At 46.6% G+C, this 220,122-nt stretch overlaps 2 protein-coding genes, 1 long non-coding RNA gene, 3 other non-coding genes and 1 pseudogene across 13 annotated transcripts; 4 read left to right on the top strand and 3 right to left on the bottom strand.

The window, feature by feature from the left end:
- Window positions 1-678: 678 nt before the first annotated feature.
- Window positions 679-785, top strand: LOC120889430 (U6 spliceosomal RNA). The gene has a single exon (XR_005733320.2). It is a non-coding gene; the product is annotated as a U6 spliceosomal RNA (small nuclear RNA).
- Window positions 786-2,600: 1,815 nt separating this feature from the next.
- On the top strand, window positions 2,601-105,838 carry Snx9 (sorting nexin 9). 2 transcript variants are annotated; one of them, XM_078018832.1, is made up of 18 exons: window positions 2,601-3,406; window positions 41,637-41,723; window positions 49,115-49,189; window positions 50,930-51,055; window positions 68,971-69,136; window positions 71,478-71,625; window positions 77,723-77,807; window positions 80,934-81,059; window positions 81,175-81,292; window positions 85,854-85,984; window positions 90,411-90,514; window positions 91,818-91,921; window positions 94,535-94,612; window positions 98,893-98,969; window positions 101,041-101,130; window positions 102,306-102,420; window positions 103,150-103,241; window positions 104,323-105,838. In XM_078018832.1, the coding sequence occupies exons 1-18, from the start codon at window positions 3,395-3,397 to the stop codon at window positions 104,368-104,370; spliced, it is 1,782 nt and encodes a 593-aa protein (XP_077874958.1). In that variant the 5' UTR covers window positions 2,601-3,394; the 3' UTR covers window positions 104,371-105,838. The 2 variants fall into 2 exon arrangements, with proteins under 2 accessions (XP_077874958.1, XP_013212370.1); XM_013356916.4 differs by lacking the exon at window positions 2,601-3,406 and adding an exon at window positions 37,221-37,356.
- LOC120889408 (U6 spliceosomal RNA) lies at window positions 19,406-19,512 on the bottom strand. Its single transcript, XR_005733304.1, has one exon. It is a non-coding gene; the product is annotated as a U6 spliceosomal RNA (small nuclear RNA).
- LOC101955174 (glutathione-specific gamma-glutamylcyclotransferase 2 pseudogene) lies at window positions 19,779-20,300 on the bottom strand (annotated as a pseudogene).
- An 18,546-nt stretch (window positions 105,839-124,384) lies between the features above and the next one.
- On the top strand, window positions 124,385-213,973 carry Synj2 (synaptojanin 2). 7 transcript variants are annotated; one of them, XM_078018828.1, is made up of 28 exons: window positions 124,386-124,751; window positions 150,397-150,483; window positions 159,068-159,338; window positions 162,320-162,545; window positions 169,304-169,387; window positions 176,024-176,085; window positions 179,319-179,415; window positions 181,710-181,882; window positions 183,285-183,366; window positions 184,101-184,250; window positions 184,324-184,489; window positions 186,278-186,469; window positions 188,765-188,846; window positions 189,578-189,718; window positions 191,873-192,065; window positions 194,249-194,407; window positions 195,618-195,774; window positions 196,794-196,911; window positions 199,867-200,085; window positions 200,186-200,264; window positions 200,804-200,972; window positions 201,550-201,720; window positions 203,648-203,782; window positions 205,349-205,461; window positions 206,481-206,589; window positions 208,288-208,463; window positions 208,938-209,086; window positions 210,003-210,140. In XM_078018828.1, the coding sequence occupies exons 1-27, from the start codon at window positions 124,625-124,627 to the stop codon at window positions 209,058-209,060; spliced, it is 3,861 nt and encodes a 1,286-aa protein (XP_077874954.1). In that variant the 5' UTR covers window positions 124,386-124,624; the 3' UTR covers window positions 209,061-209,086; window positions 210,003-210,140. The 7 variants fall into 7 exon arrangements, with proteins under 7 accessions (XP_077874955.1, XP_077874954.1, XP_077874953.1 ...); XM_078018829.1 differs by lacking the exon at window positions 203,648-203,782 and having other exon boundaries at window positions 124,385-124,751; XM_078018825.1 differs by lacking the exon at window positions 208,938-209,086 and having other exon boundaries at window positions 124,387-124,751; window positions 201,550-201,615; window positions 210,003-213,973.
- LOC144365980 (uncharacterized) lies at window positions 124,762-133,672 on the top strand. Its single transcript, XR_013424720.1, has 2 exons — window positions 124,762-133,091; window positions 133,192-133,672. It is a non-coding gene; the product is annotated as an uncharacterized LOC144365980 (long non-coding RNA).
- Window positions 179,145-179,217, bottom strand: Trnaa-agc (transfer RNA alanine (anticodon AGC)). The gene has a single exon. It is a non-coding gene; the product is annotated as a tRNA-Ala (tRNA).
- Window positions 213,974-220,122: the final 6,149 nt, after the last annotated feature.

Raw genomic sequence — 220,122 nt, 5'->3', positions numbered from 1 at the left:
ACAGAGGTGGGAAGAGACAGAAGCCTTCAGGCTGGACCCAGGCCCTCTGAGGGTCTGCACTGTCCTACTCCCCAGCCTTCCAGCATGTACAAAGGGAGACCTCACACTTTCCATCTTATTTCACATTAGACTTCAGAGTCTCATATTAATATTCCCACATTGGTTTCACATTAGTTGATCTAGCACTTAGTGGGACTCTAAGCTATAGGAATATAAGTAGAAACTAATTTTGGATAGATAAGGAAATAAGAATAATGATAGCTAATATTTGCTGTTTGCTATATGCAAAACATCATGCTAACTCCTTTGAATTATCTTTTTTTACCCAAACAACAAGTCCATGAGGCATGCACTATCATCAGCCCATTTTGCAGTTCAGAAGACTGCAGTTAGTCCTGAACCTGCAGTCACATGGCTTGTCAAGGAGTCCAGATCTGTTGATGTGAAAGACAGTACCTGAGGAAGAAAGGAGGGAAAATGAGAGAAGGCAAATGACATGGTATTTGATTTAGTAAATGGTAGTATTTATGTTTTGTTGAATCCCCAAAGTTATATCTTAAGCTATAATTCATATTTTAAAAACTATCACTTCAATGTGAAAATATGAGTTCAGAGCTAAAGAATTTCTGAGTGACAATAGTGAAATTGTCGTTAACTTCTGCTGTTCAACAGAAGTGCGTGCTCACTTCAGTATCACATGTACTAAAACTGGAACCATACAGAGAAGATTCGCTTGGCCCTTGTGCAAACATGACATCCAAATTTGGGAAGTGTTCCATATTTAAAATAATAAAATAAAACAGAAGTGCTTAACTTTGCAAGTGTACAGCACAACACCTGACCATCAGACTCAGGGCAAGAATTAATGGCCATTCTGTCCTTGTCACCACTCATGTCTCTAGCATGGCTTCCAGGAATCTTCAGACTTCTGTTTCTTTGGGCAGCTATGTTGCTCTGGCTCTGGTTCTTTATTTTGAAAAGTGCAATCTAGTAATAACCAAAAGTTGTCTGTAAATACAAATCCAATTTCTTACTGAATTGTGTTCTCACTAACAGGAGCAAAAGCTCCTGCTACAGAGGTCACTCCTGAGCTTAGCCTGCTGGAGCCCTGGTGCCTGGTCCTTCAGGTCCTGAGGGCAGGCTCACCAAGGGCCAGTAAGGAGAAGCTCACTGGAGGAGGAATACAGAATGGAGGAAAGCCCAAGACAAAACCAACAACCTGGCCCTTTGCCCAGGGCTCTCCGTGATCATGAGCCTGAAGTCTTCTGGGAGAAGCCTCATTCCACTGGGCAGCTGGACCTGATGAGATGAAGGAATGTCACAATTTTTCTATGCAGTCTAGTGTGGGTGTGGTTCTTAGTACAGTTCAGGACAGGGGTATTCTTGTCTGGTTTTTAACAGTGCCTCTCTTGACCTTTACATTTCTCACCTAGAGTGTTGTTACTTTGAAAACGACATGTTGTGTAGACGGTGATAAGGGAAGTGAGTTCTGGCTTATTTCACAGACATGGAAAGTCATCTCTGACTTTGTGCAGCCTCATTGCTAGCTACATCTATAAATGTGGAGTTGACAGTTTGAAATTCTGTGTATTTGGTAATTACATCCAAGACAAACAGATGTCAACCAATAATTAGAAAGTATATAAAAAAGATAAACATGCACTTCAATGATAAGTTACATGAAAGGAATCTAGAATATAAGAAAACTTTTGTTTCCTGTATTTTAATAATGCATTGTCACTACATTTCCACCCCCTGCCGAAAGGCCTACATGTTCAGTACAGACACAATTTTTCTTTTTGACTTATTTTCCATCTAAGGGTGGCTGAGTCTGAGGGTGGGGAACCTACAAAGTGGGCTGACTGTATTACCATTCTCCTACTAACTTCCAAGAATTTCATTTGTATTGGGGTATCTATCTTATTTATTGAAACAGTCCTACTAACAAGCATACAGGTTGTTTACTGTTTGGAATTATTACAGAACAATGCTTTGATGAGCATCTTTGCTCACTTGTACAAATCCAACAGGAATATAAATTCTTAGAAGTAGAGTAGCTTGGTCCAAGTTTATGGTCTTTTTTTCATTTTAAAAGTGTTACCAAATCAGGTAGGTTATTTAGGTGAGTTTTGTTCATATTTGTAAACAACAGACACTAGTAATGTTTTCAAAGGATCGAATGAGATAGAAGGATATAAGAACATAGTATATAGCAAATAGGCTGTTAATGAATATTGGTCGCCTACTTTCCTTTTCTTATACTTAGACGGCTATTTATGAATATTTCCCTAGCTATAGCTTTGACAATGAGCTCGACAGTTAATTCCAATATTCGTAGCCAACCCTGAAGCACCACTTAAACACCTGTTATTGACTAACTAGCAAACTCTGAAGGTCAAATATGTTCTTGAGAAGACACAACCTTTGACATTAACCCTAAACACCATTTTCCTAGGAACACAGGTGATTTATTTGATTATTGGCTCTTTAAAAACAAAATGAGCTGGGCTATTATACAAGCTGAAGTACACTTTCCAGTCCTGTCTCTGTACTTGAGTGAAAATCGTGCTGGTCCATGTCATTTGTTTCATAAGCCCCATATAATCCAACTCTGGAAAACCACTCTGACACCTCCGGAGCTCTCTTTGCTCTTGGGGGAACCCGTCGTCCCCACCTAGGGGACCTCAGCGTTTGGACTCCGTCAAGGGCGCCAGAGGTCCCTGGGTCTCGGGGACTGAGGTCCCGCCGGCTCGGCCCGGGAGTGCTGCAGGCCGGTCGGCCGTCGCCGGCTCCTCGCCTCCGCACACGCCGCCCCGCGGCGACCCCGACCGGCGAGGATCCCGGGCGCGCCCCCGCCTGCCGGGGCCAGCTGAGGCTCCGCCGCCCCTGCCCGCCTCCCGCACCCCGCACGCGAGCTTCGCGCGGCCGGCCCGGCCCTCGGCAGGCGCTCCGCCGGCGCGGCCATGCGGGCGCGACCCGCGCTGGGCCCGACCCCGCCGGCTCTCGGGACGCGGCCGCCCCGCATGGAACGCGCCAGGGCGAAGGCCGGCGCGGGGGCGGCGGCGGGCGGGGAGGCCGGGCGGCGGCCGAGGGCCCCGGGCGCGCTTCCGCCGGCCGCGCCGCGCACGCCGCGGTAAATGGGAGGCTCGGCCGGCGGGGGCGGGGGCCGCGCAGCCGGGGACTTTCAGGAACTGCAGGGGCGGGCGGCGGCTGGAGTCTCCGAGCGCCCAGCCGCGGGCCTGAGCGCCGACACTCGGGGCCGAGGCGGAGCCGCCGCCGCGCCGGGGCCCAGCCGTCGCCGTCGCCACCGTCCTCGCGCGCCCTCCCGGCTTGGGCCGACCCGCCGCGGCGCGGGAGACGAGCCGGCCGTCCCGGGCCGGGGGACCCGCCCGCCATGGCCACCAAGGTGAGGGGCGCGCGGAGCAGGCCCGGCCGGCCGCTCGGCCCACGGCGGCGCGGGGAGGGTCGGGGGCGCGGGCGGCGGCGGCCCGAGGAGGCCGGGAGGGCGCTCGGCGGGACCCAAGGCCGGCCCGCGGCCCAGCCAGCCCCCTCCGGCGTGGCGGCGCGGTGAGGCGGGGGGCGGCGGGGCTGGTCTGGACCCCCGGCGGCGCGGAGCGCGACGCCACCTCAAAGTTTGCGCCTGGGCGCGGGCGGCGGCGGGAGCGGGGCGGAAAGTTCCCGCAGCCCCGGAGCGTCCGGGAGTCGCCCGCCGCCGCCCCGGAGCCCGGCCCGCGCGGCCGGCCCCCCGCGCCCCCGCGCTTTCTGTTTTGCTGCCTTTTCGGTTTGAATGGCACTGCCAGCGCGAATCGGTACCGAGAGGGAAATGACTGTGCTTTCGGTTAGGTGCCCGCTCGAAGAAGGGCCCAGGCCCGAGTTACGCGGGGGACTTGGCTCCCGCGCGGCCGGGAGTTGTGCTGCTCGTTCTGTGACTGCGTGTGGAAGCGGGCGCCCGGGCCGCCGTGCTCCCGGGCCGCCGGGCCGCCTTCCCCCCGCGCCGCCGCCTTCCCCGGCGCCGCTCCCGGGGCCGTTTTCCTGCCCCAGCCGCGGACGGGGTCCGGGTAGGCGGCGCGTCCCGGGCTGCGGCCGGCCTGCGGTGCGGGCTGGGCACGTCGTCTCTGGGAGGCCACTGTTATAAACGTGAGCACCCTTTTCCATGTTTGTTTTTGAAACATCGAAGCGACTTTTGGGCGGGTGAGGTCCGGGTGTGTGTGGTCGGAGGGCGTTTGATGGAGACAGGAATTGTCGGTGACTGCGGAGCCTGGAGTTGGTGCCAAGGTGTGGGTCTGGTCCGCGAGGGCAGCTGTATAGAAAGGAGGGCTCTCCCTCCGGAACCTGTTGCTTCTGTCGCTGGAATAATTACCTCGTTAATATATTTCGAGTGTGGCGTTCCTGGGTTTTATTAGATTGATAGAACTTGCCAACTTTTAAACATAATGATTTTGTGTCGACCTTTTTAATAAGGAAAATTAAGGCAAGCCAAAGGTTTCAAAGGGAATTTTGATTTTGAGGTTTGTTGCCACATGCTCCAGAAATTGCCACTTACACATCCTATTTCACGGTTGTCTTGCAACCTTAAGAGTGGGTTGTGACACAGAGGTCTGGTTTGTGCTGTTTCCCACCTGCCTCTTCTGAGGCACCAGTGTGTGCTTTAGGTAGGATACAGCTTAGCCACTGCAGGTGCTAAGTGAGTTTTATTTGATGGTGAAGTCTGAGCTTAGTTTTTTCATCAAATTAAAAAGGACACTGGTCCTTGTACCCAACTTGAAATGAATATGTCCTCACTAAGCACAAGCCTCACAGCATTTCTGAGTTCTTCCTACTTTTGTTATCTGTGCTACTTACTCTGAAGGCAAATTCCAGACTTCTGTTAGGATCTCAACTTTCTAATCACAGTTCTACCTGGTGCTCAGTTTCCCTGTTTACAGAGCGACAAACCATTGCTATTTGAAGAAAAAGACCAGCAGTGAAGCATTTATCAAGAGGACACTTCCTCAAATTTGGGTTTGGTTTGGTTTGGTTTCCCTACTGTCTGGTGATTCTCTGTCAAATCAAAAGTTCTCTCTGTTCTTTGTTTCTCTACTGGGGAGTGAACCCAGGTATGCTTTACCTCTGAGCCACATCCCCATCCCTTATTTTTTATTTTGAGACAGGGCCTTGCAAAGTTGCTGAGGCTGGCCTCCAACTTGTGATCCTCCTGCCTCACCCTCCGGAGTAGCTGGGATTAAGGTGTGCACCACCTCACCAGGCTGTTTAATTTTTGAATTGTTCCCAGAGAGTAAAGGTGTCACTGCCAGGTTCCCCAGACCCTCTATAAGCACACCCTTGTCCTTCCCCACATCTGAGTAGTTTGATTTCTATTCCTTCCTGTTCCTTATTTGGAATATTCTTAGTAACCAATGACCACTAACTTGTAATAAAAATTTCAGGCTCAAACGTCACTTAGGCTCTTGCTATAAGTATTAAGAAGTGATGAGATATATATTCAGTATCTGAATATTTGAGGTCATATTGGGTTTCGCTTTGAATTTACCAGAGAATGACTTCAGTTCATTTTTTTTTAAAAATTCTTACATGTTGTTTGAAAGGTGCAATTATCTTCAATCATGGGTTTTAAAAATTCTTTGTATATTCACAATAGAAAAATGAAGAAATTTTCTTTTAAAAGAATTCGAATTGGATGCTGGGGTTGTGGCTCAGCCCTAGAGCGCTCACCTAGCATGCGGGAGGCGCTGTGTTCGATCCTCAGCACCACATAAAAATAAACAAATAAAATAAAGGTGTTGGGTCCGACTACAACTAAGAGAAAATTTAAATAAATAAAATAAAGTTTCTTAAAAAAGAATTAGAATTGGGCATTCTTCACTGTTGAAGACAGGTAATCAGTAACTGCACATTTTAAAGGGATTATCTGTTTTTTTGTTTCTGATCTTTCCTTGTAGAATGCTGAATTGGGTTTAAATGCATACACCACTCTGAAGTCCAGTCTTGCCTCATTTAGCAAATACAGTGAAAGGCTGATAAGAATGTTTTAGTCTTGTCCTCTGTTGCAAGCCCCTAAAGTTTATATTTTGACACAGTCCTATGGTGCATTTGGGTAAATTTAAGTTTTGTTTTTAAAAAAACCAAGTTGAGAAAGAATTCATTTTCTACATATATCAAAAGGGACTTAAGGAAAATAGTGGCAGTTATCCATATCTGTGTAACTTAGCTGTCATTTCCACGTCACAGTTAACCTTTGGTAACTAATTTAGGTCCTTTGTGCTTACAGAGTCACTTTTAAAAGTAATCATTCTAATCAGATTTTTTTGGATACAACATTTTTTTATACCTTTATTTTATTTATATGGTGCCAAGGATCAAACCCAGTGCCTTGCGCATGCTGAGTGAGCAAGTACTCTACCACTGAGCCACAACCCCAGCCCTTCTAACCAGATTCTTGAAGTTCCTGATGCCTTTTTCTTTTTCTTTTTCTTTCTTTCTTTTCTTTTTTTTTTCTTTTTTAAGAAAATGCCTTTCCAGCTCCACTAACTAAAGTTACACATGTACTTCTTACAGCCCTGGTTGAATTAAGGGTGTCTGGAGGGGCTGGGAATGTGGCTCAAGCGGTAATGTGCTGGCCTGGCATGCATGCGGCCCGGGTTCGATCCTCAGCACCACATACAAACAAAGATGTGTCTGCTGAAAACTAAAAAATAAATATTTAAAAAAAAAAAAGGGTGTGTGGAACCTTGAAATTCTGGTAGGAAATGAGTGAATTCCTTTGGTGCATATGTGTGAGAACAGTTTTGAAAGCATATGTTGTAGTTTCTCCCAAGCAGAAACCTCTTTATTTGAAGAAAAGAATAGAAGGCTCTTTATAAGGGAAGTTTAAGGGTTTTTTCCATATATATATATATATATATATATATATATATATATATATATATTTATATATATTTTTTTTTTACAAGTAGCATGGAAAATGCTTACTATACAGTTTTGTGTAACAGTTTTTTTTTTTTCTTCAGTGTGCTAGGAATTGAACCTAGGGCCTAGCAAATGCTCGGCAAGCACTGTACCACTGAGCTACATCCCCAACACTTTCTAAAATTTTTAATTAATTAATTTATTTAGAAGAGACTTGCTAAAATGCTGAGAATGGTCTTTGAGAATGGTCTTTGACTGTTAGTGCCTTGACTTTTCTTATCACTGTTCCACCTGGTGCTCATTTCATGTTTATAGAGTGGCAAATCATTGCCATTTGAAGAAAAAGATTAGCTCCACTAAGTAAGTTACACGTATGCAGACACAAACTACCACATAGCTGCCAGCAGTAGCTGGAATTATAGGCACCCTGCCCAGTTTAACAATAATTTTAAAAAATGTCTTAAATAGAATGTTTAGCATTTATATAGAGAAAAATTTGTATAGAGAAAAATTCTGAGACAATGAAATTGTTTCTTAATAAAGAATGAATAGAAGACATAATTTTTTAAAAATTAGAGCTATATATTAAAGTTATACTTAATAGTTGGGCTCATCCTGACAAACTCATCTATGCATGGAATTTGATTTCAGTTCGAGGTTCCCCACTTCAGAAAGCATGCACTTTTTAACTGCACCATTTTTATATTAAGCATATAAAGTACACTTTTCCTTTGAATGCCCCCTCGTAACTGTAGCTTTGCATGCACACTTCCTTTCTGGTCTGAACTGCTGTTTTCTGCTGTCTTCTAGGTACCCCTTCTTACACATTAGCCCAAGGCACCACTTCCTTGGGAAAGTCTTTCCTGATGTCCCCACCCCTATTACTGGGTCATCTGGCCAGGCTGGTAGTTATATTTGTTTCTATGACTACTGTCTGCCTTCTTCCGGATGCATTCAGCCCCAGGAGGCTGGGACTGTGTTTGCTCTCCTTTGTGTCCTCAGGGACCTGTTTGAAAGAGCAAAAAGAGATTCCAGTGAGATAATGACTAAACTAAAGATAAAAGAACTTTAATCTCCAGCTGTAGGTTTTGGTTCTTTTAATTGTGTGTTTCAGTGAAAAATTTTTTAAGTATACATGCCCAATGCAAAATTCACCTGCAGTGCAATGTTTTTAAAATATAAATAATTTAGCCTTACTAATGATTACATGAGAAATTATGTTTCAGGGTGTTTGAAACTAGCCTCACACTTCTGAGAATTTAAGAAGGTGGTTTTTAACTCCTGAGTGTCAGGAGTGTGCTTAGTTTTCATAAGTTTAGAGTTTTTTTTTTGTCTTTTTATTTATTTTTTAGTTGTACATGGACATAATACCTTTATTCTGTTTGATTATTATTATTTTTTTAATGTGGTGCTGGGCAAGCGCTCTACCATTGAGCCACATCCCTAGCCCCAGTTTTTTGTGTTTTTGTTGAGATTTCTGACTTGATTGCATTGTGACCAGGGAATCTGATTAATAAGCACTACCATATTTTGAGTTTTGTTGAGGCTGACCTTATACCTAGCAAACAGTTTTCATAAATGTTCTTCATATGCATGGAAAGAATATGTGTATTCTCAAATCATGTGTATGCAGTCAGTATATTTCCAGTAGACTGAACTTATTAGGTGCTCTTCCCATTTTTTCCTATTAATCTATTTTCTCTACTTGATCTTTTTTTCTACTGGATGGAGATGTAGGTTTTAAACCATTTCTCTAAATTTAGTATTAGTATTATTTACCAGATAAATTCAAGTTTTTATTGTGAAGTGACCCGCTTTATTTCTAGTGATGCATATTTTTCTTAAAGACAGCTTTGTCTTGTTAACGTGATTTCATTAGAGTTCTTTTGGTAAGAACTGATGTATAAAAACCTATAGGGAATTTTCCTTTTGTCCAATAAGTTAATGTGATTTTTTAAAAAATTTTTTAAATTATAGATGAACACAGTACCTTTATTTATTTATGTGGTGCTAAGGATCGAACCTAGTGCCCCATGCATGTGGGGCAAGAGGTCTACCACTGAGCCACAACCCCAGCCCATTAATATTTGGTAAATGTTTGGTAAATGTTTTCTTGATATATAAAATGTTGTGGCTGAATTTTACCTTTTGTCCAATATGTCTCTGTGACTAAAGATTATTGTCTGTCTGTATTCATGTTTACTGAAGTGTTTAGATTTCTGAGAATCAGTTAATCCTGAACTTTTTGGAAGCTGTGCCCTTCACCCCCATCTCTTTTTTATTCAGTTATTGCTTATTTAGACTTAATCCCATTGTACTATGTCTTTGCATGCTATTTTCTGATATTTCAGTCTTGTCTTTGGCTATTTTTTCTATTTCCTAAACTAAACTGAAATTTTCATTTTGTTACTGGTGAATCTGCCATATTTGAAAATGTACTTTGCTTTAGTCATCAAAGACCGTTTACTAGATGTAGGCTTTAGGCTGCAGTGTTTTCTCTCAGCCCAGGGAAGCTGTTCCTTCTAGTTTCTTCTGTCTTTTGTGTTTACTGGTGAGAAGCCAGCTGTCTAATTGTTCCTTTGAAAGCCAGTTTCTGAGACCTTCTCTGTGTCTTTAGCGTTCTGCAGCTTCACTGTGGTGTGTCTCTGTGTGCATTGATTTATGCAGCTTAGGGTTTGCTGGGTGTGTTGGGTCTGAGAATGGGTGCTTCCATGGTACAACAGTAGAGCTTTCAGTAGAACTCTCTGCACTGAGATGTGCCATCTGTGTGCAGCCCTGTGGAAGTCACCTGCCCATGTCAGTAACATGAACTGGAAATGTGGTTAGTGCAACTGAGGAACTGAGTTCATTTTAATTAAAATAGTTATAGGTGGTTAATGGCAACTGTTTTTGGATGCAGTTTTAGAAATTCTCAACCATCATTTTATGAAAATTGCCTTTTCTCCATTCTCTCTTTCTGGAACTCTTAATTGAAATGAAAAGGCCCAAAGGACATGCAGCCTCCCATCTCACTGTCCTGTTTTTCTTTGTGCTGCATTCTGGATGACTTCTTTGGCCCTTACCTACAGTTCACTATTCTTCAGTCAGGCCTAATCTGTTCTTTTATCCATCTTTAATTTTTTTTTCAGTCATATTCTATTTTTAGAAATTATGTTTGTTTTTCAAATCTGCTTGGTGGTTCTTCATAGTCTCTGATTTTCTGCTCACATTTTCGTAGTTTTGTATTTTCATAGTTTGGTGTCTGTTGATTCTTGTATCAGAATTCTGACTCAGCATGTTTCTCCTTATTTGCATTCATGGTACCTTGTTTTCTTCTGTATTTTGTGATTTTAGTTTATTTTTTCCTCAGAACTTCATCTGAGTAAATTCTGATAGCTAGAATGAAGTTGTATTCTTAGGAAGAATTTGTATTTGCTTATACCACTCCTCAGGAGCACTACATCTTTGGGGTCACTTTCTTAATGGTTTTCCAAACATACTGAGTAGCATAAATGTGGGCCTCGGGAACTCAGGAGGAGTCCCCTGGCTCTGTACCAGTGGCAAGTCATTTCCTTGCTGCCCACTGTGCACACTGGCTTTTCTCCTTCATCCTTACCTTGGGGTCTTTTTGCAGTCCCAGCTTACCTCCCTGCCTACATACAGTCCTAGAGTGCCAGCTCAGGTCTCTAGACAAGTCCAGGGTGAAGTCCTGCCTTAGCAAGTATCCTCCCTGGGTTTGTGCTTTGGCTACCTTTAGGACCTCTCCAGAGCCTTTTCTTTTGTTCTGACAAGGCGAGGGCTCTTACTAGTTACTCAATGCTTCTGGTGTTTCAGTCTAGCAGTGGCTCGGGTATTAGCATGCAGAGCCTGCTGGAACAGTGGCCAACCTAGAGCATCCTGGTAGCAGGAACGGGAAGGAGTAGGTAGGGGCACCTGACTCCTGAATCTGGTCTCTGAAGGTGGAGAAACTTCAGTCAAGCTGTCAAAATGATACACTGTGGCATTCCTCAGTTTTCCGATTTTATTTCTTTCTCTTTTTCTTTTGACTATCTCTCATTTCTTTTGACAAAACATGCTGGGTTTTGCCCCTTTTTATTTTTAGGCATTGTAACTACAGTATTTAAGGTTTTAGTATGACTCAATTTTTCTAAGCTATTTTTTAGTATTTTTATATCAAGTCCTATAGTATTATGACCTGATTCTTAAGAGGAGTTGTGTGTCTCATGGTGGCAGCACTTAGGGCCAAGTTTTCATCTTTTAGCTTCTTTTGTAGTCTCAAAATTTTTGAGCAATGAACTTCCCTTGCTTTTGTAAAAAGGAAAAAGCAAGCTCATGGTTTTTAACTTAAAAACTTGTGGGTTTTTTTTTAATATTTATTTTTTTTAGTTGTAGTTGGACACATTACCTTTATTTATTTTTATGTGATGCTGATGATCAAACCCAGGGCCTTATACATGCTAGGCGATTGCTCTACTGCTGAGCCATAACCCCAGCCCTAAAAACTTGTTTTTAACCAGACATCTAAAGCACATTTCCAGCTTTATCTACCTTCTGTTGATTTGTTTAAAAGTATACTGAGATGAAAAAAGTACTTAATTAATATTTATGAATAATAAGTGGCTCTTGAATAGAAAAAAAGCTCTTGCATTCAGGATTACAAATACTATTTTGCAAATAAATTACAAAAGTAAGTATCTTACTTTTTTTTTTTACCTTTTAAGAATAACTGGAAACTTGGAATAGCTGGGGTTAGAGGATGTGCTAGCATGCTCAGGACCCTGGATTTGATCCCCAGCACCACCCAAACAAAACAAAAAACCACAACAAGAACAAGGCAGAGCAGACAACACATACAAACACAAGACTGAAAGCCTACACCGCAACCAGCACCAAACCTAAAGTTCTTAAAAACGGCTGCCTTGGGCGGGGATGTGGCTCAAGCGGTAGCACGCTCACCTGGTATGCGTGCGGCCCGGGTTCGATTCTCAGCACCACATACAAAGATGTTGTGTCCGCCGAAAACTAAAAAATAAATATTAAAATATTCTCTCTCTATATATATATATCTCTCTATTCCTCTCTCTTAAAAACAAAACAAAACAAAACAACAACAAAAAAAAACGGCTGCCTTAAAATGCATTGTAATCGGGGCTGGGGTTGTGGCTCAGCAGTAGAGGGCTCACCTAGCATGTACGAGGCTCTGGGTTTTGATCCTCAGCACCACACAAAAATAAATAAATAAAATAAAGGTACTGTGTCCAACTACAACTTAAAAAAAAAAATTAAAGAATGCATTGTAATCACACCCGCCTCTGTGTGTCTTTCTCCTGTGGAGCTTAGAGGAGGCAGAATGGCCAGTCCCTTGTGGCTCAGCAGTGGTGTCTAGCACTCTGTCCTCCCTCCACCTTTCAAAGATCATTTAGTACTCAGATTTCAGAGTGGAGAGGTCAGTGTTAAACTTCTGCAGGTGTTTATTGATGCATTAACAATCTGATGATTACAGATGTACTTTGTTGTGTGATTACCATTACAAGTAAGTAAAGTTAATTCAATGTCTTTGTCACCACCAAGAAGATCAGTAGAGACTGGTAGTTATATTAGATTGATTATGTAATCATTTAGAACCAAGAAAGTATTGGAGATAAAACAATTTTAAATATTATTGGAAATTTTTATATTTACTACTGTCTATGATGTCCCAAAGTGAAGTTCTCAGCCTTTTAATCCCGGCTACTCTGAAGACTGAGGCAGGAAGATCACAAGTTCCAGGCCAGCCTGGACAACTGAGACCCTGTCTCAAAATAAAAAGTCCTGGACATGTATCCCCAGTACTGCAATAAACAAACAAAAAGTAAAGAAGAAAACCCATTCCCTGTGAGGAGTCAGAGCCTCCCATGCCTTTTCTGTAGCTTGCACAGTGGAGACTGGCAGTATTTTCTAAAAAGCAATTGTAACATTTCCCCCAAACTTCCCTCACTTAAAAGGCATCTCTGCTATACAGAAAGATTATAGCAAGGTAATAAGCTTTCCTCAGAGAGAAATTGGGTTCTCATTAAAGTGCATCAGTATTTTCCAAGTAATGATAGTATTTCCTGAGTTGTAGGCATTAATGGTGGGGCTGTGCAAGAGTCACCCCATTTGGGAGCTTGGTAAATCATGCATTACTGACTCCCCCCAGAGTTGCTGACCAGGGGTCAGAGGTAGAACTTCAAACATGCCTCTCTTCCATTTCCCAAGTGATGCTAGGTTGCTGGTCTCAGGATCACACTTTGAGGACTACTGCTGTGGAGAGTGCAAAAAGAACTTTTAAGGTTGGTCCTTAAATCTGAGACTGTGGTTGGGTAGGCTGCATTAACAGGCTTTTTTTTTTTTTTAAGTTATAGTACCTTTATTTTATTTGTTTATTTTTATGTGGTGTTGAGGATCAAACCCAGTGCCTCACACGTGCAGACAAATGCTCCACTGAAGTGGCATCCCCTTTCTCCACAGAAAAGTCTTAACTGGGCTTCTCCAGAAATCTTTACCATGACTGATTTTTGGACTTTCAGCAAAAGAGTCTCTGCAAAAGAGTTCAATGTAGATAAACTTCCTATTTTCGTGTTGCTCTGTTTTTCTTGGCCACTGGCCAGGAAGAAATCAGCACTCCAGGTGCTAGACATCCCCTTACTAGTTTCTCATAAACATGTATCCAGTATAGTAGTTTGTAGAAATGTGCAAACAAGGCCTCTGGCTTTGAGCTGGGCTTCACAGAGACCTCCACATTTTTAAGAGAAGTTACCAATTGAGCTCCATGGTAACAGCTGGCAGCTCTCCTCTTCTAAGGTGTTGTCCTTGAAGGGTTAACTTGCCCAAAACAGTGAAAGAAAAACCTGCTTTTATGTGAACTTCTGCAGACTGTGAACTTCTGAGCCCCTCCCCTTTCATGCTGGGTATAAAACTCTGAAACTCCCTGAACTCGGGGTTCAGAGGATTGATTGATGATTATAGCAAAAACTCTGCCCCTTGAACCTGGCTAAAACCGTTTTCTGCTATCTTTATCCCTGCAACACCACCACTGAGCTATACCCCCAGCCCATCAGGCTGTGTCTTGAGTTCTTCTGAACTCAAATGATTGATAAGTATTTTCAAATAAAGGCAGTTTGATTTCTGGTCTACTCTGGTGTGTTTGGTAATTTTTAAGCATTCTGTTAATTGGTCATTTGTATTACAGATTGAACATATGTACCTAATCCAAAAATCTAAAATCTGAAATGTTTCAGAATGAAACTTTTTGAAGTGGTGATATGATACCACAAATGGAAAATTCCACACCATGAAACTTTGTTCCATGCACAAAATGACTTAAAATATTGTATAAAATTACCTTCAGACTGTGTATATAAGATGTAGGTGAAAAATAAGTGAATTTTATATTTCAGATTTGGATCCTGTCCCCAAGATATCTCATTATGTACATACAGATACTTTAAACTTTTAAAAATCTAAAGTCCAAACATTTCTGGTTCCAAGCATTTTGGATAAGGGATGCTCAACCTGTGTGTGCAGAATGTTTCAACATAGTTAGAGGCTCAGATCATTTTAGCAGTAATGTTGCTGTGGCGGGTGATATCATTGTCCTGTTGCTTTTTGATTTTTTTTTTTAAGTTGTAGGTAGACTCAGTACCTTTATTTTACTTATTTATTGTTATGTGGTGTTGAAGATCGAACCCAGGCCCTCACACATGCTAGGCAGGTACTTATCACTGAGCTTCAACCCCAGTCCTTCCCTGTTGCTTTTTAAGTTGGCCAGAAAACATGCCTGCCTGCTATCTATCTATCTATCTATCTATTGGTATCATTGTAGGTCACATTAATCAGTCCAAATTAATTTGCTTTGTATTGTGGTTCTGAAGTGGTTATATAATGAGGATGATTTTTAAGTCAGGGCATTACTATATAAGTGAATCCTGTTTAATTTATAATTCAGATAATTTATGATTTCTAGATTTTTGTTTTACTAGTGTGGTATATACCTGTACCTAATTTTGGTGATTTGAATGTCAGCAGCTTCAGCTTTCCTTTTTGCCCATTTAGAAATCTTAAGGAAGTAAAAAGACAAATATGTCAAAAGTCAGAGGAAAAAATAGGTGTGTTCCCTAAATTAGATAAATCTTAATTTGATCCATCTAGGACTCATATGCACAAAGGGGTGTGTGTGTGTGTGTGTGTGTGTGTGTGTGTTCGTATTCTAGAAAGTAGCTTTATGATTGAGAAACACTTGCTGTAACTTAACTCTGTAATATCAATGAGAACTAACATGTCTAAATAAGAAAGTACAGAAGATGATTGCAGAGTTCTTGGTGACACGTGTTCCATTATTGGACTTATAAACATCATATTCCATATAGGTGGAATATGTTTCATTTTCACAGTCTGTGGTTAACATTAGAAAGGTACGTGAATTTCAAGGGATAGTTACAGGACATGTTAAGCATGCCACATTGCTACTAAAAACCAAAAGCAGGTTGTTTTTTCATTCAGTGGTCTCTCCAAAATTTATATTAAAAATGAAAATGCATGTGCATTTTCCTGCTTCAAGGAGTTGTTGTCTGGTGGGGAAGTTTGAGATCTTCCCTTGGGAGTTGCAGTTGCGGCAGGAGAAGTTCATGCTGTGCACAGTGATGGCACAGCAATTAGACATTAGACCCTCTATTCCCCCATTCGCTGCCTTTGGGAACATGAAAGCAGAATGAACTTACATCAGTAGAGGCCGTAGCTTGAAAATCACATGTAAAATTAAAGTTCCAGTTAAACATACTGCGTTAGTCCAGACTTAGGAGAGGATCATTTCTGTACTGTGGTGGGTGAGAGAGTGAGGACTGTGATATTTCCTGGGTGTTCTTCATTATAATGACTGGCCTTGCAGGATACAAGTTCCTTTTCAGAGAAGACAGAATTGTCCATTCACCTTGGTCCTGCTCTAAAATTTTATCAAGGACTCATCACACTAAGCCACTTTAGAACTAGGGAGCAGCGTGTGCTAGGTAAATAGTGTTTCTGTGCCCCACTTCATTCTGTATCCCTTGTGGCTCAGGACAGGGTCTTGGCATGGTTGAAATGGGTCTGCTCCAGGTAAGCAGTTTCCTTAAAATGCCTGGCACATTTTCTGTACTGTCCCTAGTTTGTGGTCCCCAGAGCTTACACTGGAGTAGGGATTTCCAGCTGGTGAGATTTCAGGGATGAGCCAACATTCTTACAGACTGCAGCCTCTTCGTATTTGCAGTTCTGTGGTTAAAATACATACAGACGGTATCAGCCATGCTCTCTTTTCCTCACTGCCTTTCCAGGCTTTGGGGGCTGGGACACAGGTGGGGTGGGTAAGACATGCCTGTGTTCTGCCTCTTTTGCAGTATTTCTCTCAGTATTTCTTTTCAGTATTTCTGGACCTAGAGATCTTTCTGTCGTAGGCTTTGGAAACCCAAGTCAGGACTGTGGCTTCTTCCTCGTCACACCCTTCTCTCAAGGCTGTGGGCTTTGCTGGTTTGGGGTGGAGAGGTGGGATTAAAAATAAAGGAGCTAAGGATGAAGAAGTAACATTTTAAAAGTATTATCTCTGCCAAATTTATTTTAAGAATTAAGTAACATTTTACATGATAGACTTATCAGAGTGTCTGGCTTTGTAGCAAGGAATAGTTGCTATGGTTGGGTGGTGATTTTCATATTATTATAAAAATAAAATATAAACTAGGATCTGTTACACCTCAGATTGGGGAGTGAAACCAGTTTTTATGATTTCAAGTTACTCTTGTAAAGGTGAGAATGTTTCTTCTTGCTTTTCCTTATTTGCCTGAAATTTAACTCAGTTACCCACATCTTGGTGTCTGGCTGTTTGTGTTTGATCCCTTTGCTCTTGCCTCAGTGTTTTGTTAATTCTGGTAAATTACTCTCACACATCAAATCAAGATAAAAACAAGGCAAGTCCTTAGAAGCCTAGAGGACAAGAGTATGAGTGAGATTGAAACATACACTGGCATTATTAGAAACTCTATAATACCTATATGTGTTTAGCTGAGCTGAGCCGTATACTGAGTTAACAGAGAGCAAATCTCATGGGTCCCCTTGGTAGTAGATCATCATGCTGTTTTTTTCTTTCAGTAAATTTGTTGAACATCTGCTTTGGGCCAGAAACTGTTGAAATGTTAAAAATACAGCACTGAAGAAAGCCATGTTAAAAGCTCTGCCCTCAGACAAAAGTCTGTGCTCATGAGCTGTGTTCCAGTGCAGGTGGGTGGCCAACCACAGGGTCAGTAAGGTGGGGTGTGTGGGCAGGAGGGTAGTCGTGGCCAAGGATCCCTAAAGGGAAGGTGGCAGGTAGAGACCTGAAGGAAGGTGTGGGCCTAAGGAATGAGCAGGTGCCATGTCTGGAGAGGAAGCTGGGCTTGGGGAGGTGGCTGGCCAGTAGGCAGTGGTGGGAGCCTTGGAACTGATGTAGCAGTGTGAACCCTGGAGGGTTTCCACCACACCCACAGGCCTGCCTCCTTCTTTCCTTCCCTCCCTTCCTCCCTTCCCCCAGTTTGCCAGAACTAACTCCAGGGAGTTAATGCTCTGTTTACTTTGATGTTGGATTTAGATCTTATGTTTTTCCTTCTTAAAATTTAATTGATTGTATCTAATTAAAACCACCCTGGGAAAATCCTGTGCTCCACTTAATTCAGTCAGTGAGAGAGTTTTAAAGGGATTGATAGATTAACCTTTTACACATTAGGAGAATCTTAAGTCAAATCAGTTGGAAAAAAAAAAGTTTAAGGAGACCCTCCCCAAACACACACACACACACACACACACACACACACACACACACCTATATTACTTAATTTAAGATTCTCTCTAATGGAAAATTTCAGATCTTGCCTCCTGGACTTGCTGAAAGTAAGCACATGGCCATCAGACCCTTTGCCCCTCTAGGTGTTGTTGTCATCCTGTTAAGTTTCCCAGGGTCCACCAGACAGGAGTGCTGTTTCAGACTGCCAGACTTCAGGCAGAGGTCAAAATACCTGTCATCAGTCAGAACTATGGCATCCCTCTCCTGAGGAGGACCACTGCCTGCTAGTTTCTTATTACAGCGGAATGCATTTCAATTCATATTACACATATAGAGCACAGATTTTTCACATCTCTGGTTGTATACAAAGTATGTTCACACCAATTCGTGTCTTCATACATGCGCTTTGGATAAAAATGTCCATCACATTCCACTAACATTTCTAACCCCCATGCCCCCTCCCTCCCCTCCCACCCCTCTGCCCTATCTAGAGTTTGTCTATTCCTCCCATGCTCCCCCTCCCTACTCCACTATGAATCAACCTCCTTATATCAGAGAAAACATTCGGCATTTGGTTTTTTGGGATTGGCTAAGGTATAAATTTTCCGAAGCTTCCCAGCCTTGAGTGGAGCAGCCCAAGAAGAGCTGGAATAATGAGAGCTGGGTCACAGCGTTCCCATGGGCTTAGGAGAATAGCCTAGGATGGTCCTGGCTTAGGATTCTTCTTCCCTGGATCCTTTCAGTGAGTTGTTTGTTTGTTTTGTTTTTTTAAGTATAAAATGATAGTGGAATTTTATATTGTTTGTATTTTAAAAGGAAGGTTGAAGAGGAAATATAAATACATAAACATGCATTGATCTACCAGTCCTTAGGTAGAACGGTCTGTGAATTCTTAAGATATCATCTATCACAGTTTGGCATAATTCAGTATTTTTATTTTAGCTATTTATAAAAATTTCAGACAGGCAGAAGTAGAGCAGTACCATGAATCTCCTGGACCCTTTAGCTGCCTCAACAACCATCAACTCCTGGCTCATTCCATTCCCTCTAAACCCCTGTATCTTTCTCTTCCCTCATTATTTTGAAACAAAGTTTAGACAATTTGTGGTAAATATTTTAATACATATTTCCAAAAATAGGGACTTGCATTTAGCAATCCTCAGGGGACAAGACCCTCTTACAACTTCTTCCCTGTGGCTTGGTGGTGCCAACGGAGGGAGTTGTGGCGAGTTGGAGGAGCCGGATTATGTGTGTTTATTATGTTGTAAGTGGACAATGGGCCTGGCCACTCTCCTCCAGATGGCACCTGTGGTGGGTTGCAGAGTTGGTGAAAAGGAAGATGCAAGAGGAAATACAAATACATAAACATGCATTAGTCCACCAGTCCTTAGGTAGAAAGCCATGTCTTCGAATAAAGGAATCTGTCTCTGGAATCCGTATTCAGTGCCTTGCCTACTCTTCCCATTTTTAGTTTCTTTTAAAGAAAGAATTGGAAGAGTTTCAAATCATTGTGGGTATAGAATCCTAGTTTGTTTTTTTTTTTAATCATTGTGAGTATAGAATCCTAGTGGTTTTTTTTTAATCTTATAATATATTAGATTTTTGGCTTAATTCTCTATAACCTCAAATCAGTATTATGAAATGAAACAAGATTATTTTTACTCTGATACAAACAAGAACCGAACCAAGTCTTTGTATTTTTCTATATTTTGCTTCTTTAAAAATATGGAATGCTTCACAAATTTGCCTGTTATTCTTTTGCAGGGGCCATGCTAATCTTCTCTGTATTGTTCCAATTTTAGTGTATGTACTGCTGAAGCGAGTACTTTGTATATTTCTAAAGAACTCACTTGTGATAACCAAGTGTTCAATATCATATAGTTAGGAAATCATTATATTATTAAAACTTGAATTTTTCTTTCTCTGTATTTCAGTCTTCCTAATATATGTTTCAAGATACTTGCAATTAAATTATGCATTTAGATGATATCCTGGCTATAACATTAAAAACAATAAGATCTTCAAGTAACCAAAATATTGCCATTGTGTGCTGAACTTATTCTTTGAAAATTAAATGTTCTATTTGAATAAGTTAATGATTAGATCTTTTTATGCAACCGAGGTTCTGTTTTTCTTCTAAATGTTCCTTTACTAATTTTTCCAAGGAGAAAAGATGCTCATGTGCATCTTCTGGTATAAGTCTTCAAATAGAATTTGCAAGCTCACAAAGATACTCTGTATTTCTTCCACTTGGCCCAGCTGCATTAAAAATCTGTTCAGCAGTGTCTTCCAGGGGGGCAGGATCAAGATAATTAGGAATGGTTTTGTTGTGGGATCTTTTGGATAAAAAATGACTGTTACGTTTCTTTGGCTTTTTTTCTCCGAAATAAGGTATGCTTTTATTTCTTCTTCTTTTCCTACTGGCAGTGTGTAAGCAACATCCCATACACAACCCCCGAGATCTTCAACAAGAGTCATGGCTTGCCGGGACCCCGCAGTGGTCGGTGCTACCCTGCCAGAAGCGACTGGTATAGTTTGTGATGTATCCGACCAGCTTGTCCCCATAGGGGTTGTCCCCATTTCAGATCAGGGATCTGTAACCAAACACCTACATCTTGCCGTGGCTCCTGATCCCTTGTGGTGGTAGTGGAGGCAATAGTGGCGGCCAACCCTCAGCTGCGGTCTTGGCCGCCACCTGAGACTACAGTCTACAGGAGCAGAATCCTAGATTCTTAATAATTATTTCCCTTTTATTTTAACTTGTCACAACTAACTTTGACAGTAAGCTTTTTAGCGATTTATTTATTTTTTAACTTTACCAAGCTTTCTCAAAACATTCTATTTAGATTTCCTACAATTACTCTTTCACTCTCATTTCATTAGCTAATGCAATATTCAGTTGCATAGCTACAAAATTAAGCACACCTGGCATAAACAGGTTTACCAACTGGTTCTTGGTAAGTTTGTGCTTCGCTTGGTGGGATCACATTACCTTGTTTATCAGCCTATGGTGCTGAATCCAGGCTGCTCCATGCTTCATATAGAGCAGAGGGTGGTGGTGAATCTGGTAAGCTGCTAATGTGGGATAAGGCTGTGTACTGCTCTCCTGTTAATGAGTCATATTTTTGTGATTGTGACTATCTGGGTTTTCTTAGGTTAGAATATAACTCTAACGTAGTTTAGCTTTGTAAAGAACTGATGGCAGATGTTGAATTCAGTATTTTTTTTCTCATTGTAACTCAATCCACTTCCTTTAATATATCACCATCCTTGTGCTAAGTTATGATTTATAAAATGGTCAGAATGCACATTTTTGGTGAAAATAGAGTTTAGAAGATTACTTTTAAAAAACAATATAGTTTACTAAAATAGTATGGTGGTATCATTTTTCTATTTTATAAAAGAAGCAGTGGTCCATAGTGCTTTACATTTAGAGGAGCTGACCTGTGTGCCCCCCCCCCCAACAGTTCTCTGCCTGGGGGCTCTCCTGCCTTCCACCTGACAAGTGAAGGGCGAGCTAATTTTTTGGGAAAAAAAAAATACTCTGCTGCTGGTGTCAGAATATAATCTTTCTGGGTACTTCAATTTAGCCTATGTTCAGTATTTATAATTTTCACTAAAATAACTAGGTTTACTATCAGGTATAAAAAGAAATAAAATAAAAACAAACGTAATCTCTGTTTTTTAAGTCCTTGGGATTTGTGTTAAGACAGTGGGTGGAAACCAAAGCAGAAACAAACAAACAAGAAATGCAACTCTACAACACCATGCTAAACCAAATTCAAGATTCCCATCAGGACGGCTGGAGGGCTCTCTGCTTGTGCCCATCCTGGGCAGGACCTCCTCCATACCTATGGAGAGGTCGTCTTCCCCCAGAGCCTGGTCTTTTTTGTGCATGATACTGTAAACATTCCTTTCTTATTACCCTTGGGACAGTGACTACTCTTGCGGGTCTTCATACACCTGTGAAGTGGCACGTGTTCAGGAAGTGATTTTAAGAGCTGGGAGCCATTGTGGTATACTGGAGAAAGCTAGGCTTTCCCACCACAGTCCTGTGCTGCCATTCCAGTGTCACTGCTTCCGAGCAGATAGATCATTTAGCTGTGGATCCTCATCTGTAATTATGCCAGAGCCAGTTACATTAGCTCTAGGGATGCTAAACTTGTATGGGCAGAATAGTGCCCAAACAAGGAATGTAACAAATCATCTAAGGCTTTTTCACTGCTGTGACTAAAAGACTGACCAGAACAATTTTAGTGGAGGAATAGTTTATGTGGGGGCTTATGGTTTCAGAGGTCTCAGTCCCTAGATGGCTGACTCCATTCCTCAGGGCTGGAGGTGAGGCAGAACAACATGGTAGAAGAGTGTCAGGGAGGGAAGTGATTCACATTATGATCAAGAAGTGGAGAGAGATTCCACTCACCAGATACCAAATATACACTCAAAAGGCACATTCCCAACAACCTACCTCCTCTAGTCACACCATCCCCACCTTCAGCTGCCACTCAGTTAATCCCATCAGGATTAATTCACTGATTGGTTTAAGGCTGTCATGACCAATCACTTCTCTAAACCTTCTTGCATTGTTCCACACGTGAGCTTTTAAGGGATACCTAATATCCAAACCTCATCCTGCCCCTGCTCCTGAGAACTGTCCCTGGGCTAATCAGGTGTACATCTCTCCCTGCAGCTGGACTTGGGGTTGCCTTCCTGATTCACAGGGATGGAAACCTCAATGAAATGTGGGGGAGGGCAGGAAAGGGAGGAAGGGGCCTGAATGTTGTGAGTTCACTGGAGTGTTCATCTAGTGTGTTTTAGTGGGCAAGAATGATCTAGGAGACTTAGCATTGTGAAGTGGAGTTTGGACTAGATTTTTAGGGTGGGGTTAGACCATGAGGAATCTTAAATGCCAAGGAAATGAATTTGAACTTGATCCCAGCGTAATGAGTCATTAGTAGCTTTTGGTGTATGACTTGTCAACTGAGTTATCGAGAGCCTCCTGTAGCAGTGCACAATTGCTTGGACTTGGACAAGAGGAAAGGTTCACGTAGGAGGATAGTGGAGCAGGGTGGCGGTAGGGTTCTGTAGTCACAGGCATTGCAGGAGAAGTGGCACAAACAGGATCACTTTCCATTCCTTGCATCTGATGGTCTTCTGCCTCCAGATAGGGGTGTTGTGTGCAGTTTGTGTGAGCTGATATTTCTCCTGTGAAACTGAGTACCACCACCTCCTTAGGGTTGTTCAGAATTTAAGTAAGGACATGTGGAGTGCCTCACACCCAGAGATGCCTAGTGCCTCTTCACCTTTCCTTGTCTACTTGGTTTTCCCTCCTTTGTAAGGTGTGTTTGTTTGCAGGAAGGATCAACTGGACAAGAAAAAGAGACTTTGGCAGAATTTGGTCATAGTATATGTCCTGTTGTGTAGGTGTCTAGGAAGTGCCCACACACAAGGGTCTTCTGATTTCTCTGTCTTTGCATATAATGAACCCTCACTCATTTAGATATTCCTTTGACCAAATCTAATTCAATTTTCCATTTTTTGTATAATAAATTTTAAGCTAGCCCTTCAAATTGTGGATTTTCTAACTTAATTCTCTTTGGCAGTCTTACTTTTTGGTTTCCCTAACCTTACAGTTGTAATGCAACAAAAACCACTTGTAGTTATGTGGTGAGTTTTGTGTTAGCTATGTTGATCTAGAAGAGAAATTGACTCAAGGAGAAGTGCTGGTAAAAAAATCAGTCCTAGTTAAGAAGACTGGCCTTAGTCCAAGAATCATTTAAGGGCCTGGGGTTGTGGCTCTCAGCGGTAGAGCACTTGCCTCGCAAGTGTGAGGCATGGGTTCGATCCTAGCACCACATAAAAATAAATAAAGGATTGAGTCCATATACAACTAAAAATACACGCGTGCACACACACGTGTGTGCACACACACGCGTGCACACACACACACAATTTTTTTTTTTTTTTTAAAGAGAGAGTGAGAGAGGAGAGAGAGATTTTTAATATTTATTTTTTAGTTCTCGGCGGACACAACATCTTTGTTGGTATGTGGTGCTGAAAATCGAACCCGGGCCGCACGCATGCCAGGCGAGCGCGCTACCGCTTGAGCCACATCCCCAGCCCCCAATTTTTTTTTTTTTAAAGAATCATTTAAAACGGATTGGTACTCCTCATTTAACTCAGCTGCATGGGTATTCCAGCTACATGACCTTAAGCAGAAGTGTCATTTTGAGTAGCTTCATTGTAAAGATCTATACATTTCACTTAAGTTGCATTCTTAAATACTTTAAATCAATTCAAAGGGACTTGAAGATCATCTAATATAACCCTGTCATTTGTCCTATATAAAGGCAAAGGCCTAGAGTGACTCTTCATTGTCTTTTACTTTACCCCCCCCCCCCCAATTTATGGGTATGACCATGACCTGAGTCATTGAGGAAAGGTTCTTCTTAATAATTATACTTTCAGGTTTGATGAAACTCAGGAGAGTGTGTAATACTTACAAATGAAGGACCATGAAAAATTATCAGGCTAAAGTTTTCCTAATTTAAGAACTGTGGGAAAACTTGAATATCTCAATTTTATAGAGAATCTTAAAGAATTTTCTAATTGAAAAAAAAATTATATTTTATCCATTTTGATTATTGAGCTTTGGGGGCAGAGATGGCATTGCTGAGAAGGACTAAAATGGGCTGAGATTAGTCATTTCTACCGTGGGCTCAGGAGGGAGGACTGGAATTCAACATCACACATTAAATATCTTCTCATCTGCTTTTAGTAGTACTTAAGTCCTAAAAGTTGCTTTTCAGTAAATTTTACTCATGGGATATGCAAATCATGCCCCCCTTTCTCTGAACACTAGTGTACTTGTATAGAATAAAGCAGGAAGCCCTGCTAAAAATAAGATGTTAATTTAGCAACCCCTTTTGTCAACTCGAGTTTGAGTTGTTTGGCTTCCGAGTTGTTTTCCCATCAGGCCATGCACAGCCCTTATCTGGGCTTTTGCACTTGGGCTTCCTTCTGCCATATTCAGCCTCACTTCCTCCTGTCCCTGTTCTCCACTTGGCTAGCTCTCACCCTTCCATAGGCCTCTGCCTGAATGAGGCCTCCTGTGTCACATCACCTTAAATGCACTTCTCACAACCTGGGATGACCCTGGGTGTTGATTGGCTGTCTCTTCTTAATAAAATGAGGGTTTCTGAGGGAAGGATGCTTCTCTCCCACTTGGTGCAGTGCCTAACAGCAGTCTGTTCCAGGTGGATAGATAAACTGAGTGCATAGGGGCCTCCAAGGCCTCCATCTTGTATCACATCATCAGCCTGAGCACCCACACAGCCTTCCAGAGGAATGTGGAATTTAAAAATTGATTCAGATGGCTTTAAGCAGAAAACCAAGGATATGGGGAGAAATTTCCCTCAAACCATGGAAAAGATTGAGAAACAGTATAGTTAAGAAATGTATGGGATAGGCATTAGCATTTTGCAAAATACAACGTATAAATTTAAGAGTTTTATGATTGCCTGTTAAAGTGCTGGATGCTGGTTCTGTTAAGTGGGCTAGTAAACTTGAACTAGATAAATTTTTCATCTCGAGAAAACTATACTTTCTGTATTTTAAAAACTGAACTAATTAAAAATTAGGTAAGTTTGTCAACGGCAGTGATTTTTAATTAGTGAACCCTCTAAGCACTTGTTAGGTAGTAGACTTTGTGCTGTGTGACAAATGGAGTAATAATTCATTCATTTAACAAATACTTGTGTGGCTAGAGTGTCAGGTACTATGTGGAACAAGGTAGAAACGGGACTTAAAGTTAGACAATTTAAAAATGTAAATAAGAGTCACAGTACAGTGTAGTGTTCTAAGGCTATCCACTGGAGGGACAGCAGATGTTAGCAGTTGGAAGATGCTTCCTAACACATGAAATCAAACCTAGAACCTGGAAGACGAGTGGAGTTTGTAGGCAATTGAGGAAAGGGAGGTGCCTCTAGAGGGACAGGTGTGACATGTTGTTGGAGTTGAAGGTGGTTCCGTGAGTCTGGAGTTGGTAATTGAAGGTGAGGTGGTAAGTGACTGGAACATGGAGGTGTTCAGGTAGTCAATAGAATTTTTTTAGTCCAAATGAAATGCTTTTGAGGATAAAAGAAGGTGCTGTGAATTGCACCAAGACAATAGGCCCCAACTGGGACTGGCCTTAGATAGATTGCAATATGTGGTCACCCTGCTTATAAGCATGTTCAGTAATGTTTAGACGTAGTTTATTTAGTGAACAAGTAAGTGTGGACACAACTGTGTGTCCAGGATGGTGCTTAGACCTTACTGTAAGAACTTAAGGAAGCACTGAAGGGTTTAATCAAAAGAGGGACCCTCACTTTACATGTTAGAAAGATACTTCTGGCTACAAGATAGAAGAAGAATTGTGGTGAGGCATGTTAGTGTGGAGGGTTTGCAGGAAGCTTTTGAAGTGAAGAAAAAAGCTGATGATGACTTAGACTGGGACTCATTCTTGGGATGGAGAGAAGTGAGCAGATTTTAGAAGTGTTTGGAAAGTAGATTTGTCAGACCTTTCTTAGATGTGGAAGGGAGTGAGAGAAGGAGTTGGGAATAACTGAGGTTTCTTTCTGGGGCACTTGGTGGACAGTGAGGCTCCAGCTGCACTAGGAAACCCTGTAGGGAAAGTGGATTTTGTGGTGGAGTGCTGATGAAGTCATTTCTGGGCCTGTTGAGTGGAAAATAGATTGTCTAAAACTCTGAAATACTGGAGAAATAGATTGGAATTCCTCAGTATGAATATGGCAAGAGAAGCCTTTAGGGTGGTATGTAGAGTCAGAAGGGCACTGTGGGGGACATGGACATTGGCCGCATGGCCCATCTCCAAAGAGAAGCCTGAGAAAAAAAGGGAAGGGGAAAGGGAGCCAGAAACCTGCCTGGGGAGGGGAGAGTGTTTTGAGAAGGAAGAGATGGACACCGTCTCACACATGGTCGTGAGGGCAAGGTGGATGAGGGCTGCCTGGTCCGTTGGGCTTAGCAGTAAGAAGCTTGGGCATCCTTGGCTGGGGCCATCTCAAGGCCATGTGAGGACAAAACCTGACCAAGAAGTGAGGTTTGGATAGTGTGGACATGGCATGCTGACAGTTTTTCTTGAAATTTGATTTCTTGAGATTAAAAGAAGGCAGAGGAATGGATGGGGTGGAGGGAAGTCTTTTATTTATTTATTTTTTTTGTAGATGGACACAATACCTTTATTTCATTTATTTTTTTATGTGGTGCCTCACCCATGCTAGGAAGCGCTGTGCCACTAGCCACCGCCCCGGCCCTGGACGGAAGTCTATTTTCCTTTTTAAAGATGTGGAATAGACAGCAGCTTAGAAGCTGACAGGAGGGAGAGGTCCAAGGAGTAGACGGAAAGGACTGACCCAGAGGTCAGGAGGGTCAGAGCATATTCTCTGGAGTGTGCTGGGGAGTTTTCTTTTTGGGTTTCTTTCTTCCTCTGTTTTTTCAGAGTTGGAGTCAGGGTCATGTGCTTACCTGTAACCCCTAGGAGGGCCCTACAGCAAAAACCTGACAGTGTTTTTTCAGAGTTAAGCTGAGCATGTCTGCTTTATCATGCCTAGTGGCTGTATTTAAGTATTTTACCCTTCCTGAGGCTCTGACAGCCACTTTGGAGAGCATGTTTTAGTTTCTTTGACTTTTTTCCTGCAGAACTGCTGTAAATGTGGTGAGTGTTCCAGAAGGAAGAAAATGAAATTAGGGTACCATTCATTTTTCACATTTGTATATTTTTACTTACTTGTAGACTTTTAAAAACAGTTTTTAATACACATAATGAATTTTTACTGTTTTAACCATTTTTAGTACACAAATGAGTGACATTAGGTGCATTCAGTGTTGTATGACCACCACCTATTTCCAGAAATTTCTATCATCATAAGTAGAAATTGTGTGCTGTTATTAAACATTAACTCCCTGTTGCCTTTCCCCCCAGGCCCTGGTACTGATGCTTACTCTAAGTACCTCAAATAAATGGATTCTCTTATTATTTATCCTCTTATGTCTGGCTTATTTCAATTAGCATGTTTCAAGGCTTATCCACGTTGTGGCATGTATCAGAATTTCATTCCTTTTTATGGTTGAATAATATGCCATATATCTTGTATATTTATTCATCTGTTAATGGAAATTTGGATTGCTTTCATCTCTGACTCTTATGAGTATTGCTGCCACAAGTATTGTCATACAAGTATCTGTTTGAGCCCCTGCTTTTAGTTCTTTGAGGGCATATACCTAGGAGTAGAATTCCTGGATCAAATGGTCATTCTGTGTTAAACTTTTTTTGGTGGGCGATTACCAGGGATTTAATCCAGGGGTACTTTATCCCCAGACCTTTTTTTTTTTTTAATTTATTTTGAGACAGGTCTCACTGAGTTGCTCAGGGCCTCATCAAGTTGCTAAGGCAGGCCTTGACCTTGTGATCCTTCTGCCTTAGCCTCCAGTGTTGCAGGGATTACAGGCATGTGCCACCATGCCCTGCCTGTGTTAGATTTGAGGAACTGCCAAACTGTTTTCCACAGTGGCTGCACCATTCTACATTCTCACCAACCGTTCATTTTGTTTGACTCCAGTGGTTTAAAAGAAGTATGTCAGAATTTCATAAAACTCTAAAACCACAGTCGTTTGAACTAACTGAGGTGGAAATTAGTTTGAAATCATGAAGTGTCTAAATTAGCAAACTTCAAAAACTGCTTTGTATTAGGTTATAATTCTCGGAATTTAAAGTCCTTTTTGGGACTTTGCCACTTTGTTACTCTCATCTCTGTGACTTGATTTCTTTACTATGATACTACATTATACACACTGTACTAGAGTTTGTAGTCATGCCGCTTTTTGCTTACTGAAGGCTGCAAAAAATGCCCCCAATATATAAGAATATAATATAGTAATAAAGTTTTTGACTTAGATAAAACATATAAGCAAACTTTTATTACTAAACAATAATTGTTTCTAGGTAACTTGTACTTGGTATTAAAGTACTCAGTAGATTTTAATTGAACAAATACTATCCTTAGTTTAAGGTTGAGTTTGTTGTAGCTATTATCTTTTCTTTTCAGTGAATAAATTTCTTTTAAATTACCCAAACAATCCATATGTTCATAAAGAAAAAAGTCCAAATATATGAAGTATCTAGAGTAAAAGATTAAAACCCTCTTTATCTTCCTTTGCTCTTGTCAGGGTGTTTTTAATTATTGTGTACGTGTTCTTCCAGGTGTTTCTAAAATACCTTTACCCTCGTGCATACACATTGTAGTAAATGGATATTTTGCTCTGTGACAGACTTTGATCATTTAAAAAATAAATTTTAGAGTTCTTTGTTATCATAGGCTTATTGTTGTTTTTACTTGTTATTGTTTACTTAATTTAGTTCAATGTTTATTATAATATCTAATTTATGCTAATATTTTTATTATCACAGATGATAGAGTTATTATCATAGACATTTTGGTGTATTCTGTCTCAGTGGATTTCTTTCTCATTGGGAGATATTTTCATGCCAGGCAATTTTTGGTGGATGGTAGACATGGTGAATTTTTACTTTTCGGATTCTGGATAATCATGTATTTTTCAAAACATTCTTGATCTGTGTTCTGGGATACAGATAAAGTACTTAGAAATAGTTCAATTCTTTTTATGCTTCTTTTTAAGTTTTGCTTTGAAGGTTAGATCAGGGCAACTTTTAGTGAAGGGCTGTTAAGGGGTACCAGTTATTAAGGTACCTAGTATTGAGGGGTACCTGTCTGAATAACGCGGGCAGTGACTGTGTGTCACCGAGTTTCCGGCGTGGCTGCCCCCTCCTCCTGGTGGTTCTCTCCACCCTTGAGCACTTCTCTTGCATGCCTGTGGCAGTCAGTTTCCACTTAGAGACTCGGGTCCATCCACTGAGCTTCAGAACACATTCTTCCCATCCTCTTCTATGTGAACTCGGCTTCTTGGCCTCCCCAGACTCCCAGCCTAAGTTCCTTCTGCAGAGAGAGTGACAGACTTCATCCGGGTGACCCTCTGTGTACTGTGCCCTGAAGACTTGTCCAAGCAATAAACTGGGGCAGTTCCTGGGCTTGCCTCATTTCCCCCTTCTCCAGGTTTCTGTCTTGTGCTGTCTGTTGTCCACTTCTGTGAGTGCTTGTACTTGGTATTAAAGTTATGGGTCCAGTGTTTGGGTTATTTAAAGCAGGAGGATAAATGCAGGACCCACTATTCCATCTTTTCTGAGGCTAAAGATTTTTTGCCCACTGATATTTTATTAAACAGTTGTGTACTTTTTATAGTATTATTTCATTAAATTGACCTTTTCTAGAATTAATTATCATCCTCAAAAGGACCCCTTATCACCCTGCTTCCTCTCTGCTCCCCTCTCGTAGTTGTGTGGCGGTTTTGGAGTGGTGTCCACCTGCCTCTCTGCTGCTTCCTCACATATCTAGAGTCAGGTTGTGCAGGTGTCCAGAGACCCTGAACCTTGGTCCAGCTAGGCAGGTGTTTAATGCAGCCAGTCACCTAGGCAGATAGGGTCAGTCCTGGTAGAAAGATGTGTCTGCTTGCTTCTGCCCTAGCGGGGATCCCACTGTGAGCTGGAGCCCAGCAGCAGTATCCTACGTTTCCTGCTTTCCTGCTTTTGTCATTATTTTACCTTTAAGTCTTCGGTCTCTTTAAAAGTGCATTCTTGTAGCTAGCATAGAGGGGGCCTTCCTTTTTATCAAGTTAACATCTGCCTGTCTATTGAAGTGTTTGGCCGTTCACGTTTGGCATGACTCCTGATTTGATGTGGTTCTAGTTTGCCGTCTTAGTATTTTTTCTAGTTTTCCCTCATCTATCATTTGCTTCATTTTTTTCTTGCCTCCTTTTGAATTGTTTTTAGTATTCCTCGATGTCTTTGTCATTGGCTTATTAGCCGTACACATGTCCTTTCTCCCGCTCATTCTTGCCCTCCTCCCCAGCCTCCCTCCCTCTCTGCCCACGATGGCTCACAGGTGCACAGTGGTCATCTGTGTCTGAACACATTCTCACTCTGAAAATGCGATGACGCCTCACCTGTGAGAACTCGGCCACCGTGGACTTTGTTTCCCCCTCCTGCGCACTGTGTTGTTTTTGTCACACATTTTATTTCCCAGTATTATAAATCTCACAATATGTTATTACTCTTTTTTTAAAACTCAGTTCTTGTTTATAGAAATTAAACAATGTTGTTTTCTTTTAAAACGTGGCCCAATATTTGCCAATTTTTATGCTCTTTTGTGCTGATTCAGGTTTGAATCCAGTGTCATTTTCTTCTTGGTTAAAGAACTTCCTTTAACATTTTTGAAGTGTCAGTTTGCTGGTGACAGTTCTCTCAGTTCTTGTTTGTCTGCAGATGTCTTTGTTTCACCATTTAAATTTTTTTTTTTATTTTTATGTGGTGCTGAGGATTGAACCCAGTGCCTCGCACATGCTAGGCAAGCACTCTATCCCTGAGCTACAGTCCCAGCCCGTTTCACCATTTTTCATTGACATGTCTGTTAGGTGTTTTCAGGTGCAGTATAGTCAATACGGAAACACCAGGTGTAGTAATGAAATCGAGGTAATTAGCATACCGTCTCCTTGGACATTGTTATTTATTTGTGTTGGGAACCTTCACTTCCTCTCTTGTAGTCTTTGGGAAGTGTGTGATAAGTGGTGATCTGCGGTCACCCTGCTAGGCTGTGGAGCCTCGTGGCGCCCATCTTCTCTGAGGGTGGTGGTGTCTGTTATCTGACCCCACCTGCCTTCCCTGCCCACTGCTTTGCCCACCCTGCAGTCGCCTTGTTTTGAAGGATGTTTTTCTGTATACCCAATTCTAGGTTGGGAGTTTTTGATATTTATCATCACCTTAAGGACGGCATTTGACCTGTTTTTGATGAAAACTCTGCAGTCATTTCATTTTTTGTTTCTCTGTATCTTTCTCTCTCTCTTTGCTCATGTTCTACAATTTGAATGTGATGTCACTTAAGTGGTTTTCTTTGTGTTTTTCCTGTGTGGGGTTTATTCAGATTCCAGGATCTGTGGATTATAGTTTTCATGATTTGGGTGATTTTTGCCATTATTTACCATTTTTTCTGTTTCCCTTCCTTTCCTTCTGATTCCAGTACCTGAGTGTTGGGCTGTGGGTTGTAGTCTCCCATCGCTCAGGCTCTGCTCGTTTTCCCAGCAGTTTTTCTTCTTTCTGTTAGCAGTTCCTGTAGCTGTGTCTTCAGGTGCACTGGTCATTGCTTCCTTAAGCCTGTCCAGGATGTTTTTTCATTTCATGGATTGCATTTGACAGCTGTGGTCATTCCATTTGGTTCTTTCTTATAACATCCATTTCTCTCCTGATGGTGATCATTTGTTCTGTTAAGACCTTGAACATATTTATAAGAACAATTCTAAAATATCTGCCAAAATTGTGTTAGCTCTGTCATTTCTTGGTCTGTTTCTATTGATTGATGTTTTTGTCCTGGCATTGGGTCACATTTTTTTCTTGACTTGCCTATTAATTTTTTGATGGATACTAGAGTACTGTGTCGGGGTGTTGTTGAGTGTCTAGTTCCATTTTTCTCCCTTAAGAAGGTATTAAAGTATGTTTATGAATCAGTTTGATTCTTTCAATGCTTATTTCTAACTTTTGTTGGGTGGGGATCTAGAAGAGCCTGATTGCAGGCGCCTACTGCTGGGCCCCGCCAACCCTCCTCTTGTGTCCTGAGAACTTCAGGTGGATCCAGTGATGGCTTCCCCTCCCGCCAGGTGGAACTACAGGCCGCCCCGGGCTCTGCCTGGCCTCGGTGCTCCTACAGTCTGCAGCTCCCCTGTGGTTGTCTCCAGGGGGCCCTGCAGAGTTGCCCCTCAGCAGTCTAGTGCCCGCAGCTCCCAGGCGCCCGGTTTCTTGGTGGTCTCCTGTGGATTCCCACTGCCTTGCCTCCTGGAGCCCTGGCCCGTCCTTCCACTTAGCAGGAGGTGCATCCAGCTTGGGGCTCCTTCCTCTCCCAGCATTTGGGTCAAAATGAAAGGACCTCCAGGCAGCAAGCTAGAGACACCCGGGCTCCTCCCCTTGGTTCCTTTCTGCAGAGGCTCCTGGCTGCCCTGTCGGCCAGGATCTAGAAGGGCAAGTTGGCCAACAGGGACTCCATCGTAGCTTTCTGTGACTTGATCTTGATCACTTTACTTTTTTTTAATTTGGAGGCGGGGGTCTCACTGTGTTGGTCTCAAACTCCTGGACGCAGCACTCGGCCCTCCTCCTGCCTCAGCCTTCTCTCCACCACTCCTAGCTTCCTTCGGTTGGTTGTTTTAACTATTGGATTTTGAAGTATGAGTTATTCATTTAGTGTACTCCTTTTTCTTTATTCCATTTGATGTGTACGGTAGCCTCTTCAGTTCCACCTATCACTATTTTTATTCTCTAGAAGGCCCTCAGTTGATTGGTTATGTAGGAAAAAGGTGTTGAAGTTCAGGGCACAAGTTCACTTTTGCTGCCTCCATGTGTGGCGGTTGGGCGCAGTGCAGGACGTGTCTTTCCCCAGCACACAGACAGGCCCTCCGGGAAATGGTGTGCTGTTTGAGAAATTCAGGGAAACTTCAGTCCAGGTGAGGAGTTGAAAGCACTGCGCACACAGAAACAGAAAGCATTTCTTTGGAATCTTGTGAGGACTGTTTTTCTTATCCTTATGAGATAAGGTACTTTTTACCTAAGCAGAGTTGTTGGGGTAATCAGTAAAAGGCAGTCAGTGCAGGAAGGGGCTCGCTGGTGCCTGCCCGTGAGCATTAGCAGAGGACTAAAGGGACAGTGGTTAAAATAGGAATTCACTTTATGGCATGATGTAATTTGAAGAAAGTTTTCAACCTCTTGGGGAAAATAATATTTTAAGGTATTTGTATCATTTCAGAAATTAAGCTGAGTTTGAATTTAAAAACTGATAATGTTTAAAATCTTTAACATACAGTCCCTGCCATTGATTATTGATTTGTGGTCTAAAGATGCTAAAAATAAAGTATTATCTCTCTATTTCTCAAGTCATAGTTTGTTTCAAGTGCCCATTTTTAAGTGAAGAGGGTACATTTGGGCAAAATGAATTTGTAATTTCTTTAAACACATCCCCAGGGGCTTGGTGACTTGTGTGTTTACAGCCAGGTTGTGACCTTGTGCACTGTGTCGTTGGAGCATGGTGTGAGTTATTGATCCTGCTTCCTTACTGAAGGCTCTTTATGCTTTTGGCTAACTCTTCTGGTTTGTATTATGCTGCTCATGGGACTACCCTCCAATTGTATGCATATAAATGTGTACACATGCACAGAGTTTACAGGGATACTATTGGTTTTTTGTTTTTTTGTCAGTTTACATAAAAATTGCTCTCCTTATTATGTTTTCATTATTAAAATATTTTTTCAAATGATTGGGGTCAAGTGGTTCCCTGAGGACTCTGATCAGCCTTGCCCTGTCATCCGTGTCTACATGGACACATACTCTGTGTGCACAGAGACTCCCAGTGCACTGTGCACTGTCAGCATAAAATATATATTTTCTCTTTCCATTCAAAGGTTTCTTGTAGAACTTTAACTTCTGTTTTCTGCTTATGAGATGTGGTTTCCTACTTTAAAACTGTTTTGACTTCTTCCCCTTGTCTCCACAAGTTTTATGTTGTTGTTGGTGGTGGTGATTTTGATTGTGTTCTGTTAATTTTTTTCCCCCTGGAAGAGCTCTCTGAAATGTGAATGGTAGGATCATACTGCTTTACCTCAGTCTTAAAAACAGACATAATTGGATGTGATTATGTGTACCTACAACCCCATCTACTGGGGGTAGGGGGCACGCTGAGGCAGGAGGATTGCAAGGTCCAGACCAGCCTGTGCAACTTGGTGAGATTCTGTCTCAAAAAAAGGGGAGGGAGTCTGGAGACACGGCTCCATGGTAGAGAACTTACCTTGCATGCGCAAAGCCCTGGGTTCCACCCCCAGTACTGTGGGGGGGGCAGGGGGGAATACCCCACCACACATACATAAATATACAGATATACATAATGCACACAAAAAAATATTTATTTTGGCTCTTGTCAGAATGATGAAGAAATACAAAGAAGCCTGCATTAGTTCATGCCAGAATGCATGAGACATGCTGGTTTCCCCTTTGGCTGAAGAGGGCCAGCACTCCCCAGGACTGTCACTTCCCTACTGTGGTTTGGATCTGGGGGGGGCTCCTACCCTCAGCTCCAGTGAGTTAGGAGTTTGGCCCTCCCCACCCCTGGGCCATATGTAGGGCCTCCCTGCAGGCCACACAGCATGCCTATGCTAGTGGGGTGAAAGGGTCTGGTTCCTATGTGATTCCAAGAGATAGTAGACTCCAGAAACAACTTTTGTGAGAGTCAGTAGCCAGGGGCTCTACTTTCCCTTGAACTGGGGGAGGGGAGATAGTTGCAGAATCTTTGGTGGTCTGGGAAGAGGAAATACATATGCCAATTTTTAGCATAGGCAAAATGTGCATATAACATTCAGAAAAATCAAAGCATGAACGAATGCAAGCTTCTTTGTATTTCTTCATCATTCTGACAAGAGCAGGCTAGTGCTTACAGCCCTCTATGGCGGTCACTGTTCTCTTATTTTTATTACTTGATTTTTTGTTTGTGTCACGAGGCATGGGCTGTTATCTTATTCTTAAGGAATTTGAAACCAGAGGTTAAGGGATTAAGCCACAGTTTTCAAGTCTGGCGAAATGGTGGAATGGGGATTTGGACTCCTGTGTCTGGCTCCAAAGCTGGCTGGCAATTGCTAGGGTGATAATAATCATCACACACACACACACACACACACACACACACACACACACACACACACACACACACACACCCCACCCACCCTTGGGAAGAATGAACCATTGCGTCAGTGCCTTGTGCTGGTGGGGGATCAGGACTGTGACTGGAAGTGAGGCTTTACTAGTTGTCCCGGGTCTGGGATTGGGAGGTCTTTGCTTTTCAACTTAATGGTTTTTTTCCTCCAGTAAACATGTAGTTTTACAGTCAGGAGAAATAAAACCATTTTAATTTGGGGCTGAGGGTGAGTGTGGGGAACTTCATTGAGTGGACCACGCCTTCCAGTCCTGATGCACCAGGGGATCTGAAGGATTGCTGTAGTCTGGCGCAGTAGTGCCATGACTCGAGACTCGATCTTTCCCCAGTTCAGCCAGTCTTCTGAGTGGGCATACCCTGGGGTTGAGCTACACTCACCTATTCTTTTGTAATCCTACCTCTTCGCACTGTTTGGGATAGAATGTCCATGGAAACTCCCTTTGTGTGTTCCCTTCTCTTGCTCTGCCTTTGGGTGTGGCCTTAGATGTCAGTCAGTCATCTGACAGCAGACATCATGAAACTAGACTCAACACCCCCTCAAACCTGACCCCTCACCTCATTTGAATAGCTTCTCCCCAGTAAAAGGGTTCAGCACGTGCTCTCTCTCTTTCTGTGGACCCCTAAGGTCAGAGGAGCTGTCATAGGACCCAAAGAAAAAGGTATCTCTGTTTCTTGTGTGATTTTTTTCGTGCAGCCCAGTTCACCTGGAGTACCCCTGAGTGTGTCAGTCGTGGAACATGACAGGTGAGGTTATTTTCTAGCCACAGCCAAATTTCGCTGTACTTTGCCTGGAGGTTGGGGAATGAATTAGTGACCTTGCAGCTCAGCAGCAGTAGATGTGCTGATAAGAGCGACCTAGGACTGAGTCAGAAATGATGTATGCAAGACTTTCATGCACTGTGTTCTCCCTGGCTGTCTGATATATTTTTGAATAATTGTGTGCACGTGTATGCATGCAAATATACCAGATAATCACATTTTTAAGGAAACTTTCAAAACTCATGGCACTCAAACTCTTCGTCAAGGAAAGGAACAATTTTAAACTTTTCCTTTTATTGCCTTGTTATAAAACCATACTGTGTTTACATATAGCACATTTACGTGCAGAGAAATCAACAGTACTCAGAACAGGAGCTCCGAAATATGGTTAACGCTTCTGCAGCCTTCAGTACAGATTCTGTTGGGCCTCTCACCAGCTCCAGAGTTGGCCCTGGGAGGGTTTTGTGCCTCGTGACAGGCAGGGAAGGTCCTCTCGGGTCTCAGTGTTTCCAGCAGGAGTCTGCACATCCTAGATAGTGGTGCAAGGCAGTCCTTCAAATTTTTAATTTTTTTGAGTACGTGGTTTCTTAAGCTCATTTCTATTTTGTCTTTTATTGTTACTATAAGTGGTGCCCCCCCCATTTTAATTTCAATTCGGACTGTTGGTACATGCATACAGTTACACTGACAACAGAAATATACCAAGAAATCCCACTGTCATCCTTCTTATCCACTCATTTTTCTCTGCTCTCTTTCTAGGTAACCAATTTAAAATTAAATACTTGTTTTATTTATTGAGTATTTCTTTAAGGAAATACTGGAAAATGTAAAACATGTGAAAAAGTGGCATACTCTATGTCCTGTTCTACACCTTGCTTTTCTCACTTGCTGTATATTCCTTCCAGGTTTCCACAGAGGTTTTTTTCATTCTCGTACTGCTCCGGTGTATTCCATGGTGGTGCAGCTCCCTGTTGGTAGATGCTGGGTGGCCTCCAGTCTTCTGATACTGCACGTGGCTGCAGTAAATGTCCACGTGCACTGGTGCGTTTAGAGAATGAATTCCCTGGGTGAAATTTGTGGGTCAAAGTGTGTGTTCGCTTTCTGGCACGATAATACCTACCTGAGATAATCAACTTAGAAAAGGTTGGCTTTATCTGGGGTCACAGTTTTGGCAGTTCCAGTACTCGGTTGGTGGACCCTGTTGCTGTTAGGCCTGTGGCATGACAGCCCATAGCAGCAGGAGGGTGTGGTGAAGCAAAGGGAAAGGGAGGAGGAGAGGCGGGATCCCCCAGGACCTTCCAGGGCACAGCCTCCCCTCAGGTTCTCCCTGCAGGCTGCACCACCTCCCTCTGGCACCTCAGCTGGTGGCCGGGCCTCCAGCACAAGGCCTGTGGGGGACGTTGAAGATCCATGGGCCCGAAGTGAAATTGTATAATTAAAGCTGTGTTGGGGTAGCATTCCTCACCCATCAGATCAGCAGAATTATAGAAGCAGGGTGAAGGTTAATTTGTTCTTCCCCATGGGTGAGATGAGTACTTTAAGGGCTGGGGTTGTGGCTCAGCCGTAGAGCGCGCGCCTAGCACATGTAAGGCCCTGGGTCCCATCCTCAGCACCACATAAAAATAAATAAAATAAAGGTATTGTGTCCAACTGTTACCGCTGTGTACCCGGTGACGAGTCCTTGCTTCCCGATGCTGAAGTATAACACCAGAGAAGCACGCCGAGGCAAGCATAGAGTGCAAAGTAGAAGCTTTATTAAAGACAGCAGAAAAGACTTCTCCGGAGGAAGAAGGGGACCCAAGAGGTGGAATCCGTGGAAGGGGGAGGTCTTCCCTCTTTTATAGCTAAGGTCTTCATTCTACTTTCCCGCATTTCTGTCAGAGTTCCTGTCCTTGTCCTACCTTGCAGTGTAGGTGGGGAAAGCCCAAAGGGTGGGGGACAGGTGGGCAGTAATCTGAGCAGGAAGGACTTTTGGATTAGCATCTTCATGTTTGCTGGGAGCTGCTTTAATTAACATTTCCTTGGGATGGGCTCTGGGCCTTGGGGACATTTTCAATTCCCCTTTCCCTGGACTCCATTCTCAATATGGCCTTCATTCTTTATTTTACTCGATATTAGACCCAATTTACCTAACTACACTAAGTACCTATTTTTAAATCAGGCTTCACAACTACCACTAAAAAATTTTAAAAGAGTCATCTGTAGTTTAATATGACTGTTCTTCTACCCATTTTTCGGTTTTCAGTCTTCTTGATTTCTAGAGGTTCTTATGTAGTAGAAGGATTAATTAACCCTTTGGAAATGAGTTGCAGATATGCTTTATAACTTACATTTTATATTAAGGCTGGTGATTTTTGTAGTCACTTGGAGCCTGGCAGGAAGAAGAAAGTGAGGGGAGGCAGGCAGAATCAGAGATGTGGACACTTAGGGAAGGAGGAGTGCAGGTTGCATGCTCCTGACCCGTAGAAGAGGAGCTGTTTCCTCGTGAGGGGGTGCACCTGTGGTTAAGGGAGCACAGGGAAGACTGGTGTCTACTCGTGATTCACCTTGTCTGTAACTTTTTGAAATTTTTATTGAGATTAATTGTGGTTGGCAGTGTCTGCTAGATATATTGTGGGAGATTATCTACTGACCAGGAGTTCTGTGGAAACATTTCTTAAAGTGTGTAGCTGACGTTGGAAAAGGCAGTGTAGGAAAATGGACCACACAAGAAGAGACAGATGGGCATATGAGGTTGAGGGCAGCATCTGGATTGGTTTGGATACAGCAGTAGTGAACTAGAGGAGAGAAGTGAGAAAACAGGGGGAAGCCAAAAATAAGGAGAAGCAAAAGAGGGGAGGTAGGTGACAGAGAGGCAGTGAGGTTTTCAGTGCTACAGCTCCCGGTTTTACTGAGCCTTACCTTCTCCAGGCTGAGTGCTCTGTTATTATTTTCTTGTGACATGTTATGCCTGTTCCATGTTAGGCTTATTAAATCCTTTTGTTCTCCAAAATTATTTTCACTTCTGATTTTAAAGAACGCTCGTCAGTTGTTTTAATAATTTTTAATTCAATGTTTTAAATAAAGCTAACTGGTTATATTTTTCCACATGTGTCTTATAATCCTTTATGATGCTGTAACAGAACACCAGAGATTAGGAAATTTATAGAGCAGAAAAATATTTTCTCACTATTTTGGAGGCCAGGCAGTCCAAGATCAAGGCTGGGAAGCTAGGGCCTGGTCTGTCTGCTTCCAAGATGGTGCCTTGAACACTCTGTCCTGTGGAGGGAGCGTGTTTGTCTTTACATAGCAGGACAGCAGGAGAGGGTGAACTTGCTCCCACGGGCCCTTTATGGTGGCATTAGGCCCCACCTCCCAGCTGACATTTAGGATTAAATTTCAACCTGAATTTTAGAAAAGACAAACATTCAAACCTAGGGGTGAGTAAGTGTGCGGTGATGTCTGAATGTGGCGGGGGGGGGGTGTCCATGTCTTCATTTTTTACTTATTTCACATTTGGTTTCACCAAACTATAAATTCCTAAACACAGGGCTTAGGAATTCTGTATTTGGGGACTGGTTGGACTAGCTGGACTTTTTAAATTTTAAGCAGGATTCTTAAGGAACAGTGACACAACAGCAGGTTCCTCTGCCACCCTGGAGCTTGGCGCAGTTAGCATACTGGGCTCCTCTCCAGGGGAAGCTCACTTCCTTCCGCGGAGCGCCCTGTGCATTTATCTCCTAGCTGCCCTCGCTGCACGGAGGACTGAGGTTGATGTGACATGTTTTTAAAAAATATCCCACAACATGACAAACAGAATTCTATCTACTTTGCAGCTGTGTGAGAAAAATACCTCCACGTGGTTTCTTTGTCCTTTGTCCTGACCCGAGTTGACTGCAGAGCTGGCAGGGTTTGCTCCCTTGCCTCTGCCCCTCAGCCCCTTCCTGGCCTGTCAGGGACAGAGAAAAAAGAACTGATGGCATTTCTTAACTGACAGACTCCACTACCATTTGTTTTGCTCCAACATTTTATAAGGAAAATTTTCAAATGTGTAGAAAAGTTGGAATACTTTTCCACGAAATACTATAAATCCACTCTCTAGATTCTGGACATTTTGCATTTATGATGCCTGCTTTATCACATGTCCACCCATCAGTTTATCTTGTTATTTTTTTCTTTATTTCAAAGGAGGGATTTTTTTTTCCTCCAATCTTTGTCACTGGTGGCAAGTCCTTCATCCCCATTAAAAGAAATTCAAGCACAGTCAGGCACTTATGGAGAGGGCTGAGGTGAGCAGAAGGGCTGGCCTGTTCCTGCCCGGTGGTGGGTGTCGAGCAAGTGAGCCCCGTCCTGTTGGGTAACTGAATTTGCCCGTAGGAGCCAGTTGCTTTTAAGGCAGCCCTGTGTTTCCAGGGACATGCCGTCCCCAGTTGATGAGATGCCTCGTGGAAGAGAGTCCATGGGGTATAGTCATTAAGATGGGGAGTGGGCCAGGTCTGCCTTATAGACACTGTAAGGCTGTCTAGAGGACACTCTGTGCACACTCATGTGCACTTTTTATCACGGGGGTTTTCTGTCATGATGCCGTGCCTGGCAGTGTCCCCGCAAGCATGCACTTCTGGCCCGCCGTCCCCAGGCTCCTCCGGAGGAAGAGCCTGAAGAACAGGCCCTCCTCTCCTCAGCCACAGCAGCTTCCTCTTGGTCTGTTGTATTTGAAATGGAGAGTTCATTTCGGGGAGAAGTTGTCGAACTGCAGCTTTCTTTGCCCGACCCACTCGGCCCTGTAGGGCACGGTGCGGTGGCAAGTGGTGTAGCAGAGTGTCTGTTACACGAAGCTTATGGGTCTGAGTTAGGGGGCCACAAGATGCTGCATTGTCGGGTTTATCCCAGTGGCTGGCTCCAGATGTGGCTGGTGAGAGTTTTAACAGTAAAGGATTCTTCTAAAGATGGAGGAGTCTGACATCCCTTGCCTCGGTTCCTGAGAGCGAGCTGTCCCAGAATCAGTAGCATCTGTATTTCAGCTTCATGCATGGTTTTGAATTTTAATGAAACAGGTGTATTTAGAGTTCTTTTTGTAGGGTTGATCTCTAATGCAGTGTGGGCAGCTGCTGAAAACTGTCCCCCTTCCAGAACATGAGGGACTGTCTCACCATTGGTGTTACCTGTCCCCAGTACAGCTGACAAACCATTCTGGTAATGGGTCTTCCCTTTTTACAGTCGGCCCCGGCCCCCTTTCTGTTCATACCAGTCTGTTTACAAAGTGGACAGTAAAGGTGGTTTGGGTTTTACTGTTGGGTCTACATTCACCTGAAATTTTTCCTTCTCTTCTGTACCCTCAATAGGCCCGGGTTATGTATGATTTTGCTGCTGAACCTGGGAATAATGAACTGACGGTTAATGAAGGAGAAATCATCACTATTACAAATCCGGTAAGGGAACATTTGGCTATTCCTTGTTTTTCTTTTTTTGTATAGGACATTGAGCCCAAGGATGCTCTACCTTAAGTTGCTGAAACTGGCCTTGAACTTGTGATCATCCTCCCTCAGCCTCCCAAGTCCCTGGGAGGCTTGCACTGCCAGGCTCATTTTTTGGACTTGTTTTTAAGGTTTATTTATTTATTTATTTATTTATTGGTTGTTCAAAACATTACAAAGCTCTTGACATATCATATTTCATACATTAGATTCAAGTGGGTTATGAACTCCCATTTTTACCCCGTATACAGATTGCAGAATCACATCGGTTACACATCCACATTTTTACATAATGCCATATTAGTAACTGTTGTATTCTGCTACCTTTCCTATCCTCTACTATCCCCCCTCCCCTCCCCTCCCATCTTCTCTCTCTACCCCATCTACTGTAATTCATTTCTCTCCTTGTTTTTTTTCCCATTCCCCTCACAACCTCTTATATGTAATTTTGTATAACAATGAGGGTCTCCTTCCATTTCCATGCAATTTCCCTTTTCTCTCCCTTTCCCTCCCACCTCATGTCTCTGTTTAATGTTAGTCTTTTCCTTCTGCTCTTCCTCCCTGCTCTGTTTTTAGTTGCTCTCATTATATCAAAGAAGATATTTGGCATTTGTTTTTTAGAGATTGGCTAGCTTCACTAAGCATAATTTTTTTTGCTAAGTTGATTATTCATACTCACATTAATTCTTTTCTGTCGCTTAAATTTTTTTCTGTTGATGATGTAGTAAGAGGCTATTACATAAACACTGAGAAAAGTTTCCTAGAGATAGCTGGGGAGATGATTGAGTTTATTATATCTCTATTTCATAATTGTTTTCTTTGTTATTGATAACCTTTCAAGCACCCTCTGTTGTTGTGGAGCTTAGTTCAGTCTGCTTTCCCCAAATGGTGCTGTGTCTTTAGAATGCAGGAGAGATGTGCTGACCTTCCTCACAGCTCTGCTTACTGAGCGCTGTTGTTCTGAGCTCCAACCCTAAAGTAGATTGCCAGAGGGCAGTATGTGCTAGCAAAGCATCAGCCTTGCTCCCAGCGAGTTCTCTCTGCTGAGTTATAAGTTACTGCTTCAGCTTTTATTCAGTGAAGAAATGGCTGTATGTATAACAGGGATTTCTGCATCTTCACAGAACTGTTTGCACATGTGTACATAGATACATATGCATTCATCTTCACATTCTCGGGTATGTACCCACACACATTAACACGTGTCCTCACGCATGTTTGTATCTTTTCTCACTTAGCTAGGTGTATTTCCACCCTCTCTGATAAGCAGTCATGTGATCTTTTATCTCAGGTTCTTCCTCAGCTTCAGCATACTTCCTTTCACAAAATGAAATCTTTATTGGCAATTGAATTTCTTTTATGATTTTTGTTGCTGAGTAGTGCAGAGGCAAAAATAATACTCATTTTTTCAATCATCTTGGGTCCAGATCCTGTTAAAGTGTTTTCTACTACCTCTGTGTGATATGTGCCTCAGTCTGCTTAATTTTTTATTTTATTTTATTCTGATTTTTTTTTCAGTACTAGGGATTGAACCCAGGGGTGCCCTACCACTGAGATATAGTACCCCAGCCCCCCCCTTTTTTTTTTTTGAGGCAGGGTCTTACTAAGTTTTCCAGGCTGATCTTGAACTTATAATCCTCCTGCCTCAGCCTTCTGATTAATTGTCCTTTTTACATGTAAACCTTCTTACAGAGTATAGTAAAATTATGAGATGAACATAATTGAACATAATTTTTGTAGGATTAATCTCTAATGCAGTGTGGGCAGCTGCTGAAAACTGTCCATGTAGTAAAATTTTAAGAAAAATTGCCTCAATTACTAGTATTTCATCTGGGTATATGCAGCTAGAGGAGGACCAAAAGCAGGCCTAGGGAGTCAGTCTTTACAGTTGTAAAATCAGCAAAACTTTGTGGTTACTCTTTCTTTACCTCTTCCTACTTATCCCCAACACCACTGAGAGTGCCTAACTCTGACACCGCTCTGTGCACACCTCTGGCCTGTGCTTCTGGCAGGTGTCCTCCCTAGTCCCTGCCACTGTCTCTGGGTTCCACGCTGTATGTCCTGCTTCTCTGACCATGCCCTTGCTCGGTTACCAACACGGAGTACAGGGTAGTCTTGTATTCCTGTAGGTAAATCCAGACACAAAAATCGGAAGCCTTACCCTTGCTCAGAGAGGTCTGCATTGGTTTTCCTTACTGATCGCCTCTAGCACAGGCTGCTGATCCTATCTGATGCCCTGTGCCTCTCTCCTCTTGTGTACTTAGATACACATGCATGCATCTTCACATGCTTTTATAATCCGCTCTTCCTTCTGCCTCGTGATGTAGGTATTCACATCTTTGGCCAGTTTTCCTCATGTTACACATTTTCAGAATTGTTTATTGCCTCCTGTGTGCTAAATTCCTGGTATCTACAGCTTGGCCAGGCTGCTGAAGCTCCCACTTGGCTGTCCAGCGGAGTCCTAGGCGTCTTTATGTCGCTTTTTCACAAGCCCTTCAAATATTCTGTGGTGTGGGACCTACAGGCTCACCACACATGTTGAGCTAGTCCTCTTCCTGAAGTCTCTTTTTTTCTAATGTGGAACACACCCATTCATTCTCCTCAGCTACAGCTGTACATCACAGAAAGACGCTGGCCTTACACTTGCTCACATCTAGCCTTTCCCCTCTCTGTCTCTACTGTCACTGCCTTGAGCAAAGCCCTCCCCTTGGTACCTGGATTGGGTGCCTTCCTGGCTGGCCCTTCTCCCCCTGTGGCCTGTTCAAACTGCCAGCTGTAGGTCTACAAGACACCCGCCATCTGACCCCGTCCTTTCTCTCCAGCTTTCCAACATATGCACACCCTCTCTTACGCATGCACAGGCATGTGCACCCACGTACATAGCCACACACTCACATCCTCACTCATAAACACACTTGCACCACCACACACTCTTACAGACTTGTACCAGCACACTCTCACACTTAGTGTCTACAGACATTTACAAATGCACATTTACAGGTTCACAGTCACATTCTCACACTTGGTCTCTTACAAGCACGCACACACTTATGCGCACGCTCTCACAAGCACACAGACCCATTTGTTGTGACTTTGCACTCTTGCTCGTGTCTTTGCCCTGCCTGGCATGCCTCCTCACAGTTGTTCCACCCCGATGTGTCTGTGTCTTAAAACGCAATAGAAAATCCTATCCATGGTTTTAAAGAATGTCTTCTCCAGAAGGAGTGGAATCCTTGGGGCCATCACTGAGTACTCTGTGAGGCCCTGTGAGACTGCCTGCCCTGTCCTGCTGTACCCACTGTGTGTGTGGCTGCTTCCCACATGAACCAAGGAGTTCCTTAAGGCTGGAAACCAGGTTCTTCTGTTTCCTTGCCCTTTGTAGGCTAGACTTTTTGTACTGTCTGGCCTGCAGTAGGCACTTTATTTTCATTTTTAAATTATTTTATAAAATTTCAAATACATATTGGGAGAGAGAATATATTAACCATATCTTTGTCCCCATCATCCAATTATCCAGTTTCAGTAATTATCAGCCCACCGTGGTCAGTCTCATGTCATCTCTACTCCTGATTATCCCTCTAGCTTTCCTCTCCCGCAACACACTTGGTTATTTTTGAAGCAGATTTCATTGTATCATTTCATGCATAAAGATTTCAAGCATGGCACAGTGGTGCTCTTCTTTAGTTCCAGATACTTGGGAGGCCAAGGCAGGAGGTTTGCTTGAGCCCAGTAATTTGAGGCCTGCCTGGACAACATACCAAGATCCTGGCTTACAATACAAAACCAAACAAAAGATTTCAATATGTATCTCTGAGAAATGGAGCTGGTTTTAGACATAATGACAATACCATTCTATCCCACCCAACAAAATTATTGATTTCCTGGCCATGGCACATGCCTGTAATCCCAGTGGCTCAGGAAGCTGAGACAGGAAGATCGTGAGTCCAAAGCCATCCTTAGCAATAGCGAGGTGCTAAGCAACTCAGTGAGACCCTGTCTCTAAATAAAATTCAAAACATAGGGCTGGGGATGTGGCTCAGCAGTTGAGTGCACCTGAGTTCAATCCCCAGTATCCCCCCTCCCCCCAAAAAAATCAATTTTCTAATATTATCAAATAACCCATTAGCCCAATATCCATAGCCACATAAAACTTTGCTGATTTGAAAACTGAGCTTAAAAACTCACTAGAGTGTTAATGTTAGTAAACAGTATTAGATACACTCAACCTCGAGTTTGATAGGTTAGTGCAGAAGATCACGTTTTCTGTAGCCATACTTTTTTTAAAGCAGTTTGCCATTTCCTGGGCTTATCCTTTGGGAATACATGTCCTAGAAAATGTGTTCAGCATCCTTTAATTCCATAAACTAAAGCATTGTAGATTTGAAGTTCATCCAAAATATTATTTTTCATTCAGTAGTGTCACTGGGCTCCTTCCTACTGTGCATGAGACTGTGTACCAGGTACCCTGAAGAGTAAACCTCAAGACAGTCAGACCTCCTTCTCCATAGGAACTTGTGATAGAAGAGGAATTCAAAGAGATCTACCTCAAGGTGCAGAGTTATTGGCCAGTTGCTGTTGGCAGCTCAGCAGAGGAGGAGGCTATTTCTATTTGTTTTAATCAGAATGAGCTTTGATGTAAAAGGAAATCTGACTAGGTGATCTTGAAGCCCTATTGAGGTTTCATCAGACAGGACTGCCAAGACATCCCAGACAGAGTAGTTGCATCAAAGGTGTATAGATTCAAAAACATTCAGTGTTTTTTTTTTTTTTTTAGCCATCTCAATTATCATTTGTTAACAGTTTAGAGCCAGGTGTTTGGCAAGTGCAATGTACGTAATCTTGAATGTGTTTTGCCATGAAGTCCCCAAGGTGGGCATGAGATGTTCAGATTAGGTAACTTGCCCGTGATCACTCTGCTTGTAAGTGACTGAAGAAGAGTCAAAGTTACATCTGTTCGTCTTTGAAGCCTATCCTTTTTTTGTCTGCTCTGTGGCCTGTTACATGTAAACAGGTGTCCTAGAGCACAGGTGTGTATAGTTGGTAGGAAAAAGGCTAAGAAAACTGGTTTTCAAAACTATCAGACCCCTCTGGGAGCCAGGCTATCGACTGTGAGCTTCGTCCAGTGAGCTGAGCCTTCCTTGGAGGCTAGTGGTGGCTGTCGTTATTGTTGTAGAGGAGGCTGGAGTCTCAGGACATGATTTTGAGTTATGGCAATAGGAGGTGAAAGATGGAGGAGAAAGCTTGGAGCGCCAGGCCTGTGGGACACAGTGCTTAAGCAGAGGAAAAAGGCAAGGGTCGCTGAGGCGCTCGGCCTTTGCACCTGAGAATGACAGCTGCATTAAAGGATGTTGGTCAGGTATGTCCAAGAATGTTAACTTTGGACATGCCAGGTGGGAAGAGCAGTGAACTGCTAGTCCTGCCCTGCAGGGTGGTGGCCATTGAAACATGGTGGTGCAGAGTTGGAGAGCAGGCTGGAGCAAGGTGCCAGGAAAGCTGAGGGTGCTGTTGGGAGAAGGGAAGGAGCAGACCCAGGTGCGTCCCCAGATGCAGAGTGAGGACTGGCAGCACTAAGGTCAGGGAGGGACAAGGCAGTTGGCAGAGGTGATGGTAGGGTCTTCATAGTGACGGTATTTTAAGGACCTATTTTTATTGCCTTAGATGCAAAAAAGAATTACTGGGTAGAACCAAGTACATGTACTAATTTTGGATGATTTGTTAGGTATATATTAGCAAATAGGTTCCATTTTCTTTTTTTTAATATTTTTTAGTTGTCGATAGATTTTATTTCTTTATATGTGTGCTGAGAATCAAACCCAGTGCCTCACATATGCCAGGCAAGTGCCCTACCCTGAGCCCCAGCCCCAGCCCTAGGTGCCATTTTCTTTTTTTTAAACATTTATTTATTTATTTTTTTAGTTGTGGTTAGACACAATATGTTTATTTTTATTTATTTATATGTGGTGCTGAGTATCGAACCCAGGGCCGCACATATGCTAGGTGAGCACTCTACTGCTGAGCCACAACCCCAGCCCTCCATTTTCAATGGTAGTAAAAAATTTTTTGTTTGCATAATTTTTTGTCCACTGAGTATTTCTTCATTTTCTTAGTAAAATAGTATTTCTTCCAGTCACTCTTGGCTTCAAAAAGTATCAAATTTGTAATTTAAAATTATTTTTTTAAATGTGGTTAGATAACTATAATGTATATTTCAAAAAAGCTAAAAAAAAAGAATTTTGAATGGTTTCACCAAAAAGAAATAATAAATGTTTGAGGAGATAATTAAATTTACCATGATTTGAACATTACACAGTGTATTTGTGTATTGAAATATCACGTGGCACCCCATAAATGCATTCAGATTTTGTTTGTTAATTAAATAAGAATGTGGTTATCCAGATTCAGATAATTATTAACTAATTATGGCATTATTTACAAATGTAAGAAAACTATCTTCAGGAGAAAAAAGTAGAATTTTGTGGCAATAATATGTAGAAAACTGGGAATCTTGATATAGACTTCTGCAGCATAATTTAAGTCTATTAATATTTTTTATCTGGAAAAAAAACCAAACCATGAATCAGTTAGCTTTTGCTAAATGACAGATGTTTCCAAAACTTTGTGGTTCAGACCAACACCTGTGTGTTATTGCACAGGAACCTACTTGTCAGCCAGTGGTTCTTCTGGTCTGGAATGCTGGTGTCTCCAGTCACCTGATGTCCACCCAGGGGCTAAATAGTCTGAGAGGGCCTCATCCATGTATCTCACACAGTTCTCTTGGGCTGCAGGGCTGGCTTTGGGTTGGGCTACAGGAAGACTCATCATATAACATCTCAAATTAATTCACATGGTGGCTTGGGGTTCCAAAAGAATGAGCTACAGTGTGTAGAGCCCCTTAAGGACAGGCTCCAAATGCCCCTAGACTATTTCCACCTCGTTGTGTTGGCCAGAGAGGTCACAAGAGGCAGTACAGGTGCAGGATGGGGATGTGCGTTCTTCACTTGACAAAACTGCAGACTATTTTTGTCATCTGCCATAGAGTGAATAGAAATCACAGATGATGGTGATCTAGGGAAAGGCTGTTTTCAGTCTTTGATCACAAAAAAAAAAGTGCTATTTGGCTTGTTTGTAAATCACATCATTTTCTGGAGTAAAAAAGGTTTTAAAATTTAAAATTTTGTATAATGTTAACTCTGAAGTAATAAAAATCTTAATGTTTATCGATTTTCAGTCTAACAATTTATATTTGTAATATTTTACAAATACATTTATAACAATTTCCAAAGTGAAATTTCTACATGAAATTCTAACTGTGGTCTTTTTCTTTTCTTTCTTGGTAACTTTATCAGGATGTGGGTGGAGGATGGCTGGAAGGAAGAAACAGCAAAGGAGAGCGAGGGCTCGTACCCACAGACTACGTAGAAGTAAGAACTTCAAGCATCTTTTCATCATTTGTCAAAGCACAGCCAGAAGACAGTAATATTTGTCCAAAAAAAATCATAAAAATGCAAAAGTAATAATTATAAAAGAAATAAATGCAAATTGTATATAATATGGAAAATACATTGAAGAGGAACTAAGAAAGTATATTACCTATAGATCCAAGCTACAAAGAGTAACTACAGACATTTAGATTAAGTTCCTTTTAGTATTTCTGAATTAAAATTCTTACTTTTCCTTTGCTAGTGTTGTGTAATAGCTGTTGCCTGGACATGTTTATTGTAGTCAATTCACAAAATTTAAACAGATTTTCTCAACGGACACGCCTCTCAGTTCCTTCTCCCGTTTTCTTAGGCAGAAGAGTGGCTTGAGTGCCCGGCTATGAGAATTGCCTTGTGCTCTGCTGTGATAGGTCCCAAGGACAGTGGCACAACACCCTGAAGGAGGTCCCTGCTTGGGACAGACCCATCAGAGACAAAACCCTCTTCTGAGTCAACTGCCTGGCACCCCCTGCTGGTAGTCTCTAGGTGTCTCAAAGAGTAATAGGTGCTTGGTGAGCTTGCCTCTCGCCTCTGGTGCTTATTAGTCAAGTTGAAGATAGATCAAGAAGTGCTTCAGCCAGCTCCAGTGGAGGGCAAGAATGCCCTGAAGGTGTTTCCCTGGGGCCCAGCTATGGAGTGGGAAGGAAGGCTGCCTGTCTGTCGTTGATTGAGAGGGAGGGCTGGGGAGTCTGAAACCTTCAGGAGAATCTGAGGAGATCTGTAGATCTTCCTTCAGATACGTACACCCACATACCCCAACCTTGTCCCCATGGTTCACAGGCCTCTGAGCTCAGTCCATGGGTATGAGATCTAATCCTGTGTTAGCTCTGTGTGCTATGCATCTGGAATCCTAAAAATGAACAAGATTAGGAAAAGTCTGAGGGTTTAAGTTGATATTGGCATTTTAATTTTCTAGAATTCCACTTACTTCTAGAAAGAAATAGTGTTTTTACACATTCTTGGGTTTGCTTGTTCTTTAAGAATATAGACCACCTAAGTCAAATATGAACAGATCCAACAGGCAAAAATTCAATAAGAACCTAGTTGAACTCAACAGCACTGTCAACTGGATATAATGGATATCTGTGGACTGCCTCATAGAACAACAACAGAATGAACTTTCACCTCAAATTCATGTGAAACATCCTCAAGACAGACCATGTTCTGAACTATAAAACATACCTCAGCATGTTTAAAAGGAGAGGCCTGGGTGTGTAGCTCAGGGGTAATAGAATGCTTGCCTAGTGTGCACAAAGGTTCTTAGTTTGATCCCCAACAAAAACAATCTTTTTAATTAAAAAAAAAATTTAAGTACATACTACTTAAAAAAAAAGAACACATAAAATATTTGCTCTGAGACCACAGTGGAGTCAAACTCAAAATCGGTACAGAAAAATAGTTGGAAAATCCGCAAATATTTGGAATTTTTAAATATAGTTCTAAATAGCATATGAATCAAAGAAGAAATAATATCAAGAGAAATAACAGTTCAAGTAAAAATGAAAATACAATTTATCAAAATTGTAGAATGCAGCAAAAGCAGTGCTAGAGGAGAATTTTTAGCCTCAAAGAACATGAAGCCCTTTTCCATAACAGAAGCTAATGCTTACTTGCCCTCAAAGGCTCCCACTGTGAAATGACCCTAATCTATGAAAATAATTATATTTTTTTTCTAACATTCAGATGTTACCTAATGATGGAAAAGATCAGTTTTCATGTGGAAATTCAGTGGCTGACCAAGCTTTCCTTGATTCCCTCTCAGCAAGTACAGCTCAAGTGAATTCGGCAGCCTCCAACAGCAGCAACCAGGTATGTTTCACATTGTCCTGCTGGTTACGGTGGCTTTCCTGAAAGCAACGTGCATTGATGACAGCTTGTGCTGGGTCATAGCTATTATCATTCCCTAATGCATATGCAAAGTAACTTTTAGGTTTGTTGTGTGGCATTTCTGCTGGGAATTAACAAAGAACTCGCCTGTTAAGCCTGCTAAAAACTGTTTTCAGAATCAATGATAAAAAAAGATAGATGTCAAAAGTTGCTTTTAAAAAGTCTGTGAACACAAAACCTGAAGTTGCAAATACTGTCTGGAATGAAGGCATGGAAAGAAGAGAAGGGTTCTGTTGTGGAGGTAGTCAGTGTCAGAGCTTGGGCAGGATCAGGGCCTGAGAACAGGGCTCCCTCTGTCAGAGTTGGAGACCCCTCATGCTGCCCTAGAAGGTAAAAGTTCTGAGCAGATCCAGGCATTCAGCAGTTGTGCTGTTATCATGTTGCTTTAAGAAGACTTAGAAGAGTTAGAATAATTTGAGAGAAATAATAGCAGAACTTTACATTTGTTTTTATTAAAATTTGACCAGTTTAGGTGAATCTGCTTAGTACATTTATATACTTAATGCTTAATCAGAATGAGTGACATGGGTTTCAAAGAAGATGGGTATCAAAATGTTGTTGCCATGGGCACTAGGTTCAGTGCATTCCTGTAATCTCAATGGCTGGGGAGGCTGAGGCACGTGGATTACAAGTTCAAAGTCAGCCTCAGACTGAGTAAGGCCCCAAGCAACTCAGCAAAACCCTGTCTCTAAATAAAATATAAAAAAGAGCTGGGGATGTGGCTCGGTGGTTAAACACCTCTGGGTTCAATTCCAGTATCAAAAGGGGTGGGGGGGCTTTATGAGGTATTATTTCTTGGTAATTTTTTAACTACATAAAGTATTTTAAATTATGTTAAGCCTAATCCTTTTCAAGGATGTGATTTTGCTTACATGCTCTATCCTCTAAACCTTCTAAAAGCACTCTCAGAGTACTATTGCCATAGATTAACTGTAGATTCTGTACATTTAAAAATCGTTTTTATACATATCAAGAATTAAAAGTTGTCTGTCCCAGATCTTTAAAATGTACTATTGCCATAGATTAACTGTAGATTCTGTACATTTAAAAATAGTTTTTATACATATCAAGAATTAAAAGTTGTCTGTCCCAGATCTTTAAAATTCAGAGGCAAACCAGGTACCATGGTGCACACTGTAACCGTAGCAGCTCAGGAGGCTGAGGAAGAAGTATTGCAAGTTCAAAGCCAGCCCCAGCAACTTAGCAAGGCCATGAGCAACTCAGCGAGACCCTGTCTTTAAATAAAATGTAAAACAGGGTTGCAGATGTGGTTCAGTGGTTAAACGCCCTAGCGTCAATACCTTGTTCCAAAAAAAAAAAAAAAAAATCCAGAGACAACATGATCACAGCAGTTAAACATCTTTCTACCCTTTGTTACTATAATCCTTGAACATTGGTCACTTAAAAGTTACTCACTATGACATGTAAAGAAATAGTACTTTCACCTTACCTGGTTTTCCAGGGATTCTCAAGCTGAGCACTGTTGACATTAGAGGCCTGATGCCTCCCACAGCCACCCCCTGCCCCACCCCCGCCTTTGTGCTGCAGGATGCACACACACAGCTGTGGCAGCCACAGATGTTGCCAAGTGTCCCCTGGGAGCAGATGCAATCCATTTGAGATTCCCTGAATTATGTAAAGACATCCTCATGAAGTGGGCTTGTGTGAAAGTAAAGGGCAGCATTTTAATAAGAGGGGAACGCGATGGAGTGACCATAGAGTGAATGGAGGAAGCAGCCTCTTTAATTCTGGGAATGTACCTCAGCCGTCGTCTTAGGAGAGACTAGCCAATGACACAAACTCAAAGATTCAAATCTTGTTTTGTTAAAAAGTAATATAAATTAGCAGTATTCAAGTGTAGTGATAAATGATTAGTATAAATCTTAATTTTTTTCCAGGTTATTAAGAAAATAATAAATCCAATTTTTGAAAAACTGGATTTTATTAATCCAATCTAACACTAAATCCTTATTTAAAAAATTTTTTTAGTTATAGATGGACACAATATCTTTATTTTATTTATTTATTTTTATGTGGTGCTGAGAATCGAACCCAATGTCTCATGCATTCAAGGCAAGTGGTCTACCACTGAGCTACAACCCCAGCCCTAAATCAAATCCTTTGAAAACAAAGAAAAGTTGAGCTACAAGTGAAAATAAAATCCAGAAAGTCTGACCATGATTAATTTATTTGAATTTAATGTAAGAACTAATATGTTAATAGCTATCTCCAATCTCGTTTATCTGGGATATGAGAATGATTTAAATAGGCTACAAATATGGTATGTTTTTAAAAATGCTCTGAAAGGTGTTTTGAGTGAGAAACCAGACAACCATTATTGGTTGGTAGCTTTAAATTTTTTTGCTCCCAGGTTTGCCCATTCTCTGGCCCTTGCTCTCTCCCAGGGCATGGCTTTGTTTTGAGACAATATAGGCAACTTTTTTTTTTTTAAATGACCTTTGACTGTGGAATACATTTCTAAACCTGATACATGTCTAGCAGACAGAGAGAATCAGTACATTTAAGTCGAAAAGTAATATTAAACTAGGAAAAGTACTTCTAATAGGTTATACAGATGTAGGATAGTTCCTATTAATATACAAACAACCCTTGTAAATCTATAAGAAAAAATAAACAACTCAGGAAAAAATGGGCAAAAGGTATAAAGAAATGGTTCATTGTTTAAAATATATATTTTATATATGTATACATATATAGAGATAAATTACATATAATATAATATATATCTAACTTGGGGAAACTGCCACTCCGAGCTTCTTCCATTAAATAGCAGAGGATGAGAACATTTCAGTAATACCTGGTGGGAAAAAGGTGTGGTCAGGGAGGCATTCTGTTACCAAGCTGGTGAAGGGTAAATTGGCGAAGCTTTTTGGGGTGGTTGGTGATGTGGTCTCTGCGGTGCATTAGCTCACCCAGCAGTGCAGAGTTCATCCTGCACGTCTGCTCTCAGATCACGGGCTCTGAACAAGAAGCTTATGCTGCAGCTTTGTTTCTAATAGCAAAATGAAGTAACGTGTCTGTCATCAGGGCTGGTCCAGTGAAGCACAGGATGCTATGTCATGGCTGCCATAGGAGGGATGTGGGGGTTGAGATGTGTAGATGGGGTGATGCAGAACTTCTTTTGAAAGGCACTGCAGTGTGCGTGATGTTATATTTAACATGTGTTTAAGCACACATACACACACCCCTCCCTGCGTGAGCACAGCTCTGATTGTTGTCTTCCTGGAATACAGGTTTCGTGTGAGGTGGTTGAGGATGGCCAGCACATGGTCTTTGGAAGGGACGGGTCATTTCCATGGGTGATCCCAGTCTCCCTGTTCTTTGGTTTTACAGTTTAACATTTCATATTAGCACTGTACCACTAGGAAGAGTCAGCAGCAGGTGGTGGTGAGTCCTAGAAACTGTTAAAGTCACATTAATAGCTGTCCTTGTCTCTGTCACCCATTCACTGGTGGACAAGTTATGTCAGTTGCCTTGGTTCTAAAAAGGTTCTCACTGTAGATCTTTAAAAACTCAGATCTCTGCTTCTATTAGAATCCTTACTTTGGAGAAGTTATTGGAAAAATATTCTTGTACTTAATAACAATGGGATTAAACTTTAGTTAAAAGTTTGATAAACCTGTGTGTTTTATCTGAAAGATTTGGGCTTGAGAGATTTTTCTGTTTTCTTTAAATACTAGAAAGATATGCATAATTGGAAAAACTCTTCTTCTCATTTTGTTAAAATCTTAATGACATGGAATTCGTCAAATCTCTCTCTTCCTTGGCTTCACAGTTTCTCCTGGTCTCCCTTCACCCCCACCAAGGCCTGTGGTGCAGGGGAAGCTTTGGGGTCAGACCCAGGCTGATGTCTGGCTGAAGTCAGATGCCTGTTTCCTGGGGGTTGGCAGGGGGGCCGCAAGGTAAAGGGTGGCGGATACATGGGAGATATTTCAGAAGTACTGCTCTTCCTTCCCACCTCTTTCCTTTCCAGGGGCTCCTCTGTCCTTCTTTTTTGTTCCATCCTTTCTCCTCTTATACCCTCCCTAATCACAGAGATGATTCTTTAAAAATGTCTCCCACTCTTGAGTTTCCCATTTGCCCAATTTCTAGTTTTTCGCCCAACAATTCTTGTCTGCTAGTCTCTTCTGTATCTCAAACTCAGCTTCAAAATTGCTCATGATTTCCCCACAAAACTAGTTTCTCTTCCTGACCTTCCCTGAATGTTACTTTTTTTCTGTGCCCTCCTTTTATTCTATTTTAAAACTCCCAGGTGCTATCATAAGCCCTCATTATTGATAGGTATGTTCTCTGTTCTTTATGTATGTAAGGGGAGGGGAAGGACTGAGAACCTTTGCAGTGCTCTAATGGAGTCTCTCTCTGAAATATCCTCCAGAGGTAGCATGGCATGGCATCAGGCTCCAGACCAAATTGCCTAGGTTTTAATCCCAGATCTCATACTTTCTGTGTGACTTAGGGTAAGCTATTTAACCTCTCTGTGCCTCACTTCTACAACCTCATAGGATTATTGGAAAGAATAGTAAATGAAAAAACAGTCCTAAAGTATTTAGAACAATAGTTGGTACTTAATAGTGGTTTAGTAATTGTTCTCTTATATACCTCTAAAACAAGCCATTAAATATGTCAGTTCTTTGCTTAAGAAACTCTAGGGACTCTACATTGGCTCCTGAACCAGCTATCTGCTATAAGTCAGAGGGCTGTCCCAGGAGGCAGTTACTACTTTGAGTAAGGCAAAGTTCCGCAAGCAGACTCTGAACACCTGCACATGGGAAAACTGTAGAAGAAATGCATCTGAACTTACAGTTACATTTCTGAGTTCTCTGCATGGCCCCATCCCTGCTCTTAGGGATGTGTCTGCTGCAGCCACACTGGCTGTGCACCCGGCCCTGGGGCTGTCCACCTGTTCTCTGCACCCTTGACTCTCCTAGGGAGGTCGGAACACTCCTTCCATTTGCTGTCATCCATCTGCCCATTTGAGGTTCAGCTCACACACCATGTCTTTCATGAAACCTACTTTTGTTTCTATTCATTCCTCCTCTGTCCTTCCTCTGGGTTCTCTTAGCACGATTTGTGATTCCAATTCAAATTATATCGCTCATTTGTAAATTTCTAAGCCTGATAAGCAAAGATTGTATGTTTTCCATTCCCAATAACTTATAAGAAGCCTTGCACTGTAACCAAGTGCTCTGTGCTTATTTGAATTATTTTTCTCAGGCCTGGGGTTGTGGCTCAGTGGTAGAGCACTCACTTAGCAGGTGCGAGGCCCTGGGTTCGATCCTCAGCACCACATTAAAAAAAGTAACAAATAAATGAATTATTTTTCTCAGTCATAAATACATCACAAGGTGCTTCACAGTGTTAGTATTATGAAATACACAGATTTCAGCTGTGTGTGTTCCCAGCATTGGCTGGAGGCCTGAGAGCTGTCTGCCAGTAGCCATTGTCCTTCCCTCTGATGGGTCATACAATCAAAAACGTCACGTGCTCTTACAGAAAACTCCCTGGGATTGTTAATTACTTTTTTCACAGTTTGGATATTAAATACATACACAAAGTTAAGTGGTTATTTAGGGACATAACTTCTTCTTATTATGCGGAAACTTTCCATGTCATATTTGTGTGACGTAATTTTTATTGACTAAAGGGATAAGAAGGGCAATATAGTTTGCTTTCTCATGTCTCAAAAGAAGTCCATTTTTAGACCACTTAAGGCTATTTTTAGACCGTTTTAAACCAGTAAAAAAAACCTTCACGAAAGTATTAGATTTGCTTATTTCATTACCCTAGACGGCTCATAACTGCCTGCTGAACTTGCCTCTCTAGAAGCCTGTCTGGGAAAGGCCACCTTCCCATCCCCCACATGAATCTACTTGATTACAGACTTTTTAAGGAAGACTTTGTACTGGTGTCCATACTAACCTCATTTCAGATGCTTGACTTCTATCAGGTGACAACTTGATTCTTCTGGGGGGCTTTTCAAGAATACATGCTAATGAGATCTGTTGTAAAGGTGGTTTCTGTTGTTGCTAGTTTTTGTCTAATTGGAAACAAATGAAAAAAACAAAGGATTTTTGTTTATTTTCAACCTGAAAGCTGCAATAATAAGGGCCTTGAGCAGCAGTCAGCAGCTGCTGTCAGCAGTGCCCATAAAAGGCCATTTCACCTGGATTTCTGTTAGGCAGGTCTGTCGCAAAGGAAGCTGTGTTGGCTGGCATCATCTATTCCCTGTGTAAAGCTTCCTGTTAAGACTTTGGGCTAGCAAAGTACATAAACCTCTAAGGGAATAGAAGTATTACCCATCTATTTTGCCACTCCATTTATTATCCAATTATTTAAATAATTAACACCTGAAATTGACGTCTGTGGGTTGGCATGTGAACTAGCAGAGGAATTTTAAGTAACTAGACTTGTTTTGGTATCTCCCGGTCAGTGGTCTTGCTGCACCTGGCCTAAGTACATCTGGTATGTCCTGGGTTCATCTTCATTGCTAAAGCAGTGTGTGCACTTATCTCTCTAGCAGTGTTTCTCATCATAGAGGTTCATATGTAGAACTAGATCATGACTTTTAAATTAAAGTTTTGTAAGGAACTAAATAGGAAATTTCCAAGTTCTTCTGTATTTTGGTTAGGATTCTTACCAGTTAGGCCCATGGATTTACATTAATTTAGTGTGTTTCAACTTGAATGCTTTTTGTTTGTTTTTTGAGCTGGGGGGGGTGTCTGGCTTTTTGGCTTTTTTGGGGGGGGGGCCTTTTAAGGTTGTCACCTTTTGGGACACCATTTGACCTGTTTCCTCATTTGATTTTTGAACCCTTCTTGCTCTTAAATATTGCTGATTCTGTCATCTGTGTCATCACTGAGTCAGCGTCAATTGGTTTTTACCTTGTTATTTTCCCACTTTTTTCATGCTTGGTAATTTTTTACTAGATTGCAGAATTCAGACCCTTTGGGGGAAGAGTAAAATCTTTTATCATTCTGTTTAAAATGTGTTTGTGCATAGGAAACAGATATTTGCTTCCTGTTCCCCTTTCTAACACAGTTGGCACATGGTTGTTAGATATTTGGTGAATGAGAAATGTCTGAAAAAGACTTTGTTATTGTAATCATGTAGAAAGTGATATTAAAAACAAAACAGACAAACAAACAAATAAAAAAACCTCAACCTTCTCCAAACAGCCTTCTTAGTGAAAGGTGAATGGTAACTTTCTTTCTGTTCATTTTCCTTGTGAACCCTTGGGGAAAGTCTGGGCCTAGAAGTTTGCAGCCTTATAAAAGTGGATAATCTTTACCTTTCCTTTTCAGTAAGTTCTTACCTCACCTAATATGCAGGCCAGTTTTAATTTTCCCACTGTCCCAGAACGTCCTTGACAGCTGACTTATGAACAAGTATCCTTGATGGGACCCAGCATTACATTACATTACATCTGATTGTGTCCTTTTAAATTTCCTTTTTTTCAAAACTAGCACAATGCCTACTTTTAAATTCTGACTTAGCTTGTTCTTTAGAATTCCGTCTGCTGGATTTGTCTGGTTGTTTCTTTGTGTATTAAGTTGTTCCTTTATCCCCGTTATTTTCTACAAGTTGTAAATTATATCTATGGGCTTAATGGACTCAATTGGACATTTTAGGTAAGAATGTAACACAGGTCATGTTGCACATTTCACATTCTCTCAGCCGCTGTGGTTGATCAGAGCAAACCCTGGTTCAGGTTGGTGCCAGTCTTTTGCCTCGGTCATGTGCTTTCTCCTCCTGCCAGTAAGCTGTCTGGTGTGACTTAGCACCGTTAGCCCCTCACCTCCTAGCTCCCTCCATGTGCAGCCCTTGCCTGAAGCAGTGCTGTTGTTGCTTCTGGGGTGCCGGACTGGCTTGCCACTGTTTCCCTCCATCAGCTGGAGCCAGGCAGCTACCGTGTTAGAAATTGAGGGTAAATACAGAATGCTTTCTCTTTAATTATCAGTTTTCAGAGTTAGGTGTTGTTTCAAGTTTGCTCAGACTAGTGATTGAGTTTTCCTTTCTTCTGGTTTGTAGTACCGTGGGCCCATGGATTTACATTGATTCAGTGTGCTTCAACATGAGTGTTTTGAAATTTGTTTTTTGGGGTTTTTTTTGGGGGGGTGCTTTTAAAGTTGTCACCTCTTGGGAGTCCATTTTGCCTATTTCCTCTCCCCATATGATTTTTGAAAGCTTCTTGCTCTTAAATATTGCTGATTCTGTTATCTGTGTCATCACGAGTCGGCATCAACTGGTTTTTACTTTGTTATTGGTCATATTTTCCCACTTTCTCATGCTGGTCAGTTTTTATTACATGGCAGACATTGTGATTTTTACCTTGTAATATGGTGGATAATTTTGCATTCCCACAAATGTTTTTCAGCCTTGATGTGGTATAGACCTTAGTTACTTTGAAACTCTCCTTCTTTCCAGTTCTATTTTTAAACTTCTACAAGTGGGACCAGAGTACATTCACTCTAGACATGTTTTTGCCCTTCTACTGAAGCACAGCCCTGTATTGCTGTGTCTGGTGCACTGTGAGGTCAGTTTCTGTACCAGCTGGAAGAACAGCCCTGTGAGGATTGTCCTCTGATCTGACATGTGATTCTTTCCCTGATGGGGCAGTTTCTTCACATGAGGTGTTGGTCAGGTGTCAGCCTCAGATCTGGGGTGTCCTCGGCAGTGCTCTGCCTCAGATGCCAGTTCTGCTGCCCCAAGTGAGAGACCCCTGTGCTTTGTAGGTTCTCTATCCCTTATGTGTGACCTGGAAAATCTCTTCAGGAAGTAATCTAGGGCAGCTGTAGGGTTACTTTGTTATTTCTTGTGTCCCAAGAGTTGATTGCCTAATATCCAGCAATTTGAAAACAGTTTTCTGTTTGTCAATTTTATTAATTTTAGTTGGAATGTAAACTGGTCCATGTTACTCTATCTTGATTTTCTTCGTGCATAAATTGAATTCCAGATTTATGTTTATTTACATCTGTAAAATGAGAATAATGAGAGATACCTGGAAAAGTACATTCTCACAACACTGTAGACTTCACCGCACTGACTCCCCACTGCATGGCTGTGGGGCTGGGATTTGAGGCCAGGAAGCTGCTCCACAGTTGTGCTCTTGACAACAGTGCTGCAGTCTGGCCGTTGGCCGGTGTTGTGGGGTCCAGTCAGTCACTCATCTCACAAAGCTGCTGCCCTGCAAGCCAGGGAGAACCTTGGCACACACACAGGATGTTTGCTCCTGTGTTCATGGACTGACCAGTCCATCCTGCTCACAGCAGGGATTGGTAGGACCCACTGGTGCCTCTAGCTTCCAGGTAACAAAGTGACTTTGTTGATCCTGGCTGGTCTCTCACTTGTCTAGTATCTTTAAAAGCAAAATATTCAGAACCTTGGCATTTTGAAACCTTGGCTGTCCTTTCCCTAGAGTTTGTTTTGGTGGCTGTGCGACATGCATGACTTTGGCTCCATTCTTTCTGTGCAGCTTTATTCTTCTCGTGCTTCAGTGATGCTGTATTATGATAATACCGGGCAGCAGATTTGAGAAGGTAAACTGCACTGCTGTTGATTGGGGCCTTTGCATGTGCTGTTTGGAGTGAGTGGCACGCTAGATTGTTGTGGCTAATTTAGCCCTGCCACCCGTTTGCTGTTCCTGGGAAAGGCTTTGGTTTACTTCTTCTCACCTGTTCACTGAGCACCTTTTTTGTTTCAAGGTGGATATTTTGGCTCAGATTGGTTGTGTTGAAGGTCTTAGCCAGTCACCACCCTCTTCGTCTTCTCCTTCTCCTTCTTCTTCCATTAATAAGGTAAATTCCAATTTGAATGCAAGAGGAAATAAACATTTAATGACCTTTAAAGTCATCTTTTCCTCCCAAGCAAGGGAATAGTTTCAGGTTGTGTCCTAGGAAAGCTCTCCTGGCAGCCTAAAGCATGGACTGCTAAAGAATCCAGACCTTGGAGGCCTTTGAGCTGAGAAGGGTTTGTGGAGTTGTCCCGGGGGCAGTAGCGCTGAGGACAGTCAGTCAGGAAGAGCTTGGTTGGTACCATGCAGGGCCAAAAAGAAGAGTCTGAAAATGTCACTCTGCAGAAATGAGACAGGAGGGGAAGTTAGAAGAAAAGACTAGAGAGGTTCCTGAGAGCTTGAGCCTCAGCCAGGAGACAGAGTGGGTTATTGTAAGAGCAGCCTCTGCAGTTGAGAAACCACAGGCATTATTGGGGTTGAGAACAAAGAAGTTACTGGCCGCAGGAGCCTTAAAGCAGATCCTTGTAGCCCTTAAGTGCTTAGTGTCATCTCTTTATTTTAAAGTTGTTCTAGTAACATGACGTGTCATTGAAAACATTTGGAAATATAGCTGTCCGACCTTTTCCTTGGTAGTATAAATTGATAGTTGTACCACTCAGGTGAAGATTTGCTCGAAGACTGCTGGTATTCATTCTTTATATTTTAGACTGGCACCTTCTCTCATTAAGGTAACCTCTGCTAAATGTGTTCCACTGTAAGGTATCATGTTAAATGCTCTATATGCATTATGTCATTTAATATCTTAACAAAACCCCGAAGAGGAAAATAATGTTGTTATACCCATTTCAGAAGCATGAATGCTAGGAGGGTGAAGCCAGCTGCCCACATTCACACAGCTAACCAGGGTGAAGCTGGGATCTAAACCTCTATGGGTTTTAGAACCCAAGTTTTAACCACTGTACCCATGTGCAGTTTACTTGAATCAGATTCCACCAGTTTCATGATGTGATTTAAAATCCACCCAGTGGACTGGTATTCTCCTAGTGCATTTTTTACCCATATTATATAAAGTCATGTGCCATATTGAAATGTTTTGGTCAGTGACAGATTACATATATGACTGTGGCCCTGTAAGAACATAATGAAGCTCAGAAAGCCCCCTCACCTAGAGATGTGGTTGCTCTGTCCTAAGGATACCACTGGTTGCTGGTGTTGAGTTCTGCTCCCTCAAATGTTGAAGTTTGAACATTAGAGAAGCCCACCTAAGAAAGCACATAAAGCAGGGTTTATTTAAAATGTGGTAACATAGACTTCTCCCTGGAGGGAGAAGGGGGCCATCGCTAGTATCCTGGTATCCTCCAGAAGCAAGACATTCTGCCCTTTTTATATGTCCTAGGCTTCTTTTGTTCTGCCCTCTTCCCCTTCTCTCTCTCCTTCCTGTGTACATGACTAGGCCTAGAAAATGCTCGGTGGGATGGCCAAAAGGTGGGGAACAGGTAGGCTGATGGGGGAAAGGCAGGATGATGCAACCAAGGACACTTAACAACCCTTACCCCTCCTTGTAGGGAGGGGCAATTCTTGGGACAGGTTACCTAAGCGGCAGGTTCTTGATAAGGGTGGAGGAAAGGCTCTGAAGGAATTAACATTCAATCCTTCAGGGAACAGTCTCCAGCTTCCCAGACTCACTCAAAATTGGCCTCCTTGATCTGACCTGACTTCGATTTACCTTCATCTATGCTGATTGCCTGTCTAATTCTGGCTTCACTAACGTGATAGTTCAGTGCTTTATGCAGGTGTCTTTAGTGATGCTCTTGTAAGACCCCCACACTGCTAATCCTGTAAAAGTGGTACATGCATTTATGTACAGCACATTCTATTCACTAATGATAATAAAGGGCCTGTTACCAGTTCTGTATTTACTATGCTATACTGTTTATCCTATTCTTTTAGAGTGTATTCTTTTATTTATTTAATTTTCCGATCTTCATTGAAACAGTCTGCTGTGTTACACCAGCAATAGCCTCTTACATACTGTGTTGCAGCGTCTCTGATTGAATCATTCTGTTGAACTTGATTTAATCTCAGGTTATTTGTTTCATTGTGGCCCTAGGAGCACTAGGCGATACCACATGTGCTATACAACTTCTGTGTATAATGGGCTGTACCATCTGGACATGTCCTGGGTGGTGTTTGTTTAACAAATACTTAATTTACTGAGCACTTACTGCGTGTCAGGCACTGAGTTCATAGGCACCAGGAGATGGCAGGTGACTCCAGGGAACACAGCCCTTCCCTGTATCCCCTGTGTATCTTCTCTCCAAGCTCAGAAGACAGTTATTGTCCGTGCAAATTTTGTTTGTTGACTTTTCCAACATTTTGTTAAAATCTTAAGCACAGAAAAGGTAAGTGAATTTCATAGTAAATAATCACATACCCACCTTCTAAATTTTACCGTTATCCCTCCACGCATCTATGCTTGCATCTTCCAACTTTTCTACAGTATCTGAGATAGCTTTCATAACTCCGAAGTTATGATTTTTAAGCCCATGGTGGTGTCATTTCTAAAAATAAATTTTTCCGTCGTTTGCTAAAAATCACTTATTCTGTGATCAATCACAGCAAGTTATTTTCTTTCTCTCCCCCCACCCATCCCTGCCTTGGCCCTGGGGATTGAACTCCAGGGTTTCTTTACCACTGAGCTGAACCCCCAACCCTTGTTATTTTAAGATAGGGTCTTGCTAAGTTGCCATGGATAACCTTGAATGTGTGATCCTTCTGCCTCAGCCTCTCGAAGCACTGGATTTACAGAAATGTGCCACTGTGCCTGGCTAGCAAGTCATATTCTTAGAAAAGACTTAAGTAGTATACATAAGGAAAATTTGATCTCCCCCTCTGTAAAATAGCAATAATGTTATAAAGGTTAGATCTCTGATAAATTGTAGTATTATTTCATCTACACTATCAAGAACTCACATTAAGTCCTTGCCTCTATGAAAGATAGCAGTATCAAAGCAGACTCTCTTACGTCAGACCCTAACAAAATGGAGCTGGGGGGACATGTAGGGCCCTCTCGCAAGTGTGCCCATAACAGACGATGCAAGATTCTTCAAACTTGAAGCATCCAGTATTCCAGTGCAAGGATGCTGGACTATCAGAGGCTGTCTCCACCGATACACTAATGCCAACTCCTGCAGAAAGCCCAGCAACCACTTGTCTTTGTTTTAAAACAGCTTACATGGACTTCTGTTTTCGTTTAAGAGCTTTCCTCTGCCCCTCCTCTTCAGCTGTGCCGAAAGCCCCCTGGAGCACACACAGCTGGATTCCCATTCTTTGCTCTTCCTAAATAATTTCCTTTAATTTTTTTAAGAGTGGATCTGGGTTTCTGTTCCTCAACTTAAGTTATATCACTCCATGCAAGGTATTTTGCAAGTATTTTGGAAAATATTTTCTAAATAAGACAGGACTTTTGTGAGCCTTATGACTGAGTGGTGGGCCTGACCAACTAACAGCAAGTAACTGTAACAGAAGGCTGACTTTACCAGAATGTGACTGAATGAATGTCACCAGGTAGGCTCTGGGAAGGATGGATCTCTCTGGATAGACCTTGACATGTAGGAAGAAGAGGGAATCAGGACAGAAAAAGTATAGCATGAGAAAAGGCAAGAGATGTAGAAGAGTCTGGGAAAATGTGAGGTTTGAAACAAGAGTAAAGATTTGTGATGGATATTGAAAATAGAGGATGGATTGTAATGAAAGGACCAGGCCGCCAAAATGCTTGATTTGTCAATGGAATAAGGAGCTTGGATTTTCTTCCATGGACAGTGAGACCTCATGAAGGGGTTTTAATTATATGTGGTAGGAGAAGCTTTGTACTACAGGGGGTGGGAAAAGAAAGAGAAAGCCAGGCATGGTGGCCCATGCTTGTATTCCCAGCTGTTTAGGAGACTGAGGCAGGAGGATCCCAAGTTTGAGACCAGCCTGGGCAACTTAGATGCTGTCTCAAAAAGTAGACGGGGCCAGGGATGTAGTTGAGTGATAGAGTGCTTGCTTAGCATATGTGACACTCAATCATCAATGCTAGGAAAGAAGAAAGGGAGGGAGTGGGGGAGAAAGACCGAGGGAGGGAGGAGGGAGAAGTAGAAGAAAAGAATAAAAGAGGCATTTCAGAATCAGAAACCTGAGCCAAGTTGTAGAATGGGCCTTAATGTGACCTGATGTATGTGTTTAAGGGCCAAAAGCATTTGGGTTGAGAGCTAAGAAGTCAGAGAGCAATGTATGGGAAGGGTAAGTTTGGAGAGAGAGACCAAGAGGGACTGAGCTGGCTAGGAGAGGAAGGTCCCTGGTAAAGCTAAAGAGGTACTTCCTGTTGGTTTATCGTCAGCGGGAGTCAGGTTGAATAAGATAGAATGTTCTAGAAAATTACCAAAAAAATGCAAACAAACGTACAAGAATTATAACCAGATAGACCAATAGGATCACATACATAACCAAATAATATGCCTATAAGTTGTAAACAAACAGTTTTGAAAGAACAGTAGTGTTTTCTGTCCTAATTAAATGAATTGTGACTTTTTGAGGGTATGTGCTGTGACTGGTTCCCTTCTGATTCTTTCCTTGATCTTGATGAAAATTCTTCTGGCCAGTTTGCTGTCAAGGCTTCCTGTACTTCCACTCTCCTGTCCTGGTCCACAGCCCTCTGTTCCTTCATATTTACCTCTCAGCTCCCAGCACTCTCTCTGAAGCTGAGGCTGCCTGCCTGGAGTTCCAGCCTCAGGCGGGGAGTGAGAGGTCCAGCACAACCTGGGTTCCTGCTCCTCACTGGTGCCTGAGCACCACCCACCACCTCTGAAGGTGAAGGAGGTCAGCGCTGAATCTTCTAGATAAGCAATTTTCTGAACTCTTTGCCATCTTAGTCTCCCAATCTTTTGTGCTTTCTGAAGCTCTTACTCTGAAAACAAAGCCTCATAACTTAGAGTTTGGAGGATACAGAGAATATGCTGCTGATTCAGTCCCTTAAAACAAAACTTCAGGGGCTGGGGTTGTGGCTCAGTGGTAGCACGCTTGGCTGGCATGTGTGAGGCACTGGGTTCGATTCTCAGCACCACATATAAATAAACAAAGTAAAGGTCTATCAACAACTAAAAAAATTTTTTAAAAAAATTGCAGAGGAAGGGCTCTTTCCTAACTAAAGCATGAAGCATTGTTAGGCCCTCAGCACAGTCACTTCATATCCACTGTCCACCAGAGTGACTGGAAAGTCCATCCCCAGAGCTGAGTGACCCTTGGTGAACTCTGTATTTGAGAAGCCCACAGGCTTGTGATGAAACTTCTGCTGTTCATATTGGACTTAGGGTAACTTTGTTTTCCTGAAGCTGTAGAGGGTGTTAGAGTGTAATCAGGCTCCCTGGCCCAAGGCCCCAGCTGTCCACCCAGTGGTGGTTTGCAAAGAGGACGAACAGACTAGCCACAGGCCATCCCAAGACCAGAAAGAGCTACTCATTAGACAGGCCAGGTGGTTTCCTTGCATTTCTTTCTTTCCTTTTTTGTTTGTTTGTTTGTTTTTATGTGGGAGAGAAGACTCAAGTAAAAGGGAAAACTTGGTATTCCATGTTCCTAAATTTCAATACAGAAAATGTGGGGGAAAGGGCAGTATTTTCTCAGACTGTATCAGTGAATTTCATAAGGTGATTCAAGTGAGAATCAACACATTTTTTAACCTTGACATTCTAATGCTAAAGTTTATAGATTGGTTTAATTTAAACACACTTAGCTAAACAGATTAAAGATGTCATGTTGAAGTGTTGATGGTATCTAATGGGCTGCAAAGCAGCAGGGTGCCAGCAGCCACTAAGAAATAGCAGAGTGTCCAAAAATAGACCCAAATTCAGTCTGTGATAAAGACGACACTTAAATCAGTGGGGAGGATGGATTATTCATTAAATGACATTAGGACAACAGCATAATACAAGAAAATATTAAGCTGGCCTCCTATGTTATTTCTTATACTGAAGTAATTTCCAGACATATTGGGTAGTTGGGTTGGAAGGCGGGCTACAGGATCCTGTTTAAATAGTTCTGAAAGTATGGGGCTGTGTGTTGCTGATTCCAAGATTTCCTCCACAGATTGATAAATACATTAAAAACTGCTCAAAAGAATAGTGAGGGAAATATTTTTTAAATACTTTTTAAGTTTTGTAGCCTCTAGTTGGGCATGACAGAACCCCCCAGCATGTTGGTAGGAATGAGGGAACACACCTGCAGTCTCTGTAAAAGCATCCCAACAAAACCCACTTATTCTAATTATACATATCTTTTTCCCAGGAATTTTTCTTCTGAGCATTTCTCATATTTCTGTGGGATACATAGGAAAAGATGTTCAAAACTATACATTGTAATATTGTATTGAAAACAAGATAAATGAATTTATTAAATTTGGGAATTAAATACAATAAAATTCTTTGGAGACATGTAAAAGAACATTATTGTGTCCATATATGTTGCTACACGTTAGAGGATATATCATGCCAGTAAATGAGAAAGCTGGGCATGGTGGTACACACCTGTAATCCTAACGGCTCAGGAGGCTGAGGCAGGAGGATCACAAGTTCAAAGCCAGCCTCAGCAAAAGCAAGGTGTTCCGCAACTCAGTGAGACCCTGTCTCTAAATAAAATACAAACTAGGGCTGGGGATGTGGGGATGAGTTCAATTCCCAGTAACCACCCGCTGCCCCCCTCCCCCGCCAAAAAAGAGGAAAACAAAGTGCAGAACAAAATGAGAATTGGACCTACTTACATGGTTTTAAAACAAAAAACAATCTCTGTGCTGTGGATTTTGCAGTAAATGTCTACTCAGGTTAGACAGAAATACAAGAGGCCCTTATTCTGGCCTGGGCTCTTGTCCTAGGCCCCAGCAGACTAGGCCAAACCAGAATGGGATCCTTCCTGCTAAATGCTGCATAAGCAAACTGAAATGTAAGGAAGCAGATCCATCCCAAGGAGACCAGCTTTTCCAGAGAACAGGAGAGTCCATCTGAGTTGGGGGAAGGAAGGAAGTCCTTTTTAGCCCTTTTAGCAAAAATTAGCCCTTTACATATAAAGGGCTTTATTCCTTACCAAATAAATAAATAAATAAATAAACCTGATTTAGCTACTCAGCTGTTTTATTATTCTATTTTTTGTTCCTACCTTAAAAAAAAAACCCTTTGCCCTCTGTGAATTCTCATTCTGTGTTGTAGGTTGGAAACTGCCCAGTTCGTGAATCTTGAATAAAAGCCAATTAGATCTATAACTAATTTTGTTGCAGTTTTGACTTTTGATAGTAGTGGTTGTCTCTGAAAGAGTTACTGGCATCTTAGGGTAGTAGACATGTTTAATTGCATATCCTTTTATTCCACTTGAAATTTTTTTCCTGTGCTTGTATTACTTTTTCAAGTAAAAATAAAAGCCTAAAAAATACAACAGATTGCTATAAAACAGGTCCTCATCATCATCATGTATAATCCAAAATACAGTGTTGAGTGAAAAACAACTTGCAAGACATACAATATGACATTGTTTCAGTTTTTTTTTAATATATATTTTTTTGGTTGTAGATGGACACAATACCTGTGTTTTATTTATTTATTTATATGTGGTGCTGAGGATCGAACCCAGTGCCTCATACTTGTCAGTCAAGCGCTCCACCACTGAGCCACAATCCCAGTCCCTTGTTTCAGTTTTAACCCATAAAACAGTTGTTATTTGTGAGTGTGTACGTGTGCGGTGGAATTACAAAACACATGGGAATGAACACAAAAAAGTTACTTCTGGGGAGGAAGAAGAAAAAGGGCTCCATCCTAGTCTACTACTTTCTTTGTTTCTGTTATCAGAGTTCCTAAGAAAGTACAGCAGGATGTTGATACCAGGAAAAGGAGGGCAGCACTTTCATTTTGTGCTTTCCTATACATTCAAAGGAAAAAAAATACTGAGATTTTAAAATTAGGAGAATTTTTCTTGGCTTTTTTCAGCACTTGTGTTGGGTTGGGTTGTTGCTGAGTTAAGTCACACTTTCCAGAAGTCACGGATATCTTTCTCCCCCTCACACCAGGTCAGCAGTGGCAATGACCCCTGGTCAGCCTGGAGCGCCTCCAAATCTGGGAACTGGGATGGTTCGGATGGCTGGGGGGCCAAGCCCGAGGGGACTGGCCCCCAGAGAAACTCTGCCAACAACTGGGACTCTGCCTTTGGCCACCCCCAAGCTTACCAAGGACCAGGTGAGGACAGGGTCCCACTGTAAGTGACTGGTAGGAACCTGGGTGAGAGGCAAGAAAACCAGTCTGGTTTTGTTTTTCCCACACTTAGTGCACACGCCACACTTCAGTGGCCAAACCCTACGCACCAAGCAGTTTTGCAGCAGGTATTGGCTAGGGGTCCTGCGGTGTGCCTCAGCCCTGACACTGCCTACTTGGAGTCAGCCATGGGATGCCCTGTTGGGGTCCCATTAATCTGCTGAAGCCCTTGGCAGAGCTCAAGGAAGCACTTCCCTCACTGTTGCCAGTGTGTTGCAGAGGGTCATTTTTCTTCCTTGTCATTCTTCCCTGAACAGTACTGTAACAACTGTCTATGTAGCATAGATATTCAGTTTAGAGATGGCTTACAGGATACAGGAGGATGTATGTATGAGTGATCATGGAAATACTGTACTAGCTAATAAAAGGAGCTTGAAGTGTCTGAGGATTTTAGACTTTGAGTGTGGTCAGTCCTGAAATCAATCACAGTCTCTTATCCCCAGATACCAAGAGACAACTGTTAGAACAAAAAATTCACCTAGCATTCCTCTTGCTCTGGAAACTACAAGTATTTTAGGAGTCCTTTGCTGGAAACTGGGGCAGAGATCAAATATATGTTTATTATATCACAGTATCACACTGGGTCATCTGAGTTAAAAATAGATTTTATTCAAATGAACTGTTCACAGTTGCTCTTATTCACTAATAAAAAAGAGAAAAAAAAAAACAACCCTGAGTCCAAATGTAGACCATCATGAATTATAACGTTCAGTCCTGTCTCAGTCAAGGAGTCCTAGGTTCACACACCTGAAGAGCCAGTTTCATGAATAAGAGTCAGGGGCCACCTGGCCTGTGAGAGACTATATGCCTCCCTCTGGACTCCTCCTCTCCTGTCCTGCCCACCCCTGGCATTCTTCTCTCTGCTCCTGTAAGTTCATCTTTTCAAGGATTCCACATAAAAGTGAAATCACTCAGTGTTTGCCCACCCACATTCCCATTAGAAATGCACAAGGATTACCTTTTCTCGGAACCCTTGCCAATACTCTGTATCTCTTGACTTTTTGATCATTGCCATCCTAACACCTGTGAGATGATGATACCTTCTTGTGATTTTGATTTGAATTTCTCTGATGACTAGTGATGTTGAGCATTTTTTTATAAATCTGTCAGCAATTTGTATATCTGGAAAAATATTTATTTAGGTCTTTTGTCCATTTCTAATTGGGTTATAGTAGTTCCCCTTCTCTGGGGTAACATGTTCCAAGACCCATAGTGGATGTCCAACACTGCAATATGAAAATCTATGATTTAATGCCTTTTCTTTTCTTTTTTGGGGGGGGCCACAGAAGGGGTTTTATTAATGGACACTGCTGTAGCTAAACTTCTAGTCCCATCTTTTTGAAGGGAATAGAGCTTTTCAAACGCTAGCACAGCAGATTTAATGCCTTTTCTAACTTAACCAAGTATTTATCACACACTATAATCAACTTTTACAATTTGATATGTGACAGCAAAACTAGCAAGGATTTCTTTTTCCTTCTTCCTGATTTCATGGGTAGAAGAGTTGTTCTTAGTATAGATTTTAGCAAACTCAGTCCATGATTTTTTTTCCTTCTTAAGTCAAGAATTCCTCCTTTTTTGCTCAATGGAAGCACTTTACAGCTTCTTTGTCACATCTGAATTTTCAGCCTCACTATGTTTGTGCTTTGGAGGCATTATTAAATAGAATAAGGGTTACCTGAACACTGAGATATGTCAGCCAGTCCACCTCATGACCCAGCTGGCTGACTGATAGGTGATGGTGTATCCAGCATGGATAAGCAGACAAAGAGGTGATCTGCATCCTCAGTAGGATGGAGCAGGAAGTCACCAGGTTTCATCATGCAATGTGAAATAGTGCAGTTTATAACTTAGTACTGGTTTGTTTCTGAAATTTTCCATTTAATATTTTTGGACCATGGTTGACTCTGGGTAACTAAAACTGCAGGAAGTAAAACTATGGATAAAGGAGTCTATCCTTTCCCCATTGAGTCGTCTGAGTGCCCTTGTCAAAAGTCAGTTGACCTGACAACCCTGTTTGTTTCTAATTTATCTTTTGCACTTTTTTGTCTTTTATCATTTGTCTTTTGTCATGATTCAAGCCTAAAATTGTCTGACTGCAAAGCCTGTTCTCTTAACACCTACATTATACTCCTATATTACATCCTTTTTTCTGCCTGTCAAAAAATTGACTAGTTTGTTCAGTAGTTGTTATCAGAAAATTAAGTAATTTTATTTTATTATTTTGTTATTTTTTTTACTGATGTTCTTCTGTTCTCACCTCTAGCAACTGGTGATGACGATGACTGGGATGAAGACTGGGATGACCCCAAGTCCTCTTCTCCTTACTTTAAGGACTCAGAGTCAGCGGAAGCAGGTGTCCAGCGGGGAAACAGTCGTCCTGGGGCCTCCTCCATGAAGCTGCCACTTAACAAGTAAGCTTCAAAAGGAGACGAGGAAACCAGGCTCTGAGTTTAGTAATATATCTAAAATACAAGGAGGCAGTTGGCTCTTCTTCTGTGTTCAGTGATCTGTTGAGTTTTGGGTATGGCTTGGCCATTTTAATTTGCATCTTAGCTTGCAAGTTGATTTTTAAAAATCATTTTAGAGCATTAGCAAAATATTTATTCCATTTAATGATCTACCAAATAACTTTTATTTTACTTTATAAACTCCATGGTATATTTAGCTATCATTGCTAAAAATAATTACTAATAAGAAATGTAAATACATGTATGAAGCTAAAGAAAGCTAAAAATAATATTAATATCAGCTACACTTTTTGAGGGGAAGATACCAGGGTTTAAGCCCAGAGGCACATAACTACTAAGCAACATCTCCAGCCCTTTTTTAAAATTTTTTATTATTTATTTATATTTTTATAAATATTTTTTTAGATTTAGGTGGGCACAATATTTTGTTTTTATGTGGTGCTGAGGAACAACCTCAATGCCTCACGTGTGCTAGGTGAGTGCTCTACCACTTGAGCCACAACCCTAGTCCCTTACATTTTTTATTTTGAGACAGGGTTTTGTTAAATTTCTAAGTTGCTGAGGCTGGTTTTGAACTTACAATCCTCCTGCCTCAGTCTCCCTAGCCCCTGGAGTTACAGGCATTTGTCACCATTCCTGGCAATAACAGCTGTCTCTTAAAAGTTCTACTCTTTTATTAATAACTAACCATGTCCCAGGCATTGTACAAAATCATTTGCATGCATTTTCATGTCCCTTTGTGGTACATATAGTCCCTGTCTTAATGGGGAAAACCGAAGGCCAGGGAGGTCAGGTAACACTCAAGCTCACACAGGTGGCAAGTGACCTAGCCAGAATTCCAGGCCATCAATACCCAAAGCATGTATTCCTAGACTACAATGAATATGTTCCCGAGATCTATTTTCACTTAGATTTATCTTAAAGAAAAAATGTTTTTTTATAATACTTGCAATCTTACTGCTTAACAAGAATGCATGTGGCAAAGAGTGAATATGGACTTAGCACTGTAAGATTTTTGGTAGAGAATTCTAGTAAGTTTATATAGTATACTTCATAGTGTAACTTGAAGGACAAAAAGTATGTCATCTTCTTCAGGTACTTTTGTTTCAAATAGCTTGTTTTCTAAAATTACTAATACTTGTTTTTAAGTGTTCCAAGTTCATGATTCAAAGTAGTTATTAAAGAATATTCATCCAGTTTAGAGGCAAACCAGTAAGGCTCACTTCTGATTTCTCACTTCAGACCCTAAAATCAAGGAGGGCCTGGAATGAGATATTCTAAGGTCTAAAAGAAAACAACTGCCATCCAAAGTTACTATACTCAGCAAAGCTAGTAGCAAATCCAAGGGGGAAACAAATACTTTCCATAACAAGAATAAACTAAAAGAATTTGTGAGCACCAAGCCAGTACTACAAAATATACTCAAAAGATTAACTACACACAGGGGAGCTAAAAATCAACCCCCAGCTGGTCGCGATGGCACATGCCTGTAATCCCAGCAGCTCGGGAGGCTGAGGCAGGAGGATTGTGAGTTCAAAGCCAGCCTCAGCAAAAAGCGAGGTGCTGAGCAACTCCGTGAAACCCTGTCCCCAAAATACAAAATAGGGCCAGGGTTGTGGTTCAGTGATAGAGCGCTTGCCTAACATGTGTGAGGCACTGGATTCCATCCTCACCACCACATAAAAATGAATAAAATAAAGGTATTGTGGCCATCTACAACTAAAAAAAAAAAAGAATGGTTCAAAGGCAAGGCATGATGGCACACACTTGTAGTACAGTGGCTTAGGAGGCTGAGGCAGGAGGACTGCAAGTTCAAAGCCAGCCTCAGCAATTTGGCAAACCCCTAAGCAACTTAGTGAGACCCTATCTCAAAACAAAAAAGACTAGGGGTGTGGCTCCGTTGTTAAGCACCCCTGGGTTCAATTCCTGGTACTAACACCCCCCCTCAAAAAAAAAGAAAGGCTTGAAGAAGAAATGAGAATAGAAATAAAGAAATTATTAAAAACTTAACGAGAACAGAGATACAGCATATCTCTGGGACAGCATGAAAGCAGTTCTAAGAGGAAAATGTATAGCCCTGAGTGCCTACATTAAAAAATAGGTCCTGAATAAATAAACTTATGCTCTACTACAAGGCCTTAGAAAAAGAACAAACCAGTTCCAAAACCAGTAGAAGATAGGAAGTAATTAAGATCGGAGCCAAAAACAATGAAATTGAAAATAAGAAAACAACATACAGGATCAGTGTCACAAAGTGTTGGGTCTTTGAAAAGATAAATAAGGTTAACATACCCTTAGCCAAACTAACCAAAAGAAAGAGAACACTCAAGTCAACAAGATCAGAAATGTAAAAGGAGATATCACCACAGACCCTTCTGAAATCTGGAGGATTATCAGAATTTTATTTTGAAAATATATACTCTAATAAACTGGAAAATGTAGAAGACATTGACAGATTTCTAGTTACATGTTACCTGCCCAAATTGAATCAGATATAGAAAATCTAAACAGACCAATATCAAGTAATGAAGTTGAAACAGCAATGAAAACCCTTCCAGAAAAGACCTTTAAAGAAGAACTAACACCAGTCTTTCTCATATTATTCCATGAAATTGAAAGGGAGGGAACACTCCCAAATACATTCTGTGAAGCCAGTATAACCCTGAAACCAAAACTCTACAAAGATGCAACAAGGAAAGAAATCTACTGACCAATATTCCTGATGAACATAGATGCAAAATTCTTAATAAAATATTAACAAACCACATTCAAAATACACCATGAACAAGTGGGTTTCATTTGTGGGATGCAAGATTGATTTAAATATATGAAAAAATGCTCAACATCTCTAGTAATCGGGGAAATGCAAATCAAAACTACGTTAAAATTTTATCTTACTTCAGTCAGAGTGGCAATGATCAAGAATACAAACAAATATAAATGCAGGTGAGCTTTTGGGGGAAAAGATACACTTACACATTATTGTTGGGACTACAGACTAGTGCAACCACTCTGCAAAGCAATATGGAGATTCCTCAAAAAACTAGGGGTGGACTCACCACATAACCCAGCCATTCCACTCCTTAGTATTTTCCCCAAAAATCCAAAGTCAGCATGCTATAGCAATACAGCCACCTCAGTGTTTAATAGCAGCACAACTCACAATAGCCTAATTATGAAATCAACTCAGGTGCCAATCAACAGGTGAATGGATTAAGAAATTGTGAAGTGTGTGTTTGTGTATTGTATGTATACACATTGGACACACACAATGGAGTTCTACCCAGCCATAAAAAAAGAATGAAATTATTGGCATTTGCCAGTAAATGAATGGAAATGGAGAATATCATGCTAAGTGAAATAAGCCACACTCAGAAACTCAAGGCTGTTTTCTTTTATATGAGGAAGCTAGAGTAAAATAAAGGAAAGAGGAGGGAAGGATAGGATATCATAAAGATAAAGGGAAGATCAGGATTGTAAAAGAAGATGATCAAGAGACAGTGGAGGAATGGGAAAGGGGAGGTCATGCAGAGTGGATTCTTAAAAATTCATGTTATGTGCATATATAAGTATACCACAGGGAACCTCACCTTTACGTATAAGTAAAAAGAACCAATCTCACCTTTATGTATAAGTAAAAAGAACCAATCTGACATAAATAAATAGATTGAGTGAAAGAAAGTTTAGTAGAATAGAGAAAGACAAATTGTGAGGGAAAAGGAGTGGGGAAAAGTCGGGATCATGAACTGAAATTGAATTCCATGCATGTGTTAGTTTGTCGGGAGGAACCCAACTACTGTGTATTACTATAAAGCTCTAATTTTAAAAAGTTCTTAATGTGTATGGAAAAGAACTGCAAACGTAATGTTTGGCTGTTATCTGGAGCCAAGGTTTAGAGGAGGCCCACACATTCCAGAGTCTATTGAAATCACCCCAGGGATTAAGTAGGTCCCTTGCACCTCTCTCCAGTGTCTTCCATTATTGTTTTCATGGTCAGGTGCATAATAAATTTAGTCATTCATTATTACCATATCTTGTTTTTAGATTCAAATTTTAAATTCTCAGTATGGTCAGTAGTGATGTCTGTTTCTCTCAGTTGTTCTTTAAGCCTTAATATAATGTTTAAATCCCATTTAAATATAATCTGTCTCTTGGACCGATTTTGAAAAGCAGAGACTAAGAAAAACCAGTGGCCATGTTTCCTAGCCATTGTGTGAGGCTGACTCACACAGCTGCCCTGCCCTGCTCTGCACTGGCTCTCAAACTCTGAATTTGATGACATGTTTGAACTTCAGTTTCCCTGTCTGTAAAGCAAAGAAGTTGGCTTTAATTAAGCACTCTTTCTGCTCTAAAATGTCATTCCAGGTTGAAGCCAAACTAGAGTAGTCTCCATGTAACCCTATTCTTCTCAGGCTTCCTTCTCTCTGTGGTGCTGGGAATAATTGAAGTCATATGCATTTTTACTTAACTAGACTAATACACATGAGTCACTTTGAACAGTTATGAAAATTTTAAAAATGTATTTACAGCTTTTCAGCAATTCATTTTATTGTCAGCTGTATTCAACTCATGGAATATAAACCTTATACTAAAAGGGAGACAAATAATTTAAATATGCTTGAGCATTTTAAGATCTATTTTGATAATGCTCAAGAATTAATAAATTACATTGCCGTAGCTGGATGTACACAGTTAATGCTAGAATTTTGTCATGGTCCATAAGAATACTAAAAAATGTGATGTGCTTTCTGTGCTCAGCTCAGTCACCATCTGGTCAGGGAGTGATTACAGTATCTGGTTCCCAGAGGTCCTTTAATGAAAGGACCATGTTAGCCTGCTAGTTCATTAAGTATTTAGTATGTCCTCAGGACTGGTTCAGGTCCTGGAAATACTAATACTTTCTCTGAAGTCCCTCTAGTCTGCTGTAGTGTGTAAATGGACAGTGGCATTAAGTAGGATAAATTGTGTAGCAGGCATCTGAGTACAGAATGCTGAGGCAGCACAGAGAGGGATCCCCCCGAGGCTGCACTGAGTATCTCCATACTGGGTTCTTCACACCCCTCAATTCCCTTATCACCCAAGAACGTGGGTCGTCTCAGTTCCATTCTTCTCTGGGGAAACCACCTGAGTGCTCGAGCTGCAGTTCACATCCAGAGCCACCGACTCCAAGACTCCTCTTTGTTCTTCCCTGTCTGGGCTGCATTTTAAAGCATGTCTAGGGTATGGGGACTTCTGGGAAGCCAGTTAAGAATGAAAGAAAGGTACCAACCCCCGAGCATCATGCAGGCTTTTGGCTAGGTATATGAATGAAATTAGAAGCGAACTGGGACTTTGTAAAAGTAAATTTTCCCCCCGATTTTAGGTATTTTGCTTTCAGGATTTTTTAGTAAATTCTAAAACACATTATTTTCTTTTTGAGAAGTAGCACTTTGGATTACTGTGCACCTATTCTAGTTGTTCTACAGTTTTAGATATTGCCTTTGAATGTAGAGTTGTAGCCATATGCATTTATGATGCTTGGGGCTGACTATGAAGAAAGACTTCTATCCTGTCTCCTAAACTGACCCTGAAGGCATTCCAAAATAAAATGGCACAGATGCTTGTGAACAGAGTCGGCATTCTCGGCCTAACTGTAGTCACCCTGCATGAGTGTGTTAAAAGGCACCTGTACTTTGGAAGTAGAATGCCTTTGTGTACCCATTGCTCCATGTGGCCTACTCAAATTGGTGTGCTGGGTAATAGGGCATGGGAGGGGCCTTTTTCAGGTTTCCCTTTACAATGTTGGTGATAGATGGTTTCAGATCCAGTTACACAGAGAACCAATGAATATCACACCTTCTAAAATCAAACTGCTCTGGAGCGTAATTAAATGATGAGCTGGCCATTGAACATTACATCAGGTTTCATTTACTACACTCCAGTTCTGGTGTATCTGAAAGATAGAACAAGGTTAAAGCTGGGGTATCAGGGAAACATGGTGAGACTTGAGAATTTTCTGAGGAAAGGCATTAAGACTCACAACATTTATCTTCATGGTTAGATTTCCTGGATTTGCAAAACCTGGAATGGAACAGTATTTGTTGGCCAAGCAACTAGCAAAACCCAAAGAGAAAATTCCCATCATCGTAAGTTTGTTCATATTTTTTGCTTTGTTTCTAATTAAGGTCTTTTACAGCTAAAAGGGTTATCAGTCTTCTGGAAAGTATTTTTAAACAGATTTTATGTCCCAAATAATTGATGATATCCTAGTATTTTAGGAGTGTTAAAGATAATTAGCATAAATTAGTGCCTGAATATTATCCAGATATTCTGTTTTTAATCTTTGAAATTATTGTTATTGAAGCAACACTTCATAGACATATTCTTTTAATATCTTTTCTATTGCGTATATTTTGCATGCTGTTTTTCTACCTATTTTAGCTAATAAGCTCAGTTCAGATGTGTCAGTTCCACCTTGGAAAGCGCAAGCATGCTGTCAGAATCAGGTCCTTTTCCCAGGATGCTGGTCACAGTGCTTCTTGCAGAAGGCCAGCTGTCAGCTCAAGCAGTGGAAGCTGAGCGCTATCAACACCAGGAGGGGCTCCCCCTGTCTTAGAATACTGATCATTATGCAGAGTGACACAGGCTCTTTGGTTTCATCCCATGTTTTGATCTAGCTGTATGTTCCCAAATGAAATTCTGGCTATTTTCTGACCCTATCCACTTAACCCTGTGAAATGTGAAGTGGGGCGGCCTGGGGTAGAATTGCCATGATGCCAACAAGGATGAGGAGACACTGGTCTGGTTCTATAATTTTTGGTTCTGGACTTGATGAAATTGCAGGAATAACACTGGATGCTTTAATTACTTGTTCTCACATCTTTGAAAAGCTTCAAATCCTAGAAACCTCCAGACAGTGGAGACCCTTTTATCTTTTCCCTCAAAGCAAATTTGGGGTATACCTTACCAAAAGTAGTAGTGGAATTAACAATTATTTGATTTTTTTGTTTGTACCAGGCTTTTAATAATTTTTTCATTCCTCCTTGAATCTGAGTGGATTTCTTTCCTGGAAGTGTTCCCTTTACACGCGTGTGTGTGTGTGTGTGTGTGTGTGTGTGTGTGTGTGTGTGTGTGTGTAAAATTATTCTTTTGGTTAAATTTAGAACTCAACACAATTAAGAGCCCATGGCTCTGCCCTCACCTTCATAAAGTGGATTTTGTCTTGGGGGTGACAGTGGTGGACCAGTGTGGAAAGCTGGGGCCTGGCCCTGTCTCACGAGCTTAAGGTAGAAGCAGGGCTGCCTGTGAGGGCCTCTTGCATGGAAAGGGAAGCTGAGCAAAGCCACAGTCTTCGGGAAGCCAGGAGAACCCAGAGACCTGCTTCTCTATTTGGAAGGTACAAGTAGCCCTTCCCACTAGTGAAATATGGCCCCGGGGACATGGCCAACCCTGCCTCTCAGTGCCAGTCATGAGGGAAGTTCCCCAAGGTGCCCTTGGGTTCTACTCTGAAGCTTTCGCAGAGCTTCCTGATTGTGGCCCCTCTGGGGACAGTATGGCTGTTTGTTCTCAGAGATCTTCTCTTTAGTCCCTTACTCCAGTCCTCGGTTGCCTTCCTGACCTAAAGACCTCTGGACTTTCATACTTCATACTACTTTTTCCCTTGCCCACCTTGAGAAAGAAAGGGGACTGGTTGTCACTCTTTTCCCTTAAATTTGCTGGTTTTCCCTTAGAGATCTCAGCCTGCACATGGTCTTCTCGTTTCCTTTTTACTCTTCTTGCTTTTTCTAACTGTAAGATTAAAAGCTGTTTTATAAAAGACTATTTTCATTTCTCCCTGAATCTGAGTGGATTTCTTTCCTGGAAAATGTTCCCTTTACATATTGTTTTTTTTACTTTATTCCTAGATTACATAATTTAGTACTTTTCTATTCCAATTCAAGAAGTTAACATATCCTCAAGATCATAAGGACTCTTGTTCTTTTTTTAGTTATTATTGGATACAATATCTTCATTTTATTTATTATTTTTAAGTGGTGCTGAGGATTAAACCCAGCACCTCACAAGCACTAGGTGAGCGCTCTACCGCTGAGCCACCCAAGACTCCTGTTCTTTATATGTCCTTTGATGGGATCCACTGGTCCTACAGACTGGCTCTCAGAAATCTATAAGTTTCTATTCATTCTGAAATGGGTGATCCAGAGCCAACATGAAACTATCAGTCATTCAGGGAGTGATATCAGGAGCCTATGTGTGAGCCCCAGGACCCATAATCTTCTGCAGCCACCTCTATAGCCTTATAGTTCTAAACAAGATGAAATGGCCACATTCAGGACTGCAGACTTGTTGGCAGTTAGCAGTGCCTGGCAGAAATGATCCTCAGGCTCCACACTTACATGCAAGTTCCCGGTACCCCCACAGAGAAGTTGCCCAGTTCCCTTCCTCACCCCATCCCCAGTGAAACCCCAGTTTTGTAGTGGAAGCGTAAGAAGCCTCACCTGAATTTATGCCTTTGCCCCTTGGTCACAGATGGGAAAAGGCAGCGGAGAAAGAATGGGGCCTGTCTTTTGGTAAACCTTGCCTAGCAGGTGGAATACCCGGCACAGGAAGTGAGCCAACCCACTGCACAGACATGCCCAAGAGAAAACATATGGCCTAATTCTTGCTTTTGAGAAACAAAATAAAAACTCCCTGCCTACAGTAAAGCCGTGGATGTGAGATCCTGGCCAATCCAATTAGCCATTTCTGTAGCTTTGAACAGAGCTATTCAGAATTATCATCACAGATCAGTTGCCCAGTTAAAAACTGTTACTAGTTCACCCAAAGTACAAAAAAATGAGAGTATTTCGAAAATTTGATGGTAATTTGACATCATTGAGAAATCCAAATGTGTAAATTTTTACTTCGTAAAACTATTAGTCTGTAATAGATTGGGAAATTTTTTAAAATGGCTTTTCACAAATAGCTTGAGAAACTGATCTAGAGAGAGGCACTGTGTTCCAGCCAGTACTTGCCTAGATGGGGAGCCATTTTCTCCTCCTTGTGGGCCAGGCTGCCTACAAGTGTGTTCTAACAAGTGTGTTCATCCTAACAAGTATGTTCTTCAAATGTGACCTCTCATAGGAACAGAGACCAGTTATGAACCTTCTTGAAGAGGAGTAAGAATGACCTTCCAGAGGACTTATGATCCTAAAAGAATCATTTACTGATTTGTACCAATTGTATGTACTGTTTTTCCATGTTATAAAATTAACTTTCCCTGGATCATTGTGTAGGTTGGAGATTATGGCCCGATGTGGGTTTATCCTACCTCTACATTTGACTGTGTGGTAGCAGATCCCAGGAAAGGCTCCAAAATGTATGGTCTGAAGAGCTACATTGAATATCAATTAACACCTACTGTAAGTGCACAGTGTCGGACACAGCGGTGCTCCCTGCTCTGTCTGCTGCTTGCTTTTCCCCTTGTTTTCTGTAGTGGACATTGGTAACTTCTCATCTCTTTCCCTTATTTTGTAGAACACTAATCGATCTGTAAACCACAGGTATAAGCACTTTGACTGGTTATATGAGCGTCTCCTGGTTAAGTTTGGATCAGCCATTCCGATCCCTTCTCTTCCAGACAAGCAGGTCACAGGTGAGTGTGTGTCACGCTGAGCATAGGACAAGGAAAAGGATGCAGTCAGGTTGGCCTCCTGCAAGGGGATGTGGTTCTCTAGAGCAGCAGGGTGCCCACGTGTGGGAACAGTAGTTAATACATCTGAAAAGAGAGCTAGAACACATGTTCTGGTAACGTCTGGTTGTTACCTGAACACCAGTGGGATTTTTGATAAAATTTGCTAGCAGTTTTGATCCCCCACACTGGGGGAAACAAATTGTTATCAGAGCTCTAGTGGGTGTACCCTGAATTCCGGCAGTCTTTGTCTTTATTTTCTCCTATAAAAGAAATAGGTACATTTTTTTAAATGTGAAAAAATGACACCTGAAAAAATAGAAATTATTTAGAAAGCCTAAAATGAAAATAAAAATTGTGACCCAAATAGTGTAAAGAGGTATGCAGACCAGCTGTGTCACTTTCTACAGAGGTGTTTGTAATTGATTATTGCCCTTTCCCTTTTCTTGTTTATTTAAAGTGTTCTTCTTCCCTCACCACTTTCCTTCCCCCAAATTATTCTGGTGAGTAACACGTGATGCCAGGGCATCTTGTAAACGAGCAGTCAGGATTTATTACAGTCAGGATTTATTCCCGTGCTGGGGAGCTGTCCTGTTCTCTGGTCTTCATCCCTAGCCTGGCATGGAATCTGGGTGTCCGAGCTCAGGGATTCTGCTGCTGTGGCTCATTACAAGGTTTTTGGAGACACTGAGCTTTTCCAGAGGTGAGAGGAGAGGGTTTAGTACGCAGCGGGAAATGTTCAGTGGAAGGAAACCACAGTGCAGGAAGGCCTGGGAGGAGAGTGAGAGCGAGGTATCCGAGGGGCTGGGAGAAGAGAGTCGTTCCCCTCAAAGCTTTACTTTGTATTTTATTTAGTTTAATATTTACTTTTCTAGATATAGGGGGGATGGAAATTTCATTTTTAAAATTTTTCTTTTTTGAAAAATTTTTTTCAGAAATTTCAGAGTGGAGAGTAAGGGCTTCCCTTCTAGGTAGATGGACACATCCCAGCAGCCCTGCTGGTGAGCTGATGAGGCCCCTTGAAGAGCCGAAGAGCCAGGGTGGAGAGTGGAAGTGAGCCACCTCCTCCACAGGGTTCCCGAGCCCCCCTGCCTGCGCCCAGGGTAGACACTCTCCCTCCTTTTGCCACCTCATTGCTTAAGTGTCAGCTTTCAGATTTCTTTCCATGAAAACATTAGTCCTGCCTTTCTTCGTATTTTTGGATTTCAGTCTGTTGTTGGTTTGACACTCACCTTTGGCCTCTTGGTTGGCACAGCATGTGCTCCACAGGATTTAAAGAGTTCACTGACTGTCTCAGGGTTGTGAGGCTTCCTTGTGTCATTTAGGTTTAATACATTATTAATTCTGAATCAGATAATTCAGTGCTATTTAAAGCACCACAGAGTCACAGTTCTCCTTCCATATTAAGTTTTGTTTTGTTTGTTTTTTGAAATATGGGCATGCCTCCAAGTAGGTGGCAGAGAGAAGCAAGAAAGCAAAGTCCCCCAGTCTGAAAACAGCCTTGCTTTGGCCTGCTGACTGGATGTGTGCCGAGGAGAGTGAGGCACACGGAGCCGCGTTTCCCCCCTTCTCTCTGGTTTGCCTTCTGCCGGTGATTGCCACAGGTCATTGGGTGTACAAACTCTCCTCCTCCTGAGCCCTGGGAGGAGAGGAGGAGGAAGCCCAGTAGAGGATGTCCTAACATATCTGTGGACTTCATAACCAATATCCTTACAAAGGTCCTAGCCAACATTTTTTGTGGATTTCGTTCTTTGGGAAATAATACTGAATGAATTGGGTTTATCCCTGGATGCCATATAGTATCATGGCATGCTTGGTGAAAACCCAAGTAAAGTTTGTATAAAGTGGAGGAATGAGAGTTTCTTCTACTGGTGTTTTTTTTTTTTAAATTAGTCTCTGGAACCTGGTATGAAAGTCTTACCAAGCATAAAATAATTTCCAAAGGCATAGTTTAGTGGCAAACCAGCTATGTCAGAAGAATTTTCACAAGGATGAAGTCTTTCAGTAGAATAAAAATCATTAAATTTCAACCACTGGTTAGTTAACAAACTCTTGGGACAATTCCAAGCCGGCCCTTCACCCCGCAGCCTCACACACAGACGGCACCAGGCTTTCTGCTCCCACGATTTTCTTTTTGTTTGCGTCTTTCAGTGGTTTAGTTCTGCTTATCTTGGTGAGGATCCCTTTGTACGTGTTGTACAAATACAAAGTTTATTGAGGTTCGTTGAACTTCTTGGAAGTGTAGATAAAAGTTTTTCATCAAATTTTGGAAGGTTTTTGCCATTATTTCTTCAAATATCTTTTCTGCTTCTTTTTCTTCCTCTCCCTCCAGGACTCCCTTTGCAGGTATTTGGAGTGCTTAATGAGTTCTAAGGCTTGTTCATTTTATTATTTTTTTCTTTCTGTTCTTGATCTTAAAGAATTTATATTGATTGTCTTCAAATGCTCTGATTCTGTCTCCTGCCATTCTGAATCTGCTGTTGAGCCCCTAGAGGGAATTTTTTATTTCAGTCAGTGTACTTTCAATTCCACTAATTCCCTGTGGTTCTTTTTTCTTCTTCTTCTTCAAATAATTTCCATCTCTTTGAGAAGCTGTTTGTTGATTGCTTATCATACTTCTGTTTAATTTTTTTAAAACAAGTTTCCGTTAGTTCTTTCAACATATTTGTAGAAGCTGCTAAATTCAACATCTTAGGACACTCAAGACAGCTTCTTTTGACTGCTTTTTCTCTCAGTGTGGATCATATCTTGCTGTTTCTGTGCAGTACTCTCATTTTTTTTGTTGAAAACTAGAGATTTTGGGAAATATATTTTAGCAACTCTAAATTCTGATTTTTCTTCCCTGAAAGTTGTTTTTGCTTAGTTAAATAACTTTCATTGGCAGAATCTCTGAATTCTGGCTCCCTTGCAGCTTAGTTATTTTTATATGTGGTTATATTTCAAAAGCCTTTTTTTTTTTTTTTAGTGATTTGAGCCCAGGGCCTCACTCACGCATGCTATACCACAAGTTCTTAAGTACACCCCAGCCCTGTTTATTTTATCAATCTTACTTCCTGTGTCCATGTAGATTGGTGAGAGGCCAGTGATTGATGGGATAGAGGTTGTGCTCAGCAACTTATGCCAATAGGGCTTCTGTCCTGTCCAGGTAACTGTAGGTAGGGAGAGTACTTTCAAAGCTCAGGTCATTTCTAAGTTAGCCCTAGCTTTTACTGTGTCCTGGTAGCTGGGAGTGTGGAGTGTGTGCTGCTGCACCAGGCTTCCTGAGCCCTTTCCTGTCTCTTCAAATGTGTGCAGTTTCAGGTGGGCCTGGTCCAGCTGCTACTGTTTGTGCACACCCTGAGCCTGGAATGTGCTTGGCTCAGCCATCTCAGCTGTAGTGTCATTGGTGCTCCCTGTTCACCCGCCTCTATCATTGTCACTTCTACTCCTATCTGAAACACAGGCAGCTCCCTCTGTCAGCTTCACATAGGTGAACTGCCTCCTGCCCTGGCAAGAAGGCAGCGCTGCCAGTCTCCATAGCACTCTGCCCTAGCGTTCTTTCAGCAGGGGTGGGAAAGAAAGCACACAGGAGCTGGGAGAGATGGCCGTCTGCCTTAGCTTATCTGCAGAGGACTGATGTGGTTTTGCCACTGCTGTCCAGCCTTGTAGTTTGCTTCTTGGGGAGAGGATCCGGTGGTATCCTCACTGGTCATAGTGGAGTTTGTTTCACAGGCCCCTGAATCCTCGGTGTTGATTTGCTGTTCATACCTCATGCTTGTCAAACTGACTTTCTACTTTTAAAATAGCAATGTTGCTCATTGAGCTCTACTTTAATGCAACCATAAAAATTCTAGGATAATAACTTCCATTATCACATTCATGGAAAAATTACTTTTGCTTTTGTTTTTGGCTGGGTGTTTTCTTTGGATTTCTTTTGTGGTGCACACATGGACTGAATCCAGGGCCTTGCACATACTAAGCAGGCACTCTTCCTCTGAGCTGCTTCTCCAGCCTATTTTCAGTTCAATTTTTTAAAACACAGTGGAGAAATAAAGCAACAGTCCTGAGTTGCTCAAGTACTGATTACAGTGCTAAGTGAGGATTATGTGCACTCAGCCGTATTTCTGCAGCTCTGGAAATGTTATGTACTTTGGGAGAGAGATTTACTGAATTCCACTTCCTCCTTTCTTTCCTCTGGGGCTTCCTGTGGCCACCCAGGAACTGGCCTAATGTTTACTCTCATGAGCTAGAGATAGTTTTTTGTATTCCAATAAGACTTACTTAAAATTTTAATTTTGACACACTAAAAGCTTTGCTGATATGTTGAATTGGAATTTCATTCCTTAAAAACTGTGATATCTTTCCTGTAAGCCTTTGAGAAATCTTGTGTTGCATGGTTTTTAGAATGCTGAAAAATTCCCACGGTTTGCCTTTTACAAAATGCTTTCTACTGACAGCCAGCAGTCACAGAAATGGCTTCTCAGTCATAGCAATAGCAACTCACTTTAGAGAGGGTTGTGTGTCACTGGCGGTGTCTCTTCGGCAGGTCGCTTTGAAGAGGAATTTATAAAGATGCGCATGGAGAGACTTCAGGCTTGGATGACCAGGATGTGCCGGCACCCAGTGATCTCCGAAAGTGAGGTCTTCCAGCAATTCCTAAACTTCCGAGATGAGAAGGTAGGACAACTCATTGTCACAGTCTTGGGGAAATGAGTTCTGCCACGATCACACGGAATTTGTCTAGAAGCTAAAACTAGGCTGTTTGGAATTTGTTTGTCACCCGCTTCAGAGACAAAGAGGGCACAGAAACCTAAATCCCACCAGAGGAAGTTCAGTGTGCATTGAAAGAGCTGCCAGGCAGAGGCTCCTCCAGCTGGGAACGTCTGGTCGCAGCCAAGCAGGGGCAGACAGGCTGAAGGGTGCGTGGGGGCGACAGGTTGTTTACTGACCTCAGGTGAGGAAGGTGCTGTCAGCTGTCAACGTCAGGTGAAGGGAACCAGTGACGGTTCCTGAATGTCTTCGACCTCACAGAGCTGTAGCATCTCAGGAGGAAAGCAGAATCTGGTGCCATTCCTAGAGCCAAGTCACTTTCCCATAACTGTATTGTGAATCCAAAAGACACGCTGGGCTTGCTCTGCTGACCCCAGGGGCCACTTACTGACAGAAGTTTTCTCTTACAGTTAAAATTAGAAAAAACTGGCTATTTGACATCTCACTATATCTGCTTAGGAAATAGATTTCTCTCCTGATGAGCATTTACTGTACGCTGTACTATGTCTCTTCGGCAGGTCGCTTTGAAAAGGAATTTATAAAGACGTTCTCTAAAGGGGTTTTCTCCATAACTCACTTCTCTTATAAAAAAATATTGTGTATTTTAGAAAATAGTCCAAAGTGTAAAAACTTGAGTTCACTCAGAACAGCAGCAGGTGCTAAATATATTATGACCCTGGAAAAAATGTTATGAGGTTATGTCTTAAATCACATAGTAGAATACCATCAATCCTATTGGAACTTTCAGGCAGAGATTTATTTGCTAAACTTCTTATGGTACTTTTCCCTTGTTGAAGTGAACACATTTACACACTGTCTAAATATTAGGGCCCTATCTGTGTATTCATAGACATATACACATATTTAACACAGTATAAGTATTTGGGCTTAATCTTCAGTTACTGCCTCTTTCTAGACTTGACAAGCACTTTTGGTGTGTTGCATATCACCAAGAAGGGAATTAGAAAACACTGAGGTCCTCTAGCGTTTCTTGGTAAGTTTGTATGTGTCATCTGTTAGTCTTGCAGGCTGCTCTGCAAATCCTGGCTTTTCTGTTAAGAGGCAGCATTAATCTGTAGTATGTCATGGAGCTCTATTGAAGTGAAAATAGGTTTTTAACATTTTGTTACTTGGTAGCTATGGAAGCTACATGGACCCTTCATGGTTTGCTGTCTCATGGTGAGCCAAAGGACTTCAGTAGTCCCAATTGTGTGATTTGCCCAGGATTTGATGTAGAAAGCATATCTGAAGGTCATGTATCTACATAGTATAGTGTACAGATAACAGTAAACCCTCATCACGGGTCGTTTTACTTTTCATGGCTGCCATCTTCAAGGACAGATCAGCATGTGGTAAAAGTGTGTCAGAGAAACGGAGAACTTGGAGTCAGGATGCTTCCAGCCTGGGCTGTTTCTGCCCACTATGTGATCTTGCTCAGGGCATGTGTTCTCTTTGGGCCACATTTTCTTCTCCTACCAAATGACATTATAGAACTAGGAAAATGAGTTCTATGGCTATTAGTAGCTCATATAGTAGTGAACATAGAAAATCCCAAAGAAAATACATAGAAATTACTGGAAATAAATGAGCATTAAGGTAGCTAGAGATAAGACATTGCAATTTGTCAGTGATAAAAAAATTTTAAGTAAAAAAACCCAAAAGCCTATCATTTACAATACCATCCAAAGTGTCAAATAACTAGGAATAAATAGAAGAAATTTAAGAAAGCTCTCCACAGAAAACTATGAAACATTATTGAGATAAGTAAAAGAAGACCTAAATAAAATTTCTAATACTGTGTTTCACAGATTAAAAAACAGTAAAAATGTCATGAGTAGGAAAAGTGCTAAGAGGAGCCGAGACGCTCTAGGAGGGCTCTCTGGCCTCAGCTCAGTGCAGCTCGGGCAGCTTAGGAAGCACCGAGCTGGTGCCTCTGGGCCTTTCCTTTTCTCTTCATTCCTTCCTCTTTTTTGTTTTTCTTCCCCTCTCTCCTCTAAAGGATTGACAGGCAGCCCCAGAGGACAGGATAGAGTAGCCTGGAGCACGGAGGGAGGGAACAGAGCTTTTTCAGTAAGCAGTGCTGGCCTGTTGGGCTCTGGACAGCTTCTCCCATGCTCACATCCGGAGCCGACTACAGTCTCCTTGTGTGCTGGGCCTTGCAGCAGGACAGGGTCTGGGCGGTTTCTTCTGCTCCGTGAATGTTAGTTGCAGGGCATGCAGCTGAAGTTGTGACCAAAGGAGGGTGTGCTCCCAGGAAAGTCTCAAGGAAGAGTAATGTAGGCAGCAGAAGCAGCCGTCAAAAGGGTGAGAGTGTAGAGGTGCAACCAGGGGAAGGGAAGTTGGAGGTAAAGTTCTTCCAGATACGGAGGCATTGAAGTGGGTCTGGACAGTGAGGGATTTTTTTCTTCCTTAATTATCTCTTTTTTTTTTTCTTTTAAGTTTTCTTTCTTTTTGAGATGAAGTCTCACTGTGTTGCCTAGTGGCCTTGAATTTACAGTCCTTTTGCCTCAACTTCCCAGGTACCTGGGATTATAGGCACAAGCCATTGCTCCCAGCTGATAAGAATTATTTCCTATTTAGAGATGGAAAGTGCGTAGGCTGAGTAAGTCACTGTGGGGACTGCACCACGTGAAGCTGCCTATTGCTTGAAGTTCTGAAATCTTTCATAATGTAAAAATTGTTCATTCTCTCTTATAATAAACTAATGAGACAAAAAAGAACAGCGACAGAAGATTGATGTCATTGAAGCCGAGTCTGTGGGGGCTTACACTTTTCTCTCTACTTTCATATGAGTTTTGTTTTGTTTTTGGTGGTGCTGGGAATTGAACCCAGGGCCTTGTGCACGTGAGGCAAGCACTCTACCTACAGAGCTATATCCCCAGCCCTACTTTCATATATGTTTGAAATTTTCCATTGTATCAAAGTTTTAAAAACCAATTTCAGATGTAAATGTGGAAGGCAGTGTAATGAACCTTCTAGAACATGACCTAGAATATTATCTTCATAACCCTAGCGTGGGAAAAGATTTCTGAAATGAGACACAAACAAGACTGAGCATTCGGGGATAGATTAATAAATTAGACTACAGTAAGACTAAGGACTTTTTTTTATCAGAAAAACCATTAAAAGTTTAAAAAAAACAAGCTATTTATATAAAAGATATTTGCAACATAAATACCCAATGAAGGTATTTAGAATTTATAAAAACCCACATAAACAATAAGACAATCAGCCCAGTACGATCAGGGAAATGTAAATTAAAACCACAGCAAGACACCAGTCCACACTCACCAACATGGCTAAGATGAGGAGACTGACAGCCACACTTCTCCTTGGAGAAGTGAGACGCCACTGGACTCACTGTGCTGGGGGGAGTGGAAATGGGTAAGAGCAGCTTGGAAAACAGTTACCTACCGTAGTTGAACCAGGATTCAGCATGTGCACTCAGGTACCACGGAGTGCAGCCCATGCACACCAAGAGGTGGGCACATCCCTTACTGACAGGGAGAGGTGGCTGCCACTAGCAGAGTGGATGGACACGTTGGGAAATGCTCATGCAGTAGCACCTGCAGCCACGCACAGCAGTGTGGATGTAGGTCATTTCATGGCTGACCAAAGAACCCAGGCACAGAGCAGTGCATACTTGATGGCTCTTTGCAAGTTCAGAAAAATGGCCAAACAGTAATGGTGGGGGTGGCGGGAAGGGTAGATGTTAAAACCAAAAAAGGCAGGAAATGAAAACCGTCAAAGAAAGAATAGGGGCACCCTTGTGGGGGAGAGGGGTGTAAGGAAGGAGCCAAGGGCCTCTGGAATGCCAGCTCTTTTCTTTTTTGGCCGAGGTGTACTCACACAGAATGTGTGAGGGTGTGTTGCTCTGTGTATTTCTGCTATGGGCACTGAGTTTGTGTGTGTGTGTGTGTGTGTGTGTGTGTGTGTGTGTGTGTGTGTGTGTCTTAAAATAAGTTTTTAAAAATATCTCATAAAACTGGTTCCTATCTTGTATTTTAGAAAAGCTCTAACCATTTTTTGAAAACAGCTAATGGTCAAACTTTACAGGGTGTGTTTATAGTCACTGTGTTTATCTTGGTAGCCTTGGAAAAGGCATGTGACCAAATCTGTTTGCTCTCAAAAGACTTGGTTTCGTGAGGACTGCTCGGCAGTGGTGCAGGTCACACACTGAGGTTACTTGGAGGTGTGCAGGCACCTGGCCCCTGATGCAGGAGAATGGAACGGAGGAAGAGGAGGATGACCAGTGAACTGAGCCGGCACGGGAATCTGGAAGACCACCGACTCTGCTGTGCGTCTGACTTTGTGATGCTGTTCTCTTTTGCAGGAATGGAAAACTGGGAAGAGGAAGGCTGAGAAAGATGAGCTGGTGGGAGTCATGATATTTTCCACCATGGAACCAGAGGCGCCTGACTTGGACTTAACAGAGATGTAAGAGATGCTGACAGCTGCTCTCAGCGCAGTCATCTGCAGCTGCCTGGTGGCGTGCAGTCTTGGCCACGGTGTTTGTGCTGGAGCTGAAGGGAGTTTATGACGCCAGCAGGGTTCCTGGTCAGAACTCAGGAACTCACCGTGTTTGGAAGGAAATGCCATGTTTCTGCCATAACTTTAGATTAAGCTCTGATTTTTTTTACCTTGAAGTCAGTGATTCTATAGTTGACACAGTCTTAAGTCAGTTCCAGTAAAATATGATGAGACCAAGTGGCCCAGAGCCACTAGTACCCACTCAGAAGCCAACAAGCCGAAATCCTGAGCCCCACTTTGAAGGACGCAGTCTCTAACCTGGCTTTTCTGTTTTTTCCATCTGTTTTGCATCGGGTCATCTTTTTTTAAAACAGACCAGCTGAATTTTGAAGTAGTTCCTTTTCTGTATAAGGACTAGTAAGCAATCTTGAGATGTTTTAATTTTAAGATTTTTTTTCTTTTGCTTATATATTACTAAAAATATGGACAAGAAAAAAATGAATGTTCATATGTTGGTATTATAGTTTTCAAAACTCTATATATCAAACTACTGAGAATTATTTTTTAAATAGAAATAATCTCAGTTATACGTTTTTTAATTAGTGTTTTTTTGTTTGTTTTTGCAGCGCTAAAGATTGAACCCAGAGTTTCACACGTGCTAGGCAAGCACTGAACCACTGAGTTACATCCCCAGCCCTTAATCATTCTTATTTTATGTCATTTTATATTATTTTGTTATTTTATTTTTGTGCTCTGGGGATGGAACTCAGGGTGTCACACGTGCTAAGCTGTGCTCTGCCACTAAGCTATACTCCCAGCTCTTCCATTCTATTTTATGAACTGCTTTTTTCATTCAGCAGTATACTGTGGTCTTTGTAGGTTAGTAGATAAGGTTTTTACACCCTTCAAAAGCTTGAGTCTTAGGCAAGGCTACCTGGTGTGTACCCAGATTTTCATCTGTTTGTTAAAGTACTCAGTGGAATGAATTTAGCAATAACTACCATTAGAAACCACAGGATTTCCTTGCATAAAATACTCAAGAGGTAATTTTACTTTAGAATTTCAATTTTAGTTAAAATTCTTTCTTTGAGGAAAGAAAGCAAAGCTAAAATGTAAGTGGCAGATTTTTAAGTCATATTTTAAAAATCTGAGCCTCTTTTGTTTAAGATTTGTTGAGTTATAGGGCAGTTGCTGCCGTGCAGGAAAACAAGGGCTGGGTTAGGTTGGTCTGTGTCTCCCACACCACTGGTGTCCTTCCCATTGACCACAGAGAACAGACGTGTGACGCGGTGGGGAAGTTCACCAAGGCCATGGACGATGGCGTGAAGGAGCTGCTGACCGTGGGCCAGGAGCACTGGAAGCGCTGCACCGGGCGTAAGTGCCACCGCGTGGCTCAGCTTTGTGAACACTCTTCCTGGGGAGCCTTCCCCACACAGAGGCCACTCCTGTGGACCCAGTGTGTCACTCCCAAGGCCCTTGGCCTGACCTCACTCCTCCACCCCGTTAAACAGCAGAAAGCCAGCCCCAACAGAGCCAGTCCAAGAAGTCCCACCAGGAACACCTGTTACATAGTTCCAGCTGCTGGGGTTTTTTGTTTTTGCTTGTTTGTTTTTTCTTTGGTACTGGAAACTGAACCCAGGGGTATTTTACCACTGAACTACATCCTCAGTCCTCCAACTTGAGATTCTCCTGCCTCAGCCTCCCAAGTCCTGAGACTAAAGGCATGTACCACCACACCCAGTGGTAAAATGTGATGTATTTGACTAAAGCCACAATTCTTAGGAAAGCCAGTATCGTTGCTAGGACAGACAGTCTGGGTGCTAGGGAGACGTGGCACATTAGCCATGGCTCCACCTACCTTCCTGGCTGTGGGAGCCTCTTCCTCCTGGGACTTTGGTGGGAACTGTCACCCAGCGGGGCCATTTTCCTACATCCAGAATTCTGCAGCTCTTTGGTCAAAGCCTGACAAATACAGTCAGGTTTCCAGGGACGCTCTTCTCTAAAATATAAATGAAGGAATTCAGTTTTGTTTTTTAAGATACTCAACCTTATCACTGTTCAGGAAAACAAAAATTAAAAACATGATGAAATATAATTGTACATCTTCCAATTTGTCCCATTTTGCAAAGGAAAAAAAAAAACATACTCTGTATTTTTAACATTGTGAAGCAGTGGGAACATTTATCCTTCTATGATAGGGATACAGGAGGAATAATAATTTTGGGAAACAGTTTGACGTGGTGTAGTAAATTCAAGATGCTAGTGTGTTGAAATTGGAAATTCCACTTCTTCCCAATCAAGATAAGTTTTCACATAGGCACAAAGAGAGATATACACAAATGTTTGCAGCAGCATTGTTTGTATCAGTTAAATTTATATTAAATAACTGAAACTGAACACTTTCAATCTGCAGAACTAATTTCACATGGTTCCAGGTTAAAAAAAAAAAAACTGATTTCACATGGTTCCACGTAAAAACTGGAAACAACAGTTCATTTATGATATATTCCAATGATACTGTGTCCTGTGAACCACAGCTGCTCTGTTTATCAACATAGAAGAATCTCACAAAGCAAAACAAACAAAACAAGCCATGGAATACTCACAGTACGTTGGAATTCACATATTATCAGAACATGTCAAAGTAAGCCATATATTTTTTAGGTATGTATGAATTAGGAAAAAAACAAATGAAAGACAAGCAAAAATTCATGGTCAGAAGGACATTGAGTTGGGAAGGACAACACAATGATCTTAAAAGTCATTGGTAATATTCTGTTTTTTAAAACTGAGTAGGTGGCCTAGATGCATTTTAGGAAATCAGTTTTTAAAGTAATAGATTTGTTTAGCTATTAGAAGGTCATCAAAACAAACCACTTAAATCTATGTGCCCTTTGAAAACTTTTTTTTTAAGTGAATGCAGATGTTAAATTTTTAAGAATATCAGGCAAATCTGGGATTGTGGTTTCTTTTAGAGAATTAAATTCTTTACATTTGCTGGCTGGTCAGCTCCAAGCCCTGTTAGGCCATAGGAAGAGATGTGTGAAACTGGAGGTACTGGCTTTAACACGAAACCCCCGTGGGGTCAAGCACCTGGCAGTGTCTTTGAGCCCAGAGAGAGGCAGAAGCACCAAGGTGAACCGGTTCTTAAGGTTGACTGAGCTAACATAGTTTTGGTCCGAGTGTCCTAATAACCTACCGCTCAAACAGGTTCCCTCAAAGGCCATAGGCACATGCGAGGGGACAGAGCAGCCTATGACACGGAGACTTTCTTGGAGATGCTCTGGAAAGATCCTCAAATCCTAGTGTCTCCCAGCTTAAGGAGGAGGCTTAGGACCAGTTGGTGAGGAGACAGCTCCCCGTCCCCAGTCCCATGATTCTGCCTTGTTCTGCCACACTTCCTCCTCTTAGTTGTTGTGTGGTTGGTTATTGGTCTGCATGTAGCCTTGGGCTCATCAATTAGGTTGTCTGTACCTTATTTTCCTTCACATGGGGACATCTCTACCCCTGGTGGGGGTTCTTGTGACAACTCAGTTCAGTGATGCATGTAAAGGTGCTTTGAAACCAGAAGTCATTCAGGTGAGCTTGGTTTCACTGTGTTTCATTCAGTGGATGAGAAAGTGGGGTGGTTGGTAATAATAGCATCCACTCTTAATTGAACATGAATTAAACATAAATAAATAACAAGTTGAGCACCATGGTACATGCCTGTATTCCCAGCAACTCAGGAGACTGAGGCAGGAGGGTCCCAAGTTGTCCAGCCTGGCCAACTCAGTGGGGCCTTTTTAAAATTTAAAAAGGGCTGGGGCTTTAGCTCATGGTAGAGTGCTTGCCTAACATGTATCAGTGCTTTATTAAAGAATATAGACTGTTTTGAATCACATCAGATGTCTTTTGTTATAAAGTAATTACTATTAGAAAAAAGTGAACCCCATTTCCGTTTACTAGGAGGACTAGTTAACAATTGATTCTTTCATTCTCCTTCAGCATTACCCAAGGAATATCAGAAGATAGGAAAAGCCTTGCAGAGTTTAGCAACAGTGTTTAGTTCCAGCGGTTATCAAGGTACATCTTTATTTATTTATTTTGTATTTTTTTAATCGATACATAATAATTGTACCCACCTATCGAATACAGTGTGGTGACTCGTTGCCTGTACGCAGTGTACTCAGTGTGCGATGTGAAGCCGGGGCAGCTAGCCTTTCCACCTTTATCATTTCTTATGTTTGGAGCCCATGCTGCTCTTGAGTTCTGCATAAAATATGTAATAGGCTGTTGTGTACTGGGGTTGCCTGCTGTGCTGTGGAACTCTGGAACCTGTTCCTCTTGGGGTTTCACTTCCTATTACCCAGCCTCCTATCCCCATCATCCCTGACCTCTAGCGACCCCAGTTCTGCTGTCTTCCACTTTGAGATCAGTTCTTTTGGCTTCCGCAGTTGAGAGAAAACCCTCTTTCAGGGTCTTATTCAGACCTGTCAAACCTCAGGATCTGGCAGGCAGTCAGCAGTGTTGCAGTGAGCACTGCTGTCCCTGATGTCCACTTGGCCACGCCACATGCACAGGCTTGTGCACCCTCACCTCCTGGCTCTGGAGAAGAGTGAGGGGCTATTACACTGGTGTTTTCTTGCCAGCTTGGCTCCCTGACTCTGCTGTCAGGTGTAGCTCCTTCACTTAATGTGATAGGTAACTGCGGCAGACAGCAGTCTACCCTTACTGCATCTCTGTGCCAGACCTCGTCAAGGCTTCCTGTTGAAAAAGCCAGGTTTCGTCATCAGGGCCTTTCAAGTAACCATATTTAAGTAATAAATCTGTTGCCTTGTATCTCTTCATAATCGTTTTCAGCTTCTCCTGCACAGATATGTGCTGCCTGTGGCAGGTGGAGTCCTTGCCCTCATACCTTGGCAGCACTTGTGAGTTTCCTTTATAAAACGGAAAAAGCATTGGTCAGCTAGGGCACCTATTGAATTTGAGTGTCTCCTCTCGCCACGTGGGAAACTCAGTGTTAGAATTGGTACCTCCCCAAGAAGCTAATCTGATACCAGACAGGACAGGGCTTTGGATGTCATTTGCTAAATGTTTGCAGAAACAAGAAATGGGTCTGTCATCAAAATATAAGATTGAGGGCTCCCACATATGAGTAGTTCTTGTTGGCCTGACTTCTTCATCTTATAATCGGCACTTAGACTGGAAGGAGCCTCAGGTCCAGTTAGCCTCAATGAGAAGCCTATGAGAAAAGTGCCTTGGCCTAGTTGACCAGTGGCCAGTGGAGGCACCAAGACCAGAGCTGGGAGTGGGGTGGTTCCTGGGCAGATGTACAGGCACCCTGTTACCTTTGAGGTGCTGCAGTGTGGAACTAGGTGGGAGCCGTCTGCGATGCTGGAAGCCACTTGTTGGTCCCCATGGCATCCTGTGTCAGAACTTCTGAGGCCTAGAATGGACAAGCTCACCTCTTTCAGAATGTGGCTTGTTTGGATTTCATCATTCCTGCCATGCATCAGTGACTAAGGAAAAGCAGGACTTTTTCCTTTGGTATCTTGTTACCATGGTGAGATTGGCAGTCCCTTGCTGTCATCCATGCCCTAACTGGTAGTGGAAGCCTAACAGTTCTCTTAGGTGTGAATTCAGAGTTTGTTTTGGGCCAGGTTATACAATACATGTACCCAGATTTTGGATCTCTAGTCATTTGAAATCACATAGAAAACTTAGAAACCATTCAGAACAATCATAGGGTTTTCAAAGAGCAGTTGGCTGTTCCCTCCTCCCTGATTCTGGAGGAGATGAGAATATCACTCATTGTTCATTGGTATGACAGTAGTAATAGAGGTGCAGATAACTGACCAAAAGTTTTAAAAGAGAGGGAAGAGAATTCGGTAAACTAGAAAGTGATTTCTAAAGAAGTTCCTTGATGACGTTATACTGCAAATAACTCATTCTCTTAAAAATATGCTGGAACCCACTGTATTTTTCTTGAGACAGATCAGGTTCTCTGGAGCCTTACCATCTCTATAATTTTAACCTGAACCACCAACATAGAAGAAAGAAAATGTAGTTAACCAAAAGGAGAAAGGAGGACTGGAAGGTGCAGGTGGGAGGAGGGCTGAGGCCACCTCCAGGTAGTGAAGGTGGGCAGTAGGAGGGGGCGTCAGGCACTGCCACTGTCCAGGTGCTCATCTCTTGAATGCCCCAGAATGAGCTGCACAATGATTCCTCCATATTTTCTGTACTGTCCTTGTCACGTTATCTAATAACACATTGTTAGATAGTCATCCTGCAAATGGCATTTTCAAGTATTAAAAAGTACTCAATATGTTTTATATTGAATGTCATTTAATTTACTATTAATGTCATTTAGTTACTATTTTTAAAGAACTGTTCAAGTTCCTCCTGACAAACTTCTTTCATCTCAAAGGACAGTGAAGGTCAGTAGTGCCGAGCGTGGTGTCCTGGAGCAGCACTGCGCCCTGTGCTCTTGTGATTACCGTCTCTGCAGCCCATTCCTAAGGAGGCCTCTGGCTAGAGCAGACACGCTCACCCTGCTCTCTCAGCAGTGCTTGTGGTCGACTGACCCATGAAATAGTCCATATTCATTGAATTATCATATGGAAATGTAATCAATAAAAAATTATAAATGATTATCTGTGGAAGAGGAGAAGGACAGATACAGAAGCAAGGCTCTGATGATAACTCCTTTTGTAGATTTGACTTTGAAAAAACGTGACTGTTTAACACAATTATTAGAAAACCAATTTAAATCAAAATGAAAAAGAAATCCCTTAGAGTCAAAAACAGAACATGTGGGCAGGGGTTATAGCTCAGAGGTACAGTGCTCACCTAGCATGCATGAGGCACTGGGTTCGATCCTCAGCACCACATTAAAAAAATAAAGATATTGTGTCCACCTGTAACTAAAAAAAAAAAAGAAAGAAAAAAACACTTGACCTGGTTCATTGAGGTGAAAGCAGTGACTGTGCGACCTACAGAAGATGCCTAAGGTCTTAAAGACTGCAAAAGGATTAGTTACGTTTGCTAATCCACTAATAAGCAATAGGATATTGGTATTATTATTATAAAACTTCTAAAGCTATATTTACATAGTGTAGGGCAAGCCAGATATCTGATTGTTATTGTTATTAGCAACTAAGATTTTTAAAATAAAAATCAAAGTTTAAAACAAAGTTAAAAAAAACTCTTGAGTTCTAATCTTGAATTGGAAATATTACTATGAGTTCATGATGTATTTTCCATCTTTTGAAGAACACAGTTTTCCCTGCTATTCACTTAAAAGGCCTTTCTTTGATCACCAAAAAATTGATAAAGGAAAGTTAACAGAAGTAATAAAGAATGAATAATTAGGGGATCGGATTGTGGCTCAGCAGTGGAGCGCATGCCTAGCACCTTTGAGACCCGGGTTCGATCCTCAGCACCACATAAAAATAAAGGCATTGTGTTGTGTTCATCTACACCTAAAAAATAAATGTTAAAAAAAAAAGAATGGGGGCTGGGATTGTGGCTCAGCGGTAGAGCACTCGTCTAGCACGTGCAAGGCCCTGGGTTCGATCCTCAGCACCACATAAAAATAAATAAATAAAATAAAGGTATTATGTCCAACTACTTCAAAAAAATAAAATGTTTAAAAAAAGAATGAATAATTAAATAGAAGAGCACCATTTTGTAAATCCATACTAAAGTAAAAGACATAGACATTTGTGGCCTCCAACGTTGTGAACACTAGAAATAACTGGAAAACGTGAATCTAAATCTAAATCTGGTCAAGCCTCCAGACCTTATGGCCAGTGTGAAGTGAAGGCAGGAACAGGAACGTGTTAAGTGTCACTGCAGAGATGCAGTTAGCAGCACCCAGGTGTGGGACCCGTGATCCTCAACACCCCGTGAAAAGAACTTTGCAAGGAATAAAAGGGGGGCGGGAAGAAGAGGCCTCCATGACAAACCCAGGCCTGTCTTCCGCATCTTCTTTGCATCCTGGTTCAAAAGCCACCTTGCCCTGAGCTGCCTGGAGCACCCACTGGAGGGTCACGCCTGTCAGAGTCATGGTCTTTTCTTCATGTGCTGTGGAGTGCAGTGGTATTGTCCTGTTTTTCAAAGGGTCCTTATCTTTTAGGTACAGTTTCCAGGTGGATTGTGTGACAGGAGTGGAGAGTGTACATAGGAAATGTTGACCTTAAGCTTCCAGTTGGGAAGCTGGGCGCCAGTGCTAAGGAATCACAAGATTGAGCTTGCTTGTTTTGCGAGTGTTTGGTATTTCTTACATTAAAATTTACCAATAAAATTTTGGAGAAAATCAAAAGTAAATATGTATAACTTCCAGTCACTATAATCTTTTTCAGGTGAAGCAGATCTCAATGACGCAATAACAGAAGCAGGAAAGACTTACGAGGAGATCGCCAGTCTTGTGGCAGAACAGGTACTGCATGATCCCAGGGAGGAGTTTTTTGCTTTCTAATGCACAGATTTAAGACTTATTGTACGGCAAATCCAAATAGCCTTTTCTTTTCTGCTTTTAAATGTCTTTGTTAACTGTAGGGGGATGGGGCTTCTGTTTGTTCTGCAGTGCTGGGGCCAGAAATCCAGGGCCTTGCATGAGCTAGCCAAGTGCTTCCACTAAGCAACATCTCCAGCCCACTGACACAGTGTTTCTTAGGTTAAGCCAAAGTGGATAGACAAAATGTGTCATCCAAAAATCTAAAGGAAGTTGGAATTAGTGGTAGATCATCTGTTTAGCATGTGTGAGACCCTGGATTCTGTCCTGAGCACACACACACAAAAAACCAATCTAAATGAATGCCTTCCAGTATTGATAGCTCTGAGCCGTGCTTGGCCTTCGAAGGATGGTGGCATATGGGAGAGAGCACTGGCTCAGCCCTGCCAGGACTCTTACCTAGACTTGCTGTGTCTTGGTCTCCTCATGTGTTAAAGGGCCTTGGTAGTGCCTACCTTCTGTGGTTCTGAGGATTTCATAGCTAATATATTTCTTTTTAAATATTTTTTAGTTGTTGATGTACCTTTATTTTTTATTTATTTATATGCGGTGCTGAGGATCAAACCCAGTGCCTCATACATCTAGGCAAGTGCTCTGCCCCTCAGGCACAGCCCCAGTTCCTCATAGCAAATATATCTTAAAAAGCACTTGCCACAGTCCCCAATTTCCTTTTTCTTTTAACAGATAACAGTTTTTAAGGGGAATAATCATATAAATTGTTTCACATCTCTGATTTTTAAAAAAAAATCAGATGGCTCTTGAAATATACTTATGCCACATATACACACACGCACATACACACACGCGCATACACACTGAAGCAGTCAGTCAGTAGCTCTTTTGCTAATACTCATAAAAATATCAAGTTTAGAATTGTAAGTAACATAGCTATTAAAAATTACCATTAGGTCAACCATGGTGGTGCGGCACCTGCAATCCCAGCCACTTGGGGCCTGAGGTGGGAGGATGGTAAGTTCAAGGGCAGTCTGAGTAATTTAGCAAGGGAAAAAGCGGGGCAAGGGAGAAGAGCCTTAGATGACAAACAGGGCACCTGTCTTCCACAAGGGCCTTCTTTGCTTCCTGGTTCAAAAGCCAGCTTGCTCTGAGCTGCCCAGGACCACCCCCTGGTGGGTCACACATGTCAGAGCAATTTTCTTTCTTAGGTGTGCAGTAGTATCATTCCTGTCTTTTAAAGGATCCTTATCTTTAAAGTTGGTGGGTGAGCTGCTGGGTGAGCTAGGGGTGTAGCTCAGTGGTGGAGCACTTGGCTGGCATGCACAGGCCCTGGGTAGAATACTCAGTACAGGGGGAGTGGGGGAGTATATCTATACACTCATATATATGAATTCAAAAAATATAGAATCACTTAAAAATTGCCACTTAAGAAGATTACCAGGTTTTTAAATAATATTTGTATATTTTCTGCTAAAAAATAAAGATATTAAACTATAACAATTTATTTGTCTGCATATAAAACATACAGTTTTTTTGTTTTGCATTTTTCCCTCTGTACTGGGGATTGGACCCAGGGTACTTTACCACTGAGTCACATCTACAGTCTTTTTTATTTTTTTTATTTTGAAACAGGGTCTCACTAAGTTGCTTAGGAGCCTGCTAAGTTGCTGAGGGTGGCCTTGAATTTGCTGTCCTAGCAAGCCCCTGAGATTACAGGGTGCACCACCACACCTGGAAAAACAAACTATTAGCTGAGAATTTTTCCCTCATACTGTTTTATTTTGGATCACCACAAAATATCTAATTTTACAAAGCAACCTAAAAATTGTATGCTGTTTTATCCTTTACTACATGTGAGTCAGAGTGCAGTAGTTTGGGGGATTATTTTCTTTTAGGAAAAGTGGTCTGAATGCCTCACGTACAGTGACTTGGCTATGCGTGGAGGATCTGGTTGGCATGGTCCTCATATACTAGTTTCTTTTCTGTGATTTTTTTTTTTTAATTCCTCTGCCAGTAACTACCAGCCAATCTCTTGTTACAGCCAAAGAAAGATCTCCACTTCCTCATGGAATGTAATCACGAGTATAAAGGCTTCCTTGGCTGCTTCCCGGATATCATTGGTGCTCACAAGGTAACCTGGCCACAGGCACAAAGGAGAGGGCTTTGGGGGCTTTGGGCAGACACACACAGCCTGGCAATGCCATCTGATAGGGTAGTCCTTATTAATAAGAAATGCTAATTCCCATCATAAAGATTTCTAAACTTGTTAACGATTCCCAACTAGAACTAAAGGTATATTTGAAAGAAAAAAAAAAAAGATCTCTAAACTTAAAAATTGGATTGGGTGACCTCCCTTTTACAAAATCCACATTACCTCAGTCATGAGAATTTTACCAGCTATGGCATTTTGCATTCTGCTTTATGCTTTACCATTTAAATCTTGTGAAGGGGAAGCATGGGTTAATTGGCTTTTGTACAACTTCAGACAATTTAGTGTAAAACTGAGAACAATTTGCTTCTCATAGGAATTTGCCCTGGCAGGCTTGGAGTTCTAGGCATGGAGGCTGATTTGGGCAGTAGTATGGCATTTTCCCTCCCAGATAGCCCTAAACAACAAGCAGGGCAGTGACACTGGAGTGAGAGATTTGTGGCAGCCTTTACAACTTCTACCATCTAAATATTAGTTTAAATTTATTCATTCCCCCTTAAAAAAATCTGAGTAAAGCTAAGCCTTGCAATCAGCAGATGCAAGTGCCAGCTTATAAACCTTGTTTCAGGGAAGAAGAGACAGACAAAGCCCCGTGTGCAGGTACTACACGGCAGCTCCCTCGGGCTTCCCAAAGCTGCTGGGAATGCCTGTTTTCCTGTTGTGCACTACTCTTAAAATAATACAGAGATGGTGTGCTGTTTGGTTTTCTCTTTTGTTGTAGCATAAAAATGATAAATTTTAGCTAAGTTACATTTTTCAGGAATAGCAGTCTTTTCTCTTTCAGGGAAATTAAATTTAGATGCTTGCCTCTGTTCTTACTGGTGGATACATGTTCCCACTTGTGGCAAGTCACTTGCAGAATATGTTAACATTGTTGCATTTTTTAAAATATTTATTTGTGTTTCTGTAGTTTTAGGTGGATACATTAGTTTGTTTTTAGGTGGTACTGAGGATTGCACCCAGTGCCTCATGCATGCTAGGGGAGCACTCTACCACTGAGCCACCATCCCAGCCCCAACATTGTTGCATTTTTTTAAACTAATGACTAACCCCTTTCAATTTGTCTTACCAATATCATTGCATTTTCTATTTCACAGGGAGCAATAGAAAAAGTGAAAGAAAGTGATAAGCTAGTTGCAACTAGTAAAATCACTCCACAGGACAAGCAGACCATGGTGAAGCGAGTTGGCACCATGTCTTATGCTTTGCAAGGTAAGGAGAAAGGTTATGAGTAGTTGGTGGAGGGCCATCCCGACAAAGTAGACATTCCCCTTGCTGGAGAGAACTCCAAATATAAATAGCAGTTAAATAAACAAGAGCCCCTTGCTTGCCAGATCCCATTGTTAAAGAAAAGCTGTGATATTTAATTTCTCACTAATGCCCCTCACAGCAGCTTGATTAAACCTACATGTTGTGTTACTTCTTACAGACACTGAAGGTTCTTTTTATAACCCTTAATATCATACTGCTCTATTAAATTCCAAAGCCTGGCATTTATCGGTGTATAACCTTTGTGCCCCAGGACTGTGAAGGGCAGTGGGGATCGGGAGGAATCATCCTAGGCATAGTTTGGCTGGTAGTAAGTAGAAGATATTGGTTCACTTTTAGAGATGGGACCATGTGTGAACAGACAGGAGCAGCAATGGAGGCTCCTGTGTTTTGGTGGATGGTGGATGGTGGATGGTGGATGGATGCGGAAGGGCGTTCGTGGTATTTAACATGCAAATCAATGAAAACATCCATGTACTGGAAGGTGGTGTTTGCCTGACTGTGCAGCCGGTTTTTCTAGCCTCTGTGCAGGATGATGTGCCAGGAACTGCTCAGAAGCCAGCCAGATCAGGTCCAGTTGATGATGAGTCATGACTGAGTGGAGAAACCAGGTGTAGTCATTTGAAATCTTGGGGGGGTGGAAACTAACAGCTGTCTTGGTTTGGGTTGTAGCTGAGATGAATCACTTCCACAGTAACCGGATCTATGATTACAACACCGTCATCCGCCTGTACCTGGAGCAACAAGTGCAGTTCTATGAAACAGTAAGTGGGACCCCTTTCAGTGCCTTTTGCACCCATACCCTAAGAGGAGGGCTTGCAGGTAACTAACTTTGGCCCCATAAAGTCAATCTGTTTGTATTCTTTAATCCTAAGTAATAAACCAAAAGGGGTTAAGTTTTGAACAGGTTTTTTTTTGTTTTTAAAACCTCTTTTAATTCCATCTGTCCTTTCCTCTTTGGGTAACATTGAGTTAAAAAGGGTTTCTTCTGAAGAAGAAGCACTGGGTGCTAGTTTTGAAGATTCAAGAAGTCCTGACTGCACAGCTTCCCGAACCTCCTCCCAGCCTTTCTGTGTCTTTGTGCACAGGGACAGTGCTGAATGAGATGAGGTCACCCTGTTGCCAGAGACTTCATCCTCTCAGCTGGGAAATGAGACCAAAGGCAGCCTTTGTGTGTGACCCAGGTGTTCAGAGTGGACCAAAGGATTCTCTATAGGAAACCAAAAGAGCAAAACCTTAAATATTTTCATTTAGAAAATTACAATGAAAACGTAAACTCCCATGCTTCTGTAATGTTTTGGTTAGCAGAACATGGAAAAAAGCATTCTTTTCATGTAAATGGAGCTTTGACATCAGAAGACAAGTTCTGTAGTCATATTGACCGCTGGGCCCTGCCTTCTCTCTCTGCATTATGTGTGTTCAGGGACTCAGCTCACATCCAGTCATTTGTCACCTTTGTGCTCATACTGTCCAAAACGCCAGTCTCCCGTGGCAGGCTGCTGACACGGAGCTGTGCGTCACTTGCTTCCTGCTTGTCTGTGGCATGTGTGGGAATAACTGGGGTGGGCGGTGTGCCTAGAGAGAGCTCGCCAGCGCCTCCTCCGCCCAGCAAGCTGGGCCTGTGATGGCGTCACACCTTCTCCTAACTGGGGCTGCAGGTCTTTGCCTCTGGCTCCTGTGAGAACACAGCCACACTGTCAGCAGCAGCCAGCCATGGAGGAGCAGGGCTGAGATCAGTTGAAGGAGCCGGCAAGTTTGTGGTGTTTACTTGTGAGAGTTGTAACGGTAGTGTGCTGTGACATCATCATGGGGTAATATCTCGGAATTGCTTTGTTTTTTCACCAGATTGCAGAAAAGCTGAGGCAGGCCCTCAGCCGCTTTCCGGTTATGTAGAACAGAGCGGAACATGAAGAAAACTCCGAAGTGCTTCCTTCTGACTTGGGCAATGCAGTTCAAAGTTTATTTTTTTCTCCATCATCAGAAAAAAAGAAAGAAAACCAAAAAGAAATGAGTTGGAAAAAGCTGTTTTCTCTGTTAACCAGCCTGAATGCACTATTATTTAGGGTTGGTCTTCTTTTGTTTATTTCTACATTCATTATTTAAACCAATGGAAATTGTCTCTATTTTTGGAAAGAACTTAAATTTATTAGGATTTTTGAATGGAGAATTAGGGGCTCCCCACTGATATTTTACATAATCGTAATTTATACATTACCCATGATCTTCCGGTTCTTACCCAATGTCAGATAATTAATTACTAATTGCTTTCTTAAAAATATGAAATATTCCAGAATAAAAAGACACATGTTTATATATTTTTATAACTCCTTGGTCTTCTGGGGTTCCTGTCTGTTCAGGAAGATCCACACACCCTTCACTGTGCCAGTGCTTCTGTCTCAGGAGGGAGAGAGCCCAGGGCTCTGGTCACCTTGCTCTGCATGTGCTGCAGGGGCCATCTCGTGTCCCCTTGGTGGGCCCAGTGGGCACACAGCAAGTGCACCTGCCTGCTGCTCTTCCGTGGAAGACAGTGCTCCCTCTGTGCCCTGCTTCCTGATCCTGGGCAAGGCGTGTTTTTGCTAGAAAGAATACAGCAGAAAGGCTGAAAGACCTTTTAAAAAGGCTTTAACCCCGGGCTGGTGGCCGTTCTGACTCTTGTGCCCAGGAGCACCGGGGGAGAGCATCCTCCAGAGCTGCCACCCCCTCCCATCCTGTCCCTCCACTCGCCATCAGAGGGAAGAAGTGCTGGGATGGCCACGAGATTGCCATGTGGACAGGAGGCCAGTCCAGGTTCTCTGAAAAGATGGAAACCAGAGTTTAGTGCCTGGCCCCTCCCCACCAAATGGGAGAGTTTGGGGACTGAGATGGACGGCAGCATGCCCAGTGTGCAGGAAGGTGCTGATGAGAAGCCCAAGCGACACCTGTCTTGACTGTCCAGCCTTCCTGGTCACTGATACTTCCATTAAGGGCACCAGGCAAAAAGGTCTCGACCTGCTGACCGCTGATTAGCACCCGCAGGCCGCCCGCTCTACTGTTGCCTTACCACCTCATCTGCCACCGTCCCTGCTCTGACCCAGTGATTACAGAAACGGAAAGTCAGCAGCAAAAACAGGAGAAACCAAAGCAGTAGATGAGGACAGTAGTCACCTGAGAACCTCCCGCTCTCCAACATCACGGGTCTGTCACTGTTTATAAGTAATTCTCCCCACCTGACTTTTCCCCTATAAAATCCCATAGAACAGTGTTTATGATACAGCCATTTAATATATGTACAAACTGTAAAGAATATGTATAAATATTTTACACAAATGTAAGCATGTAGAAGCCAACGTATAAATAAATTGTTTAAAAACTGTACAGTAAATTCTCAAAGCAAATTTTTTCAAAATACTCCTTGGTGTTTTAGTGAGTGGTTTGTTGTTTGGGGGGTGGGGGTTGTTGGTTTTTGTTCTTATTCCAGCTGCCAAAAATGTTCCAGGCATAATTTCCTGTGGCACGAATCAGAAGTTTAGCCTTGGGTCTGTGATCGTCCCTGGCAGCATCTCGTCGTGGCATGGGGAGCTGTGGGACACAATGTCCTCCAGGTGTCCTGAGCTCATTGGTGTGAGAAAGGGGCCAAGAAAATGGAGACTTACCCAGGAAGATGGCAGTGGCGTGGGGTGTTCCCAGAGTGACAGGAAATTCAAGCCCTCGAAAGCTGACACTTGGAAGGGTCTCCTTCACAGGGCAGAGTTTTAATGTCACGGTGTGTGTTTTCTTCTCTTAGGGGATTCTTATTTGGTTTGATTTTTAATGACTTATCTTTAGTTTTCTTAGAACTACCATCATACAGTAAAGACTTTCATATATCTTGACTGTGGACAAATAGGTGAGCATTTGGTGAAAGTCTGGTCTGCATGTGGGGCAGGTGACAGTGGCCTTCCCAAAGTGGCGTCCCAGAAGGTCAGCCCACTGAGTGATGGGCCGGCGTCAAGGTTGGCATGGTCCACCTGCAGGCCCTGAGTAGGAGAAGGCCTTCCCCACGCAGAAGAGGGAACAACACAAACTGCACCTGTAGGCCCCGACCCTCCGGCCAGGCTCTTGTCCTCTGTGGGCAGAGTATTCCGTTTCTTCCCTGCGGGGACAGGGAGAGCGTGGGGCTGGCTGGGCAGAGTATTCCGTTTCTTCCCTGCGGGGACAGGGAGAACGTGGGGTTGGCAGGTCCTTGTGAGGCACATGCTGGGGCAGAATGAGCACATACCAAGCTCATGGCAGGAAAGGTGCCACGCAGGTCTGCCCAGCACGGGCCACAGTGCACCTTAGCTGTGGAAGGAGACCTTCCAGCCAAGGCCACTCACCGGCTGTGTGTGACCCCTTCCTCAATACAGCTAGTCCTCGTCTTCTCCAGAGGGATCATAGAACCCACCGAAAGGCAAGGAGTCTAAAATGGGAGAGTGTATTATGAAAGTAGACTAAAATCCCTTAAAAGGAAATGGGACACTTTGTGCTGGAATTTTTGATGACATTCCAGGTGAGGTAAGCCAGTTATGAAAGGACAGCTACTGTCCCATGCCACCTACCTAAGGTATGCAGAGTGGTCAGAGTCACAGGACAGGGAAGGTGGATACCCAGGCTGGGGAGGAAGAAACGGGGAATCGCTGTTCCATGGTGCAGAGCTTGGGTTTGCTTTAAAATTCATAAAGTGGCCTCAGAACACTGATGTTAAAACTTACTCAGTTCCCTGTTGGGTGACACCTTTCTGAGAATCCTGTCAGATGCCCTAAATTAGCATGTCCTCCTACTCTGGCAGGGACTGCCTGTCCTACTTCAGCCCCGTGTGACTCGGGCGTGTGGTTTGGTGGCTGTGTGGCTGTGCCCCCCCCCCGTCTCCTCACGTGGATACCTTCACAGCACTCAGCTGGTCTCTCCAGGGGCCTCTGCAGTCTCGGGACACTGCCATGCTTGCTGACGGCCTGGCTCTCAGGCGCACATTCACACACCCCAGAGCCTTCACAAATGGACGGACTTCCTTTATAAAACAGGCCATGGGAGCCTGTTTGCTCCTTCTGCCATGTGAGGACCAGCAGGAGATAGCCATCCGTGAAGAACAGGCCTCACCGCACCCGGAATCCGCTGGTCCCTGGACCTTGGCTTCCCCGTCTTCAGCTCTGAGAGAGGTCGATGTTTGTTTAGAAGCCACCTGGTTATGGTGTCTTGTTATAGCAGCGTGAATGACCAAGACAGTCCCCTCTGTGTGTCTGTTTCTCCCGTATTCTGCCCTTCAAATTCTAGCCCCACTGTGAGGGGTCAACCAGTGAGACCCCCGAGCTCTGGAAGCCACATAGGAGTTCCAGATCCACCGCAGGGACCGCCTAGTTTGTTTCTCCTCCCAGTGATGAAAGTCCTGCGCTGCTTGTTGTCCGGTGTCTGAAAGCACTTTGCACATATTGGGGTGGGTTTTTCTTTGAGGTGGGCTAGAGGGTAAACTGGCCTCTGCTACTCCATCGTGGCTGAAAGTGGAAACACTCGTTTATTTTCAAATTCCAAGGTGTTATTTCCCAGCATGCGTCAGTCTGTCCAGCAGACGTCCCCAGAGCCCACCCTGCATCACCACAAGACTTGGTCTGGCCAAGGAAAGTCGTTGGGAGCCTGGGATAGCAGATGCTGGCTCTCCAGCTCCACAGGGAGCGAGTGTCGGCCTAAAAGGGCCGACAGCTGAAGCCACTGAGAGAGAAGGGGACCTGCATGAGCCAGGAACATGCTGCTCTGTGATGCGAGTTTGAGTTCATCCCCAGAGGAGTAATCCCCTGCCAATCCTGACCAGGGGATCCCTGTTTTTTATTGAACCAGAGTGTCCTTGCATCCTGACCCTAAATGGATGTCTGAAAATGTATTGGCTTGAGGAAGCAGGGACTGTGTTCCTAATGGGAAACTGGATCCTCCCGGACAGACAGGGCAGAGCAGAAGCAGAACAGCAACTGGGTGCAGGCACAGGCAGAGCATTCGTCTGTGTGAGACTGGATTAGTTCGACGGCCGTTCAAATGACTTCAGCTGGCTCCGTGGATTGTATGTAATTCAGAAGGGAGTATTCTTCCCTCCGCACATGTCTATACCCACGGTGGATTAGCGAAAACGGTGGGCGGACCACTGCAGTGGAAGATGGACCCCTGGAGAACTAAAGCGGGCCTTTGAGGAGCCATCGACACCTGATACTCTTCTGCAAAGAGTGAGCTCTGGCTTCCTAAAGTGGGGCACGTTTCTTTTAAGACCCACTTTTCAACCACCTTTAGACTTTTGACAGCAGCTTCTTCTAACTCACCTCTAACATGGAGCCCATAGAGTCTGGGGGACTAGAAGGGGAACCGGTAAGGACATAGAAGGTAGGCAAACTGGCCATGTGCACGGTGCACGTCTTCTCTGGGGAAAGGATTTGTTCCTGTCGTCAGATCCTTCAAAGCAAGGGTGACTGGATAAAGGGTCGGAGCTACTGCGTTAAAAAGCCAGTTTCAGTGCCGCCAGACTGATCTGTCTTCAGCCACGTCTGGTTCTTTTTCCTGGAATGGCTTCCCCTTCTCTTGCCTCTTTCTGACAACACAGAACCTTGGAATGTAAAGGAGGAGGGAGGAGCGGTTCTCCATGGCAAGTCCCACTGGTGGCAGCTGAGGCCCTAGGTACCTCCCCTGGTCCACAGGGCGGAGAGGGGTTGACTCCTAGCAGAGGTTTAATGAGCACATCCTCCTATAAAGGCCAACTGAGGGCACTGCCGAGTGCCAAGCCACGTGCCCATTCCCCTTTTGGCCAAGGGTCTCAAGGAAACCAGAGAGGTCAGGCCCCAGGTGGGCGTGAGCCAGCTGACTGGAGGACAGCACCTTGCCCTGGGTGCTGCCCCCCAAGCTGCAGCAGGTTCTTCTGAGGGGTGGCTCTTGCTCCATGGACTCATGGTCGGCCCTGGGTTGGAAGAGTCATGGAGCTCCATCAGCAAAGCGCTGTCGTATTTGCCCAGCTTTCCCTTCCCTCCTCCCCTCACACCTTCCTGTGGATCCCAAGCCTGGAGTCGCCTGCGGTAGCCAGTCAGGCACCTGTTTCTGGAACCAGGCTGCAAACCCAGAGACCTGTGCAGGAGCAGCAGGGGAGGGAAAGCACCGCCGCCCACCCCCCCACCCCCCCAGAGATCAGAGGCAGGGAGTGTGGCCAGAGCCCCCTGTTGCTGCGGGAGGGTCCTCAGCTGTCAGAGCTGCAGAAGTGGCTCCTGGCCTGGCACCCTGATTGCCCTGCAAAGGACACCAGTGACACGCAGGAACAAAGGAGAATAAGTGCAGTTTAATAACAATGTGATTCATTAAATTATTATGAGTTTGGAGAACATGTAGCTGAGTTTCTAAGGCAGCACTAAGCCTTGCACTGAAGGAACAAGAGTAAGTATCAGATGCAGCTATGTGAGGTCATCTCACGCAAACCTGCTTGTCCCCAACCCCTTTCTCTGTCCACCTGGACTAGAGAGTGGAGAAATCGCCAGGGAGCTCAGGAGGCCACATAAAACACTCTGACCAATGAGTCTCAAGTAGAATCTGAGAGCTTTTGCCTTGTTCTTGTACGGGGGCAGATACAGCTAGAGTTTCTCCCTCCCTACCTTGAATGTCAGAGCAATGCCTCAGGCTATTTTGTAATCATGAGGCAAGAAGCCAAGGTGCTAAAGATGATCAAAAGGAAGCAAGTGTTTGCCTGGTTCCACGGAGACACTGCTTCTGGAAGGCCTGCCTCCTGTTTATTTAAGATGCTGATAGTTAAGTTTTCCAAAGTACACCTGATGTGCTGGCTAAAATCTTTTAGATTTATATACATGATAGGCTATTATATGTTGCAACTTAATTGGTTTTGTCAAAAGGGAATCATCACTTTACAATTTCACTTTACTTTTCAAAACTATTTTGCTGCAGTAAAATTTAGGATTTTTTTAATGCTATTTAACACTTTCAGACATACATAAAATAAGATGTAAAATGACTCGGTGCTCAGCCTCTGCTCCCCTCCTGGGATGGGAAGCTTGCACTCCCACAAGATGGCTCTGCGCTCAGCACACCTCCCTTTGCTGGAACAGTCTTCGGGAGGCTGCACCAACGCCCCTCTGTAACTCTGCCGCTCTGGTGGCCCGCACACGCCTCTTGATAAAACACTTCTTGGTGTTTTCATGTACAACTCTTGCAACCCGATCAGACAAGGGGTGTTCTGGAGAAGATCAAGGGCAGAAAAGAAAGGCAGGCTCCCCTGAGTGGCCCCTCTTGCCCCTCTGCAGGAACCCTCAGAAGGAGGGCTGCTGGGCAGCTGTGCCCTCCACACCCCCTGCCCATCTGTTCACCCAGCTTCTGTGCCAGGCCCTGAGCCCATGCCAGGCCTCCTCGGGTGACATTGAGGGAACAGCCAGATTCCAGTCTGGAAAACTCATGCTGCCCCAGAGGCTTCCCTGACTTGGACAATGGTCTACTAATGCACGCAGAGCTTGCTGTTCTTGGCCTGTGAAAGCCACACACAAACACACACCTGGGACAGGTGTGCTCGGGGCTGTTTTGCCAGCTGCGATACAGAGTTGGGCCAAGGCCCAGTGGCACGTTGGCAGCCCATGAGGGATCTGCATCTTGGCCCCAAAAAGAATTAAGCTCCCCTGGTCCTCAGCGTCCGCAGGCACCCACACCACCCAGTCTCCATGCCAACATACCCAACCAACAGGTCTGCCGGCTTTCAGGAGCAGACCAAGAGGAAAGGGAGGCCCCTGGGGCGGAAGGATTGTACAATTGGCCTGCACCCACAGGGGCTGCTTCAGAGGCCGTTTTCACAAAAAGTCGTGATGTCAGGAAACGAACTTCCAAACCGACCACTCCTAGCAACAGCTAGAGCTGAGGCAGGTGACTTCCAGTTCACCCACCTGCCACGTGGCTCTTCCCAACGCTGATGGGGTGGACATTACAAAGACACAGCTGTCTCTCTGACGATGGAACCCAGGGAGCCAGGCAGAGACAGGCTTCTCTCCTCCCACCTGGTAACTGTCCACTCAGTCTGACAGGCAAGCCCATGTGGCTTCTGAGGTCAACAGCTCCCACGACAGAGCTACTCTGTCTTCTGTCCTGCATGATCACTGCTTCATGCATCAGTGTTTGGATTCCAGCCTTTGAAATGAATGACCAGGGCATGGACCAGCCAAGTTGCTGCTTACCAGCTATCCATTTAAGAAGCTCAGTTTCTCTGGGCTCAGTGGCTTACATCTTATCCCCAGGAACTCAGGAGGCTGAGACAGGAGGATCAAACTTCAAGGCCAGCCTCAGCAACTTAGCCAGACCCTGTATCAAAAATGGGGTATAGCTCTGTGGTAGAGCACCCTGGATTCAATCCACAATACCACACACACACACACACACACACACACACACACACACACACTATATATATATAGTGTGTGTGTGTGTGTGTGTGTGTGTGTGTGTATATATATATATATACTGTATCCCAAGATCCAAGGTGGCAGAGAGGAAGTTGCATTCCTGGCTGCTCTGTGGTGTGAAACCAAGAAAGCAGACGGGTAGCTTCTCCACAAGTAAGGTCCTTGTGGGACACTATACGTCCACAGGGTAGAAACTCTACCACCTCAGATTCATACTGTTAGATGGGTAGACACACAAACAACATGACAAAGCAAGGGAACAAATCATACCAAGCAAACCAAGAAACTCCAGAGACAATGAATTGACACCACAGTGAAGAAATGTCAGAGAAGGAGTTTAGAATGTACATAAACTGATCTGCAAAATAAAGGATGATGTAAGAGAGCAAATACAGATAGCAAAAAATCACTTCAATAAAGAGAGATTCTATTAAAAAACAGAAATTCTTGAAATGAAACAATAAAACAAATTATAAATTTCATAGAAAGCATCATCAACAGACTAGTCTACTTGGAAGACACAACCTCAGGCAATGAAGACAAAATATATAATCTTGAAAATAGAGTTGACCCAGGAGAGAAGATGTTAAGAAACCATGAACAGAACTTTCAAGAACTATGGGCTAACATGAAAAGACCAAATTCAAGAATTATCAGGATAGATGAAGATGCAGAGATACAAACAAAAGGAATGCACAATCTTTTCAATGAAATAATATCAGAACGTTTCCCAAATGTAAAGAATGAAATGGAAAATCAAATACAAGAGGCTTACAGGACTCCAAATATGCAAAATTACAATAGACCCACTGGGCGGGGGGGTGTGCTGGGGTTGTGGCTCAGCGTTAGAGTGCTCGCCTGGTGCGTGCAAGGCCCTGGGTTTGATTCTCAGCACCATATAAAAATAAATAAAAATAAAGGCATTGTGTGCAACTAAAAGAAATAAATATTAAAAAAAAAAACAATAGACCCACATCAAGGCACGTTATAATGAAAATGCCTGGCATACAGAATAAGGATAGAATTTTAAAGGCTGCAAGAGAAAAACATCAGATTATATATGGGGGAAACCAATACAGATCTCAACTGGTTTCTCAACCCAGGCCCTCAATGCTAGGAGGTGTATATACCAAGCTCTGATAGAAAATAGATGCCAACCAAGAATCCAATGTCCAGCAAAATTAAGCTTCAGATGTGAAGATGAAATAAAAACCTTCCCCAGAAAGCCTGCACTATAGAATATTCTCAACAAAATATTTCATGAAGATGAAATGAAAAAAAAAGTGAAAATCAAAAGTAAAGGGAGGAACTACACTAAAGGAATAGTCTGTCGAAGGAGAAACTAATTCAAATTAAACACTAGAAAGAAATCAAAATGACTGGGAACACAAATCATATCTCAATAATAACCTTGAATATTAATGGCCTAAACTCCTCAATCAAAAGACATAGACTGCCAGACAGGATAAAAAACAAGACCCAACAATATGCTGTCTCCAAGAGACTCGCCTCATAGCAAAGACATCCACAGACTGAAGGTAAAAGGGTGGGAAAAAACATATCACTCACATGGACACATAAATGAGCAGGGCTTCTATCCTCATATCAGATAAGGTGGACTTCAATCCAAAGTTAATCAGAAGGGACAAAGAAGGCATTTCATACTGCTTAAGGGAATTGTACATCAACAAGACATAACAGTCATAAATATTTATGCCTGGAACAATGGAGCATCTATGTACATCAAACAAACCCTTCTCAACTTCAAGAATCAAATAGACCACAACAATAATACTGGGTTTGAACATTTTTATCCATATTAATGCATACAAATATGAATATTTTGTAAAAATGTACATAAAAATATTTAAGTGGATATGGATTTGTATATAGTTTTTTTTTGAGATGGATGTTTACAATTTTGGTAATGTATAGGATATAATTATGAAACTGAATATATATGAAAATTTATGAGTAGGATTAGAGTATACACACACACATACACATATACACACAAAATAAATTAATGATTTCCTAATAAACAGTTAAATTATGCCAAAAAACAGTTAAATTATGCCTGTATATATATATGAAGTATATAAACATAAATGGAATATATGTGTGAAAATAAATGGATATTCAAAGTAATATTTATAATTTTTGTTTAAAAGGCTCATGATTATGGGTAGGATTAGGTTTCATTCTGAGTTATGGCTTTGGTTTAGGGGTTGGGTTACCTTTAGAACATGTGTATCAATATATATGAATATAAATATGAATATAGAAGTAATATATATATATACACTTTTATCTATGGATATTTTTACAGTAAGCAATATTGATATATTACATGTGAAATCTGGGCTATGCCTATGGAAATGAGTATATATATATAAAATATCTATGAGCTTTTATGTGAATTTATGAATCTATTTATTTATTTATTTAAATATATTTTTAGTCATAGATGGACACAATACCTTTATTTAATTTATTTCTTTTTATGTGGTGCTGAGGATCAAACCCGGTGCCTCACACATTTCAGGCAAGGGCTCTACCACTGAGACACAAACCCAGCCCCTGAATTTAAATCCCCAAAACCTGAGCTAACCTCATTTTACATTCATGTAAAATGTTATGCTTTATATAAAGAGAGGTCTCTCTGAAGTGTGTTGGTAGGTATAGGACTAATGTAGAAAATAGGGTTAGTTTGGGGATTGAACACTTTTATGTTTATATAGGAATACAAATAAAAATATATATGTAAAAATATACATGAAATATTTAAATGGATACAGATTTGTATACAGTTATTTTTCTTTTGAGATGGATCTTTACAACTTGTTTTATACTTTATGTAACTGAATATATATGAAAATATACGAGCAGGAATTTGGTTGCCATTAGGGTATACTCATATATATATACATGAATGTATATAAACATATAGGAATATATATGGATATTCAAACTAAAAAATAAAATTGTTTCCTAATAAACAGTTAAATATTAAAAAAAAAAACCAGGCCCATGAGTTTATTGAACACACCAGACCACTGAATGAAGCAATCCCCTCACCAGAGGACACCCTCACACTGGATATGGTAGCACTCATCACCTGGTCACTAGTCACAAGCCTTGCCCAGGAAAATCTCCACAGTGACAGATTTCCAAATCTCTGTCCTGGGGCTTCAGCAGAGCATGGTTTCTTCTGCCAGTGAAGACCAGGCATGACCCACTGTGACATCTCAAGCTGAGACTCCAAATGAGCCTTCCAGCCAGACCCTGGCTTGGAGTAAATTCCTGTGCCCTGAACAAGTCCTCCAGCTGGTCCGTGATCTTATCTGACCGTCTGCAGAGACTCTGCGTTCCCATGTGTCTCTGCATCTGCTTCGCCCTCCATTCAGTCTCTGAACCTCTGTGGCCACCCTTCTCACCGTCTGTAACCTGTGCATACACTTGGTCATGTACAGTGCGATGTGTGACTTGGTATCATGGGTATCAGTGGTTAAGATTGGAATAAAAGAACTTCTCACTGCCAAAATACAGAAAGAAAAAAAAAAGAAAATTTATTGAACAGAAAGAGAGAGAGAGAGAAGTTGTTTCCCACCCAAAGAGATGCTCCAAGGAGGTGCTCCCGTCCCACTCACCTCTTCACGCCACAGGACCCCCTGAATACCAGGTGCCGCCCAGTCCAGCCATGACCTCGACAGACAGGGCCAGCAGGACAGGGTAGGACAGACTGCAGCACACGTACGCAGGTCTGCTGTGTGCAAGGCTCTGTGCTGAGACTTTGCTGGATTTCAACGTGTTTGGTTCTCACGACACCTGGACTTGAAGACAAGGGGTCCGAGGTACCCAGAAGTTAGTAAATGACACGAGATGGCCCCGTGAGGAAGGGCAGGTCCAGGACCCCAGCCCGGCTGCCTGGCTGCAGAACCCGAGCTAACCTCCCCGGGATTCCGTGGGAAGGAAGGTGTCAAGTAAAACAGAGATGCGGGTCCCATGCCAAGAGTGGAACTGCCCTGGAGGAAGAGGAGGGACAGGAGTATGTGCTCAGGTCCTTGGAGGGGTCACCTGCGGCCTGAAAGGTGAGAAGGCCTGAGCGGCAGACAGTTGCTGGGGACAGGCCTGGAGCACCCTGAGCTGGGCCGTGACAGTCTCGGGAGCCAAGCCAGGGCAGTGTGCCTGGAAGGCAGGGGACCAGCGGGGGACAGCAGGGTACACAAGCCTGATGGGACAGGGCCTGACCAGATGGCTGTTGGAAGTCACACGGGTGACATGACCTATCCCATGAGTGTGCCGTGCAGAGAGAGGGAACAGCTGTGCCGGTAGCTCCCAGAGTCCAGGGGACAGCGTGGTCTCAGCGGTCAAGAGGAGAAAGGGCTGCTGCTGGGGCTGCCTGGTTTGGAATTGACAGCCATGCCCAAGTGACAGCTCTTCCCTGCTTCCAACACCCTTCAGCAGTGCTGGGACCACCCCCAGACCTGCAGGTGGCTCTGTTTGGCCTCACAGGGCTTCAGTGAGAAGGGAGGGATTGCTTTTCTGGTGGCCACTTCTAGAACACCTTCTCACCTGCAGGGAAGGAGCCAGGAGGGATGGAGAACTGGGGGCTGTGGGCAGCAGGGATGGAGGAAGGGACAGAGTCTTTGGGAGAAGCCAAGGAACAGATGGACGGGGTGGACGAAGGAGGCCTTTGGAGAAAGATGAGGGGTAACATCTCCTACAAGGGTTCCATGATGGGAAGATGAGGAGTTCTTGGTGGACTCTATTCTCAGTTTGCAACTTGGTTGAATAAATGAGTTAGTAAAGTAATAAGTTAAAAATATTAAAATTTTTTTACTTACATACAATCTTAATATCTAATGAAATAGTTTTATGAAAAAGTATTTCAAGCCAGGTATGGAGGTGCATGCTTGTAATTCCAGCAACTCAGGAGGCTGAGGCAGGAGGATCACAAGTTTGAGGCCAGCCTGGACAAGTTGGGCTACTGACGTAGCTCAGTGGTTAAGTGCCCCTGAGTTCAATTCCTTGTACAAAAAAAAAAAAAAAAAAAAAAAACTGGCTGGAAATCTTGGAAAGCCAGACAATGATTATGCTAGAGACTCAATAAACATATTATTTGCTGATGGGTGGATTTATCATACCAGCTCATAAATTATTTTTCTGAACCTCGGAAAAGAACGCATGGTCTCATAGGAGGATGTCCCCTGGGCCAGCAATGTCCCCTAGAGAGCCAGCTGAGCATGCCCAAGGCCCTGGGTTTGAGCTCTAGCACCACAAAAAAAAAAAAAAAAAAAAAAAAGAAAAAAAGAAAAAGAAAAAAGTATTTTCTAATTTTAAAAAACATTTTTATAAAAACTCATTTGGATGAAACTTTAGTCAGGTATAACAATTACTCATAACGAGCTGACATTTAATGAATCCCTTTAAGGAAAATACAAAGTTCCCTGAAATTGAAACTGACCCAGAGCCTCCCACGTGACTCAGGCCCTTCTTGGAGATCATGTCCAGCGTGTCTCAGGTGGCAGAAGGGTGGAACCTGGAGGACAGTCCAAGAACATCAGGTGACGACAGCAAGGGAGGGGTGGCCTGGGGACCCCTGCGGGGGTCTGGGAGAGCCTCAGGAGGGTGGTCCAGAAGCACTCGCCTGTTTTAGTAATCAGCAGCTGGTAACTAATCCCTGTGTATGCAGAGGCTCGAGCAAAGGAAACAGGCTGTAAGAAAATGAACTAAGAAAACGCCCCACTGTGCTCTGAAACTGTCCCCATGAGGGCCAGTCAGCCGTGACCTCCTCACAAATAAAGCCTAAGGACATTTCCCAGTCCTCGTCCCTGGTGACCCCTCACAGCCTCAGCCATTACTGACCTCTGGCTGGAAACACTTGCTTTGCTTGGGTTGAGGATGCTACTGGTTGTCCCCAGCCTCCTGTCTTTCCTTCTCAGTGACCTCGCTGGTGCCTCTGCTCCGCCTCAGGTCTCCAAGTCAGCACTCAGGTCTGGCCATCTCAGCTCTCTGACCGACACCAGGCCCTGGTGAACCCACTCAGGCTCCAAGCCCTTAAATACCATCCACATGCCAATGTCAAGAAAAAGTAAGAGGAGGTCACACTTGTTCTACCCCAGCCGACTGCCAAAACCATATAACCAAAGCCTCAAGCATCCTGAAGATTCTCCCAGGCACCAGCCCTAATCTTAAAGGAGACATAAAATGCAAACACCGAGTTCCTGCCAGCATGAGTCAAGGAGATAAACCAACCAGCTGGAGACGAATCAGCTAAATAGCTCCTCCAAGTTAGAAAGAATGCAAGGCTTGGTGGCACACACCCTAATCCCAGCAACTCAGGAGACTGAGGACAGAGGGTCTCAAATCGGAGGTCAGCCTGGGCAACCTAGCTAGATCCTATCACACAACAAAAATAAAAAGGGCTGAGGGTATACTGGTAGAGCCTTGCCCACCACGTTGGAGGCCTTGGGTTCAATCCCCAGGACACAGAATAAAGTCATAATAGAATGTGAATGTCACCCCAGGTCCCAGCCTTCCTCCTCTGTACTGCGTGGACTGTGCCGTCACTGTCGTGAAGGGGTGTCCTGTCACTTGGGTTGGTGGGCTTCCAATTTGCAAACTGCTCTCAGGTATACACAAGAAACCTCTCAGCGTGTGTGTACAGTTGGGTCTGACTGTGTTTTGGATGCTGGTGACCTCCCATTTACATCTATCCAGACTTTGTCCTGGGACTCCAGACTTGCATCACCCACTGTCCACTCAATACCGCCGCCGGATATGACTGAGCCCCCCTCACCCACCCCACCCGGCCACCTGCCCCTGCCACAGTAGTCAATGGGGATGCTCTTCCTCCAGAGTCTCGACCAAAACTCTGAGCCATCCAAACTCCTGTCTTCCTCTCATCCCCCGTCAGCCCTCACAGTCCTCCCTGGTCACCTGTCCTTCAGAGCCCAACCATTTCTCACCCCCTACGACCATGGCCCCAGCCCCAGAAGCACCAGATCCCCCTGGGCCACTGCAGTAGCCTCCTGCCCGCCTCCCTCCCTCTGCCCAGCTCAGCAGCAGAACATGAACCTGAGCTGTCACTCCTTGGCCTGCCACTCAGCAAGAAAGCTAAGGTCATTGCAGTGGCCCACAGCACCTCCCCTGGCTCCTGCAGTCCTGGAACATGCCAGGCTGCTCCCTTACCAGGGTCTGCTGCCTGTTCCCTGCTCCCTGGATTCCTTCCCTCAGAGGCCCATGTGGCTCGCCCCTCACTGGCTTTGGCTCTTAGGGGGAGCACCACTTCCCCCAGACTCCTTGGCCCCTGTGGAGAGCTGCAGTGCCCACACTCTCTCTGCCCACCTGGACCTCTTTGCTTGCCTCCCTGTCTGCAGCAGGGATTCTGTCTGTTTCCTGCTGTGAACAGGCTAGGATGATGCTCAGCACATGGTAGGTGCTCAGTAAATACCTAACCATCGGGCAGAGTAGGAGTCGCTCCAGGTGTGATCCTCCACTCCCAGTGGCAGGACTTCTGGGTATCAACACTGTCTCAGGCACTGTCTTGGCACTAGGGACACACTGGGGACAAATAAGAAGCAATAGCAAAGGACCCTGTGCAGGATCTCCTACCGCAGCAGGAGAGACGATGACAAACAGGAATGGGCGGCTCACGATGTCAGACATGGTCAGAGGTAAGGAGAGGAAGAGACGAGAATGTGGGGACTGCGAGTCCACTTGGGCAGCTGTCACCAAGACCCACAGGTGGTGGCGGAAATCCAGGAAGTCCTCAGGATGCCAGAAGCTGAAAGTCCAAGATCACGGTGTGGTGGGCTGGCTCCGGCTGAGCTTCCCTGGTTTGCTGACGGCCCCTCCCCCTGTGTCTTCACTGGTCCCCACTCTGTGCACTTAAACGTCTGTGTCCTCATCTTTACTGTAGGACCCCAGTCCTTTTGACCTAGTCACCGCTAGATCCCCATCTCTAAATGCAGTCCCATTCTGAGGGCCTGGGGTTAGGACTTCATCAAATGAGTTTCGGGGAGACCCAGTTCAGCCCCACAAGGCAGGGGGGAGGTTTAGTAGGAGGGGGTGCAGGGGAGAAGGCAGTTTTCTAACCAACCTGAGAGAGTGAAAGAAGCAGCTCGGGAAGCCACCTTCCCAGCTCCGCAGCCCGGGGCAGGAAGGTGCATGGCTCATAAGACACAAAGCAGCAGAGCCAGGGTGGTGACAGGCCAGGGTGGTGACAGGCCAGGTCTCGTGGGCCAAGACTGAGTGAGCTCGGCAGGGGACGGGGCAGCGGGACCAGGGTGCTGCCAGGGCAGTAGGAGGTAACTGGATCCACGCTCCAGATGGCAGTCAGGCGGGGGCAGTGGCCTCTGAAGGGAGACCCGGTCCCTGGTGCTGGCAGTACTGCTCCTGGCTCCAGGCCTGCCTCGCCCTCGTCCCCCCACAGGCAGGGATGAGCGGATGCACTCAGGACCTGTCAGAGGTCCCAGGGGACTGCCAGGGCCTGTGACAGTTGCACTTCTTCCTCTTCCTTCCCTCCCCCGTCTCCCACCTCCTGCAGGTGAACCCCCAGCTCGGAGTCTATGTCACAGGGAACCAAACCTAAAGTAACAGGCCACCATCAGCCGTCAGACCCCGGATGTGTTTTCAAGGTCAAGTCCACAGGACTGAGACCCTATCATCATTTCGTGGAGCAACCAGAGACAGCTCCACGGCTCTGTCATCTGCTCAGGTCCAGGCACCGCCGAGCGTGTGACCTCTAGGGCCGCAGCCTCTTCTGCCCTCCCTGCTCCCATGCCCAGATTTGCTTACTGGGAGTTTCTGTTTGTTTGTTTGTTTTTAAGCTTAATGAGTTTTATTAGGCATTTTTTTCCGTTCCCCATCCTACTTCAAATGCGATTCATGGGTTCAACCCCCAGCCCCCAAAACTATACTCAGATCTCTGCAGAAACTTAAAGTGACGACCACCCATACTGGGAGCTCCGCAGGGCTGGCCTGGGGCGAGCAGTGCCCCTCCTGCCCTTCCCCACCATCCTGCCCCATCCTTGCCCTCCTTGTTTCTGTCTCCACCTTGGCCTCCGTCCTCCGTCCCTCTAAAGATCTGACTAGCGATGGGACACCTCCCACGCTGGCGCCTTCTTCTGCCCTCCTCTGCTTCCTTCCAACAAGCCCAGGCCTGGCCTGTCACACCAGGTTGCTGCTGCCCCTCTGCCTTTGTGTTGATTTGCTGCCTCTGCCATCCAGACCTCCAGCTGGCACAGCGCAGTACTGCAGGTTCTGCCCTGGGCTCTGCAGCTGGCTGTTTGCTCAACCCTCGAATGAAACTGCAGGTGACTCAGGTCACTGGTACCTTCTCACCAAACCAGGGTTCTCTCCTGAGTCCTCCCTCTCGGGGACTAGGGTTTTCAGCACAGAGCCCGGTGGAGCCCTCTGTCTGGGCACTCTTGGCTTCTCGGCTTCCTCAGGCTACTTCTTGCTCATCTTTCCCTCCCCCTGCTCCCGGGTGCAGACACCTGCCTCCTACTCCCCCGCAGAGAGATGCCCTGTGCATTTTTGGTCCCTGGCATGCAGCCATTTCCTGCTGGTCGAGCTGCCCAAACCAGACCACAGGCCCAGCTCCACCCCGCCCCTGCCTGTGGTCAAGTCAGCCCTCACCCCTGCTTCTCCTGAATTTGTGCTGCATCCTCAAAACGTTGGGGGCCTTCCTGACTCCTCATTGCCCTCCTGCCCTTTTGTGCAATTCCTTTCATTTCTTCAGAAGCTCTCCGGTCTTGGGCAGCGTGGCAGCCATAACAAATACCATAGACCAGGTAGGTGCTCTGAACAGTGGCCTCTGCTCCCTCATGGTTCCGCAGGCTGGAAGCCCAAGGTCAAGATGGGGATTTGCCTTCTGGTTATGGCACTCTCCTGGCTTCCAGACATGGCCTTCTGGCTGTGTCCTCATGTGGCCTTTCCTTGTAAGGGTGTGGTACTGGGGCCTGAACCCAGGGGTGTTTACCCACTGAGCCACATCCCCAGCCCTTTTAAAAATATTTTATTTAGAAGACAGGGTCTGAGTTGCTTAGGGCCTGGCAACTCAGTTGCTGAGGCTGGCTTTGAACTCATGATCCTCCTGCCTCAGCCTCCTGAGTTGCTGGGACTACAGATGTGTGACACCAAGCAAGGCCAGGGTCCCTTTTTATAAGGTCAGTAAGCGTATCATTCCTATCATGTGGGATTCACTCTCAGATATCATCTATCTGACCCTAATTATCTCTCACAGGTCCCACCTCCAAGTAGCATCCTGTTGGGGGTTAAGATTTCAACATACCAGTTTGGGTGGGAATGACACTAACATTGAGTCCCTGACATCCTTCTATTTCTGTTTGCTTTGGTCATTTGCTGGACTCCCTGGCTCCCAGCCCACACCGTGACTGAGTTCAACTTCCTGCTATGGCCTAGTCTGTGGCTGGTGGAGTTGGCTTTTCCTTCCTTCCCTCCCAACCCTCATCCTCCAGGCTCCCAATGCAGAAGGCCCACTTGTCCCCAGGTTGTACCCATGCTGTAGTGGCGAGCTGGCCTGTTCTCTGTGTCTCCAGTTGGTTGCTTTCTCCATCGGCTATAGGTGCCATGTCCAGGTGGCCCAGAGTCTACAAGGCAGTGTGCATGTAGGAAGGAGGGTGCTTCCTCTGCCACCAGAGCTGACGGCCCTGCCCCAGGCCAGAGAGCAGACACTTGAAACCCACTAAGCTCTTGACTCATCCACCTTGAGAGACAAGGAACAGCAACTCTACATCCTGAAGTCCAAGATGTGCGTTTTAACATTGCCAAAATCAAGGTGGAGCTTACCATCCATGGTGTTCCACTGAAGTGTGTGTGCGCGCATTTCCTTCAGTGGTACATAAAACAGTGTCTCATCTTACAGTTGATGGCATCTTAGATTCTAGAAGCTATAAAGCTCAAGTCCTGGTCTTGACTGTAGGAAAATTTCAAAAATATGTAAAGCATGCCACAGGGCAGAACGTTAGGTAGGAAAGAGGAGACAGAAAATAAACAGAACACTTGTTCCTTCCCAAGACCTTACTGTCTAGTTAGTGAAACAAGACTAAGAGAAAATCAGTACAAAAATAGGTGCCAACACATATGAGCAAGTGAGCACTGACGTGTCCAACGAGCATCTGAGTTATCTGGGATCAAGATCTCAGGAATATTTCCTGGAAGAAGTGAACTGTGGTTTAAAAGGGAAGGAAAAGTGGGCCAGTGGCTAAACTGCTTAATTTAACGGGCACATTGTTTTCATGAGGTAGTGAAATTTCATGAAAGGGAAAGAATTTGGATGGATTATGAGCATCATATCTGGGATTTCCATGCATCATGGCTGAAGGCTCAAGACGACCAAAAGTTCTGTGTTCAAGTTTACTTTATTCCCTGAATCTTGGTATGATGGGCTGTTCACTGAGCGTTGAATACCTGGTTGTTTCCCGTCACAGCTGATGTCTGCAAGGACACCTCCATGTCCTTCTTGGCACTGGGGATCTGCCCCTTCTGGAACAGGTGGGAACAAACAGCTTTGGCCCACAGTCTTGTCCTCAGTGCAGAGAGAGGAACTGGCTTGTGTTGGGATCCTGATGGAAACTCCGTGGTGGAACCACGCACAACACCCCAAGTGACCCCCAAGATGATTCCAAGTCAGCCTAGTGTCCCCTCTCCCTCCTCTGCAGACTCATCCTGACTCACAGACCTCGGGCCCAGAATCCAGTGGCAAGAGGGGCACCGGCCCCCGCGCACAGCGCACCCAGCTGCCAAGCCACATAGGCCACATCAGATGCTAAATAAAATCTGTGGGAGGGGCGCGATTTCCACCTGAAGGGCGAGGTAGAGGATGCTCAGGCCAGCAATAGTGGGGCTGTGTTGGGGGTCACAGTACCAGTTCTCTCTAAGCCCACACTCCGATGGTGCCTGGAGGTGGACCACACTGCCCTCACTCACAGAAGAGTGAAAGGCAGCATGTAACTGTCCACTCTCCATGCTCCAGCCACTCATGCTCCAGGAATTCACTGTCCTCCTGGTCACCTATTAAAGGGGCCAGTTATCACTGCCCCCTCCTCGGCAGGGAGACTGAGGCAGAGTCTCAGTGGCCCATCCAGGTTAGCAGAAGCAGAGCACACAAGGAGGCCCAGCGTCCCTGGGGCGGGGGTGGAGCGGGAGGGCCGCGGTGGTTTCCAGCCCCACAGGGCCCTCCAGGCCGGGGGGCTGCCCATATAAGGCTGCAGCCGTCCAGCATGGGTAGGGGCTCATTAAGGCCCCCAGCGGCCAGCGTCCTCCTCCGCGGCGAGGAATGTGTGGAATCTCCTCCCTAGCTGCCGCCCACCACATGGAGGACCTTCCCTCCACCCACACCCGCCGGGATTAGCCCCCAGTCCCGGTGCCCGCGGAGCGCACTCCCCGCCCACCCGGGCCTCGGGCGCGTCCTCGCCGGCGCGCGCGCAGCTGCCTCGCCGCTGGGGGGAGCGCGGCGCCTCGGCGGAGCGGCCCGGGAGGCGGCGGCGCGCCCTCACCTGCCCCAGGCGCGGCTCAGCGGGGCGGCGGCGGCGGCGACCGAGGAGGCCGCGAGGCCGCCCGGGAGGAGGCCGGGGAGGAGCCTGGCGGGGCGGGAGGGCGGCGCAAAGTGAAACTCCTGGAAGTTGCGGGAGCGCGAGGAGCCGTCGCGGGCTGTGCGCCCTCGGGCCGGACGGGCCCGGCCCCCGCGCACAGCGCACCCGGTGCCCATGGCCCTGAGCAAAGGGCTGCGGCTGCTGGCGCGGCTGGAGGCCACGGGCGAGAGCAGCGTGCTGCTGGAGGCGCGCGGCCGCGGCGACTGCCTGCTCTTCGAGGCCGGCACGGTGGCCACGCTGGGTGAGTGCCGCGCCCTCGCCCTGCCGCCCGCGGGCGGTGACGCCGGGAGGACCGGCGCCTGCCTGCGCCCGGACCTGGGGAGACCCGCGCCTCCCTACCCCAAGGGGCCAGTCCTGGAAGGCGCGGGGACCGCCAGGGCTGGGGATCGCGGGGAGGCGGGTGGCTTTTAGGGAGGAAGGGGCGCAGGGATGGCCGCGAGCACCCCTGGCTGAGCACGGTGGCGCACGGCGGGCACCCGGGGTCTCCGTCTGCGCGCCCGAGGACTCTGTTCTTGGAGAGGCGGCTCTGACTTTTTACTCTTGGCGCTGAGTCAGAGCGCGTTGCAAATTCACGACGGTCCCTTGGGACTGACTTAGGAGCCGGCAGTCCTGGCCCAGCGCTGGGCCTGGCGCTCCTTCTTGTGCACCTGTTGATGAAACCAGTGATTGCCTTTAGGTTTGTGTTGGCTTGGCTCCACTCCCAAAGGGGATGGGACCCAAGCTCCGAAACACAGACTCTGGGGAAACCACAGATGGCATCTTTGTCTTACGTTAATCCTTGGTCGAGAGCGTCACTACTTTGGCATATAGGACTTTGGAAGCAAATATACTATCTGGTGAATTTACCTGTATGCTGGATGTTAGAAGATGCCAAGCCAGCATATTTCACCTCTGGGCTTAGAAACCTTTAAATTGGCATGATGCTGAGGGTTTGGAGACATAATCTCATTTAATTTTCACAATTTTACAAAACCATTATTGTCATTCGCATATTACAGACAAGCAAACTGAGGCCTGAAGATGCTAAGATACTTATTTGCTCAGGGTGACACAGTCCACCTGACTTGTGTGTGGCCATTTTGATAGTGTCATACAATTCATGGCTTCCTGATCCCTGGTTTTGTGGCCAGCACTCAGGAAGAAGGTTCTAGGTGGCACCAAAGCCAGTGACATCAGGTGGGGTTGTTGGGTTTGTCATCATAAACCCTGGAGAGAGATTTACAAGAGCAGGTGTCCAGCTGCACTATCTTCCGGTGTTCTTAGCTCACCAAGTGCAGAATCACTTGTTCACTTGTACTTAAGATGTTCAGCAAATACAACTGCCACTCAAGCAGTGCTTCATAAATGTCTCCAATTGTGTGTGTGTGTGTGTGTGTGTGTGTGTGTGTGTGTTTTGTGGTGGTACTGGGGATTGAACCCAGGGCCTCATGCATGTGCTCTCCCACGGAGGTACATCCCAGCCCTCTGGGCTTGTTTTTACATTTATATGCATCAACTCCAGTTAGGACACAGGACTGTGTGCATATATGTGTGTGTGTGTGTGTCTCCACAGCACCATTTCTTCTATTTCTGTTTCCTGGATCATTTAACATATAATTATCCGGATTGCTTTCAGTCACTTGATTATTGAAACAGTGTCTCCAGTATTCTTTGCATCAAAGTGTGTAGCAAATCATGGATTAAATTATTATCAGATTATTCCATTTTGGGCTCTGTCCTGAAAAGTCCAAGTTTGGTCATTTGTTATGGCCTTGAAAGAAAACCACAGAAATTTCCATTCCATTTTAGTTGTCTATTTCATACCACATTTATCAAAACTGAGAGATTAATTTCATGACACAAAACTACCATTTCATCAAAAAGATTAAAATATCCTTTGGTTGGATTACAGTGACATAAGGCAAGGTTCATACACATTTAAGGGCTCCTTTGAAGCCACTTGGAACAAAAAAATACTTTTTCTAAAGTGAAGGCTTTTAAATGATTAATGAAGGCGGCAGAGTGCGTGTCTTCCAGTGGAAATGGGCTGTGGGCTGAGGTGCCTTTCCCTGGTGTTGGTGATGCAGCGCCCTGGGTTTATAGTAGAGGTGATGAAAGCAGTTGGCATGTCCTTAGCTCATGTGCAGTCCACACTTGTCTCTTAACCTATCATTTGTTTTTTGGTAGACCGCAGGCTAAATACTTATGCTTTTAAAGATTGTTTTTAATTAAATGAAATGAAGCTATTTTTAAAAAGCAGCTGTACCTTTTGATGGTATTCCTTGTCCAGAGGCTTCTGAGGGAGTGTTCAGTGACTAGAAGTTGTTTCAACTTTGAAGACACCCTAAGTGCACACATTGGATACATGGGCGCTGACCTTGAGATTCCCCTCTGTGCCCCAGGGCTGGCCAGCTGAGTTGCTGTGCTTTGCTCTTCTCAGTGAGGCGAAAGGCGCTCCCCCTGCCCCCAGGAAGGTTGCATCTCTCCTTTTGCCGGGACAGTGCACTTGTCCTTTCCCTGAGAGTAGGGGGTGGGGACAGCTTCCCTTTCTCTTTGGTTGTGGTTTTTCTGTGATGGATGTCCCCAGTGAGTAACAGGAGCCTAGGACACTAGAGGTGTGGGCCGTTGCCGTGTGGATCATGGTGCTCCTGGCTCCCGCGTGGCTCCGAAGCCTGCCCAGCCCTGTGTCAGGTGCACACTACTGCTTTTACTGGGGTCAACAGGTGATGAGGTGGCTTGGCTCTCCCACCATGAGCACGGGTTGCCAGCACCTTCCTGCACATTTCACCCCAAGGATTCTAGTGTGAGGAACGTCTGTCACTGGAAGGGCTCAGCGGTTCCTTAGTGTTTGGGGTCTTTATTGGTGTTCACAGGAAAAGCTGATGTTGCATGATTGGTTGGCAGTTGGACTTCTCCCTCTTGCCTGCTCTAGCCTGTCCTCACCTGTTCCCACCTGTCCTCCTATTCTTCCAGTGAACTTGGCAGATGTTCTCCGTACCAGGCCACCTAACCTGCTAATGAAAAGACTGCTTAAGGAATAGTTCCAAATTCATGTTTCCAGAAGAATAAAGCTGAGAATCTTTTAAATGGATCAGTGGGAGCAGGAATTCCAGAGACAGAAAAACTAAAGGTATGGGCACCAGTTTAAAAGGTTTTCACCAAGTGGATGTGGTGGTGCTCACATGTAATCTCAGCAAATTCAGAGGCTTAGGCAGGCAAATACTGAATTCAAGTCCGGCCTGAACAACCAAGTGAGACCCTGTCTCAAATAAAAATGAAAAGGGCTGGGGATGGGGCTCAGTGTCAGAGTGCCCCTGGGTTCTATTCCCAGTACTGCCATCTTCTATGTAGATGACAATCCAGCGTCCATTGCCCCCATCCAGAATCAGCATCCAGATGTTCTCTTGTTCACACATCCACACAAGAAGCACTGGTCTTTTGCGGCTGTCTCTTTTAGACTTTGGATGGACCAGATAGAGGGAAGCGTGCTGGTTGTTGATGGAGTTCACCTGCTTTCAGAGTGAGCGTCAATGCTCCAAAGTTCAGTGTTCTCCAAACAGCCAGCAGGTCCCCATGTTTACACGTGGGTTTATGCCTGTACCTGCCTCTCCACCCCCCCCCCCCCCCCCGCTTTGTAACTGTTGAGTGTGGGCAGCAGGAGGGAGAATGGGGAAGGAGGCTTGGGAGACTTCATTAGTGCATGTCCCTGCCTTTCTTTGAGCAACTGCTCTTCGCAGCTGCCGAGTTTTCACGGAGGCCACAGTCACGCTTGGCTGGAGAGGGTGAGGTGGCTGAAGAGCCCACTCAGAAGCCTTGGTGTGGACTGTTGCCTTGGTCTCTTGCTTGGGCTTCATGGCTGGAATTATTTGGTCAGTGACTTGAAGCCTGACTGGTTAAGAGCATTGGAGAGAACCTGAGAGGTGGCCAATCTGGGAATGCTCCTGGACAGAGGTGGACGCCCAGGTGGGGGGTGGGGGGCTGGGCTCCTGACTTGGTCCGGTTGGCCTCAGAACTCCTGTGGCCCCTTTCCTGGCTGTAGGTCTTGTCAACACAACGATGTTCACAGAAATGCAGAGCAGTTGATGTGTCCTCTCCCTGTGGTCTTTTTTTTTAACTCTGTCCTTTTGATTGTGACTTCTGATTTCAGATCTTGCCAGGCTCTTGTTTTGGCTGCTTGTCCCAAAAACTTTGTTTTTAACTTTTAATTATGAGCATGTTTAAACATACACAAAAGTACAGTCAATCTCCATGGATGGATCGACACACACAGACACACACACACTCTCTCTCTCTCTCTCTCTCTCTCTCTCTCTCTCTCTGTTGACAGTTACCCATATGGTGTCAGATTTCTTCTGCTTGTCCCTGTATTTTTTTTTAAACCTTTATTATATTTCTTCATTTGTATGTGGTGCTAAGGATCGAACCCAGGGCCTCACAGGTGCTAGGCAAGTGCTCTACTGCTGAGCTACAGCCCCAGCTGCTGTATTATATTTTTAGTTGTAGATGGACACAGTTTCTTTGTTTTATTTATTTATTTTTATGAGGTGCTCAAGCAAGTGCTCAACCACTGAGCTACAATCCCAGCCCTTGTCCCTATATTTTTAATGAAAAAAAAAATGAATCTCCTAAAATTTAGTTTTCTCAATGCCAGGCAAGATTTTGATTTATTTGGACTGGCTCTCTTTTTTTTTTTTTTTAACTTGCATTTATATATGTAAGTTCAAATTTTATTTTATTGTAAATTGGCAAATTCTATTTATGGGGTTCAAAGTCATGTGGACATGTGTATGATGAAATTAAGCTGATTACCATATCCACCACCTCAATACCTGTTCTGTGTGAGACCATTTGAAATTAACTCTTCGTGATTTTGAGCTATCCCAATAGGCTATCATTACCGTAGTCACCAGGGTACAGAAGTTCACAGTTTACTGGATGGATGTCATTGTGACCAACAGCAGAAATGGTGGTGTGAACGGATTCTGAGGTTCTGTACAAGATACATGTTTCAAAGCACAGTGGCCACAGGGTGGAAGAGCCACAGGGTGGAAGAAGAGGGCACTCCGGAGGGCAGCAGTGGTGGGCACAGGAGGAGAAGGTCTGGGCTCTCCAGTGGCACCACCCCTGGCCCTTGCACAAGAGAGGACAGAGGAGCCCTGGCCATCTGACCTTTGTGCTTGTCCTTCTGGGCCACATCCTGCTACTCAGTACCCTGGAGTTTGCCATGCAGATGGCCCAACCTGCTTCCTTAGCCTGCTTCCTGCTTCAGGGGGCAAAGGACTCCTCCCAGGGGTGTCCACCCCAGGCCTGAAGGTTTGGGACCCTAGGGCAAGGGATAAGAACTGGACCCAGGCAAGACACAGCAGCATATGCCTGTCATCCCAGTGGCTTAGGAGTTGGAGGCAGGAGGACACAAGTTCAAAGCCAGCTCAGCAACATAGCAAGGCCCTAAGCAACTTAGCAAGATCCTGGCTCAAAATTTTTAAAAAAGCCAGGGACGGTGCTGGGGATGTGGCTCAGTGGTTAAGTGCCTCTGGATTCAATCCCCAGTGCAAAAAAAAAATAAAAAATAAAAAAAGAACTAGAGCCAGGCTGGTTGGGTGTCCACCCGTGAGCACAAAGAGGGGTATGAAGCCCGTTGGGGAAGACAGTGGAGGAGAAGGGGCCAGGCTGGGATGGGGACCTGAACTTCCGGTTCATCCTGGGAGTGTGCTTCTCAAGGTAGGAGGGGAGAATGTATTTTATTTAACAGTTTGTTAGCTTCATTGAAAGCATGCAGGGTGCCAAGCACCACTGGTACTGTGCCCCAGACCCTGTAGATAGTCTGTGGGCCTGCTCTGGGCACCTGCATGAGTCTGGGGCTCACTTCTGGAATAATCCTTGGGTGCTTAGTTTCTGTGGCCTTGCTGCTTGAGGACAGGAACTAGTTTCTGTTTTCACTTGAATTGTCTTTCAACCCCTGGACGCACTGACTTAGCACTTCCAGGCCGGGCTGTGTGCCTGCAGGGAGGCAAAATCAGATCCAGCTGGGAGGATGTCTGCTCCTGACCAAGCTGAATGCTTGAAAAACCAAGTCCCCGAGCTGCTTGCCCTCCCTGCTCCTCAGGCCAGCGGACCCAGGGCTGAGTGGGGGCAGATGGGGTCCACCTCTAACAGGAAACAGCCCAGGTGAGGGCTGCCTGCCTTCCAGGCCCCCTGGAGGGGGCTCTCCAGCACTTGCAAGTAAATGGGGGTCATTCTTTCTCAAGGAAAATTAGACAAGTGAATGAAAACCTTTCCAAGTGCATGTCCTTGGTCCTGAGTTCCAGCTGCAGAAACTCATCTCAGGAATAGTCACAGATCACAGCCCATCTCGCTCAAGGATGTTTATCTCTCGGTGTTTTGCATGTTTTACAGGTTAAACAAACTCTGGTTCAACTTGGCAGTAGCTCCTATTTGATTACCATACACCAGGTGCTGCTCCAGGTAGTTTACACATACTGATTTATGTGATCCTTACGATGAGGCAGGGGCTAATGACCTCCATTTTACACTTGGAGAAACTGAGGCACAGAAAGGCATAAGAATTTTCCAGAGCTTCCGCCTCAACTTTGTGGCAGAGTCTTGATTTGAAGAAGGCCTGAAGGCTCCAGTGAACAGTGTGTTCAGTAAATTCTGTTTCCTGGGCCAGGGCTGGGGCTCAGCAGTGGAGCACTGGCCTAGCATGTGCGAGGCCCTGGGTTCGATCCTCAGCACCACATAAAGATAAATAAATAAAATAAAGGTATTGTATCTACAACTAAAAAATAAATGTTTTTAAAAAAATTCTTAGTGAAAACGATAAACACATTGGTGTGTGGAAAAGACTCAGCCTGTTCCACAGTCTTGGGCTTCAGGTCTTTTTTTTAGTCGTAGATGGACACAAGACCTTTATTTTATTTATTTATTCTTATGTGGTGCTGAGGATCGAACCCAGTACTTCACGTGCACTAGGCAAGCGCTCTGCCACTGAGCTTCAACCCCAGCCCCTTCTCTTGGGTCTTGAACTCTGGTGCAGTCAGGGAAGACAGGCTTGCAGGTGACTGTGGTGCACCAGCGCGGTCCCTCCAGTTGTGGAGGGTTTCATCTGACACACGCCTTCATAGAGGAGGCTCTTACTTGGGGATCCCATCACCCACTTTCTGAGGGTGGGGTGTGCAGCTTGGCCAAGGGCAGCTCGATGTTTGAGAAGATGCAGGCTTCAAGCCTATGCTCCAAGAGGGAGATCTGGGTCCCCAAGTTGGTCCCCTTCTTCCATGTGGATGTCCCAGCGCCTGGCACAGAGCCCCATGCGGCCTCAGGGTGATGAAGAACGAGCCCCATCCCCCAGTGCAGAGGAAGAGGACCCCAGGCTCCAGGGGTCCTCTTCTGAATAGAACATGAGGAGTGTCCGATAGGTGCAGTGTTGACCTGGGTGGTCCCTGAGGGCTCCAGGGTGGTTCCTGAGGGCTCTGGGGTGATCCGTGAGGGCTCCGGGGTGATCCGTGAGGGCTCCGGGGTGATCCGTGAGGGCTCCTGGGTTTTGAGATGGGAGAAGTCCCTAAGTGAGGTGCCAGACGCTGTAGGAGCAGACCTACCTGCCCCCGTTGGCTGTTTGGGCAGGAATGGCTCTGCCAGGTGAGTGGACATGCTTTGCACCAAGGTGGTGCTGAGCAGGTGCCAGCACCTCTCCAAGGGCCCGCACAGGAAGGCTGTGCGCACCTGGCTGGCCCTGTGGGCCACAGCCATCTGCACTGTGGCATTAAGAGACTGGCAGGATGCCACTTGCTGGTAAAGCTTCCTGGTTCAGAAAATGCCTCAGAACCGGAGGATTCCTTTGATGAGTATCCGCCAGGAGGGCAGCGTGTTCCCGGGGACCGATGGATGACCCAGATTGCAAGAGCAGATTCTAAGTACACAGTGGAAGTCTGAGCTTAATCTTAAGGCAGTTTTGGGGGATATGGGGCTCCTGGTGAGGTGTGAGATGTCATGGGAACTGGCCCTTCGTTCTCTTCCTGGGTCTGTGCCCAGTCTGCCTGGCACCCCCAGGCTGATGGCCATCCGTCCTGCTTTCCTGGAACCCCTCCTAGTGTGATGGTGAGCCTCTGTGCTATGTCCCTGAGTCCCTGGAGTGCATCTGTGAAGCCACACACACCCTGGGAACAGCGACCCTTCCTTCCCCTCCGCCCTTGGCTGGCCATGGGCCCCCCGTATGGAACTTTGGTCCCATGCGCTCTGCCTGCTTCAGCTCCACAGGCTGTCCGAGGGCCTGGGGTGGGGTGGGGAGAGGGTGCCGATCCTGGTGATGCTGAGGTCCAGTGGAGGCCCGGGCTGGCGGCTGGAAGGTGAGCCTGCAGTCCTGGTTTGTCCTGCCCAGCTGGCCTTTCAGGAACACAGAGGCAGGCAGCGGTGTTGTGACCACTTGGCATTGACTGGTGGAAGTGATCTTATTCAGAAGAAATAAACGCTTCCTTCCTGTCTTCGGAGCTGACCTTGGAATGCCCAGTGGATTGCACCCCCAAGCCCCAGCCTCCTCCTCCGCCTGTTGGCAGCTGACGGCAGGGAACAAAGGTGGCTGCTCCATCTGTAGGTGAAGCTGACACGGGTGAGCAGCCCTGGGCTCTGGGGACCTGTCTCTGGGCTGCTCTGCCATCTTGGTTTCAGCCTCTCTCCAGCCGGAGGGTCACCAACCTTTTCTTCCCTAGAGGAAGCCTGTGCCTGGCCAAAAGCAAATACTGGAGCTGTGCGTCTTTCGAAGAGAGATTGCTGCCTGCTTCACCCTCTGGCCTACAAACATTTCTTACAGTGGTGACTGTTGTGACCACAGTGACCAGGTGAGGGACAACCCAGCTTTCAGAGGTTTGACTTGGAATCCTTCTCTCCTCCTTGTCAATCAACAAGCACTGCTTGGAAAACTGACCGTCTGTCTACACTGTTGAGGGCCACAGCCGAGTCGGATGACGCATGGCATTTTTGCCAGGAGTAGTGGTTGAGAGGTGACTTGAGTTCCGCTTGAGCTCTCGCGGGGATTCCCGGAGAGTTCCCATTGGTTGGGGAAATATCCCTCCAACAGGGATATTTCCGGTTGCTGGTTCCTGGAGGAGCCGCGTAGAGTCCGGGGGAGTTCCCGGGAGCGTGTGTGGAGTGTGCTGGTGGAGTTCAGAAATAAAGTTTGTTCCTGCTTCAGTGGCTCGTGATTTGTGCCCAGCCAGACGGCGGCACTACACCACCTGTAAGTCTAGTTAAAATGCAAGCCGTGCCTCAGCTGCTTGGGGTGCAGTTTGGGGGGTGCAGTCCATACTTCTTGAAAGCCCCTGGGTGATGCTGTTCCATGGATTGCATGTAGCTAAGGTTCATCAGCGGCTTGGGGGAGACCTGAACTGCTTATGCTGTCCCCCTTGGGAAGGACAACCAAGCCTTCCAGACCTTGGAATCTTTATCTGAAAATAAGTGAATTTCAATTGATACTGCCTTTCCTGTTCTTGAGATCACATGTACCCTTTTTTTGGTAGTGCTGGGGTTGAACCCAGGGCCTCATATGCATGTGAGGCAAGAGCCTTACCACTGACCCACATCCCCAGACCTCCAGTGTGTGTTTAAAAAGAGCTGGGTGTGATGGTGCATATCTGTAAAGTCAGGAGGCTGAGACAGGAAGATCAAAGTCAGCCTCAGCAACTTAGCAGGACCCTAAGCAACTCAGTGAGACCCTGTCTCTAAATAAAATCTAAAAAGGTTTAGGGATGTGGCTCAGTGGCTCAGTGCCCCTGGGTTCAATCCCCATTACAGAGATAGAGAAGAGAGAGAGAGAGAGAGAGAGAGAGAGAGAGAGAGAGAGAGAGAGAAGAAGAAGAAGAAGAAGAAGGAGGAGGGGGAGGGGAGGGGAGGGGAGAGAGGAGACAGGGGGAGGGAGGGGGGCTTAATCACCAAGGATATGCACATCACTACTTCACTCACCTACAAGTTTAAACTACCCAGAAATTTAGGAGAAGTTTAGGAGAAGTGATGTGGCAAGGTTCCTTATAAGAAAGTCAGAGCTCAGCCTTGAAATCTCGTGCTCTGTGATTTCCTTGATCTCTACTTATGGGTTAATGAAAATACATGAGATTCTCTCAGATTCTGCCAGGTCCCTGTCACTTGCAAAAACTTATAAAAGCAATGGCACCTTCAGCTTAAATAGAACACCAAGTAAAGTGTTCACTAGTGTATTATGAACTGTGCTAACTTCAGGCAGATTATCAAGAGCCCAAGTTTCATTATTGTACAGCTAAAAAAATAACTGGAGGGCTCGGGTTGTATGCAAGCCGTGCCTCAGTTGCTTGAGGTGGAGTTGGGGGGCTGCAGTCCATACTTCTTGAAAGCCCCTGGGTAGAGCACTTGCCTAGCATGTGCAAGGCACTGGGTTGGATTCTGAGCACCACATATAAATAAATGAAAAAAATAAAGATCCACCTAAAAAAATAAAATAACTGGGCTGCCGTTTGGCTAGGGACGGGGCAGTTCGTGTACCTGGGAATGTGTGATCTTTTTTCCGTCTGTTGTAACTTGGCCTCACCAGAAGTCTTGCCAGTGGCTGACAAAGTGTTGGACACTTTAATAGAGAGAGGGTCTCTGCGGTTCCTGCTACAGGACTCAATGGAACCCAGTGGCGTGCTGCTGGCAGAGATGAGCTGCTTGCAGCAGGACATGTGCTCTGGGTGCAGGACAGTGACGTTGCTCTCAGTGTCGGGGTGTGGGTACAAAAAGGAATATTAGTAAGTCAGGGCTGGGGTGACTGGCTGCCACTGGGCCCAGCCAGGCCCTTGTAATGGTCCATGGGGCGGAGGAAGGGTGGGTGCTGGCCTGTGCCTCTCCTGTCCCTGGGACCACCAGGAGGGCAGGGGAACAGGTCTCAATCACATCTGGGTGGTAATTGGGGGCCAAGGTGGAGGTGTAAGAAAGAATTCCATGTTGGAATGCATCTCCGGCCAGCAGAATCTTATGTTTCAGAGGGCCACCTGCTTCGTCCAGACCAACCATGGAAACAGTCCCTTTGAATGAGGACTGAAAGACCTTGTCTGGTTCTATAAGTGGATTTTAACCCTGAAGCAATAGAACTTAACTTTTTTTCCCCTTCTATTTTAGTTTTGCTGTTTACTGACAGGTAAGAAGTATGATTTTGAATAGGTTGTTAAAAAGGCACTGGGCTCCATTCTGGGGGTACCCCAGAGTCTCTGTGGTAACACAGAAGTCTTGGCCTCCTATAAGGTCCCCTGGGGTCCAGGACAGGGGCTCCTCCTCCCTCTCCCTGCCCACTTTTCCCAGCTGCCAGTTGGTGTCCAGATCTGCCCTCGGGCCCTTTCCTAACTCATCAAGGCTCCCTGCTGGCTGCAGGCTGCCCTGGGGGGACCCTGTAAAAGCTCCCTGACTTGTGGGGTGGAGATGAGATTTCCCATTGTGGGTTTTTTTTTTGTTTGTTTGTTTGTTTTTTTGTGGCATGCTGGGGATGGAACCCAGGCCTTGAGCATGCTAGACAAGTAGAAAAAACTTAAAAGACCTTTGTCTTGTCAGCTTAAGGATAAAAAATAACACATTGAACCAAAAGAGTCATGGTTCTGATTCCACGAATGTCTGGAGTCTTACAGAATGCAATGACTATTCTCCACCTAATTTTTTAAAACAATATTACTTTTCACTGGATATAAAATATAATTAATGATTTTAAGTGGTGTTGAGGATCTGTAGCAGGTGAGGCAAGTGCTTTTAAATTGAGGTACACATGCAGCCCATTCAAGAAAATGTGTCCCCAACTCTGTGATGAACTATTTTGTCCACTATGGAGGTGTGTTTGTAGCTTATCTCTAAAATATGGGATGAGAATCGTAAGACCAGATATATGAAATGGGGAAACAGAATGAAATCCTGTTGTGCATACAAAGTCTCCTGGCCTTCTGGGCTTGACTTGCTAACACCTTCCCTTGTAGGTTTCTGGTTCACTTGGCTGTCAGGAAAATTTGGTTACTGAGAGCGTATTACTGAGACAAATAAGTTCAGAAGCAAGACTTGATGGGGTCCCATGGCAAAAGTCCTTTGGGGGACCCCCCAGCCGCGGGCCTTCCTAGAGGGCTGCCATCTTGGCTCCTGTCTTCCCCCTCCTGTGCCCTGGAAGGCTTTGGGTGTGGATGATAAGCGAGCTGGGTCTGGGATTAATTTGGTGTTCTCCAGATGGACTCAGGGCAAGTAGGTGATATCAGAGTGGAGAATGTTGGTGACCCCAGGGCTATGAGATAAGCTGGATGGTGGCTCATTCTCACAGTGAGTTCTTAAATGGGCTGCTTTTCAGTGTCGCCAAATCAGTGGCCTTCCCATACTCCAGCATTCACCAGTTAGAGGGCGCAGTGGGGGAAAAGGTCCCCTCTCCACAGTTTCTGGGAGTAAATGAAATATGTGAGGCTGAGAAGAAGAAGGCTATGCAACTTGACAGACGCTAGGATCCATGGAAGGGACACCATGTTCTTGGGGTGGGACCACCAGCACCGTGAAGAGGCCCGTTCCATTTCATCCATAGACACAGGTCCCTGAGTAAAATCCAGCCGAGTTCCAGCAGAGGGCTTATGTTAAGGGTAACAGGCTGGTTTTAAAGTGTGTCTGGAACTGCTGCACCTGAAGATTCTGACCCTACTCTCCCATTTGGGTTCTTGGAAACCCCAACCAGCGGATGCATGACCTGAGTTGGGCAGGTTCTTCTCTGTTCTTAAACCCCAGCAGGTCAGCCACTCTGCAGCCACCTCAGAGCCCAGCCTCTCCCTGCGTGGTGCAGCTGCCTCCGACTAGCCCGCTGGCTGCTGGTGAGGCCTGCACACCCGGCCCACTCCGCCCTGCTCTTTCTTCTCCTTTTCTAGGGCTTGCCCCCCCCCCCCCCGCCCCCAGCAGCCTGACTTGTTCTTGCTGTTCCACCTGCCCCCAAAGCCCTTCCCCGGGGTCTGCCTGGCTGCCTCCTCCGCATCCAGGGCTCAGCCTGGTGACTTCAGCTGGACCTTCCTGAGCTTGGTAGCTGTGCTGGCCTGTGGTCTGTCCCATTGCCTGCTTTCCTTTCTTTGTAATGGAATACCGTGTGTGTGTGTGTGTGTGTGTGTGTGTGTGTGTGTGTGTTCTGTTCCCACCACAGCCACAGCGGTGCATGGGCACTGGATTGTGTCCCCCAGATTTGTGTGAATGGAGTACTTGTTTATTTAAAAGTCTAGCTGGGAGCAATGGCACAGCTATAATCCCAGCACCTCGAGAGGCCGAGGCAGGAGCATTGCAAACTTGAGGCCTCAGCAACCTAATGAAACCCTGTCTCGAAAGGAAGGAAGCAGGGGAGGGAGAGAGGAAGGGAAAGAAGGAAGAAAGGAAGGAAGAGGAAGAGAAAGAGAGGAAGGAAGGAGGGAAGGGAGGAAGGAGGAAAGAAAGGGAATGGTGCTGGGGTTGTAGCTCAGTGGCCCTGGCCCTGGGTTCGGTCCAGGAGGGTGGGGTTTGCTGAGGGGCCTTGCCCAGTGGACAGTGTGGTGTCTGACTTTATCTAGGTGAACACTCCGAATGCCCAGCCCTGCTTGGCAGGTCCCTGAGCAAAGGAGGAGGCTGGCAGGACGGGCCACTGCTCCTCGTCCAGGGAGTGTGGTCTTCACAGCGGTTCATGCCAGGGACAGCACCATGGCTGTCAGTCTAGTAGCCCCTCAGGTCCAGGTTCTATGTGTATACATAGATCTCAGGGCTCACAAACATGTCCCCTTACAAAGGTCACCCCTGAGGCCCCAAGCCTGGTGTCCCATTGAGGTTCTGATTCACTTATGGATGTTTTCTGTCCAGAGGCAGTTTGTCAATTAGTTGTTTTGTTTTTTTTTTTAACCATAAGAAGTGTTGAGGGGCTGGGGTTGTGGCTCAGCAGTGTGCTTGCCTAGAACGTGTGAGGTGCTGGGTTCGATCCTCAGCACCACATAAAATAAATAAATAAAATGAAGGTATTGTGTTCACCTAAAAGAACTAAAAAAAAATAAATATTAAAAAAAATTTTTAAAAAGAAGTGTTGAGTGGCGACTGTTGCCGTCCTACCTTTATGGGGTTCCCAGGTGTCCTAGTTCTTTTGTTTGTTTGTTTCTATAACAAAATATGCAAGGCAGGTACTTTATAAAGAAGAGGTTCATTTAGCTCATAGTTCTGGAGGCCCGAGAGCCTGGATGACCCCTGGTGAAAGCCTTGGAGTGGACAGAATCACACGGTAGGAGCACAGGGGAGAGAGGAGGGGTGGGGGTCAAGGGAGGGAGCCGAGACCTGGGAAGAGCCAGGCTCCACCTTGGGAAGAAAAGAAGAAGAGCTAGAGCCCTTCCTTCTATCATACATTAAAATAAATTCCAGAGATAATGAAGAATGAAATGTGAAAAACCCCCCAACTTTCAAAATTGCCGCAGTCTGGCTGGGCACAATTCAGGAGCCACTTGTCAAAAGAAACGAACTTTATTTTTAGAACCACACACACGGCACCACACAGCTCTTCAGGAAAACCCTCAGAGCCCAACTGCCACCACCGGCTTCCCACAAGCCTCTCCACCTCCCCCACTCCTCCTGCTCTTGAGGCCCATTGGCTGGGTCGCATGGGTGGAGCCAAAAAAGTCCCCCAATGAGCATCTCCATGGTCTGAAAGGGCGGGGAAACAGCCCAATGAGCATCACCGCAGAGGAGCCAGTCAGTTGGCAGCTAGAAGTTTGCTGCAGCCCCTGTGAGCCAATCATCAGCTGGCAGCTGGAAGTTTGCTGGGCCCCTTCAGCTGTGGCTATCAACAAAAATATTAGAAGACAGTATCTTACCAGTTTATGGTGTGGAAAGACTTTCTAAGGAAAGCATAAAACTCAGAAGCCATCAAGGCAAGAAAAAGTATAGATTTCAGACTTTGTTTTTCTAAATGGGCATCAAACCCAGGGCATTCTGCCACTGAGCTATACCCCCAGCTCTTTTTTATTTTGAGATAGTGTCTTGCTGGGTTGCTGGGGCTGGCCTCCAACTTGCTGTCCTCCTGCTTCAGCCTCCCAACTTTTGGATTACATGCATACATCACCACACCCAGCTTAAGAAATCTTTTTTTATTGAGCTATAAAATGCAATAGAAAATGGTCACTCTGAGGGCACAGTCCATGAATTTTCACCAAGTAAGCCCACCCACATATCCAGAGGGGGAGTCTGGAGATGGAGTGTCCAGCACCCTGGGGCTCCTGCTGCCCCTTGCATGGGTCACTCTGATGGATTGAATTACATAAAAATTGCAAACTCTAGTGTACCACACACTCCAAGTGTCATTAGAAGGCAAGCAGCAGTCTGGAAGGAAACTGCGTTCAACCCTTTATGACATATAAAAGCTAAAGACTGATAATCATAGCATATAAAAGAGCCCTGGAGATCACCAAGGACAAACAGTGAGCACAGAGGCTGGCAGGGGGATAATACCCGATTCTCAGAAGAGAAAGCACAATACTCAGAACAATGGGGCTGGCGCTGCCAGCTCTGCCCGCAGCGGCGTGTGATCAGGGTGGGTGAGGGCTGAGTCTCCCTTCTGCGCTCCCCCCCCCCCCCACCCCCCCCACCCCCCGTGAGCCAGGCACAACCGTGGTGCAGCGCCCTCCTCACACCTGCCCGGGTCCTCCTGCCCCCACCCTGGCATGTTGGTTCTCTGGTGCAGGCTCCCTGGGTGGGCCCTGCAGGCTTGACTGGACTTGCCCTCCAGGGGGCCCAGCTGCTGGGGTTCCAGCCGAGGCCTTGAGAGACACAGTCAGGGCAGGACTCGGGTGCTAGGGACACAGCCACAGCCTGGGACAGGCCTGAAGTGGCCAGAGGCAGCGAGGACCCCACAGGGTGGGGTGACTTGGCAAGGCTTCCTGTCCCAGAGGGCCAGGGTTAGGAGGACAAAGCCAGCCCCCTGAAAGTAGGGGACAGGCAGGAGGCTGGCAGCTCGTTCTGTAAAGTCCAGACCCCACCCTCAAGGGGGTCCTTGGAGACAGGATTTCATGGGCACAAGACACTGTGTCCACCTTGCAGAATGTCCCCCGGCAGCTCCCGAGGTCCCGCAGTAAGACCGTTGCTCAGCAGTGTTGCTCAAGACCCGTGGCCTTTTGTTCATGGAACCTGTGGCCGCATCTTGGGGTACACCAGTGTCCCAGGGGATGCAGTTTGGGAATCCTGCTGGGACGTGGTTAAGGCCCAGAGCCTCCCTTGGGAAGAAAGCCTTGGTCCCGGGAGTGAGGGGCAGTTTCAGAGTGGTCCAGAGGTGGGCACTAGGGTCATCTGAGAAGGCCTCTTCTGCCTGTTGTGGAAGGGAGCGTGGTGTTCTTTTCCGATGTCAGCCAGGCCCCTGTGAATGACAGACCAGGGTAGAGGAGGAGGAGTCGGGAACAGCCGTGGCCCGCGCGGCCTGTCCCTAGTCTTCCCCACAGGGGCCTCCGTCTGTCCCACGCTGTCCGGGAGACCCCGCTGCAGCTCTGGCGGGTGGTCCTAGGAGTGCACCTGGCTTCCTCCCCAGACAACCACAAAGAAAGACATCGGAGAGGCCTGAACAATGGGTGACGGCCTGTCCTCTGGATTCCGGGTCAAACTGTAGCTAGGAGCTGGCCTCTGGTTGGCTGGCCTTTCCCTCAGTACCCCCCCACACTTCCTGTCGCCTCTCTTTGGAACTCTTCCCTCCTGCGCATTCCTCCCCCAGCCGGCCTCCAATGGAGGCTGCTCTGCCCTCTGTCCGTGGGGAGGGTCTCCTTGGCCTACCTCGCTGCCTCCACCCCTTCCCTGGAGAGCCTCCTGCCGGCTCTGTCCCTATCCAGGTGAGGCCATGCCCACAGGAGGCTCCACCTCCTCTGCTGGCCTCACCCTCTGGCCTCCTCACAGCCATGTCTGTCTCCCTTCCCCGTGGACCTGGCCCTCCCAGGTTGGAACCAGCCCTGGTGGCTGAGTTTCAAGGCCTGCCCCCTACCTCCTTCAGCCCTTCCCCCGTCAGGACCCCAGCAGGGCCTTGTGCTGACCTAGGCCTGTGTCCTCTCCCTCCCCACCCCGGGGCTGTGGTGACTCTCACACTCTCTGCTCCTTTTACTGCCTGCTTCCTTCCCTCCTCCTGCACTTGAGTGGCTCAGCTGGCCAGAGAGGAGCAGGACAGTGCTGACTGAGTGCTGTTGGGTGATCTCAGGCCTTTTGCTGGTCAGAGTCTCCTCCTGGCTCTGGAGTGACCACTCCACCCACTTCAGTCCCTCTCACCTGGGACTTTGCTTCCTACTTCCCTGAGAAAATGAAAGTCACTGAGAGGGAACTTCCCCTAGTTGCTGCTCTGAGCTGTGGGCACTGTCTCTGACATGTCCCCGTCCTGTCCGCCCGTCCAGTCCCCCTTGCCTTTTAACCCCTTGCTGCAGTGCCCCCTTTCTTTCCCCCCTGGTCCACGTCCACCATGACCAGGAGGCTGGCATATCATCCTGAGGGACCTGACCTGACCCTGGCCCCTCCTCATTGCCCTGTCCCTCACGCCAGGGACTGTCCACACGGGCTGCATCCACTTTCCTCCTCCGTGCTCCTCTGAAGCAGCTCGGGCCAGCTCCAGTCCTTGCCTCTCCCCTGAACTTGGCATCCTGGCCCAGGGCCCTCACCTGCAGAGTCCCCTGCCAGCGGCCCGCAGGCCTCCACCGCTCCTCCCTGGTTGGTTGGCTTCTGCCATGCTCTGTTCAGGCCCTTAGCAACCCTCCGCGGGGGAACTCAGGAACTGGTGGGCTGGTCCCCGCGGAGAGGAGTGATGGAGGACGGAGAGCAGCTGGGCCACCTCCAGCGCCGGCCTGGGCCGGAACCGGCTTTAGGGTTAGATGCAACATGGCACCAAGGGCCCCTCCCCTCCCGTTCCCCACCGGGTCGGAGGAGAAGCGACACCCGGCCCTGTTGCTGCTCAGCCCAGTGAGCGGATGTGGCTGCCAGACGCATGGCCAGCATTGAGCCAGATTTTTAAAGGTGATGATTTGCTTTCCTGGATTCTTTTTTAAGGAAAAAAGACTCAACTTGAAAGACTCCGGGGCCAGATCTGTGCCCAAGCTCTCAGGTCCCAGGAGCCTGCCTCCCCCTCGGGCCTGGTCCCCTCAGCCATGCTGACAGCTCAGCCAGGGGTGTGGGGAGTGGGGGAGGCCCCTGCCCAGGACAGTTTTCCATTCCGGCTGCAGGAGGCTGGGCTTCCTCCTGTTTTCCCTGGCTGCGCAGGGACGTCAGCACAGCATTGGTGGGGACAGTGCCTTTGCTGACCTAATGCTTGTTAAAAGTTTGAGCCCCAGGGCTCCTGATGGCCTGGACTTTTTGGTGAGGGGGAGATGCCAGTCAAGTCTCTCAAAGGCTGAGCGGCTGGCCAGCTGGCTTTGTCTCGGGCTCGGCTTCTGTTTCCAACAGATGTTTTGGTTTGCGTTTGCTTAGCAACCCTCCCGCTCTGCGGGGCTGCCTGGGCTCCAGCTGACAACCCTGGAAGGCTCAGCCACAGCCAGGCTGCACTGAGCCGGACCCGCTCAGAAGGAGACTCTGATCTTGACCTGGACCCGTCTCGAGACCCTGAAATACAGGATGGTTTATTTAATGTCACATCCAAGGATGGGGCCACAAGTGGTACCTCACTTGGGGGGCTGCAGTGCTCAGTTGACCTACTTAAAATTGTTCTGACTCGTGGGCAGGGCAGGGCTTTTCCGGCATTTCCTTATGGCCTATCATTGTGGAAATCCTGTTAAAGAGGAATGTGCGGCTGCCTGACTCTGGAGCTGCACCGGGTCTGCTGCCACAGATGCTCTTGGCTGGGCCTTCAGCAGAGCAGACCCTGGCCCTAGCCCCTGGAAACGGCTGCTCCCACTGACGCAGCCCCCACCTAGGGTGGCCTGGAATCGTGGCCACGCTGTTCTGCTTGGGGGCGAGTCTCCAATGCCCAGAGCTGCTCAGGTGGCCTCTTTCTCCTCCACCCAGAGGGTGACCTGAGGGCAGGGAGCCTCCACTTCTCCTCCAGGCTCCTGGAGGCCCACCCCGACCTTTCTTTGAGGTTCACCTGGGGTTCCTCCCCGTCCACACTCGGCTTTTGCCAATGCAGACTGGTTCTAGCATAAGCCACGTTGTCGAGGGATGAGGAACTTTCCTCAGGTTACCAGGGAAACGACTGCAAGTCTCTCCACAGTCAGATTCGCCTGCACAGAGGGACACCGGCTCTGTCACCCTGGGCCCCAGCCCACCGTGACATCAGAGACTGCCTCGCAGTCAGCTTCCCCTGCCCTCCGTTCTCTGTCGCGTTCTCGAATCACATCCTGTTCTTGGTACCTTGGGTCCCCACATGGGTGGCCCTGGTGAAGACAAGGACGTCTCCTCCCTAGCCCAGGGTGCCCTAGTCCCACCACCATCTGTGTCGGACGCCCCACTCCATTCCCCTCCCCCGTCTTGCCGCCCAGCCCTCCTGTCCCTGGGCCCTTCTGTCTGGTGGGGTCTCCACCTGCAGCTGTCACCTTTCATGCCCGCTCTGCCCTCTGCCTGCCTCCTCTTCACAGGACAGAGAGCACCCACCTCCTCCCCCTGCCCCTCGCAGGCTCCCACCCCCTTGGCCGAACCAACTCATTCTGGCCCCATCTCTGTGGCTGGAAGTTCCAGGGTCCCTGTGTCACCTCCCCATGCTCAGCTCACCCTCCCTCCCTCCCCGAGGACAGTCACCCCCCTCCCCCGCCCTGCCTTCACTCCTGCAGATGGCCTTGTTCTCCTCACTGGGAACATCGAAGCCCTCAGGGAGAGTGCCGGCCAGTCGCTGCGCACCCATCTGTCCCCACGTGCTGTCCCTGCCCTCCTGTTCACATGCTGGACTTCGGTGGCTGGGGCTGGCCCCGCCTGTGCCGGATCCTGCTGGCCTAGCCCGGGCGAGCGTCTCTGGGACCTAGCTTGGTGGCCGTGCCACATGATGGAGGAATCTTTTGCCCGACTTCCCTCAGCAGCCCGGCATTTCTCTGCCCAGCCCCACGTGTGGCCACGTGCCCCCAGAGTTCCCCGGGGAGTGGTCTCCTCGCAGCCTGTTTGCTCCCACTGCTCCGTTAGGTCCTGCTCCTGTCTGGTCACCAGTGTCCCTGAGCGACTCCTTCTCAGTTCGCACGCTGTGGGCGGCACAGAAGCCTCTGCCCTCTCAGCCACTTGCAGGTCCTTCTCCCCCAGCCTCGAGGGCCCTGCACCTCTGGAGTTCCTTAAATGTTTTTTGGCCACTTCTCATTGTCCCCAACACGCTGTGCCCAGAAGCCAGCCCTGGCTCCCTCCACTCCCATGACATAGACACCTCCTGCTGGCTGAGGACCAGCTGGGCTCCCGCTGGCATGGCCCTGTGTCCTGTGGCCACTTGGCGGCGCTTCTGGCCTGGCCAACGCCAGGAGCCGCCCTCAGGCTCCGGTGCTTTGTCCCTAGGAGCTGGGTTAGGTCCTCCGGAGGCTTCATGCCGCTGAGGAGTCTCGGGGGTCTCTTTGCTTCTCTGTTTGTGGTGCTGGGCTTTGCGCCCAGGGCCTCGCACAGGCGAGGCAGTGCCGTACCTGAGCTGCATCCCCCGAGGTCCCCGAGGTGTGATCCTGGTGTGGGTGGCCTCACTGTCCGTGCTTCTCTGGTGTGGGGGCAGGACAGGGTTGACAGGCGGAGCTGGTGATTCATGGTGACGCGGGTACCTAGGGCCCGATGTCCTGCTCGAATTCCCACGGAGGCCAGCACAGTGCCCTGAATCTGCTTGCTTCTCAGCACTTCCTGGGCATCTGCCCTGTCCAGGCAGTGACCTGGTCCTTTCTTCCTCGGCCATCCCAGTTTCTCCAGTGGGTCTCCCAGCGTGTCTTCTTGTCCCCCTAGCGTCTGTTCTCAGTGGCAGCCAGAGCAGTCCTCACAGCCCTGCAGTGACCCTCCTCACTCAGATGAGAACCAGCGTCTCCTCACCACCGACCAGGCTCTGCGCTCTGCGTCCTCTGTGACCTTTCAGTCACGCTGACCTACTTTCTCCAACTTGGGCACTTCAGTAGTGCTCCTGGACATTGGCACGTGCTCCTCCTCCCTCTATCTCCTTGGCCATCCCTCTCACTTCTTTCAAGTCTGCAGTCAAATGTCGCCATTGTAGTGAGACTTTCTCAGATCAAACTATGTAAAATCTAGTCCCAAACCACTATTCATACTCCTGCTTCTCACTAACTGGTTCTCTTTGTCTGGAGTCATTGTTCCTGACATTCTTATTGATCTTATCTGTCTACCTTGGCTCTGCCCCTGCCTCTGCTCCTGCACAGGTTCAGCCTCCCACCCCGCCAGGGCTGCCCTCAGCTGCCATTGCTCATGCTTCCTCACTGTGTCCCTTCCTGGTCCCCATCAGAGGCCTGCCTCGGCTCCCCTCGGTGGCTGGTTGCCTGGTCCTCTGTGGGGTCCTGGGGCCTAGAACACGCCAGCCACAGTCTGTGGACTGAGATGGGGGTTCCCCGAGGCACGGTGAGCCCTGGCAAGCAGCAGACAGGAAGGGGCTGCGGGGGTGAAGGGGGCTCATGGCCCCGCGGAGGACAGGAAGGTCCTCCTGCGGGAAAACCTACAGGAAGTGTGCAGGCAGGCAGCTTCCGTCTGTTCCCAGGCCTTCAGTAGGGGGCAGAAGTTGCGGGTGGCGGCCAAACGCAGCCTGCAGAGGTGTGCGGCCGCCCACGCGGAGCTTAAAATAAGCAGAGATGGGTCGCCAACACGGAAACACCAGGAGCGTCCTGTTTCTCTTGCAAAACGCAGCCCTGCAGGCCCCGGGCTGGCACAGCTGTCCACCTGCGCAGGGGTGTGTCCTGCCCCTCCCATGGCGTCCTTCGGCCTTGCCCTCTTGGTGCTTGGACACCTGTTTTGTGGCCTCCGGGCTGGCCAGCAAGGGCACCCCTGCTTCCTTCAGACCCACCTGGGAAAGTAGAGGCTGGGGCCAGCAGGGGCTGGTTCTGGGCGGGCGTGGGGAGGTGAGGCTCAGGGATGCCACCCTGGGCAGGGGGGGGCACCAGGGGGGCTGCAGCCTGGGGGCGGGGTGCAGTTAAGGCCAGAGGGCCCAGGCCTGGGAAGGAAAAGGAGCCTGGAGAGGTGGCCACAGGAGTGCAGCCTCGCGAAGGACGGCTCTCCCAGTAAGGGTGCCAGGTGTCGGGGTCTGGGTTGTGCCCCCCAAAACAATGCGCTGACCTCCTAGGCCGCGGGACCTCCTAGGCCGCGGGACCTCACAAGGAAACTTATTTGGAAATAGGGTCTCTGTAGCCTGGTCACTGAGATGAGGTCACACTGGAGAAGGGTGGGCCCGTAGCACAGGGACACATGGAGAGAGGACACTGATGACAAAAGCAGACTGCAGTGATGTGCCACAAGCCAACAGTCCCCAAGGAAAACCAGACACCAGAGTCTAGAAGACCCGAGGAAGGACCACCCCCCCATGTCTCCAGGCCTGGGAGGAGGCATTTGTGATGCTGGTTTAAGCCCCAGGGTAGCAGTGTGGGAATGACGGGGAGCAGTACTTCTCCCCCGTTGTCAGACCCAGAGGTGGGCCGCTAAGTCTGTGGTGAAGGTATTCCTATGAGGGAGGCAGTAATCTACAGGAGGCCAGCCTCACCAACTTAGTGAGACCCTGTCTCAAAATGGAAAATAAAGGGCTGGGGTGTAGTCCAGTGGGAGAGTGGCCCTGGGCTCGATTCCTGGTACCAAGCAGAAAAAAAAAAAAATGTTTATTCAGGAGTGGGAAGAAGGGCCGTTGGGTATTGCTTGCTTGTTTGTTTTTAAATATGGGGGCATGGAGCCTCTTTGACCTCTGTGTTTAATTTTGCCTTTGGCAGAGGCCATGTGACCTGTGATCCCACAGGGCCGGGGATCCCTTTCCTGCCCCTGTGGGTGCTCATGACCACCTCACTTTGTTTAGCACTTCCTGTGGTATTTGCTCAGGTTTGTTTGCGCTGTGGAATGAATGCACAAAGGTTTCTTTGTTTTGTGGTTAACAGGGTGAGAACCAGATAACACTGAGGCTGAGGGCTGGGTGGAAGAGCTGGGGTTGGAATGATCCTTCTGGGGTCAGAGTTGTTTTATTGCATTTGTTAGCTCTCTGTGGAGATGACAAGGAGACCTGCTGTTTGCTCTGCTGGCCCTGCCTGCCCCTCACCTGGGGAGGAGGTGCAGAGGAGGAGGCCCCTTTCCCAGGACTCCAGAAAGCAGGGCACTGGACAAGCCTGCTGCCTCACAGTGGGCTCCTTACTGCCTGCAGCAGACCTTCATTGTGGGCCTGGGAACAGATCCTGAGGAGAAGGATGCTTCCTCCTCCTCACTCCTCCTCTGTGGACAGAGAGCAGGAGACCTGGGCCCCAGAAGACCACATCCTAGTCCCCGCCCAAGCCGGGATGTGATCCTGGACCATCTGGACGGGAGCAGTGTGTTCACAAGGGTCCTTCAGTGATGGAGGTGGAGGCGGGAGGCGGACAGACTGAGATGTGAAGATGGAAACGGGTCAGTGCCGCGATGGCTGAACTGGAAGAGGGAGGACTGGCCAAGCCAAGGACTGCAGGCAGCCCCCAAAGCTGGAGAAGGCACCAAGCCGCCTGCACCCTCCAGGTGGAGCCCAGGCCCACTCATACCTGGCTCAGTGACTCCCTCTCACAGCTCAGACCTGAGAATCTAAGGTCAGCGATCTGCTGTTCCAAGCCAAGTGTAGTTTTGTTACAGCTGCAACAGGAGACGAATACATCATTCTCCCACCTCCCCCAGGTGCCCTAGGATTTCTTCTTTTAGTACTGGGTTTGGACCCAGGGGTGCTCCGCCACTGAGTTGCATTCCCAGCTCTTTTTATTTTTTCATTTTGAGACAGGGTCTTGATCAGTTGCCCAGGCTGGCCTTGGACTTGTGGTCCTCCTGCCTCAGCCTCCCAACTCACTGGGATCACACGCCATGCCCAGCCGCCCTAGGTTTTTGAGGCAGGTTGATGGCACAACTGGATCTGTGTCTTCCCAGTCCTCTTCTAAGGGACCCTGAGACCCCCATTTCGTAGGTGCTGTATTTGCTGTAAGTACCCCCCACCGTGTGCCAGCACAGTCTGCTCAGCTGTGAGCATTGGGGGCTTTTGGCAGCTGGTAGAGATCTGTGATCTTATTAATTATGCTTAGGTTACTACACCTGCAGTCTCAAAAAAAAAAAAAGTCAAGTGTTGGGGGAAACCAATTCATTAAGCTGGTTCTTGGCTTTTTCAAGGTCAGTCACCACTTTAGACTCTAGCCTCATAAAAATACATTTCAAAATCTGCACACAGAACGAGCTGGACATGGCTTTCCTGGGTTCATATATGAGACACCACCAGTATACCTCTGTATCATGTATAACCACAAGAACCGGGAGTTGTACTCCATGTGTGCATAATATGTCAAATACACTCTACGGTCATGTATGTCTACAAAGAACTAATAAAATGAAAGAATTTTCACATAAAAAAATCCACATGCAATTTTGGAGATTATATAGACTCTCCCAAAGCTGTCTCTGAAGCTCTTGTGGCTGCTGGGAACTTCTGGTCACCAGGCGAAGAGCCCTGGTGTTCCCGTAGCTCTCCGGAGGTGAATGGCTGCTTCCTTAGCAAGGCTCCCAACGTCTTTGCAGAGCCCTGGAACCGTGTTCAGGGGACCCTCGTGACTTGCACATTCCATATTTGTAAACTCACATACTCTCAAAAACTTGTTCGTAACCCCAAGATCAAGACTCGTGGGGTTTGTGTGTGGACGTGAGCGTGGTGACAGTTTGGAGCACCTGATACACATGTTTCTGGCAGAGGTGGAGCATGTCCTGTCTCATGCAAGTGCCCTTTTTGAGACTCAATCCGTGCCACCTCTTGTTCATTTTTTATGTTTTTGTTGGTGATTTCACCGTTTAGTATTTCTAAGTGCCAAGGGGCTGGGATATGCCCTACTGAGAAGATACTTTTTGTTGTTGTTTTTGATTGAACTCAAGGGCACTGTAACACTGAGCCACATCCCCAGCCCTATTTTGTATTTTTTATTTAGAGACAGGGTCTCACTGGGTTGTGTAAAACTTCATTTTTGCTGAGGCTGGCTTTGAACTTGTGATCTTCCTGCCTCAGCCTCCCGAGCTACTAGGATTACTGCTTTCTGTCTCTATGAATTTGCTTGTTCTGGACATTTCCTATAAACATGGAATATTTAGAGGTCATTTATGAGACTGGCTTCTTTCACGTAGTGCGAGCTCCTCAGGATTCATGTGTGTTGAGATTTGGTTTGATGCACGTAAGGTCTGTTCTGAGAAGTGGTCCTCGGGCCCCTACCGTTGGCATGAAGTCGAGTCTGTGGCCTCCTGTGAAGGTCGGCACTCGCTGCTTCTAAGGGGCTTCCCTCGTCATTTTCTTTCCTCTTCCGCTTTCAGACTCGGCTGTGCCTTTGCGTGGGCACTGACAGTGCCAACCACCTGCGGGAAAGGCCACAGCTGGCTGTGACTCACTGGCCCCCATCCTGGGTCATCCTGGGGTGCCCCAGCTCCTCTGCTCAGCTCTGGGAGGAAGCAGTGCCCTGGGAAGTTCCAGATGAGGCCCCCACGCTGGCACTCAGGAAGGAGAGACCTCAGGAGCAGTCCCAGAGTCTCACTCGTTACTGAGAGGACGGAGTGGATGTGTGTGTGGGGGGGGGGCAGGCCAGGCCCAGGGCACCTGCTCCTCCCGGCTGCAAGCCACTGGCCCCCGGAAAGCTGCCGGCACCTCCAGAGAAGCAGCCTTTCCTGGGAAAGTGTCCGTCCTGGCCGCTCAGCGGCGGCTGGGGGCCGAGCCATTGTCTGCCTGCTCCTTGTCGCGTGGGTGGGAGCAGCTTGGCAAGCGCAGTGTGAATGAAGGGGCGTGAGCAGGAGCCGCTCGCTGATGTCTGCTCTCCTGTGCTTCCCCCCAGCTCCGGAGGAGAAGGAAGTCATTAAAGGACAGTATGGCAAGCTCACGGACGCATACGGCTGCCTGGGGGAGCTCAGGGTGAAATCTGGTGAGTGTCCCTCGGCCACAGCACCGTCGGGCCTCCCCGCGGGGGCACGGTGGCTCTTGCCTTCTTGGGGAGGCAGCGGGGTTGGGCATTCCATTTGATCACTCCAGGTGACAGTAGCCCAGCTGGTACCTGCCCGGGCGGAGGATGGGGTGCCCAGCCCTGGAACCAGGAAGGCGCCCCTCCACTGTTCTCCCCAGGACCTAAGTTTTTCCCAAAGGTGGCCGGGGCTGGTGCTGCAGGGGTCATGGGTCTGCCTCTGGCTGGGCCCAGGTGGGTGGATGAGGACCGGCGAGCAGGCAGATGCCGGAGACTCTGCATGGCCGGGCTCCCTGGGTGTATGGAGGCAGGAGGGGCTGGACTGGGGGTTGGTGGCCAGGAGAGAGGGGGCGCTGAGACCTGCAGCCCCAGGCTGAGAGTGGGAGTGGTTGTGGGGAGAGGAAAGGAGACTGCACTTGAACATGGCAGAGGGAGGAGAGCTGGGGGGCGGCAGCTTGGGTGAGACTCAGGGCTGAGCCCTTCTGCGTCTCCTCTGTAGCCTCCGGCCCTGGGGCCCCTGGGAGTCTGCAGCCCCCCTTTCCTTCCTCCTCCCTCTGCCCATGCACTTGGTGTCCTTCCCACCCTGGGTCATCAGCGACCTGGCCATGGACATTCCAGCAGCCTCTGGGCCAAGCCTCCTGCTTGGCAGAAATGACAATGGCCATGGCTTGTCCAGCCTCGGGCCTCGGCTGTTTTGGAACCGGTATGTGAAACTTGTCTGCATCACGCACAGCCTCTGTCGTTAAAGACCCAGGGCTTCTAAAGCTGAAAACAGGGTGCCTGTGGCCCCCCCTTTTCTGGCTCCTTCCTGCCATGGGGTGTCCCTCTCTGCGCTGTGAGGGTCACATCGTCATTTTCAAGTAGGAGCCCCCCAAGGAAGCAGTCAGGAGTCACGTGACAAACTGCACTTGGTGAGGGCTGCTTTGTGCCAGAGGCCAGGTGAACCCAGGCAGTCCTGAAGATAAGCCGGTGGAGGACGTGTCTCTGTCCCCGTGGACAGGGAAGGAAACAGGCGCAGAAGGTTCAGCCACCTACCTCGAGGGAGCAGCTCGCTGGGCTGCAGCCCCCCCCAGCTGCCTCCAGCCTCTGCATGAGAGCCCGCAGCCTCCGAGGGCTCGGGTGGCTGTTTCTGTCTGCAGTGACGAGGCCCTGCCCTCCACAGTGGTGCTGGGGAGACACAGACCCTGACGGGTGCTTTCCTGCCCTGGGCGGAGGAGGCCGCCTGGTTACCCTCCCACTCTGCACATGCAGAAAGGGAAGCCCTGGAAACCTGTGCTGTCCTTGTCTAGTCAAGACACCTTTCTTCTCAGGGCCACTTCTAGGTGCCCAGGATGGCCCCCGTCATCTGGCAGTTGGCACCCCTTTTTTCCCCCCATGAATGATTCCTTTTGCATCTGCCTTGGACTTGCACTCAGGGAAGAGGGGTGACTGGCTCAAGTTCACAGCATCCTCAACCCCTGGCCTGGGCTTTAAACTCGTGCCTTGTGCACCAGGGGTGTGCCCACCACCAAGCTGTCTGCATTCCTGGAAGGAGCAGGTGGCAGGACATCCAAGGAGGACAGGAAGCATGAGCCTTTCCCTCCAGGGAATGGCCAGCTTCCTCCCTGTGGTCCAGGTCCACTGTCAGGAATCAGTCCAGAGGAGAAGGGTGGCAGCTCCAGTCCCCAAGAAGTCCCGGCAGAGCCAGCCAGGGCGTCTGTGGGTCCCCAGGGGCCGCCGCAGGGACTTCTGGGGTGTGGACTGTAGAGGGAGGTGACGGACTCCCAGCTGCCAGCCAGGCCCTTGTCCCTTCCCCAGCGGTGTCCCCAGGAGCGAGTGGACACAGCCTGTGGGCGAGCCAGGGCGGATCAGCCAAGCTGCACATGCCCACCTGGGTGAGGCCATCAGATCGCAGCCCCATTTCTTTGTCTGAGACAGGGCCCCCATGGTGGCCAGGCTGGCCTTCGCTCCCCCCAGGCACTCCCCGCCCCATCTCCGAGTCCCCAGGCCTGTAGTGCCCACCGCACCGGCTGCCAGCCCTGCCCTGTGCTCGGCTCCTCCGGCCGCCGGCGAGAGGTGAAGGCGAGAGGCTGTGGGAAGGCCAGGATCCTTTGGCCCGCTTTCTGCACACTGCAGAGTGTCCGTGGGAGCCCTGAGAAGCCCCCTGCCCGTGAAGGCTGGAGGAAACCCACTGTGGCTGGACTGGGGTCTGGCTTGGCCTTGATGTTGTGTTTCACTCATGGAGTGCGTAGGGCCTCATGGAGTGAAAGTCCAACTTTTGGTGACCCCCGAGATGACATCAGGAGAGGCTTCCCTGTGGACCCTGAGGCTGAGGTCTTCCGAACAGAAGAAAGAGGCTTCCTCCCTGAAATGCCAGCAAAAAAGAGCTGTCTCATGATCAGCCAGGGTGTTAGGCTACCGGATAGATATACGACAAAGCCTAGAAATTAAGTACAGCAGAACGAAGAATTTATCCCAGCGATTTTAGGGATTTAATTCCTCTTTAACCCAAGCCCTCAAGATCTTCCGATTTCACAGTTCAAGAGACTCTTGTTCAACTCCTAGTCTGTAATGAATTGTGTCTCCTGGACTGTGCAGTGCACAACCTGTGAATCTGTACGTAACAGCCCTATGAATTCTCCACCAGACAGCCTTCCTGCCTTCCAGGTCCAGCTTTACAGCTGGCTTTCTGCATTCATTTAATTTCCCTGGGGCTGTTTCCCCATCTGTAAAACCAGGGAGACTCCTCTCTCTCGTACACAGTTCTTAGGAGCTCTTCATGAGGGGATGAACATGGAAGTCTTGAAAACTATGGGATGTTCTTTGAACACTAAGGCTGGCCGTAGAAGTTTGTGAAGGGGCCTGGGACCGTGGCTGTCCTGGGGCTGATGGGAGAAGCTCTGCTGTTTCCTTCCTGGGTCTCTAGGAGGTCTGGAGGGGAGGCCTCCTTGGGCTGTCACCTGTAGGCTGCTGACAACTGATTTCCAAGTCTAGTCACTTCAGACTGAAGCTTCTCGGGAGAGGGAGGTTTGGGCCTTTTGAGATTCGGGTTTTGCAGCGTTCTGAAACGGACGGCCTCTGTGACTTAGGATGATTGATTTCAATACTGTGCTCAGTGGTGGCTGTGAATACTCAGCTCCAGATAGCAGGGGAGCACTCTAGAGGGCAGGGTTTGCCAACCTCCGTGGTGACCGCGCTGGCCATGGCCGACTTCAGGCTCCCCCTGTAGAGGTGGGAACATGAGCCGCTGGCCAGGGGACGCGGCTCCTGTAAAGTGCGGTGGGTGCCCCTTTGCACTCCTCAGAGGCAAGGGGGGGAGGGGCTGGAGACCCATGTAGGACCCTGAGCCGTTAGATCAGCGCAGCTCAGGCCCCATCTGGGCGAAGGTCCTCGCTGCACTGGTGGAGAGAGCCTGGACGTCCAAGTCCTCAGAGGCCCCAGTGTGTGGCCTGGGGAGGCAGAGGACAGGGGAGGGGTTGGTGTGAATGTGGCCTGCGTGAGGAAGGCCACCGAGGGGGACCAGGAGGCTAGGGCTGTCCTGATAGCAGGGCATATGTCTGCACAGGCCCCATCTTCATCCGTGTCTGGTGACAGGTGGCCACCAGTGGTTGACATGTAGACCCTGGTACTGCAGGGTCTGGGAAATTGGGCAGTTCCGAACTTGGAGCTGGTTTTGAAGGCAGTCCTGTTGCAGGAGGGCGTCTCTAAGCTGACGTTGTGGTTTCGGGGTTTTTTGGTCCTGGGGATTAACCCAGGGTGCTTCACCACTGAGCCACATCCCCATCCCTTTTTATTTTTTATTTGGAGGCAGGATCTTGCTGGTTGCCCAGGCTGGCCTTGAACTTGAGATCCTCCTGGCTCAGCCGCGGGATGACTGGCAGGCACCAGGGCCCCCGCCTGGGTTATTTTAAGCTCTTATTGTGGAAACACACATGTGACGTGCAGCTGGCCATCCATCATGCAGGTGTGCAGTTGGGTGGCCCTGGCACGTGCCCTGCTGTGCTGCGGCCACCCCGTCTCTCCAGGACTCGTGGTGTCTTCCCACCAGATCCTTTGCCCCCACAAGTGACATGGAGAGGTCGTTGCCCCGGTCCCTCCAGCTCTGCTGCTGCAGGCGGTGGGCCAACACGTGCCTCTGCCCTCCTGTGGGCGGATGTCCCCGTCCTCCTGGCCCGTCGCCCACTCTCATCTTTCCCTCGCCTCACGCTGGCTCTTTCTTTGGCCTGAGCCCAGGGACCGGAGTGTTCAGCCTGGAAGGGACACGGAGGCCACATGATGCACCCTTCCTGAGGCCCAGACAGGGCAGGAGACTGGCCCCACAGGGCCCTGGAGGGGCAGAGCCGGAGCCTGGTCTCCTGAGTTTGAGTCTTCCCTTGCTACAAGATCCTTGCTGCTGTGAGCCACTGTCCCAGCCTCCGCTGGCACTTCCGCGACCTCCTCAGGCCTGGTGTGCTTCTGGGTTGTCAGAAAACTGACCCTGTCTCACAGAAGCACAGCCCAGATCCTGGGCCAGGTCACCCTGAGGAGGGGCCTCACACCAGAGGCGGGTCAGTCCCCAGGGACACCCGTGGGGGTCGCTGGCCAACGCTGCACTGACAGGTGGGAGGGGCAGTGCCTCCCATCTGTGCTGGGCTTGAACCCAGACATTTCCTTAAAATCTGTGATACATGGAGCACAGACAAGGGCTGTCAAACGAGATTGGGAAGGACAGCTGGGCGCATGGCACACGCCTGTCATCCCAGTGGCTTGGGAGTCGGAGGCAGGAAGATGGTGAGTTCACTGCCAGCCTCAGCAACTTAGCAAGGCCCTAAGCAACTCAGCAAGACCCTGTCTTCCAATAAGAAATAAAAAGGGCTGGGGATGTGGCTCAGGGGTTAAGCGGCCCTGGGTTCAAAATACAATATATATATATATATATATATATATATATATATATATATATATATATATATAGGGAAGGACAGAGTGGAAGACAGAGGAAGTCATGTGTGCCGGTGGAGCCTCCTGGAAGGGAGGGAGCCTTCTGGAGGGGCCCAGAGGCCCAGGTCCGGGTCCCTGCGCAGCCACACACACCGTTCAAGGTGCGCAGACGCAGGGGCTCTGAGCAAGACAATTCCCTTGACTCTTCCCTGTAACTGCTTTGTGTAAGAATGTGCCCACGCGGAGGGCAGGTCTCGTGTCCTCACTGCCCGCACCCCCCCACAGTCATCTTTCCTTCATGGTAGGGGGAAAGGCACCTTCCTGGGTGTGGCCCAGAGGGACGAGCCCTGGGATGCCACCCAGAAGTGGAGAACTTCACTGTCAACAGTGTTGAGGAACAGCTTGGCTTGCAAGTCGGGGGATGGCCACGGGACGGCTCCCCACAACGGTGAAGGAGGACTTGGGGGCTGTGGCGGACAGCAGTGTCGGTCATTTTGTCGATAGGACCCTGTCGTGTTGTTTTTTTTAGTCCTGACTTAGGAGGACTCTGAATTGAGTGGCACTTCTATAATGAGGTTCTTTCTGTTCCCATCTATGAACACAAACAAATGTGCGTCATGTTTACAGCTACAAAGAGAAAAGCAGAATTAGAAGTGGTGCAGAATCTGCTTTCATTGCCTTAAGAAATAATGTGTGCCCGTTGCATTGAGATGCCTTCCTAACCCGGTTTTACTTTTTTGTTACATAATTATTTGACCAAATGTTTTATTGACGCTGTACTGTTTACGTTGTTGAACCAGTTGGGCACTAAACGTAACCCCAATGATGAGCCAGAAAACGCTCTTCTAAGCATTGAGTGTAGGAACAGAATCCTGCATGGCGCGATGATGTGACCCACGGAAACACAGAAGCACAAAAAAGAAATAAAACAGAGAAGCGCAGCTGTGCTGTGGTGGGCTGAAACTCCACGGGGCGGGATGGAAATGTGGCTAGACATTCCACCTGTTCGGGAAGAGCTTGTCCGCGTGTTCCTTAAATAATAGATGGCGACAGGTATCCAGTCTCTGGATTCCCCGGACACTGCTCAAGAGGGCCGTGGGGCTTTGGTCATTGTCCCTGTCAATATGCAGACTACGCTGGGAATCTTCATGCTAAACAGAAGGTGACTTGTGCTGTCAGCTGGTTCACTGGTCAGGCCTCCATGGCCAAGGTCCCTAGAGGGAGTCGAGCTGTGGAGGCGCAAGCCCAGGGTCAAGGTGTGGAGTCTGTGGTGAGGAGCTGGTTCAAGATGGCGCCATTTCTGTGTCATCAGGTGGGTGGGGCCAGGGAGCTCCTTGGAGCTCCTTAATGAGGGCACTGACCCTTGTAGAGGGCTCTGCTGCTGTGACGTCTCCCAGAGGTGTCACAGCCTCATCCCACCACCTTGTATTTCAGTATGGGGACATCAGGGTGACACAGGCAGTTTACAGGGGGCCCGCTGGTGGCCACATTTCTCCAAGAGTACAGCCACAGATACCACTGGACTCCAGGGCCAGACAGCACCTGGGCCTAAGCTGACCATACCTTTGCATCGAGGTTCCTATGTAGACCAGTGTATTTGGGCTGCATTCCAGTAGCTCTGGGGACAGTCACTCGTATGTGAAATGGTGATGGTGGCCCTGAAAGAGCATTGGGAGGAAGATTGGTGCTGATACCTGCAGAGAGGGAAGGGACTCTGCTCTGGAGCCAGGCTGGGCTGGAGCAACTGGCCCCGGAGGTGCAGCCAGAAAGTGGGTTTGGAACCCTGGCACGTGGATAGGTCACTTAACTTCCCGGTGTCTCCATTTCCCTCTCTGTGATGATGTACCCCTGCTGGGTTGTCGGGAGATCGAGTCAATGTGCAGGAAGAACTAGTGCTTGGTGCTTGTTGGTGCTGTCCTGTTCGCCAGCGGTGGCTCTCACCCACTGTTCCCCTCGAGCCCCTCACCCAGGACTCAGGAGCCGAATTCTCTGGTGGCATTCTTCCTAAGAGCCCTCCCGAGCCTCCCCCAGGCCACCGGCCTGCCAGGAGCTGCTGGCTGCCTCCGCAGCAGCCTGGGACTCGTGCCAGGGACTCAGCCCCCACGCAGAGGCTGCCGCGGGCGTGGGCTGGAAATCCACTTCCTGTCTCGGAGGGTGGGATGGAAGGCAGAATTTTCCATGCCTCTTCCTGAGCCCCTCCTCAGCTAGACCACAGAGGCTTCCTTGGCCAGATCAGGAGACTCTGCAGCCGAGCTGTGGGACTGCTCGGGTCCTTAGGGCCGAGACCTGAGGATGTCAGTCCCACCTAAAGGCCCCCTGTCCTGTTGAGACACACAGACACTCACAGCACCCCACACCCCGCCCGTCACTGTCCACAGGATAACGTCCCTGGTGCTCCGGATGTTCCCCAGTGGATGGCTGGTGGTGGGAGCGGGAGTGGTCAGAGGGGCCGGTGACCTGCCTGTGGGTGCCCCTACCCCTGTGGTGCACCGGGACCTGCTCACCAGTGAACACTGTTGGGGCCACATGGTTCCCACGCCATGAGCTGCAACATCAGGGTCCATCTTCTAGATAGTGGCCACTGGCCACGGGGAAGAGGTCTTGCTGGTAGGGATTCCTGAGAGCTCAGGGGGGTGGGAAGGGTCCTCTGGGTCAAAGGTTTTCTCCTGGGCTCTGTCCTTTGATGGGGGCAGTGTTCCACTGTCCCTGGGGCACAGCATTGCCACCCGTCCCCGATTTGCACAGGATGTAGGGAAGCAGCTGAGGGGTCGGGGCATGGGACAGTGGCCGGCCCCGAGAGGGCGCGTGGTGTGGGAGGCAGGGCAGGAATCTCTCAGGAGTGTTCGCTTGGCACCTGTGTGTGGGAGTCACCAGTGCCACAGAGCCCTGCCCAGAGGAACCCCTCGGCTGAGAGCCTCAGGCGGGACCAGGCCATCAGCTCTGGGTGCCTAGTGCTGACGGGGAGCTGCTGGCCCATGGAGGGACCCTACCCTGTCTTGGGGGGCCCAGTAGACTTCCGGAGACGGAGGAGGAGTCGGCCTGGTGAGGGCAGAGGGCAGAAGCACGTGGGAGGCCTGTGCTGAGATTGAGCCCTGCTGGGGGGCAGAGGGGCTGGGAGGTGAGCGGGAGGGTGGTCTTGCTGGGTGGGCGGCCGTGGGGCATCTGGGCAAAGCACAGGGTGGATCAAGTGTGCACGTTTGAGAGCAGCAGGCCTGGGTGTGTCCACCCACCCGTGGGGCAGGACAGGAGGGGGCAGGGGCAGAACAAGGGCACCTCAGGAAGGGCTTCCGTGTCAGTCCTGGCTGAGAGTGGGAGCCAGGGGGGGCTTGTGTCTGCCATCGGACAGGGTTGAGACAGCTGCGAGGGACTGACGGGCTGGGTCCAAGTCGAGGCAGTGGCCAGGGGTGTGGGGAGGGGCTTGGAGGGCTGCAGGTCAGACATGGCAGAGGACTGGGGTCTGGAAGGCTCTAGGAGCAGAACCACCCGGAGGGTCTGTTCAAGCAGGGCCTCCACGTCTCCAAGGCGCTCACTGCCAGGTTCACTGTGCTGCCGGGCGGGGATGCGCAGGCTTGGCGACAGCTGTAGGAGCACCCTGGGACGGTGAGTGCTCGATGGGCCCTTCAGCTCTCCTGCCTGACTTCCCTTCCAGGTGGCGCTTCCCTGAGCTTCCTGGTGCTGGTGACAGGCTGCACGTCGGTGGGCAGAATTCCAGATGCAGAAATCTTCAAAATCACCGCCACGGATTTTTACCCTCTCCAGGAGGAGGCCAAGGAGGAGGAGCGGCTGCTGGCCTTGAGGAAGATCCTCAGCTCCGGGGTGTTCTACTTCGCCTGGCCCAACGAGGGCTCCCTCTTTGACCTGACTGTGCGGGCGCAGAAGCAGGGTGACGACAGTTCTGAGTGGGGGAGCTCCTTCTTCTGGTGAGGGGACTCTGCCTGGCACCTGAGTCCTGGAGCCCACCTTGCACCAGCCCCTTCTGGAGGCTGAGGGTTGAGATCCATGCCCACTCTGCCCAGTGAGGAGCAAAGTAAACTGAATCCCGCCTGCCCGGCCCGCTTGGGGAATGGGTTCGGGTGGCCCTGTGTAGATACTAACTCGGAATCCTCATGCCCTCTGAAGTAGGTCTGTGACCCCATTTACAGAGAGGGAGACTGAGGTGTGAACCAGCGGGCAGGGGGATTTGCTAAACTTCCCACACCTGCTGAGTGGCAGAGCCAGGATTGGAACCCAGGCATTCTGGCTCTAACCCCAAACTGGTCATCACAAAGCCAAACCAGCTCTGACCAACGGGGAAACCGAGCATCTTGCCCAAGGAGCCTTGCAGGGATGTAACCAAGCAGGGTGGGCTGGGTTTCTGTCGGGGGGGGGGGAACCATTTGGCATCTACTCTGTGCACAGTTAAGCCTCCTGACCCCAGGGTCACAACCCTGCCACGTCCTGCAGAGAAGCCAAGGGGCAGTGATTGCGTAGGACTGCGTAGGGCTTGGGCCCTTGCTGATGTGCTTCCCTGAGCTTCCCTGAGATGGGCGAGAGGCAGGGCAGAGCACAGGTGGGGGGGGGGGTTGTGCTGCAGCGTCTGTTCCCAGGCAGCTGGTCTGTGTGAAGTGTGGGGATCCCAGCACCCCCCATGGGGCTTTTCCCAGCCCTGGGACAGGGCTGATGAGGCCGTTCCCTCTCCATGGGCCTCCCCCCTTGGCCCACACGGGGCCATCAGCCTCGGCTCCCCACTCAGGAATTCTTGCCTTCTGCTGAGAAAAGGGCCTTCGCTGTGTCCCTGTGTCCTCCCACTGCGCCTGCCCCCCATGCTGCTTGGTTCTCTGCTAGAGTGGAGTTTTACTTCTCTGCTGTGGGGCTCACACTTCAAGCACTTGTGAATCTCCTGCCGGTCTTGTTAAGGAGCAGATTCTGGTGCACAGGTCTGCACTGGGTCCGAGATTCCTCCCACATCTCCAGCCAGCAGCCCACCGTGGTCTGCAGACCACAGGCCCAGCAGCAGGCTCAGGGATCAGCGTTGCTGTGAGTGGTTGGCTCCATTTTGCGGGGACAGCATGTTTCCCTTAGGCAGCCGAGCTGCAGGCTGTGCATGATGAGGCTTTGAAGACTGTCGGGAGCAGAGCAGGACTCCTTGGAGCCCGTAGGAGAACTCTGGGTTGTCTTGCCCTAGCACTTATTTAAATGCCAGCTCTGGGGCTGGAGATATGAGGGACACAACACCATTCAGATAAAGAGGAGACAGGTAAAGTTGCGCAGAGAGAGCTCTTGGGGAGGGAAGGTTCCCAGGGTGCCCTTTTTTGACGTGGACTCATACTAGATCTGCAGTTGGTGAGGAGGAGGCCACTGTGCAGGGCGCCTGGTGCCGCTGGTGCCCACTCTGGGACCTGGTATGGGAGCTTAGGGAGGGGCCCACAAACTGCTCGTACTGAGTCACTGGCAGAGTGACCACAGGCCTGTCACCTCTCCTTGCCTTGCTATGGTGCAGCCTCTGAAGCTTTGCTTCCCCACAGTTACGTCCTGGCAGGAGGCACAGAGCTGTTTCCCTTACGGAGGTGGCCCTCCTCCTCCTGGATTTGAGCCCCCCCCCCCATCCCCCCAGAGGGCCAGGCAGCATCTCTAGAAACAGATTATTCCAAGTCGTGCATTTGCCAAGAGCCTCCTCCCCTGCCCCCGTGCCTGGCCGACTCTGAAATCCAGAGCCTGCTTCTGCCGCCACGGTGGTCTATCATCTGAAATTTAGCAAGTGACTCAGAAGAGGGAGTCCCACTCTGTGGTCACTGGTTTTCATGCAGAGGAGCTCAGTGGGGGCAGAAGCAGGCCAGGCTCCCTCCAGGGCGAAAGTGACCGTGGTCACAGTTGAGGAAGTGGGCCCTTCGAGGAGGGCCTTCCAGAAGCCTCCCGAGATCCGCCCCAGCCCACAGCGCGGATTCCCAACCGTGAGAGCGCTGAGCCGTTTTGAGGAAGGCTCCAGGGCAGGAATCAGGTTGCCTTTTTTAAACAAGTAGGGCATTGTGACCTCGATTTACTCCAGACCCGTCAGAGGGAGTCCCCTGGGGACAGGCCTCCCAGCGGCACTGCCAGGTCTCCTGGGTGTAGGGGAGCCAGGTGGCCAGGGGAGGGGAGGGCGTGTGTCCCTATGTAGGTGCGGGGCCTTCCCCAAGAGGGGCTGTAGGAACCCCCGGCCACCCACTGCTCCATGACCACGGGCAGGTGCTTCACTTCTCGTGCCTCAGTTTCTTTACCTGTAAAAGGGGTTTCCGACAACACCTCTCACGTGGGGTCATTTCAAGGCTGTGGTGCCTTAGCCCATCCCAGAGCACGCGCCTGGCTTCATCACCCGGACTCCAGAGCCCAGAAGAATCCTCCCAGTGTGGGGAGAACCCTGTGAAGTTTATTTTCACCATTTTTCACTTCGTAGGCCCACGGTAGTTCCTGTGCCTGTGTGTATAACATCTAGCTCAGTGTGCATGAATTCATGACTATTTTTATCATTTGCCATTACCATAATTATGATTTAATCCAAACGTATGATTAAATTCTTTGCTGATGGGCTTCTATTCACAACATGTGGTGGCCGCGATTGACACGGAGGCCCCTGTGAAGTCCCTGCATGGTGCCCGACTGGCTCACACCCAGCTCCGCTGCCCTTTGCTGACACTGTCCTTTGGGAGAGGGCTTCTTGCTTCTTTCTCCTGTGGGTGACACAGTGGGCCTCCGTCTGGGGTCAGTCTGAGGCACATGAGCTCCCTGGGTCTGTACACCCCCAGTTCACACGGGCACAGAGCACACCCGCCTCCTCCTGAGCCGGAAGCCAGGCCCCAGGGGTGTGTCACCACACCTGCTTTGGGTGCCATGCTTGCTGGAAGCTGCCGGGTGACCAGAATTGGTGTGGGGCTGTGTTTTGCAGGAACCAGCTATTGCACGTGCCCCTGAGGCAGCACCAGGTGAGCTGCTGTGACTGGCTCCTGAAGGTCATCTGTGGGGTGGTGGCCATCCGCACAGTGTACGCGTCACACAAGCAGGCCAAGGCCTGCCTCATCTCCCGCATCAGCTGCGAGCGTGCTGGCGCTCGCTTCCACACTCGAGGCGTGAACGACGATGGCCACGTGTCCAACTTCGTGGAGACAGAGCAGGTCAGTGCCAGGGGCCCGCCTGTGACACCAGGTGGTTCAGAGTCACACAGCTCATGCAAACATGTTTCTACTGGGGACAGAAGCAGCCCTGATGCAGTTGAGCTGGTTCTGATCATGGCTTCTTTCTGCATCTGTGACACTGGAACTCTGCATGGAAATGTAGCCTCTGGTTTGCATGGTCTGTCTCTTCCTTTTGGTTCACATTTCCTGCTGGGGAAATGTTGCTTACCTCAGGTGTTTTTAACTAAAAGCAATTGGGAATGTTTGCTATGGCCAGGAGAGGTGGGGTTTATTCAGGGAGCAGCTGACAGATGTGCCAATAGGGGTTGAAAAAAGTTTGTAGGGAAAAAAGTAGATCAGTACAAGAGGCGGAAGAGAAGCAACTGATGGTTATTCTTCTTTTATTAGTTTTTATTCTAATTTGTTATATATGACAGCAGAATGCATTACAATTTATATTACACATATAGAGCACAATTTCTCATATCTCTGGTTGTATACAAAGTATATTCACACCAATTGTGTCTTCATACAGTACTCAGGGTAATGGTGTCCATCTCAAAAAGATGGTAGACTGATTGTTTTTCTAGCTTTTTTTTTTTTTTTGTGGTGCTGAGGATTGAACCCAGGACTTTGTGCATGTGAGGCAAGCACTCTACCAACTGAGCTATATCCCCAGCCCTCTGATTGTTATTCTAAATGAGCTGACTCCATCTAGAAGCCCGTGCACTGGCACCTGGCAGTTGGGGAGTCTGCGTGCTGAGTGACGGCTTTCAGCTCCTGCGAACAGAACCATCTGTGAAATTCCTCGTTGATTTCTTCCCTAACTTCTGTTCTCATTCTCAGAGATGCTGTCTTACAACTTGTTTTTGCTCTAGCTTTCTCCCTGTAGGACAGTGCCACCTTATAGGATAACGGGGATCAACTCTCAGAAAGGAGGCCCCAGGAGGGCACTGTTTTGACACTGGGGGGGGGGTGGCGCACTGCACACCTGCGGGAGGAGCACAGGTGTAGCTTTGTGTCCTCCTTCTCTGCTGCTGGGGGAGGCTTCTTGGGAGGACTTGAGTCAATTTATTCAGCACAGATTTGCACACCTGTCTCCACTACGTGTGAGCTTATGCATGATCCGGGGTTCAGAGATGACGCAAATTGGTGTGGGTCACCATTTGCGGGAGCCAGCTGTTGCACATCAAAGGTGCAGCAATGAGAGGCTCCTCCTGAAGTCCGGTGTCCACAGGAGGGACCGTGGCACAGGAGCAGGTGCGCTGTCTTGCCTGTGGCTGTCCACGGAGCTTGCTCCTCTGAGTGTTGACCAGGCTGCTCCATAATTATCTGCTAAAAAATGAGTCAGAGAGGGTATATGCCCCCACCGCTGGAGGCCATTTTCCTTGCTCCTGTCTGCTTGATGCCAATGACTTCAGCTCTCACTCCACCTTCACTAGCACCTTGTCCTCGTTTGGGTCCATGTTGTCACCCTTGAGGCCCCTGAGTTCCCTCAGCGGATCTTTCGTATGTATCATCTGCTGGGTGCTGTGCTGGGAAGAGGGAACCAAAGCTGTGCAGCACGTTTGTACAAGATCAGCAAGACAGAGACCTTGAACTTGGTGACACACCAGATTCCAGAGATCACTGTGGGGTCCCCGAGGGAGTTCCTGAGCCCCATCTCCACCACATTCTCTGTCACGCCCTGGGGCACCCAAGCCCTTATCTGGTCCAGGTGTTGGTGTTCCCAAGGTTTTTGGATTTAAACCAGTTTAAAAAATAAAATAAAACAAACTGGTCTCATCTGCTGCATCTGACCCAGCGCTTCATTAGGGAGACAGCTGCCCTCCACGCCTCTACCCTTTCCTAGAAGACGGGACATTTTTTTTTAAAAATATTTTTAGTTGTAGATGGACACAATACATTTATTTATTTATCTTTCTGTGGTGCTGAGGATCGAACCCAGGGCCTCACACATGCTAGGTGATTGCTCTACCACGGAGCCACAACCCCAGCCCCAGACAGGACATTTTCACACTGGACACCATGAGTTTCCTGGGGATGCTGCAATGAACCCCCACCCCACCCCCACCCCCACCCCCACGGGATGGCTTGAAACAATGGGCATTTGTTGTCTCACAGTTCTGGAGGCTGGAGTGTGACATCAAGGTGTCAGGAAAGGCCATGTTCTTAGCAAAGCCACTAGGGGAGGATTCTTTCTCACCTCTTCTCCCTTCTGGTCACCCCAGGTGTAACCAGGCTTGTGGCCACATCACCCCTTTCAACCCCTTCTCCTTGTTTTCCTCTCTTTATAAGGAGGACAGTCATATTGGATCCAGGGCTCGCCCTCCTCCAGGATGGCCTCAGTTAACTAATGGCACCTGCAAAGGCCCTGTTTGCAACGAGGTCACGATTTGAAGTGTTGTGGGCTAGAAGTCGAACTCATCTGACCCACCTCTGATCCGTGAGAGGGCTGTGCTTTGGACATGATGCATTTAGCCTTAGGAAAACCTCCTGTGATCTCCCCTTTCTCCTTCTGCAGACTAGCAGACTTGGCCCAGACTCAGTTGGGGGCTTTGCTCTGGTTATTTCCTGCAGTGTTTCCAGTGACTTAGATGTGGCTCTTGCTGTCCCAGTTACCTGCCCCATGTCTCCTGAGTCTTGCACGCAGGGCCTTAGAGATAGGACCAGCAGGCTCCTCCAGCCCCCTGCTGTGTGTTGTTATTAACGCAGCACCGCAGCCTGGGTTAAATTATGAAGGGGCTTATTTTGGCTCACAGTCCAAGGTCGAGGGGCCACATCTGACGATGGCCTTGCTGGCAGTCTCAGGGTGTGGGGTGTCACACGGGAGCGCTAGCCAAGCTGGCTATGAGCAAACCACTCTCAGACACCCCCCCTCCTTGCCAAGGGCAGAGCCCAATCACCCCTTCAAGATCCCAGTGGTCCCACCCCTAATGTTTCATAATGGCCATCAGTTTCACCTGCGTTTCAGAGGGGACGCACCCTAGCAAGCCCATTGCTGTTTAAATTGCCTTCCTGCTTGGGGCTGGGGGAGGGCTTCCCTGGCTCCCATAAGCCCTGGTGGTCTTCCCAGTTTCTGCTTTTCATCCCTTGACTCCTTTGGGTCAGGCAGGGCTGGTGCCTCCATGAAGTCCCCACCAGACCTTGCTCCCAGGGGCAGCTGTCATGGGGGGCAGCCGGGCTCCACCATCTGCTGTCCACCCAGAGATGCGGGCAGCTGCAGGCGCCAGCCCTCACCCACCGAGAGGGTGTAACTTCACCCCAGGTGACTTCATTTTACCAGACTTGGAACCAGACATGAGGGCTGTGCCTTGTTTGGTTTTTTGTGGTGTGTGTGCATTTCTTCCCAGATGGACCCTCTGGGAAGGAGGAGCCCAGGCTGGCTCAGGCCTTCAGAGACCCCATGCATTCTGGCCTCTATGATGCTGGGGAAGAAGGTGACCCTCTAGGGAGGGCCATGTCACTCAGAGCTGTGTCCAGGTTGTCCTCAAAGCAACGTGGAAACAAACCCTGGGCCCTTGGGCAGAGTCTGGGAGTGAGCCACCTGGGCTCAGAGCTCCCCTCCTAGGCATGTGGGGTCATGGGATGCATCAGGAACAAGACCAAGGTGCTGCCACCTCCCAGGGTGCTTCCCAGCCTCGGCTCAGCTGCTTTCCTCCTGCCTGGCTCTCTGGCCACCTGCTGCTGAAGGTACTTCTAATGCATCAGGAGATGGGAGCTGGGTGGGAGGGGGTGCAGCCCGGCCTGCTGTCTTTGCTGAGCTCAAGGAGCTGTCGGCCCTGCGAAGGGTGGGCTGCATGTAAGCACAGAGGAACTGCCTTGTGGCCTGGTAGCGGTTTGCCCATTCAGGACCGAGGAGATGGTCTGATGGGAGCCAGATGGGTCTACTCCCTCGAGTCTGTGGAGCAGGACCCTGGGCCCCCAGGTGGGTGGTGTTAAGGGCAGTGTCCTCAAGTAGGTGTCCCAGGGCCTTGCTCATGGTGAAAGAGCAGCTTGCAGGGCTCTGAGGCATTTTCCACAGTGTTTGGGTTCGATTCAGCAGGTGGCTGGCTTCTTCCTCTCTTCCTGAGTAAGTGGCAGACTTTGCATCTGGTCACCTTGCCCCAGGGGGAAGGAGGCCGTTGGGGGGCAGTATAGCCCTGGGGGTGTTGCCACAGACCTCTGCTGGCCAGGGATCCTGCTGGGGTCTGGAGTCTTCAGGCCTGAGCCATCCCCTAGTGAAGTGGAGGCGCTGCAGTGGGCCCTGGAGGCCTCACTGGTGAACAATCAGGGGACCACATGGTGGAGACTCTGGGAGGCCAATTGGCTTTCGTGAATTCATGCTCTGGAGGCCCAAGCCGGCCGCTCTACTTTTACTTTAGCAGTCTTCCTCCTCCTGGGCTGGCTGGGTGTGCACAGGTTCCGTGTGTGTCGTGTGTATATTTGTGTGGTGTGCACACATGTTCCGTGTGTGTTGTGTGTGTATATGTGTGGTATGCACACATGTTCCGTGTGTGTTGTGTGTATTTGTGTGGTGTGCACACATGTTCCGTGTGTGTTGTGTGTGTGTTTGTGTGGTGTGCACACATGTTCCGTGTGTGTTGTGTGTGTATTTGTGTGGTGTGCACACATGTTCTGTGTGTGTTGTGTGTATATTTGTGTGGTATGCACACATGTTCCGTGTGTGTTGTGTGTATTTGTGTGGTGTGCACACATGTTCCATGTGTGTTGTGTGTATATATGTGTGGTGTGCACACATGTTCTGTGTGTTATGTGGGTATTGTGTGGTGTGCACACATGCTGTGTGCTCGTGTGAGTGGCATCTCGGGCTCCTTGGGCGGAAGTCCTGAGCCTTTCAGCTCTGCCATGAGTCATGCGGTGGACGCTTCACCCGTGACTCACTGTGCAGAAAAACAACCCCAAAAGTCCTCCATTCTGTCCAAAAAAAAAGACATTTGACTATGGAAGATAAGTGCAGCGCGTGGCGTGGGGGTGGTACCACTGGGTGTGCTCCCAGAGGGCAGGGGCGGGCGGAGGATCTGGTTTGGAAACTCCGATTGGAGTCTAGCAGGAGCCTTCCAGATGAAACTGGTTACAGAGCTGCCTACTCTCCTATTTTACACCCCTTTAAATAGCCCTTTGGTTTCTGCTCCCACCACCTCTGACACTGGCAGCTCAGGGTGCCCTCTGGACTCCCCAGTCCAGGAGTCACACTCCTGCTGGCCTCCCACGGCCCTGGGGTTCCCGTGTCCTGGAAGGGCTTCTGCTTGCCTTCAGGGGCCTGGGGCTCCTCCTGGTCTCCCCCCAGCCTTGTCTGTCCTCCTCCCTCTTCTCCACTGAATGCAAGTGCCTTGGGGCATCACTGGTGCTGGGGGCCAGGTGTGGACAGTGCGGGGACAGACATGGACGGTTCTCCCAGGGAGGAAGGAGCAGACAACACGACCTTCCTGCCGGTGTTCAGAAGCTGGTTCTGGGCAAGTGCAGCTCAGGAGGACCCAGCACTCCTGGCACGTGGTCGTCAGAGTGAAGGAGGAGAGTCCCTTAACTCGGTCAGATTCTGGGCTTGTTAACGGTCCATTTTAGAAAGTGGCCCAGCTGGTTTCTCTCTGAGGAATCTGAACCTGTGTGGCTCCCGGTGCTGGTCAGTTGATGTCCTTAATCTCAAGGTAGCTTTCAGGGCTGCGGTCATTTGAACAGCCTGCTGTTCTGTCCTGTTTTTCTTAGAATACAGGAGGGTCACAACAGACAGCACATTCTGAACCCAGTGCTTCGCTTCTTCTGAGACGAAGACTAGAATTACAGTTCGCAGCCTAGATACCCGGCTCGTGTCATTCCTGTGGTCCAGGGGACTGCGGGTCTCATGTCACGCTCTCCCCTGCGGAATTACTAATGCATGTGTGATCTGAGCGAGCTCTGACCTGCGTGGAAAACTACCCTATAAGGGAGCAGGCTGGTTAGCAATGGAAAGGACTCTCAGCGGCGCCCAGGCTGGCCTCACCAGGCCAGGGTAGGGTTGCACAGATAAAGGCCAGGCATCTGATAACCACGGCAGCCTTCCCCTGGGTGCTCAGGACTGTACCTTTTGTCCTTCAGACTCCTTGTGCTCCAGTAACTCTGGAGCCCACAGGCACATGCTGAATAACAGGGCCGGGGGTGATGTTTTTTAAAGCCTGAGTGTCATTTGCTTCTATGCAGGGAGGGGCTATACCCTGGAAGCTCCTGGACACCGTGTTGCTTTTGCTGATTGAGTAGTGTAGTGGCACAGGGCCAGGTGCAAGTTCAAGTCCAGTCTTGCCTTACATTGTGAAGCACTAGACTGACAGGTGCAGTCAGTTAGGTCCTTTGACTGTATTGCTTGTTCATTTTATTTCATTTAATCCTTTCCCAGTAGCTCTCTGCTCTTTAGCTATTGGACAGGTAAAAATAGAGGCTCTGAGGAAGGTCTTAGTTAAACCCCAGGCACATCTGCTTCTATTCCTAAATAGAGGTGGGTAGGTGCTGGGCTTTTTAGGGATGTGGGTAAGTTTGCATCCTAGGAGGGTGAATTCCCACCAGGTCTGGGGGATCTCCAGCCCTCTCCAGACCCCTCCCCTGATGCTGGCCAGCAACTGGTGTGCCCTGTGGATCTCCATGCTGGGTGAGAGAGCAGAGGGCGCCGCAGTCCACTGTCTGCCCTTCACGGCTGGTGTCGGGTCGCAGGCACCAGATCCTGTTACTGGCCCAGGACATTTGGTTTCATTGAAGAATACCTTTCCCTCTGTTTCCTTCTGCTGCAGACAATTTACATGGATGATGGAGTGTCGTCCTTTGTCCAGATCAGAGGCTCGGTTCCACTGTTTTGGGAGCAGCCAGGGCTCCAGGTAGGTAATATAAACAAAAACATGTCCACTTCTGTTACAGTTCCTCAGCCCTTCCCTTTGATAACTGTGGTGTGTTTCTTTAAATGTTTCTCTCTTGTGCTGTAGTTTCTGGTCTTTCCTCAGCCCACCTGTTCTGAGCTGAGTTTTGTGTGTGTGTGTGTGTATGTGTGTGTGTGGTGTGTGTATGCGCGCTGTTTTGCAATTTCTGGATCTACAAACACACATGGCGTTTGCTGTTGACCCGGGTGCAGAGCACAGACCCTGCTGGGGTGCCACGGAGCGTGCCTGGGAGGGTGGCCTTAGAGGGGACCCTAAGTTTGGTGTGCTGAGAATGACTTTGAGAGCAGCAGCTCTACAGAGGCCTTAGAGGGTCAGGGGGCCCTTTGTGGTGGTGTCGTGTGTCTGGCACTCACGGTGCCTGCGTGCCACGTGCAGATTGCACAGAGCTTTCTTGTGGTTGCTAAAAATACCCTGGAGCATCCAAAGCAGGGTGTTGGTCGGTGCCAGAAGGATTTGGCCTCTGTGTCCTGGGAAGAGTTCAAGGGCTGCGGACTCCGTCCAAGAGCACACTTGTCAATGGACGCTGGGCTGCTCCCTCAGCAGACAGGTCAGGGCAGAGCCGGCTGGAGATTCCTCACGCTGACCCCATCTTCTCCCCTGCCCTGAAGGAACATGGGAGCCTTCGGAAAGCCCGTCTCCTGGGGCCTTTGTCGTCTCCCGCTCTTCTTACCGAGGGCTCTCGTGTGACTGCGTTTGGGTCTGCAACCAGCAGCGGCTGAAGAGGCCCCAGGTGCTGTGTGCCAGGTCGTTAGGGGTGTTTGACACAGTGGGGCTCAGACTCCCTGGTCTTGAGTCCAGCTTTTTAGCCCAGCCTGGATGTGGCCCAGTGCTGCTGGTAGGTGAGCCTCTTGTCCCCAAGTTGCTGCCTTGATGGTGCTGGCATGTCAGCTCACTGCCATGTCGACATGCCATGTCGACTGCCATGTGAGGCCGATAGTTGAGCATCCCATTTGGTCTCTGGGTTCTGTGGGGGGAAGGTTTTATGGACAACGTCTTTAGCTAGACGACCCAGGTGCAGGGGTACGGCTGGTGGCCTTGAGAGGTAACTTAGGCAAGTGCACCGGAGCTGGATTGTGACAAGGACAGTTCCCCCAGAGCACCTCCAGAGCAGTCTGTTTTTTGGAAACGGCTTTAGTGAGATACAACTTCCTCACTGTCAACTCCTCCCGTTTAAAACACACGACTTGGCAGTGTATTTACAGGGTTGTGTAACGAGTGCCACAATCTAATTTTAGAACGTTCCCATCGCTGCTAGAAAACCTCGTGTCTGTCTTCCCAGCTCTGCCTCAGGCCTGGGCCGCTCCTGTTCTCCTTTCTGTCTCTACAGAGTTCTCAGGCTGTTGAAGGGGAACGCAGGCCGTTCCTATCACAGCTGATTGAGGCTGGATTGTCTTTCAATTTGGAGTTTTCCTTTGGAAACATCTTGTTCTGTTTTTAAGAGGATGACCATCATAGATCACATGAGTGTAGCACAGAAAGGAATCGGGAGACCATGTTATATTTCATGGGCAGTTTGTAAGAAATCCCCAAATTGGGGGGACTGTCGTGACAGTCTTAGAGTTTTGGAAGGAGCTTTTGGAATTATCCGTCTTGCCCTCACACCAAACTCGAGGGTCCTTCTCCAGTTGGCTGTGCTCTGGGCTACCCCTGGGGATGGCTCTGATTGACTGTGACTTCCTCCTTGGACTGTGCCTCTGTCTGTCTCCCCAGGGTGTTCAGGACAGGAGTAGGCCTGACTCTTCCTCCCATGGCTCACCTGCATTCTGGAGGGGCAGCCTCGTGGTTGTCCCTCTGCTATTTTGTCTCCTCCAAGGCCTTCCAACTCCTTGGCCATCTTTGGTTCCATTTCTAGGACTCTTGGAGTTTTCTGGTTTCCCTCGTCTGAAAAACAAAACCAGGCCTGTCGGTCCCTTCTTTGGTTTTGGTCTCCAGCTTGGCCACGGTGGTGATGCTGCAGGTGCCGCCTGACCCCGTCGTGGACCGAGTGCCTCAGTCTGATGTGAGCCGGGCCGAGGGACTTGGGCGCTTTCTGGCGGCTCTGTCCAACTTGAGCTTCCCTGACGCCTCCGTGGTGTCTTCAAACGCAGTTCTCAAGTCTTTAGTGCTCATTAATCTTATTAGGGATTTGTTGACCTTTGGGCCCCAGGCCTGTGCTTATCCTCTGAAGTATCATCCGCCATTGAAGAGAGATGCAGCCATCTTCAGAGGGCACCACGGGGGCAGCCTTCCATGGTGGACTGTGGTCGCCCAGGCTGGACATCAAAGCAGGCTTCCAGGTCCCTTCTGGCTATTTTTCTCCATTTTGAGCTTTTCCCCTTCTTTCATTACTTAGGATGAAACATTCAAGGACTTGGGGGTAGAGGACTCTCCATTCCAAGTTGCAAACCAGTACCTTCCTGAGGGCCACTCTGGGAACGCCATCCCTGCCAGGGTGGGGAGGACAGAGGGGCCTCTGGGTGATGATTTGTGCGTCTATTCACAGGCGTTAGGCCTTTAGAACACACTCTGGCTCTCGAGTCTCTCTCGGTACCTTTAACAGTTTTGTCTTTATAACGTAAACAGGTTGTACAGTTTATAAGTGAAATTTTACCTTAAAAATTCATTGCCCCCCCCCACTTTGATGTTATATAGAGTTGGGTTCTGGTTCAAATTCTGCCACCCCACTTAGTACCATGTACTTTTGAGAAGTTCTTATGTTTATGAAACCTTAGTTTAATCTTCTGTAAATGGGGTTAGTAATACCAACCTCAGGGTTACAGAAAGGATCGAAGATTAACACAGGATCTGCAACAAGAACGCTCAAAATGGTGGCTGTATTAATAATAGAAAGACATGATAACATCTGGGACGAGCTGCGGACAGAGAAATGCGGTTCTGTGTCCTGAGACACAGCACAAAGACCTGTTTCCTGGGCTGTCTCTCTGACAGGAAGTCGGCTACCCTGGCTGAGCTGTTGATCATCCTGGGGACTTGGGACAGCATCTTGCAGGTTTCATGTGGCATCGGGATCAGAGCCTCTGCCTTGGGGCTGGGACATGACAGTGTTCTGTAAATAGAGCTATGAGGGAAGGCTGAGATCCCCTGGGCCGCTCTGGGCAGGCGGCCCAGGTTGAGGGGCTGGGGCTGGGGTGCAGCTGCCCGGGAGCCCCGAAGGCAGCCTTCTGGATGCGTGTCTGGACTGACTGGGGTGGGGTGGGAGGGACCTCTTAGGTGGGGGAGGCAACCCTGGCAGAGGGAATAGCAGGTGCGTGCTTGTAACCTCAGGGTCATGGCGGCGTGTCCAGGAGCAGCTGAGTTCAATGCTTGGGCTCCTAGGCGAGAGGAGAGGTGGAGAGGTGCGCAGGAACCAGGTTAAGCCGCTGTGTATGTTGGAACTCCCCCAGGGTGGGGCCCAACTGTGCTGTACATCAGGATCACCTGGGGCCTGGAGGGTCGCTCGGTGAGACCCTGAGTTCCATCCCCAGCACCAAAATAAATTTCTTAAAAAATGAAGTAATAAGCTGAAGAATCGCCTGGGAGCTTTAAGCCTCCGGACTCTCGGGCCAAAGCCACATGGATCAGCAGGCTGTGTGGCGTGGAGACGGCCTGCTTTCTGAAGCCCCCTAGGGCACTGCAGTGTTCTTGGGTGGGGTGCAGGGAACAGTGACCGAAGGCTGGTCTGGTAGGGCTGCGTGGCCATGGGAGCCCCCCCACCACTGTGCAACCCAGGCTGCTGCACTGAGGGTCAGCAGGGGGCTGTGGTTAGCCAGAAGTCTCCGTAGTTCAGTCTGGAGAGAGGACTGAGGGAAGGACCCCAAGTGGGAGAGGCTGCAGGTGAACCCTGCCCTCAGGCTCCAGGTGGGAGCAGTTCGGGGAGCCTGGGGATCCTGATGATGATTTCAGTCCCTTTCGAGTGTTGCCAGGTTCTCTGGAGACTTGGACTGTTCGAGTGGCCAACCCCCTCAACACCATGTGTGGTCTCCAGGATGGAAGAAACGACTTTAGGCACCAGACGGGGGCAACTGACCCTTTAGCAGGGGGCGGGGGTGGTGGTGGGGGGCGAAGTAGAGGGAGGGAAGGTAATAAAGCAGGGGACCCGGCTCCAGCGTCCATGGCCAAGGGAGGCTTCACTCTGCCCCAGCTGCAGCTTCTTCCTGAGCTCTGACACATGTGACCTCAGGAGTAGGTGACACCAGAGGAGGGCAGTGAGGGTCAGCACAGGAGTGGGCCAGCAGTGGGGGAAGCGCTGGCAGGGCCGGGCAAGCTGGACTTCAGAGAAGGAGATGATTTCCTGAGAAAATGGGGGCTCCAGTTCCCCTCCATTGCCACCCCAGGCCCCTAGCCACTTTAGAGGCAGAGGGGCCCAGGGCCATCATGGCCGAGAGGACACTAAGGCCCCTGTGGTTCTGTACTGAAGTCCAACACCCTGCTCTGGGGACTTCAGTCCCCAGGTCTGCTGCTTCCTCGCTGTCCCTTTCCTACCCCTCACGGGCATTTACAACCCAAGCCAAAGGGGAAGGGAGCAGACAGGGAGCGAGTCAAAACCAGCGTTGCCCACACACTGGAGCAGGTGCGCGGAGTCATGGCCTCCAGAGCCCGTGGAGGCTCCCTCTGGGCCCGCCCATGAGACTTGCTTCAGCACACTGGGCTGGGCCCGTCGCCCAGGGACCACACTGTGAGAACCACTGGGGCAGCCTTGGAGGTCTTTCCTTGACTCCTCCGTGTTCCCAGGCAGGCTTGTTGTGTGCAGTGGGGGGACAGGAGGCCTTTCCCATGACAGTCATGCCCGTGGAGAGAGACAAGCCAGAGGCCTGGGAGACCCAGGCTTTGGCCTCCATCCTGCTGTTGGCTGCTTAGTCCCATCTGCTTCCCACTGACCCCCACTGATGTTGAGGGGACCACAGACGGCAAGCTGTCTCACCTCGCCTTGTGTGCTGCTGCTTCTCGGCCCCCGAGGGCCAAGTCTCAACCAAAGTAGCCTTTGTTATATAGGCTTGTCGGGAACTTCTCGGTGTCTCTGGGTCTTTCCATGGTGACCCCCGCTGGGTGGTAATCATCAGGGCCCGAGACTCTGCCTCCCCTTCCTGTCGGCACCCAGTACCTCAGCGGTGGGCTGAGCACGTGGTCTTCGTGCCGAGGTCGCAGAGCCTGGAGACCACGCTGCCGGGTGGGGTGTTTGCTGTTGGCTCCACCTTTTTAAAAGAAGAGCCTTGGCTGATGGGGGAGAGACAGTGGGCCTGTCCTGCCTACAGCTAGTCACGACTGAAGGCCAGGCCCCGCGCCTGACTCTGTTCTCGTGTCCCTAGGCTCCCACGGGGGTGGCTCTGCAAAGAGTGGGCTCCTCGCTGCCCCGTCGGCCCAGAGAGCGAGAGGCGCGGTGGGTAGGGCGGCCTTGTCAGTACCGCAGGGCCTGCGCGGTTTTCGAGTCGAGTGTATGACCCTTCCTCAGCCGGGCATTGGTGGGAAAGGAGGGCAGGGGAAACTTGGCAGCAAGATGAAGGCATTTAAGGCTTATCAGTGGATGACCTTGGCTGTTCTTTACTACTGATGGTTGCAGAATGATGATTTTCTGCGACTCCCTCTACATTTACAGTTGATATTCTATAAGGAAGAGCCTTCCCTTCTTCCCTATTTACCTACTCACCCATCCATCCACCCACCTATCTATTCATCTACCTATCTGTGAATCCATCCATCCCCCTGCCTATCCATGAGCTCATCCATTAGTCCACATGTGCATGATCTCAGCCATCTACCTACCTACCTGCCCACCCCCACACCTGTCCATCTGTCTACCTACACATGAACTTGTCCATCCACAAATCCATGAATCCATCCATCTCTCCATAACTATTGTCAATATAGATCCATGGATTTCTCTACTTTATTCCTTAGTTTATAATCCACTACTGTCCTTGTATAGTTTGATGCTCAGGTTGTCCCAGATTTTGCCAATGACACCCCTTCAAGCGCTCTAGTAACAGTATTTTTAATTCGTTTTTTAAAGTGAGTATTAAGGAGGTAGTTGGAAATATTAAAATGAAATCAGATAATGAGTGTAACCCAGATTTTTTTAAGTATTTATCTTTTAGTTACAGTTGGACACAATACCTTTATTTTATGTATTTATTTTTATGTGGTGCTGAGGACCGAACCCAGGGCCTCACATGTGCTAGGTGAGCGCTTACCACTGAGCCACAACCCCAGCCCTAGTATAGCCCCGATTTTACCAGGAATTTGAGGTCCTTGAAAAAGAGAGGAAGCTGAAAATCAGTTTCTCTGCCTTGAGAGTTTGGGGATCTGACATTTGCTTCATAATTTTATCCTAGAATTTCTTTTGTCCATTGGAAGAACCCCACCCGGCAGGTTCATGCTGTAGGCAGGACTGGGCAGAAGCAGATCTGTACTCAAGGCTCTTGGACCTGAGTTGGGAGCATGGTTAGCAGTGTCTGGTGATCAGGGCCTCCGAGCTGGGAGTGGGCCCCAAGGTGGCTGAGGGCTGCCATATTGCCTGGCTGACGGTGAAAAGTGGGGAAACCATGGCCTCCTCGAGTCACAAAGCAGAGGAATCACCACTGTTCTCTCTCCTCGCTGCAGGTGGGCTCCCACCATCTGAGGCTCCACAGAGGCCTGGAGGCCAACGCCCCTGCTTTCGACAGGTAGGCATCTTTGAATGCCATCCGAGGCCTGGCATTCTCCATTCAGGCAGGGGGACAGGGGGCAGCAGGGAGGGGTACCCCAGACCCCGAGTCTAAATCTGCCTTTTTACTTTTGTCCTTTTGCAAGAAAGGAGGTTACAAAATGGGTTTTCACATGCTCTTGGATTTCCCTGAAGATTAGTTTGTGACTTTTTTTAAATCATAACAGTTTCTTCTTGCAATGAACTTTCATGCATTTCCCCTGATTAATAAGGGATGGTCTAAATTATAGGATATAATGGTATTTGGAAATGAGGTGACATGCGTGTGAGGCCACCCTGAGGGCAGGGCTGCTGTGGCCCCCAAAGCGCAGTGAGGCGTCCCTGGACTGATGTGCCAACTCCTCTCCAGGACGCTGCTACTCTCTGTTGTTCCACAGATTTATGCAGAGCCAATTCCTTCTTCCGCCACCCTTCCCACGGAAGGGCTTTCCCTACAGGACACGTGTTCCTCAGCAGTGCTCCGTGGCTGCACTCTGGGTTTGTCCTGCTGTCGCTGACCGCTCTCTGGCTGCATCTGTGTGTCCGAGGAGAGGGCTTTCGGAGCAGGCCTTCCACTGCTCCTGTTTGAGCAGGAGCTTGTCATCTGGGCATGGTGCCAAGGGCCACGGGAGCGCTGACCTTTCATGAGGACAGTGTCTGCGTTGCCTATGCAGACAGTGAAGCTCTCCCCTGTCCACCCTCTTGCTTGGTTGTGGCTGCCATGTCTGGAATCTCCCTGTGACACTGGGGTGTGTCTGACGGTTGTTTCCACCCTGAAGAGGAGGGTGCTTAATCCTCAGTGTCCCCCAAAACTCCAGGTTCCCCTCACAGGAACAGATGGGCAGAGAGAGTGGAGAAAAGCCCCAATACCCAAAACAGCTGGGGCCGGGAGCACCTCTTCATGCCACTGACCTTGGAGTGGGGGCCAGACTCTCCCTGGCCCCCGAGTCCGTGGATAACACCTTTTATCAACGACTGTAATATCGTCTTATTTTTAGATTGAACGGGAGGAAGGAAAAGCCGACTTCCACAGACTGAGCACTGTCCTTGTCACTCGCTCTCCTCTCAGACCTTTCTCCCTGCACCGGTTGTGCAGATGGAGGGCGGATAATGCCATCCAGGAAGGTGGGGGTGTGACAGGATATAGGAGGACTAGCAAGGAAGAGTTTCTCTTCCCACCCTGGAATTTGGAACCAGTTGGGAAGTAGGCACAGATGGAGACGAGGCCGCAGCCTGACTTCTCATCAGCTACACGTGGGGTGTGGCTGTGTAGGGCTTCCTCCCGTCACCCAGGGACCAACCCTCAGAGCTGGCAGCTCGGCCTTTCCCGCCAGAGGCAGAGCCCTCACGCGTCAGACCTCTGGACAGGATCCACCTTCTCTGGGCAGATCCCTGAGCGGGTGAGCCACAGGCTCCCATTTCCTCCTGCCCCATCCCCGCGGCTGTCGGGAGCAGGACTCCCAGGGAGTTCCTCCAAGCAGAGACTGGAACCCAGGAGGGACGCATCCTTAACTCGGCAAGTTAGAGACAAATCCAAACCTACAGGTCCTCTTCAAAACGCATATTCTTTTTACTCCAACTTGTTTACCAGGGAATACTTTTTCTTTGAGCTAAAAATGGTTCTTTTGTGATCTTTTTTTGTTTAAGTTCTGTTTATAAAAGAAACATTGCCATTGTAGACATTGGGGGAAAGAGAAAAATGTTTAAAGAAAAAAAAATTTAAATCATATAACACTCTACCCCTTTAACATCATGGTGTATTTCTTCTGTTTTTTTTTTTTTTCCTTTCTATATTTAGGCATAAAGATCTCACTTTTTAAAAAATATTGTTTAATTGTTGATGGACTTTTTTTTTAATTTATTTATATGTGGTGCTAAGAATCAAACACATTCTAGGTAAGTGCTCTACCACTGAGCTACACCCCCAGCCCAAGACCTCACTATTAAGTTACAATTTTATGTCTAATTTTTACATTGCATCTTTTCCCTATATCTTTTTAAAAAAGCACTTAAGCATTTCTAACATTAACAGTTACTTTTGTCAATTTTTTTTTTAGTTGTTGATAGGCCTTTATCTTATTTATGTATTTATACGCGGTGCTGAGACTCAAACCCAGTGCCTCACACATGCCAGGCAAACGCGCTACCACCGAGCCCCAGTCCCAGTTACTTTTTTTTTTTTAATATTTACTTTTTACTTGTAGTTGGACACAATTTTATTTATTTATTTATTTTTTATATGGTGCTGAGGCTCAAACCCAGGGCCTCGCACGTGCTAGGCAAGCGCTCTACCACTGAGTCACAACACCAGCCCTACAGTTACTTTTAACAAGTTGGCAAGAAAGGATAATATTGGAGTCTCTCCCTAATACTTCAACATGCACATTTAAAAATAGCCTCTGATGCGGGAATATTTTTCTAGAGCCTGCAAGACTTCTTGTACCTTCTTGTTTTGGTTCAACATAATGAAATGCAGAGCTGAGGAGAGCTAAATACTGCTGTTGAGGGCTCGCTGGCCAGGGTGTAGTCTTAAGGATCAGTGCCAGGTAAAATAGGTTAATTTCAGAACTGAGCGTAGTGGTACACGCTGTAATCCCAGCTACTGGAGAGGCTGGAACTGAAGGATTGCAAGTTTGAGGCCAGTCTAGGCAATACAGTATGGCCCCGTTTTTTTTTCAATCTATACATATTGTATTCACAAGACCATGGCTGTGGATTGGCTGTGGACAGAATGGTGATGGTTTATAGAGAGGCCCACCTGGCCGCCTTGTAGAAGCCTGAGGTGCTGTGTGCCATTCCTGGCCCGAAACTTCCATGCAGACAGGCGCTGACAGACCTGTTTCCATGGATGGAGTTTCGAATAAACAGAGGGTGGCTGGGAGGGTGTGATTTTTCTCTACCCCCAGGCTCATTTTTCCACACTCTGGGTCAGTGGCATGACTGGTTCTGGACCTCTGACCCTGAGAGAGTGCTGTTCCTTCTAGTCTACCGCCTTAACCACTCAGCCAGACTATGTAAAGGAAGACTTTCTCTTTTTTTTGGTGGTGCTGGGGATTGAACCCAGGGACTTATGCATGCTAGGCAAACGCTCTACCAACTGAGCCATATCCCCAGCCCCAAGTGCTGTCCCTTCTGCACCTCTTCCTTGAGGTGCAAGATGAGCCAGTCTGGACCCGGGTGTCACAGCATCACCTCCCACCTGCTCTCTTGCAGGCACATGGTACTTCTGAAGGAGCAGTACGGGAAGCAGGTGGTCGTGAACCTGCTGGGGAGCAGAGGCGGAGAGGAGGTGCTCAACAGGGCCTTTAAGGTAACACCTGCCACTGACTTTTCCTCACCTGGGTCGGGAGACAGGCGGGGCCTGTCAGGTGACAGAGCCCTGAGGCACAGAGGCATCTCCAGGGCTTCCAGGAGGGCTCCTGTGGGCCCTGAGCCCTATGGATGGCATCCTTAGATTTCTCCACAACACCAAGCAGGGCAGTGCTGGCTGCCTTGGGCTCTCGATGCATTAAGTCTCATTTTTTCGAGCTGGGGGTTGAGAGAATTTGCTTAAAGTCAAAACAAATCTCCATTTCCCTGAGCTCCCCAAAGCTGCTTTCCCTGATGCCTTCTGCTCTCTCTTGAAGGGTCGCTCTTTAGTGACTGAATGGCACCCCCTGAGGCTTTCCCACCAACCCCAATCCCTTTCCCTTTTCTGCCTTGAGCTTGAAGGAAGGATGTCCTCAGCGCTCCCCCAGCAACTAGTGGCCTCACCTGCTCTTCAGAGCCCAGCTGGGTTCCAAGCAGGATGTCGCCCCCTGCTGGCCAGGTGGCCCCCCGCATCTCTCCCTTTCATTTGGGCTGCTGTGGAAGCTGGGTGCCGCCTCTCGCAGGCTCTTTCCACTTTCTGGTGCCTGGATCAGGGGAGGGCAGATCCTGGATTGAGTGAGGAAGTGGTAGTAGGAGGTGACTCCACCCGGGTCTCCCTGTGAGCTTGCAGTCAACCATGGAAGACTCCAGAATGAGCTTTGGTGGCCTCCTCGTTCCTGGCCCAGACTCCCATGGCCCCTGCTTAGTGGAGAAAGACTCTGGCTGTTTGAAGGTCAAGGAGGTCCCCGAGAGAGCATCTCAGCAGGGATGACAATGACCTCTGCGGCCTCGTCTGGCACTTTGACCCATGACTGGAGGAAGCCACATGGAGCTGGAGTGCTCATGTCCCTCTATAGAGAAAAACCCCATGCTTGGAGCAGGGACTTCCTGGTTGCCAGTTTTATCTGGCCAGACCTGCTTTTCCTGTTTGGATTGTTGCTATGAGCAACAGGCTCAAGAAATCTCTCCCCACCCACCCACTTGGCAGCATTGCTGGCTGCTTATTTTAAGAAAAGGCAGGGGGCAAGGAAAACAAACCCCAATCCCTTTCCCTTTTCTGCCTTGAGCTATGAAGAAAGGACGTCCTCGCTCCCCCAGCAACTAGTGGCCATGGCCCTGACACTGAGGCCAAGGCCTGTTTTGTAAACCAGAGGGCAGGAGATGGCCCAGGTCAGGAGGGCAGGTCCCGCGGCCTGCAGGAAAAGGCAGCACTCCAACTGGAGACCTGGGTCGTGGCCCTAGGGAGTCCCTCAACCAGACTGAGCCATGGCTCAGGCAGGCAGCCAGGACTCGGTGGTTATCAGTCAACAGCTGGACAAGAAGCTGGCTCCGGAAGGTAAAGCCCTAAGCTACCAAACAGCACACTGTTCGTTCCACAGATTTTCTTCCAAGTCAGACTTCCTGGATGATGGCACCATGTACTGATTTACATTCTGGCTAGTTGAAGTGACCCAAAGTCCTTCTGGTCCTTCAAAGTCCTCAGGACCCCTGGCTGGGCAGACACTGGTCTGATCTGATCTGAAGCCACACAGTGCAGGTGCAGTGAGGCCCAGAGGTGGGTGGCCTGGGAAGGCAGCAGTCTGTCCTGGACCCTGGGGTGAGGAGTTCCCGGGCCAGGGAAGCCTTGGGGAAGGAAGGCCTCTGCGAGCAGCCCAGGCTGTGCTTCACCCTTGGGCCTCCGCTTCAGCCCGTTGCTGGCATGTGCCTGGGCCAGGTGGGCTCCTGACCACTCATCTGCTTCATCCGAAGGTTTCACAGGTCTGTGTCCTGCTGGCCACCTCGGCCTGGAGACTGCAGAGCCTACCCACTGGGGCTGGTTGGTGCCTGTCAGGATGGGGCTGGTTACCAGGGCAACGGGAACTGGATTATGAGCTCCACAGCCTACTACTTGCTACTCTTCCTGAGGGCCAGCGCACTTGGGCCCCCTGAAGAACAGAGCAACCCTTCCCTCACCTGTGCCCTCCAAGAGCCCTGCAGGAGTGGGATGTCCCCAGGGAGCCACCCCTGCTCCCGCCTCGTTTGCTCAAGGGGGAACTTCTGCCCTGGTGCAGGCAAGCTGTTCTTTGGAGTTTCTGTCTCCCAGGGCTTTTGACTGTGCTTCCCTTTGGGGGTCAGGCTGAGCAACCCCTCGGTCTTCCACGAGCCTCGGTGCCAGCCCGTGCCTCTAGAAGGGTGACTGGTTGGTCACATGTGGGCTGCGAGAGGAAGGCGGCTGCCCCTGCTCCGTCTCCTCACTGCCCTCCCTTTCCTTTTCAGAAGTTGCTCTGGGCCTCTTGCCATGCTGGCGACACGCCTATGATCAATTTTGACTTCCATCAGTTTGCCAAAGGCGGGAAGCTAGAGAAATTGGAGAACCTGTTGAGGCCTCAGTTAAAGCTACATTGGGATGACTTTGATGTGTTCACCAAGGGCGAGAATGTAAGTCCACGGTGAGTCTCGCCTGCCAGCATCGCTTTCTGCCGGGTGAGGAGTCCGCTGTGGCTCTCGGGAGGTGCCCTCTCCCTGAGGTGTTTCCTTCTCTCAAAGCTTGACTAGTTTCCTGGGTCGTGAGCTCCAGTCTTCTTCCTGCATTCAGAGACCCGCTAAGGAGTTCGGGGAGTAGATGGTAAACCCCGGTTTCTAGAAAAAGAAGCATTCTAAGGACTATCTATGTAAAATGTTGGGCTCAGATGACCATGTGACTTACCCCACCATGACAAGTACCTGTGAGAGCAAGGGGGGACTGTCACCACTCTCAATGGACAGCTTGGTTTAAACCATGATGCCCAAAGCCACTGAGCTATGGGTCACCCTATTCAGAGCTGAGAGAAAAAGGAAGTCCATTTTCTTCACATCACATAAATTGATCCTCATTATTTGCAGATCACATATTTGAGAATTCCCTTACTTGCTAAAAACTTATTTGTGACCCAAGAATTTTACTCATGGCGCTTTGTGATCCTCGGCAGACGTGTTGCAAAGCAAGTGAAAATTTGTCATCCAACATGCATGTTCTCAGTGAGGTCAAAGGAGGCGGGGCTCTGACTTCTTGCTCCGCCCTTAGACCATAAAAGGGTCCTTTCCACTCCTTAGTGCCATGTTTTTCATATTTTCTTGCCTTTTACTGGTGATTTCACTGTTTAACGTGGCCCCCAGGGATGGTACTGAAGCATTTCTAAGCACAAGAAGGCAGTGGTGTGCCTTCCAGAGAGAATGCACGTTAGATGAGCTTCTTCAGCTGTGGGTTATGGGCTCTAGGCCGTGAGACTGGTGTTAACAAAGCAGCGACATACAGACTTGAATTATGTGGGGTTGTGTCCTGATAACCTAGAACTTACATTTGAACATAATATGTCAAAAATATCAAGTCAATGCTGCATTTAATACTCCAATTAACCCATCATAAAAATCATTTGGTGGGACATGCTGAGTCAGAGGCTATCTGTATAAATTTCAGTAAGGTGCTTTAAACAAACACATAAAAAAGGTCGTGTGTTGATGAGTTGATGACATGTGGCCAGAGGCTTGCAGAAACCTAATTGCACTTCTCCAAGAGTCATGCTTAAATCAGTGCTTGCTAATTTTACATTCATGCAGTTTAATAGTTATCCACAGCAACTTATTGCATAGCAAGAACTGGGTGTACTTAGGATGATCCAGGGATATGGGCTGCAGAGAGTGTGTCCTGGGGTCTGTTTGCCATCTCCCGGTATGGGGGTCCCTTAGAACCCATACTTGGGGGTGCTAGTGGTCCTCTCCTAGAACAGGTTTCCTTGGAAGTGGTAGACTTGCCACAGTGCTATGGCTGTTACACATCTCACAACCGTTCTCATCTCTTCCTGTTGTCCTCAGTTTTCAGAAAGGCACTTTGCGGATGAACTGTCTTGACTGCCTGGACCGAACCAACACCGTGCAGAGCTTCATCGCACTTGAGGTGAGTTTTGGGCCATCTGTGTCATGTCCTGTGCCTTCAGTGGGGCAGGCTGGGCCTTCAGCTGCAAGATGGGGGTGATACCACTGGTGACTTTCCAACAATGGGGTTCTCTGTTGGCTGCTTGCCTGTGCCCCTCTGTGCCTTCTTATGTCATGGTCTACCCCACCCCCGGTGCCTGGGACGGAACCCATGTGTGCTAGGCAAACATTCCACCACTGAGCCCCACCCCCGCTCAATAGGCACACTTCTTCGTACATTTTCCAGATACATTCCAGACATGGTTGTCCAAAGGCCCCAAACACCCTGGGGAAGTAGTAGCTCTTGATCATGACTATCACGAAGACACACTGGGCCAGGGCACTGTGAGGCTGGATCTGAGGCCTGGGGAGGGACACAGCTGTCTGCATGGCCCCAGCTGGCTGGCTGACCTCTCTCAGCTATGTCCGGGGAGGAAAGAGGTGGGGTCCATGCCACCTGTGATGACTACTGCTATCTGTCCAGCCCTCCGGCAGTGGTGGTGGGTGTTTATGTATCTGGGGGTCAGGAGAGACTGGGTGGATCATCTGAATAAAGTTGGAGTTGGGGTGGGGAGCCATATTCTCTGCAGCGAGAGCTTCTTATTCTCTGGAGGGTCCAGAACATCTGCAGTCTGTTGAATAAGGAGCTCACAGGGAAGAGTGTGGGGATGGTCCCTCTAGATAGTCAGTGATGACTGTCCTTTATTTCTTCCCCAGGTCCTTCATCTGCAGCTCGAGAGCCTAGGGCTGAATTCAAAACCCATTGTTGACCGCTTTGTGGAGTCCTTTAAAGCCATGTGGTCTCTGAATGGGCACAGCCTGAGCAAGGTGTTCACGGGCAGTAGGGCCCTGGAAGGGAAGGCCAAGGTAGGAGCCAGCCAGGTGGAGAGGGAGGGGAACCTCACGGACCCCCCTCACTCTTGTGTTTTGGCTCGCACAGGTGGGGAAGCTGAAAGATGGGGCCCGGTCTGTGTCTCGCACCATCCAGTCCAACTTTTTTGATGGGGTGAAGCAGGAGGCCATCAAGCTGCTGCTGGTTGGAGATGTCTACCATGAGGAGTCAACAGACAAAGGAAGGATGCTCCTGGACAACACGGCCCTTCTGGGTAATGCGTTCTCACTCTGCCTGCATAGGGGTGTCCACGGCCCTTACGCTGCGTCAGAGTAGTTGGCGTTTGTGGGTAAAGTTAACCAGCCCCACTGCCTGCACCATGTAATCCTAGATGGCGGGTGGCAGACTCGTCCAGAACTTCTGGCCTCTGACCTGTGGTATCTTGATCTGACCAGTTGACCTAAGCATCATATGTGTATATACACACATGTATACACATATATATGGTAAAGTCTTTGTATATAACCCGTGGGCATCATACCGTATATTTAATCTCTAGATTACTTATACCTGATACAATATAACTGCTATCTAAATACTTGTTATACTGTATCGTTTAAGGGAAAATGGCAAATTTAAAGTCCACATGTTTATTGTTTATGCAGTTTTTTCAAGTATTTTCCATCCATGAATTGAATATGTTGGATAGATCTGATGCGAACCTGTGGTGATGGAGGGTAGTTATTTCCTAGTAGCCTGTGCCTTCTGGTCTCTTCCACTTTCTCAACTGGACTATGTTCTACATCAAGAGGAGGGAAGGAAATGGCAGGGCTCTGTGCATCTATACTGTTCTGAAGTCAATGTCTCTAAATTCTAATTCACTCCAGAAACTTCCTCAGTGGCCTGAATGCTTGGTGCCCTTGACAAGTGTCATGTGGCCCGGGGAGCTTCCTGTGAACCTGGCCTGTCCTCTTCTGGCCCAAAGCCCTGTTGAAATAGAGGAGAGGACCCCATCCATTCCTGGGTGGGGTGGACACATCCAGTTTTAGCAAAACTGTCAAGAGTCCATCAATAGCTGGAAGTTCCTTTGGGGAAATTAAAAAGACCTCTTATTCCCTGGAGCCTGGGAAATTTATAGGTCTTACAAAAAAGAAGGGGAGACCCAGCATTTTTTCTCATAAAAATGTTTAAGTTTTATTTTGGAAATTCTTGGTGTTTTTGAAAGAGAAGTGCCCGCATTCAAAGCGGCTTCCCAAGTGTTTTCTACTCTTACCCTTCTACATTATGGGCCACTTATTTGGCTCTTGACAGCCAGGGTGATGCTTAGTTTCTGCTCTGGGTATCAATCTTCTTGGGAGAAGCTGAGCAAAGCACAAGGTGGCAGAGCACAGGTCATCCAGCAGCAAGACCAACGGGATCGGAATCAAGTCACTAGTGTAAAAACTGGGTCTGTTTTGGTTCTCTAGAGAATTGAGACATTATGATGTCATGATTTTTTTAATGCCTTAAATTTAAGGTCAAATGAACAATAAAACAGAACCTTTCGCACACACCTTTCACACACCAGTTATGCAGGATGAAAGGTAGAAAATGCAAAGATGGGGTTTGGGGAAGACATTTCAAGTTATATATGTAAAGATTGAGTGTGTGTGTGTGTGTGTGTGTGTGTGTGTGTGTGTGTGTGTGTGTGTGTGTGTACGTACAATTATATGGTCCACTGCAGTGTTCCCTTGCTTGAAATCTGTGCCTTGTTCTTCTGTGGGATCATGGATTGAGTACTGAGGATGAGACTTGTTCCCATCGTGTCTGAGATTCTCTGTGACCTGATGTCCCTCTGTGGATCTCATTGGGGAAGGGTGTGGAGGGTGAATTTTTTTGCACTGTGTTGCAGAACGGGTATGGTGTCTTTGGTCTTTCATCCCCTCCCTGGGTAGCATGCGAGGTCCACGTGTGTTCAAGCTCTGGAACTGCCTGCTTCTCTGCAGGGAGCCCCTCCTGTAATCCTGGAGGATGCCTGAGGTCTGGGCTGCAGAGAAAGGTGACTTTTCATGCCTCCTAACAGTGACCCCCAGGATCCTAAGAGCTATGACAGAACGTCAGTCAGAATTCACCAACTTCAAGCGGATCCAAGTCGCCGTGGGGACCTGGAACGTGAATGGAGGGAAGCAGTTTCGCAGCAATCTCCTGGGGACAGCAGAGCTCACAGACTGGCTGCTGGACGCGCCCCAGCTCTCCGGGGCTGCCGACATCCAGGGTGAGGCATTCCACGCAACCTGCCATGTCAGGCTGGACTTTTTAAATAGCTGTTGCCTGGAAGAAATTGTTATTTGCCTTTTTCACTTTTAAGATGTTTGAAAGCACCTTCTAGGATATTGCCTAGCAAATTAACCATGTGACCCCTTTCCCTACTGATTGGGGAGTTATCACGGTAGGTCTCTCTTCTCTTCATGTGCAAAGATGTCTTAGGTTTCAGTCATTAGAATTTTGTCAGGAGATGGGGCCTCTAGGGTAGTGCTGCTGTTGGGAGCTGCTGGAGCCAGACCTGCACTTGATATTGCTGCTGCCTGAAAATAAATGTCTCATCCCTGCCTTTCCCCCAGCCAACTTGAGGTTGGGCATTCCCAATCTAAAACCTGAAATAAAAATACTCTGATATTTGAAACGTTGAGCACCGACGTGACATCAAGTAGAAACTTCCACTCCTGTGATGGGTCACAGTTAAAACATAGCTGCACTAAAAATGTATAAAATTGCCTTCAGGTTAGGAAACAAGGTGTATGTAAAACAAATGAGCCAGTCACGGGTGCATGCCTGTAATCCCAGCAACTCAGAGACTGAGGCAGGAGGATCACAAGTTCAAGGCCAGCATCAGCAACAGTGAGATCCTATCTCAAAATAAAAAGTAAAAGGGGCTGGAGGTGGAGCTCAGTAGTAGAGCGCCCCTGGGTTCAATCCCCAGTACCAACAAAAAAATAAATGAATGAAATAAAATGAATGAATTTCACATTTACACTTGGGTCGCATCCCTAAGATACCCCATTATGCATGTGGAAATATTCCAGAATCTAAAATCTGAAGCACTTTGGTTTCAACCATTTCAGATAAGTGATCCTCTGCCTGCAATATCCATCCACTTTTAAGTAGTTATGAATTTGTGTACTTTTTGAGAATAAAATAATTCCAAACTTGACAAATTATCTATCATGCAAGATCCTATTAAGTGCCCTCAGAACTCAAGGTTTGAAGACTTAAATGGCTTTTGCCCAATCACTGTTAACTTGGGGGCCTTGCTTATTTCCACATCCTTGGACTTGGAAAGAGGCTCCTGACCAGGTCTTTGCCTGGGATGACCTGTCCTTATGTACATCCCGTCCTGCCATTCACACCCTCTTGTCTGCCTGGGAGCAAGTGTCCACAGTCAGGGCTCCTGGATTCTCTTATTGGGGGAGGCCCATATTGGCACAGGTGGTGTGTCCAGAAGCCATCTGAACTCCACAGGACAGCCTGGCAAGTGCTGGGGCTGGTCAGCCCTACCTTGCCGAGAAAAGCCCGTTCCTGGTACCACAGCAACCCTCCTCCTGCCTGGAGGACACGTGGGTAGTTACAGCAAGTTGGTGGTTGCTTTGCCAGGATATTTTATTGAGGTGGACAGTAGTGGGCCCATTGGAAAGCCACCAAGTTCAGGAGAAGGATGGAGCTGAACTTCCTGTTGCTAGCCAGGTCAAAGGACAGGTGGTGTTTCCTTTTAAAAAGAGAGAAAAGCAGCAGTAGCAGCCTCATGTTTTACACCAGCTCAGCTGGAAGTGCCAGTGCTCATGGGGCTGCAGAGCAGGAAGTGGGAGCCTGTTGGCCTCTCCCAGTAGAGGCCACTTCCTCCTGCAGGAGCCCTGGCAGAGGTGCCTCATGCTCTGCAGCAGGAACCGTGTCTGGGTTTGATGGCTCCAGTACCTGAGTACCAGAGGACGTGACTGGGAGCGTCAGTGAATGTAAGCATCAGTGTAAGCCAGGAGTTTCTGTGGCAGGTCCTGTCAGAATGGTTCCCAAGCAGCGCAGCACCCACCTTGGCCTAGACCCAAATAATGGTCCCCGTGGAAGGGACCATGTTGGTCACGCATTAGCTGGGTGATGCTGTGCCCAGTGTTATGAAAGTGCTTGGGAAGCACAAACTAATCATGAGGCAGTGTGACCCCTCAGCCACTTCAGGGTCTGGCTTGGAGGGCGTGCCCTCGACACGTAGCGGGAGGGTCAGGTATTTTACTCAAGTTATTTGATTTACTCTTAATAACATCTGGTCACTTTTGTTGAGAAAAAAACAGGTTCAGAGAGATTGGTGCCACACCCTGGGACTTACGTAAGGAAGGGCCACGTGTGATGTGGGCTAGAAGCATAGAGGAGAGGAGGGGAGAGTGGGTTCTAGAGGCTGGTGCCCCAGAGGGGTCGGGTGGGTGGGCCCCTGCAGTAGGTGGTGTGGCCCTGAGGAGGGACATGGGGAGCCTCGTGAACCAGGAAAGCAGGACCTGGTGGTTCTCATTTCCTGCCTTGTCCCCAGATGACAGCAGCCCTACTGATGTGTATGCCGTGGGGTTTGAGGAGATGGTGGAGCTGAGCGCAGGGAATATTGTCAATGCCAGGTAAGGGTTGCGTGTGGGGGGCAGGTTAACTCTGAGCCAGGTGCCTGGTGGGGAGCAGGGCCCCAAGGTCTCCTAGGGCCAACCTGTGGCCCCGACTGTGTGGTTACTTTTGGCTAGACTCCTTTTCCACACTCGCACAGGTGCACTACCCCCTGCCTCCGTCCCTACTGAGTAAGTAAAGGGCAGGAAGGGCTGGTGTCACTGTGCTTTCTGAGATGCTCCTGGGCCATGTGGTGAAGCTGATTCACGCAGCCTGGGGAGTCAGGTGGGTGAGCCTAGAGGGCAGGCAGGGCAGGGCAGGGCAGGGCAGGGCAGGGCTGGGAGGGCAGCTGATTCACATTTTCTGGGGAGAGGTGAGAAAGTGTGAGTGTCAGGAGGAGGTACTCTGTTTGTGCCAGGCACAAAGGAAGGGCCCCAGATGCTGGATTAGCATTTGGCATAGAGCAGCTAGAATCCCCCCCACCCCCGTGCCCCCGCCCCCAAACAAAGGACCCGATTATATTTCAAGTAACTATCTGAACAAATAAACCAACACTGTGGAGCTCTCATGAGAAGGTCCTGGCTGGGTGTTGGGTTGAGGAAGGTGCCACTGTGATGGGTAAGGCACAATTGAAAATATAGAGCTAGTCCCCGGTGGAAGCCAGGCCCGACACCACACGGGGTTGGCAGGTGGGAGATGCACTTCGGCTCACCCTGAAGAGCAAGCACCCTTCCTTCCTTTTCTTCCCCAGTACCACCAACAGGAAGATGTGGGGCGAGCAGCTGCAGAAAGCCATCTCGCGCTCGCATAGGTACATTCTCTTGACCTCGGCACAGCTAGTGGGCGTCTGTCTGTATATCTTTGTACGTCCGTACCATGTTCCATTCATCAGGTAAGAACACCTATAAACACCTGGGGACTGAGGGGCTGGGAGTCTGTGTGTCTTGTTCTGTGATTTCCTCTGCCCTCCCTGGGCCCTTCCACAGCAGGACTCAGGACCTGCCACAGCTGGATAAATGGAACAAAGAGGAAAAAGCTGAATAGGATATTGTCTAGCAATTAAAAAGCCTCAAGAGGAAACTCCCAGCTCAGGAAGCTGCCCTCTTGGGAGGAGCTGCACCGCCCAGACTCAGTGCTGGGCTAGGAAGGGGTCTCTTGTTGGCATTTTACTGACAGGAAACGTCTGAGCAAGGGCTGAGTAACTCCTGAGGAAATGCCAAGCCTCTGGTCTCATTTTGAATGAATTCTGAGTGGAATCTGTCTCACCTCCTTTGTAAAACAGGAGGGTCTGTGTTGGTTCTTTGTCTTGTAATTCGACCAATGAGATCCATGGACACAAAGGGGAAAGCAAGATAACAGGATTCATTAAAGGAATAGAAAGAAAGCAGAGCTCCGCAGCGGGAGGGGCTCCCAAGGCGGGTGGCCACCCTACTGGTGTCTGGTGTCTGTTAGAGGTTTACATGATAAGGTTAGAGGGAGCTAGGTGGCCTTGAAGACATAGGCTAGAGATTTTAAAAACAGTGCGTCTTTGAGTCCAGGTACACCAGGATGTGTCCCCCGTCTAATTGGGAAGTTGACCATGTCCCGCTGGTCACGAGCTGACTACTCCATTTGTAAACTCCTGGGTGGAAGTTTAAACCTGTCTTTAACACATTTCGGTCCCCTGCTCTCATTATTATTTCTCCAGAGTGACAGCTTTGTGGTGTAAGAAGGGCAAGGGCTTAGGTGAGGCGTCTCCTTTAGGAAAGGCCCCCTCAGCTCTGGGCAGCCTCCCATGGCGGCCTGGACTCCTTCATGGTGTGAGGATTTCCTGCGGCCCTTCCCGTTGCTGACACCCGGTAGCTGGCGGGCCTTCATCCTAAGTGGGACAGAGTCCGGTGTGGTGGCACACACCTGAAATCCCAGCACCGCGGGAGGCTGAGGCAAGAGGGTTGTAAGTCCAAAGCCAGCCTCAGTGATTTAGTGAGACCCTCACCAACTTAGTGAGACCCTGTCTCAAAATAAGAAACCATACATAAAAAATGAAAAGGGATGGGAATGGAGCTCAGGTAAAGTGCTCCTGGGTTTCACACCCAGTCCCCCAAATGGTTCAGCAACTAAAGTGGGATGAGACCCAGTCACGCGCCTCTGGGTGGGGACCATGGGTGCTCCCTGTGGTGGCCCTGGAAGAACAAGGCTGGCTCTGTATTCGTAATTCCCTTTGGAGAACTTCAGGAAATGTTTCAAGTCCCCCTGCCCTTCTGAGAGTGTTATGGGGGCAGTTTGGCCATATCCCAAGTTCATGGGCAAAGGCTAATAAAGGAAAGTTCAGGGTGAAGACCAGCGATCAACCATGAGTTGGGAACAGGGACTTGCTGACCTCCTTGACCTTGCTTGAGCTCCCCCCACTTGCCTCCGCAGTCTCCTGCCCTTGGCCTCAGGCCTGTCCTCTCACACCCCTGTCACTTCCCGCTGCCTCCCAGGTAGGGGTGCACCAGTAGGCCCCCATCTGTGGCATGGTCGTGGAGATGTTACGCTCTTGGCTTGGGGTCCGTGGTTCTAGGTCCTGCAAGCCCGCTCGTGGGACGCCGAGTTGGCCTGGTATCGCAAGCCAGAGCCTGTGTGTGGGAAAGCCAGTTTGCCACCTCCTTCCAGGCCAGCCTGAAGGACTGGCTGTTTCCGTGTTCTCGAGACACATCAAGAGCCCAGAGGATTCCTCCTGTGCTTCACATGAGAACTGCGTGGGGGGGCTGGGTGACAGGAGAGCCAGGGCAGATGCAGGGGTGCTGTCTGCCGCCCACCGGGTGCTTGTGGAGTACGGAGCTCCTCAGAGCTGGGCCATGGCGAAGGCGCTCCGCAGCCCACCCGCACTGAGAGGGAGCGGCCTCCTGGCCATGGAGCCAGTGATGGCCGCTGGTTGCTGCGTTCTGGGCTTCAGAGGATGTGGATGAAGACCTCTGAGCCGTGGGTCAGAGTAGGGGCCTCACACAGCTGCTGGGCTCTTCTCTGGCCAAATAGGCTTATACTTTTCAATGGCCAATGGAACGTGCTTGCTCTTCTATTGCAGGGACGTGGCCATCGACACGGTGAAGACTGGCATGGGGGGAAAGGCAGGGAACAAGGGTGCCGTGGGCATCCGCTTCCAGTTCCACAGCACCAGCTTCTGCTTCATCTGCAGCCACTTGACAGCTGGGCAGTCGCAGGTGAAGGAGAGGAACGAGGACTACAGGGAGATCACCCACAAGCTCTCCTTCCCTGCGGTGAGTGGTGGACTGGCAGGGGGGCTTTCCTGCTCTGTTTGCCATGTGTGGCTTTCTGAGCTGCCAACAGGAGCCTGACAAGAGGGGTACAACCACAGGGAGCAGCCCTGACCCAGGGCTTAATACTGGGGGAGGGAGATGAACATGGGAGATAGTGTGATAGAGGGAGCCCAGCTCTGCAGTGTCCTGTCACTTCCTTCTCTATTTCCTGGACGTTTAGGGAGCCTAGATTTTCTTAGGTGCATTTTCCAGTGTTCTACCTCGGGTGATGGAACGGGGAAGGAAAACCAATGTGTCCATACTTGATTCAAGTTTGTGAAGAACATTTGAATCCAAACAATTTAAGATTTAGTTTCCTTGAGGCTGGGGATGTAGCTCAGTGGTAGTGTGTGCTTAGCTCGCATGAGGCCCTAGGTCTAGTAGCAAAAAGAAAAGAAATTGTGTTCTTGAGATCCACAATCATCTTGTGTTACTGGATTAAGAACTTCCTTTTCCAAATCCAGGAAATCATTACTGAGGAATCATAACCGACTGGCCCTGGGGTTGCCAATAATGCACTGCCCTCTAGTGGTGGGCCAGAGGGTTTATGCTGAAGCTGGAGACTGTGTGTGTGTGTGTGTGTGTGTGTGTGTGTGTGTGTGTGTGTTGCTGGAGATTGAACCTAGGGGTCAGCACACTATGCAAGAGCTCTACCGCTAAACTACATCCCCATTCCTGGACTTTATGTTCAAATTTTCATGTTTTCCCTCCCACACTCCCCTTCATCCTGGTGCACATACAGCCCCCCTATTCCCTAAATGGAGGGCACATTTCAGCTGTTGCCATGGATTTTTCCAACATCTGAGAGAGGCTAGGTGGGTCTTAGAACTCTTCTCTACAAGAACAGATCCCCTAAAACTGGCATCTTATTGACTGGGCTGCCCAAATATGCAAAGCAAAAATTCCTTTAATTTCTGAGTTAAAGAAGAAACAAAACAAGTGTGTGTGTGTGTGTGTGTGGCTGAGAACATAGCTCAGTGGAAGAGCATGTACTTAATATGTGCAAAGCCCTGGGTTCAGTTTCAAGCACTGCAAAAAAATTTTTTAAAAAAAGGTCCAACCCATCTCACTTGTAAAGTACCATTGCGAAACAGTATATTTGGGACACATTCCAAATAATAAGAGTTTATAATATGGCTCTTCCCCACCCCCCCCCTTAACAATAGAAATACTGAGGGTATATATAAGTGAACTCTGTGTACTGCTGGTACCCAATACCATAGTCACTGGCCACAATAACTATTTAAATTAATATCACTGACCACATTGAAAATGCTCAGTGTGCACTGGCCTGTAGCCAGTGTTCCAGCATTAGACAGCTGAGAAAGAATGTTTCCATCACTGCAGAAAGTTCCGTTGCACAGGGCCGTCTAGACACTCGTTTTATTTGGTTGTGATCATCTTAACCTTCTGTTCAGGTGATTGCTATGGGGTGGGAGGAGCAGGAACACCACATAGTGGGAGAACAGAAATGAATTTTAGAGCAGGGCAGATCTGGGTTCCAGTCTCCTCTTTACCATGTGTTAGCTGAATTTTTTTTAAGTCTAAAAGATCCAGTGGAACCAGCTGCACAGGAGCTGCTGCGGGGACGAGGTACACCAGAACGGAGCCCAGCCCTTGTAGACAGCTGTTGCACAGCAGCTGCCATCATTTTGACCGGGAAAGGGCTCCAGGGTTGAGCTGGAGACTGCAGGCCACTGGACATGACTGGGGGAGGATGTGCTGAGGGGCAGGAAGAGCGGAGAGCCCCAAGGTGTGGTTTGTGGGGTTTTAGAAGCCGCACTCTTGGCACCTCCACTAGTTCCTTTCATCTTGTCGTGACGCTGACGTGACGCTGATGTTTGGCCAATGCTTCTGTGGTGCAGACAACAGGAGCAGGGCCTGATCCCCAGGACTGCACTTGACAGTTGTGCTTCCTGTTGGGGCTGGAGCTTTGTCTAAACACTCAAGCACTGTTATTGCAAAGACAAAAGCGAGGCATGTATAATCCTCAGTAGGTTCATGGGATTGGTCAAAGTGAAAGGCTCTAGTGGAAAACTTAAGAGTAACCATCTTAAGAAAAGAGCGTCTGCTCCTCCTCATTCCCTCCCCTCCACCTTCCTCGAGGATGGGAGACAACGATGATGATTTTCTTTATAATTTAGGGGAGAAACGTTTTTTCTCATGATTATGTGTTTTGGTGTGGTGATTTCAACTACCGAATTGATCTCACTTATGAAGAAGTCTTCTATTTTGTTAAACGCCAAGACTGGAAGAAACTTCTGGAATTTGATCAACTACACCTGCAGAAATCAAGTGGAAAAGTAAGTTGTGACTTTAAGGTCTTTTTGGCAGCTGTTCTGATGGGAATAATATCCTTGTTCCAATGTGGAATCCTACTAAATGCCTGCACTGATAATATTCAGCAAATTAAGTTCTATGAGTGGGTTTAATGGTGTTTCTGATACTGTAGAAAACACGTGGGGCTTAGGAAATTAGGGAAACAGGAGCATCCATTCACCCACACTCTGTCTCTCTTGAATGAGCTTTGGCTGGCCACACACAGGGTCCTGTGTCTTCTCAAACCCCAAGGTTCTTCTGTAGAAGAGCCTCCTGAGTGCATTTAACCCAGTGGTAGAAGGTCCGACTGCAAGTCTCCTCTTCCCTCCTTTACCTTTGCCAATTTTAGGGACCTCTCAGGCCATGGCATAAGTAGAAAAGAAATAGCTAGAAAACCTGTCCTCAGTTCTTCCAGATATCCCAAATCTATCTTCTCCAGAGAATGCTGTTTCCTATTCCTGTGTCTGTTAGCTCCCTGGCAGGATAGGCGGAGAGGAGGAAATATGTCTGAATGCCACTGGCCTTTTGAGAGTGAAGCTGGTGGAGTATGTGGGGAGAGGGCAACTAAGGCCTCTCTCCAAAAGCAAGACTCGGCACTCTTTGTGGTTTACTCTGCCTTCTCGCCTAGGGCCCTGTCAGTGAGTGGACTGCTGAGGGTGGATGAGTGGCCACCCCAGACTTCCTTGACAAGGTTTTCTTTTTCTCCTCCTACGTATTCTCATTCCTTCCCCTCTGCACTTGGGGGAGGGAGGGAGTGAGTGCTGCTCTGGGGCCTTCCCAGGGCACAAGGCCAGATCCAGAGTTTAACAGAGAGGGAAGCTGGGCTCTCTCAGTGCTTCTGTGGGCTCAGTCCATTTACTTAACAAGCACCGACACAGGCCTTGTGAGGCACAGGTCTGGAGATGTGCAGATGCACACACAAACCCTGTGCTCTTCTCCTGACTCTTGTGGGGTGAGAGAAGGCCTGGCTGGAGGGTACAAGGGAGGGAAGCAAAGGTAGCATGACGGTGTGTCCTCCGGAAGATGAGTAGAGGATTGTATTTCAGTCGCCTGAAAAGCACACTAATGTCCAGTGTAAGACAAATTTGCAAATATGACAGATTGTTAGTTTTTAGGACTAGAACATTCTGGAATGTGCATTTTTTTTTTCACTGAAAAGTGGTCTTGTGTGTTTTTTTTTTTTCCTCCCAATAGATTTTTAAAGACTTCCACGAAGGAGCAATTAACTTTGGACCCACCTATAAGTACGATGTGGGCTCTGCTGCCTATGATACCAGTGACAAATGCCGCACCCCGGCCTGGACAGACAGGGTACTATGGTGGAGGAAGAAGCGTCCTTTTGATAAAACAGGTGAGTAGGATGTGCACATTTAAGAGCCGGTGGGGGTGGGTCAGACGATAAACACTATAAAGGAAAAAAATGCATTCACTCAGCCAGCACTCCACTGCTTGCAAATCACATGTTTTTCAGTAACCCAAATGACAAAAAAAAAATCATCCCAGAATGATTTTTGGAAGCCGAGCTTTGGGGAGCCCCCTTCTGGCCTCTTTCTGGAGACAGTGACCTGTGAAAAGGTCTGTCCTGGTCTCCCCATCCCTCCCTGCGCTCTTGCCTGCTGTCTTGGGAAAGAAGGAGGGAAGTACCAGGGCCCTCCCCCCTCCCCACGCCCTCCCTCAGGCCCTTTGCCTGGCCCATTTTGTTTGACCAAGCTCTTTTCTCCTTAAAGCCTCTATTCCAAATTGAACATGAGCAAGACACAATAAAAATGAGAGTTTTTTTTTTTAATCAGTTGCCAAGTATGTTTTGAACAGTTAATTACTACCCAACTGGGAATTGAAGTTTACTTGAAGTTAGAGCGCCTGTAAACAATTCCACATTTTGGGAGAGATGTTTGCTGAGCTTTCAAGGCCAGGAAACCACATGTTCCGATAAAAAAGATAAATATTCCTTCAGTTAAGTTTATGAACATCCGTTTGGCCCCAGGGCACTGAGGCTGTCTAGAGTGAATCCTGGCTCCTTGGTCTCCATGCCTCTATATGAATGGCTGCCGGTCACCTGTAATTCCTGGGCCCTGGCAGGAGTCGGGGGACTGGGCAGCAGGGATGGCTGAACCCCATGCTCACAGTAACCTACCTGGGAGGGTGGTAGGTGGCTATGGTCATTACTGATCAGGATAACCTGCATGTGAGGAACTTCTTTAACCTCAGGGCCCCAAACACCCTGAACCCAGGTTCAAGTTCAAGGGGATAAAGTGAATGAGCCTGAGCTTTGAGGTGGTTTGAGACAGAATCCTGCTACAGGTGTTTGAAGTTGCACTCATGTATATTGATATGATTCTGTGTTACATGTGGGCCTCTTGAATGGAGTAGCTGGAGAACTCAATCTTCTAGACAATGGTCTAGATGGAGACACCAAAGTCAGACACACCTGGTCTCCCGGGACCCTCAAGTACTATGGCCGAGCAGAGCTACAAGCATCTGATCACAGGTACGCTCTCACAGGAGAAGGTAGTGTTTTCTCCCCAGGGGGAGCAGACATGCTCTCCCCCTAAAGGTATGCGTGTGTGTGTGTGTGTGTGTGTGTGTGTGTGTGTGTGTGTGTGTGTGTGAGAGAGAGAGAGAGAGAGAGAGAGAGAGAGAGAGAGAGAGAGAGAGCGCGCGCACGCGGGCATATGGGGAGACTGAGAGTGTGTGCATGTGTGTAAAATACACTAAAGAACAAAAAATAAAACAAATACACTGAGAATTAATAACTGGCAGCATTATTGCCATTGCTCTATATCATAAATGACACTATTTATGAAAGTCTCAAAGACACAACCTGTTCTATCTCATGGCTTTTAATTGTTCTTAACTGATGTTGCTGAAAATCTTACTTGCTTGTCACTATTTCCAAATACAGCCATCTAGGCTCATTTTGAGTGCTGCCCAGAATTCTACTAGCCAGATGCATAGAATTTAGACTTTCACCTATTAAAGGATAGTTTTTCTAGTGATTTATTTGTTTATTTATATTTGGTGCCAGGGATTGAACACAGAGGTTACTTAACCACTGAGCCACATCTCCAGTTTTTTTTTTTTAATATATTTTAGGGCCTCACTAAGTTGCTGAGGCTGGTTTTGAACTTGTAATCCTCCTGCCTCAGCCTCCTTAGCTGCTGGGATTACAAGCGTGCACCAACACATATGGCTTTTTCTAGTATTTTGTTATTACAGACACGACAGGGTTTTTACGTCTTGGATCCAGAGCTACTAGGTCCTCTGAGCGTTGCTTGGCCTCAGGCACCTTGAACTCTGGACGGAAGTCAGCAGCAGGTGGTAGGGAGGGCAGTGGTCTGGTGGCAGCTGCTCGGGGAGATTAGCCTTGTGGAACATCTTGCGAGAGGCAGCAAAGTGTGGCCTTTGAGGGTTGGTAAGGAGGGATTTGACCTTCCCATAGCTGCTACCAAAATTATTTTATTGATTTCAACTTTGAGGAAAGAAATGAAGAAAGAGAAGGTGTGGTGAGCCAGTAGATCTAAATCTTTAGATTCTTCTGAATTCTTTAAATCCTGATACTACCTACAGCCCTAGACACAAATCTTGAAAATCTTCAGATGTATGACGTGGGCTCGCTAGTTCAGGAGTGGATCTAGAAACCTTCATCTAACCACCATTTATTGAGGGGTCTTATGTGCCAGACCTTGTTCCTGGCATTAGGGTTAAGTAATAAGCAAAGATTCATGGAATTCTCTACAGGGACAAACCTAAGTGCAAGGAAGAATACAGTAGGGTCAGGCCAGGCTCAGTGTGTCTTCCACCCACATCAAAGGAAGGCCTCGGAGCAGAGGCCTGATGGAAATGAGAGCATGGGCTCTGTGGATGTCTGAGGGAGAGCACTCCTGGGGCACCTGCCCGGCAGCACCAAGAGTCCAGGATAATAGAGGCGGGCAGAGCGTGACGGAAAGAACCCCAGGGATGAGACGGACCAGAAAACCAAGCCTGTTGAGCCCTGTGGGTGGGCCGTGCCTGAGCTGCAGAGGGCATCACCTGACGCAGGTCTGGTTATCAGCCCAGCAGACTCGGGGGGCGGGGGACAGAGAACCAGTGGTGGCTTTGGACTGGTGGTGGCTGTGGTGAGGTTCTCTGGAGGGCTCCCTGATGGCTGCATGTGCGGAGAATGAGTTCATTCCTTGTCATTGCTGCATGAATGAAGCCACCTGGCTCCTGCTCTCACCTAGTCACGCCCTGGTGACTCACGCATGCATGGTCTCCTCCAGGAAGGGTTTCTCCTAATGTGTTTTAAAAATCACTCACTTAGTCATGTCCCTGTGTGACAGTTTCTCAGTCATATTTTTTCCTGATTCCAGATGCAAAAAAAATCACCATAATGATAACACATAGTGATATAAATTTGGGAGGACAGGATAATATTGCCCCCACTGTATCTCTTAATTTTTGTAGTTTTCTCTGGTTTTAAAGATCGCCACTTTATTATCATAATTTTATTTTTGGAGTCGGGGTCTCACTATGCTACCCAGGCTGGTCTTGAACTCCTGGACTCAAGTGACCTCCCACTTCAGCCTCCCCTGTAGCTGGGACTGGACTGTGTGCCACTGTGCCAGCTTTTCTGTTGTGGTGCCAAGGATCAAACCTCACGTGTGGTAGGCAAGTGCTCCAGCCCTGAGCTACTCCCCGAGCCCTGCCGCTTTCTTCTATCCTAGTTCATAATTTCTACTTAATATCATATTATTGGTCTTCAATAAGATTACTTAGGGATTTTCTTCATCATAAGGGATTTTCTTAATTTTTGTAAATAGAGTGACACCTGTCCCTGTGTTGGAATCACAGCAATGCTGTGTTCTTTCCTGCATGTTGGGTGGTTGTGTCTCTTTCCATGACTGTGGACCATTTCCCATTAGGGCATGGTAGCTGGCTTTCCTCCCTCCCTCCTGTCAAGAATGCTGTAAACAGTCAACCTTGTACATAAACCTTTGTCTGCCTCTCTGGTCATTTCCTTAGAATAAAGACCTACAAATTCAATTGCTAAGTCAAAAGACATGAATGGTTTTGAGATCTGTGACACAGATTGCCAGCTAGTCCTGTGAAAAGCCGGCACCCCCACCATGTGCACCCCCACCCGCCCCTCCCCCTCCCTGGCAGCACCAGGGACTGTCAGAGGAGGAGCCCTGGCTGATGACTGGTGGTTTTCTAAGTTCTGGGTCATGTTCTCAGGGCACTGTGGTATTTCTTTCCTCTCTCAGATCATACTTAGAAATGCCAGGAGATGATATGAAGATGAGGGAGAGATGAAGACTAAGTGCTAGGGTGTAGCCGGCCTGCGGATCTATAGGCTGATATTACTGTTGGTGGCAGAGCTCTGGGGGACCGGGCCCAGGCGTAGCACAGGGCAATCCTGCCTGGGCTAACCATTCTCGCCCTCTTCCCTTCCTGTCTGACGCAGACCCGTGCTGGCCATCGTGGAGGTGGAAGTACAAGAAGTCGACGTGGGTGCTCGGGAGAGGGTTTTCCAGGAAGTGTCCTCTTTCCAGGGCCCCCTGGACGCCACCGTTGTTGTAAACCTTCAGTCGCCAACCCTAGAAGAGAAAAGCGAGTTTCCTGAGGACCTGCGGGCTGAACTCATGCAGACCTTGGGGAACTTTGGGACAATTGTGCTCGTCAGGTAGCCACTGCCCTCAGACACGGGCTCCCGGCTGTGGGAGGATCTGGGAGGGCTGCCAGCTGGTTCCAGGCTGTGAATAGGCTTCTCTCATGTACTCCAGGATCAACCAAGGACAGATGCTGGTGACATTTGCAGACAGTCACTCAGCCCTCAGCGTCCTGGATGTGGATGGCATGAAGGTAAGTGGCACTGGGTCACACCATGGAGCAGGCCTGACTGATCGCACTTCTACATGGCTGTGTCTTCCCTTCCTCGGGCCTGGCTCATGCTGAACCTGTGGGGACCTGTGCCTGTGTGTAGGTACCACACGGAGAAGGATCTAGGATTGGCTATGGTTCTCAGGAGTTATGGGACAGTCCTGGCTACTTGCAGAATCTGGCTGCCACTGAACTCTTAGTGTATTTCCCTGCCTCTGTGCAGGAGAGATTCCTTCTCTTCAGTATGTGTTTTGGGACATGTGGCTCATAGGTAGTTTCCATTTTAATAAATTCTGGTTTTAAATTTGCATGGAATGAAAAGCTAGTGATGATGGGCAAACTTTTATTCAGACCAAATGTGAAAACTGTGCTGATTCCACCTGGGGCCTGGACCCCTGTTTTTTCTCAGCCAAACATGAAGATTGGCCTGTGCCGGGTGCACAGGTAGGAAAGGGGCACCCTGGTCACAGGCTCTGCTATGACTTTGGTATTTCTTTTCACTTACCATGCTTTCCTCACAGGTGAAAGGCAGAGCGGTGAAGATTAGACCGAAGACAAAGGACTGGCTGAAAGGTTTGAGAGAGGAGCTCATTCGAAAACGGGACAGCATGGCTCCTGTGTCCCCCACTGCCAATTCCTGTTTGCTGGAGGAAAACTTTGACTTCACAAGCCTAGACTATGAATCAGAAGGTCAGTGACCCTTCGAGGAGGGGCAGGCTAGTGTTGCTCCTATTTGGAAGGGTTATGGAGGACATTTGAAGTGTGAGTGTCACATCCATGTGATCCACTGTTCATATCTAGGGATGATGCAGGAAATGGTAAAGGGACCCAGAGACATTTGGACTTACACCATGCTGTAGCCAGCTGTGGTGACACACACTTATAATCCCATGACCCGGGAGGTTGAAAGAGGATTATGAGTTCAAAGCCAGCCTCAGCAACTTAGTGAGGCCCTAAGTAACTTTGCAAGACCCTGATTCAAAATAAATAATACAAGGGATTGGGGATATAACTCAGTGGTAAAAGTGCCCTTGAGTTCAATCCCCAGCACCAAATAAAATAGAAAAAGGAAAAAAAAAAAAAAACACATTAGCTTTGACACTGTTGGGGTTGTGGGTGCAAGTGGAAGTGGGAGCCAGGGAGGCGAGACCCCGGCTGCAGGAGGTGGGCTGCAGCATCCTGGTGCAAGCCAGAAGACCCACTGACCAGAGGCTAGGCCCTTGCGCCGGACTGTTTTTACCTCACTGTGGGCCAATCCTCCTCCCAGGGGATGTTCTCGAAGATGATGAAGACTATTTGGTGGATGAGCTCGTGCAGCCTGTGGTCTCAGACGGTGAGCTGGGGGGAGACGACCCTCCTGATATCCCCAGCACTACAGCGGTGGCACCTGCCAGCAAGTCTCCGGCACTAACCAAAAAGCAGCACCCGATGTACAAAGGTAGCTCAGCCTCCTTCCTCACATGGGAGGAGACCGTGTCACCCTGTCTTGCAGCAGGCAGTGCTAGGTAGTGCCAGCAACCTGTGCAGTCCTGGCAGAGGCCCAGGAAGGCAGAGAGTGTAGAACTGTGCTCTGGGCAGGAATCCAGTAGCCTCATGCTGATTTCCTCTAGGTATTTAATTTTTTACAGCTTGTACTCCTGTAACACCAGGTTCCGGGTAATGCCTGTTTCCTCTGTAATTCCCATTTCCCAGTTCTCAAATGTGGTTACATTTGTGATTTTTCATCCTGAAACTTTTGTAATTCAATCCTTCAAGAGAGAGACTTAATATCTACAACTTGACATATTGTTCCATTCACATAATATGATATTTTATACAGCTATATTATATAGCAACAGCATTATGTCATCTTAGACTTAGGGGAACTAAAAGGTCACTGGATGGAACTGCATACCCTGGATTCAAGTATTCAAGTGTAGAGTAATTCTTTTTATTTTTTTAATTCATTTATTTGTATGTGGTGCTGAGGGTTGAACCCAGGAGCTTGCACGTGCAAGGCAAGCACTCTACCTCTGAGCCACAACCCCAGCCCTAGAGTAATTCTTTTGAATAAGTTTTAAAGCCAACTGGTGTTACGTGGCTGGCGAGTAGGGTAGTTCATATTTCTGCATTAGACCAGATTAAGTCTATTCCATCCTGAAGGTGTCCGAAACACATTCAGTGTCAGTCACCGTGTCCCTACTTGGACAGCTCTAACTCGGCCATGTGTTGGGCCCCTTGAACTGGGCCCAGGAACAGAAAACAGGGCTGAAATTGAATTAAGGTACCTCCTAGGGAAGTGCCTTGCCCGGAAATGCAAAGACCCCCGTGTTCCCAAATGACAATGGTTCCCAAACTGAACAGTGGCTTGCCTCCTGGGAACCACAGGAGCTTTTAAAGTTAGAGACTGCTGAGCCCCATCGTGGAGATTTGGATGGGATCCTGGAAATCTGGCATTTTGTGACATTCCCTCAGTGGGTGGGATGCATGGCTAAGTCCAGCAGATGCTGCCCAACACAGAGGCAGCAGCTTTTGTTGCAGTCACGGTGGCTGTGCGCACTGCTCATGCAGAGAGGCTGCTACCCTGGCATGGAAGCAGGTACAGGAATGTGCTCTTCAGAAGAGGTGGCCTCTTACCAGGAGCAGCTGTTATTTGGGAGGCCCCTGGGGGCCAGGCCAGGAGTGAACACAGTTGCCTCTGAATGAAGAAATTAATAGAGCAAAAGGACCCTGGGCAGCCTGGCCCCTGGTGAGCACCAGGTGGGTATGTCCGAAACCGTAGGTATTCAGCCATTCCGCTGGAACCTGTTTTACTCCAGTTTCCGCCTCAGATGCACGGGCTTGAGCTGTTGGGTTTGAGGGACAGGGTGTCTGAGCCAAAGATGAAATATAAGGGGCTATGTCATGGTGTAGGAGAAAAGACCTGTAACTGGGTTTATGTCATGAGCCACAGGCAGCCACCTCCACAGGCCCCTCTTGGCTTCTCAGAAGGGATGTGAGGCCAGTCAAGATGGCTGACACTCATGAGGTGGCAGCCCAGGCTCTGGCCACCAGGCTGGCAGAGAAAGGGAAATGCTCTCAGCCTCCAAAACAGTGATCACTTTTTAGTGAGGAATGAAAACTTTCCTTCCTCTGTGTGGAATTCTGGCTGATTGTTTTAGAAGGAAACAGGCCTCCTCTTTAAAATTTGTTAATGTCTCTCAAGTCTGGAAAACAAACTGTCCAGGATTGACTAGGTGTTCCAAGAGGGCACTGATGCATCTGCCCATCAGGAAGGGGTGCCATTCCTGCTGAGGCCCTCCATTGTCCTGGGTAGCTCTGCCTGCCACGGGTGGCCTCTGTGCACAGGCTCTTGTCTGACCATTTACACCCGCCATATCCTTCAGACGATGCTGACCTGGTGGAGTTAGAGCAGGAGCTGGGAGCCATCGGAGATTTCCGCCACCGTTCTCCAAGCAGGTCTCTGTCAGTTCCCAGTAGGCCTCGGCCACCTCACCCACCGCAGAGACCCCCCCCTCCAAGTAAGATTTTGCTTGACTTTGGCTTGCCACAATGCCTGCTGGGGATAATCGCACATCTCCTGCTACTGAAAAAATAGCACTAAACAACCTCCCAGCCACCGAGTCCCCCCATGCTTTTCCCTGCATTGGGCATCTTTGTCTTAAATCCAGGACATACTGATAGTATAGGCAGTTGTCTTTCTCTTGGCAAATGAGCTGTCCGCCCTGTACGCTGCTTCTGCTTTCAGCTGCCTTCAAATGGAAACCTTCAGAATGGAAACTTGGCACCGCAGCCCAATGAAGAGGGACTGTTCTAGTTTTCAGAGTCAGGCTGCTGCTTCCTTGGCCTGGCCCTCTCTGCTGCTTAGGAGTCTAGCAAGCCCAGGTGCCAAACATGTATGCCTCTAACCCAGGTCATGATCCCAGACCCCTGTCACTGAGCTCCTCCCACTGAGCATGGGCCCTTCCCTGGCTCCAGTCACACAGGAAGTGGTTTTCTTCTCCATCCTTAAACAATGCTTTTCCCATCAAATTTGTCTTCACAACCTCAAAATACAGCTGTGGCCTGCTTTCTTTTGATCAGTTTTCATTTTACCACTGCAGTTTATTTTTACCCCCCCCCCCCCCCGCAAAAAAATATGACAATCAGATGTAGATTTTTCCACAACCATTCCTTTCAGGTTTGGGTTCACGATAGTGATCCATGGCAAGCAAGGAGCACATAGCATTTGAAATGTAGTTTGGCTTTTTGGGGTTTATACTTAAAAAATAACAGATGCAGTGGTAAATACCTGTAAACCCAGCTAGTTTGAGGCTGATCTGGGCAACTTAGTGAGACCCTATCTAAAAAAATAAAACTACTGGGGGCTGTAGTTCAGTAGTAATGAAGCACTGGGTTCAATTTCCAGAACTGCAAAAAATGAAGATAAATTTAACAATCATGTAATTGTGAAAAGTTTTATAGAGAACTATGAAGAATTAAATTTTAAAATTCACTTGATTACCTACAGATAAGTTACTAACCAAAATACTTTCAGCCTTTCTCTGTTACATATATCTGTAGCTATACATAACTTTAAAAATATTTTGTAAGCAAAGTTGGTTTCTATTTCACTTGATTGTCTTTCATTTAATGAAACACATTTTCTGTGTCACTGAATATTTTTAAAGAGGAGTTGTTAATGGCTATAAACATAATGTTACATAGTTTATTTCTCTGATTTGGGAATTTTTTTTGTTTGTTTTCCTCAAGACATTTAAAAAATTTGGACCTGGTAATGATAGTGTGTTTTGAACCACTTAAAAATCAATTAGTTTTTATATCCAATTAGAACTTCCCCTAGAATATTATATTCAAATTTGTCCAAATCATGCTTCTGCAGAGAATCTGCATTAATAGACCAAGCTGTTAGAGAATTAGAAGAGAAACTCCTCACGCATGCTGGGTATGCGCTCTGTGCCCCACCAGCACCCACACCTAGCCAAAGCTGCATCTGCCTGCACAACTGCCTCCCTCAGCTTTCTTGTAGCTCCTTGGCAACTTGTGACTTCACTGAGGCTGAGATCTGCCCTTGTTGGTTTTTGCAGCTGGTTTAATGGTGAAAAAGTCAGCTTCAGATGCGTCCATCTCCTCCGGCACCCGTGGGCAGTATTCAATCTTGCCGGCAGCAAAACTTTTGCCTGGAGCACCTCGGCAACCCGTGAGTTTCTCTATTCAGCTCCAAGAAACAATTGTATTTCAGACATCTCCAGCCTGCCCCAGAGATCTGCAGGATCTCTCTTTGCCCCTCTCCTTGCCTACCACCTCATTCCCATCTCCCCTAACTCTTGTAGATTGTAAGTGGTTGTACAGGGTATTCTACCAGAAAGTCACCTTGGATGAATCCCCAAGGGTCCCCAAGAATCCCCAAAGTGCAATCACAGTTTTACAAGTCGTGCTTCTCTCCTGTGATTCTTGTCCTTGTCCTTGGATGACAGGCTGTTGGTTAGCATAAGGGAAGATAGCAGAAATTGAGATCAGTCATAAGAAAATAAATGATGGTCATTCTGGTGCCAGAATAGTTGAAAGAAGCTGCTAAAGAAACCTAATAACCACATAGAGGGTCATAGCAAGACTAACCCTCGTGGGGGTCCAGAGGGCCCAGTGACCTGCCAAGTGTTGTGAAGGTCAGCAGGAAGAGTTTGGCAGGTGAAGGCAGGTGCTGAGGTGCCTGGGTCACCACACAGTCCGGTGAGCCAGGCCAGGCAGGCGCACAAGGAGTGACTTCACAGGCCACAAGGAGTGACTAGATAGCAGTGGTGTCTGATAGTGATGAGTAAGGAAACTCAGGTTATCTGGAAGGTATTTTAATACTCAGATAAGCCATGGAAGGTGTGGCATAGTTCTGCTCTCTGGATTTTATCTGATTATTGAAATAAAGAGATTGTTTTACCCCATTGCAAATCTTTCATTCTCTGGTTTGGGAGACCAGAGTCATCAGCTCTGACCACTCCTGGATGATTCTTCTTGGAATGAAAGTGCTCCTAGGGGAGGAGGGATTGAGGGGTTCAGTTTAGATTTGGTGTTTTTAATCCACACCTGATGGGGCTTTGTAGGGTTCACATATATAGCACAAACCCCTACCACCTGGCAGACTGGTAGCACGTGTTGAACACACCACCACCCAGGCTGCTTTCCCCCCCTTGTTGACATGCTTCTCTTCTTCATTCTGTCCTCAAGCCCAAAGCTAGGACTGGAATAAGTAAACCTTACAATGTCAAGCAGATCAAAACCACCAATGCGCAGGAGGCAGAAGCAGCAATCCGATGTCTCCTGGAAGCCAGAGGAGGTAGGTGGCCTACACTGGGGAAGCTCCCTGTGGAGGAGGCTCAGTCTCCTTTCTGTTCATTTTCCCACTGAAAGTGGCCTAGGAAAAGATCTTTTTTTCCTTTTGAAACAATATAAAATGAAAGTAGCCTTCAGTAACATTTTACTTATTTCATTTGTTCTCTATTTAAAATTCAGTAAGTATATAAAATAAACCCAGGATTATTAAACACTATTTAAGAGAAAAATAAAATAAAATTTTTAAAAGGTTAACTGCAGGTGCTGACTCAGTCTGGCCAGCTCTGTGAAAGAGACAGCTGTGTGTCCTCATTTCAGGCTCAAAATCTACCTCTTAAATCTGGAGCAAGTGTGAGTCAATTCTGCACTGTCATGGGAGGCCCTCCTCCACCACAGTGCCTGTTGATTTTTTTCTTATTTCACTTACTCCAAGTTATCATAGTTTACTTGGGAATCTCCCATATTTAATCACTGGTAACTCACATTTGTTTTGGTTTGTTACAGAATCTCTTGTAGAGGGGAGATTGTGCCCATTGAAAAGGCATATGCAATCACAGTCACCTAATTTGTTTTGAGCCAGTATTTTAACCTACTTGGGATTCTTACATAAATTTAGGGAGGTTGAATTAGAAGGCTATTGTGGAACTACATACCACAGATGGTTTATTTTTATTAAAAATTAAAACTGTGACTGTAACAACCCACACATGCCTATTAACTGATAAAATGACCAAATATGGTATAGCCATACAATGGAATATCATTCTTCATTTAAAAATAAGAACTGATACATGGTACACTGTGGGTAAACCTTGAAAACATTAGGCCAAGTGAAAGAAGTCAGACACAAAAGGCCGTAAATGTCCAGAACAGGCAAATCCATAAAAGTTATTAGTAGTGAACTGGGTGTGGTGGCACACACCTGTAGTCCTAGTGACTCAGGAGGTGGAGGCAAGAGGATTACAAGTTTGAGGCCAGCCTCAGCAATTTAGCAACAAACTTGGCAACCTATCTCAAAATAAAAAAGTAAAAAGGACTGAGGATGTAATTCAGTAAAGTGCCCAAGTTCAACCCCCTATACCAATAAAGTTTGGTGTCCAGGCTAGAAAGAAGAGGGAATGGGGAGTGACTGAAATGGGTATGGGGTTTCTTTTTGGTTAATGAAAATATTCTGAAATTAAATAGTGGCAGTTACTGTATTTAAGATTGTGAGTATATTAAGAACCACTGAATGTTAATGTAAAATGAGTGAATTTTATGGTATATAAATTACATTTCAGTAAAGCTTCTGTTTTTAAAAAACTCAGTTGTAGTTGCTAGTAGTTCGAGATTTTAAATCTACCCACATTCTCAACTTAACATTTTCTTGCTCATGAGCCTATTGAGATTTGATACATTTTAAGTCATCTCCCCTGAAAAATGTCAGTACACATGACACTTTGCATATGGTGTCAGGGTCTCACTGATCTCCCATCAAGACCATCCCTGGGTACCAGGTCCCACCTCTATTGAGAAGGTGAACACAGAAAATGCAAAGCTGGACACAGCTGGTGTATTCTGACAATCTCTGAGGATTTTTTTTTTTTAAGAAAAGAAGAAGTACACTAAATTAGTAAATTATCATTAAGATACAGACTTCCAAAGATTAAGTCACACAGTAGGTTGCCTCGTCCTCATGCTTGAGCCTCTGATTTTGTCTCAGGCGTCCCAGAGGAAGCCTTCAATGCCATGGCCCTGAGAGACCAAGGATCCTCCAAACTAGAGCCCAGCCCTGGGGAGGCCAGACCTGAGTCCTCCCAGGTGCCCCCACTCCTGCCCCGGCGGCCTGCACCCAGGGTTCCTGCCATCAAGAAGCCAACCTTGAGGAGGACGGGAAAGGTAGGAATCCAGAGCACTCTGAAGTTGCTCGAATATCTTCTTAGATAAAGGTATGTCTGTTAGACAAAAACCAAGTTCAATTTGGCTTTTCCACCCACATTCTTGAGTCCTAAACCCAGCTGCTGCTTTCTGGAAAGCCGTTTGACAACCGCTTTCTCCCTTGTCCCTCTGCTGCATCTTGGCCCCAGCACAGCAAGAACAAGCAAGGCGCTGACTCCTTCAGAGACTCTCACTGTGAGAGAGACTTGGAGGGATTCTGCTTCCTTGGTGTTGAGCACCACGGGAACCACTGTGGGGTGTTTTCCCAAGTGGCCCGGCACTGCCATCTGTGTGGTATGTGCACATGTTTTTACACGCACAGATTTTACGAGCATTGGAGAAACATTGAGTGATGTCTCGTTAGCAGTTCTGCCAGGGCTCACGTGGCCGCAGTCTGTTGAGATCCGACAGCTTTTCTTGCCACTTTTCTTGCAGATTGTTTTTTGCTCTCGCTCTCAAGCTTCTCAGCCTTGCTTACTGCTTCAAAGACATGAGTTTGTAAGGACAGTGGCTGCCCAGAGACTGGCACCTATAGACACATCCGGATCTTCCGTTTGATCTCAGTTCTAGGAACAGGACCCTCGGTAATCCCTGCCTGGGCCTCCCAGAGTGACTGCTTCTCCTCTACCTGTGGAGAGTGTGAGAGGTGGCCCTGGTACCCACTCTTCGCTGAGCTTGCTTTGTATTTTCTGGGTTGCGCTTCTTCATGTTGGCTCGTTGCCACATGTCCATTTTCCATGCCTTCTTGCAAAATGGACCCTTTCCTTCCTCTTCATTCCTGCATTTGCTTTGTCTTTTAAAAGCCAGGAGCAGACTAGATTCATTTTCCCAACCAGCTGCACAGGAGCTATGGTGTCAGGCTGGTGGAGAAAAGATCATGCTTTTGGTTTGTTTTCTAAAGAACCAGAGGAGACACTGGGATACCCATGCTTGCCCACCAGGAATTGCTTCCCTAGCAAAACTGCATTTCAAACTGTGGGTTGATATCTTTGTGATAGTTTTGAAGCAGAACTAAGGAAGTGAAGTTCCTATGTAATGTTTTGCATTCTTCATATTTAAATAAAAATGATTCAAGGAGAAAGGCTATCCATTGGTCCTTCATATAGCTTCATGCTGTGACATGTCATATCTCCCAAGTTGGCATAGACTGCATGAAGTATCTGCAAAGCTGCGGCCTCCAGGAATGTTTTCAAAGAGGTTAGCTTTACATAATGAAAGAGCAGAACTCCCTTTCCTAAGGTAACAGACAGTTTTGTCTCAAATTGCTCACTGTGGCCCTGGTTTCAAAATTCCCACTCATCTTTCATTGGACATGCTGGTCTGTCCTGATCAATGTGTGCTTCCTAGTGACACTGCTGGCATCTCAGACTTCCTCCAATCCTGAATTGGCTGGAATGTCAGCTCAGTCTCCTCCCTGTTCCCTGCTGCCCACTGAGTGTTCTGAGTCTCAACTTACTAAGGGCTGGCTTCTTAGTTACACTCTGTTTTACCTTTCCTCAGCCCATGTCACCAGAAGAACAGTTTGAGCAACAGCCTATCCATTTTATAGTCGGAGACCCAGAGACAAGCCTTGAAGCCCCTCTTCCGGCTACAGCCCCTCGAGTCCCTCCTGTTCCCAAGCCAAGAACATTTCAGCCCAGTAAAGGTGACGAGAGGAGGCCCAGCAGTGGAAAGCCAGTGCCAGATGAAGCCCCCCTTGTGGCAGGAGCCACCATGCCACCTGCTCCAGAGGCTCCATCTCTGGTGCCTAGGGTGCCCCCAAGGAGGAAGAAGTCTGCACCAGCAGCCTTCCATCTGCAGGTTCTGCAGAGCAACAGCCAGCTCCTCCAAGACCTCACCTGCAGCAGCGGCAACGGCAGCAGCAGCAGCAGCAGCAGCTGTCTATCCGGACACCAGCCCAACACTGATAATCTCTTTCCACAAGTGGGTTTTCTTGGCACTACATCTGCCACAAGCCCAGAAACTGATAGCTCCAGAGTAATGAAGCCAGAAGCAGCCTCCCTTCTTGGTGATTATCCGGATCCCTTCTGGAACCTTCTCCACTACCCTAAGCTGTTGAATAATGCCTGGCTTTCCAAGAGCTCTGATCCTTTGAATGCAGGGGCCAGGAGCCCTGAGAAGGCACCCAGAGACCCAGCACAGGTCAGCACTTCAGAAGCTGCTGAGGGCAAGATGCCATTAGACCATGGGGGAGAAACCTTTGGTCACTGGGTGACCATCAGTGACAAAGAAAAGAGGATGACACTGCAGGTGTTTGACCCACTGACAAAAACATGACGGACAACTCTGAAGGCACTCCTTCGCAGAATGGAGCCCTTCTTCCCCATAGGCAAGGCTTGAGCAGGGCAAAGCAGACATCTATTTAAAGGCACACTGAAAAGAACATTAGTGCATCTGTCACTCTTGTGTAGTTTACGACAACTCTTTTTCAATAAGATTGTTCAGCTATGAATATGGTTTATTCAAGATTTGTGCATTTTAAATTTGCTCACAGGGGAACAGGATGACTCCTGTTAGGTTCAGTGTGTGAATTTTAAGGAAGGAAATCTAGCTATAAGGCCCAAGAAATTCTCTCCCGTTGAATTTTAAATGGTTGTTCAAATTTTGTGTGTACGTAGTAGAGTTTTTGTTTCATGTTGTTTGTATTTTACAGATTTGGAATAACTCTTAGGTGACCCACCTGAAAGTTGATGCATAAAGGATGATACTAAAAGTAGTTGGGAACAGTAAAAGTTGTTCCTGGCCTACTTTAAACCAGGTTTTAAAAATCAGAGATGGACATGACACTTGGTCAACCAAATGTCTAGACTTGTATATTCCTGTGAGCCCTTGTTTATTTATATAGTCCTTCCAATCTGCAGGTTCTTTAGCCACAGATTCAACCAACCACTCATCAAAAATATTGTTTAAAAACTGCACATGTACTGAACACACCAGACATTTTTCTTGTCATTATTCCCTAAACATTACACTCTAACAACTATTTGCACAGCATTTATGCTTTATTAGGTATTATAAGTAATCTTGAGATAATTTATGGGAAGACACGCATGGGCTTATGTGCAAATACTATGCCACTTTATATAAGGAGACTTGTGCATCTGTGGACTGTGGTGTCTAAGAGGGTCCTTGAAGCGATGCCCAAGAATTCTAAGAGGTACCCTTGATTATATGTAAATCTCATGGGATTTACACTATCTTGGTTCTAAAGCATACACCATTAGCTTACCCTCAGTTTAAACTAGCCGAAGACTCCTGGACCATGTCTTAGACACTGCATGCTCTTTAAATTGCTGTGGTCTTGAACTTTGGTGTGCTGTTCACAGCAGGTGGTATCCACCCTCTGGTCCTTATTAACTGAAACCTCATGGACTCTTTCTTCCCCTTGTATTCCAAATCCCATGAAGGCACCAAATGTGAAAACTCATCCTGGCACATATAATATTTTCATTGTTATTTGTTTCAACTTATCTACCTGGTTGTGGCTTTAGGAAGGAAAGAATTCTGTTTCCCTGTATATAACAATTCCCAGGGCTTTATATCTGGGTTTGCTTATCTGTTTGTTAGGTTTATTTTATTTTATTTTTTTCTGTATGTTTTTCCTATACATTTCCAACACAACTTCTCAAATATTCAAGAATTAAGATCACTGTACTATTTCATATTTTAAGATCAATGTTATAAGGTCTAGAATTCATTTGGAGCAGATATACTATTGCTTAGAACAAGTTCACCAGTAAAATCTCACTGAGTCACCTGTCATATTTAGGTCTTTCACATGACCAATCACAGCAGTGATACTGTTGTCCCTTATGCAGCACAGGGGGCATCCTGTACCAAATGCTATTGGCTGGGATAATCATGGTCATCTTACCTAGGATTACTACTCTTCATTACCAATAAGACCTCTGAGATTTTTTGATTTGTTTTTGTTGTCACTGTCAACAGACTGTAAGTCATATCTGGTTCTCAAACAAAATTTTGTGTATATCACTCCTTCTGAAAATTAATAAAAATCAGTGCCCCACAGAGATGAACAGGCACACAGTTGAGCAGTCACAGAAGATGTTGATTAGGTGATCAGAGTGCCATTGATGGCACTTACATACTTGAAAGGATTATGTTGTCCACTTCTTATTTGTTTGAGGTAAAAATCATAGAGAGTTAAGGGGAGAAAGCAAGATGGGTTGCTTGGAGTTAAATGATTGGCCAAGATGCACATTGCTACTAACTTGTAAAATCTGGTTAGAATTGAAGATTTCTTCATTCAAATGCTGTTTTCCCTCTACCCTCTTTTCCCACCAAAACCAAAATAACAATAAAAGACCACAGGCAGATTTGAAAGCAGATATATTTTACAACCAGTCAGAAAAGCAGAGGGAATCAGCCCCACAAAAGCTGCTTGCAAGAGGTGGGCAGTGGGCCTAATCTGTAGGTCTTTCCTTGTTCTAGATACTAGCAAATAGCAAATGAATGGTACAGAATAAAAAGGTAAAGTTCCATTAAGACAAGTGCTCATCAGACAGGTCACTCGAGATCTGACGGTTACTGTTAACACAGAAAATTTTGTTGATCTAGGAATGCAAGAAAATTTACAAGTAAAGAATTGACCAGGGGGCTGGGGTAGTGGCTCAGCAGTAGAGCACTCACCTGGCACGTGCAGGACCCTGGGTTTGATCCTCAGCACCACATATAAATAAATAAGTGAAATAAAGGCATTGTATCCAACTACAACTAAAAAATAAATCTTAAAAAAAAAAAAGAATTGACCAAGTATTAGTGGATCATGGGTGTTCACATTTAGTGAACAATATATACTGGATTTTGAGTTGGCAATATGCATGGTCCTCACACCAGAGTTCTTTTAAGAATGGAGGAAAGTTGGAATAGCTTCATCTATTTTCTTAAATCAATGTTTATTAGCTGGAAGGTTTGTCAAGTTAGCATCAGAGTCTGTTAAATAACCTTGATCATGACCAGCTGTCTCGGAAGGAATTTCATTTTTTTTTTTTTTTTTGGTCTGCTGTGATGCTACCATAAGGACTTCTTCGTATGACCTATGGTTTCATTACCGATGTTCTGAAACATAGTGGAAGTAGAGTGCTTAGTAGCGTACTCACCAGTCAGCATTGGCTCTCTGACCACAAGCTAGTCCCTTTTAAAACAATCTTCTCAGACTTCTTGCCCATTTTTAGAATTTGTTCTGGTAAGTGACTGAAATCAGGACATCTGTCCAAGCAATGCCTGAAAATGTTGAAAGTTGTTAAAAGTTAAAGATACTTAATAAAACTGACATACGTATAAGTAGAAACAAAGTATGTATTAAAAACTTCATGGGTGATGAAGGAACACTGCAAAGGTGTTTGATTGTGGGGGATGAGTGATTAATAAAAACCCTATAATATTTTTTGAAGTGGTAAATTTGTACTGATGTTGTACAGAATATCTATTAAATATTTTTGTCTTTTTAATTGGGCTTATTTCTTTTCAGATATGAAGAAAACCTTGGAATATCTTATATGGCTAGCCTTCTGTTCTGGATCAAATGTTTGTTATTCCTATATGTGAGTTTTTTGTTTTGGTTCATTTTCGTAACCATCAAATTACATTGAAAAAGCAAAAACAATCAGGTTAAGTTTTTTTTTACTTGAAAGGTGCTAGCAGGGACTACTGCCGTGCATACTCTGTAACTATGCCACACTGTCTGTAAGACCTGGGAGATGATGGAATGCAACTTCTCTTGGGCCTTACAGCAAATTTCAGAGCTCAAGCTGGTGGGAGCACATTACAGTGTAGAGGCAGGAGGAAGGAAGTACTATTCAAGTTCTGTTCTGGTGTGTTCTATGCCAAACACCACACAAAATATGTCACAATGTTCTTTGGTGGGTTTTGAGGAATGAGAATATACTGATAATTCAACCATAAATATGGCTGGTCCTTCAGGACCTGTGAGGAGTATCACATTGGATTCACTTACTCTGGGTGCATGGCACTGTGACTCGGGAAGAACCTTCCTTTCCAAGGCACTGGTGGAGATGGGCCTTATACTCATTCATACAAGGTAAACTGTTTGCCTGTATATGAGATGACAAGAGTTTAAGTAAGTGATTGTCAACAAAGGATCAGGGAACACTTGAAAAAAGAGGGTTAAGTATTTTTTGTTTGTTTACTTTCTTAGAGGACAGCAAAGTTGAGCAGGACATAGTTCCCATACACCACTTACTTCCATGCATTCAGCCTCCCTGTACTGATGTCCTGCACCAGAATGGTACATTTGTCATAACCAATTGACCTGCATTGACATATCATTATCACCCAAGGCCATAGTTTACTTGGGCTTTACTCCATGGGTCTGGACAATTGTATAATGACAGGTATTACAGGGTCCTGTGCCAGCAGCTTCACGGCTCTGAAAACTCTCTGCTCTGCCTGTTCCTCCCTCCCCACCCTGCAGCCCCTGGCACCCACTGATCTTTTCATCATCTCCATAGTTTTATTTAGAGCTGGAATCATGCACTACATTGCTGCCTCGTACTGGCTTCCTTCCATTACCAACACGCATGTAGGCTTCCTCCATGGCTTTTTATTCATGTCTTTTTAGTGCTAAGTATTCTACTGGCTGGATGTACCACAGTTGATTTATCCATTCCCCTTCTGAAGGATATTTTGGTTGCTTTCAGGTTTTGTCAGTTTACCAAAGAGGGCAATTGCTGGATCATATGTAACAGTATGTTTTGTAGCAAACTGCCATGCCATCTTCCGAGGTGTCTAGTCTGGTTTGCATTCTCATCAACAATGAATGAGGGTTCCTTTGGCTCCACATCCTCATCAACATTTGTTGTATTTTTGGATTTGGGTCATTCTAGTAAGTACTCAGTGGCATCTTCTTGTTTTCCACCTGTATATTTTTGGTGAGACATCTACCCAAATCATTAGCCCCTTTTAAATTGGATTGTTCAATTTCTTGCTATTGAGTTTTAAGAATTATTTATATATTTTGGATATAGATGTTTTTAGATGTGGCTTTTGCAAATATTTTCTTAGTCTGTGTTGCCTTCTCATTCTCTTGGCATTATCTTTTGTAAAGCAGAATTAAGAATGTGAAAAGTAACAAAGTGGATTTATGTACCTGGAAGGGATATTAGCTGATGGGAGAAACAATTTCAAAGGATTAAATGAGTTTAGATGATGAAATATTGGGTAGTGGTGATATCTGTGTGTGTGTAGGATGGTCAAGGTGACAGGCTTTGCCTAATAGCAGCTTGTCAAAGCATCTGGAATTAGTTTATTAATAGTGTGAATTAGGGGCCCCCACACCTTCTTACTGAGGGATCATTAGACAAGTACACTTAATAACAAGCCATTGCTCATGCTTCCTTAATTGTTTCTCAAGAGAGTTAATTTTGTTGACATTTTCAAATAACAACTTCAGGATTTATATACATTATTTGAATTTCTTTTCAATGTTTAAAATATTTTCATTAATTTCAACTTTAATTTGTATCTGTTTTCTATGTTTTAACTTCGTTCTTTTCCTTATCTTAATTAAAAGTACTAGTTTCCATTTTTTTTCACAATAAAGATATTTAAGATTATACATTTCCACCTAATTATAGCCTAACAGCACCCTAAACATTTTGGCATGAATTATTAGATTATAATTTTGCTTTTATTTTCTCTTTATTTAGGTGGCTGTGTACATTCCAAGTAAAGGTTGTTCTGTGGTTTTTGTTTTTGTTATTGGCAATTTAAAGTTACTTTTAATTGTATTGTAGTGTGACCTGAGAATATAACCTAGTAATGCATTTACTTTTCAAAATTGTTTGTTGTTGTGTGCAGATTTTTTTTTTTTTTAAACTGGGCATTAAACACAAGGCCTTGTGCTTGCTTAGCGAGAATTCTCCCACTAGCTGTAACTCCAACCTTTTTAAGTTTTTGAGACAGTGTCTCACTAAGTTGCCTAGATTGGCCTTGAATTTGTGATACTCCTGCCTCAGCTTGCTGATTACAGGCCTGGTGCAAGATTTGTTTGTTTGTTAGTTGGTACCAGGGATTGAACCCAGGGGTGTTCTACTGAACCACATCCCCAGCCCCTTTTTATATTTTATTTAGAGATAGGGTCTCTTGAACTCACAATCCTCCTGCCTCAGACTCCCTAGCTGCTGGGATTACAGGTGTGCAGCACCACACCTGGCCACAAGATATATTTTTTAAGTGATTTCAGTAATACAAAAAATCTTTTTCTTTGGTTGTAGGGTGCAAAAGTGTGTGTGTGTGTGTGTGTGTGTGTGTGTGTAGAGAAAGACAGAGAAAGAGCAAGGTTGATTAATTTCCTCTATGTATTGCTAGACAGGTTCTCATGTAGGGCAGATCTGGAGAGGGGGATACTGCCCACTGTAACCAAGAACCAAGAATCTGTAGATTTTGTTGAATAAATAAATGCTTCTCAATTTGTTAAGTTTTTTGATTACTATTAAGACTTTGAATGACAGATTGCCTTTTGACCAGTAGTAGATGTTTCTCTGGGGGAGAGGGTCTCCTTAGCTGGCATAATTCTAATCCTTGGGGCTCTCTGTCCTGTGCCATTGGTCTGTCTATGCCTGAATCAATACTACATTGATTCATTTCATTTAACTTTGGTATCTGGTGAAACAAACCTTCCCACTGTAACCTTTTTCTTTAATGATTATCTTGGCTATTCTTAACTCCATATAAATTTTAGAATCAATGCAAATTCAATCTTAAAAAAGAGAAACTTATTCAAATTTTTGGAATTTTCAACTGCATGCAATAAAACTGACATCTTTATAACATTAAGTCTTCAATTTAAGGACAATGGTATATGTCTATATTTAAAGTTTACATTAACAGTTCTAAAAATCATTAATTTGTTGTAAAAATTTTAACATATGAAATCAGTGTGAACCCTCAGATATCAGATATATCTAGATTTAATAATTAACATTTTGCTGTATGTCTATGGGTTTTTCTTTTAAGTATTTTAAAATAGTTCGGCTATCACATTTGACTCCTAAATATTTTAAATATTTCTCTAACATTTTTATATCCTTAATACCATATCTGATAATTTTAAAATTCATTTGCTATTTTTGTGAATATACTTAGAGGTTTTCTATATATTGATTGCATCAGCAACTTGCTTTCAAAAAAATTCTGAAAATTTAATGTACTTTAATATACCTAATATGCCACCACATATAAAAAACATCATTTATATACCATTACTCTTAAGAAGGCTTCAGTTACCATGAAGCATCTATTGTGAGATGCAGCCCAATTACAGAGATGTTAAAATATTTCAAAATGTCTTGGAATTGACAAAATATGATGTATCAGTGCTTTTTGATTTTTTAAAATATATTTTTCGTTGTAGTTGGACACAATATCTTTATTTATTTTTATGTGGTGCTGAGGATCAAACCCAGCAAGGTGGGCACTCTACCACTGAGCTATTGCCCCAGCCCCATCTTTTGGATTTTTTTTAATGATCTGCAAATAATAATCTTGGCCTCTTCTTTCCTCATCCTGTGCCTTTGTATGTCTCTGTCCTGCCTTCTGACTGGCTAGGACACTTGGCACAGGTTAAAATAACGTGTTGGTGCTAACTAAGCATTCTTGTTATTCCTGTTCCTGAAAGGAAAGGTCATATTTTTGCCATCAAGTCTGATACTGTTTTTTCTTTCAGAGATCCTTTACTAGATTAAGGAAATTCTTTCTGCCTTGCAAAGTTTCATAAATGGTTGTTGAATTTAATTTTAAAAATTTTTCTGGGGGCTGGGGTTGTGGCTCAGTAGTTGACTCGCCTAGCACATGTGAGGCCCTGGGTTCCATCCTCAGCACCACATAGAAATAAATAAATAAATAAAGGAATTGACAACTACAACTTAAAAAAATATTAAACATTTCTGTATGTTCTCAACACAATTGGTTGCCTCCTTCCACATATATGGTGAGTTACCCTGATCAGTATTTCACTGCTCAACACCACCTACACCATCCTGTGTAAATCCAACTCGGAACAGATATCTGTATAAACGTTGCTGGATTGAGTTCATTAGTTTACTTAAGATTTTTGTAACTAAGTTCCCAAGTGAGAATGGCTGATTACTTTCTCCTTTTTGTACTGTCAGAGTTTTGGTATTAGTTAAGCACAGACTTTTCTGTTAACTACAAGCCTCCTTTATTAGAATGTCCTCCTTACGCTGTTGGTAGCACTGTAGAGACACTGGGCTTCCAGTTTCTTTGTGAAATTTTAAATCACTGATTCTATTCCTTTTAACAGTCATAGGACTAGTCATGTTTTCTACTTCACATACAGTTGCATGCAGTATTCTTCTTAATTTTCTATTTTATTTAAAACTTAACAATTGGCCCAAGTATTTATATTATCCTTTCATCTTCTGATATATACATTATGATGATATCTCCTTTTCATGCCTAAAACTGGTGATTTGTGCCTTTCCTCTCTGATTGTTTACTAGAGGATTGTTATATTTTTCTTTTTTAAATTTTATTATTTTTTACATGAGCTCTTATTTTTTTGCATTACAATTCTTTTTTTTAAGAGAGAGAGAGAGAGAGAATTTTTAATATTTTTTAGTTTTCGGCGGACACAACATCTTTGTTTGTATGTGGTGCTGAGGATCGAACCCAGGCTGCATGCATGCCAGGCGAGCGCGCTACCGCTTGAGCCACATCCCCAGCCCCTGCATTACAATTCTTAATACACCTTTATACCACAATTTATCATATATTTGTCTTTTTAATGAATCAACTTCTAGCTTTGTCAAGACTTTTTCCCCCCTATTTCCTTAATTTATATTCTTTTCAAAATAATTCCATTTTCTTTCTATCTTCTTGAGATATGTGCTTAATTCATTTGGTTATTTGGACAAGTTTGAAAACATTGTGTATTTGCCATTCCTTGGATGTAGCAGACTTTCTGAGTCTGGTTTATTCGACTTAGCATGATTTTCTCCATTTTCATCCATTTACCAGCAAATGCCATTATCTAATTCCTGTTTATGATTGAGGAAAATTCCATTGTATATGCACATTTTCTTGATCCATTTATCTACTGATGGGCATCTTGTTTGATTTTATAATTTGGCTATTATGTATTTGTGATGCTAGAAACATTATAGTGACTGTATTGCTATAGTATATCAATTTTAGTTCTTTTAGATAAATACCAAAGAGTGGGATAGCTGGGTCATATGGTGGTTCCACTCCTAGTTTGAGGAATCTCGACACTGCTTTCCAAAGTGGTTGTACTAACTTGCAGTTCCACCAACAATGAATGAGTGGGTCTTTCCCCCCACATCCTCACCAACATTTATTATTATTTGTATTCCTGATAATTACCATTCTGACTGGAATGAGATGAAATTTTTTTTTAAATATTTACTTTTTTTTAAGTTGTAGTTGGACACAATACCATTATTTTATTTATTTTTATGTGGTGCCTCGCACATGCCAGGCAAATACTCTACTGCTGAGCCACAACCGCAGCCCAAGAGATGAAATCTTAATGTAGTTTTGATTTGTATTTCCCTGATTTGATTTGCTAGACATGTTGAACATTTTTTCAAACATTTGT

Source organism: Ictidomys tridecemlineatus, chromosome 8 (genome assembly GCF_052094955.1).
Source record: "Ictidomys tridecemlineatus isolate mIctTri1 chromosome 8, mIctTri1.hap1, whole genome shotgun sequence".
Classification (NCBI taxonomy): domain Eukaryota; kingdom Metazoa; phylum Chordata; class Mammalia; order Rodentia; family Sciuridae; genus Ictidomys; species Ictidomys tridecemlineatus.
This window is presented reverse-complemented; position numbering and strand designations above follow the sequence as displayed.

What these genes read in the sequence shown, in the direction of transcription:
- Snx9 (XM_013356916.4), top strand. Translation starts at nt 37,294, where the DNA reads ATGCTGGGTGGCCTCCAGTCTTCTGATACTGCACGTGGCTGCAGTAAA. An exon ending in ATGAAGCTGCCACTTAACAA is followed by an intron (nt 71,626 to 77,722) that starts GTAAGCTTCAAA and finishes CTTCATGGTTAG; the next exon opens with ATTTCCTGGATTTGCAAAAC. An exon ending in CTGGAAGCGCTGCACCGGGC is followed by an intron (nt 91,922 to 94,534) that starts GTAAGTGCCACC and finishes ATTCTCCTTCAG; the next exon opens with CATTACCCAAGGAATATCAG.
- Synj2 (XM_078018823.1), top strand. Translation starts at nt 124,625, where the DNA reads ATGGCCCTGAGCAAAGGGCTGCGGCTGCTGGCGCGGCTGGAGGCCACG. An exon ending in GGAGCTCAGGGTGAAATCTG is followed by an intron (nt 150,484 to 159,067) that starts GTGAGTGTCCCT and finishes CTTCCCTTCCAG; the next exon opens with GTGGCGCTTCCCTGAGCTTC. An exon ending in TCTCCTGGAAGCCAGAGGAG is followed by an intron (nt 206,590 to 208,287) that starts GTAGGTGGCCTA and finishes ATTTTGTCTCAG; the next exon opens with GCGTCCCAGAGGAAGCCTTC.